Raw genomic sequence first — 288,358 nt, 5'->3', positions numbered from 1 at the left:
TTAAATCTTTGCCATTAGGCTGTGCTTGAAGAAAGGGAAAAGGGACAGGTTATCAAATATTCTCTTACATCTTTCTGTATTTGGCTTATGATAGTCTTCATACCTACACTCTTCTTTTCCGGGGTTATTTACCACCAATATTAACAAACCAGGCAAATCTGTCCAGTCGTATTGCTATTTATAAAGCCTTTGCCATTTGTTATTTGTTTCCTTTGAAACTTAGCAGATTCCTGGATACCTTTTGCTATTTTCTGTCTCTGGTTTCTCCTCCTGTCCCCAGGATCCCAGGACAGAGCCTTCCTGTCCTAAAGGAGGTCTCTACCCTTGCTGTGAAGGTGAAGAGAGGGACTGGGGAAAGCACCCAGAGGGACTGAAAGCAGCATAATGACAGAGGAAGAAATTGTATTGAATGGAAGGCCATGGAGGGCTTGATGCCCTTGTTGCACCTGCTGTACTGCTCCACTCTCTCCTCCACTTTTACTGGTGATGAATCTGCTATGAAAAGACCAAGGTAAGAGAAGGTGGAGAAGCCTCCATCCCTCTGGAATAAAGAATCCATAGCACTGGGCTTTACTCAGAAGAAAGGGAAAGCCCATTATACAAGAGAAGTAGGAGGTAAGAGCGTAGTAGAGGATGTCCAGATGCTGCCCTGCAGAACAGGAAATGCTTAAAGCTGCCAGTCCTACAATAAGGAAAAGCTCAGTGGTAGCAAAAAAGGGCCAAAAGTTTTTAAAAAAATGCATGTTCAGACTAAAATAGCCCTACAGTTTGCCTCTAGTCCTCTGCGAACTTTATGACAGCCAAGAGCACATGCAGGGCCAAGTCAGTGCCATATGCAATCCAGGCGAGAGATGCTGTCTTTTTCTCCTTGGTACTTGAGTAATCTGGCCAGGGGGGCCTGCGACTGTCACAAATAATGCTGATGGTACCAGTGCCTGATCAGGGATGCTGGTTTTGCCATTTCAGGAATGCACTCTCTGCTCAGGGGAGGGAGCAAGGACAGACATTTACCAGGCAATCTGGCAGAGACTTTCAGGCAGGGCATCCTGCACCCTGCCCGATGTTTGTCATGTTGATTATGTCCTGCATATAAGTGGAAAAGCTGTTATGTTTTTAAATGGCTACCTGTAACTTTGTCTGTGCTTTCAGAGAGAGACTTTAGTCTCTAGCTCTGAGCCTGGGCTCACAGCTCCTCTGCGGTGCTTGACAGAACGAAGAGCATCAGACCCAGCTTTTGTTACCGAAGCAAAAATGCTTCTTCATGCATGTGTACAAGCAGACCCTTATCAGACCAAAGCTGTCACTTTTCAGACTGCCAGGTGGGGTAATACTATTGGTCTGCTGTCCATGTGGAGGTGTAAAGCTGTTGCCGTGTCAGTGTGATGCTGGTTTGCACGCTGGTGTCAGACTGTTCCATTCTCACTGTCATTAATTTCATAAAAGCATGCGTGTGCTAAAAGACATATATCAGTATAAACAGGCTTATTTACATGCATGCCATCTACTGCTCATGTGCTACAGATCCATCCTTTAAAAGGCAAATCATGCTTTAGAATTAATATTGAAAGCCTTTATTAGTAGGAAGTGATTAAAATCATAGAATCATTTAGGTTGAAAAGGACCTTTGCGATCACCAATGCAATCACTAACCTCAGACTTCCAAGCCACCACTAAACTATGCTCCTAAACACCACAGTCACACATCTTTTAAATACCTCCACGGGTGGTGACTCAAGCACTTCCCTGGGCAGCCTGTTCCACAGCCTGGTAACCCTTTCAGTGAAGAAATTTTTCCTAATATCTAATTTAGACCACCCCTGGTGCAACTTGAGGCCATTTGCTCTCATCCTATTTCTTTTTGCTTGGGAGAAGAGACCAACACTCGCCTCAGCACAGCCTCCTTTCAGGTGGTTGCAGAGAGCAGTAAGGATCCTCTCAGTCTTCTTTTCTCCAGACTACGCAAACCCCAATTCTCTCAGCTCCTGCTCATAAGACTTGTGCTCCGGGCCCTTCATTATCCTCTTCGCAAATGCTCCAGCACCTCAATGTCTTTCTTGTAGTGAGGGACCCAAAACTGAACACGGTATTTGAGGTGTGGCCTCACCAGTCCTGAGTACAGGGGGAAAACCACTTTCCTAGAAGATTAGGCTGGTACAAATGAGGTTTTGTTCAGTAATTCATGCTTAAAAGTGCTTAATTCCTTCAAACTGCTCTTGTTCAATTTTGGATTTTATAATACTAAATAGAAATCCAAGCTTTCATTTTCTTGTGTGCCCATTTGCAGTCCTGTAATCTAATTATTCTAGACCAGCCTGGACAATTGTTTCAGTACACGGCAGATGGACACAAGTGGATAAAGAACTAGGGACGAGAAGGAATGTGAGCAAGGATATCAGCAATTCCTTGTCTAGGGCTCAGCCCTTGACGGAACTTGGGAGAGGCAAGCAAAACTCTAGTAAGGGCAGGTCATTCAATGAGAAAAACTCTGGTAAGAGTGAGACATTCAGTGTAGGAGTAGATGCTTTCATTTTCCAGTTCAAAACTGCACACTATGGTGTCATTTTTAAGACCATGGAAGAGGTAAATTGCGCTAAAATAGCGGAACATGCTTATCTTTGTTTTGTTGTCTCTTTTTGGAAGTAGCTCATGAGTCACTGAAGTTGAGACACAGTAATTTTAGAGTTTGTTTTTCTTCTTTTGATATTCTTGACTGCAGGAGTGAGAAATAGGATTTTATGATTACTTTCACACAGGAGTGCTCTGACTTCACTTACTAATGCTTGTAATAAGGTTTTGATCATCAAGTGAGAAGACCAGTAGAATTACAAATGACTGCACTTAGTAAAACAAGATAATCTTTAATTTTAATGTTCTGTCCTTGGGCTTGGCTTTTATGACCATGTGCATCATTCTCATTTGTCTCTGCTAATACTTGGATTCAGTGGAGAAGGTTGCAGTCTGATGAGCAAAGTAGTGACTGCTCACCATTTGGTTTCTTCACAGAGATTGCATGTGGCAGAATCTTGTCATGATTGTTGCCTGAACGAGATGGGAAGTTAAATATTTCACTATGATGATTTTCATACTTGCATTGATCTCTTGTGGATTCATAATGGAAGACATCACAAAACAAAACAAACCTCCCCTAAGCAATTGTGTGTGTCTAAATCGCCTACATATGTTTCTTGTTTCTAGTTAAGCATGGGTTTCTTTTTAATATAACTCTTGGCACGACAGAAACCATGCTGGTGTCATTATTCGTATTGTGGATCTAGAATGTTTTCAATAACACTGAGTTTGTTGGGACAGAGCGTGAATTAGTTGTCAGTTCTTGAGAAGTCAAAATTTAGTTGCTGATCAAATGCTTAAAATATGACTTGGATTAGCTTTGGGTCTCCATATAAATTTTTTCTTGTGTTCATTAGGCAAGGAGCCAAAAACTGGCAGAGCAGGAGCTCTACTCAGCAGCCACAGTTTGGAAGTCAGCTCCAGGCTTCTATTCCAGACTGCAATTCTCACGTTTTTCAGATATTTTTTATTTTCTTTCCATTTTGGCAGGAAAAAATGAAAATAAGTTTCAGTCAACCTGGAATAAATCTTTCGCCTATTCTATTTTTCCAGGAGAGTTGTCAAGCTGACAAATCAGTTATTACACAGGTCTGTCTATTATACTCTGGACAAATCTATAGTTCCTACTAGGCTGTTCTCGTTTACTCCATCTTCTTTCATAGCCATCTTAAAACGTGCACAGAATTAAATACTTTTTTGCAGATGCCTCTGCATAAAGTTGTCTCCGCAAAGGAAACGGACTTTTATATGTGAAACCATACAAGAAGCAAGAGTAAATCAAAGCAGACGTTTTTACTGATTTCAGCTCCAAGCACATTGTATTTTTACAGATGAATCTATCTTTTCTTCCTATTTGTGTTGATTACCATCCCATAAATACTGTTCTTCCTTTCTTCTGACTTGCACATGCCTCTCTTGGTTTGCAAAGTGATCAGTTATACTCTAGTGAAGTTAATTTAATATATAGGTCGCTATTAGGTTAGGGAAAGGGGAGGAGAAAGAGAGTTTTATCATGGGGAAAAACCACTGGTGTGATACAGGAGCTCACTGGTGATGGGGCTTGGAGAGCGGTAATGCTTTACACTGCATCAGTTACACCAAGATCAGAACTTTCCTTCTGCAGCTGTTGAGGGGCAAAAAAGTTAATCCAGGATTAATGATGTAAAATTCCCTTAAAACAGAGTTCAGGATAGATGTTCCTGGGATAGCAGACTAAATGAGTCATTTTTCTGTACTGGTATGGGAGTTCAAAGGTTCTTCAACCTCCTTGTCCAGGACCTTCTGCTTACTCTAAAAGCAAAATGTGAAACCTGCTTGTTTCACTGGCTGGCAAAGGAGCCTGACCTATGGCCCGGTAACCTCCCACTTTTGTGCTCAACCTTTTAGCAGATTCCCTGAAGCATGTGTCTGAAAATGCACACCAGAGTAAGTGGAGACTTCATGTCCAACAGAGTCCTTCTCCAGAGCAAATTCGTTTCTCATTTTGCTTGCTAAATGTCTCTCTGTGCTCATTTATTTACTTAGACCATTATAATCTGGAATTTGTCTTCAAGGTAATCTCATCAGTTAACATTCCTATCATATCTGAAAAACCTGAAGTACTAAAAGTTATTTCTTTTGTTTTCTTCCAGATATTCTCTCTAACTTCAGATCACACATGCACACATATCTCTGTAGCCTGTTTTCTCATGTCTGAACAACTGACCCCTGTTTTCCTCTCAGTTGCTGCCTGCTTAAATCCTGTTGCTGGAAATGTGTCATGGAACTAGGGAGAGTTAATCACTTTTGATTGCTTGGTATTGTGATCATGGTACTGGCTTTACATCTGCGCTTGTATTATAAAAGCTCGTGAGAATACACATGTAGTGCATTTCTGTAGTGTGTGTGTAGCACAATGTTTTCTTCTGAGAAGCAAAATCTCTTCCCTCTCTCTCTTTCCTTCTTTTCCACCTAGCTGTCTGCTGGCCACAGCTCTCCCAGGGTTCTCTGTGGTTTTCCACCAGAGCATGAGGAAAAGCAGGAATGTGCAAAACATGGGGAAGTTTTGGGACTTGAATTTGTGCTAGAAGATTCTATGGAGCATGTGTGGGCTGTTAAAGGAGAATTTTTGGTTTGTAGATTCCTTTTCTCCCCCCCAAAGAATCATAGTTAGGGATGTTTCTAATATGAGGTTTTTATTCTTTAGATGCAAAGGTCATGTCAGTGACAAATATCAGTCTTTGCTCCAGAACATGCGGTTCAGACTTGCTTCTGCAAGGATCTTAAAAGCATAAAATTGCAAACAACAGCTTCTGCTTTGGAACTAGTCCAACTATTTTGCTGAAAATATTAAAAAAAAAAAAAAAAAAACAAATCAGACTGACAGAGCCATCAGTGTTGATTCAAACCAAGTGGTTACAGCCTGGCAAAAGGAATAAAATGAGAGCAGCAATCACTGAGTACTGGTCTCCATGATATGAAAGAAATTGGTTACAGCCGTGTTTATTCTGGAGCACCTGAAAACATCCAAGAGTTAAAATCCAGCTAGAGCAGAGAGGCAACTCATTTCCTCCCCCTCCTCTTTTGTGGTAGTTTTGTTTCCTGAAGGATTGATCTATTTCCAACTCTGTTGAGTTCAAGTAAAATACTCTTGTGTTATCAGAGGCAATATTTTTAGTGGGCAGCCTGGTTGTAGTGGAAATATCAGCTGCCCAAATTTTCTTTCCTGTGATCATTGTAGCTGACATTGGTGGCATTCCATGTTAAGGGTGAAGACCCAGTGGAGCATAGCATGGCATTGCTTGTTTTCCTTGTCTCTTAATTTTTCAGGCTGATAAACATGGTAGAGGAAATGCACACAACAAGTGCTATTAAGGTTTGTGGCTGGAGCAGCTTAGGAACAGAATTTCCCTGCAACTCTGAGCCCTCAATTCAGTCAGAAAACCCAAGGCAGTCTTGGCATTTGTCTTTGAGTCTGCACAGGCCCACTCGGGGGAATGCTCCTCTCCAGCACTGGTGTATCTTGGGTTGATCCACCTCCAGACACATGTACACCAGCATGGCTCTCAGCTGTCACGCCCTCAACCAGCACCTGTGAATCTTGTAAGGGCATGTTTTGGGGTGATCTTGGTGTCCAAGAGTCCATCCTTCTTCTGCCTTCTTTTTTCTTCCACTTCAAACCTTTCTTTCCTCTGACCATCACATTTCCTGCTTCTCTCCAAGCTATCAAAAATCTGCTACTCACTTTCCCCTCTTTGTACTCCTTCATACCCAGATCCTGCTTACACTTACTCTGTCCCACACAGAAAAAGGCAACACAATACAAAAGGCCCATGGAGCTGCAAGAATCGTCATCAAAGTTGTTACCCAGGCTGTGAACCCACCAGGTTTCAGAAGATACACCTTAAATAGGATGCTTAGATAGATTTGGGATGAATAGTCACATAATGGAGGCCATTTACTTTATTTCAGGGAGTTGACTTGGCTTTCAGCTGTCACTTTTCCATTCCCTAGCAACTCCTGCCTCTGATTTCATTCTCAAACTTTCCTGTTTCACCCATGTTATTTGCTTGCTGGTTTGTTTTGGCTGAGGAGAGGACCTGTTTGTACTAACATCCATTGGTCATGTTTGTTTTTTCCTGGGAACTTGCCAGCTGTGGCTGAAATCTTTCAAACCCTGAGTTGAAAACCCATCAAAAGCCCTTCAAAGGCAATAAACACAATGGCCTTATCTCACCCCCCCAGACTCTTCTGCACACGTTGCACTTCAGCGAAACCTGTTCTTGTTTGAGAGATCCAGCCTGTCCATGTTTTTGTTCTGCAAACATGACTTGGGGTGTTTTTTCATGGTCAGGGTCGCAGCCTGTGAGTACTCCAGACCTTCTGCAGCAGGACCATCCTGCTCTTCTGAATCCACTTGCACCTATGGGACGGCAGCTACTCAGAAATTCAAATTTCTGCTTTAATGAAAGTTTTTATTCCCTGGAGTAAAAGCTCATGAAAGGTCCATTTTGCTTCAGTCACACTTTTTCCCCCTTAAGTGCAATCTTCAACCTGAAGCACCTCCAGCATTTAGTGCTAGAAGCAGCAAGAAAATACAGTGTGTGCCCTGAAAGCAAAAGAAAAATGGATCAAGGATTCTTAAAATTAAAAGACTGACCAAAACATCCCAATGAGGCATGAAGGCACTAATGAGTCACACCCCAGGATGGGCTAAATAGTAATAGAAAAAACTCTCTAGTTTCGGTTCCCTGCTGGGACCAGAGAGCTGATTTTTCATTACAAACTGGTGAGTTACTAGGTGCAATTTATGATTAAATAATTCCTTTGGGAAATTATTCCTTTTGGGGAAAGATTTATGAAAAGGAAAAGAGAACCCCACCACCACCCTATTCATCAAAACAATGAGAATAATGTTCAGAAAATTCTGATATTGTGAGACAGGCTATCCTTTGCTTCCAATTTAGTTTGGGTGATCATCAGGGGAGTGGATTGAGTGGTATCCTTGAGTCTTTTTCTTCCTTTCCTTCTGAATATTAGCAAAAAAGAAATTGTTTTGCTATGAAAAACAGCTTACATTTCACAGCTGACCTTTTGTCTCTGGCAAAAACTATTTTGCCACATCTTTTTGAGAAGGCAGCCTTGTGTTATTTATGATAAAGAGCTCACTAGGACAAATCTAGCTTAAATCAAATTCTAGCAAAAATGTCCAGCTTCTAAGACCTGAATCCAGTGCTGTCACGGATGGATATGTCTTAGCCAAGGTAAAAGATTGAAATTTTGGAGCAAAACGTGCCAAAAGGATGAGAGCAGTTCTGGCATCCACAGTCATGGTCTACTATGTCGAAAGAAGTGCTGGGAAAACCTTGCTGATTCCTGACACTATTTGGACCATGTTTGTGTGGTTGTCCACGTGTTGAGGACAGAGTTAAAGCTGTATGGGTGAGTACTTTTACCAATCAGCTTCTAGGAAAAGCATACAACAACAAGCATAACCCTGCTGAAATAAAGACTTCTCTTTGGGCAGAGATGTATTTGTGACTTCTATGTTCTGCAAAAAGTTCAGTGTACCTGCAAGATAAATTAGATTTCTTCTTCCATCATCCAGTGTTATGGGAAGCTGTTTTGCTGCTACAACGCCGAGAATAGAAACTTGGCTAACTTTGGGTCTGAGGTCCCAGACTAAAGGTTCTGATTAGAGGTCCTACAAGTGGCAAATTATTGCACGGTATTAGTGAAGATGAATGATGATTGTGTTTGGGCAGATTATTTCCATAATTTAAGAAAGAGAAAATCAGCTCATTGTTGATCCAGATTTTGTCATAAGTAATTTGAAAGTTCTGTGTGGGTTCAGCTGAAAAGCATTTGGACTTAATGAGAAAATTTGTGTTGATGTACATTGGATTTTGCTGAGGAAGCAGGGTTTTGTGATCATCCTTGTCCTGTGGGCTCACCCAATAAAGTGGTTCACAATTAATTTTCGAGTTTGGGGAAAATTCAATCACTCTTTTGTAGCTCATTTAAAAAAAAATATGATATAATTACATATACAGTTCAGTCCAAGAGAATCCTTGAATGTCATTACGAGATGTGTCGTATCCAAATGCTGCCAATGTAGCTGAAACTTCAGAAGCCTGAGCCAAACTTAAAAAAAACATTTTTCCTTCCTTCATCCTTCTATTTTTCACTGTTTTCCTCATCCCTGCAACTAAAAATAATGTGCCCTGCTTGCCTCATTTGCATATGTATACCTGTTTCTTAAGGTATAATTTTAGTTTCACTTTGATGAAGTGAAGTGATTTAGTTTCACTTCGATAGCTCATGTAAGAAAGGTTGAATATTGGTCTTTTACAGACACGTTCAGATTGCCTGGCAAGGCTGTTAGATGCAATGCTTTTGTAGTCATCATGCAGACTGGAGCTTTCCCAGTGACTGAAAGAAGTTTAATGAATTTTGGATTCCTTCTCTTTTTTCCTCTTCTTGTTGGTTTTTTTTTTTTTTTTCTTTTTCTTTTAGTTACTGCTTTAATAAAGCACTGGATGTTTTGAAATGGGGAATGCTTGCCTTCTGAGTGAAGGGCAGCCAGAGCTACAGCTGCAGCTCCCTTTCTATATGTGTTGCTCAATAAGATTGTGGGAACTGATGGAACAGGCTGCTGGGACTGCCAGGAAGGACAGCTCTGTTGTTACTGGCTTGCGCCCAGTTTAATACCTTGTATGTAACTGAATGTAGGAGGGATGGTGTAACAAGAAAAACACTGCTTCACGTTGGAACCCCTAAAAATAATTAATTATGTTAATGTTAGTTCTAATGTTTGTACACTCTGGAGCATCATTAATATCTAAGGAGGCCAAGACTTTTTATTTTTAATGGCTTCATGCCTACTTGCAGCCAGTGGGTCAAGCGCTTTACCTGTCTGCTAGTCCATAAAGGGTCTGAACGTGTTGCCAACCATGTGCATGACTGTCTGCTGTGGGCTAGTGTACCAGGCATGGGAAATACTTGAATAGCTTCTAATGAAGTACTCATAGGTCTATGACTGATGGTGTTTCTTCTCTGATAGAAGTGGCAGGGACTGGTTTGGGTTTTTTTTGAGCAGGGTTTCTTTGAGTAGACTTCAGCCTGGATGTGTGCGGGGGGCTGTTTGGATATATCTTCTTTTGTAAGAAGACTGGGAAAAAACAGAGAGAAAGACAAAAGCCAGGTGGTCTGGATTGAGTCTGAAGCCAGTGTACACTTACTGGTTCTTCTGAATAACTAATGCAGAGAAACTCTGGCAGGAAAAAATTCCCTTTCTGGGTCAGGGTAATGCCCCTTAGGTGACTGTGTCTAGTAGGGAATGCTTAAAGAGAGTGCATTAATGTACATCTTTTCAGCAATCAGAGGCTCTAACCTCAGCATCTGGACCATTGTGGTCCAGTAAACATAGGATCTATCCTCCATCAATGTATTTAATCTTTGGAACTTAATGTAAACTTCTTGCTGCCATAGCATTTTGTGGCAAGGAGCACTAGGACTAATACCTTAGTCAGATAGAGGAATAAGTTGCACATTTATAAGTTTAGTATATTAAAAAAAATTTTTTTTGTTTTCTTTTAAGAGCTGTAGCCAGAAAGTGTTCTCAGACACTCAGTCGCTGTTTTATTATCAGGATGATTTTTTAAAAAATCAGCTTCTCCATTGGAAGCAGACTTCCACCCAGCTCTGCTGATGAGAAATCTCGATTTACTTGAGATAAAATTAGTTGGGTCATTGTAACCTCCTGTTAACAATGTGGGCAGCAATATCCTCATATGGTAAAACCAGAATTGGAAGAGAACATCTGCAAAAGCCTCATACTGTGAAAACCAGCTTTTAAAATGAAATAAGCTTTGAATGACTTTCACTGGACTAGTCCAATTGAACCTGAAGGAACATTTCTGTCTTAACAAGATTACTTTGATACACCTTGTTTTGGATTTGGTTGGGGTTTGTCTTCTTTGGGCATGCTTCTTTTTTCTTTGGGTACACTTTGGTCCTCTCTGAGTACACGGCTGAGACGTTCCTTACGTCCTTACATGCATCTTTAAGTGGAACCGTCATGCATGTAAATATATCCTGGTAATAAGTGGGTGAAATCACAAGTCAGTTCACTTCCCTGCTCCCATTTCTTTGTAATCACAAGATGAAGTCACTCCAGAAAATGCAGAGGAGGCTCTGCTATCCATGGCACACCATGTCTGCAGTTAGCACACGTTCTAAATCACAGCTCTAGAGCTTATTTATACAGCTAAATGTCATAAGTTTAAAAATAATGAGTTTATTCAGAAAGAAAAATTCTCCCCGAAGTGATTAATTAATGGAAGGAGACTCATTCCCAGTGTAACAGCCAGCTAGAATTATTCCAGACTTTTTCTTGAAGTAAATTACCTGCTGGAAAATCTGTTCACTCCACCAGGTCTGACCAAGTTCAACAGCTAGGACTAATGAAGCAATGGTATATAGCAAGAAACAGTAAATTTTTCATAATTGCTTGTGCATCTCATTGTGACAAGTTAATCACATTTTAAGCCAACAAACTGGTTTGGGAGCATAAAGTTAAAAATAATAGGATTTAGGAAAACAGTGGCTTGGAAGTTTTCAAAGTGAAAGAGTTTCCTTTTTGCTGATATGTATAAGCCTTCCTGAAAAAAAGAAATTGACGGTGACTTTCTTAAAGCCACACGTAGGACTTAACGCTCAGTATCATGGTTGCCGACTCTTCAGTGCCTTACCTCAAACTGAATTTAATGTGAAAAAACAATGCCTGTGCCACAGAGCACTATCAAGAAATTGCAGTTGCTGCTTTTCAAAATTCTCGCTTCAGCTTGCAGGCAGCTGCAAAGCAAAGGCAGGCACACACGGATGCTCTGCTCTCCCAAGAAATCTTCCTTATTGCTGCTGGCGTAGTTTTTCAGCTAATGCATTTGTCTAGGCCCCAAACAAGGAGAATCAGATGAACTATAACCACAGTGAACTGCTTTGCTGCACTGTGACTAGAGATCAACATCCCTCTTAATTTACTTTTAATCTTTGATTCCAACTTCCAGAGTTTCATAACGGAGTTATGAAAACACATTTCACAGTGAAACTTGGCAAAGTGACAGTCAAGAAATGACTTTCCCTAGTAATTTTAGATGCATCTGTACAGTCACTGTTAAGATAGTCTAAGAAACACAGGATGGAGGAATAATATTTGAAAATTTTTATTATTGTATTTGAAAAGTTTGATGTCTCATGCTGATGCTGATAAAGAGACATCATTTGTCTTTTGTTCATAAAAAGATCTGAGATCAAATAATTTCAAAATATTAATGGCACGCTACGTAAGCATCAAGGGAATCCATTGACTAGGGGTGAGATCGCTCTTTTCCAGTGGATTCATAGCATGCCTTCTTCAGTAAAAATATAATTGCAGATATTTATGCAGTTGATAGACCAGAAGGGATGCGATGGAGTTGCTCTTTTCTCTGAAGTAAATGAAACACACCTGTAAAACTTTCTAATTACAAACTCACCCAAGGACTGTTCTGATTTTCAGGGCAAGTACTGCAAGATTTATAGGAAATGTGCTGGAAGGGGTTTTTTTAATTTTTTTTTTTTTCCTTTTTGTTTATGTAAGTACTGAATTTCTGACACGAACTTCTAACAGTTCACTCAGGAAATTCAAAGCTATGCTTGACTGTGCATTATCAGCCTATTGTCATGTTTTGTCTCTTGGCTTAAAGTAAAAGCCACGTCAGGTATACAGTAACTTAAAAGTGCGTAGAAGGGGTTTCTTTAGGCTATATACACTATGAGGTTATTTGAGAGATGTTTTCAATATTGACATGGAGGACAGAGGCAAATATATCAGTTATGTTTTCTAGCTTTCCTTCAGAGGAGAAAGATAATATAGTTATATAACATCAAATAAATATCCCTCTAATTGGAAGTCTGTGTGCAGCCAGGGAAAAATGGGGTGAAAAGATACTAGAGAAGAGGTGAGAGCTGAGTGGCAGCTGTTGGTTTGGGAAAAGCATGAAGTGAGAGCCAGTGGGGCCTGGGCTGGCAGTGGGGCAGTGCAGGAAAGAGATCAAAGTGGAGGGAGATTCATATGTACTTAATATCCTCAAAGGACCAAAATCCTCACTTCTACTAGGAGACAGAGAGTATAATTTCCTTCGCTTCTTTGAAACTACTCCCTCTTCATGGTTTTCCTAAGATCAGAATCCAGCCCTGCATGACGAAGAAGTGTGTTTTGTGATATTTTTAACTTGTTTTAAAAAACATTAGTGCCATGGTTTGTTTTCTGGTTGTGCCTGTAAGATTGAAAGAACCCTACTGATTCACACTGCAGTGATGCAGAGCAGCATTTGTTTGTATTCTGAGGAGGAGGAAGCAAAACAACCACACATTCAAAGGAAAACATGCTTAATGAATCCATGTACATTAATTTGCCACCAATAGAGATCCTTAGTAACAAAGGGAATCATTACTCATGCAAAGATCATGACTGAAAACCATAAAATGTATGTTCTCTGTAGTGAGCATCAAATGAGACAATGCCACGCAGATTTCTATGATTTATGTTGCTCCGTTTTATTGTCTTCTAGGCTTTCATCTGATGAGAAAGGAAAGACCCAAGAGATGGCAAAGACCTCCTTCTTTTTCATCTGCCCAATTTTTTGGTGGTGTTTGAAAGAAGAGTTCTTGGGCAAATGTTATTTGTTTTGTAGCTATGTCAGTCTTAAAGTACACAATGTAGATCAGCAGTGTAAGGAAAAAAAAAAAAAAAAAGACTGTGGAATACACTAGAATATTCAACTAATTATTTTAACTGCTTTTCCAAAAGGACCGTACTTTTAATAACAGCCTGCTTTTATAAAACATCTCTCAGAAATGGACTTAAAAATGTGGTAGAAAAATTGTCTCAACATGTCTGTGGGATAGGTAAGTTTTATTAATCCCTTTTTACAGAGGGAGAAAGCTGAACATCAGAGAGCTGAGAACACTCTTTCCCAACTTTGCCATTATGTAACAACCATGAGATCTAAAAGTATTGTGTTAAATCCCCAACCCCCCCAAACGAATTTTATATTTTGCCTTTCTAGCATAAGGTTTGGTATAACTTCATCTTTTCTAGTCACGGGTTATAAAATGGGCAAAGGCGAGGATGGGTGGGTCATTCCTAAGATGTACAACATGTATCTGAAGTTATTTGTAAGCTCCTACGTTAAACATTTTATAAATATATAGGAATGGATGTAGCCTTTCTCAAAGTTCCTCAGCCTGAAATTATTTTACCTACAACCATATTGCTTGTCTGAGTTTACAGAGTGTGGGCAAATTCCCCAAGAACTTATGGCCCTATTAATGTTAAATGAGTTTTTACATATCACAGGCATGCTAGGTATTGGTTGCTGGGCACATGTAGTCAGCAACATTATTTTGTCTGGCTTCTCCAAGAGATACTTCAGAAATACAAGGGACTAAAAAGAAAGTTAAGTTCATAATGAAAAGAGAAACCACAGCAGTCTATGAAGGCTAAGAGTCTAAAAGCCATTATCAGCTCTACTGAATCTTAGCACTTGTATATAATTACCTGTATTAGTAATTATTTTCTTTACCCACACTTCACTCTTCTGTAGAGATAAACAGAGGTGCTGGGCAACAGGACGCAGTACTTCTGAGTGTTCATTCTCCAGTTCTGGATGCCTTAAAAGAAACTCAACATGTTGTAAATTAGTGAAGGGATTTGCCTCATCTTCAGGTGTTGCCAAAGAAGCTCTTAAGGAGGCAAAGAAAGAGTAAGTGGATTTTGAGTTTGTAGTCTCTTTCATGAGTAGTTTAGGTCTCTCTAGCACTTTTAGGAGCTGTTGTAGTTCCTTCCAATGTATGCTAAAACAAAGACATCAGAAATATGAAGGTGAGCCTTTACCTCATTAATACTGCCAGGAGAAAATAGAAGAATTAGCAAACCCTGTGATGGGCAGCCACAGCCAAACCAAATACCAGCTCTGTGGAATAAGATGTGCTGCAGACACTAACAGCCTGTGATAATTTCGCCTGTAAAAGAACATATGTTTCATAAATGGAAAAATGAACAAAATGAACTAAAGAGGCTGCAGATGAAGCTTTCAAGAAGCCTGAACTGCTCAACATTAACATTGCACAAACTTTGCCAGCTGAGCCAGGAGGCAATGTTTGCCTTCATATAAACCTGCAGAAAAGCTGGTAGCCATGGGGAATGCCCACTGCAGGACATGATAAATAGGTCTTTCTGGTGCTTGCCAAAATTGCTTTTTATGGTATTATTATTGCATTTGGTGCAAGCCCCAACTGTTGGCAGCTGGTACAGTCACACTGCCAGTGTTTGCCACCAAGGATGTGGAAATGGGTGTTAAAGCCCAACCAGGGAAATGGCTATGCCTGTGGGAAATGGGTAGCAGGAGGGGAGAGCGGACCATTGGTCTTTGCTGCAAAGAGGCTTATCTTGCAGAGGCAATGGGTTTTGGGGAAGGAAGAAATGAGCCACATGGCAATACTCAATGTGTGGCTTTGCTGTGCTCACCTGCGAGGCTGGGGGTTTTGCACACGGGAGCAAAGGCCACAAGCACAGCTGCAATGTTGCTCCAACAAACCATGAAAAAAAGCCAGCTTTGTTAGCATATGTGGCAAGTTACCAGGAGCTCAGTGAACTCCTGTGCTTGGAGAGCCTTGCGCTGGGAAGGAAAAATGAGCTGTGAAGTAATAACGATAATAACAGGATTCAATGAGGCAGATGTAATCCACATTTCTTCAGCTGATCCTGGCTTGCAGCATTGACACTGCTTGACAGAATTGTAGTCCCAGGGATCTTTTCAAAAGTTTTGACACTCGAGCTATGGTGTGGCTCAGACTGATCTACAGCTAAAATACTGCATTTTTTTATTGCAAGTCATATTTACAGAGTACTTAAGTGAGGCAAGTTCCTCAAAACACTTGTCCAGTAGAATTAGTAGTGTGTGGGTGGGTTCCCACTCATTTATAAAATCTCTGAGTGCATTTTTCTTTTCTGGCTTACTTTCAAGAAACCTTGGTAATGCTGAGTTTCATGCAAATCCGTATTTGTGGCAAGCCCACTGGAGCCAGAGAATAGCAAATATCGACCCTCTTGTGTCAATAGAAGAGCAAGTGCAAAACTGGCTGTGGGCAGCTCAAATTTCATTTTCAAAATAAATGTTTGGTCTATTCTTTCTCTTTTCAGCTTAACCCACTGTGTTGATGCTAAAAGGCTGAAATCTCTCCAGCTGAAACTTGCCTCTAAGACATTATTGACATGTAAAATTCTTTAGAATGCTCAGGGTCCCGACAGTTATTGCACACATTCCTTCTGATGCCCATTGCTCTCTCTCAACCTATCTCATGCAACTTCTTTGGGGCACATTCCTGCACCCTTTGGATACTCTAGAAAACACCCTGCAGGGCTTGGGCAATTCTGAAGGTGATCTAGAGCTTGCAGATTCACTACACTTCACTACACCCTTTGGATAAGAAATACCTGCAAGGTATGGTGAAATCACTGTTATATCAATAAGACTAAGGTAAGACATGAGCAGAAGTATTTGTTTACAGCATGCACAGTAGGGAAAACAGTCACGGATATTCATGTGAGACTTAAATGGAAAAGAACTTGCATGTGCTTGGACCTTTGAGAATTCATCTCAGTGTGCTGCCAGGCTGGCTCTCTTCTGACTCACTGCTCACTGTGGGCTTTGCCCATCTTATCTGGCTGTGGCACAGCTCTCCATCAGTTTTCCCCTGGCATTAGATGTCATCACAAGGAGCAATCATTTTACCCTCCTGCCCTTACCCACAGAGTCCTGCGACCTCCTCCGTGGTGGCCTTGTACCTGCTGGTGGTGTTGTGTAGTGGTGCAAGTTAGACAAACCCGTCCGTGCTGAGACCTACCTTTATTTTTTCTTATTGTCAGGTTATCGTTCACTGGATGACTTCTTTTACCGTGTGGGCTCTGAGGCTCCAGGAATACTTGGCTTGACATCAGCAAAATGACAGGTGAGAGGCAGGAATGAGTGGCGGCCACTATGCTGGGGAAAGGGCTACTGATGAATCCTGGCTTAAAGTCTCTCTGAAATCATGCCCTTACTGTGCATTTTTCTGCCTGAAGCATCTCCTTGTTTGGAGCCAAATATTTGGTGTCCATCCATCAACAGAGATACATGATACAGTTACCTAAATGAGTTAGATGTGTGTAATCCCTGACTGGCTCTTGACTTAGAGCAGATGTGACAGTGATTAGCCACTCTGGGAGAGCTTCTCATCCAGGGGTAGAAGGATGTGATATGATAGATGGAAATCTCAGAGGTGTGGGAGCCAGCTGAGGGGGGTGACGCTCATACCAAATGTAGGAGTTGAGCTCTCTGCATTACTGCAGAGACCTTCCCCTCAAAAGAAATGTGAAGTACATTGGCAGCTGCCACACGCTGAAGCTTGCACAGTTATACTGCTGTCTACTGAGCAGTGTACGTACAAACACAAGCATCAAAACCTTGCAAGATCTAAATTGCACTTCGCCACACCACATATAATTTAATTGCCAGTCAGCTAACCAGCACATCTTTAAATGCTCACTTTGTTTTCCCACTGTACATAGGCTCTGCATTCATGTTTACTGTATAATTATAAAAAGGTAGGGCAGGTTATTTTGCTGGGTGATCTTTCTGTGGGTTGCCGAAGTCACATGAGTTCCTAAATCCTGTTCTAATGGATAATCTGGTAAATCTACTTTAGTTTTTGCTGTCTAGACAGTACCCACCAACATCATAGTCACAATTTGCAGTGAAGCCTAGGGAACTATGACATGGAACACAACTTTCTTTTTTTTTCTGGGAAAAGACATGTATTTTGTATGTAAAAGATGAAAAAAAGTCTTTAGTATATGTCATATGGTAGTATGAAGATGACAATTTCATCTAATTTGACAGAAAGCGATTGACCAAAATACAATTAGATCAGAAACAGAGGTGCCCCAGCATTTTGTTTCAAAAGTATGGGATTTATAGAGGCCGGCAGGAAAGATCGGGGGAGGAGTTTTGCAGGAATCACAGCCCTCAGAAGACTTGTTCATATTCACAGCAAATGAGCAGATGCACGCCTCTTCTGTGTTTGGCAGCTAGTGGACCGATGGTTTGTGTAAGATAATGCAAGTTAGAGGTCTAAATAACAACCACCTCTCAAACAACAGAACTTGTATGCACAGGGAGACAAATGCATCTTGGTGACATACGTATTGTTGGGACTTTGGAAAATAAATATGAAATGCTGAAGTTTGTCAAATGGAAGACGATATTCAGAAATTTCTGGGTACCTAGCTTTTTCTGTTTTAAATGAGTTAAAATGAAAAGGCAACTTCTGACCCAAAGGACACTGCTGGATAAATGAAATAATCAAAAAATAGGTAAGTCACAGGGAATGAAATCAGAATTCTGGTGAAGCCACGCTCTATGTTGCTATAATAGATAAAACTGACCTGAACATTTTTTGGAAAAAAAATGAAACCTTTATTTTCTCCTTTCTAAAAATTCTGCTGATGAGTTACTCGGCCTTACATAATAAAAGTCTAAAAGGTGCATGATAAACGTGAGTCTCTATAACAAACTTTCAGGTTTTCCTTGGGACATTTCTTTACACGATCTTTGTATTGGGATAAAGAAAATGGTAGGGAAAGACTTCCATCAAAATTTATGTAACTATAAATGCACATGAGATTATGCTAATGATAAGGAAATTTCATTTGCATCAATGTGTGGTAAGAGGATCATAAGAGCACATACAAGGCAGTTTTCACAGGAGAAACAAAGTGCACGACAGGTAATAAATAAATACTACAGACGTGAGATTTGTGAAGCTATGACAGCTAGACAGTGAATTTCATTGCTTCGGCCATTTGGAAAATGATCGATTTTGCAGTTGTTCGGTGTCTATCGTGCACAGATATCAAGCGTGTTTGGGATACTATTCCCCAGGCAGGCAGACGTTTGCTGTGCAGCCTTTGCACTCTGCTGGAAAAGCCACCTTTGTCTGAAAGCTGGGTAGTAAAAATAATGCTCCCAACCGAGGCGTATTTGATAAAGGCAGCACAGATAGTGAATTTATATTGCTCCTGAAGTTAGTTTATCTATCTGAAAGCTTTGGAGGGTGACCACCCTCTCATTTCTTTTGTTCTAGTGTTCTCCAAAAGCTTTTTGATTACTCAGCTTTGCTTTCCTTTTCACTCTCCAGTTTTGGGACTTGGAATATCTCTTTATGTTGGAAAATAATAAAATGTCTTGGGCTACAGCTGAGCCATTCTATAAAGATTGGCGTAAACTAAAAAGAGACAAACCTCAAAAAAGGAAGGGATGTTTAGGGTCTCTTGTGACTGTCCATCTAACACAAATCTGTTCTCTTTGAACTGAGTGATTCCCATTTAGTTTAATATGAATAGATGTTACTTTTATGTCTCAAAGCTGATGCCAATATTTACTTGTTTTGTACTGAAAATCAGTCTCTTAGGGCCAAATGGCTGGTGCTTTTGTCTTGTATATTAAAAATGATGCATTTTTTCTGCCAGGAGAGCCGACTGCACCCCTACTGAACCCTTCTTAGGATAAGATCTGCTGGGAATCTGCACATCACCTCAAATTAAAAGCATCCTGGAGCAGACTTCAGTCTTGGTTTTCACTTGCTTTGTAACTCCGAAGAGTGAATGAAAATGTAACTGGTAAGATGAAGTTCCTAGAAAGAAACTCAAATTTCAGATGGCTGATACTACCCAGGAACCAGCTGTGAGGAGGCAATAAACTCTGCTTTTATAAAGAAATAGGCAATGCCAAGCTGCTGCTGTTATATTTGAGGGTTTGTGTCTGCTGAATTCAGCTGGTTTTAAGGGCCACACACATCCAGGGTCTACACAGTCCCTGGTATTGAGTATCCTTCTAATTGCCATCAGACTATGTACCATGTAACAAAAGAAATGTTATTTCAGTTGAGTGAAACTTTTGTCAAGCGATACCAAGGAGGACTCAAAAGTTATTTGGGCACTGGATATCTTTTCCCTGGAGGCAAGAGCCGACAATGCTTCAAGGGAAACCACGTCAGTCTCTAGGGAGGGGGAGAGATTGTTTTGTCCAAATTTTGTTTCATTTTGAACAAACACAGTTGTTTTTATTATATCGACAACATACATTGATCGTGAAATAGAGGGACATCCTGTACTTTGGATGTTGATGTGAGCAAGAAGCAGGGAAAGGGGGACTGGGGAGCTAGTAGGAGTTGGTTTTGCAGAAACATTTGGCCGTGCCCTGAGGAGGTGCATGATGAGAGAGAGAAGATGAGTACGATGAACTACATCTGCTGTAGGACAGGGGAGAGGAGAGAGCAGAAGCTGAGAGCACAGCACAGCACAGGTAGGCTGAGCTGGGAATGGCTGTGATTTTGACAGCTGAGATTTTCAAAGGCTTCCTTGCTTAGAAGCAGCACCTTACCTCTGACTGTCAGGCATCAGAAACAGATGAAAGAGCAGGCATTCAGGTCCCTCCCAACTAGTGAAAGGGTTTGGATAGCCTCTAGCTCACAGTGAACATAACAGTCTATTTCTGATGCTGCTGAACAATAGGGAGTCTGTGTTTTGATGCTGGTTGGACCCATATCTCCAGGTAATTTAATCTGGAGACTGAGCTACACACTTAGTGCCAGCTGTGCACCACTGTTCCAAGGCTCCTGCATCCCGTGGTTGCATTTGGAGCACTGTGTACAAGTACCTATTGCCACAACTGGTGACAGAGGAGATGAATGCAACAGCTAAGCACGCACACTCCTATGCAACGTGAATGAGTGTATCTCTTGCATCTTTATCAACCACAGTTCAGCTGGGAAACCAGATTGTCTCTAAGTTCCTACATTTGCTAATTTTATATTGCTATAAGTCTATTTCATGCTACAATGGAATCAGAAATATGGGAAAGACTCTGAAAGCGGAGCAACTGAGATGAATGAGATTGTGATGGTCCCTTGCTGCTGTTCCTGTTGTCATGAAAAGTATAAACTAGATACTGCTTGAAAGGACACATTTCTGCTCCCCTAGATGGGTCATATTCAGTCTGAAAATGAACTTTTGAAATATTATGTATCGCATAGAGTAGAACTTGCCCTGTTGTTTTTTAAAAAGAAGTTTCCCCTGTTGGTCCCTAAATGAAATAATTAATGTCAGTGTTTTTGAAGCACAACTTTGTCTTTCCATTTTGACACAGTACTGTTAAGCACAGAGATTTATGCCTCTCCTCCAACCCCATGGCTGTCTCCTTGCTCGTTTGGTTTTTTTTGAAGAAAAGTTTAAATGTATTTGTAAGTCTAGCTCTTTTCATTTGAATTTGAACGGAATGTTTTGAAGTGAGCTGAAATAATGTCTCGTTTTCTTTCTTACATCGTTTAGAAAAAGTATTTTTTGTTCAGTTCCCCTTTGCCTTTGGTTGGAAACTTAAAGCTAATAGTATTTGCCAGCTTTAAATGAAAATAAGTAAATATTCCTCAGTCATTGGGTGAGATCTTTAACTGGCCTGGAGCATTATAATCCTACTGAAGTCAAAGGAATCAAACTGATTTATACCAGATGTTTATCTGGACCTCCAAGGGGAATGAAATCAGTATCATGGATTAAATTTACCATCAATACAAGAATATCTGTTTGCTTTAACAAGATTACATCTGTGCTTCCTCAAAGATAAATTTTGTCCAAATCTCCACTGCTAATGTTGTCATCTTCATGCTGCAGGCTGTGGTTCAAACTAGTAACAATTTTGCTGGAGCAATACTTCAGCCTTTGGGCCCAAGATTTGCACCAGTGTTCATGCAATCCACAAGTTTAAGTGATTAGTTATCATCTGTTAATTTTGTGGGTTTGTGCCAGAAATGTGTGTGAAGACCAGAATTAACAAAACGCATGGGAACATAGTTGTTTTGGTTGATTTTTTTTTTTTTTTTAAGTATGGACATGATAGTAAAGGAAAATTATTATTTTTAATCAAAGGAAGTTTATATAATGTAGGTACTGTGTATGACCACCAGAATGATCACTGCTACGAGCAGACTGGTGGGTAAAGACTTCCTGAGGTATTGTATGTGCATAAGCAAGGAAAATATTGCAGCCTGGAAAATGAAACCCAGGATTTATGACCACAAAGAACTTGAAGTCAATACTTTGTTCTGCTTAGTTATTCAGTAATTACTTTGATTGTTCCTCCGGGCTTGAGGTGATACAGATTTTTGTGCTGGCAGGATGCAATGAACTACCTGATTTCCAAAGCTGTGGCAAAGCTGTCAGTAATCCTTGTTTTTTATCTTCTGTGTTTTCCTTTTTCGGACCGGTAGGTACCATCAAGTTCTTGCCTGTCATTGCTCAGTATGCAGCAGCCTGTCTCCAGGGTAATTCCAGAAGGGCTGTCCTACATCACTTAGAAGAGGCAGCAGCCCTGCTTCTTAAAATCTAGAAGGACGTTAGAGTTGTGCCTGGACCTTGTGCTGGGGCACATGTTGAGCCCCATGCACTCTTCCTAAACTTCTGTTGAATCCGTGTTTGTAGCAGATGAGGCACTGAATTTGCATCACTTTGAGCTGATGATACGTGTGAGGATGGTTCTTGCCTGTTTGAGTAGCATAAGCCTTTCTTTCACTGCACCATTCTTGCCCCATTCTGAATCCATGTCAGTTATATACATGCTTGAAATTATTTAAAATTACAAGCACAGTGGAAACTGTCTGGGATATATAATTTGCTGTGAATTACTTCAAATTAGAGAAGAAAGTGAAGAATGATGACTCTGGGCTATGGTGTCAGCATGGTGTCCATATGACTTTCATGGACACACTCCTAAATAAAGACAAAGTCCTGTGCTGCAGCGAGGAACGCTTATCACTTCCCCTACAAGAAGCGTGGTAGAAATTCTTTTAGCAGAGTCACAGGGAAGCATCCTAGTACTTTCAGGTATCCATGAAACATGTGTAATCACACTTGCCTGTCTTCCAGGGAGATCCTTTTGAGAAAAGTACTAAATGTAGCAGAGTTATACTATATAGCTATATAGCTGATGTAGAAAAGTGGGTAGTTTTTTGAGCAGATTTTGTTTGAATATTTTGGAGCTGTGTTTGTTAAAGACAGTGACAACTTTTTGAAGCACTCAGCAAAAGCAAGAACGACTTGGGGTCTTGTTATCATTACTGTTCATGGGATACCGCTGCTTCATTATTTCTAGGGAATGACAGAGCCAGCTGGCATAAATATCTTTCTCATCCTAGTGCTTTTACTATCTGTTTACTATAGATAAATCTCCTCATTTATCTATACCATCCATCTATGTTGTGCAAACTGAGAGATGAGACTTCACCAAGGCAAAACAGAGAGTGAAAGGCAGCTCTATAGGCTTTGGGGTTATTTAGCACTAAGCTTTTATTAGAGTATGTTTTTTAAAAAAGAGTGTTTTCCTAAAAGACCTGATACATAAAGAATTTCTGGCTGAATACATAAATTCTTGCAGGGAGCTGTTGATCCTTTATCTAATGTTTGTCTTGTCTGCTACCCACCAGAGCATATTGCTGGTATGTAAGTAGTTTGCTGTCATATGGCCCCAGACAGTTGCTTCACAGAGGAGTTCTACAGCTCCTTAATAGTGAAACTGTATTTATTTGTTTATAATAACATCTATGCTTCTTGTAATTTGTTTGAGGGAGGTTTTTTTACCTGTAAAGCCACTTACACAGGTACTTTTTCACCTTTTTTCACCTGTCAAATTCTTCAACTATGTTAACGGTACAAGGGGAGCCAGATTTTTTCATACTCCCTCTCTTCTTTTAGGTGAAGCACTTACTGAGATGAAGGAAATACTGAAGTGAATCTGGAGTAACTGGGGATTTTTTTCATAGTAACACATTTTGAGAAATGGATGCTAGAAATGCGATATTACTCTGCCTCCTTCCTCATCTTATTGAGAAACCAGGAAGAAGACCATAAGATGAGGGAACACTGCTTCCAGTGGAATGGGAAGCAGAAGTTTTCCAGTGGATGTGGGTGACGCTAGATCTGTAGCACTAGCAGAGATATTGGATGAAACTGAACTTTAGTCAGCCTTGTAAATACTCTTATAATTGTTGCAGCCCACATGGGGTCAGACCTCTGAATTTGGGAAAAGCTGGACAGTGCACAGTGCTTAGGGAACGGAAGTGCTGCACACCATCCTGCACAGGCCCAGCCGGTGACTTGAGGATGACTTGGTAAAAGACACTGGGGCTTTTTGTTGTGATACAGACAGTGCTAAACTTCTGCTGCTCTACTCACAGAGTTACAAACCTTAGCTGGCCTGAGAAAGCAGGTGGCATGCATGAAGTTGCTATTCCCAATGCAGGCAAACCTTTGATTTTAGAAGATGCTGCTTAGTCCCGTCTTGTGGTCAAAAGCGTTCTCCAGAGCATGTGGAACACTCCTCTTAATTTCACCACTTCATCGACTGTGCTTGTGTTATGGTCTCCCCTCGGAAGGGTGGGGGGTCCCCAGGGGACTGGTATATCTGTACCTCCCAAAGGAGAATTTTAAGCAAGTGATAACAGCACGCTCTCTGATGTCATAGCCTCTCTTCCTCGAAAAGGTCTTCAGGTGCTAATTTTCGGGTAAAAGACTGCCTTGTGAGGTTTGTGCTGAACCAGTCTTCAAATGAAAGACATCGGGGTGATACTTTGACAGTGAGACCAACAAAAAGACAAAAGACACTCTATAAAATGCCTGTGAAATTGTCTAGTGGGGGCAAAGTGTTTCTGGCTTGATACAAATGTAATATTTTGCTAAGTTTGCTATGCTGCTTCTCTGCCTGCTGGCTCCCTGGGTCTCATAGGAAGCCACAGCTGTCACAGGAGGTCCCTGAACACCTGGACCCAGGGATAATCCTGCTCTGTGGCACAAGGGAGGCAGGAAGGCTTTGCAAGGTGTGTACCCTGTGGGCTCAGTCTTGCTAAGGTCAGACGAAATCTTCCAGGGCAGGAAGATTGGATCTTAATGTGTTTCAGAGGGGGTGTATTGTACAACTATTTCCTTACAGAAACTTTGGCCTCACTCGGCACTGTGGTGCTTGTACCAGTTAACCTAAAGCTTGCTTTTGACAGGCCTAGTACTTTTCTGCTTTAAATGGCTAATTTCAGAAAAGAGAACTTTTTAAGCATTAATAGCATTTTTTAAAGAAGATCAAGGAAAGACAAGTCCCTTAAATATCTGCCTTCCCACTCTCCTGCAGCAATGAGGACACAGCCTTGGGAGTTATTTAAAGTTATATTTTTTTAATTGCATCTTCTAGCAGAGAAGCACTGGGATCTTCAGTACAATTCCTTTCAAGGTAACCTTTGCACAGTTGTGTTGTCTGGATGAGCCACAGTGTCACTTTTAATAAGGGCACTCTTGGAAAAATATCACCCGTGTTAGGTCTGCTGGCACCCTGTAAAACCACAGTGGCTGGGATGATGTTACCATAGCTGTGCAATGAAACTTTCCTCCCGTGGAAGCCACTGGTGAAGTTCCTACTGTGCTTAAATTAGCCAAGGCTTCTTCATTTAATCTTTATTTGAGGAGCTTGAGATGAACATCACGAGTAGGGGCTACAGTTCTTCCCTTGCATCACAAAATTTAAATACAGTACTTGTTACTGTCTTGTTATCTTCAACCAGAAAATGACCTACAAAGTTCCTGTGCTCAAAATTAATGTTTGTTGCTCCAGAGTCTGTGATACAATCTTGAAGTCTGACATAATGGCAGAACTAGATTTGTCTATCAAATGATTTTACATAAGAAAACTACCTCAGACGCGGTGTGTACCAGACAGGGAGCTTGGTTTTCCTCAGCTGCTGTCCTTGGCCAGTCTTTTACTTCTCGGTAAGGCCATTGGCTATGGAGAGTACCAAATCAGAATTGTACATTCTCCTGCTTTGTATTCCCATCAACAGAAAAAGCCAGAGTCTGGAAAATATTTTGCCCTGCAGGTTCCTGGCTCTTCTCCGAAATGGTTGCCAGCTAGTGGCTTCTTCAGGAGCCACTGTGAAATGACTCGGTGATTATAGTTCAGTTCCTGTTGACAACCATCCACCTTACAACCTCAGCAGCTGGCAGACTTAGTGGCAGGCGCAGCACAGAGGTTCAGGGCTGAAGGAGCGAGAAAAATAAACACTACTGTCATAACAGGATATGACTGCCTTGCTTCCATGATTCATAACCTGAGCAGCATCCCATGGACCAATGCAGTCCAGTGACTAGGTCCTTGGTCCACTGGTTTCTTTGAGGTCCAGGAGACTTTCTGATATTACTACTATTTATGAGGAAACTGCTTTTGGCCTGGTTCCTCAGGAACTCCTGCTCCTGGCTGCCCCATGAGATGAAAATTTCTGCGTCAGTGAGGCTTTCAAAGGGGCTTTGTAGTGCTGCTGGCATTACCTGGGATTTTGACTTAAAAGTCATTTAAAGGTGGAGCCTGCCTCATCTTACAGTAGTTCCTGTAGAGATGATCTGAGCATTCATCAAGGAGAATTGTCTTGAGGTTTCTAGTGAAATATTCACTCAGTGTCCACTTGCCCACTGTTCTTATGTCTCTTTTCCCTCTATGTCACCTTCTCCCTCAGCTTTTCAGTTGACTTTAGTGAGAATCAACAACAGGGATGGTAAGCGCTGTGGCTGGGCTCCAGATCAAGGCTAAAAGGCGGTTGCCTGAATGGGGGAAGCCCAGAAAATCCAGGAGGGAGCAAGTAAGTGGTGGATGGCTCCTGACTTGTGGAAGCGACAACTGCCATATGGGGGCTGACAAGGGGGAAGGCAGAAGCAGCCGTGAGTAATTTAAATGGACCCTAAGGAGTGCCAGCGACCGGAGTGCTGCAAACAGGAGTGGACAAATAGGTGTGGGGCATGTCAGAAAAGTGGGGCACCACAGCTTGTACAGCAGTTTGTGCAGGCAGGACAAGCAGGGAGAGCGCTGGAGCTCAGCCAGAAGGACCAGAGAACCATGGCGGTCACTTGGCAGAAGGTTAAGACTGCTCCGAGCACTGCACCAGTCACAACTGATGCAGCCTCCCATAGAGAGCCCCACTGGTACATGCTGCCACCCAGACGCCAGGCTGCAGGGCATGTCCCTCTTGCACTGGTATCAGACACCAATGGGGAATTCACCTGTGCTTGAGTGGAGGAACTCCTATCCTTGGTGACAGAACTGAGGTAGGAGGCAAGCAGGCTGAAGACCACCATGGAGTGTGAGAGGGAGACTGACCACTGGAATAACACCCTGTGCTCCCTGTCTCAGACCCAGCAGGCAGGCACGCCTTGTATGACAGAGGACTCCCCATCCTCTCTCCAGTCAGCTGAGAAGATAAATTTAGGTGATGGAGGAGAATGGCAGCAGGTTCCTGCCTGGTGCAGCAGACAGGAAAAAAGCTTGACAGAAAAAAGCCTGGGAATGGCACTCCCCTGTCTGGGGAATGGGGTGCTGGTGAGGCCCTTTGTTCTGCCACCTCCGAGGAAGTGGGAGATGGCACTTCAAATGACAGCACAGATCTAAAGATTATTGATGGGTTAGAAAATTCAGTGAGTAGTCGCTTAGAAACTGAGACTATTCCCCTCAGGAGTGTAGTGGCATCTACAGCCCAGCTGAAGTGCATCTCCATCAAGTGCATCTCTTACCCCTCAGGCAGGTCTCACAAGTAGCTAAGCTGTTTGTGGGTTTTTCTTGCAACAAGAAGTTTGTAGAAAATATGTGGAAGCTTTTATATCAGATCGGTGGAAAGCATCAAAAGAAAACCAAATATAATTTCCTAAGGTATTGCACCCATTGAAATAGTCACAGCAGAAGGTGGCTTTGCTGAGGCTGACTTTTTTTCATCGTAGTACAAATCTCTGCAAGAACTTCAATTTCTTATCTCATGTGATCTCTGCTTCTGACCAGTTCCATGTAGCTGACTTGGCTGCTGACCTGTTTTCATGTCATTGTGGTGTCTGTGTGCACTGAAGATCTGCAAATAGCCAAGAAGAAGGCAGGCTTGCCCTTAACATTTCACAATCTCAACAGATGACAAGCTGTAGCAGTCAATGAAACTAGCAGCTGTGGGAAGGCTAAACTGATTGTAAGAGAGCAAAAAGAATTGGAAGCCTTTGACTGTCAGTCATGAGTTAACCTTGACATCTGTCCATTTCTTCCCCATAGGCAATGTTTTGCAGGAGAAGCAGCAGAGAGGAAGCTTTGAGCAACAGTGCTTCGAGGGGTGTGAGCAGGTACTCTGGTGTGTTGGCAATGGATGGAGTTACTGGCGCACAAGCAGGAAGTGACTGCTTCTGGAGCATTTGACAGGACACTAACCCAAACCAGTGAGGCTGCGAGGGTGGCTCTCTCAGTCTTTGTAAGGCTGAGAGGTCTGCCCAGGCCCCTGAGGAAGGCTCAGGTCATTTAAGGTGACTGCATCTGCAAAACCAAATAATGAGACATATTTTAGGGTCACCAAATGTTTAAGAACTCCCGAGTATGATTGCAGTGCATAAGTTGAAATAAAGCTTACCTGGAGCAGAACAACTAATAAAAAGAGATTTGAGGTGTCCCAGCAGTATCCTATCTCAGATAATCTCTTCCTATGACATTGATTTCCTTGGGCAGAAGATTAAGCACTTTTAAATGAATTATAGTGATTTTACTTTTAGCTGTCCTTGCATATTGCTGCAATTATCAGTGCAGTCTTTCAGTTACCCTACTGCCATCACAGATCTAAAAAGGTTAATAACAAACTGCTAGGTCTGTGTATGTTTGATATGTCAGTATCCTGTAGAATAAACACTTCTAATATTTAGTTGAAATTAATTTCATACCCCTGCCCAAACAAGGTTGGCTCACCACTTATCAAAGATGTTTCAAGGTGAATTTTAGATGGGACTTGTAGTGGCTTTTTCCATTGGGTAAATTCCACTTCACTTGAAAAGGTTTCTCTAGTGGGTCATTTAATAGACAAAGGTCAAAGTGTGGTCAAGGTGTTTAAAATCCAGGGCAGCATTCAGACAGAGATCTTAGCTACTGCCTAGGCTAAATGTATAAACATAAGAACTTTAATCCCAAAGATTGAGCAAAGGAGCATTTTTGTTAATATTTGTAGTATCAGGACATACTCCATTTTTAGACTGTATCCCTTGTAAGTGGAGGTGCCACCGTCTGCACTAATGCTAGAAACAGCCCTAAGAGCCATATTGCTGGAGATATTCCTTCAGATTAGTGTTCCTGCAAGACACTGCGTGGTGCCGTGTGTATCTCACTTTGCATCCAGCTCACAAAGGGTGGCCCAGCTAAGGTGCCTGGAAGACCTCAGCCACATGAGGTGTTCTGACACTTTCTTACCAAGAGTTTCAAAGCTCTATTAACTGACACTTCAAACTGATTGAATTTAATGAGAGCATTTCCACTGATATCAGGCTTTGATTTATACCCTTAATACATAATGCATGGTTTCAAATGCGAGTCTTAATATCCTTATCCAATCTATATCTCTTCCAAGTTAAATACAAATAAACAGAGAGAAGGATAAAAAAACCCACAGGACAAGTTTAAGAGATTTCTCTATGTTAGAGGCAATTCTTGGATAAAGCCAAGAAGCAGCAGGTAACAGGGTCTTTTCCTTAGGAATTCGGAGTCTTTGGGACTCTTTGCAGCCAGATCATTATACCGCTGAGTTATTTTCTATCTGAAAAGGCAACCAAACCTCTCATGCAATAGTTAGACTGGTAAGGTTAGTGGACTAAAAGCCTTGTATGTTTATGTTAATTAAATCTGTCAGCCACTGTATTTTTCTTCTATTTTTAGTCTGATTTTCTAAGAAAATGAGGCCTTTACAGTCACAGTGGCTGTCCATCTGTTGGTCCCCCCCTGCTCCTCTCCATAACTTTCAAACTGTCAGCAAATTTCAGCCAATCTGGAAAGAAAGGAAAGCATCTCAAAGATAATTACCATTTTTATGACTTTCATAAAGACTGGTGGAAATTTTCCAAAGGCTTGATTGATGTCCCCTCAAGGTAAAGCTGAGATTATTCATCCACTGCACTTTGTTTGCCCTGATGTACGAAACCCATCTGCCCTGTTGTTGTGTGAGTAGCTTTAAACCGGCTACAGCACGGGACATTTCTTGCTCACCTCAGAGCAATGGAAAAGTAAAGATTTTGTGTGAGTCAGAGATGTCACTGAATACTTGCAGGGAGTTGGAGGGGAACTGCAAAGTATCTGAAGGGAAACAGAAATAAGCAAGACCACTCTGCTGAATTGGTGATGGCAACAAGCAAGAGATACCTAAAAGGTATTGTGCACTGCATTTTTCAAGGATATGACTATTTTTAAAGGATGAGAAAGCATCAGAAAACCTGAGAATATTGTGACGGGGAGGAGGGCTTAAGGGGTGCAGAGTAAGCCCAGAAGTGTAACAGGGAGGGGACAGTAGGTTATAGTAGGCTAATTTCAGCAGTAGTTTGTGGATATAACTAAAATCCATAGAAAACTGAGTTTCCTTAGCTCAGCTGCTCACAGAAGAATTCATCAAGCTCTTTGTTGGCAAGGTTAAGCTAGGGAATGACTGAAGTTATTCAGAAAATATGCTCTCATGATTTCTTTGGGGCTGTGTAATTGTACTGATAGAGGTAGCAACTCTTTTTCGTGATAAATAACAGCCAGAAAGCATACCTACCCTTTGCTATCTGTGTTCTTCACTGCACCCACTGGCTTTCTTTGATCCCAGGACCTAGTTTTTCTTAGAAGGGTGATTATTTTGCTGTGCCCACGCCTCTAAGATGGAGCTGGGCTGATTAAATAGAGCCTTTGTGAACAGTTCCTTGGACTGTGTGAGGAAGATCCTTCTTTACAGCTATGTGAAAGCTTACACTTACTTGGATGGTGATCAACATGCCTCAGTAGATGAAGCATTGGCCGTCTGTGTATCATTAAGGAGCTCGAAGAGTCAATTCAGTCCAGACAGTAAACAATGAATTGCTGACACTTTCAGCTCTGCTGGGGCTCAAAAATACCAGCACGCACATATGAGCCGTATCACTGGAAACACACAAGGATTAGATTCTTTTGGTGACGGCTGCATTTTTATTGTGAATAATCTGATGGGAGCCTGATGGTGTCCAACACATCCATTCTTGCCTTGTGATTCCTTTGCCATCTGAAATGTTGTTAGTTTTAATGACATAATTATCCTTTATATATTCAGTTAGACATGTGGGATGGTTTTTTTCCTTTTTTGAGTTATAATTAGTTTCCCTGAGAGGCAGCAGCTTTAATGCTTGGGTAGTTTTCTGAGAAACTGGAGTTGAAAGAAGCTTTTGGGAAATGACAATTATATATCCGTGTTTTTTTATTTGGTATGCTTTATTTTAGTTTTTGTCTAGGCTGAGAGCTCTTGTTGACAAAGATAGATGAAATCACTGGAATTGGGCAATTTCAGTCTTGCCCCCCCAAAAGAAACATACAAAGAACTTGTACATTGACTGAAAGTAAAGAGCAATTATTTTGCTGAATTTATATGAAGAATTGGCAGGAAAAACTGAATACCCCTTCCCTCCTATCCTCCAGTCATTGACTCAATTCACATGATATTTTTTGATGAACTTTTTGAGAAGTTTGTCTCAACATGAAATTTTGTAATAGATGTTTGTATCAAGGTAATTCTAACAAGATGAATGTATTTAGTCATGTTTTCCTGGGAAACAGGAACAGGAACAGAAAGCTGATTATTGGCTTGTGGGTGACCTTGTAACCTTATCGTGTATCCCTCTTTGTGTGGTCAGCCCAAAGTGTAGCCCATGACTGTCTCGGAGACCTTGCGATATCTCACGAAATCCCTCTGGGGACTACTGCACCTACGTACCTGAGGAGACTGCGGTGAGTTTAAGCATCAGTAACAGAAAACATCTATGGAAACTTGTCAGAATACATAATACACATTACATTTCGAAGCTTAATATGTACGGTCAGTTACTGATTGCATTATGCCCTGACTTCACATCATTGTTAAGAAGAAACAAGAGAGAATGATTTTCATAAGGTTTGTTAAATTCTAGTGGTGATGCACTGAGGTAAAGGCTTCCCAGCACCAACAGAAAAAAAAAAAATGTGGGTTTACTTGTAGCTTCTGGTGCCATTCTGCCAATAAATCTGAGGAAGATGTTTGGGTTTGAGTGTATCTAAAAGGTCTCATGTTCTGCCTGAGTGGGAAGCTTCATTGTTATACTGAAATCATTAAGAAAAGCATTTGCTTTTGGAGAAAGGCTGGAGGCACAATTCCACATCCCCTATCCTCTCACAGTACAGGAAGTAAGAGATCTTCTCTCCCTCATATGGGGTAGGCTGCTCTGCTCTCCTGAAAGAGAAATGAGAAGGATAATGTTCAACTTTGCTTCTCCCCAGCAGCCCATGCAGGTGGTGTGGGAACCTTGGGTTGGGGGTAGGTCAAGCACCGTCCCTTTCTTCTGCACCCCTTGCTCCAATACCCGCCAGGCACTGGTTGCTGGGAAGTAGCAGAGGGGCCCCGCGAGGCGGCTGCGGGAGCATCTTACTTGAAATATGAAGGAGAGCAATCAGTGACTGTGCTACATTATTTCATTTTGCTCATCCAGTTCCTCCCAGCTTCGAGCCACACCAGGGCAAAGTCAGGGTTTCTGTCACTTCAGGAAGATGGCAACTGACCTCCTTCCATTCTGGTTTGAGCTAAAGTAGTATCAGTTTTCTAACTTCAGCTAAGTCTTGCCTCAGTAACTTGCATTTTCTGAAAGTTAACTGCTTGGTTTTCAGACAATGTTTGTCTCCAAAAGTGATAACATGGGGCATTGGTGTGTACAAAGGCCTTTGTTTATACTTATTCCTATAAAGCTGAGGCCATCCTGAGCTGATAGAATGCTGTAAGTCAAAAGGATGAAAACAGGTTGCACCTGCAGGGAGGAGCAGACAGGACAGGTAATCAACAGAGTATTCCATCCCATATATGTCATACTCTGTATAAAACTGAGGAATCACAGGGGCATCATTCTCTTCTTTGATGGCTGACGTCCAGCGAGGACCTCCTCAGCCTTTTTTTTAACCCTGATCTTGAATTTGTGCATTCCTGAATCCAGTGCCTGAGTCCAGTTTCCTCTTGGCCCTGGATACTTCTCTATACCTGCTCTGCAGCATCTGTGGTGATGTATAGTCACGAGGGGTGGGGGCATAATTTCTTATATTTGTTTATATTTTATTAATTTCCTACTAATAGTATTTTCTTCATTATTATCATTCTTGTTTCGTTAAAACTGCCTTAGTATTAGTGTCCAGCACGCAGGTCTTTTCCTCTCATTTTCCTTTCCCTGGGGTGTGGGGAGAAGGGAATTGTGAGCCCAGGTCCTCAGTTTTAGCTGCAGAAATTGTTTAGACAGGGAATAAACCATGATACTCTCACTGAAAGCCCATAGCCCATGTCAGTCCCTTAGTCTCTCTCTCTGTCTTTGAGTCTTTTTAAAAACAGTATATTTAAGAATGATGTGTTAATGCTAGTTCTGCCTGTCTCTTGCAAAGAGTTTCCAACCGCTTGGTTTAAATGGAATATTGTTCCCAGATGGAAAGGCTCATCTACTGGCAAAGTCAGTGATACAACTTGTTTATAAAGATACAGTGGAACTAAAAGGGGGAAAAAAAAACCCAGAGAAGACAGAAGAAAATTCCTTCACCATCTCGTACTTGTTACTTGTCAAATTGTGTACACTGTCGTGAAATCTGTGCTTTTGAATGGTCAGGGATGGTGTGGCCCCAAAAGGCTATTGTAGGGGATAGGAGACACGGTGTCTGTCACTCTAGCTTGGACGGAGTGTGCTATGTAGTTTTCAATTTCTGCATCATTATTAAAATCAAAGGGGAAAAAAAAGCAACCTCTCTTGGCTCTCGCGGTGGGAACCACACAGACATGAACTGAATGGAAAGCTGATTTTTTTTTTTTTTTTTGACTGTATGTCACCTCTCCGTGTGATATTCCTGTGACCTATTCCTGGAGGATAAATTGGTCTCACAGATTTCTACAGCACAGGCAAAGACACTAATTAGCCTTTTCAGAAATAATGGAAGACAAGTACCATGTTCAGTGTTCCATGGTGTGCTTTCTGTGCTTTACTTTAGATAGATCCTGCAGCTTTCCAGAATCTCAGATCTGTTGGAGATTTTTCTTCTTTCCTTCCTTTGAAGGAAAGGATCCCAAGTGCTTTCCCAAACTGACCTATGCAGCCTCTCACAAGGCCAGGTAAGGCACAAACAAGACCATGAGCCCTGTATGTCACGTGGAGGAAAGCACATATGAATCGTGTGTGAATTTTTATACTTCATCTGGTAATGAGATTCACATACACCACCTTCTTCCCCAGTCAGGTTACTCGACACACATATGTCTATAGCAAGATATATTTCTGTTGTGTGATCAAACACACACCAGCTATCTATGTATTTCCTGGGGAGGAAAATTGGCAGCTGAGCAGGAATCCTTCGGGCACCCAAAAGCCTTGCCAGCTGCGATAGGTGCTTCTGGGTGGGTTAACTGCTGCAGGGCACCGCAAGGAGGCAGTTACACTGTTCGTGCCTCATTAACCCACAGCCCCTCCTATGTGCGTGGGCTCATACACTATTCATGTTACCTGCACTTCCACCCTCACACAATGTACAAGTATCAGCAGGTATCAGCTTGCTGCTAATTGCCTCCACAAGAGACCACCCAGCTCCTCCGCACAGGGACCATCCATCTTGCTGCTTTCCATCAACTGGTATGGAAAGCCTTAGCCTGAAAAACCAGGCACTTCACATGGAGCCTTAACACGAGGTTACCAGGGTGCATAGGCTGGAGTTTCAATTCCAAAGACTTAAGTTGAAATTTTGGCTTTAGATGTAGAGGGAATTATGTTTAAAGATCTCTTAATCCCTTGGGAAGCTTTCCAGTCCCCAGAGATATCGCTGCTTGATCACACCCTCAACTCAGTGCCGGGTCATTCTCCCTCAAGACACAGCTTTTTCATGGACTTTTATGGGTTTTGTTTGCTTGCTTACTTTCTAAGTGGGACTATTATCCAATTTAATTGGGGGTTGTTTGTGAAAGATGTCTGTTTTCAGAAGGCTGCTGAGAGATTTTTTTGGTGTGGAAAAAGTTGAATATCCTTCTGGTTAAAAGGTACACGGTCCTGGAAAATGTGGCTCAGAGAGGGAGTAAGGTATGCAAAGGAAAATGAGGTGCACTAGAGCCACAATTGACATAAGACATACTAGGAAATTTCCAAATTGAAATATTTTTAGTTTTTCTTTTACTTGAAGTATCACAGTTTTCATAGTCACAAAGGAGGGAGGAAATTATCTGGTGTTGGCCAGAGCTGATGTAGCTAACTCTTCACTTGTTTTTGCATATCTCCCATGCTCAGAAATAGGGTTATACATTGAAAGAGGAGTTCACCCAGAAATGTAAGTGATGACAAACGCATCAGCCCCTGCCTGCACCTTTACATTTCAGTTCTGGACTCAGCAGTCTCCCATTTATGATACAACAAGAACATATTTTGTTCTGCTCCAGTAACAGCACTCGATTAAGTGTGTTACTGGCTGGACTGAGTAGATTGAGTGTTAAGGAAATTAGATGATCTGTCTAAAGCTTTAGGCGAGGGACACATTTTTTAAGTAAGTATGGAGTGTTCGAGTGATGTCAGCAATAACAATCTGTAAATTATAGATGAGGTGCATTGAGTAAGCAGTGTTATCTCTCTGAATGTTTAAATTTTTGCACATTTTGGCAACTTCTTTAAAGAAGGCAAGAGCTGGACTAACAGCACTGATTTTAGTTTTGCAGTTCTATGGCTTTCTGTTTATAATGGGCATGAAAGAGTTCCTGAGGCAGCGTATCTTGTCAATGAATTAAAAATTCCCTAACATCTGCAGTGTTTGCTGTAATTTAAATATTTGTCATGTTTAATGAAAGATAGCTGGAGAAAGAGGGAGCAAAGCAAGTTTCCCAGGTCCCATCAGCTTACTTGTGTTGTCTTCCTATTTGTGGTCAAAAATACAGCCCTGTATGAAAGGCTATGATGCTCTGCGGATGGCAGAGAGGGTAGCGACCATCACTAAGGAGATTTCACTTCATGGGGTTATCTATCAGCCTTGGATTTAAATGTGGGGAGCCTGACTCAGCTTTTTTTATAGTAACTGATAAAATGTAAAGTGCAGTGCCCACTTTGAAAGCTCCGATTCAGCGCTGAGGCATTTTCCTGATGTCATCCTTAGGTAGAGCAGGGGACATGCCCAGAGCACAGAAAGATTCAGGGCAGAGGTCTGGCTGTGTTTCCAGCTGCCGAAGTGCCCACAGTCCCCTCATGCAGGAGCTGTGTTGTTGCAAATAAAAAACAGACTCTAATGACATAATAAGAATTATAGCCTTCTCTTAGTTCACCTTTGGACAACGTTCAGACTCCCCAGTGCCTGCTAATTAATTTGTTTCCTTATACTTTACTGATATTTGGATTGGCACCAAAGCCCAAAATGAAGAATCTAGCTGTTAGAAAGTGAATGTCTACAATAATTGTAAGGTGTGGATGGAAACTACACAGTTGTCACACAGCAGCTATAATATGAAAAATGCTGTTGCTGCCGTACTGTTTCCCATAAGGGAGAGAGATATTTTGGGAGGGCAGAAGATGTGATTACAGGAGACAGCTACATGGAAACTGTCATTGTACGCTGCAAGCACTGAAACGGAGTAATGTGCAGGAACAAGGCTGTTAGAAATATTTTAATAAATATTAGGTTCGTGGATGACTAACAAAAGTATGTAAGCATTAATTAAACATGTCTGGCTAGCTTGTGCAGCATCGTCCAGTTGAGGAACACAGGATTCAGAGCAGGAAGTTGAGTTTATCCTCATGGCCCTGAAATGAATATTCTCTAAAACCTCAGCAACTTGTATTTTTCACTGATTTCATACACTTTGGACCAGCAACATGTACACAAGTTTCTTCATTTCTACAATGTTGTTGTTTGCTAACATAACTTCCAGACCACTGCCAGGTATTGTTTGTAAGTTATATTAGCCCCCTTGAATTAATAGCTACGGAAGTCTGAGATATTAATTAATCAAAATTGGTTTTAGGCTCCTCGCCCTTTGCTGTCTGATGGCAGACTTTACAGCCCTGTGAAGTGACTGCGTTTCACTTTCTGTGTCTGGGACTTCTCCCACCAGCCTTGAGCAAATCCCAGTGCTTGGGTTTTGCTTACCTGCTGCAGTGCCACCCTGGCTCCCACTGCTCCCAGGCAGGCGCTCCTGCCTGATGCCAGGCTCCTGTGGGCAGTATCAGCTGTTGAAATAGCTTGGTAGTGAACTCCAGGGCAGGCACTCTGTAATAAATTAGTCTTCATGAAGTCTGATGACCCTAAATAGTAATTCTAACATGTAGTATCTCTCACCATAACAGCACAGCACCCTTCATGCTCCTTAAGTTCAGTACGTAGGGTGAGGTCTTCCCAGTTGCTCCTGCAACATACTGTATTCCCTGTGATGCTTCAGGGAATCTGTGACATCATCAAAAGTGCCCTTGAAAAGGTTAAAGAAAAGTAAATAAATCTATGCTTTAATTAGGTTGCATTACTGAAAATGACTTGAACGATGAAGAAAAAGAAGGGAGCTAGTGACTGGCAGATGGCAAAGGACAAAAAATAGGAAGCAGATGTACAGCTCACTAAGCACCTGTGAGTCCTCTGGCTGTGTTGAGCAAAGGGCTGTACTGCTCATTAAGCCCTGTGAACACAAGTGAGGCAGGCACAATAACCAACACCTCAAATCTCCTTGCGGTGGTGGAGTTGCAGGGAGATGGTGATGGTCATTTGAGTGGCTGATTTTTCCGGTCCCCATTGTGTAACTGCAGAAATACCAACCTCTAGTCTCTAGGCCTGCACTTGAAATAGAGACAGTCCTTCCCTAGGATGCAGTGGGAGGTGTGGGGGCTGCCTCTTGCTCCTTTTTAGCAAGAGAACATCTCTACAGCTCCTCATACCGCGTTCTGCAGAATGACAACCAACATATGACTTGGGTTTGAAATCCTTGCAGCTGATGGAAAAACAATTAAGATCTCATTAAAATTCTATGTAGAGAGCCAAGAAAAGGAAGATAATGTCAGAGGAAAAGTGATACGTTGGACAGTAAGGAGACTTCTCTTAAGCTAATCCTGTCATTAGAAAGGACCACAGAAGGTGCTAATTGTACAGTGCATTTCATTCATCCCACAAAGAACAATTAACACCTTCCCTTCTGCCTTTCTCTTCCCCTAAATTAATGGATCCAATACACACATCCTCTTGTTAAGCTGGGAGCTGTATCCTGGATCTCTATTTGCAGGAGAACTTTACTGCTAGGTTTCTTCACCTGCAGACTGTTGAAGAGGAATCACTATTAATCATGTGAGGGAGCAATAATTTCATTAATCTCTTTGTGTCTTCATCCATTGCTGTTACAGAAATTATTGACATAAGATGGGGAAGCATTGGAACGAGTGTTGGAAATGGCTTTCAGGTAAGCACATGCTTAAATACTGCCCTAAGTAGGGAAGGACTTACCAGATATTGTTCTTACACTAAGAGTGTCTGGAGATGTGCTGGTGGGAAGGGAGCACAGTGCAAACAAGCACTTGTGTGGTTCAGTGTGGGCTGCCAGCAGACTGACAGGGTGCTGAGGATTTTTTTCTTCGGATTTATTTCCAAGCTGAACCAGCCATTGACAGAGAAACCAAAGCTCTTGCAATGCGTGGACTCTGATCTGCCTTGATGCCTTGATCACTATCACTCCTGAGCAATATTGTTGTGACAGAGTGACAGCTGCTTTGCAAAGCAAATCTTAGCCTCGCCAGGTCCAATTTGAGTGTTTGGACAAAGCTTCCCAGCCTCCCACACTCTGCATGAAATTTAACTAGAGGTGATAATCTTCACTTCCTTTTAAACTGGAGAAGATACATTGTGTGATACTAAGCAGCTGATGCTCTCTACTTCAGTGGTGACTGCACTTGAAGGCTGAAGTGATCTGTGTCCATGTGGCCTTTCTATTTCAAAGTAATAATTTGGATTAATTAGTTAAAGTTTACAAATCACTCTGACATTTCTGGCTGCAGTTCTTCGTCCCAATTCATGTCAGACACAGCCCAAAGAAAGTCTTCTCCTCACCCTTGGTCTTGGCATCTTCAAAGTTTTGGGAAGTTTGCCTTAGGACACTGTGCTCCTTGATATCTATATATGACAGCAATACATGGCTGGCTCAGAGGCTCACTATAATGGTGATGCAAACAAGGGAGCTGCATAAAGCCACTCCACTGTTTGCATTACATATGCATGGGTAAACAGGCTTTCATCCCCACAGTAGATTTGCTTCTTCTTGGTGCTTTGGGCATAGAAAAGTAGGCAGTTGCAAAATGCCAGCTTATTTTCAGCATTGTAGACACTTGCTACCATGTCCATAGCATGCAAGGTCTGAAAGTGCTGAGCTAAATTCTTTCCAAATGTTTGCATGGACTCTTGAGACAAAGGTTTAAGATGGCCTTGTGTCTTTTTATCCTTCGACGCAGCCTGAGAAAGCAGCATCCTGTGCTCAGTCCCACTGTTTCCACTGAGGTGTGAGCAGCCTTAACTGTCGAAGACTGAGGAACATCTGTACACCCACATCTCACCTGTCCTATTCTCCCAGGTGAGTGGCTCACCAGTTAGTCCCACAACTAGTGTTTGTGGGGCTTACATTGTTTCTGTATGCCCTCTTCTGACCCACTGTTGCATCTAGAGTAATCTCAGAATGAGATTGGGCTTGAGGGAGAAAGAAAAGTTCATGGGGCTAAAAAGGGATATGTTAGAAACAAGTTCTCTCATATTTCTTAAAGCACTGAGACTATTCACAACCTAAGCACAATGAGCTGTACATGAAGGATCATCTTTGTGCCAGTCTACCTGTGATTACATAGCCATTACTTGGACTTCGCCCAACCTGTTCTCATTCATAGACTCCTCATCACTCATCTAGGAAGCTTATGTTCCTCTGAATGAACTAGATAGGTAAAAGGTAACCAAATGTGATAATCAAGCAGGAGGAAGTAGGGAAGGAGATTCATTTGGTGCTTTGCTGAAAGCTAAAATAGGTATGGTTGTTAATGGTAAGAGCAATTGGTGTACCATTAGGCCCCAAGGGATGTGTGTGAGGTGTGAGTATGTGGAGTATTCAGGAGTAAAAACATGCAGGCTGCTACTGTAGGAGATGCTCTCTGTCCAGCAATGAAGAAATCCTCTTCTTTTGGGAGCTGTTGGTTTACAGGATCAGTAAAGCTTGCACGTATAGATCATTACCTTACAGGTCTCCAGACATTCATACAGTGTGACAGAAACAGCTAGAGAATTTCCAAGGAAGATGAGGAGCAATTAACCATCTCAGTCGCTCCAACTGGCTGATGTCCATGTCCTGGTTTCATTCCTTCATAAACTGAAACGACAGATAAAGATATTTGAAACTAAATACTGCAGGTTAGTGGCACAAAAGTGGCCGTTCTCCTTCTGCTAGGAAGGTAGGTCATATTGGTAGGTCCAATAGTCATTGGACATTATTCCTGTGTGGCAACCAAGAGGCACTTCTGCAAGAGTTGTGAATGCAATTCAGTTGGTAGTGCAGAGAACTGAGGATCTCTGTTGGTTTAGGAACAGGAGAGAATCAGCTTCCACAGTTGCAGAAGTACCACTGATTTTGCATGCCTAACAGAACAAATTTCTCATGCTGGGCACCCTAATCCAGAGGCCACTTTTAAGCCTTGTTTTGGTTTTACTGGTTGAAATGGAAGAAACATTTCTAACATGCAGTCCATTCTTACAGGCACGTTGACTTGAAAGTTAATCATAGTTCTGGCCCCAGATGGTTACAGTGCATCTGCTTCTCCATCTGTGGGAGTTGTAAAGTATATGTGATAGCTGTCCAAATAAGTGCTTAAAAAGTGTGTCCTATAAAGGCAAAATAACAAGATAGCACAATACAGAATGATCCCAAAAGAAATAGAGGTGCAATAAATGTTTCAAGCCCTCAGATGCGTCCTAGAGACTTCACCTGAAATACGGACTATTGTATGGTATGCATAAAGTGTTACAGTAGATGTACGCTGAAGGTATACCTACCTGGTTTCATCAGGAAAATGTTACAGAAATATACTTCCTGCTTTACCATGGACAGGAAACTTACAATTAAGTAACATGTAAACAAATGCAAGCAAAATGTTTTTCTCCCTCTCCCCTCCCCGTGTACTTACACTTGATATGGCTGTCCGTAAATAAGCTGGTTTTGCAAACTGGTTTCAAACTGCCAGCACTCTTGTCCATACCCGAAGCCCTTGATAAGTCAAGAAGAATGGTGCAAACTATCTACAGTCTCCTTCTGCCCTCTCTGTAATCTCAGGCAAGATAAATATAGACATCTTTAGGGCTGGGATGTAGTATTGATTAGCAAGTGTGGAACAGGCTTCACTCAAAACATCATTAAATCAACTAGTGAGTTAATGGAGATGAAGTTAATCTAAGGGGGGGCAAGGGAGGTAGGGGGGTGTTGATGGGTCTCTTGCAGGCTTGTAGAGAGTCTAATAACGATGAAGTCTGAGACTGTGGGAAGTTTAACGTGACAGGAATCTTGATCCAAAGCTCAGTGAAGCCGAAGAAAATCCCCCATGGTGCATGAATATTGCATATGTTATGGAACTTTTTGGGTTTTGAGAACAATTATCTCAAATGCAGGGACACAGGAATTCCACTAAACTGCAGTCTCATTCTGCGTGAAGTTTACAAAAGATAAGAGGGAGGAAAGAGGGTCTTTTCCTCACAAGGCGAATATAATGATAAAGTTAATTTCTGAATCATTCCCCAGAGTCATATCCAAGGGGACAGGGAAGTGAGTAAGGCTCCCTACATAGAACTGAGAGAGGGGAAGAAGCCAGTATATGCTGTATTGGAAGCAGAGGAGGAATGAAGGAAACGGGCATGAACCCCTGCCTCATCCTCACCACATCTGCTCAGGAGAAGAGAGCCATCACAGGTGGTCAGCAAACTGCACATCTGTCATGAACGTAACATGTTCCTTCTCTTCTGGAACAAGCTATAAGCACAAAGTATTGTGGTGTAAGTAAAACCTTTATGAAGACTGAGTTTTACGATTATGCATGCTAAGGTCCTATAATAATAGTTAACAAAGAGGAATTGTGGTTTGCTTTGTCATAATAACAGTCAGTTGTACTTGGGAGTGGTTCTTCCATCACAGAAACTCAATGCTGCAGCCTGGAAAACCTTCTCTTTCTGATAAGGCTTAAAGAAGGACTGCTAACCACATCTATGTTTGCTGGGCAAATGAGATGGCAGAAATCCATTGAGAAACAGGCCAAGTAGGTACGTGAAGATCAGCAAGTAGTAATATGCTACTCTGGAAATAACACCATAGTATGTGATACCACTGGGGACAAAATGTTAATGCAATGTATGTGCATAATACTGTGAGTGACCCCAAGGGATAAGCACCCGTATTTACAACACTCCTTAAATTACTAATGCCACACTGAGGAGTTCTGTATTAAAATTGATATTTGTTGATTAACACATTGCTGAGGACTGATTTATGATTTGATTCCAGCTCCTAAATGAATTGCAATTATTCTGGCAGCTATTAATTGTGTAAATTGATGTGCAGGAATTTATCTCACCGTATCCAATCTGGTTTTTATGGCTGCTATTTTATTGCACCATGATTGCTCTAGAGTTAGCTTTGCTTGCCAGTACTTACAAGTTAAAAACAAATTTTAATATATATTTGGCTTAAATGTAACATTGGGGGCAGAGTTTGTTTCATGTGTGATTTGGGGATTTTTTCTTCTCATCTTCATGAATTTTCTATTACCTTCTAATCCAGTTGCTCCAAGTCTGTGGCATATTGATCAGTTTTCTCTAAAAATAATAATAATAATTTTCCCTGAATGAGTGGCAACACTTGGTGCTGTGTCTTCTATTTAGGAGAAATCCAAGAAAGAACAGTGCTGTCCAGTGAGGTGGAGGTGTCACTGGTGCAAAATGATAGCACTACTATAAGTATCTCATCCTAATGGGGTTGAGGGGCTTTGGCTTTTGCTAACACTGTGTATCATAGTTTTTTGAATCTCATTTTTCCCGGGTGGATGCTTCCACTGGGAAGCAGCAGTCAGAGCCAGAATCAATATCAGGGATGAAAGAAACCGTGGGAAATGGAGAATTTCTAGTCTACCTTCAGCAGAGTGAGGATTTGGATTAGCTTCCCAACTCAAGGTCAGATGCTAAGAGGAGATTAGAAGCATAACTTCTGGGGAGGAAAATACTCTTTTTAAGCAGAAGGCAGAAACCCAAATGGAATATATTCACGATGGCAATTAGAAAGGTCTAATTGTCAAAGCAGTGACAATCTAGAGCCAATAAGAGAAATAGGAGGAATAAAGCTACCTAGTATTAAGGTGGAGCTGGAGCAGATAATCTCAAACCTTTCTGGACACTATGTCTGTGACAGAACCTGGACTCAATAGCTTGATCACACTGCTACATGAAGGCTCCCCTACCACATGGTGCGGTCCTGGCGCTTTGTGCAGTTTCCCACCATCTTGCTTGGTCTTGTGGTGATAATGTCAGGCAGAAAGTATGACCCAGATCCTACCTTGCATGGATCTTTGGCCTTTGCAAAGAGCCCTGACGTGTCTTGGTCAAGAGCAGACTGAATTTATAGTCAGCCCAAGGTGAGGCTGAGAAAATCTGGCCATCAGATGCCGGAGATCTTCAACTTCAAAGCACCCTTGGGAGCACTCTTGCAGGTAAAACATAGACAGAGCCTGTGACCCCTGATCCTTTGTGAGCTTTGCGATGGTTAGTTACAGTGTGCTGACATTTTGAGTCCTGCTGGCTTACATGTTCTTTCCAGTTTAAAGACCCTGAACTTAGTGTTCAGGAAAGCGCATAAATGGCCTTGGGCTTTGCTGAAGTGTGAAAAGCTTCAGACTAGATTTGTGCAATGCTGTATGAGTGTAGCTTTGCGCTTGTGCCTCCATCTAGCCATCACCCAAAAATTACTTGAGAAGTGGGATCTTGATATAAGGGTCGAGTGGCTGGTGGTTCACTGATGATTTGGGCTGAGCCGGGGTTTTGATCATGAAAACTCACAGATTTGAACAGTGAGGAGAAAGAAGGAAAACATGTGACATTCTTTCAAAAGATTGCAGTTTCCTTAAGATCTGCTCTCTGGAGCCATGTGGAAATCTCGCTAAGCCACCCAAATGCTTTCCAGAACTTGTGCTGCACTAAAGCATCCTCAAGGCTGTAATGCAAGCTTTGGCTTTTAGCCAGAAATTGTTCTTTTTTTCCAATAAAACTGAGCTGATTGATTACTGCCATCAACTCCTGGCTGCTAGAAATGACAAAGAAAAAAGTACTTCAGTTACTTTTCAAATGGCAGGAGAGTAAATAAATGATTTCACCATTCTGGGACCAAAACATAGGTTAGGCTAGTCCTGAAAATGAGAGAGTGGAAAATTATTTTAGAAATATGAAGTTGCTGTGTAAAATTTATAAGAGTGAGTGAACATAATCTTAGTGGCTCAGAGATATAGAACAAGCCTGTGATATAGTGACTGGGAGCAGCTCTTTGGGGGCTTGTTAGACTGAACTTGTTAGACAAGACACTTCAATCTCAGATTACTGCAGTCGCTTTTTACCTCAAGACATACAAACTCCATCTTGATAATGTCACAATAGGTAAATTTTCATGATACATATGAATTCCCTATTGTGTACATCAAAACCTGATCACAACTGGAGGGTCAATAAGTAGAATGTAAGAATATCGTGCAATTCTTTCATGCTACTGGGCATGCTTTCTTTTCTCCGCTTTATATATATACTTTTTATAAGGAGAGGAAATAGGTCAGAGTGTCATAATACTAAAAGACAAGAAGATATGAGAATATTTGAGAATATTTATACTTTTTGATCTAATGTAGTGCAGAATAGATTTTCTGTCCTGAATAGGGCCATACTTTTTTGCCTTGAGCAGAGACAGACAACAAAGGAACGCTGACATTACAGAATGATTCCCACTGGCATGAGCTGCATAGGAAGCACAGGCTGAGGAAAAGTTTACAGAGAAAGTAAGAGAGAAAGGAGTGAATTTTAAATGCCCAGAGGAAAAAATATTGAGAAAACAATATGCCTTCTTCTACTGAAGGCTTAATCAAGTTTGGCATGAGCCTTCTGCCTTTAGGAACTTTGGATCCTGCTACTCAAATGAGTGGTCATGTGCAGTTGTTTCAGAAAACCTTGCCTAGTTGTAGGGTGCTGTTGATTGTCTAACTTCTTTTAAAAAAGATGAAGGCTCTGTTTCAGCATTGAACTCATTCACTGGTCAAGGTAGTAAAGTGAGTGTGGCTCCAATGAGGCATAAAGGAAGACTACAAATCATGAATAAGGATGATAGTAAGGAGCATCCTGATCATCTTCACTGAGTGTTTTAGAGAAGGAGTAATTTTTCTGAGGATGGAGAATGTGAGAAGGCTTGGAGGCAGCAAGAGAAACTCACCTGTGTATAAAGTTGAATCCAGATTCTTCTGAGAGGAACGCAGTGACAAGACGAGCGGCACCAATGTGGGAAATTCTCATTCATTATTAGGATTTTTTTTCTCACTGGAAGGGTGGTGCAGCACTGGAATTGATGCCAAGAGAGGCTGTGAGATGGATCTCCAGCCTTGAAGTTACCCAAATCTTGACTGGATGAAGCCTCGAACAAACATGACCTCAGCAGACCCTACTCTGGGCAAGCTGCCACCCCAAATAACCTACTGATGTCCCTTCCAGCCTGAATTATTCTGTGATTCTGAGTCAAATCCTATTGCCGGCAATGAAAGGACCTTGACTATCATGCTTGAGGGTGGGGCAGCCTGAGTCTCTGACTCATGACTAGGCTAAAGTCACTGATAAATTCAGTGTATTTCATGACTTTATGTAAAATTTTATGGGGAGCCTGACAGCTGCAAATTTTTTGACTCTGCAAGGCAAGAAATTATCTGCTGACTCATATCACTAATAAATACTGGTATTTAACCTGTCCAGTACTAGATGCTGATCCTTTTGAACTTTTCATGATACTTCGTGCCAGGGCAAATTAATTCCCTTAAAATTGCCTTTTCCATGCATGGTCTGACCTAAACTTTCAAAGCCTTCAGTTCCCCAGCTGAAACTTGATCTGCAGGGAAAAAGATTCATGCAAATGGCAGCTGGATGGATCAAAGCAAATGCTCTGGTCTGGACCCTGCTCTTGAGGGATGCTCTGGGGACAAAGCTGTCTGTTCTTCATTGCAACAGTGATGCTCTCTGTTGTAGTGGATGAGTTGATGGATTGCTGTTTACACCGATATTCTCTGCTGGAAAGCAAAAATTCAAGGAACAGCTCTGGTATTTTATCTGCTTTATGTGGGAACATGGTCACTGACACTTAGAATTCATACTATGGTATGACTGGGCCTCTGGTATCATGCAGCGTTTCAAAATCAAGAGTGACATTTCCAGTATTCAGCTTAGCTGTAGCCATGTTTTATTAACCGTATGATGTACTTGTAACAGCTTGTAACTGAAGAATAAGAAATGGACTTCTTACTTTCTAGCTGGACAAGTGCCACTTACGAAGGGGCAGAAGTACTTTAATTTTGAAAAAATCCATGTTTCAGTTACATTAAAAATGCAGAATTTCATGGAGGTATGTTTTCCTTTGCGTTTCCATAGCATAGAAAGGAGGTTGGAGGTGCTGACAACAGCACCTCAGATTGCTGCAGCAGCTGCTTGTATGTTTGTGCCTCACAACCACTTTCTTGTCTTGAGATGAATGAGTGCGTGCGTGTGCCCTGTGTGCAGGCTGTTTGATCACTCCTGTCATACACAGCCTGGCAGAAACATGGTGTTTCCTACGTGAACTGCCATCCTTTCCCAGCTTGCGAGTGAAAGGCTAAGCATTATGCACAGGCTAACAAGATTCCAGTTCTGCAGCACATTTTAATTTTCAGCAGTTTGTTATCTGCCATACACCCAACACTCTCTCCTAAGGCAAAAAAAGCAACACAATTAACATGGGATAGATTTCATTCAATGTACTCTGTTTCCTTCCATTATTGTATTTGTCAGAGGAACCATTTAGAGAAAAGGCTTTTCACAGTATTGTGTATGGTCCAAATTTTTTTAGTCGGTTAGTTTTTTATGATTTTTTGTTTTGTTTCAAGAAAGCACTATTTCAAAGGTTATATTTCCAGAAGCCATTGGATTTCAGCCATTTAAAATACACAGTGAGAAGGGAGGAGACAATAAGAGCTAGAAAAGATGATTATTTTTCCCATTACCAGCAGGAACATCCTCATCTGAATCCCATTAGAGAGGTAACTGCCTACATTAATAAAATAAACCAATATATAATCACTACCAGTCTTAATGCTGGTGCTGAATGACCTAATTTAGTAACTCATTTAAGCCGCCTTTTAGTAGTGTGTCTTCTCTTGTGTCCTCTGAGTAAATAGAACAGACACAGATGTTTGCCAGAAGTTGAGTCTCATAACTTGTCTCTACAGACTAGCTTGAATACGCCTTATAAATTCACTGGTCTCCACTTACTGGACTCAAGCTTTAAAGCAAACCTGAAAGCTAGAAATACAGTACATTTATTCTTGCAGAACCAGTTGCTGTAACTCATATCAGTCGAAATCAAGAATGAGCTAGAGAGAGAAACAAGAGCAGCGCATAAAGCACCTCCTTTATTAATAATTTTCCACTGGCTTTACTGAACCTGTCTTCCTTCTCTGGCTGAGATATGGTGAAGAGAGTTCTCTCACTATCTTTGCAGAGACATTTTCAATCTCTTGCAAATCTAATTACCTAACTGAGGGACAACTAGTATAGAGATCAACAGGATTTTTGCTCTGTGGTTTGTGTTTCTGTGGTTCCCTCTCAGACTTCTAGGGTTTATTTCTGTATAAGGGAATCCATCTCCACTGAAAGGCACCCATGTAATTTGGAGTGCATTTGCTGAGGATGATGAGCAATAGCTGCTCTATGTCAATAGTGGTAAATAAAAGCATATCCATGAGAAAATCCAGTTCTCTAAAAACAACCAATAGTGGTAAATAAGGCAAAGCATGTCACCCTTAAGCTGCTGCACCAGGAGTGTGCTCAGGTGAAGGCAGGTCATGTTTGTGTCTTGAGCAAATCCCTGAGCATGTGAATGGCTGGTCCAGTCCCACTGGGAAGCAACTGGGTACAGGCCACCAGCAACTTGGGAGTCAGCACAGCACCTGCATGAAAGGTAGCTGGGAAACTAGGGGAGGCAAAGGCACCACAGCAACCATCTGTGCCTGACAGCAGTCACAAAACTTGCCAGGGAAGTGGAAGCTATCAACGATGACTGCTCTCATCACTGCTCAGCACCAGCTCTGTGCCAGTGGAAGGAATGATTACATCTGTCTCAAGACTTGTCTTTTTAACACCAGCAATATAATTTCTTCCTCTTCCTAACTGGATTAATCTGAATCCCTAACTTTCAGCTGGCTTTCCGTGAGCATATTATTTTTTTTGAGAATGAATTCCATTTTTCCAGTTGCCTTTTGATTAGTTTAATGAATTTTCCTCCTTCTCTTCCTGTTATCAAACACACTTTTCCAGATGATGGAGAGGATCTTCTCTGATACAGAAAAGGTTTTAAATTAAGGTTTTAAAAGTGCCTAGTGATTTAGGGGTTCTCAATAGTTTTCTTTCCTGCCTTGCTTCCTTAATAACTAGGTAGGCTAAGGGATTAAAAATAATTGCACAACTGAAGGAACTTTCCTTAAATGGGTTGTATCTACCTACAGCTCTGGCCTGAGTATGGAGTCTAGGTCCTGTACTTACCTTGACTCTCTACACCCAAGATAACACCCAGAAGTCACTGTATGTTGACATACCTTCTACTGTGCTAACCTAATGCAGATCTCCTTCCTGTCTTTCTGAACAGCACCTCCTGTGATCACACACGAGACCCCATGATTGCCCATCTGTTGCTACTCGCCCAGTTGTTCTGCGGAGCTCCATTGCCTGTCTCGGCATCCCATTGCAGAAAGGACTGGGGGAGGTACTTGCCATGCTTCTCATATGAGATACGAATTGTGGTTTTACCTGTCCTGCTTAGTATGATTCACATATTGCCACATAAAAATTTATTATTTACTCTTGCTGAAAACCAAGGATTTTGATGCAGACTTCCTTGATCCCTAGACCTGAACACCCAAAAGCACAGTGAGTTTTCACCAAGCATTCCTTAAAGAACAACCCAATATGAGAACTCTTCCCGCAAATTCCACATGAATGCCTGTAATCAGCCATGCCAATTGACTGCAGACTGCAAACAGCCATAGACAGGTTTCCAAACAGTTAATTTCAAATAGCTCATTTTCTGTCATCTCCACACAAGTTTCTGTCATGTTGCATTACATGTAAACAACTCAGAAATTTAATGACATGTCTTTCAGTCAAAACCTAGTATGGCTTTTCAGTCTGAACAGATTAATTGTGGTTTGTAACAATATAAAATGCAGTCTGATTAGAGTTTCTATTATTCTTTGAGACAGAATATTGTATGTGAATATAAAACCAAGTTTTCTGCTGGCATGACTTTATTGACTTCTGTGGAAAAATAAAATACTCATGTAAAATCCATAGTACATCATCGTTCATGTGCTGTTATAGTAAAGAAATTTTATAAGATCTGTAAATTAGATGTGCCAAATCATATTCCAGACCCTATGGAAATGACATTGTCAATGAAGTGAGTCAATAGGAATATTTTGCTTTGGAGGAGACACTTCTATATGAATCTTTTAACACATGATAGTTTTGAAAGTTTTTCCTACTTTCATATTTTTTTCACTGTGTCTGTGTTCTCCTTGCTCTTAAAAACCACATACTATTCTCTCTAGTTTCATTACTATGTAATCCAGACTTGTTTTTCTATTCTTGCTACGGGGCATTGCTCTGGTTTTGTAGCAGTCCTGTTGACACGAGCTCAGAAGCCCTGCACCACAAGTCCTAGTTGTCAACAGGATTGATGTAAAGAACTTCAGTGAAACCTCTATGAATACATTCCTCACCGAGCAATATGCCCCTCAACACCTTAGGAGGGGATTTTCCTCTTCCTTTTTATCATCTCCAACTTATCTCCTTTTATTTTTGTAAAGCAAAACATCGCAGAAAAGACATTCAAATTAATAACTAAAGCGTGGCTTGCTCGAGAGTTTTTTGAGGTGGGATGGAAAATCCCTCTGAGGCAGATATCCTAACGCATAGCTGTTTGGCTCAGTCTCTCCCTTTGAAACTTTTGTGGTTTGTTTGTCTATTGTTTTATGTAAAACCAGTTTTCTTTACTTTAGTTGTCTTCGTTTGTTTTTCCAGTTTGCAGAATGCCATGATTGGGGGTGTTCAGAGAAGTCAGAAGTTGTTTGCGGTGTTTTGAATCCCCTGTAGCTGCATGGGGGGGCTGAAATTTTTTTAACAAGTGTGTGGGCTTGCCAATGCAATTCTACCCTGTCCACGCTGCTGGACTAATAATGAAGGTCACAAATATTGAACAGAAACTGCCAATGTCTGGTTGTTTTAACTCTTGTTGAGTTATCAGGATTCCAACAGGGTTTCAATTCTACAGGACTAGCACATTTTATAGAACAGGAGACATTTTTAATGTACTATTTGCAATATTACATTTCACTGTTACCATACTGCCTGACACTGGGGACCAAAGCAAAAGTACTAGATGGAAAAGCACAAGCTTTGAACTAAAGCTCTGTGTATTGGCACAGGGGAACATGTAGTTCACACCACCAGTGGGGCATGTTCCATATGGATCACATTAAAACAGGCTGCAGAACTGTAGATGATTAAATCAGCATTATAAAATCCTGAAAAATTGTAAAAATGGGGGAAAAATACATTACCAAAATATTGAGTTATTACTTGGATATATGCAGAAATGCTTTCTATAGAAATAGATTCTTAATCCTTGTCCATTTCTGTAAGGCTTCCTCTTTATTTTCTTTATCCAATCTGAGGGGACAGAGGCTTTTAGCTTTTGGTGGGAGAGTTTTTGAAATAAGCTGCACATAATAGCATGATTGGAAGCACAATTACTGTAAATTCTTCCATTTCTGGCTGTGAAGATCCCTAAAGGCAGCAGGAACCACTATTGCTGCCCATGTAGTTTGTCCCTTGAGGGTTTTGGTTTTTTTAATTTTATATATCCAGCCTATCTACTGTAACCCATCACTCCTTAGGCAAGTACATAGTGTTTCAATCTCAGATTGCATGTTTGTACATAGTTTTTGCTTTCCATGGAAAACTTAAGGTGAAGTATTACTTAATTATTCAATAATTTTATGACAAATTAATTCCTCTTCTGGTGACTATCCTTATGTTGGTGAATATTAAGGCATGGTACAATATATACCTACCATGAGAATGTTTAGCTGCTCTTAAGTCAGAGGCTGTTAGGAATAAAAAAAACATCTGACAGAACCAGGTTTTAATTTTTAAAAAAGGAACCCTTCAGGAAGATGTTTTCGAGTCCTTATGTCAATGTCAGTTGAACATCACTGATCATTTGTGTCACTGTATAAACACCATTCTTTTATGACTGTGGTAGGCAGAACATAAGGGTACTAGAAAGAAAATACGGCTTTACATTGGATTTTCCTTAACTGAGCTTTCTCAAAGCAATGTGGGTTGACTGCGTGGGCAAAAAAGATATATAGCAGAGAATGACAGAAATCAAAACTAAGAGGGATGCATTTCCTTAGAGCTACTGCGGCTATCTATCTCCAAACTTCACTAGTCAAGAACTGTTCACTGTAGCATAGCCCAGATTTAATCAGAATATTTATTTGTTCACAATCACTAGTCGTAAGTATCAGAAACTCTGAAAACAAGAGATTATATTTTCTTCTTTCTTCAGAGTCTATTTTGTCTACTGAATGAAGAGTAAATCATTACAGAAGCGCAGACACCTCTGCCACAGGATACACCCATGAGTGCAGGTCTGCAATGTGAAAACTCTGATAGCAAGCAGCACTCAGAGCTGTTATCAGCAATTAGCCTTTTAGGAATTTTTGAGGCAAGTGCTGCAAGCATGGTGAGTACAAGCACCCTTTCCCTGTCTGTGCTGTAAAAGTAATGCAGTTACATGACTGTTGGACTTGATGATCTTAGAGGACTTTTCCAAGCTTAACGATTCTGTGATTCTATTATTATATGATTCTGTGACTCTGTGAGTGAGATCAGTTACCCCACATTTCAGGCCAACACCTTTCACAAGCTATTCAAGATCAGCTGCAAAGGCATGCAGCTTAGACTACTGAGAAGATGTATACAGGAGGTTACTGCCTAGTCTTGAAAATAAGGATATGATTTTGTTTTTCTTTTTTTCTCACCAGGCATATTTTTTAAAATATTTTTTTTTTATTTTCAGTAAGAAGCCTGGGAACTATTGCTTAAAATCAAGCAATAATATCTAATATTTCTAATTCTTAGTAAAAATTATCTGTTGGCCATGTTAATATATGTATCTCATTGTAGGACAGCAAACATGGAGTTGCAATTTCAATGAGTCTGAGAAGGGCCTATTTGGAGCAGTTAAATTTGTACCCTAAAGGGGAAAATTGAATGAAGGCAAGAGAAAGAACAGGAGTACGTGATTGTTTCTGTACTAATTCATAGATCTATTTGCCATCAAATCTAGCATTGTGGTGGTGATATGGACTTGTTACAGTTAAAAGCAAAGAACGGAGAAAGTAAGGGGGTTTGACCCTAAAGCTTGAAATACTCAAAGGTTTAGTGTTTTGAATAAGGCAATGATCCAAAGGCTATAAAGACAGAAGAAAAACAGCCTTTGACTTCAGTGACATTGCATCAGGCCTTCGGATGACTAGCGATCAGCAGACTTCATTCTGTGTAATTCTTTATGAAAGAAGCGATAGTTCTCCAATGTACAGTCAGCTGAGGAGGAATAAGATGCTCTGTGTCTTTGCAACTTATCCTTCTGGTCAGCAGACATCCCTGTCACTGCAGGCAATGGAGGTGTTCTTGCACAACTGGTGGCATGTAACTGCTTTGCAACTGCTTCTTCCCACTAAGCCATCACCAGAGACAGAATTAGCAGAGACTTCATTGTCGTATACCCCAGATCTGAACCCTGGGTTATATTTAAATGAGCACAGGAAAGAGTCTAAAGACGCTATGACCCCAGTGAATTGGGGGATTGGTTTATCTAAACTGGAAGTCAGAAAATGTCAGAAAAGCAGATTTTAAGTGTCTACCCGCCTGTTTTCACTGTGTGGTGGGTCAGCTGGAGTTTAGGCTCTGCAAATACGGAGGAGGTGGTTCCAGAGCAGTTAAGCACTTCAGCAATTCCTAGAACTGGTGGTCTTGGGAAAGATTTCATAACTTGTCTGAAAGCCAAACACTTCTTTGACTGCTAACTTAATAAAGAAGAGTGAAGTGCTGGGTAAATCCTGGGAAGATATACTAAATCAGGCTAATTTGTTATGTAATCTCTTTTTAATGTGGAAAATTAAGGTGATGGCAAGATGACTAGATGTTTAATTCTCCAAATAATTACTGGCGGGTATTGACATTAAAGAAGGGAGAGACCAAGTTAATTTCTGCTCGTTGTTTTCAACACATGCCAAACTCTTACTTCACACCAGTGAGGAAGGGCTGAAAGTTGTGGTTTTCATCTGCATGAAGTAACAGTTGGCACAAATTGCCAAGAGGAGAAAAATAAAAACCACTTAAGCCGAGCAACATAAACTTGGTGATAATTTTTCTACTCTCTCTTCTGAAAAAAAAAAGTTAATGAAGACCTCATGGTGACTATTCCACCTGAATAAACCCAGGAGTCTGGTCCTCCTCAAGGCAAATAAAGTGTCAAGAAGGCAGTGATGACCTCAGTTTTCCAACCTCTTCCTTTTCCACCTTGGAAAGCACTGTCACAGGCAGTCCCAGAGAGGGACAAGAGCAGAGCAGGAGAAGATGAGAGCGCTTTGACTCAAGCTGGTCCTTTCTTCTGCTGACCCTCTAGGCCATGAAAACCTGTTCTTCGCCATTTCTAGAAATGGAGGTGTCAGGGTGTTTCATGGCTGGCAGCATCGGCCTTGCTTGGGGATAATGGTGTTTACATTCTCCCTTTAGCAGAATAGCTGGATTTGCCCCAGAACATCTGGGCGCAGCTATAGCTGCATAACCTGCCTTTAAGCCAAGTGTCTTCTCATAGGCTTGGGATATCTTTGGTATTTGGTACATGTCTGCCAGGGCCTTGGAGGCACTCAGGGGCCCTAATGTCTCTGCCCAGCCTCCCACTCACCCTCCCCAAGACCCAGGAGCCCACATCAGCCCCCGGAGCTTATCAGTCTTTGCCCAGTGATACCAAAGCAGGGATGGGCTCTGGCTCTCCATGACCCTACCCAGCCTTAGGTCCCACTGAGCCAGGCCCGCTTTCAGGTCCACATCTCATCCCTCCCACAGTCCATGTGGTACCTTGGCAATGGCCATGTGTTACATGATTTTTCTCATGTGTTTTCTGCTCGAGATGACATCCTGTGCTCACAAGACTTAATGACCATCTAATTCTTCCCTGTCACTTTTGTAAGTAAATACATGAGTAACTCCAAACACATATATGACATATGGGATATAACATGCAGAGGTATTATACGTTGTTCCTCTATGATTTCCTCCAACCTCACTGTCCTGCGATCTCCCTTCCTCCATCTTGTTCTCTCTACCTTGATGTCTCACAGACTTGTAAGCTAAATCTCGCTTGTTCAAATCACTCTCTTATTTTATTTTAATAGAAACTGGTTTTGCAGTTTGACATGTTTCTTCTTTTCAGACTGTGATTTTCTGTGTGGTTCACTCTAGGCTTCCTACGACTGACAACGTGTTATCTCACCTTATGAAAATCATGCATGATTTCTGGGAGACATCTATCAAAAGGAGAGAACACACTGAGAAGCTGGTACTGTCTCTCTAATTATTTGGGTTGATGGTTGTTCAATTAACCTATTAGCCACTTGAAGCGACTTGCATATTTACAGATACGGTACTGCATGGTCTCTCTCTGTGATGTTTAAATGGCAAATGCTACCCCTGTGTAGTGTCCCAGTCTAACTTCACTTCTAGTCTGATGGTTCCCAAAGGCAGCTGGGTTCTCTCAGGTTGGAGAGTAGATGCTGCCATTGATGAGCACTTGACATGAGCTGGCAATTTGCACTCACAGCCCAGAAGGCCAAATGTATCCTGGGCTGCATCAAAAGAAGTGTGGCCAGAAAGGCAAGGGAGGTGATTCTGCCCTTCTATTCTGCTCTTGTTGAGACCTCAGCTGGAGTATCATATCCGGTTCTGGAATCCTCAGCATAAGAAGGATACGGAACTGTTGGAACAGGTCCAGAGGAGGGCTACAAAGATGATCAGAGGCTGGAGAATCTTCCTTATGAGGACAGGCCCAGAGAGTTGGGGTTGTTCAGCCTCAGGAAGAGAAGGCTCTGAGGAGACCTTATAGCAACCTTCCAGTACCTGAAGGGGCTACAAGAAAGCTGGGGAGGGAATTTTTACGAATGCATGTAGTGGTGAGACAAGGGGGAATAGCTATAAATCGGAGAGGGGCAGAGTTACACTAGATATTAGGAGGAAATTCTTTACAATGAGGGTGGTGAGGTACTGGAATAGGTTGCCAAGGGAAGTTGAGGAAGGGAGGTGGAATTAGATGATTTTTAAGGTCCCTTCCAATTCAAACCATTCTATGATTCATTCTATGATTCTACAACTCGCTGTGCCTTCAGAAGTAACAGCTGTAGGTGAATGTTCCCTCCTACCCTCATCTCCCATCCTCTGACAACCACCTCGAGGTTTATGCCTTTCAGTGAAGCACTTAAGGACACAAGTAGCTCTAAGCACTTCATTCCTGTACTTTCATTGAATAGAGATGGATTTAAGTGCCTACTGGTAGTTCACAGCTTGCCAGCACTTTGCAGTGGCCAGATAAGATAAAAGTTAGGAGCCATCCCTTATAGTCCTGTCCCTGGGGGAACGGTTTGCTTTCTGGTAGTGATGGAAAACACCATTAAAACCTTTCATGATACTCCAAAGTAGAGATTAATGGATTCCAAGTCCAGCTGCTCACTGAGGACCGAGGAAAGGTGTTCTCCAGAAAACTAGGTCTAACCTCCAGGAAAATGTGAGTGGGAAAGATTCCCTCACTTTTGCTGGTTGTGGCCCACTGGTAGCACTGGAGCAGGACACACCAGCAGCACAGCAGGGAGTCAAGCCTTTGTGCTGTTGTCATAATATCTCAATCCCCCAACAAAGATCTGGTGGAGGCAGCTGTGCCTCAACCCTTCCAAATCCTATACCACCATCCCCTGTTGGATCTCTTCTCTGTTGTGCGAGGATAAGCTTGCTTTCGAGAGTATGTATATTTAAGGGCAGCTCAGGAAACATAAAGAGAGTGGAAAAGCATAATTCACATTTTTTAGGGTCTGACTGAGCTAACAAAGTCTAAGCATCTTGTCCACACTGAGATTAAGTGCTAAGAAATAGCTGATCACAGAATAAGAGGAAAATAAACAGGCCATATTAATCTGAACAGTAGAAATCACCTTTGGCAGTGGCGCCAGAATAAAATGGGATGTGTTGAAGGATGGTCAGTGATAGACTTAATATTTTGCACCAGTTACAGCACAGATGAGTTCAGAAACTGTGCCTGAGCTGGAGGGGAGAGGCTATCAGGGTGGCATGTGGTAATCTATCTCAAACTGAGACTTTTCAGAGAGTCTTTGGCTGGCATTTCAAAATATTCTTGGAAGACTCAGTCATCTAATTGGCGTGCATTATCTTTTTTATCTATTGCAATGAAAAAGGAGTTTATCTTAGGACTAGTTGCCTCTGGCTTCCCAAGAATTACAAAAGTCAAGCTAATAAATGACCTTGACCAGAAGACAAGCCTTACTTTTGTCCACCTGTGACTCTGTTCTACAGGGGATTATATCCAGCCCATTTTCAGCCTAGGTAGATGACAAGGAAGAGTGGACCACTATGTCCACCAGAGCTTGGCAGAGCTGTAAATGGCTTTATTTAAAGGCTTTTTTTCTGAACATACGATAGAGCATACTCTGCTCTCATTTATACCAGGTAAAAACATGATATAAGTTTCTGGCCCTGTTCCAGTGCTTGTGTGCTGTAGGAACAACAGGAGTCAGAAAACTGCACTCACCAATAAAGTGTGAAATCACTCAACAAAGCAGTCGTTTGGCTTCGGCAGCCCTATGCCCCTGCCGTGCTCCCCTTGTTGCCAGCACAGCTGAGCACCCCTGGGAGTGGGATCACCCAAAACCTCTGGGCTGCTAGCATGGCCCTGACAGGTCTAAGTGCTGTGGGTCTGCAGAGGAGAACTGTGACGGTGCTAACCTTGTGCTGGCAGTCATGCACAAGCTGCATTTGTGCCCCTGTGCCATCCTGATGTGTGGCCATCAGGGGTGGTTAAAACCGAGGGAAAAACCGGGCAACTTTGTTGACATGGGAGATTTGTGTTGTGTAGGTAACGGTGGACAAGTTAAGATCAGGAGGAAGAACACTAGGCAGCCACCTTGGGAATCCCTCTTTCTGAACACGGATGGTATCTTTTGTGGTAGTCCTTTGGATAGCCATGTTGTGCAAATTCCCACCTCTTTAGAGACCTAGTGGATTATCAGAAAAATATCCAACCCACATGGTACGTCATGGTACATACTAGCTGTGAATGAATACAAAGACCTATTCATCACTCCTAGTGCTCACATAACTGACAGATTAAATCATTCTCTCGCTGTGAAGATGACAGTGGCCCAAGAGCTAATGCTGTCTAACAGTTTCCATTAGAAGGTCTCGCTTCTCATTGTTTATAATTTTGCCAGGCTTCAGCTGCTTGAGTTGGAATTTTCCATGCCATGTGTCGCCAGAAACTGGATGAATAGTCATGGCATTTTCAAGCTCATATATCACTGAAAAGTCACTTAAACACAAATTTTCAGAGGGTAACTGTACATCTCGCCTTTCTTCAGGAAGCAGGAAAAATATTTGGCGTTAGATGCTCCCCAGACGTCGGTGCTCAGGCTGAAGTTGTAGTCATAGATAAACAGCCTGGGTGCAAGAGGTTCCAAGTCCAAGGCTCTCAACTTTAGTAGACATTCTTGATGTTTTTTTTCCAAAATGACCAATGTCTTTTGAAGCTGTGCTTCGATCCACTGACATACTTAGTTCCATATTGTAGCCCATGTTGTTGACAGAACTGTTTTAAGCAGACTGAGATTACGCTACCAGAGAGCACAATTCAGGAAGATGGCATCTAATGGCTGAAGTTTGACCATAACTTGGGTTTGGATGTGTATGATGGCTTCACAGCTCTCCGCTGTTCACCCTTTATCTTCTCCACTGCTGTCCAGTTGTCCTGTTTCTGAGTGGCATTCCCAGTCATATAGGATCAGGACCAGTTTTTCAGATCTCCTTGCTAGTCTGAGCACCAGGCTGAAGTTACTAGTTCCTGGAGATGTTATTTTGACAGTTTTAGAATGACTTTAATTTGGTCCACTGAATCAACATTTTTCTCCACATTTCCAAACAATACTGGAGATGTCAACAGGAAGAGATTTCAGGCTGATATGTCTCCAGGTGTGGTGGTTGTGTCGGGAGGCCTTTGGTGACCAGAAACAAGTGGCACGGGTGTGGGCCAGGAGCGGGATGGGGTTTTGCAGACCTAAAGTTTTTGAGGATGATATACCATTTCTGAGAATAGTATCTGCAGAAGACAGCTCAATTGCATATTGAGTGGAAATGTGCACTCTGATCTGCAGTCTGTATAACCCTTTCCCCAGAAATATATTTATTACAGTGAGCTTTACAAGCCCCTAGAAAGGACCTCTAACTGCCACAGGAATCTGAGAAGGCTTGTCTAAGGTCCCTAGATGAGTTTTTCCTTAACCATTGCTCAACCTAGAAAACTTCCAGATCTCAGTAAAAGCTCTGTGTGTGCTATGTTTTCCCAAACTGTGCATCAATGTGAATTGTAGGAGCTATTGGCTAGAAACTGTCTACAGGAAGACTTTCTAACCACCTAGAATATTTCCATTTAACTACCCACACTACTGGACCTTCAGATGATAGTAAACTTTAATAAACTCCAATAAACTTGAATTCCAATTAAACTGGATAGCTTGGGCCCATTTAGTAACATTAGCCTAGGAAAACAGTATTCAGGATGACCTGCAAAAAATAGCTGATCGTTTCCTGTACTCTGCTTTGGGTTTTGTAGTTGTACCGTATCCTGTAATGGCATTGCCATGGTGTTAGCAGTATCTTAGCTGGCTGATTTAAAGCTAGTTGGGTATGTCATTGCCATACTGCAATTTTAATAAGGTCTGTGGTAGAGACACATCTGCAGTCAGAAATTGTCGTCATTCTGCACTGCCAGCATGGGGTAATATGCTGCACAAATCCTCAAGCCAGATCTTAGGAAATTAATCTGGATCCTATAAACGTTTTAGTGGGGGGAAGCAAAAATGCTTGCATGGCTTGCCAGGTCTTTTTGTCTCGTAGGTAGGACTTCATATGGAGGAAGTGGTCTTTTCCCTTGGTCATAATAAAATGACTTTATATTTTTGCTACAATGGAAAGATCATGCTTTATACAGATCACACTGTACAGTATTCAGTAAATTGCAGATGTCCTTAAGTTTCCATTAGAAACTTTGTTTTATTTCTGTTCCTCCCTTTGCCAAAATTAGCCCTGTACACCTACAACTTCACAGGCATAGTATTATTCTGGGAAAGATATTTTGGAAGAGTTGGAGGAAACTGGTCAAGGTGTTTAAGAGAGATGATGGCTAAAAAAAAAAATGAGATCATCTGCTTGGAGAGTTTCCTGAAGACTTTTTGGCTTGTCATATCCTGAAAATTCATTTGCCTAGAGATTCAGAAAATATTTCAGATCTGTTGATCTTGGCTAGAAACAGTGCCTTTGAATAGTTTTAGGCTGTCTGGTGACAGAATTATTTGGTTACTGAAAGTGGTTCCTGCCTCAGTGTGTGTACGTATACGTCTTATGTGTTCTTTGGAGAACTTAACTCAACTACTCAGTGCCAACGTGCTCATAAATTTAAGGTGGCATATGTAAGGTTTCTAAACAACTCTTCATGTATCCTAAACAGACCTGGTCCTTCTCCAAGACTAGTCCTACCTACATTGACTGCTGTCTAAAATCCACACCGGTGTGTTTCCTCACTCCCACTCCAATCCATGTTGAGGCTGACAGCGTGGCTTTACAGTCCCTTCTGCGCACTCTCTGGAGAACTCTCTCAAAAAAAACAGCATTCAGATCTCTTTCCACTCATCCCAGTCCTCTTTCCTGGTTCAAAAAAAATCATGCCTGCCATGATTTGTGCCAATGTATCAGTCCTTGATAGCTGCACACCACACATGATGAGAGTTACAGTGGTCAATATTACTTTTCAGCGTATGTATTTTGTGGCTTGTTTCTGGTTTCATGACAAAATAAGTTCTGAGGCATAACGTTACTGTTCTTAAACAGGATTTCTTTCAAAATATGTGCTTAGGCTTTCTCATTAGCAGGTCATTTTTAAAGATAGTTCTTGAAGTGTGACCAAAACTAGAGGCAAACTGATTCTTTAGACAATTTGCAGTGTTGCTTACTTTAAATAAGAATGTGACATCTGGAAAGGGTATAGCTGTGCTACTGCATTAATGTGGTCTCTTGGGATAACTATTTACCCACTGCACCACCCCCTTAGTTTGTACTAAAGGTTATGGTGTAGCAATGTCAACAGTAAAGTCTGCCCAGCATGTACCACCAACTATAGGACACCCGACATGTTTCATGAGACCTTGATTTTAGTTAATAGTATTGCCAGACTTTAACATCTAAGCTTTGAACTTTCTGAGCTCCTGACTTTAGTCAGTTTTGTTGTTGTTGAAGTTGGACTTGACTACCTACAAATTGCTGTAGCCTATGTGTGTTTTTGGGAGAAGTATGACACCACGCTTTCTCTGTTTATATTCCATCAGCACCTGTTCTTGGCCACTATTTGAAGCAACCTGTTGGGCTAGATAGGCCTTTGTTTGACTCAGTGTGGATGCTCTTACACTATTATATATTCTCAGTGTCAACAAAAATAGTGAACTATTGGATGAAAACAGGGGTAGAAAGTCAATTCATCATTTTAAGGCCTCTTAGTCTTTTTACTGTTCTTTTTGTGAAGACTTGAATCCTAAGCAAAGCGTTATCTTGGCATTAAGGATATGCTTTTTACCCCCATTCTGGTTCAAAGTGTTCACTTCTGGCTCTTGACAATCCCATTTTGAACACGCTCAGTAGAAACCTAGTAAAGTTTTTGCACTTAGATGTTGTTGACAGTGAACATACCCTGACAGGACTAAGCAGTAAATGCTGGTTGCAGACTGCTCTGCCCCACAGCACAGGAACAGAGTGCAGCAGGCTGTTGTTCTCTGGGACTGAAGAACTGCCAGGCTGGAAGGCAGAAGTGATGAACAAGTTTCCAGGGGTTTTCAAGTGGGAAAATGTGTTGTGAGGGTAAGAAGTTGAAATGTAAAACTGACATCTAGGTGGATTAGGGAGAAACTAGAATATGGCTGGCTCAATAAAAGTCTGCAGATATGGTAAGGAGAAGAGGAAAGGCTTAAAGCAGGGCAAGAGAAGGATGGTCTGTGATCTTGGAGAAGACTTCTCTGAGACCTGGAGCTGAGCACAGGCATCCTGTGTTTTCTTTCTGTGTTCACCTCTTGGCTGTGGAACCCACTGTAAAGAACTTCTTCTCCTGATACAAGTCCACATAGATGTTGACAGTCATAGACTCACTGAGAGACAGGCTTTCACCAGAGGTGATCTGGGGAAGTTGACTCCATCTTTCTATCCCAAGACCAAGTTAAATCACCCCAAGCTACAGTATCTTGTTGATAACGAAGCTTTGCCCAATGTCTAATCTAAATATCTCAAGCTGTTTTGTTTATATTTCTTTATGCTTTATTCTTCCTGGTGTTTCCACCAAGAACATATTTTTTCTTTAGTCTTTGCAACAACTTTTTAGTGAAAGACTATTAACCTTCCTTCTCCTAAGTGGTTAATTCTTCAGCAACCTCCTCCCACACACATTTCTTGCAATCTCCCCTCACATTTTCTGGACTTCTGTCGATTTCTGCTGATCTCTTCTGGCCTATTGCCAAATAGTTCACACCTTCTTGAAGTGCAGTGCATTAAATAGGACATGGTCATCCAGGTGAGTCTTTAACAATGGGGATCAGTCCACATGGACTCTTTCAGTAGTCTTTAAGACCCATTAGACAATCCAATGTGAGGGCTTTGCCATTCATGTTCACCTTGTTGCACCACAGTTCCTGGATATTTCTCTTGTGAGCTGGTACCTAGGCAGTTAAGCAAGTATAGATGAGTATTTCTGTGTAAGCATGGTATTCTGCACTATTGAATTCCATTAATTTTATATTACTTCTCTAAATATATCAAGATAATTTTAATTTCTGATCTTTTAGCATCTATAACATCTACAGTCCTTCCTTGCTCCATCTGCAAGTTTAATCTTCATATTTCATATTCCATCTTCTACACCTTCAATGAAGACATCAAATAAAATTTGAAATGGACCAAGGCCCACAGAACCCCTTGCAAAACACATCTATTTTTATACGTTATGAGGGAAATACCCCTTGGATACATTATCCAACCAGACTTGACCTCCTGCCCCTTCCTAAAGCAGTTTCATTTACATCACAGTTCACTAGCCTGTTCATGAGGATGTTACAGGAAGTACTGCTAAAGGCCTTGCAAATGAAATAAATAAAGAAACAAACAGGCAAATAAATAAATAAATACATATCTGTGGCCATTACTTTACCCTGCAGGTTTTGCATATTTTAGGCTGAATTCTACCACTTTTCCCCAGTAATAATTGCACAGTCTGCTTGCTGCTAACCTTTTCAGTAAAGATTGATGAAAAAGAAAGGAAAAAAAGGACATAAAAGTCTTTGGATTCTTTGACATTCTCTGCAGATAGCACCCCTTCCCATCTTTGAGTAGTGGTCCAAACTTCCCTTTTTTCTCTTACAACTTTACCTGTACCATTTGTTTTACTTTTGGTAAGTTCGCTAGTTGCGTCTTGCACATTTTGTCTTTTCTAACTGCATACACCCCCGCGTTTCCCCCATAAATGGAGTATTGTGCTAGGTTCTCAACCAGCTGACCTAGTCTCTCCTTCACAGGTATCTCTCTTTTATGCTTGCAGTCAATTAAAGGTTCTGAATTAGCTGACTTCTCCTGAATTTCCTTACTTTATTCTAAACTGGCACATGCTGCGCTTGGTTTCTTATTAGCATTTCTTGAACAAACTGACAGCTCTCCATAATTTGCTTTTCCCTTGGATTTGCCTCTTATGAGATCTTTCCTACCTGTTCTCTGAATTTATTGGCCTCTGCCTTTTTGAAATCTAGTGCTGTCAGTCACTCAGTTGGATCAAGTGGCAGAAGTTGACACTATGTTCACTGCAGTAATGATTTATCATAAAATGTCATACCTGGCAGTAGACTTTGAGTCATATATTACACTGCCCTCTACCTACATAGAATCATAGAATTCCTTTACTGGAAAAGACCTTTGATATCATCAAGTCAAACTGCACCTGTCCTCTACAAAATCATATCCCTAAGCATTTCATCTACCAATCTTTTAAATACCTCCAGGGATGGTGACTCAATCACCTCCCTGGGCAGCCCCTTCCAGTAATCGCTAACCATTTCAGAGAAGAAATTTTTCCTAATGTCTAATCTGAACCTCCTCTGGCACTGCTTAAGGCCATTCCCTCTCATTCTGTCACCTGCCACTTGGGAGAAGAGACCAACACCCACCTCTCTACAACCTCCTTTCAGGCAGTTGTAGACAGTGATAAGGTCTCCCCTCAGCCTCCTCTTCTCAAGGCTAAACAGCCCCAGTTCCCTCAGCTGCTCCTCATAAGACTTGTTCTCCAGCCCTTCACCAGCTTTGTTGCTCTTCTCTAGACACGCTCCAGCACCTCATCTTTCTTGTAGCGAGAGGCCTGGAACTGAACACAGTATTCGAGGTGCGGTCTCACCAGTGCCGAGTACAGAGGCAGAATCACCTCCCTGGACCTGCTGGCCACACCGTTTCTGATACAAGCCAAGATGCCATTGGCCATCTTGGCCATTTGGGCACACTGCTGGCTCATGTTCAGTCAGCTGTAAATCAACACCCCCAGGTCCTTCTCTAGGCAGCTTTCTAGCCGGACTTCTCCTAGTCTGTAGCACTGCATACAGTTGTTGTGCTCCAAGTGCAGGACCCGGCATTTGGCTTTGTTAGACCTCATCCCGTTGGCCTCAGCCCATTGATCCGGCCTGTTCAGATCCCTCTGTAGAGCCTCCCTATCCTCAAGCAGATCAACACTTCCTCCCAATTTAGTGTCATCTGCGAACTTACTAAAGGTACATTCAATCCTTTCATCCAGGTCATTGATAAAGATATTGAATAGAACTGGACCCAGCACCAAGCCTTGGGGACACCACTTGTGACTGGCCTCCAGCTGGAGTTAACCCCATTTATTACAACTCTTTGGGCCTGGATATTGAGCTGTTTTTTAACCCAGGAGAGGGTGCGCCTGTCCAGGCCAGTGGCAGACGTTTTTTCAAGCAGTACTGTGAGAAACTGTGTCAAAGGCTTTATTGAAGTCCAAGAAGACTACATCCACAGCCTTTCCCTCATCCATTAAGAGGGTCACCTTGTTGTAGAAGGTGATCAGGTTAGTTTGGCAGGACCTGCCTTTCATAAACCCATGCTGACTGGGCCTGATCACCCAGTTCTCTTAGATGTACTGTATGATAGCACCCAAGATGACCTGTTCTGTGATCTTCCCCAGCACCAAGGTCAGAATACAGACCTGTAGTTCCCTGGATCCTCCCGCCAACCCTTCATGTAAATGGGTATAACACCAGCCAGCTTCCTGTCAAGTGGAACTTCCCCTGTCAGCCAAGACTGCTGGTAGATGATGGAAAGGGGTTTGGCAAGTACTGCTGCCAGCTCCCTTAATACCCTCGGGTGGATCCCATTCAACCCCATAGTCTTGTGAATGTCTAATTGGCTGAGCAAGTCTTTAACCATTTCCTCACAGATCATGGGAGCTTTGTTCTGTCCTTCATCCCTGTCTTCTGGCTCAGGAGGCTGATCACCCAGAGGACATCTTACCTTATTACCTTACTATAAAAGACTGAGGCAAAGAAGGCATTAAATACCTCACTGTTTTCCTCGTCCCTTTTCACTAATGTCCCCCCTGTGCAGTAAAGGATGGAGATTCTCTTTCGCTCTCCTTTTGTTGTTCATATATTTGTAGAAAAATTTTTTATTCTCTTTCACAGAATTGGCCAATTTAAGTTTTAGTTGAGCTTTAACCCTTCTGATTTTGTCTCTAAATGATCTCACGTCATCCCTGTTGTCCTCCAGAGATGCTTGACACCTTCCAAAGCTCATATGCTTTTTTTCTGAGACCCACACAGATCTCTCTGGTCAGCCAAGCTGGTTTTCTCCCACGCTGCCTCATTTTCTGGCACACGGAGACAGTCTGATCTTGCGCTGCCATGATTTCCTTCTTAAAGAGCATCCAGCCCTCTGGGGCTGCCTTGCCCCTAAAGACTGTCTCCCATGGAACTTTTATCAACCAGATTCTGAACAGTCCAAAGTCTGCCCTCTGGAAGGCCAAAGCGGCCGTTCTGCTGACCCTCCTCGTTTCTCCTAGAACTGAGAATTCTGTCATCTCATGATTGCTATGCCCCAGTTGTCCTTCAACCACCACATCTCCCACAAGGCCTTCTCTGTTCACAGACAGCAGGTCCAGCGAGGTGCCTTCCCTAGATGGCTCACTCACCAGTTGTGTCAGGAAGTTAAAACTCTAAAACTGCTGCTCAGCTGAAGAAAGTAGAAATTATTAGTGTGTTAGCCATTAGGATTTAGGGTGTTGTTCAGAATTTAGAAAGAAGAATGGGAAGACAAATGTAACTTCAGATGAACCTTCTCTAAGGCAGCAATAACTGCCCTTACAATGGATCTTATTCAATATCGACAGACGATCTGTGCAGATGAAACATTTAGAACACAAATTCCTTATGATAATAGATAATCCAGGCTAAGATATGAAATGATCCTTGCTCTAACTTGTTTACTAAAAAATTAGAAAGTTCTGCAGCTGTTCCATGGTGCAATCAGCAGTGAGACTGTAATAGGGGAGAGGAAGAAAAAAGCAATAAGCTTCACCTTAAGCAAAAACAGCTGATCAGACCATACTGGACCTATGCCTTCTAAGAACAGAAGCTCTTACTGACATCTAATGCAAAAGCAGTAAGGATTCAGGTCCTCTTAAAACCCTCAAATGTTCTTTAATGTTGTTTGAGATCAGTGTAGATACCTTGTGGACCCCACTGTAAGTCAACTACACGTAGTCAAGACATCAGGCCAAGCCTAGTGCTTATATTAGAAAGCCTTACTGTTACACAATTCTTTTTACTAACAGTAGTACAATGAAAGTTTCTTTAGTATCAACTGATGTCCATTTGTCTTCCCTAAACAATGAAAATTAACTACTAGTAACCACTCCCAGCTATGGTAAATTTTTATGACAGGTTTGAAGTAATAAAAATGTGGCTATCATAGTGGTAATGTGGTGATGGAAGACAGAGGTGCAAGCCTCACCTATAACCAGAGCAGTGATGTTGGTTTAGAGAAATCCAGGTTGTTGAATCCAAGTTAGAATACAAACCACAGGGAATAAATGCACAGTGTCAATACGCTATCTAGTGGCTATATCAATTATGACATTTTCCTGAATTACTGTTCTTCCACTTATGAACTGTAGTATTAAAAAATACGTTAGATGAAAGCAGGGTTTGTAAGTCTGTCATCATTCCTTAATGTATCCAAGACATTTTGAGGTTATAGGCAACAAACAATAATAATAAAAAAAGATAGTAAAACCTTTGTGAATATGCAGACAAAACTGTCGCTAGGGAGTTCTAGGCAGTCATTCTTGTCATTGATGGCATTATGGCAGGCACTGGACAAGCAATATAGCTGTTTCTCTTATACAGATTATGCTCTAGATAGACTAACAAAAAAAGCAGCTTGGTTTAGGAATGCTTCAAGAAGAAGTTTAAATATTTTCTTTAGCTGCTAGATTATGTAATATTTTATGCGGCAAAAGCAGACAATCTACTTTAACCTTGGCACATCGTATACGGCAATGCAAGGCCACTTGTGTTCTCCTCTAATGGGGAAAACTAACACCCATCCCTTGAACATAGACTAAGAAGAGGTGAAGATAACACACAGCAGCATTCTCCCATTTTTCTTTTTCTGCCAGGAATGACTGACCTTCAGTAAATCACGTACCCCTTCTACTTCGTTATTTATCTTACCTGTGAAATGGAGATAATACTGTTCTATGGATGCTAAAATAGCTTTATAGTTGATAAAGGCCGTATTTTCTATATTAGATATAGAAAACAGAAAACAGAAAATACTATATAACATATGACCAGAACATTTAGGGTGCTACATGAGCTACAATGAGCACAAAAAAGGGTTGTATTTAAAAAAAAAAAAAAAAAAAAAAAAAGAGTCTGACTCACCATTGCTCTCAGCAATTTTTCACTTTTCTAATTAATAACTAAGAAAGCTCCCAAGACAGCTGTTAAACCATTTATCTTTGAGTGCACTTAATTAAATATGGATATTTGTTTTAGGAGGCTGAGTAAAGACATGATGATACACGTTTCATCTTAAGTAGCATTTTTTGAACTGTTCTTTCTAGGAAGGCAGAAATTTTGGTTTGATCTTTCTTTAAGATGCACCATAAGTCAAAGGTGCCAATTTTGTTTTCCATTTTCAGTAAATAATTTTTCTATTTATACATACTCCCGAACTCTTAAACAAGTTTAAAATACTTGGCAAACAACGTTCACATTACCTGTATTTATCATAATTATTCCTGACATCAAGTTTCTACTGTCCATGTCTTTTGCCACATAGAATAGCAGTTAATAAATATGTATATATATACAACATACGTATATAAATGTACCCTAGAGGTGCTTGCAGGACTAGGTTTCCAGGCTGCACTTGATAAGAAAACCATTATTATTAAGAGCAGTGCTTAAAAGTCAGTTCCTTGGTCTTGTTCTTTCATCCCAAATAAATCCAAAACTCTGAGCCTTATGCAATAACCATAACAGAGTTGGCAAGTCTACGTGAAACCTGATTTAAGTGCTCAAAGCTGATGAGCTTAACCTCTTTTCCCCTCCTAGCCGCAAGCTCCACAGTGCACAAACCCCAACTTATTTTTATTGCTTGTACAACCAGCACAACTCTTGACACAAAAATATTAAAATAAATAATCAGTACAAGAGAAAAAAGTCTGACACTCAGGATTTGTTGCATAAACATTTAAACAGAAGAAATAATTTCTTTTACAAACATGTTTGTCTTCTATAAGAACAATTTTGTACAGAAAATAGCTCTTTAACATTTTACAGAAATATGTTAACATTCAGATTTTTCTATTAATGGACAACAATTCAATGCAATTTAAGATTTCAGTTATGGTTCAGAGTCAGGAAATATCAATAAAACAGCAATACATCACTTCTCCAATATCCTTAAAACTGCTTGACTTACCAAGTGTTGAGTCAAGACACTGAAAATTTTCCTGGAACCATGCTAATTTGCACATGATCGAGTATCTCAAAACTGATAGTTATGAAATACTTCCTGAAAGTAACACCATAATTTAAGTGTCAGGGAATATGAACTTAAACCTTAAGAAGGCAGCAATACTTGCTCACTGAGATTATCCTGCTGCTTAATACTCTAAAAACCAAATTGAACAGAAGCTTTTATTATTAAATAATTAGTTTGCGGTTAATGTGACCTCCGAAAACGAGATAGCAGAAGCTACTCGAGTAAATGCTATACAGCATTAATACAACATATAAATGTAAGAAAAATACTTTCTATTCCTTAAGAAAGCATCATGGCAGGTAGTGGAAAAAAAAAATCAGTAAATTAAGATATAAAAAGGTATATCTGTAAAAGATGAGAAGAAACTGAAAAATATGTGTATATATTTCTATGTAAAATATAAGGGTATGCTAGGAAATATATATTTCTTAAAACATTAGTTTTCTTCAAAGATTGTCTTGAAGTCCATATGGCATCACGTGGACCTCACACAAAAACCACAAACACCTTCCTCTACAACACCTGTTTCTAGCACCTGTACTTACATGGAAGTTTCCTTTGAAATTAGTGGGAAGGCAAGGACATTTATCCTTGAAGTACAACTATATGCAGTAATCTTCTCTTGCTTTCAAGTTATTTTATAAGCTTAAGTAGAAGATGTAAGCAAACAAGTACTATATAACCCAATGACAGAAAAACTGAAATTTATATTGTACACGATCTATTTAGTATTCATAAACAGCCACTGGAGAGTTTGCCAGCTGAGCCCTATGTGAGTACTGTTGACACATCCATCCTTCAAGATTCAATTGTGTGGCTTTGTTTAGTCAAACACGGCTCTTGCTCTGAGTTAGCCAGTCTCTCAACACCTACAACTTTCAAATAAATTCAGCTAGAACTGGTACAACTCTCCTTCTCACAGCACAGAGGTTGATATGAGACAGTAATGAATCACATTATACTGGTTCACATTTCCATGTAGTTAGAAGGAGAACCAAGCCCCCTGCAAATCTTATTCCAGTGATTTTGCAAATTCTGCATAGTCAATGTATCCGTCATTGTTCTTATCATCATCTCTTAAGACATCATCTATTAGACTAATCAGCTCTTCTTCCTTCATTGCCTGGGTATGTTCACCACCTTCCTACAAGAACAAAACCACATTGAACAGTTTAGCAGTGCATCCCATCTAATGGCACACATGACAGATTACTGACAACCAAGATTTTGCTCAGCTGTTCATGTCCGGTGCCTAATTTGGCACTATCATTTATATCAGTTCAAGGAACTTTTACCAGGTGCAAGCTACGAAGTCTCTGAATGTCAGAACAAGTGACTGTATCCAGTTAATATTCTTAACCAGAAGTTCTAAAAGCTGAATAGTACAGTCTACAGAGATGGATAATAATCTAACAGATGTATTCTTAATTTGGATCTTGATGTATTATAGACACTATAGTTTCCATACAGTACAGAAATATCTTCCTATTTGTCAGGACTTGCAAAAATGCAGAGCCTGACAGCAACGGAGTAGTGAAAAAAACCAGCACTATAGCTTAAAGTCAGTAAAATTCTTGTTAACACCCTTTACATGCAAAGTGGAACACAAAGACATGCCTTTGCATAGGAAACAGCAAATCATTATTCTGTTCTCAGCTAGGTATTTTTTGCCACGGGTGCATGCAGGAAGCTATGCTATTCTGAATTGTAACTTCCAGAAGGTCAGCATGAGATAATGTGCTGGTATTATCTTCCAAAGGATTGCATCTTCTTACTTTGTCCTTAAATGTTCCTAGCTGAGAAGAGAATTCGTGTTTTGAAAAAGGCGGACCGGACTGGTTCCTTTAATGCCAATTATGTGCAAGAGTCTCTTATAGTTTCTGTATCCACAGCAGTAACGTTTGAAGTTGAAAAAGAGCAGTCTTACAACCTTGAACACCATTGTATCACGTGCTGTTTCTATAAACCCTCATGAACATTATCCCATTTTGGATAATTTCCCCTTCTCCCCATCTCTGCCTACCAAACTATCCCCTCTCTCAAATTGTTTTCACTCTGCAGTCCTTCCTCATTCTAAAGTTTAGACTACAATGGAGACTTCTTGAAAAGTGCAACATGACATGAAAAGCTATATTAAAACTAGCACATTTAGAAATCAAACCAACATTACCAGGGAGAAAAATAATCTCATTTTCAGGCAAAACTGTAACTGCACTGAAGATGTGTTGTATCTGTTCTGTTCCATTGTAAGCTGCTTTTAGAAAGTCACAACTGTTTTCAAACACACACACTATTACAAAATTCCAGTTACCTCTTTGTGGACATGTGATATAGCAGTAGCAAGTTCTAACCCATCTAGCAAATTATTGCCATCGTAATCATGCATTTTGAAGTAATGAAGCTGCAACTCTTGTGGAGACATCTCAGCTTCTGGTTTCTCAATAACACCTTCCAAATGTTCCATGATGTGGCTAAGAAAAAAACCCAACAAACCCACAACATATCTGTCAGTTAATATTTAATGCTCTGTTTACATCAAATTTACTCTTTGATCAGACAGTCAAGTACACAGGAAATACTGTATCTCTAAAAGCACCCTGGACAACAGAAAGTTTCAGCTTTATACCAAGATGAAGGGAGTACAAAGGTTGTTTGTTACAGGTGCTGCTGTGGCCTCTAATATGTTATATCTTCTGTTTATCTTCTGTCCTACTTAGCAGCTTATCAGAAGAACTGAAGCAGTGCCAAAAATCTGCTTTTGGCTGTCTTCCAAAGCACAGGAACCAGAGGAAGATCTTTCCCAGTCAAACATGAAGTATTCTAGGAAGTTTTATTTGCTGCTTCCACTGTTTTGTCTCCACGAAGAAGCAAAGGAGAAAAAACTCTCACTCAATCTATTCAGAATATTACTTTGTCTAGAGCACACTGATCTAGGTAAGCATAATTCCTTACAGTATGAGTAGGGCTAAAGGGTCCACAGAGACATTCTAGGTCTAGTGTACCTAGAAACTTACGGACAAGCACATCTTATAACAGACTCCAGCTAGTCATACAACATCCTGAGAAAGGAGGGGTACCCTAGGCTTAATTCCAACTCATGGAACAAAACTTAAGAGATAAGCAAATCATTAAGAAGTAAAGTTTACATTTTTAGAACACTGAATACATACTCTTTATCTTGTACCAAGTTCTTATCGAGGCGAATATTTGATTGTTGACTCTCTCCTACATGTTCCTCAGCTAGGACAGAGATGAAGAACACAGCCAGAAAGCAGAGCAGAAGTATCCTAAAAACCCTCATGGACATCATGATCACCTACAAAAAGGTTGGAAAAGACCTTTAAGATCATCAGGTACAACCACAACTCTTACTCTGCCAAGTCCATCACTGAACCCCAAGTCCCTAGAAGCATATTCAAACATCTTTTAAATACCTCCAGGGAGGGTGACTCCACCACTTTCGTGGGCAGCCTTTTCCAGTGCTTGACAACCCTTTTGGTGAAGTAATTTTTCCCAATATCCAATCTAAACATCCCCTGGCACAACTTGAGGCTGTTTCTTGTCCTATTGCTTGTTACTTGGGTGAAGACATCAACACCCACCTCACTACAACCTCCTTTCAGGTAGTTGTAGACAGCAGCAAGGTCTCCCCTCAACCTCCTTTTTTCCAGACTAAGCTATCCCAGTTCCCTCGGCCGTTCCTCGCATGACTTGTTCTCCAGCCCCTTCACCAGCTTTGTTGCCCTTCTCTGGACACGCTCCAGCACTCCAGCACTCACTTGTAGTGAGGGGCCCCTCACTACATGTCCAGATTATCTATGCCATTTGCAGCCAACGTGAGTTAATTTCATCTTAAGCCAGCAGGGAGAGAAGTGCAGGCCTTACCCTTATGGTTGGGTCACCCCGTTTCTGTTGATTTGCTCCCATTTTTTTGGAAGAAGAAAGTGCTGAGAAGTCACAGACCTGTCCCCACAGCCATGGGAGCAAAGGTCGCTTACAGTGCCAAAGGGGCTGCATCTAATTAGAATCATAGAATCACAGAACAGTTTGGGTTGGAAGGGACCTTAAAGATCATCCAGTTCCAACTCCCCTGCCATGGGCAGGGACACCTACCAATGGATCAGGTGTTCAAGGCCCCATCCAACCTGGCCTTGAACACCTCTGGGGATGGGGCAGCCACAGCTTCCCTGGGCAACCTGTGCCAGTGCCTCACCACTCTCATGGGGAAGAAATTTCTTCTTACATCCAGTCTAAATCTGCCCCTCTCCACTTTATACCCATTGCCCCCAGTCCTATCACTACAAGCCTTTATGAACATGCTGTCTCCAGCTTTCTTGTAGCCCTTTTCAGGTACTGGAAGGTCACTCTAAATTCTCCTCAGAGCCTTCTCTTCTCCAGGCTGAACAATCCCAACTCTCTCAGCCTGTCCTCGTACAGGAGGTGCTCCAACTCTCTCATCATCCTCGTAGCCCTCCAACAGCTCCATATCCTTCTTATGCTGAGGATTCCAGAACTGGACACAGTATTCCAAATGAGGTCTCACAAGAGAGGAACAGAGGGGCAGAATCACCTCCCTCGCCCTGCTCGCCACACTTCTTTTGATGCAGCCCAGGATACAGTTGGCCTTCTGGGCTGCGAGCACACACTGCCGGCTCACGTCGAGCTTCTCATCGACCAGCACCCCCAAGTCCTTCTCTGTAGGGCTGTTCTCAATCGCATCTCATCTCCCATCCTGCACTGAAACCACTATTAATAATTAGCTGACCTATTCAACCTGCGCACCCTAAACAACGCACAACCCCAAAAACGCACTAGCAAGGCTCACCGCGCAGGGAAGCGAAACACTTCCTCTCCCCCTCCTCCCCCCTTCCTTTTCCTCCCACCTCCAGCAGCTCCAAACCCCGCTATGCCGCCAGCCCGGTGACTCCGCGAGGCGCCGCGACCTGCAACGCGGCCCCATTCCGTACTCACCTCCGACCCCGCGCACGCCCCGCCCCGCGCCCGGCGTCACCGCTCCCGCCGTTCCACGTGGAGCCCACACCGCTCCGCCCGCCGCGGGGCGTTCCCCTTCCCGCCGGGATCTCAATGGGGTCCAGCCAGGGGGAGCGGGGATGGCACCGGGAGGATTCAGTGTCTTCTCCCGTTGTGGGAGGCATTGCCCTTCCTACCGGGATCTCTTTCCGGGGAGAGAAGAGGCCCCTTGCCAAGGGAGCACTGCCGGGATCCAGCCCGGGGGGAACAGGGTGGCAGGGCTGGCGCCGGGAGGATGCAGCGCCCTCTCGCGTTGTGGGAGGCATTGCCCTTCCTACCGGGATCCGCTTCCCGGGGAGAGAAGAATCCCCTTACCAAGGGAACACAGCCAGGATTCCGCCAGGATCCAGCTGGTGGGAGAAGAGGGGGGAACAGGGATGGCAGGGCTGGTGCCGGCAGGATGCAGCGCCCTCTTCCGTTGTTGGATGCTTTGCCCTTCCTGCCGGGATCTCCTTCCGGGGTGGAGGAGAGCTCCCTTCCCAAGGGAGCACCGCCGGCATCCAGCCGAGGGTGGGAAAGGGGTGGCGCTGGGAGGATGCAGCGTGCTCTCCCGTTGTGGGCGGCGTTGCCCTCCCGCCAATCCCTTTCCCGGGGAGAGAAGAGTCCCCCTTCCCAAGGGAGAACAGCCAGGATCCAGCCGAGGGGAACAGGGATGGCAGCGATGGCGGTGGGAGGATGCGGCATCCCTTCCTGTTGTGGGAGGCACTGCCCTCCCGCCGGGATCCGCTTCCCGGGGGGAGGAGGGCCCCTTCCCAAGGGAGCATCGCTAGGATCCCACCGGGATCCAGCCAGGGGGGAGAACGGGGATGGCAGGGCTGGCACTGGGATGATGCAGCGTCCATTGCCTTCCCGCCGGGATCCCTTTCCTGGGGAGAGCCCCCTTCCCAAGGCAGCACTGCCAGGATCCCACCGGGATGCAGCTGGGGAGGAAAAGGATGGCAGGGCGGCTCCGGGAGGATGCAGCATCCCGTCCCTTTATGGGAGACATTGCTCTCCCGCCGGGATCCCTTTCCCGGAGGGAGGCGAGCCCCCTTCCCAAGGAAGTACCGCCGGGATACAGCCAGGGGAGGGAAACAGGGTGGCAGGGCTGGCGCCTCTCCTGTTGTGGGACGCATTGCCCTTCCTGCCGGGATCCCTTCCCAGGGAGAGGAGAGCCTCCCTTCCAATGGATCACCGCCAGGATCCAGCCGGGGAATGAACAGGGATGGCAGGGATAGCCCCGGGAGAATGCAGTATCCCCTCCCGTTTTGGGACGCATTGCCTTCCGGTCGGGATTCACTTCCCGGGGTGCAGGAGAGCCCTCTTCCTAAGGGTGCACCGCCAGGATCCCGCCTGGATCCAGCCGAAGGGAAGGGGGCCGGCAGGGCTGGAAGGGGCAGCGCCTGCCCTGCGTGTGCCCGCCCCCGGGCTGCCCCTGCTGCCCCGCAGCCTCCGGCAGCTCCTTGCAGCGTTCCCTGCCCCAGCGACCCTTCGCCGTCTCTGGGTGTCGTGTATAAACTGTCCCCTCTCTTTGCTTCCTCCCCTGGCCTCGTTATGTTTGCACTCGAGGTATGAAGAACAGTCGCTTTTGCCTCTCATGGTCACGACCTCTGAGCAGAGATAAAATATTTCTGCTTCAGAAACTGTCAGCCTCTGGCCTGGACAGGTGCACACTCTCCTGGGTTGAAAACTGGTTGGATGGCCGGGCCCAGAGAGTGGTGGTCAATGGAGTTAACTCCAGCTGGAGGCCAGTCACAAGTGGGGTTCCTCAGGGCTCGGTACTGGGTCCAGCCCAGTTCAATGTCTTTATCAATGACCTGGATGAAGGCATTGAGTGCACCCTCAGCAAGTTTGCAGATGACACTAAGCTGGGAGGAAGTGTGGATCTGCTGGAGGGTAGGGAGGCTCTGCAAAGGCATCTGAACAGGCTGGACAGCTGGGCCGAGACCAATGGCATGAGGTTTAACAAGGCCAAATGCCAGGTCCTGCACTTGGGGCACAACAACCCTATGCAGTGCTACAGACTGGGGGAAGAGTGGCTGGAGAGCTGCACGGAAGAGAAGGACCTGGGGGTGCTGGTTGACAGCCGACTGAACATGAGCCAGCAGTGTGCCCAGGTGGCCAAGAAGGCCAATGGAATCTTGGCTTGTATCAGAAATGGGGTCACCAGCAGGTCCAGGGAGGTTATTCTCCCTCTGTACTTGGCACTGGTGAGACCGCACCTCGAATACTGTGTTCAGTTCTGGACCCCTCACCACAAGAAGGATGTTGAGGCTCTGGAGCGTGTCCAGAGAAGAGCAACGAAGCTGGTGAGGGGCTGGAGAACAAGTCTTATGAGGAGCGGCTGAGAGAGCTGGGGTTGTTTAGCCGGGAGAAGAGGAGGCTGAGGGGAGACCTTATTACTCTCTACAACTACCTAAAAGGAGGTTGTGGAGAGGAGGGAGCTGGCCTCTTCTCCCAAGTGACAGGGGACAGGACAAGAGGGAATGGCCTGAAGCTCCGCCAGGGGAGGTTCAGGTTGGATATCAGAAAAAATTCTTCACAGAAAGAGTCATTGGGCACTGGAATAGGCTGCCCAGGGAGGTGGTCGAGTCACCTTCCCTGGAGGTGTTTAAGGAAAGGGTGGATGAAGTGCTTAGGGACATGGTTTAGGGAGTGTTAGGAATGGTTGGACTTGATGATCCAGTGGGTCCTTTCCAACCTGGTGATTCTGTGATTCTGTGATTGAATCATAGAATGGTTTGGTTTGGAAGGGACCATGAAGGTCACCCAGTCCGACACTCCTGCTGTGGGCAGGGTCATGAGGGGAGAGACTTTTTACAAGGGCAAGTAGTGATAGGACGAGGGGGAATGGCTTTAAATTGGAGGATGGAAGATTCAGATTAGACATTAAGAAGAAATTCTTCACAATGAGGGTGCTGAGGCGCTGGCACAGGTTGCCCAGAGAAGCTGTGGCTGCCCTATCCCTGGAGGTATTCAAGGCCAGGCTGGATGGGGCCTTGGGCAGCCTGCTCTGGTGGGAGGTATCCCTGCTCATGGCAGGGGGGTTGGAACTGGATGATCTTTAAGGTCCCTCCAACCCAAACCGTTCTATGGTTCTATGATCTTCAACAAGGTTGGGTTGCTCAGAGCCCTGTGTAATCTGACCTTGGATGTTCCCAGCGATGGGAGATCTGCCACCTCTCCTGGCAACCTGTTCCAGTGTTTTTGCTACTGTCACCGTGAAAAATTTCTTCCTAATATCTAATCTAAACTTCTTATCTTTTATATAAAAAACATCACCACTTGTTCTCTTGCTGCAGGCGCCGCTAAAAAGTGTTTCCCATCTTTCCTATAAGTCCCCTTTAAGTGTTGAAAGGCTGCAGTAAGGTCTCCAATGTCCTGAGTTGGAGGGGATCCCCAAGGATTGTAGAGTCCAGTTCCTGTGTCTGCATAGGACAACATCAACATTTATAACCTGAAGGCATTGTCCAAACACTTCTTGAATATCCAGTACAGGATGGGGGCCTGCAAGAAAGCTGGGGAGGGACTGTTTACAAAGGCTTGTAGTGATAGGACTAAGGGCAATGGCTGTAAATTGGAGAGAAGATTTAGATTTAGACATAAGGAAGAATTTTTTCACAATGAGGGTTGTGAGGTATTGGCACAGGTTGCCCAGGGAAGCTGTGGCTGCCCCATCCCTAGGGGTGTTCAAGGCCAGGTTGGATGGGGCCTTGGGCAGCCTGATCTAGCGGGACGTGTCCCTGCCTGTGGTGGGGGGGTGGTGGGATTAAATAATCTTTAGGGTCTCTTCTAACTTAAACTATTCCATGATTCTGTTGTCAGGTTAGTGCTATGACTGCTTCCCTGGGGAACCGGTTCCAGTGTTCTGCCACCCTCTGGGTGAAAAACCTTTTCCTAATATCCAACCTCATCATAGAATCATTCGGTTGGAAAAGACCTCTGAGATCATTGAGTCCAACCATACCTGTCCAGTACTAAACCATAGAACCATAGAATAGTTTGGGTTCGAAGGGACCTTAAAGGGACTTGAAAGGAGGTTGTAGAGAGGAGCGTGCTGGCCTCTTCTTGGATGTGGCAGGTGATAGGGCAAGGGGGAATGTCCTCAAGCTGCACCAGGGGAGGTTCAGGGTGGATATCCGGAAAAAAAATTCACAGAAAGGGTCATCAGACACTGGAACAGGCCACCCAGGGAGGTGGTTGAGTCACCATCCCTGGAGGTATTTAAAAGACGGGTAGAAGAGGTGCTTAGGGACATGGTTTAGTGGCAGATTGGAATGTTTGGACTCAATGATCCAAGAGGTCTTCTCCAACATGGTGATTCTATGGTTCTATGGTACAGAACATCTAGTTCCAACCCCCTCCCGAGCACCTCATCTGCCTGTCTTTTCAGTATCTCCAGGGATGGTGACTCCACCACCTCCCTGGGCAGTGCCAGTGCCCGATAACCCTTTTGGTGAAGAAATTTTTCCTAATGTCCAGTCTGAACCTCCTCTGGTACAACATAATGTTTGTGGGACACATATGTTTGTGGGACATGTCCCTGCCCATGGCAATGGGGGTTGGAACTAGATAATCTTTAAGGTCCCTTCCAACCCAAACTATTCTGATTCTATGATTCTATGATAAGCCATTTCCTCTTATCTCTTGGGAGAGGAGACCAACACATAGAAGGCCACAACCGTATCCTGGGCTGCATCAAAAGAAGTGTGGCGAGCAGGGCGAGGGAGGTGAATCTGCCCCTCTATTCCTCTCTTGTGAGACCTCATCTGGAGTATTGTGTCCGGTTCTGGAATCCTCAACATAAGATGCCTATAGAGCTGTTGGAATGGGTCCAGAGGAGGGCTACAAGGATGACGAGAGAGTTGGAGCACCTCCTGTACGAGGACAGGCTGAGAGAGTTGGGGTTGTTCAGCCTGGAGAAGAGAAGGCTCTGAGAAGAATTTAGAGTGACCTTCCAGTACCTGAAAAGGGCTACAAGAAAGCTGGGGACGGCATGTTCATAAAGGCTTGTAGTGATAGGACTGGGGGCAATGGGTATAAAGTGGAGAGGGGCAGATTTAGACTGGATGTAAGAAGAAATTTCTTCCCCATGAGAGTGGTGAGGCACTGGCACAGGTTGCCCAGGGAAGCTGTGGCTGCCCCATCCCCAGAGGTGTTCAAGGCCAGGTTGGATGGGGACTTGGGCAGCCTGCTCTAGTGGGAGGTGACCCTGTCGATGGCAGGGGGGTTGGAACCGGATGATCTTTAAGGTCCCTCCAACCCAAACTGTTCTACGATTCTAATACATACAACACCCGCCTTTCCACAACCTCCTTTCAGGCAGGTATAGGGGGCGATAAAGTCACCCCACAGCCTCCTCGTCTCCAGGCTGCGCCCCTCCCCCCCAGCTCCTCACAACCCCCCTCCTCCAGCTCCTTCGCTGCCCCCACTTCCCCGTCCCCTCTCGCTCGCAGGGGGCGGTGCTGCCCGGGGAGCGGCTGCCCCGGCGCTTCCCCCGCGGGGCGGAGCCGCCGCCGAAGATGGCGTCCAAGGGCTCCCACTCGCACGTGAAGCTGGAAGGGGAGCTGGAGCGCTGTCGCGCCGAGGGGCAATGGGCGCAGCTCCGGCTCCTGGCGCAGCAGCTAGTGCTGCCGCCGCCGCGCAAGGCGAGAGGCGCGCAGGACGCGGGTGAGCGGCGGCGGTGCCGGGGAGGGGGCGGCTCCGTGTCGGGGCCGGGAGATGAGGCTGTCCGGGGGCGGGAGAGGGATGGGGAGCCGCAGGGACAGCCCGGGGTGCCCTGTAGGGGTCCCAGTCCCGCAGAGGGAGCCCGGGAGACGGCGTTTGGGAGGATAACCCGGTGCTTCCTCTTCGTGTCGGAGGCTCCGAGCCTGCTGGCGGGCGCTGCTCCCCGCGGAGGGAACGGGGGGGATGCTCTCCTCTTGGGGGTAAATGCAGCTCCCGGGAGGGAGCGGGGGGATGCACCTCTTGAGGAGGGGTGCTCCTCTTAGGGGGGGAAAGGGGAATGCTCCCCTCGTGGAGTTGCTCCCCTCGGAGAAACGTGTGCAGCCCTCGAGGGGGGAGCGGGGGGATGCTCCCCTCCGTGGGAGATGCAGCCCATAGGGTAGGAGGGGGATGCTTCCCTCGAGGGACAATGGGAGATGGGGGGAGGAATGCAGACCACGGGGTAAATTGCGGGGGGGATTCTGCCCTCGGTGGAGGAATGCTGCCCTCGCCTCGATCAGCGCCGGGACGCACGGGGGGAAGCTGCTGCACTCGGCACCTGCCCTTTAATTTAAGAAGTTCGGCTGGTCTGTGGCCAGGTTATGGACTTGAAACCGTCCGTGCTTGGAAATGCTTCTCCTTAACTTGTCGATATGTGCGATGCTGATTCCCTCCCGCCCCCTCCTCACAGTGCGTCGCATGCCCTCTTTTTATCCCTCTCCATTTCTGAAGGGGCTTGCTTTATTTAGAGGCTCATCCAAGTATCCTTCCACATGCAAGATGGGTTTCATAAACAGCAAATGTATTCTTATCTTTTTTCTCTGTTACAACATGCTACTTTGCTTCTTTTTACATGATATGGCTTTTAAGAAGAGAAGCAGCCTAACTTAGAAACATAAAAATCTGTGTCTGTAGTCAAAAGCAGTAAGTTGTGAAGAGCACCTGATCCTGGCCTCCACACCGATACAGGAGGTTCTGCTGTTGAAGTCAGAGGAGATGTTTATATGAATAAACCCACTTCTTCAGAAGAATTTTTAGAATGTGGCCCTAGAGTTAATTGAAGCTTGCTGGAGTGCAGTAAGCTTCACAGTGGGAAAGCATGGTGTGAGGAGATGTTGGTAGCTTAACAGGTATTTATTTATGAAGCTTTCCGAGTGTATACGTAATGCAGATTGATCCCTGTGTTGGAAACCACACAGCCAACCTTTGAACGTTAGTCATGTTTCAGCAGCGCCTCTCAGGTGCAGAGGTCATCATGCAGTTTGGGGGCATTAATAGTTGAAGACTTCATATTTGCTTGTTCCTTGTAATTAAGAGGCGTAACAACAGTGTGATTGCTGTAAAAACATTACTTGTTAATTTGCTGCTATGTCATCATAATTTGCTAGTTACGAAAGGGTAATGCTTTGTTATTGCTACAGAGCTTTTCTTCCAGCGAAGGACGAGCTACAGTTTTATATTTATAGAAATAATAGTGTGTCTGGATGGGATTGTCTTAATAGTAGTATTGATGAAGTGCTTAGGGACATGGTTTAGGGAGTGTTAGGAATGGTTGGACTCAATGATCCAATGGGTCCTTTCCAACCTTGTGATTCTGTGATTCTGTGATTCTTTGAGATATTTTGAGCATTTATTTCTCAATTATATATGATCTAATGTAATTCCTTAAATTTGGTGAAGAGATTGGTGACTTCCCGAAAGCTCTTCAGTGTTGTATAGGAGTAATTATATTTGAGATTGGGACAAGGTGGGTGCACTCAAGCATTTATGCTTCCCTTTGTTCATACAACTTAGTTGTAGACCTGCAATTGAGCAGGAAGAGGTAGTGTTATAATTTGATATGGAGCCACAACAACAAAAAAAAAATTGAAAAACAGCCCCCTCCCACTTCCTTATTAACGCTTTATGTAATATGTAGGTAGTAAGTGGGGATAAGTTGTCCCATGGACTGAAAATATAGAAGTAGATACACTATCGTGTTTCCTGCATTCTAAAATCATTCACATTCTTCGAAATGTGAAGTGTATATGAAATGTAGGGGTTGGCTTTTTGATTTGCAAAGATTTTTGTACCCTGCTTGACCCATTAGTCAGCTGATTGAGGTACTACGTTTGTGAGTAAATGAACGGCAGAGCTAGACCCGTCCTACAAGAACTCCAAATACACTGGCAGATGAAACTTTTTTTTATAACGCATGGTTGCAGCACTGCATGATGCTTCATGCTGTATCCAGTGCTACTACCTATGCTTGCATTCCTTTTCATGGAACTGTGAACAGGAATGGATTTTAATGGGGAAAGAATTTAGCGGTGTATTAGTTATGTCACTGCATGAAGGCCTGTGTGCCTTTAGTAATGAACATGTAGAATGTGTCTGATTCCTGTAGTTTTGGGTGATTTTTTTCCTATGAACTTTCAGGAAAATCTTAAAAGTTTCTGATGTGTTTAGTGTTCTGCAGTGAAATTCGTAACCTATCTGTAAGCTGAAGCCTGCATTTCATGCTTGTACACTTCTAAATCTAAAGCATGCACTTAAATATTTGCAAAGATTGGTGTTATGCTTTTTAAAGTGAGTTTAGAGGTGAAAAGTCTTATGTTAGAGACACACAAGAATGAACTGTGCTGTCAAAATTGGAGAATTCAGTAGAGAAAACCTTCAACTTAAAAGGAAATGTCATTTCATTTTTTCGTAGGAAACATATAGTTTCCAGTAGCTGAAAGTTAATGGAACCTTTTTCTTGGCTAGTTCTTCCTTACTCCCCGTTTGAGTTACTGTTTGTGTGTCTTAAAGGTGTGCTGTTTTATTTTTGTAATGCTGTTTGTCTGCAGCATGGCGTTAAGTGATCTTTCTTGTTGCTTGGTGTATGCTTTCAGAGGACTATGGGAGTATGCTCCTTGCAGAGGCTCTGCTGGAAGAATGTTTGAAGGAAAACTATGCCAAACTGAAGGACTCCATTCCGCTGACAGAGAAGAATGAGCCAAAACTCAGTGAAGCTAAACAGTATCTGACTGATATCTTAAACAAAGGAAAACTTCGAGTAAGTGGGTTTTGTTGTAATTCCTGCTAACTGAATGCTTCTTTCATGTCTTTATTGTTCTGATACAAGGTGCTGATGTTGCCTGTTCATGTCCCTGTTTGTACAGTGCTGTATTGTAGGCATTACTGATGGACTGGTGATTCAATACCCCTTTGCAGCATCTTTTGTTGTGTGACTTGCTTTTCATAGAATCGTAGAATCACTAGCTTGGAAGGGACCCACTGGGTCTTTTCAGATCTTTTCATATGCAAAGAAATTGTGTGCTCCAAGTATATATCCTGTGGGGTGGTGGCGCAAGGCCACGTAACGGTGGTGTCAGGCTAGCACAGCTGAGTGACCTGGTCCAAGGGAATTGTGTACACTTGGTCACCTCCAGAACAGAGGTATAAAATGTGCTCCTGGTCCAAGGGAATTGTGTACACTTGGTCACCTCCAGAACAGAGGTATAAAATGTGCCCCAAGCTGCTGTCAGATACTTAAGGTTGTGGTGCGAGTCCAAGATTACAGCCTTGCCTTGCTTTCAGTTTCTGCAAGAGAACTTATGCAAAGTTGTGCTTGTATTTGATTTTGTGGTCTGAGTGCATGGTTGGTAGCCTGTCAACTCCAGTGCAGAGCTTTAGGAGTGTTTTAAGACTCAGCCTCAAAGGCTGCTGCTGAGTTGGTGTTCTTGGACACGCAGTTGCGTAACTGACTTTAAAAGGGTGATGAATTACAATAGTCTGCTCTAGGCTTGTATTACTTTTGGTCCTGAAACTTAGAGGCTAGTCAGCTTGGAAGTGTATGTTACGCTTTTATCATATTGCTTTTCCAGGGACTGAGTGTGCAGCAGCCTCTCTGGGGGAGCTCCTTGTTCTTAACTTCTTGAAAGTCCGCATGTTTAAAAAGTAAAAAGGAAGGGGGAAGGAACAAGAGGGTTGTGCCTATCCAACCCTCTTTCTTTATACTCTAGCCCCAGTAACAGCCAGAAGCACTGAATTTTCCCAGGTCTTGGTGTTAATTTTGGCAGCATCAGTTGCCATTTCTATTTCTTCGTTAGTGACGACTTGGCTAATCATGTAGCATTGATCCCGCATTAACTGCATGTATTAAAAAAAAGGAGTATGAAGGCTTAGGAACCTGTTCATGCTTTTCAAAGCATAACAGAGCCTGAACAGTTGTATTTTACTGAGGTTTTTTTTTTGTTACACAGGTTTGTATGCATGTTTTCAATCTTTAAGAAAACAAACAAATCTTAAAAATAGCAGACATGCCTTCTGGTTTTGTACTGCTGCCTGAAAATTCTTTGGTAACCTAAGAAAATTTAGGGGTTTTATCAATCTTTAATTAAATGTACAGAGATGAGGGGAACACTTGACTAACAAATGATGCTTTCTGCCTTGTTTAAAAGCAGGGTGTTTTCTTCATGTTTTGAAAGGTAGTTCTGACAGTGCCAGGCTTTTATGTGCTATCTGTGGCTGGCGAATTAATAGAGTAGGTCAGCTGAAACCAAAGAGGTGTCTTTTAAGCTGTGTATTTCCAAACTGAGCTCCAAAGTAGTTGCCTGACCTTTGCTGCCCACTGCTTTCACGAATGTAGTCCTAACATCTTTTAGACACTTAATTGCTTCCTACGCTGGCCTGTGGAGCTAGGAATTTCGAGAGGAAAGCATTATACATCTGCTTGATTTGTTCATAGAATCATTAAGGTTGGAAAAGACCTCTAAGATCAAGTCCAACCATCAATACAATACCAACATGCTTACTAGACCATGTCCTGAAGTGCCACATCTGCACATTTTTTGAACGCCTCCAGGGATGGTGACTCCCCTGAAGTGTTGTTCTACAGTATGTCATGATTGCTATCTGATACTTTACCATGTAAACACTCTTTTCCTCTCCTCCCTTTATTTCAGCCTAAGTATATGACAGAAGCTATGCTGATCCTAGGGAAGCTTCATTATGCAGAGGGATCCTACAGAGATGCCATCAGCATGTATGCAAGAGCAGGAATCGATGACCTCTCAACAAAAGATGAACCTCTGTATATGCTGCGTTTGGTAACTGAAGCCTTTGTTATTAAAGGTAACAGACCATGTGTGCATATTTGAAGTACGCTGTGTTGCGGTTGAAGTTGAAGGTCTTTCTTCAAGTGATTTGATCGGAGCAGAGTTAGGGCAGTGTTGTGTGCTTTCGAAAATCCCACAGTGTATGGTCTGTGTAGTTTAAACTTAAAGGCATTATGGAGTCTTAGTCCATGTTTTTTAAACTTGGCTGGCTCGTAAAGAAAAGCTTGAAATTGGAAATCTTATAGTTGCTGTTGGCTGTAAGTCAGCAACACACTTGAGCTTGTAAGTACATTTTGGGAAAATCTAAATCAAGCACTCAGCTGAACTGGGTACTGTGCTTTCTCTTCAAAAGAGATCATTAACTTGTAAATTTTAGTGATTTCTGTGAATTATGCAAGGATAATGTTTCCAAGTTTTAAACTCTGGACTAACAGAATATGTGCTTTCAAAGCAGGTATATATTTTTGCAATGCATGTCACACAGTTTCAGAATTTGTGTACAAACAGGAATCTCTCTTCTGCTGTGTAAATCTACAGACATTGCACTGTTTGAGAGATCCTAATAAAAACTGCCTCTATGGGTAGTGAAATTGCATTTCTTTTTCAAGTGGGGGAAAGAAAGACCCTAATCAGTTTTTGACTTGGGGGGGAAAATAATTAGTAATCTCCTCCTTCATTTGCTTTCAGTTCCTTTATAAATGTTGCTCAAGTACTGCTACCTATCTACTGCTTTCTACTCTTTTCAGCATGTCCACCAGCTAATTAGGTGAATGAGAACTCTGATGATCAGATACCTTCAACTGGTATGTAAAAAGAGTGAAACCAAATCAACCCAAAACACTGTTTGACTGATAATAATTTGGGTGTTTCATGATCTCACACAGTCATTCTGCTTTTTTTGAAAACCTGTTTGTGCTGCTTTGCTTGCTTTCATTTTGTTTTCTGTGACACTGATTGAATCTGCTTCGTTATTGAGCTTTTGTGGAGCCGGGCTAATTTACTTCTAAATTCACACTAACACTTGCATGGCTCAGAGGAGTGAGTAACCACCAGTGCATTCATAGCAGTGTATTTGGCAGCAGCTATTGGCGTGCTTTGGAGTCTGAAGGAGATGCACTGTCCTCACTGGGAACTGGATAAGGTCTAATTGGTGAAGTGTGAATGGAATGAAAGTGTGCATGAACGCTGATGGACTAACACTCTTCCTATAAGACTTCTTCTATGGTATAGACTACCTCGCTTGCATATGAAGATATTGAGGGTGGAGTTGTTTGCCCCAGAGGATCTGACCATAATTTTTTTTTTCCTGTGGTTTAACATGGAGTGTAGATACTGTGTTCCCTCTGTCTGTGTGTAAACCATAAGGAGCCTGTGCCATTGCAGAGCAACCTCTGTGCTACTACCGTTCCACAGTTTTTATTCTCCATGATGATGATTTTCTTAGTATTGAAGTTATAAAGGGTATAATAAGTCATTCAGTATTCTACCAGAGTTTCTGACAGGGAGAAGTCCAGCAGAGTGAATTTTATCTGGCTGAGTTTGGAGAAGGCAATCACTGCTAGGGTCACTGTTCCGCCATGTCATGTACTCAACTTTCCATGCTTGAATAAATAAGCTCTTAAATGATAGAACTTTGTACAGGTATCTTTGGCAGTAGCAGCGTGGATTTAGATTTTAATTTCAAAACACGTCTGTCCAGCCTACCTCAGCAGGGCAAATAACAGCACAGAGTTGAATTACTTAAAATTAATTTCTACCTTATGCTGAAGATTTTTCTTATTCATCTTTTTCATTTGGTGTCTCTGCAGAAATTCTGTTGATCTGTACCATATTATTACCTTTGATTGCATTACTGTTAGCTTGTGCAAACTGAAACCTTCTTTAAAGATGATCTTCAACGTTGCTGGTAGTAAAATATTTGCAGGGATCGTTTAGGCAGCAATCCAGAAAAGCCATAGTCCTGTCCTTATTTCAGAGCACAACTTAGGCTTCCCACTTAATCTCTTATTCAGTTTTTCAGTAATGGGAGAAACTAGATGTTTTAATAGAATATTCCTGTTCATCCTTCTGGTTAAACAGCAGAACTTTGTATCACTTCTTAGTGTGAACCTGGTACCACCTTGGTTTTGTGTAGCTAGTACTGGTGGGTTGTCTGTATGCGCAATGGCAGTGTAGATACTCGAACACTTGGGATTGTGCTGGAAAAATCATGGGAGAAAGAAAAGTCAAACGAAAGGCACTCACGCTTACCGTTTTACTGTTGGAAACAAACAAAAATGTAATGAGAAAAATACAGGACACCAGTGAGAGGAACTGCATAGACTAAGCCCGTGGTGGAAATGAAGTGTGAACTAGCAGAACCAAGTTTACTTTTTTTTAGAGCGCCTTTTGAGCTGTATAAGACTGAAGGTTGGACATTGAGCTAAGCCTCTGGGGTGTTCCTCTGAAAGTCCATAGCATTTAGTACGTTCATGTTATCATTAGAAGCAATATGGGTTTGCATGCTCTGATAGAACTGCAGAAGCTGAACAGGCAAAAAGTTTCTTGCTTGCCTTGCTCAGTAGGCTTCTGCTTAAGGTGAGTATTGAGCAGAAAACGTTGGAAGTTTATAGATGCGGGAACCTGAGCAGTTGACAAGTAACAGGAGAAATAGCAGAGGGGGCAAGACTCTTCCTGTTTCTCAGTTGACTGGTTCGACTTGTCCTGTTTTTAAATCTTTGTGCTGTGAGAAGTTCTGAGCTCTGACAACAGTTTGATTTTTCTTGATGATTAATTTTAACCTTTTATAATTAGTTAATAGATGGTGGTTCTGTACTTGTTTCCATCCTCCCCATCCTCCATGGAGTTAATTTCTCCTTAAATGTTCTGCTAAGTTCACAGTATGCTACAGGTAATCTCTGATGCAAGCAGTTCTGTCTGTTGCCTAAAACATTATTGATTAAGCAAACTTGCTCTCATTTTGCTTCTAATACACTTGGAATGTGTTGTGGCTATTGCCTGGCATTGTCCATTCAAAACAAGAGGCAAAAAAGACTTCATAACCACATGTGTAACTGTTAGACCCCTTTGGTTTCCTTCCAGCTGTGCTTGCTCCTTAAAGCCTGCAGAGATCTCTGCTCACAGTGGATAAATCTTCCTGGTAGTAGGGTAGGTCACATCCTAACCCTTTACAAAGCAAAGCATAGCTCTAGCGAACCCTTCAGCACACCTAAATTGCAAGTTTGTTTGTAGAAAGACTCCTGTGTTGTTGCAATGTTTTTTTTTCCACAACCTTTCTTGCTGTGCTGCATGAGAGCACCACAAAGCCCTGTTAACTGAAGGAAACTGTTGCCAGCCCGAGCGATGAAGGCTCAGGCAGGGCCGATGTGGCGTCTGGATCCTGTCTTTGTAAGGACTGAATGTGTCTTTGGCTTGCTGCAGTTCTTGTGGTCAGATTGTGCGGCATCAGAGCTGCTGCAATGTAAGTCAGTCCCACACGGAGGACTGTCCATCAGACAGCTGTCACCCCAGGCATTGGACTTAGTCTACCTGGTGGTGTGTAGTCTGGAGATGGGTAGCTGCCTAAATCTATGCGGTGATGACAAAGATTTGCAAATAGTATCTAGCTGGTTTTGTAGTGAATTAAAGCTTTAACAGGCTGACTGCCTCTTTTTCTCCTCTTCTCCCAATCCATCTATAATTTTTATGTTGTTATTGGCCATTTTCAGCTCAGGATGGGTTTAACTTGTGCAGATCCAGTCTGAGCTGTCTGTCCAGTCAGAAATTGGTAGTTGTGGGGTGATTCATCACCTCTTCAAATGGCATCTGACATGGATGAAGTGCATGGTGCTGCACAATACAGCCTTTGCTTTGGCAACCGTGAGAGAAGTCTGTGGACTGACCTGTTCATGGCTGTCTAAAGATGGGAGAGATGAATCCTTTGTAAATATGTTTCTGAAAGTTTTTTAAAAAAACTTTAGAAAAAGATCCATTATGTCAAAGGGCTGCAGTGTGAGTTCAGCCTTTTTAGACTTTGGGAAAAATGTATGTGGAAGAGAACAAGGTGATGCATTGATTGTAGTCTGTGTTTTATATGACACAAGGCACACATCCAAGGAAATGAGACTGTTAGTTCAGTGGATTGCAGCATTCTTTATTTTGTTCTTGAACCTATTTTAGTTATTTAAAGATGTTTAAGATCTGTAGTGTGATGCTTCTGAAAAACCATAGAATCATGAGAAATGCTGCTGGATTGAGCCACAGGTCTTCAGAACCTTCGTAAGATCTGTGAATGCTATTGCTGAAAGCAAAACCGTGAGGGTTTTTCCTGAGCATGGTAATGCTGAACAGCCTAGAGCCTGCATCCAGGGTTCTGGGTTCAGTCCATCTCTTTGTGGGTTTTGAGGTTTCTTTGTTTGTTCGTTTTTAGACCAACAGCTGATGTTACATGTTTTCCTGTTTCTCTTATGGTTGTGTCTTTAAAAACTTCACTGATAATGAAGTAAGTATTGCTTGGAAGTATATTGTTCTGTTTTCTCCCTATTTGAAATCTTTGTCTTGGGTTTGTAACACTGGAAGTGGTGGGTTGGGGGTTATGATTGTGTCCTGAAATGAAAATGGTGCTATAACACAGAGATAATAAACAGGGAAAATTGACCTTTTACTCGGTTGGTTTGAAAGCTGCCTGCTTGGGTTTGGTCATGGTTTTAAATTGACCAACTGAAGACTTGAAATTTGAATAATCTATATTAAACTTCCTTAACTTGCCACTTAATTAATTTCTTATTTTGTTGATTTGCAGAATTATTAAAAACATGTTTTTAATATGTCAGTAATAGAATTTTATATAATGTTTACATTCAGTAAACGAGTCTGGTATGAAAATTGCTTACTAGCTAATCAGATGATATATCAACCACTTGTTTATACACTTTATGGGAGTCTTAATTTAGGCTTTTGCTTTTCATTTTCTAATATGATTTTCTCCAGAATTGTTAATTCCCTAGGTGAGATTTGTATTCAGCTGCATTTGTTTGGGAATTAGAATAAAATATACAGTTGGAGATAGCTTTATGGCAGACCTAAGTTCTGATAAATCTTTTTCCTTGTCTCTTTAAAGAATTTGATTAAGAAAATGTTTTCAGTTAAATGAATATCACTTGCTACAGACAATGTTTTAACTCAGGGTTTCTGATAAATGTTAAAACTGATAAATGTCATGTGTGCATTTTTTTTAACTTTATAGATTAAAATGGGAAAAATAATCTTTCCTGTTTGGTTTTAGTCATAGCTTTGTTGGTTCATCAACTTTGCAAAGCTAGTAGTTGAACTAAAGTAGCGGAGAGAGCTGAAAGGGAGAAAGAAACATGGATGTTTTTCTTGGTTTTTGTTCTCCCTTGAAGAGCGTGCCTCTATGGAGAGATACGGATTTAATGGGTGGACTGTTCGGTTGATAAGAAATGGTTGGATTGTTGCATTTGGGGAGCAGTGGGCAACGACTTCGTGTCTAGATGGAGACGCATGACAAATGGTGTCCCTCAGGGATCTGTGCTGGAGCCAGTGCTGTTTACTACCTTCATCAATAGCATAGACTGTGAGATTGAGTGCACCCTCAGCAAGTTTGCAGATGACACCAAGCTGAGTGGTGCACTTGTCACACAAGAAGGATAGGATGTCATCCAGAGGGACCTGGACAAGCTGGAGAAGTTGGCCTGTGCGAACCTCATGAGGTTCAACAAGGCCAGGTGCAAGGTCCTACACCTGGGTCAGGGCAAGCTTGGTTTCAGTACAGGATGGGTGACAGTCTGATTAAGAACAGCCCTGTGGAGATGGACTCGGAGGTGCTGGTTGATGAGAAGCACAACATGAGCCAGCAATGTGCACTCGCAGCCCAGAAAGCCAACCATATCCTGCATCAAAAGAAATGTGGCCAGCAGGTTGAGGGAGGTGATTTTGCCCCTCTGTTCCTCTCTTATGAGACCTCATCTGGAGGGTTGCGTACAGTTCTGGAATCTTCAACATAAGAAGGGTATGGAACTGTTGGAACAGGTGTAGAGGAGGGCTACAACGATCATCAGAGGGTTGTAGCACCTCCCATACAAGGACAGGCTGAGAGAGTTGGGGTTGTTCCGCCTGGAGAAGAGAAGGCTCTTATAGCGACCTTCCAGTACCTGAAAGCGGCTACAAGAAAGCTGGGAGAGGACTTTTTACAAAGGCTTGTGGTGATAGGACTGGGTGGCAATGGCTATAAACTGGAGAGGGGCAGATTTAGATTAGACAAAAAGAAGAAATTCTTCACTATGAGGGTGATGACACTGGCGTAGGTTGCCAAGGGAGGTTGTGGCTGCCCCATCCCTGGAGGTGTTCAAGGCCAGGTTGGATGGCCTTGAACATTGTCTGGTAGGGAGGTGTCCCTAACCATGGCAAGTCAGGTGGAACTAGGTGATCTTTAAGGTCCCTTCCAACCTAAACCATTCTACGATTCTATTTTGAAGAGTCATTTCAGTACTTCATCACACTTTTATTTCAGATCCAAAGCCAGTAATTTCTCTGGTTCATTTTTTTTTCAGTAATACTAAACGCTACCAGTCCCATAGTGCAAGGATATATTCCATTTAAACAATGTTAATGGCTTATTGTGTGTTATAGCCTTAACTTAACCAGCCTTACTTTTAAATAGAGTCCTTATGAAAACAGAATTTCTGGTTAGCTTCTCTGGGATGAGTTTTCTGTCTATTTAATGTTTGATGAATGAGGTGGCGATACCAAAACTATTGAGCATACTGGAATAGAGACTGCGTGGAATGATTTTGAGTGCCAGTAGTTCGAAGAATTTCAAGTACAGATAAACTGAGTTCGGAAACATTAGGTGGCTTTGCAGGGTCATAATTTATTTTATAACCTTCATTTAAAAGTGAATTTACACTTCTAACTTCTTTTTACCGGAAGCATTTTTAATTCAGGTGATATTTTACAAACATGCTAACAGGCTACTTGTGCACTTTCTGAATCTGCTCCTCATTGCAGAGATCATAACATTTTACAAAGTGCATTCTCCTTTTTCCATATGAGCATTTGGAATACTATTCTGCTTCTTGGATGCCAAAGAAACCGCCCTGTGGTTATGCATACGCTTGCACCTAGGGTCTTTTCCACAGGTTGATTTTTATGAGTTCTCTAAGAAAAACTGCTGTAATACCTAAAAAGAGATAGTGTGCGTGGATCTCATTCTGTAAGGACATACCCGGTCTTATCACCTGAGACAAATGTAGGAAATGGATTAGTGGAAAATTGATAGCATTTCTTCTGTGTTCAAATAAATAATTTTCTTTGTCCTCTATAGGCACTGATGGGGGAAAGTAAAAGCATGTTGTAGTTGCACACGTCAAGATAAAGATGATCCGTTTCGGTATTATTGTTCAGTAGCCATATGACTGCAAGGAGTATATCTGGATCTGCCAGTGGTAAAAAAAGAGGGATCCCAGCTCTTCCTCCCCTCTGTCAGGACCCACCCACATCTCCGTCCCTCCTCCACTCAGAAGCTCAGTTCTTATACTGCCTATATTGTTTGTACTGACTGACAGAGGTCAAATTAATAAATGGGCAGCAGGTTGAAAGGGGCAGCAAAAATCTGAAGAGCCTGAATTCTTTCTCTACCTCTCCCTATAAGTTTTAGTGTCAGTTATTGTGTTGTTTAGGCACTGTTGATATTATGGCATGCTAGACGTACATGCTTTTACTTGAGAGTCTAAATCTTATCTGCCCTAATCATACTATTTAATCCAGGAGAGTTGTTACTTTAAAGTGTGCTAACCTTGCTGGGGCTTCAATTCACTAACGTCTTGAACCCACCCACCTGGGAAGCAATAATGCTGACTTGAATTTCTTGTGGTGTTCAAGAGTGTAACTAAGACTTTCCTAAAGACAACACCAGCATTCATTGTAGTCTTTAGAAAAGTTTGTTGATTATCATGAGCAGGGATTATATTGGGCACAAAGTTTATAAGAGAAAAGCATAAGTTTGGGTGAAAGTTGTGGGAAAAGTTATATAAAGCTTTGCTTGCACTTTTTTCATACAAATCTGTTGGTCTTAGGTGTTAGTGGGCTTCATGAGGATGACTGACACTTGTCAGTGTGCAGCTTTGTTAACCTAGATGTTGCTTTTGAGATGGTGTACTGGCTTGCAGTAGTCTCCTCCTATTCCTTAACTGCTCTTTCTTCTGCTGGTAGCTACTCGGTGAGGTTATTTAAGCCAGTGCTTTCAGCTGCCGTGGTGACTAAGTAGAACTGCAGTGGAATTGAAAAATTGGTTGCTTTTTTCTTTTTTAATTTTTTTAAAGGGGTCCATCCAGGGACAGGATACAAAATCCTTTATGTTGGAATCCTTTTCCGATGATTAAAAATGAGTGAGACTCGTATCTCTGAGCGTTGAGATCTGTGGGGAGATGGGCTGTTTTAAACAGCCTAAATAATAAAACTGGTTTTCTTGCCTGACCATTAGGAAAATTGAGTCCCAGCCACAAGGATGTGCGACACAATATGACATTAAAAATCCAGTAACAGAGGCTAGGACATTTTATTAGCAGAACTTGTTTTCGCTTTTGCTTGACAAAACTGCATCTTTTAAATGTAAAACCACATCAGAGAGAGAGAGAGAGACTTTGTACTATACCAGGTATACACTTCAAAGTGTTAGCGTTCACTGTTCTGCCAGCTAGACAGGAAGCATGCTGTTTATTTGTGTTGGCATTAGAGTGGCTGTCTGATAGGCAAAACCCCCAACTGGTAGATGCTGATGCCTTGATAAAAGGGCTTACAATTAGTGTGTCTTATTTGGGTTTTCAGAATAGAAACTTAAGAGGTTGGAGTTGATCTTATGTTGTGACAGTGATGACTTCAGTGCTGTTGCGTTTTGGTGGATTGTTTGCCTCGATGCTGCTGCTTTCCAGCTTAGATGTGGAAGAGCTGCCAGGCCTGCGCTTGGCATTCTTGGTGCACTTCAGCTTCCTGTGGCAGACAGGGAAGCAGTTTTCACTGCTGGCTCTATGATCTCTTTTTTTTTTTTTTTCCTTGCTGTTGGATAGGGTAGTTTACTTTTTTTTTTTTTTTTCCCGTGTAGCATAGTCTGCTGTGCATGGGTGTGATTTTAGACTTCTGAGGAGAGTTATTTGCATTTAGTGGCCTGCAGCTAACTGAAGCTTGGGAAGTGGAAAAAGAAAATAACTTCTTGTTCCTTCTGTTAATATGATTTGGTTTCAGTGATAGTAAAGTTTCCATTCTGTTCTCCACACAGTTGCAGGTGCTGGTTGCACATGTACACCAAACCTTCTCCTCCTGCACTATGATTTAATTCTCTAAAGCTGTGGAATCATCATCAGCAGGAGATACAACAATAATTTTACGTGTTTTTCTGAGGAAACAGAACAAGGAACCCACAATGTTGTGTGGTAACCTGAGACAACATGCAACATTCTTACTTTCACTAGAAGAAAACAAATACAAATGTACTCTCAGGTGGCCTAAGCTAGAGGTGGCTTTTAGCTGGCTATGATGCTGTCCCCGTGCTGGGGCTCTGTTGTGTAATTTGTGTCCAGTGGCTCTGGGAAGATATCCATGTGCTGTTTTGCCTCAGAGTAAGCTCCGAATGTCTCTGACCATCTTTTAAGTGATGGAGGAGCAACCTCTCATAGGCTGTGACTGTTGTAAAAAATGTAAGTGGAATTGGCTTGAGTGTTTGATATAAATCAGCATAGTAAAGTTCGGATTGCCCTTATCTCTTCTCCTTCCTGTTCTCAGTGCATATGAAGGTGGGGTAGGCTGGTTCAGTGATGGTGACTGCAGCTAGAAGATAACTTTCTCACTGTTGGTGATGCCTAGCGGTGATGCAGATGAGCTCAGGCTGAATAAGTCCCAGTACCTGGTGATTAGCACCATGTCTCTGCCTTGTGTCCCATCCACTTCTCATTTTTTCTCTTTTACTTCTACCTGTTGTATTTAGACGAGGAGAAAAATGTAGTTCTTGTGGCATGCTGTGAAAGTGTATGGATGTGGATGGTGTTGGCAAAGCCCTTCAGATGTGAGGCTGTAAGAGACTGCTGTTCCTCCCTGTGTTTGCTGTACCCCGTAGCATCACTTCAGGAGCGGTATGTCCTTGTTATCAGATATATCAGGGGATGGAGGTGGCTGCAAGTGCCAGGACCATTAATTATGTTCTAGCCATGGTCACCAAAGTGGGATGCGTGTACCCCAAGGTTGCAGAAGAAAAATATTGGAGCTTCTATTTATATTTATTTTTTTCTTTTTAAAAAATTAATTAAAATTAAGCTTGGCGGTGTTGCCCTCATTCAGTCTGTGTGTCAGAGGGTCCCATGCCATGTACAGCCTGTGAAGTGTCTTGCAGAAGTGTGAGTGTTCCACAGTGTGGAGAGCCTTGCAGAGGCACCCTTACTTCTTCCTTCACTTCCAGTGTATTGCAGTTCACATGTGCCTGGTTAAGTGGAGTTATTTATTATATTGTGTAGTTTTAACTACACTAGCCTTAATGGAATGAACAAGTAGCTTAAAGATTCCATCAAAGAAACTGCGGATTGCAGGTCATCAGCCACATTATGAGGTAAAAGCAATGACAGTTTGATCAGATCTGAGCAGCAGTGTTTGAAGTCCAGTGATACTCATTATCATTAAGTTATCATTAAGTTTATGAAATTTTTTTAGAAGCCTTTCTTGAGGTTTCTTATGTGAGACCAAAAGATGAAAAACCACATATGATTGGGGAAACACTTTTTTTTTTTTCATTCTTCCTGCCATGGCAAAATGTCTGAATTTAATACACAGAAGACAGTATAGCAAATAACAAAAATGAATTCCTTTGGAAGACACATAATCTCTAAATCATCGCAGATTCATCCTATGTGATGCTCCTTTCCTTGAAGAGAGACAAGTTCTCAGCTGTGAGTTGATGGACTGCTGAGTTCATCAGTTTCTCAAGACTGCCTCCAGATATGATATCTGGAGATGTGAGGATGTTACAGGATGTTACAAAAATCAGATGTCAGGATGTTACAAAGAAACCCTATATTCAGGTTTCCATTAATGAGAACAATGCTCTATGAAAAAATTAGTTCAGTGACACCTCTTATAAAACTTAAAGGTTTGGATTTTTTCCTGACATAAATGCAGATTAGCTTTAGAAAGGGAGAAGAAGAGACAAAGATTATAGAGAGATCAAAAGTCAGAAATGAATCTTTGGTACAGCTAGAGGAGTTGAATGGAAGCCTTATCTATATGCAGGAAAGAAAAGCAATGTTTTTATGTGTAGAAAGTTACTGCCTCTGAAGCGGGTGGAAAGAGTTTGTTTTTAAAAAAGGATCATCTGGAAGCATGTTTCTCTCTAAATCTTGAGCTTGGGCCGTACTCTATTAGAAATCTGTGTCATCACTATATAAAACGTTCTTACGGTATGTATGTATATATTTAAATTTGGGCACCCAATTCATGTGAGAAAAATCTCAGCATTCACAAATTATAACTTGGTATTATCTCACTGTAACTGGCTGTGAAAAATGCCCAAGTCCCTTTACCTTAACCAGCTACCAAGAAAGCATATGGCCTTATGCTTTATTCGGAAGCTAATTCTGTTGTAGCAAGAGCTATGCTTTTCTTGCTAAATCCAACGTGGAAGTAGTGTGCACTTTTGTGGCTTTCTGACATTTTTTTGGGAACTGAGTTTTTTCTGTGCTGATAACTGGAGAATGGAGAAGAGTTAGTGGAATTTGTGCTCTTGGGACTGGAGAGCTTATGAACAGTCTTGTCTAGGTGCACCTTGAGCAAATTTGTCATTGTTGGGCTTTGCACTGAGAGAACTGAATTGATAGCTGCGAGAGTAAGGAACTTCTGTTGTTATTATTCTGTTTTTCACTTTGTCTACTGGATATGCAGTCTGCTTGTTCTAATTTTTCTTTTCATTGCATTTCTGTGGTAGGGAAGAATAGCCCTGTTGGGATTCTGTAGAAGATTTTGTACTCTGATGGCATCAGGTCAGTGCATATGGTATTAGCAGAAAGAACCATGACTAATGTCACATCATGTGGGTCATATTTCCTTTTTGTCCTTCATAAGTAGAAAAATATGTGCATTGTAGCATAGTATCTGTTTTAATACACTGTATGTTGTTCTGTGCTTACTGTGTCAAGAAACATTTTTGGAGATATTCATTCCGCTGTCTCTGACCAGGCCCAGCTCGATTTTTCTGACTGCATGGATGGACACATTTATTGTCAGTACTTGGTGCTGGCAAAGGCTGCTTGCTTTCCTCACCCATGCCATAGCTTAGCAATTGTAGCTCCTTGCAGTGGACTGTAGCACATATGTAAATGGCTTTTTATCAGCCTGTTCTCTCTGTGTGACATCTCCCACAATAACCACCCCGGTGCAGACTGTGGCGTGCTGGCTCTTGCAGTTTGATTAAATGCTGCATGTGTATGAATGTCAGTGGATTGTAGTGGATTTCTTTCGGTGCCCTCAGCCCAACTATGCAGTTAAGGGGATGGTGGCTCTGAAATGCAGTACTCCTTAAAATTTATTTTCAATTAAGAGGAATCACTAGAAATTCAGAGGTAGATAAAACTGAGACAGACCAAAGAAGAGTATTTGTAGGCTGATTGTTCTAGCTTCAGCACTGGATGATTTGTTTTTCTGTAGAGTTAACATCCTCTTTTCTCCTTCGTTACATAGCAACACTGTTAGGAAATAGAAGCTTTGAAATAATAGGAAAACAACCCATGATATAAAGCCAGAGACTTCATAGAGGGACTAGAAGACAAAATCTGTTATGTATTGGATGCTGTACAGGGTGTATGTCAGTAGAAAGACAACACAGAATGGACATCAGTTAAAAGCAGCAAAATGATAATCGTCCCTGTCCCCCACTCGCTGTCAATTTGTGGTAGATCCACTCCCCTTTCTCTGCTCTGGTCAGGATTTTCAAAAGTGAAAGTTATTAACACGTTCCTCCAAGATACAGGGCCTTGAGGGAACATGCTGTACAATTCTGAATTGGGAGAGGGTGGGAGGAGCCACCTTCCTAGCTTCTAGTGGGGCATCTTCTCAACCCACTGAACCAACTGCTCTTGTCTGGCTCAAATGTAAGACATGAAATAGGGAAACTCCTAACAGGGTAACCAAGGGGACAAAAGAGAAACATTGAACATGGGAAGTAAACAAAGCTAATATTGCCTAAGAACTCCAGGCTCTTCCATCATAAGTGCTTGTACTACATTGTTCATCGTAGGGAAACGTGGGTTCCCACTGCCACCTCACAGTGATTTGTTGTTAGACTCCTGAAATGAACTGTGCTGAGGTGCTGTGCTTTCTAGGATTGCAGGGGCCCAGGAGAGTGTGGCTCTTTATACACATGGTGGCTTCTCATGTGGGGCAGAATACTTTGTTGTATGCTGCAGGAGTTTAAATCACTTCCTTGGAGAGGCTTTGTCACCTTTGTGGAACTGTCTGGAACACTAGGATTTTGTGTTACATCTTCCATATTTTTCATTGGTATAGGGAGTTTTGTTACATATAAAATTTATTGGGAAGCATTTGCTAAACGTTTTACAACCTGTGTTGGGCTACTGGCCATCAGCGCAATTGTTTGATGTAGAAGACCTGAGTTAGCAAGCAGTGGTGTATTATAGAGATCCAGTGTGGCATAAGAACTTACACTGATGGGATTAAAATCGGTACGTGGATGTGTAACCTCTCCAAATAAATTTAGACATATAAAGGATGTCAAAGTGTGATGCCAGACAATGATCTGATGATAAAAGATTTCCATGTAGGTACAATAGCTGTAGGTCCTCATTTAATGTGCTTCTTGTAAATGGGGTTGAATGATGATACAAGGAAGGGTTTTAGTAGTACAAGACTGGTTTGGGGTTTTTTTTTTTTTTCATTTCTTTGGAAAAGAGAATGATCTTGTGGTTAAGACTCTCCCGCGCCTTGCCAAGACCTCTGTGTCCATATGCCTGTGCTCAGATTTTCCAAGACAGGTCTCAGATTTTCCGATTTTGTTTTGGTATAATTTTCCAGGGTTTGTTTTTTTTTTTTCCGTCAAAACTGCTGCTTATTGAAAGCTTCACTTGGGATGGTGGATGCTTAGAAATGCTCGAATCCTGTGCCATGGTGTTTCTGAAAGAGCACTTGCACTGAAGCACCCAAAATCTGTAGCCATCTGGAGAAATATAGGGCTTAATTTCTCTGCTTGCTAATCCCTACCAGAAGGATTGTATGTCCTTTCTTCATTAAGTGTTTGTTAGGCACTGTAGAAGCGTGCAGTGGCAGCGTGTGTTAGAGGAGCATGACAGAAATGCCTTGCATGTGTATGAATTACATTTTCCTTGAAGTCTTTCCCTGAAAGTCACTGAAACAAGGGGGAAAACTCACCTGTGGAAAAACTTTCCTGTCAGCTGGTAAATAAAGGAATAATGTGTCCATACTGGTGTTGGTGGGCTCCAGTTTAAGATGGTGTTGGCATTTTGCAGGTCTGTCACTGGAGCGCTCAACCAACTCAATTGCCTCACGTGCTCGACTGTGTGAAAGGGAGGAGGAAGTCATGGCTTGTTTTGAGACAGCGTGTGTCATTGCCCAGGTGTACTTGCAAGAGCTTGAAAAGGTAAGAAGGCATGTGCTCAGGGTGTTACCTGGTGGCCTGGGTGGAATTTCCAGGGTTTTGACTGCAAAAATGGTGGGAAATGCCAAGTAATCATAGGCAGTGAGGAATATAAGGACAATTTGGAAGAAGTGAGGTGTTGTTAGTATAAGCAGTTGCAAACCAGCAGTTTATCTGGTCTCTGTCCATTTCTTCCGAGAATGAGGTCTGGAAACCGGTTTTGCCAGTGGTAAAGCACTGAATACTTCAGATATGCTCAGGTCGTATCTCAAATTTATCTCTTACTAAAGAGGGACTGCAAACTTCATGTAGCAAGTGCCAGAATGAAGGAGCCCTAGACATTTTTCATCCCTGCCATGTAAATGATACACAGTATTGTATATTGTGATCCCTGCTGAGCTGAAAGCAACCCTTTAGGGTCAGCCATAGCAGTTTAACTGCTAGTGCTTCACCTTCTCCAAGTGAAACTGGAGGAATGTAGATCATTAGTAGCAAATAAATGCTTAGTCAGTTGGTGGCTAGTATGCTGAATAAGATGAGCCTCCACTAAGCTCTAAGGCCTCTGCTGAGCTCAATGTGTGCCACTGATTTGCAGGGCATGTGCTTAGTGGTCTCTGCCTCTGTAACTTTACCTAGCTGAGTTTAACAGGACACACTATGTGGTTCCATGCCCTTCCTTTGCCACATGGTATGCTTGTCACCAGCAGCACTGGTGGCAATGCATGTTACCTCTTCTTCTGTAACTTAACGGCCTTTGACCTTCTGATCAGGTATTTCTGCTCTTCTCAGCACCAGAAGTGTGTGTCTGCTCCAGGTTTTGTTTTCAGTTACTTTAAAACAAGGAAAAATGAGCTTAGTGCATATATAAAAATTCATGAGGAAAGACAGATGACAAATTATCTGTTTTGTTTCTTTGTAGGAAAAAGCTGAATGGCTTTTTTATTAACAATTAAGTTCTGTCCTTCCTTTGTGGAAGGATGAATTCCTGCCAGTACTGGGCACTGTAAATGTTTTCACTGACAGCTTGTGTCTTTAAAAGAGAGAAGGCATTTGAACAGTGTCATAGAATCATAGAATGGTTTAGGTGGGAATGGACCTTAAAGATTGCCTAGTTCCAATCCCCTAGCCAGGGGCAGGAACACCTCCCACTGGACCAGGCTGCCCAAGGCCCCATCCAACCTGGCCTTGAACACCTCCAGGGATGGGGCAGCCATGATTGCTCTGGGCAAACTGTGCCAGGGCCTCACCACCCTCATTGTGAAGAATCTTCCTAATGTCTAATCTAAATCTTCCCGCTTCCAATTTGAAGAAATTCCTTCTTGTCCTGTCACTACATGCCCTTGCAAAAAGTCCCTCCCCAGCTTTCTTCTAGCCCCCTTCAGGTACTGCAATACCACTAGAAGATTTCCTTGGAGATTTATCTCTTCTCCAGGCTGAACAATCCCAACTCTCTCAGGCTGTCCTCACAGCAGAAGTGCGCCAGCCCTCTGATCATCTTTGTAGCCCTTCTCTGGACCCTTTCCAACAGTTCCATATCCTTCTTATGTTGATTCCAGAACTGGCACAATACTCCGAGTGGGGTTTCACAAGTGCGGAGTAGAAGGGAAGAATCACCTCCCTCAACCTCCTGGCCACGCTTGTTTTGATGCAGCCCAGGATACGGTTCGCCTTCTGTGCTGTGAGCGCATATTGCCAGCTCATGTCGAGCTTCTTATCAATCAGCACCCCAAGTCCTTCTCTGCAGGGCTGCTCTCAATCACATCATCTCACATCCTGTATTGAAACTGTGGATTGCCCTAACCCAGGTGCACTTGGCCTTGTTGAACCTCATGAGGTTCACACAGGCCGACTTCTCCAGCTTGTCCGTGTCTCTCTGGATGGCATCCTGTCCTTCTGGTGTGGCATCTGCACTACTCAGCTTGGTGTCATCTGCAAACTTGCTGAGGGTGCACTTGATCTCACTGTCTTTATCATCAATGAAAATATTAAATAGCTGGTCCCAGGTCACAATATTATTGTCCAGGTCCTAATAATTCATCTATCTTCCAGACACTGGGGCAAGGATGCAGGATTCCTTATGGATTTACTAATTTACTAAAAGTCTGTAGGCCTTCTCCAGTCCTGGATGTAAAACTCTACTTTGGAGAGTGCACACAGGGCAGTTTTCTACAATGAAAGCTGTTTCTTACCAATAAGGAAGCAAAAGCAAGAAAGATTTGATAGGAGAAACAGAGGAAAGCCTAAGATTCTCTGATGTGGACTCCTGATAGCTTACTAACTCTTAACAAATATTTGTGTTATGTTAAGATAGGCATGCCTACTCAAACATGGGATTAGTATTTCTGTGCAAGATGCTGGATCTGCGTGGTTGAGGCTGCCCAGAAAGGTGGTGGAATCTCCTCTGGAGATACTCAAAACCTGCCTGGACCATGTTGCTGTGCAACCTGCTGTAGATGAACCTGCCTTAGTAGGAGATTGGACTAGGTGACCTCCAGAGGTCCCTTTCAATCACTACCATTCTATGATTCTGTGAGTAGTACTACTGAAGTCTTTGGTATTAATATGTGCCTTTCTACTTACTTTATTAAAGGTTGGAAAGTAATAAAGGATGGTATTTCAAAACTCATACTCCATGCAGAATATTTTGTGGAAGTCATTGTATAGTTTATTTTAAAGTTCACTTTGAAATGTTTTGTGAGTAGCTAGTGTAAGTAAATTTTCAAGTAGTCTGAGGACAAATCTCATGGCAGAAGCTAACATTTTATTGTTAGAGATTTCTCTGTCTCGTGAGAAACCAGCTAGTTCAAATAGTTGTCTGTAATCCTGGATATTTCTTTCCTCTTGTCACAGACCTTAAACACACATTCAAGAAGTATCAAGGGCAGTAACGTGACTTATCCAGAGTTTGAACTTTCCTACTTCCTGGAAGCAGCTCTGCAGAGTGCCTACGTGACTCATTTAAAGAAGGGGTAAGTGGATGCAGATATTAATAAAAACAGAGAATGTTGCATGTTTTGTCTTGGAACAGACGGAGTCTTATTTCTTTGTGTGCATTCTGTTTTGAGTTCTTTTGCTGCTGGCTCACCTCAAGTCCCCTCAATGTCCTTTCCTCCCTCCTGTTTGTCTCTTTCTGCCTCTCTTAAGAGTTTGAAGCTTCATTTTTTGAGATCCCTGAGTAGGGTGGAGTAGAACGATTTTGCTGTTTTGACTCAGCTCTGTTCTCTTTGGAGGTGAGGGGAGTTTGACTGTGAAGTGGGAGTGGTATTTACACTGCTGTGTTCTTTTAGAATGTTCAGCCACAGAGCCTGCTTTAGGGCTCAGTGGATTCTTAAGGGTAGTTTGTTTCATTTATTTACTTGTTTGTTTATTTAAGGTCTTAAATGTATTGATCAGTTCCCCAAGTCTGTGTGGTTTTGCTAGAGAGAATGCACGTGGGAACAGTCCTGCTCCCAGGGTATTTATGCCTCTGAAATACAGTTCCCAGTAAGCCTTGGAAGGGCAAGAGGAGTTGGCATCTACAAGCCTACAGTGAATTTCACCTGGGGAAAACCTTCTCAAGGACAATATAAAAGACATTGTAAATGCCCACTTCCAAAGGCCATTGGTGAGGGCACAGCGTTCTCTAAAACAGATTGTGTCTCCAAACCATAGTCAACTCTATTCAGCTGATGGAGAGATTGCCAAGTAGGTAGAGTTATCTTTTTGCCGTGTGTAAACAGTACTTGTAAGAATCCATCCATCCCTAGTTCCTGTTCTTGCGCCGTATTATCCCATTTCTTCCAAAGGAATCAGATACTGAATTTCTTACTGCACTGTGTGATATTTCTGGTCAGAGTTTTTTGACCTTTTTTAAGCAAACTGTCTTTGAAACTATTTATCTTGGCTGTTTTTTCACCTTTACCCCTAGTCATAGATATTTTCTCTCATTTTCTTCACTTCTCCTCCTTTTCCTGCTGAGTAAAATGGAGAAGAAAACAAAAAAATGAGAGGAGACTGAAAGGAAAAAAACTAGAAAAAATGTCCCAGCAGATATCAGTTTAAATTCTTCTATAGGAAATCAATACAGTTTTTTGACTCTGTTGAATGAGGTGTTGCTTCTGGTTTAGGGCTTTTTTTCTAGCTTATTATCCCCCAAGAATGACTTTATATGCGACTGTGAAGAGCCTCTGTGTTTCCTGGTTCCTTCACTTAAAAGCCTGCATGTACAGTGAAATTGTACTTGTAAGCATATCCATGTGAGGTGCCTTCAGGTGAGCTTTGTTTAACTCAAAGGCAGACAAATACACAAAGCCCGAGTGCTGTGAAATGACTCCTTAGTCTCTAAAATGGCTTTTAGAGACTACAAGTTTATTTGTAAAGAAAGTATCAACTTGCAAGTACAAGGTGTAGTCTAGGTGTCAGCTTGGCAGTAGGGCACAGGTATGTGGTTTTCCTGGGTGAGTTGATGGTTGACCAGCTGTGGCACAGTGTGTGCTTTCCTACCCTTTTTACCATTCTCATGGTGAACAAAACGCTCAGGTCTTGCCAGTAAGCTCATTAGCTCTCTAATAAAATAAAACCTCATTTAGAACATATGGCACTGATGTCCTCTGGGCACCTTTTGAATATCAAACTCACTCATGTTCATTTTATTCAGCAACATTTTAAATTCTGTTTTCATCAGCTGAATATATCCAGTGGGTTTTAGCTGTTACTGTGGGCCCTGCTTGCTCCCTTCCCACATTGTTTTGATAGCCTAAAAATCCCCCCAAAACCCAACAAACAAACAACAAAAAGCCCACAACAAAAATATCCACCCCAACAATGCACAAAAAATCTACAGGAAAACCATTTTGAATCAAAATACTTACATGAATGAAGCAGTGCTTTAATAATAAGCTGAATTGCTGCAATAGCAGCAGAATGTTCCCTGTAGAGGTCTCCTAATGAAAGAACATCCCAGTTGGTGCAGTGAAGCTCCCATGGCTGAGATGGATGTGAAGCCCCATGTGCTCCTTCACCTCCTCCACTGCAAGTGAGAAACACCAACGAGGAAGTGAAAGGTCCATGTCTGGGAAAGGGATCTGGTAAGACTCCACAGCTTCCCTCTGTCACCCCCAGTTGATATTAATGTGTGGTTTCTGCCACGAGAGGGCATAAGCAGCATTGAGATATGTTAAGGAAGGAAGAAGGTAGTGGGAAGACCTTTTTAGGATGTTTCATGTGTCTCCCCTCTCCCCTCTCGAGTGCTCAATTCCCTTTTAGAAGTTCTGCAGGCTTCTGTTGCAAGAGCACTTTGAAAGAGTAACTTCATGTTTGTGTTGTTTTACAACAGAATCTAAGGTACAAAGGCAGGCAGGACAGTCTGTGGCAGTCTGTTCATCTCTTCTGAGGAATTTATGTGGGTTTTCTTGTCATTTATCTCCTCTTCAGTCCTTGCAATGTGGCACCTTGTCCAGGCTATGTGGGCACTGCAGTGGGTAGTTTGGAAGTGAGCTTTACTGCCTACTGGATGGATCTAGTTAAGAGCTGAGCTTCTGTTTTGTGTTGTTTTTTTCTTTTTTTTTTTTGAGCACTCCACTTCTGTTATGTAGGCTGCCATTAGGAAACTCTAATGTGCTTTGTTACAGTTACTTGCTTTGTCTTGTATCTTCATTCATAGGAATCTGACGATCTGAGGCTTACTTCTGCAGGCACTTTTTGTGCCTGTGCATGAGCAGCAGTTTAAGGAGAGAGTGTGAAGTTTTAGAAACCTGGATAAGAAGCAAAGATGCAAAAGGAACTTGGCAGAGGCAATGGCATTGCTGCTGTTTGAGTGCTTCAGGTTCTGCTTTCCCCTGGAGACGTGGCTCTGCAAACTGTGTGTAGTCATCTCAAGGTCTCTTCCATCTGCTAGCGACTAACTTTTAACAGTTTAAGAGTGGGGTTAAGAACATGATCATCTGATGCCCATTTTGGTGAGGGACTGTCTTTGCAGACCTGTGTGCCCATGGTCCAGTCTGGTTTGTTATCAGTGTTTTTCCCAGCAATTTGCATAGAAAACAGTGGATTTCTTTATTTTCTTGTATTTTAAAATTTTGTTTAGTGTTAACCAAGCAATAAGGCATAAGTGTGATACAACTGCTTTGTTTCACGGACTGGTAATTAGTTACCCTGTATTAACAGGGCACTTATACAAACAACAAAGATTTTCATGCCAAACTGGACTGACTGGGCTCGAGGTGCCCTTTATCACAGCTTGTGCCTGTGATTTTCTGTGTTCCTTTTTATTAGCTTACCTATGATTGAATCCTAAACTGTATTTCATCTTGTTTTTTTCTTTTTTTTAAAATGCTTCTCATACCAATTTTGTGGCGGAAATCAGGGCAGCTTAATGACCACGTGCTTTTCTCTTCCAGTTCTCCCTCATTTCGTTTTTTGGCATCTTAGCAGTGCAGTGGGAGCCTCTGGTCTCTTTCCGACTCAATTAATTTTTTAATGTTCACTTCTGATGCCATGTCTTGCGGCAACAGTACCTGGAACTTCCAGATAGTCTTCATCCAAGTCCTGCAGGGGCTCAGGATTGTGTAGTTTCTGATCTAGACAAGATCAAATGGATTCACCGTGGGTTGCCAGAGGCTTTATGTTTGCATCCTCATCCACTCATCTATGTACATGTATTTCTGTTCATATACGTGCTTTTCTTTTTGTCAACTTTGTCAGGTCATACTTTAAAAAATATCTTCGTGTGTGTTTAGTATATGAACTACATCTCTTAATGGAACAGTAAGTTCGTTATTGTTATGAGTCGAACAATTTGTATGCTTAAAATGAAATGTGTGCTTAGATAGTCTCCTGGCTTGGAACATTAGAGTGGAAAGACAAACTCCTCTAGTGAGGTATTTTGCAGACTACTGGCAGGTGTGCTCTCTCTCCTGTTGCGGCTCAATAATGTTCAATGAAGTTCAGAATGGAAAAGCTGCCAAACCAAACCCTCAGTCCTGTAGAACTAGTATTGTTGTCAGATGCTTTGCATGTTTCAGAGTCGAGAGTTTGGAGTGTGGCGCAGGTGCTCTCTGAAGGACTGACCACACAAGCACCTGTCTGGGAGGTGATGAGTGCCGAGTGCTCTTCTCTGCTGCTTATTTTGCACTCTTACTTTCTGTTGAAGGTGTTACTGGGCATTTGTCATGTGGTTCATGGTTTCAACCCTGACTGCTTGCAGATGGGCAGCAGTTTGCCATTTATTCTTTCATTCACTTTAGTGTGTCAGTATTCCTTCCTTTTCCTTTCCCACTCCCTCCAGAGCAAGATGTTTCTGCCATGAGGCTTAATTTGGTTCATGGCCTTGTCTAAGAAGTGTAACTGAAGTGATGTTCCAGTTCTCTGGGAACAAAACTGCCTCTTTCTAGAACATTCTCTGGGTTTTTCATCTCTTAAGTATGTGCCAAACGTAGAATTAATTGCTTTGCAAGTGATCCTTAATTTTCTTTCTAATACTAGTTAATGGAATTCATTGACACTTTATTTAGACAAATACTATTATCCAAACAAGAAATCTAAACATACGCATATTTTAAAATGCTGAGGAACTGTTAAACACCATAACTCTTTTGTCCCGCCTCTTAGGGAGCCCAAAGAAGCACAGGAAATACCAGCAGTTTTCAGTAACTGAGGAGAGCAGTTTGGCGGGTGCATTTTGTTTAGTCAGGGGAATTTATTGATTTTGACTGTCTGATAATAAATAGCATGTGAAGAATTCTGTTGGGTTTGGTGTGAACACTCGTGCATAAATATCATCATGTGTTTCATTGCTTTCTGCAGTTAAAGATCTGGAACTACATCTTCCTGGGTATAGTCTTCTCTAGACTCACAGAAAGCACTAGATGTCTTTGGACCTGTAATTGCTTAAATACTGAAGTCCAATTTACAAAAACTTTCTTGAGCTTATTACCCTGATAAATTCAAAGCACATCTTTTATTTAGGAGAAAGTGGAAGGGGAAAAAAAAGACAGCACCTGACTTATTCCACAGGGGAAGTGCTCCAGTGTATTTTCTCTTGCCATTGTTGCTTGGCTGTAGATTGGCACAACTAGGTAATGTACAGATTACCTCACAGCTTAAATCTTAGATGAGAATTGATTGGAAGTGAGGCTACATGTATTTGCATTCTGAGATTTGGTGACCATAAGCTTTTGGGTGGCATCTTATGTAGCCAGTATTTATGGTAAATATGATCACATCTTATTTCACCTCCCACCCCCAGCCAAAAATAATAATTTTCTCTTTTTTTTTTAAATGTTTGCTATTGATTCTGGAGTGCAGTGCGTGCAAGTGGTCACAGGCACAGTCTGTACTGCTCACCTTCAAAATTTAATGAGATTGATAGAACAGGTTGTTATGATATATGGCTTATTTTTATGAATCCTAGGCTTTGTCTGCAGAGAAAGTTTTTCTGGAATAAGCTGAAGTGGCGGTTAATGTACCAGTACAACTGCTTATCTGGTTCTCTACTTCAGTACACCATTTCTTTTTTTCTGGTAACTTCTATTTCTGTGGGTAGCTTCCACACTGCAGTGAAAGAGAGCTGAACTATTTTGTAGTTATTGTGGTGACAGGGACACATTCTTAGCCTTGGAGAGATTATAGAGGCTGCAAGTGTGTTAACTAACATGTCCAGTATTTAATATTTCCTCTCTGCATCTCTCTTACTACTCAGACACGGGATTAAGATATCGTTTGGCAACTAATCTGCTTTAATTGCTTATGGTCTGTGCAGAGTAATGTGATTTATTTTTTAAAATTTATTTTTAAGGCTAACCCTCTTTTATTGCAGGTTAAACTGCTTGCATACAGTTACTGCAACTTAGCTGTCTGATAATAAACCCTTGAAAACACTTCAATTCCATCATGTGTCTGGACCATCAGACACAAGGCATATAAGCACCACCTAAAAGGGATCATCATTTAAAAGCGTCACGTAAGCTCCATATACGTGGAAGCTCAATATAATTCAAACAAGTGCAATCTGTGTGTGTGAAGAGGAGATGTGGATGCTTTTAAGAAGAAGCATCTGCTTTATAAATACGAGTTATGAAAGGCTTCCAAATGTCCCCTCTGTTCATCAAATGTGAATATGATCTTCTCCTAGGAAGCCATCTGGTGTAGGCATGCTACAGTTGCTGCCTCGATCGGTGCCATTGTCCTATCTGTGCCTCAGAGTGACTTGCCTCGCTACTGCACACTCACTGTTGGTGATTGTTTCATGGGTTTGTTTGAGTCAAATTTGTTGCCAAGCTTTGGTACATTGTAAAAATATTGTCTTCAGTGTGCTGGCTTTGAGGGGGGATTTTATGATTTTATTTTTTTTTTCCTGCCTTCCCCATAGAAATATTGTGAAAGGAATAAGGAGTCTGCGAGAAATACTGCGGACTGTGGAAACAAAAGCTACTCAGACCTTCAGAATGGTAAGGGGAATGGGAGATGGGAAGGTGGGGTAATCTGCTGTGCAGGAATTCTCTGTATATTAACCAGTGCAGCAGGACAAAAATGTATATGTCCTCATTTGATTAATTGCTGCCTTTTTCTTTAATATTTATTTCTTTGTTCTTGTTGTTGTTTTCTTTTTTTTACTTCTGGAAGTGACGTGTCAAGTAATGCACTAAATTCAAAAGCCTGTGCAGTTGAAACCGCTGAGCCTTCAGACCTGGGAATCTGAGTTGCTTTGAGGGGTTTTTTTTAGGTTTTTTTTTTTTTAAGCGTGTTTTCTAGCACTGGTAGAAATAGCACTATAAAATTAAATACATCTCTGTCCTCAGGTGATAATGTCTTATTTTCTTTAATGCTTTTCAGTGTTTGCATGCACCCTTTTTTACATTTGCATGTTAGGAGCATTAAGTACTTCTGTCTCTTGCAACAAAATGATGCTTTTTTTAGACTCAAGTGCTTCGGTGTTCTTCCTGTAAAACCTCCCTTCAATACAGTACTGTACAGAGTGATTTTTAATTTTTTTAATTTTTGTTGATATTGAAAATCTGCATCCTGTTATCCTGAGTGTCTCTGGTAAAGAAATCATGAAGAAAGCTATTTATGTGCCTGTTTAACTTCCTAGACCTTTAGCTGGTTCTTCCTTGTCTCCACTTTTAAGAGATCTTGTCCTGAAGTTACTCAGGAGGTGACAAGGTCAACAGGATGGAGAGTAGCAGTCTTGGGAATATGAATGAAAACTTTCCAGTCCTAAAAGCATTGACATTGATACAACTAAACTTGTCTTTCTGCTGGGTTCAACTTTGTGTTTTGTGTAATTCCAGAGAAGTTCAGTAAGGGAGGTGGTCATGGGGTTACATAGCATTTTGGAAATTGAAAGTGCCGGGTTCCAGTGCTTGGACTGACTGTGTGTCTAGTTCACGTGCAAATGCAGATCTGAAATGAAAATGTGAGCAGAAGGGGTATCCTGGGTGCTTTTTTTAGCCTGAGTTCCTTGCATCTGTGTATTTTGGAACTTCCAGTCTGGAAATTAATCTTCTTACTGCCTTGGGATCACCTTATATGCCTAATTGAGAATATAGATGCATGTGGAAGTTGTACAGGAAATTAGAATAGGTTACTTAAATAATTGTCACACTCAAATGGCTGCATCCTTTTCCAGATTGAGATCAGTGTTCTGGGGATTTTTCTTGCTCGCTGGTTTTAACATTTTGCTGAAATAAGTCTAACCATCTGCTATTCCTATACCATGACAGAACATGGCACTCGAATGCTCCTGTCCCAGTGCAACTGGGGAGAGCTGTACAACACCCCTAGGGGATTTATCCCTAAGGGGAAATCTGAAGGTCTTCATCCAGTAGTTTCTCCTGGGATTTCCATGTTAATGAAAGTTGCATTTTCATTTTCTTATTTTTTAAAGAGCTGACAAGAGAGTAGAGGGAGGAACGTGCTTAATTAAACAACTTTTTCAAGCATGAAAGTGAAACACATGAGGGTTTTTTTTTTCCTAATTTGTAGGATCACAGCATTCTTCAAGCATAATGATGCTTTTTTTAGCCAAAGGCAGTAATAACATAAATCAGAGTCTTGGCCTGTTTTGGTTTGTTTGGTCTTATTCAAAACATGAGTAGACCTCATTTACGCAGCTACTGTACTGTATGTTAAAATCAAAGACACTACACATATTTGGTGCTTGCATTTTGAAAGGCTTATTACAAACTGTACTCCTACTTCTGTGTGAACCAGTAGAGATGTACCTAGGAAGTGGCAGTGATCTCAATGTACAACCATGCCTCAAAGAAACATTGTCGCATACGACTCCGTGAAAACCCCAGGGTCTTCCATGCACTCCTACTGACAAGTTACAGAAAGTGTGCTGTTTCTATAATAACTAGGCTTTTCTATGCTTTTTATAGCAAGTAACCATGAGCAAAATGGCCTAGGGCCCTACTACATTAGTCAGTATCATTTTATCATCTCAATATGTAATTATTTAGGCAGTTTTGCCCTGAGGAGCCAACTCTCCTGTATTTTTTTCCTACAGTCTTAGAGGGGAGAGAAAACCGTTAACAATATGCCAGCTTTTTACTATTCTATCTTTCTGAAAAGTGATACTGTTGTGTTGTTGGTACATCTCCATCCCAAGGTGAACATGGGAAGGACTCAATCTTTTGTGTTGGAGAGGGCTTTACTGATGTGTCTTTTTCTGCACTGTTCACTGCTTTCTAGACTGCAGCCAAACAGCTAGCCCAAATACTTCTCCATTCCCTCAGTGAAGACTGTTACTGGAGCCCTTTATCTGATCCGCTTCCTGAGTTCATGAACAAGGAAGATCAGTCTTATGTTAGCAATTGTCTTTGCCGGAGGCCAGAACTGTACACTGAAGAGAAGTAAGCATTCTTTTTTAATTAAGTTAATTGGCAGAAGGAAGGAAAGTGTTTGAACAGTCTTTGATACTGCTAATTATGTCACCAATTCATGTAGTAGTTTTGTTGTGTTCTTGTTTTTAACTTCCTATCAGAAGGCTGACTGGAAGAATAACGTGTTACACCTTGAGTGTTTGATTTTCCCAGGAAGGAAGAAAATTCAACCAAATAGCTGTCTTTGCTATGAAATGGAAATAATCTATTTATGGTTCAGTATAGCTCATCTAGGATATATTGCAGAGCTTTTAATTGTGACAACCTGCAAAAGAAGGTATTGCCTAGCAAATGAATTATGCATGAGATGTTTCAAGTTACTGCTCCTCTCATGAAATGAGAAAGAGGCTGACAGGATAATTCTTGACCTTCCTCAGGAAAATGTGTTCTGTCTTTCAGTGCATACTGCCCTCAAGACAACGTAGAAGAGGCTCTTCTTCTCCTCTTAATCAGTGAATCCATGGTAAGCCAAAAATGAGTTTGTAATACTAATAGCACAAAGGAATATCTAGCGTTTCTGTATCAAGTCTTCTGGTTGGTTTGTTTACAGAATCTTCCCTAGATAAACAGAAGCGAGGATTCAGGTGTTGAATAGGAAATGATGTTTATTCCTTTGCTAGTGACACTACTTTTATTAAATGGAACATAAATGAAGGGTTTGGGGAATTGTCAAGAGGAGGAAGTGACTGCATTCGCCTTAGCTGCATGAAGGTTCTGAAATCCAGATATGTTGTCAGTAGACTGATGTCTCCATTAAAAACATCTTTGTGGATTTATGGATCAAGAATGAAAGGAAGGGAGCCTTGCCTGAAGCCAGGCATGACTGTGGTACCCGTTGTTTGGCATCTGCATGATATAATATCCTGCTTACATTCCTTAGTCCCCAGGGATAATATTTTAGCTGTTTCAGTCCTGAGTGATCTTTGGCAGTTTCTGATGCTGATGATACAAGGAGTTTGTGACATGCAGAAACATCTATAATTTCATCTACAGGGAAATAATTAGATTTCTTCTATTTATAACATAAGTTTCTTTTAAAAAGACTCCTTTCAAGAAAAAGGGGGAAAAAGTAGAGAAATTTGCATGGAAAACTGCATGGTAGCCTTAGATCATTTTCATGTTCTGAGAAAACGCAAACATACAGCGGTAGCGTAAGGAATGTTTTCTGAAAACAGGTAAGGAATGTTACTTTGCTTTAAATACTGGTGGTCACTTTAGCTCAAAGTGAGATTTGAAAGCCTGGGACCATCAATTACCCTCTTAAGAAATTTTAAACAGCTTTCAGACAAGTTGAAAAGAGATACTGGGGAAACTTTGGGGGTTTTTTTTGCTTCCTTAATTATTGTTTTTGTCTGGTTCTTCTGGTTCAAGTCCTCCCCCTTTTCTGCAAACTTATTTGGAATATGGCAGTTAATATTGTTTGATTTGAATCAGAAAGGCCTTATGAGATCTTGAACTCTACAGTCTTGTTCTTCTGAGGAGAATAAAAGTTATCCCTGTTTTATTGAATAGCCCATAAAATGGCAAGCTGGTCCTGTTACTAAGTTAAGGATGAAGCAGTGTGCAAATGCTATTGATAGGAACTGGGCTGCTTTGCTGACTTCAAGGATAAATAACTAAGCTTGTGTTTGCTTAAGTGCTGCGTTTTATATGTAGGAATTTTCTGCAGGTAGATACAAGGCATTTTGATATACTACATATAAAGCACTGAAATAATCAAAGATCCTGAAGCAGAGCACTGCAGGAACCATAACTGTTTTTCTGTTTTTTGGGAAATGGAACATCCGAGCTTTCCTGCTGAATTAAATTCATGGCAAGCCTATTGCTATTATTTTAACAAAAACACAAGACAAGTGTATAGAAATATGACTGTGTATAGAAATACAACTAGTGAACCACAGGAATGTGCTTTCTAAGTTAAGGAGTAGAGGAAGCAATCTGATTCTTACATATGTTTACAATCTATAAATATTTTCCTGTAGTTTTACTGTTATGGTACTAAGAAGGGGAAAACTTGTTTAATTTATGACATGAGGCATCTTTTCCATGAAGGCTTTGTTGTAGGCTAGTGAGTTTTCTCATGTACAGGTTTGTTGGTTGCTTGACAGTTTTCGTTTAGTTTTTTAAAACTTGAAGCTCATGGAAACTGTTAACAAGAAGCATATTTCCATTTGAGGTCTCCCCAGTGATATAATGTTAACAACTGAATAAAACAGCCTGGAGAGAGTGTCAGTGGCAAGCCATAATGATGTTTCTGCAGGCTGGTAAGCGACATAGATGGTGTTTCAGGGTTTTGGCTGGGTTAGGCGTTTTTTCAGTATTTGCAGTAGTGAGCCCCTTAAAATGAAACAGAAGGATTGGGTTGCTGGGAGCTCTTCAGCTTCTCTGACACTTTGATCGCTCTGTCAGAGCAATCTTTTCCTGTCTGATTTTTCAAGAGACAAAAGAGTAACCATGCCATTATAACTCATTTGCAGGCCCATGAAGCCAGCCAGCTGCTCCACATGCTTATTCCTGACTTCTGCTACTCCAAAATGAGCTCAAGGGGGACAAAACTGGGAGGGAGGAGGGACAGAAGAATTGTCAGCCTGTGGAGGTGACACAGAGCAAAGATGTACTGGGCAGGAGCATGAGAGAACCTCTAAGCAGATATGTGATAAATTTGATGAAAGACATGATAACTTTTTCAAGAGGTATATATCACCTTTTTTAGTTGTGGTTTGTTTTTTTTTTTTTACCTCATGAGTTATACAGGGAGGGGGTAGATCAGTTTGCTGCTGAAATTCACTGTTTTTCTGTTTGCATTCCTAAGGTGAAGCTAATGTCTACTTCACCAGATCTGTGCAACTCCTGGGATGATACGGGGTTATAAGAACTCTTCCTGTAAAGGGCAAAGTAAGAAAATAAATTAGCTTTAAGGTGTTGTGAGCCAGACGCTACATTTTAGCATACCTCTGTCTCTTAGTGGTGCTGCATTCTGCCTTGCGATGCTGCTGCAGATTTTCTTCTTATGCCTTTATCTTGTGTTGGAAGGGAGCCACTTTGTGTGTTCTGGTGGGATGAAATGAGTATGTCCTCTGAAGGAGTGATCAAGGGTTCCTTCAGTATTTCACTCACTCTGCTTTTGAGCCTAAGTATGTAAAACTTTTTCTGAGGGCCATATAACGTGATAGCCTCTTTCATAGCTTTGAAGATGCTTTTACTTATGGCAAAAGATTGGAGCTTCTTTCCTTATGGCACTCTTCTGAATTGCCTTCTGTATTCTTCCTGTTCTGTTGAAAATGGAAACCTATTTTCTTAAACTAAGGCATCTCGGTAAACAATGGAAAGTATCTCGGTTGTTGAGTTTGACAAGTGCTCATCGTCTGTGCCAGCTGTTATTTAGTTATGGTGGCTGGCTATAGAATTCTCATGAAGGAATTTAGTGAAACAAATCAGGCAGCTTGATGATTACCCCAGTCAGGGCTCTCTTTAGTGGCAGTTTGTGGCCTCCTGGCTAAATTCTCATGGATGGGCTGCATTTATGAGAGGAGGAAAATGCTCTCCTTCAGACCAAAGAGAAGACCAGCTGGTGACAGCTTTTACAAGCTTAGGCTGTGGTATAATGTTGTGTTCCTATCACATGATGGAAAAATAGACTGGCTTATTTTTAAACCACTAGTAGTTTTTGTTACTGCATTTAACCCATCAAAACCAATGATGCTATGTTTGTGGGGAGTACAGACCACATATTGTGGCTTGCTGTGGTGTGGTTTATCTGCATCTCCCTTACCAGTGGGAACAACACTATTTCTGCCATTAGGGACTCTGCCACTTTGTGCTGTGGGGCTTAAGCAACAGAGCTTTGGCAGGACTAACCCTTAGCTGCAGCTTTGTTTATTTTAATAACTGTTCTCGGGAGTATTTGGAGTTGACTCTATTGCCCCTTGAAGTCGGCTAGAAGTTTCTCAGAGCCAGGAATGGAACACTTTCTATTATTTCTTGTGTTTACTTTTGAGGTGAAAAAAAAAAAGAGTTCTTTGTTTGCACTTGGAGACCTTGCCTTCTTAAATCTGAGGTCCAACATGCAGTCTAAGATACCTGTATTCAGCCCTTGGCAATGCTGGCTCTTACAACTGGGGATTCCAGCTGATGCAGTTCACCAAACATACCTGGTATCATGGAGAATTTTTGTTTGCTCTGTGTTTCACTCATACCAAAAATGAAGCTCCTTGATTCCAAAACTAATAAATTCTGTCGCTGTGTAACAAAGATTAGAAATGTCATCCCCATCTTATCTCCAATTTGAATCCCTAAAGGCGATTTGACCTTGGAGAGCCTGAGAGCACAGAACAGATGGTGAGGAGGGAAGTAAGATACTGGAACTTGTCCTCTTCATTTTACTGGTGACAGCACACTCATGGCTGTGAGCATGCCTTTGACGGAATAAGATTAAGCCCATGTATTTTTAAGAACAGAAATATTTAAAACCTGTTAACTCTACAGTTCCTATCTTTATAAAATAACACTGTCCAACAAATGGATTGGCAAAAAAAGATTTTATTCTTGTTTTTGTAGGAGACTTCTTTTTATCTTTTGAATGACATGAAACCCAGTGATGGTGGAATGGCTAGATGACCTTAATGAGTATTTTCTTGAGGGCTATCAAAGTGTGTCAGCTGAAAGAGACAACTGGGGTACAGAATGTCCCATTCTGTTGTTTTCTACCAAATCACGGCTGTGCATTTACAATAGCAAGCCTGACTGTCTCTTTAGCTGGTCTGCCATGCACAGCTAATTGTTTGGGACCTGTGAAGGTATTAAGCAGGATGTTTCTAGTGAGAAATACACCACCTCTGCTAACTGCTGCTTGAAGAAGTTATTCTAGAGTGAATTGTTGGAGGTAGGATGGAGAACTTTTTTCATTTGCTTTGCACTAGAAAGCCTTGTTTCCAAACTTATAAGTAAGATGCAAATCCTTGGAAGACAGCTTTCTAAATGCAAATTAGGATAGCAAATGTATAACTTTGTTACCAAAACAGTATCCATAAGGAAACTTCATTACTTTCTCCCTCTCCCTTCCTTTTGTGTAGGGTCCTTGGGCTGTTTTGGCTTGGGGGTGAGTGAATATCTGTCATTCTTTCCAGTGACATTTCCAGAATTAGTTCTGTGACAGTACAAGATGTTAAAATATACCTGATGAGAGATAAGATATATCTATATAGTCATATTTGATAACCGATAATAAAGGACTATTTTGCTGAGATATCTGAATGGGGTTCCAGTAACTTGTGATCTGTTGCCTAGCAGAAATAAGTCAGATGCCACACAATTCACAAGGCAGTAAGTTTTCATTTGCCGTCATTCTGGTCTAAAATGGAGCAAGTTGTGGTGTCACTCTAAGAGCAGTTTTGGAAGTGGCTGGAGTATGGTATTTTCTCCCTGTTCCATTTGCTTTCCGTTCTCACAGCAACTTTGAAGTAAAGTCTGAATATTTTTTTTGTGTATGTTAGTGAGGGGAACCTTCAGCTGCTGTGCAGAGGTAATTAGTAGCTTAGGTGATAAGTCAGTAACCTCTTCATATGAATGGGTCCTTGCCATTGTGAAGAATTCATTGATTTTGTTGGCAGTATAGGCAAAACAGTCACAATGGAGATCCAAAGGATATGGGCTAAATATTTCCCAGCTCTTAGCAGCAGAGGCATCAATTGCATGATTTCAAAGGCTTGTTGTCAATCTTGCACACATAACATTTGTTTTTCTCGCTTAATGCTAGTATTGAATCACACCAATTACATTATTACAGTACACTGTGTAAAACATGCTGCTGTTCTGTATAGATGGGTTGCAGTGGATCTGGCAATTATGTCTATTATGAAAAGACACAAGTTGAACATTAGAATGCCCATGAATTAGGGGGCAGGCAGCAGGCACTCATTAAAGATTTTAATTGCTTTCTTTTTCTTCTTTGAAACATGACTTCCCCTGCTTTTTTCAAAGTGAGCAATTAAAGGATACTTCATAGCTAATTGCTGTGAGAAGGGGCTGCTACGTGGAATATACTCAATTGTAATTCATATGATTACTTGATGTTTTATTAAGAAGCACATCTTTGTACTGTGGTAAAATTTAATTTTCTGCAGGGGAACTGCATGCATAATAACTGCTGGAGTAATGGCTGTTTGGATTTGCTGTGGCTCTTTTCCTTTCTACGTGTAATAAACATGCCATAAGTAATCTGTAATTGTCAGGATCATTGATGTACAGCAAATCCTCGGTGTGTAGGTGGTTTATCTAGATTGCAAGTGTTGTGGTTAAACCCTAGCCACAGCTGCTCACTTGCTCCTGCTTCCCCAGTGGGATAGGGGAGAGAATCAGAAGGGTAAAAGTGAGAAAACTCATGAGTTGAGTTAAAGGCAGTTTAATAGGACAACAAAGGAAGAGATAATGATTATAATAATAATAAAGAATATACTGACTCAGGATATTCTGTGATTCTACAATTCAATGCAATTTCTCACCACCCAGTGATCCAGCAACCTAGCCCATCCTAAGCAGTGATTGCTGACCAGAGAGCTCTGATCCCTGGCCATCTTCTCATTTGTATGCTGAGCAAAATGTTATATGGTACCAAATATCTTTTTGGCTGGCTTGAGTCAGCTGCCTGGCTATGTTCCTCCCAGCTTTTTGTGCGCTTGTATACTTCCAAAACATGGAAAACTGAAAAAGTCCTTGATTTCTTAGCAACAACTAAAACTATCAGTGTATTATCAACATTATTCTCATGCTAAATCTAAAACACAGCAGCTACTGGGAAAAAATAACTCTATCCCAGCTGAAACCAGAACAGTGGGTAAGTATATTGTGTATGTAGATAGAAAGGCACAAGCTGTCTGTAGCTCAGCAGGGTTGTTTGTTAAATTGCATGTCCCCAGAAATATCAGAGCCAGCATGGGGTCTGAAAGCCCCATACTGTTGTATTGCTGTGGTTTGGAGCCAGACCTAAAAGCCCTGCTGTACCTCAGCTGTTTCTGTGCTCGGTCAGGTTGAACACCTGAGTTGGGCTTGAAGCACAATACAGAGACATCAGCATAGCTGAGCACTGGGTCAGCTCAGGCGTACCAACCTGTACTGGAGCCTTTTGGATGTGTGGCATGTAGATGTGCTGTGTCACTCGGCTGAGAAAAGAGAGGGCTGAAAGTTACTCGCTGTTCTGTGTGCTGCTCAGGCTGGGCTGACTACAGAATGTGCCTTATCTCTCCCCGAATAGGATTGGTGTCATGTCTGAGCCACCTACATGCACAGCTAATTGTATGTAATACATCCCAAAATGTGCAAATGCAATAAATCTCCAGATTGCTTTATTACCAAGGAGTACCTCAAATAAAGGGGCACTGATTATATATGCTTGCACTGTTAATGCAAGTTACGCTAACTTCCAGTGGTGAAACTGCTGTGGTAGCATTAGCGCCCTTCTGCATCCCACACAACAGCCTCGAACAGAGGTTCACTTCTTTTAATGGTGTGACTCACCATCTCTCTCTGTTTCTGCTTGTGTGCTGTGAGGCATGTCTGTGTGACAATAGGAACAGCTTAAAAGGAAGAGTCATGCTGGGGGGTGTTGAAAATGTATTTGTAGCTGTGTTTTACTGCTACTTACAATGGAGGAGGAGCAGGTAATGCAGTAGGACAAAATAGGAATTGCTGCTTATTTTATTGATACAGTGTTTCGAAATCAGTGTTCAGATGCTTTTTCCATTTCTGTTCAGGAAAATTAGCAGTCTGGACAGAAACATGGGTATGGAAAAAATGTTGGCATGAATGGCTTAGAATTTATGCATTCTTAAATGTGAAATGAAATATCTCTCTATATATGTTTTAGTGAGTAAAATTCCCCATCCAACAGAATCTGTATATGCTGTGTTGCAGTAACTACACTATGGTGTACCTGTACTTAACCAGTGGTTCTCAGGATTTCTCACTGACAAACTGGAGTTTACAAAAATACAATCAAAGGTAAAGACCAAAGAAATGGCTAATGGTGATCTGGGTCATCACACCCTATGTCTGTGAGAGGCAAGCCACAGAAACATGCCTATTTCCCTGAATGGGTTTCAAGAAACAGTGATTCTCATTCCCCTCTCCACCCTCCTGTATGTAACACTGCAATAGTAAGTGGTACCTTGAGCCTTTGTGACTGCATCAGTGGAAAAGGGAAGACCCGTGGGTGTGATCTATCTGGAATTCTCTAAGGCCTTTGACACAGTCCCCCACAACATCCTTCTGTCTAAATTGGTGAGATAAAGATTTGATAGATGGACTATTTGGTGGATAAGAAATGGGTTGGATGGTTGCAGCCACTAAGGGTAGTGGTCGATGGCTCGATGTCAAGATAGAGATTAGTGATCAGCAGTGTCCCTCGGGGATCTGTTCTGGGACCGGTGTTGTTTGATGTCTTCATCAGTGTCATAGATGATGAGATCAAGTACATTGTTAGCAAGTTTGTGGATGACACCAAGCTGAGTGACTAGGCTGACACCCCTGAAGGATGGGATACCTTGACAAGCTGACAAGTAGGCTTGTGAAAACCTCATGAAGTTCAACAGGGCAAGCTGCAAGGTTCTGCACCTGGGTCAGTGCAGCCCACGGTATTGATACAGGCTGAAGGATGAAGAAATTGAGAAGCAGCCCTGCAGAGAAGGACCTAGGGGTTCAGGTGGGTGGGAAGCTGGACATGAGCCCGGAACATGCTTGCAGCACAGAAGGCCAATCATATCCTGGGCTACATCAAAAGAAGCATTGCCAGCAGGCCAAGGGAAATGCTTCTGCCCCTCTACTCTGCTCTGGTGAAACCACACCTGTGATACTGCGTCCAGCTCTGGAGCCTTCAGCACAGGAAAGACATGGACCTGTTGGAATGGGTCCAGAGGAGGGACACTGGAAAACCTCTCCTGTAAAGAGAGGCTGAGAGAGTTGATGTTGTTCATCTTGGAGAAGAAAAGACTCTGAGATCTTTTTGTAGCCTTTCAGTACTTAAAGGGAGCTTATAAGAAAGATCAGGAAAAACTTCAGGAGAGCCTGTAGCAGTAGTACAAGGGGTAATGGTTTTTAACTAGAAGAGAGGAAATTTAGACTGGATATTAGGAAGAAATTTTTCACGCTGAGGGTGGTGAAATACTTGCACAGGTTGCCCAGAGAGGTTGTAGATACCTCATCCCTGGAAACATTCAAGGTCAGGATAGATGTGGCTCTGAGCAACCAGATCTAGTGGAAGACGTCCGTGCACACTGCAGAGGAGGTTGGACTAGATGATCTTTAAGGTCCCTTCCAATCCAAAATGTTCTGTGAGTCTGATTTACGTTATTGTGTTAGATGGGTTCCATGTTTCTGCTGCTGTTCAGTCAGTTTGTTATGAGGTTTGCATCTTTTGGGTTTTTTTTATAGCTGTGATAATGTGGGAACTCCTTGATTTTTATTTTTTTTTTATTTTGAGCAGATGGAGTTATAATTGCAATTGCAAATAAGTTCAGTATTAAAAAATTGTTGGGGAGAAGTGGTGATGAATTTGCTTACTGGCAACTTTTATGTATGCAAGTATAGAGTGTGATAGCTTGGAGAGACCTTTTATGGCTTTGAGATTTGAAAGCTTGAACAAAATAAACAGGTTTATGACCTTCTTAGAAAGAATATTAGTCATGCCTATGCATATGTCTTTAACTGCTGTCTGCTTAGGTAAAGTACGATATGCATAATATGTTCAGTATGCCTGCAATTTCAGAATGTTGCATCCTTTTAATATGTCTCTGGAGAACAAGTCTTATGAGGAGCGGCTGAGAGAGCTGGGGTTGTTTAGCCTGGAGAAGAGGAGGCTGAGGGGAGACCTTATTACTCTCTACAACTACCTGAAAGGAGGTTGTGGAGAGGAGGGAGCTGGCCTCTTCTCCCAAGTGACAGGGGACAGGACAAGAGGAAATGGCCTGAAGCTCCGTCAGGGGAGGTTCAGGTTGGATATCAGAAAAAAATTCTTCACAGTAAGAGTCATTGGGTACTGGAACAGGCTGCCCAGGGAGGTGGTCGAGTCGCCTTCCCTGGAGGTGTTTAAGGAACGGGTGGATGAAGTGCTTAGGGACATGGTTTAGGGAGTGTTAGGAATGGTTGGACTTGATGATCCAATGGGTCCTTTCCAACCTTGTGATTCTGTGATTCTGTCTCGTCTTCCTGCTTGTCTGTTAACAGATGTTAGTGGACACTCACCAATTTTGATTAATTTTCTATCAATGTTAATGCATCAACTTAAAAATAATAGTTTGGTACTAGGTAGATACCCAAAAAAGCATCAGGCTATAGCTGACTCTAATGATGAGGTTGCAGGGCGTGGGGGATGCTATATCAGTAGCTATTTTCTACAAACAGTTGTCATAACAATATAACCAGTGCAGAAAAAAATTGTTAATGCTGTTGTATAGGTGTGGGAGGATTCACTTGGCAATAAGGGTCGTTCTCTGTATGCATGTCTTTTAACTCTCTGCAGTAGCAATCTCAGAATTGTTCTGTGTATGCCTTTATTTTCCTTTTTTCCCTTTAAAGTAGCAGTTTTGGGTTAAATCCAAACAGAGCTTAAACATCTATATATTTTTGTTTGTTTAGTTCCACTAATAAATGTAGATGAGCTTTACTTCCGTACTCTGGTTGTAGGATTTTGTCTTTGAGGTTGGTTTCATTCTTTCATGCAACCTACTGTTCTAAACTGTTTTTTTACAATCACAAATTACATCTTTTGCAATAACAATTTATTTGTGCAAACAGTAGACTGAGTCTGACCTGTCAGTTTGCCTTTAACTGAAGTTGCCATTTAGCTTTTGGTTGTGATTGTGTTAGTTATCAGTAATTGCGTTTGCTGTCTCGGCTGGAGGCTGTGATGAAGGGTGCTTGGAACTGGGGCATTACACAGATAATATCATGATGAAACAGCTGCAGCTTAATCATAATGAAATATGCGTGGGCTTTAAGGGCTGCATATTCTGGAAATTTTTATTACACTTAATTCTCATTTTTAACCTTTTTAGGAAAAAAAAAATCTCACTGCAATTAGAAAGAAATATATGTAAGAGTGGAGTAGTAAGAATTACAAAATAAATCTTATAACCACCCTGCTTCAAGGAGAAAACATTTTGTTTCTTTTTGCCCCAGGTGAAACTGCTGGCAATCTTCTAATTTTTCTGATCTTTCAGATGTCTAGGCCTGAATGTCTGATATTGCCCCCTTTCAGCTGAGGTGCCCAGGGCAGCCTATCTGTGCTATCAGGCAGTTCTAGCACTCAAAGGCATCCAGCACTGCATCTCTCCAAGGTTAGGCAGTCTGGGTGAAGTCCTCTGTGTTCAGAAATCAGAGGGACTTTTCCATTTACTCTGGGATTGAAGTCTCCCTCTTTGTACTCAGAAAATGGAGAGGCCCGGATTTTTAGTCTGTGGCATATGGTATTTTGCGACATCCTTGCAAATTGCTGGACTGATCATTTTCTGTCAAAAGTGATGTTTCTTTTTCACCTCGGCTGAGCAATGCACTGATAGATTATGCAAAATTAACACTTAAGAAGGTGTGGGGTTTTTTTAATATCATTTGGTATTGTGTTGCGTAGGCCTCTAATTGCATTAAATTGGTGACAGGCAAATCTGATTACTAAGGCAACATGCTCAAATTAAAAAAATAAAAAGTGAATAGCAGAAAAGAAGAACAAACCCATGCGCTATTTGGAAGAAATCAAGTGCAGGCACAGAAGATATCAGAAATATCAACCATGGAAGCAGTTATCACAGTGGCAGGCAATTAAGTAATAAAGGAATGTGATTTGAGGATGGCTTTGAATTTCTGATTATTGAGGAAATGGGATCTGGTGGGTCTGTTTCCTAATGCTCTAATTCTGTGGAACAAATCCGGATGAGGTATTTCTAGCAGTTCCTTTCTGTATATACAGCTATCTTCTTGAGTTTGCTTCATGTGGATAAAATGTAACTATGGAAACACCTTCCTTATGTCGGGATCAATTAAAAAAAAATGAAAACATTTCGAGATGATTTTAAACAAAATGTCATGGATGATGGGTGGAACTTCCTGTGAAGGAGTTGGTTCTCTCTGGCCCTTGCGGTCTGATGCTCCATTTATGTCTATGTGCAGGCAAACCGGGACGCAGTGATCAGCCGAGCCCCAGACCAGCAGGATGACCGAGCTGTCAGCCTCCGAGATGCTTCTGCAGTCTATGACCTCCTCAGCATCACGCTGGGCAGAAGAGGGCAGTATGTCATGCTTTCAGAGGTATCTCCTAGCTGCTGATGAAACTGCCACTTGAACCGTGCAAGCAAAGCCTGCCTTGCAGTTACTTGTTGGGGAAGATGGAAATGAAGCACACTAGTTGGCAGTTAACGGAAACAGTTACAGACCTATGGCAGCACAGGCCAGAAACGTAAATAGAACTGTTCAAGACATTAAAATAATTTATATGGAACGAAGTTGTGATCATTTGAAGGGGTGGTGTATGCTAGCGAGCCCCATTAACTAAGAAGTAAAAAATGATGTCATAAGAAAAAGATAAAAATCACCTGGGCCACAACAGATTGTTTCCCTTGATATGATTACTGAGCCAAGCAGTGGTCTTCACAAAAGTTGTATATTAAAAGAGTCTGACGTTTCTCCCAACTTTTATTTCTCAGTGCTTGGAGAGAGCCATGAAGTTTGCATTTGATGAATTTCATCTCTGGTACCAGCTTGCCCTGTCCATGATGGCTTGTGGAAAGGTAAGGTTCAAACCAAAGTGCTTTAAAAAGGCATGTTTTCCTCTGGCAGAGTGTATCTAGCTTGCTTGTTTGAATGTGCAGAGTCATGTATTTTGTCGGGGTAGGTGCCATCACATAGCACGTAGAAGGACGGTGTTCTCCTTGTAGATTCTGATTGCACTTCGTGATCATGTATGTGCATTTGGTATTGAGTATTGTCCTTTCTATGTAGTGTTTGGTTCTCCTTATCAAGGAGAAAACGCATTTTGTGCATAACTGTGGATTGAAAAGCATTATACAGCTTTCCGTTCTCTGCAGGTTAAACATAAGCATGCTTAGCATAAGAAAGATACTGATGTCTAAATCTGTCATCAGCTCACTCTGTCTTTGGACAGCTGACAACCTGTCTTTAAGCTGTGGTTTCTCCATCTAATCAAGGAAGTGTTAATACTTTTTCATAGAGAGCTTGCGAGGGTTAATATTTTTGAAATGTTTGTTGTGAAAGATTTGGTAGAAAACAAAAAAGATGTTTGCATGTTTGCATGAGCATGTGTTTTAGCCTAAGATTTTTTAGAATTAGTATACTATTTGTGAAAATTACAAGTTAATGAGTGAGATGACTGAACTCTGGTTGCAAAAGGTAGGCGGGGGCAGCATGGGCTTTTCTTTATTAGCCTAAGAAGAGTAGACTTCCGGCAGGAAACAAGGGTGATACAAAATTTAGCCTATGCATTCTGGGGGTCTCCACCTATGCTTTTAGGAGCTGTGAGCAAATTAATGCTGTGCACTAGTAGACCACTTAACATGTTCTGTGCCCAGTGAGAGTAGGGGTATTCGCGTGGAACTGGACAGAGACTACCAGCTATCAGTCATCTGCCAAATGATAACTTTTACTGGTCATTTATGGCTGTAAGCTGAATTGGAAACAGTGGCTTTGGAGTGGAAATTAGGGACGAAGTGGCATGCTTTTGCAAAGACATCGTCTTATGATGTATAAGTGGCAGCAAAGCTTGGAAGATGTCTGGAGGGATTTCTTCAGTTCTGGGAGCATAGGCAAAGGCTTATCATAGAAGACTGTGGGTTGTTATGCATTATTCTTCAAGAAAACAGTAGGACAACAACACAGTCTAATAAAGAGCTTCAAGGGTGGCCAAGGGTGTAGTAAGCAGAACTGTGGAAAGACTGAAATAATTGAATTTTTTTTAATGTAAAGGGAGGAAAAAGTCCCAGAGGTAAAGAATTCCTCAAGAGCTCTTATAAGAAGGGGTTAATCTTGTCTGTGGTGGATAGGACAAGGTGCAATGGCTTCCACTTGCAGCAACACAATTTCATATTTCCTATTAAGAGGCAAAAAAAATATAGTGGTACACTGGAAAAATATTGTCTGTGGAGGTTGTGTGGAGTGTGTGTCACTGCGGATCTGTGAAACACCCTAGCAAATATTGGTCAGCAGTGACTCCACTGTGAGGCACCAGGGGTTGACTTGGTGGGACCTTGCAAACTCTGACTCTGTTCTGGGACTCCACAGTTATCTTAAAAACCAGCTAGATCTGTTACAATCAAAATGAGACATTAAAATTTAAAACAAAGCATATTACATCAGCAGGGAGCTGAAGGGAGATGTTTAATGAGGAGGAGGCTCACAGACTTAATATGAGTTCTGTACAAGCTTTTCAAAATCCAGTTCCAAGTGTGGAAGTGATGACTAGACTCGATCGTATCTAGGGAAACTCAAAGCTACCGGTAGAATACTTGAACAATGAGCTTGGTGTCATGGTGCTAATACCTTGTACTGGCCTATGTCAGATCAGGGGTTTGCAAGTCAGGTCCAGCTCCCCTTGGCATTCAGTTGGAGTTAGCATGTTGCTGCCCTCTTTGCCTTTGCAAATCCTCCAGATATCTGATCTCTTGATACTGAAGACAACAATGACTAGATAGGTTATGATGGAAAGGCACAGTATCTTCCCCTAAGCACTCACAGTGCTTTTCTGGAAGCTTGATTGGCTTTAGAGGTTGGGTAACCTATTTCTCCACAGTAGACAATGCTGTGAGTGAAGCTCTACTGATCTGCAGGTAAGCAAATCTACATTTTAACTGCTGATTGCTGAGAGAGTGAGTGTATCCAGAGAGTAATTGTGGTTCAAACTTAGGTTTCTATGGAGGAGACGAATGGGGCCTAATCTTTAGCTTCTAATAATTTGCATAAGAACTCTGTCCTCCCTATACATTTGCAAACCTCTTCAGCTTCCCTTCGAAGTTACTCAGTATTAAGAGGAAAAAAGAGCAACGCAAATATGTGTATCTTTGTAATTGTCCTATTTTTTCAGATTTTCAGGTGTATCATGTCTTTTTGCTTGTACTTCAAATATTTACAAGATAAAATGACCTGATCTTGCCTGTTGATGTAAAAGCCCTCAATGTTCTGAGCCCTGTATGAGGCAGAGGGAATTCCCTTACCCAACAATCCCATCTGTGCAGTATTTCACTTCTAATCCCAAAGTATTCCCTGAGGATTCCTGTCGTATACTCCGCAATGCGTCATCTTGCTAATGGGAGATGTGGCATACATTTTTTAATACTGCTTCGCAGCCTGATAGCAGGACAGTTTGTTTAAAAGTAAGTGCTCCAGTGTGGCAGAAAGAACTGATAAGAAAACAGTGTGGTCTGTCTAGACTGCAGAGTGCAGAGCAGACTTGAGCTTTTATAGGTAAAAGATCTGTTTTCACCTGTCTCAGTCACAGCCAATTCCTGATCTCATTTCTCGGTAATGAAATCTCACATCCTGCAGTGTTACTTGTTCTGCACTACAGCAAATCATGCTTGTAAAGCCTGTGTATGACAAGAATAGTGCTATCAACCTGTAAATGCTGGGAACTTTGATCTCTCTTTTTTAAACATTTTTTTAGGATTTGCAAAATCTGACCTTCTTAAGTGCTGTAAAATCGAGTCTTGCCCTCTGTTCTACGCTGCATTTGATTAGTGTTACTTCTATTTTTGTATTTATGTTCTTCAGGTTAAGTCAGTTGAGCTGAACTTAAAACTATTTTCTTCCTCTGCCAGTGAAAAAAAACTGCCAAATTGTGACTGTCATTTTTCACAAGTGATCAATCTGAATGTCAAGCCAGCCATCTAGGCTAGTTACTGTATGCATGCTTGAGTTTACACATTATTTTAAAAAGCATGTCTCTTAACAAAAATAGGCACATCACTTCAGTAAGTTCTTACAGAGCAAGTGAGGCCTTAGGGCTTCATGAAACAGTGAATGAAAAAGCTCAGAGAAGCATAACCTTTCTGTCTGCCTTCTATCCACTTAAGCAGTGGAAATAATGGAATGACAGCTATTTAATTTTCCTGTGTTTCTCAACAACTTGCATAATGAGAAAGACAGTGTGGTCTGGTTGGTTTTTAACTCATTCTTGGGAAAGCATGTATACTGAGCTGTATATTTTCTGAACAAAAGGAGTGTGTTTATTTAAATGATTAGAATCCACCATGAAATTCAAAAGACTTTTGCAGGCGATTTTAGATGAATCTAAATAGCCAGGATAGCCTGGACAGTGGCAAAGATGTGCCTGCTTTGGAAAGAGGATAGTGGGAGATACCCTGTGTCACCAAATGCAGTTCTGGATACGCAAGAGCAAGGTTTAGATCAGTCCGATGCAGCACCCCTATTCTTCTGGGGTGGTGGTGGAAAACAGAATGCTGAACTCTTCACAACTGCTTCAGCTGGTAATAACCTTTGCAATCTGGTAATATGACAGCCAGAGGCTGAGTGGGCTTAGCAGCTCCCTGGCTCTGCTGCCATGTATAGACAGGCTGGAGTCTGAGTGGCGAGTGGTATGATAGCCGGATGCCATCTGGCAGAGTCCTCGGGCAGTGAGATGAGCCACTGTCCTGCTGCCAGAGGAAAATGAGCGCAGTAGGTTGCATCTGCTTGTCTCAAGATTTTGAAAAAATAAAGTGACCTGTATTCAGCAGAATGGGGGAAAGAAGGACCAAACTCTTACTTACAGAGTAGAGAAGGTATTCGGGGTAGGCTTGTTCTCTGCTGCTGCATTTCAGCTAAACAGTTTCCATGGGATGTCATCCTTGCAGGCTAGGGTAGGTCTACTGATGTATCTGAAGCTGGAGGCAAAATTGTCATAATGTGTAGACGATGTATTATACAAGCACAAAGGATTTGCAAGCATTTCCCAGGCCTTGACCAGTTGAATCAGTTAGGTGTTCCTTTGTTCAGATTTATGTCCCGTTGTACAGCTACCAGCTGCACATAGGACCAAGCCTGTGTGTCCCAAAGTGTCACTAGCGTTCTCTGGGAGTAGAGACTCAGCAGTGCATAGTGGGATTGGACTCAAGCTTAAATTGACAGTACTTCAGAAATTCTTCTGGATCTGCATCGTGAGTGTCTTTTTCACCTGTCATACTGCTTAAGGGAAAAATAAACTGATAAAATATGTGCGTTGAACAATATGAGGCAACATTGATACCTCTCTTCCAGCTACCAACCAAGACGACACGATTTGTATTTAGTGACAATCATGTGCCATTTTCCTGCAGGTAGCGGGAGAGGATTCTTCAGGGATAGCTGTGAAATTACTCTATGAACACAGAGTCTACTTTGTGTAAAAGTGCTGGGTACCCTAAATGAGCCATTCAACACGTTAGCAGTCTTACACTGATCTCTTGTGTCCATTGGATGTAGTTTATTATTATTACTAGTGCATGCAGCGCATAAAACCATTTTCATGCTCATCTTTGGTGCTTCTGCCCTAAAAAACCCCACAACACAACTTGGTTAGTGAATTAAAAGCTTTAGGATATGTGAAAGTTCTTCAGAGGGGTAGAGTGTTATACAGTCACAGGTGAGCTGAGAGAAGTCTGGAGTATCTGCTAGGAAAGGGTAATCTGCTCTTTCCCCTCACCCCTTATTCTCATTTAGGGAATGAAGTGCAGCAAAATTTGTGAAAAGGAGGAGTTTAGGAGCAGTTCAGGGGACTGTGGAAAAGAGTCTCTGAGAGAGCCCAGCAGAGCTGGAACCAGTTATCTGGAGGTGAGACTACACTCAGCAGCGTTTTTGCTGGGTTTACTGATGGTGGTTATGTGTTCTGCGGGTGCCCAGCACACAACTATCCACCCTTCTCGCCCAGCATTGACACAACACCATCAGCACAGTGTTTGCCTTTAGACAGTAACTGCATGAATTTAGAAACAACTGCATCATTGCTTATCCTCCTCTGCCCCTGCTGGGCTGTACTGAGGGCACGATAGGGACAATGGTCGACATTACCGTGTAGGCCAGATAGACTCAGCAGTAGGAAGATTTAAGCACCGAGCATGGCACCTTGCAAGACTGGACAGATAAAGATGCTTTTAATTACACAAAATGCTCCTTTCTGCCCTTATTCTTCTTGTGTTTGTTCATCTTGAAGACAAAGAGGGAGAAATATGTGCTTGTCTACCTGAATGGTTTTCTTAATAACGTAACACTTCAGGAGGTGTCTGGCGTTATACAAAGGGAAATAATCACATCTTCCTTGGCACGTGCTATTCAGCTGTTTTTTGGGGGAGTAGGCTTCAGTTCTTTCTGGAGCCGATCTTGTAGTGTCAGTGTTCTCCCCTTGGCAGCTCAGCCACTGGAAATGCTGCAGCTCTGCTGAGAGCTTGTGCTGGCAGCATTTTCAGGGGCTTGAAACCAGTCTTACACAGACATGAACTCCAGTTTTGGAGCACTTCAAGTTGCTGATACATACTAGTCATGGCCAAATAACGACAAGCTAATGTCTTGAGCTGCTTGTGTATGTGTTGCACCCAAAGATAGGAATACTTCCCCTTATTTAAACAGTGCAGCAGAAGCAGATGTCTCTAACAGCTTCGAGGAGCTTTCAAGTTTGCCTCAGCCATGCCTGTACTGCCAACATACAGCTTTCCAGAAGGTTAGAAGGAAAGTTATAAATATATTTAATATATAATTCTGCGGCAACAGCAGACGAATTTTATGATTTAGACTGTTCCTTCTGTTGGTTTCCTTGCAAAAGCTTAGGCTGGTTGCTAAGCAACTGGCATTAAAAAAACCCGTACATTTCTCTTTGCATTGCAGGCAGGAACCTTGGGAGCAGCAGAGGCCTCAGATGGCTCCTTAAATAGCATTGCTGGGGAATGAAAGTTAAAATATTGAACATTCATTGGTTAAAGATCCTGTTACAAAGGTCAGCTATCTAGAGAATATTCAATAGTTTGGTTTCCTGTGGTGCAAAAGAAAGATTAGAAAGGGGAGTGCCTGTGTGCTGTAGATAATACAAAAAAATGGAAATTTCCAAAGATTCCAGACTGTGGAGCAGAATACCTAGGTGGGCTATATAATTGCCTTCAAACTTAGCCCTCTTTTCTTGACAGAAAGTGTGAGTTGAGGCATTTATTGTGTTAGCAAGGACAAGTTTATGCTGTTAAATCTTAGAATTTATGAGGTACTTTTTAAAGTGGATATATGAAGCTACTTAATTGCAGTGTTCTAATTTATGAAACACAGGGTAAAAGAAAAGTGGGAGAATTGATCCCTAACTTTTGAGAAGGAAATCATAGAACCATAGAACAGTTTGGGTTGGAAATGACCTTAAAGATCATCCAGTGTCAACCCCCCTGCCATGGGCAGGGACACGTGCTACTAGATCAGACTGCCCAAGGCCCCATCCAGCCTGGCCTTGAACACCTCCAGGGATGGGTCATCCATGACTTCCCTGGGCAACCTGTTCCGATGCTTCATTACTATCATTGTGAAGAAATTCCTCCTTCTGTCTAGTCTAAATCTGCCCCTCTCCAGTTTATAGTCATTACCCCAGTCCTATCCCTACGAGCCTTTGTAAAAAGTCCCTCCCGAGCTGTCTTGTAAGTCCCCTTCAGTTACTGGAATGTCGCTATAAGGTCTCCTTGGAGCCTTCTCCAGGCTGAACAAGCCCAACTCTCTTAGCCTGTCCTCACATGGGAGGTGCTGCAGCCCTCTGATCATCCTTGTAGCCCTCCTCTGGACCCGTTCCAACAGCTCCATATCCTCCTTATGTTGAGGGTTCCAGAACCAGACACAGTGTCCCCTTAAATGTCTTAGGGGAATAACGTTCATGCTGAAGGATTCACAGAAATCTAGAAATTCAGTGGAAAGCTAACATCAAAAGAATTTTTCTGTTGCTGGCTTACTCTGTCATCTTCCTGTGTTGGTTGAAGGGCATTTATATCTAGATGACTGAATCCCAGGATACAGGGAATACCAGTTCTTGCATACGGATGAAGGATTTTTCCCCCTTCCCCACAATCCCTTTGGGATAGTAAATTTTTTCAAATTGGGCAGGATGATGGTAGAAATAAAGTGGTACCAGTTGTGGAGATTAATCTGTATATTAAACTACCAGGTAAACTGTGAATGAGGCTGTCTACTAAGTCCACCACCTTGAGGAACATGAGGAACATTTTTCACTCTAGCTCAAGGGTATTACCATAGAAGCAAAAAATAAGAAAGGTTTTTGGAACCTTTACAAGAGAAGAGCAACTGTTTATGGCGTGTCAAGTCTGCCTGGCATGATCTGCTGTCTAGAAATTCTTCTTCCTTTTACTTACATTTATGGTTTCTTTACCTTCTAAATAGAAAATGAATCTCTGACGTATTTCTTTCATTGCTTCGGTATGGTGGGAGAGAAAAGGTGGGGAAATAATGAAGATTGTATTGGAGTGAGCTAGGAGCATTTGGGCAGCATTTATCTTAAATGATATACATTTATCTTAAATGATAGCAAGATCTCTTGAGCCTTTTGGAAAAGTGAGGAAGAGAATTAACTGTAGATTGTTCTCTATTCTGTACTGCTCATGTGCAAGCATCTTTGAGGAGTGTGCTTGTGTGCTTCATATAATCAGTAAATGGGGAATGGGAGTTGGATTTAGTATTTGGGTAGAAGTTTTTCTTTACATTCTATTCCCTTGTAGGATTCAAAACCATGGCTGCTGTAATTACTTAAGGAGAAGTGTTGTCTCAATCCTTCTTCCCCATAGTTCCGTTGTGATTTCTCATTACCGATCAAGAAGTGTCCCTCCCCCCATCATCGGATATGGTACATAGAGCTCTTTGAAGTCTGTATTGAGAGCAGCCATTTGTCAGTATGATATGTCCCAGCAGCTTCCTTTCCAGATTTTCTTTCCATAAATTATTGTGGAGTATGTTTGTGATCTGACAGAGAAAACCTGCTTCCTGTAGATACTGGATTTAAATATGGAAGAGTAGTTCCACGTCCTTCCTTATCTCCATTGTAAAAAGCATGAAGTTGTTGGTATGTGAAGGAGAGAGATGGTCAGCACGGGTAATTGAAGTACTTTAGTCCCTTACACAATTCGCTTTTTTTTTCTTTTCTTTTTTTTTTTTTTTATTTTGAATGGCTGAACATTTCCATTAAAGCAGTGTTTTCACTCCATAACATGATTTGAGCTCTGTGCTTTGCTGGCCTTAAAGGGAGGATGGTCGTGAATCTCCTTTAACCTGATGGAGATCCCAAGGGTGAGAATTTCTATATTAGACCTCCCATAAAAAAAAGTTGAAACCCCCATGAGGCAGCTGTTGGCAAGCTTGCCACTTCTTCAAACCATATGTGTTTATTGTTTCCAGTGCAGTTGTTATAATCCAGGAGTTAGCAAGCTAAACAGAAAGAACTTAGACCCTGGCTTTAATTTTGATGTGAATTGATTTCCTCTGAATCTCAGAATTGTGAGTAGGAAGCATGCACTCACTTGGAGTTTGAGCTCTGCTCTTCTCAAAACATGCCTCACCAATAAATCTAATTATTATTGCCTTGCAGTGAGTCTCACAAACAATGTACTTGGCGGCCTGGTCCACCCACACTAAGTGAAAGAATATGTACATTTTAATTATCAGACTATTTCAAGGTTACATAGACGCTGTTTCAATTAAATATTTTTGCGAACCAGTGACATCTGTGTTCAAGACTTTAGTGCATATTTGTTCACTGCCCATTAATATCTTCACTTAATATCTTTAAAACACCTTGATATTATATGTCACCCCAGTCTCATCTAAGTAAGGTCTCTGTGGGAGTGGGATAGTCTTTCCACTGACATTCCTTGGCTAACATTTTTATCATCTTTGTATAATTCCTGCTGAGTAAAGTTTTCAAGGTGAAATTTCTTTAATTTTTAAAATGCAGCTAGGGAGAAAGGCTTCATACCATCCTGTTTCCTAAACCAGTTCTGCATGAAATGTTTAATTGCAAATTTTATAAGCGTCTTTAAAGTGGCGTAACTTTGTAAATGTTTTAGAAGTGGTGTGGAAACTGTGGCTCTTGCTCTGTAAATGAATGTTCAGAAGCTCCTGAATGCATGTGATAAAGTGACTCCATACCTGAGGTGTTTGGGTGTAGGCACAGGGTAGGATTTTTTGCTTTTCAGTATTTGGTAGTCCCTGTTTTGCTGTTCCCTCCTAAACAGACTCAGGGCACATGTGAAAAGCATTTTGAGGCTTATTTGAGGCTGCAGGGTTGGCTTGTACTGAGGACCAGCCTTCCTCAATGGGCAGGTTGTAGATGGAGAGGGAGCAGAGTTCAAGAGGAACTGGCAAGGAGCTGAGTTGTATCACTTCTCTCGTGGTGTAGACTCTGGAAGGCCCTACAGTTGTGGCCCAGATTAGGACTGGCCTCTCAATTGCTCTGGTTTGTGCTAGTGCTGGTTGATGGGGTGGCTGTCAAATCCCAGATGCCTCCTGCTTTCCCTACAGTCATGCTGCTTGTATAGAGCTGAGAAACCACCACCTGGTTTGGTTTGTATCTGTTTCTGAAAGTGCTGGCACTGGACAGCGTGTGATCTTTCACCTACCTGGTCTTTTCAGTTCACTTTTGCATGGTGAGATGTCTTCAGGGAGGTTCAGCTGGAGATGCACTGACTTGCAAGGCGTGTGTTGTCCTGCTCTACTCTTTGAGTTTCTCTTGTCTGGAAACACGTGTAGCGCTGGAATATATGCAGGAGGGCAGGAAACTGGTGTGCCAGGCTAGTAACGTTATGGAGTTTTGCTAGTATTTCCAACATGTTCAGCAGTGCTAATGGGAGTACCAGCTGCATGCGGGGCAGGTAGCATTCTGTGAGAGAGAAGAATAAGATGCCATTAATACCCAAGACACTACTTGTTCTGAACATATAGATGTCAGAGAGGTTCATTCTGAGGGAGTTATACCAGCAGCGTGTTTCTTTGAGTACCTCAGGGTTGAATTACCCAAGTCTTTGTTTCTGAGAGGGATGGGGTAATGGTTTAAGCTCTAGGACAAAGTTTATTGATTCCAGTCTTTGCTCTGATACAAGCTTCCTTCTGGTTTTAAGCAAACTGTGCATTTGCAATTGTAAAATAGCAAGCATTTTCTTATTTTTATTGATGATACCTGCTGCTTTAGGTAGCAGCCTGGAGAACGTAGAGCATGCTGTTCTCTTCTTCAGACCACACAGCAGGTACCTAAGGGTTTCAAGCAGGAGGGTTTGCTCTCTGCTGCTGTGGAGCTCACATCTTTGGTTATGAAACCTATTTTTGCCTTAGCATGGGCGGGGCTGCTGTACATCTGTTTTTAAAATTCCCCGGTCTCCCTTCCAAGCAAATTCTTACCTAGGTTTTTGAATCCCCTAGCAAGAAGTGGACCTTCAATTCTGTGGAGAAAGGAGGCAGCAAGCAAATCCTGTGCTTTGGCATGATGTGAGAGAGGGGAAGTGCTGCTGGCTGCAGGGGACTGGAGCAGAGGCCAGACCCAGCAACTTGTGCAGGCAGGAGCTCTGCTGAGGAGAGCCCCTGAGGGTCAGGGTCAGGAGATGGCGGCCATGAGCTGATGGGAATAGTGGTTAGCTTGACTCTGTAGGTTTCTGTTGCTGCTGTCCTGTTCTATGGAAAGGCCATGAGTATTTAATGTGCTTCTGAGAGGGAACACTGAGTGAGAGGCCTATGTGTGTCTTGGGACCCTGCGGAAGAGTTTGGGAAGAGCGAGGTATATTTGGAGAAATTCTGGGAGAAGAAAACTTCCCCTTCAGCTCAAGGATGAGAGAATTTGAGGGATCAGGCGTCAAGGGTGAGGAGGGTTGGAAATGTGAAAGAAGCTGTGGTCCAGTTGGGGTGGGCTAGGAGACTATTGCAGGACAGCTTCATCACCTCTTCATAGGCTGACCAGACCTTCTTACCAACATCTCAGACCAGAGCTTTCTTCATTTCCCTTTGAAGCTTCTTGGATCAGAAGTGCTGCGTAACTGCTGATAATAAACATCATTCATCCATGGTAACCGAACACCAGAAAGAGCAAGAGTTGTATGGGCTTTCAATCTAACGCATGCTACTCAGACCACCCACAGTGGGTTGCTCTGCAGTTGCCTGCTCCACCCTTTGCATGGGGAGATCCCAGATGTACTCTTATGTGTTCTGGAGCTGGAGAAGACAGAGTCAATCTACAGAGCAGATTACTTTAGATGCACAAGCCTCTCTGAGTAGAGTTGGCCTAAAATGTTAATGGACTGGAGGATAAGCTCTTTGTAATCTTTTCTGACTTTCTGGAAAATGGTAGTGTGCAAGGAAAGCGATAGCAGAATTCTTATGAATTGGAAGGGCAGAGTTAAAATAACCAGTGCATTAATGACTGAGGAAAACTGTTTCTTGTAGAGCGCATAGCCAGGGCTGGTTCTTTTGCATGTTTCCTCTGAGCGTGGGAAGAGTGTGTGTTGATGTGTGCATGTGTGCACATAGGTGTCTGTGTGCATGGAGGTGGGAATAAAGTTGCTAATTTGTTGCTGACATGTGATTCTTAACTTCATAGCACTCCTTTGTACATTTCACTAAAATATCTAGCTTGGACTCTGTAAACGCATTGTCTAATCAGCCTTATTTTCTCTCTCCCTCTCCTCCTCCAGTCAGCATATGCTGTGTCAGTACTCAAAGAGTGTGCTAAACTGCGACCTACAGATCCCACCATTCCTCTTCTGGCTGCCAAGGTCTGCATTGGGTCATTGCACTGGGTAAGCAAGCTGATGCGATTCTTATTATGCAGTGGATCAGGTGCTGCAGTGGCAGTGCCACGGTATAGTTGCAGTGGAGAGAAAGGGAATCCCTGTTACAAATCATACACACACGCATGCCTTTTAAAAAAAAAAAAAAAAAAAAAATCCCAGGCAGAAATTTTGTAGTGAGTCGCTGAAATGCAATTTGCTGGCACGTTAGGAAAAAAGTGGAGGGGAGAAAGCCGTAACAGCCACTACAGGCACTGCTTCTTCAACTGAATGTTGAGTTGAATCAGCCACTCTTGTAGTCCTGCAAGGCGAAAGTTGATAATTATTGAAATGGACTTGTAAACAGTTCAGGTTTGCAGGATGACTTTGTCCTTCATTCGTGAAGATGCTGTGTAAGTGTTTTCTTTTCTGGATATGTTAATGTATGCCCCAGAAGCAGAGTGGGAGTGGAAATCTGTGCCACTGAAATTCTGATTATTCCATGGAGCAGAAACATCTGTCAGTGTTTAATCTCAGCCTGCAAACGAAGAACCACGTGGAGCCTACCCCTTGATAAAGATCCATGCGGCTATTCACTCACCTCTCTCACTCCCAGCCTGAGTGGGGAGGAGAATCTGAAAGAAAAGGTAAAACTCTTGGGTTGGGATAGAAAATGATTTAACAGAGCAGCAAAGGAAGAGAGAATACTACAACAATAAAAACAATAGAAGAATATTAAAAAAGAGTGACATGCAGTGCAAAACCCAATGACTGTGTGTGATCCTGATCCAGAATCCCATACCGTGCTCTGCAGCTGCACACCCGAAACTGCGCTGTGAAAACCAGCTGTGAAACTGGACCACAATTGCCACATTGCCAACTACGCTACAAAATGTGTTGCGAATTACCTCCTCCTCGGCTAGCCCACCCCTCTATGTATTGAATATCCATTTGGCCAGTTTGAGTCAGCTCTCTCTGCTGTCTCCCTTACTGGGTTTCTTGTGAAAACCAACTCTTTCCTGGCTGAAGCCAGGAAATGAACCCTTTCCCAGCTGGAACCAGGACAGTCAGTCTTTTACTGCTTGGTTTAATTAACTGAATGGCAACTTGCTGTTTTCACCTGTCCTCACCACAAGGTGTCCCTTCAGTCAGTGAAGGGTTATAATTCCTAATATGAGTAAAACAAAGATGCAAGAAAGCATGAAAGAAAATACCAGAAGAATCTGTCAAGATTTTGGTGAAAAGTTGATGGTGGTGTGTCCCCCAGCCCTCCACCTTCCCATCATCTACACCCCTGTCTGTTGAAAATTGGTATTCAGTTAAACTCATTGAATTCTATCGGTTTACACTACCGTCAGCAAGGAGATTTGGTTATGTCTGTTTTTAAATTGAACTACACTGTCCAAATTATAATGGTTAAACTTATGTGTGAATTAGCAAAAAATGGGCAGTATCTTGTTCTGGGGAAAATCTTTCAGATCTGAAGATCTTGAAGGAATCCTTCCTGACCCAAGATTTCTGTAGCATGAAAAAGGAAATGACATAGAACCCCTTTCCTTTCGTGGGCTGTCCTGGTGTTTAAGCAACTTTCACTATTGAGGACTAAATTCTAAGTTGTGCCATTAGAGTCTTCTGACTGTGATGGATGAGGGGTTGAATATGAAATTATGGGCCCAAATTGAGGATGCTGCTATGCTAGGAAATGTCCAAAATCAGGATTCGTTCTTCTCAGTGATGCTTTCTCCAACATCTCTTTGGATCTGCTAGTGCAGCTACCGTATAAAAATACCCTGTTATAGGGACATATAGAAAGGAAGATGAGACTGTAATTCCCAGGCAGTCCAGTACCTCCAGGCTTCTCATACGTGGCAGAACTGATAAAGCAATATCGAACCCTAAAAAATTGGAGAAAGAAGGGAGAAATGAGCTGGGTTTGATTATTGCAAAGTAAGAGGGTTTCTTCCTTTATGTACTGCTTTTTTTTTGTTGTGTGAAACATTCCTCAGTGTTTTTCAGGCAGACCCTGACTAGGATGCAGTATGAAATACAAACATGATTTCACAAGAGGGTAATTTTGGTGCAGTTGCCTGCAGTGCAACCTTATGAACTGAAAAACAAATTAAAAATATTACTTTCCCCTCTTCCTTTCACTCAGTAGTCTATACTCAACCATGATACCAGACTTGATGGTTGTATAGAGGAGTTTTAATTACAGGAAGTCAGAGGGTAATGGGAGCATCTTTAAAAAGAACACAAGTGATAGGTTCCCACATCTTTTAGTCAAAGGGATGGTTCTGATATTGCTGGCAAACTCCTGTGCCTAATAAAGACCTTCCTGCTTAACAGAGCTGTTTTTCTAAATGTTATCCTTACAGTAATTATTTGCATTTAAATTACATGGCAATCAAATCAGAATTGAATCATTTAAACTGGAAGTGAACAGGCTGATCAATGCCAGTATAAATAGAAAGGAGTGTAGACATGCCGTGGGAACAGCAATGGACAAATATTAACAGTTACAAATACTCGAATATATCTTGCTTTTCAGAACATATAAAATATTATTGATTTCTCATTTAGGAAATATATGTATGTACTTGATTGCTGGTTATGAGGAAAAGGGTGGAATCAGATCACTGTTAATCCAAATGAAACAGCTAATTTATGTCTTGCACTTGTCTACTATGTTCTTTTGGTGCAGTATTGTACTCTCTTTATGGTCCATGGATAAGCAGCACTTCAGTCTTATTCTTTTTACAACAAAAAAAACCAAAACCATCTATGCAGCTGGATAATTACAGAATGTCGTGAGAAGCACAGAACACTTCCCTTCCTGATTAATTTAGTGGTCACTTAACTCATTTTGCTGGCGTTGTACATGGTATCTCAGCGCACTTTAAGAACCAGGCAAAATAAAAAATTAATTGAAATGTACCATAGTGATTTACAGTGTTGAGGATTCCCGCATAACATCTATGAAATGATCTCTCAACACAGAACAAATCAAAGTAAAAACATGCATATATTCGTACTGTGCCATGCAAATCAGCATATAACAGAGCCTGATGTGGAAAAGAAATAAATGCCCCCAGCTTCTGTTGTGACAACGAGACCAGATTATTAGCTGATGTAAGTTGGCACTACTCTGCTGGCATATTGCTGGCGCCATGCTGGCTTGCATCAGGAGATGATCTGCCCCATCAACCACTAGCTTTCGAGATTGGGCCTGCAGTAAACAAGTGAGTGATACAAGGGATGTTTTGGTTACCTTTTTCAGAATTACAGGCTTTCACAAAGTAAAAAAACCAAAACAAAACAGAGTGAACAGTAAATCAGTGCTCCATTCATTGTAAAGCTTATGACAGTTTTGTCAGAGGACCATAAAAGCTCCAAATCTAGGTCTATAGACCACACTTGTCTGGACAGGATGTGGTTAGACCTGTACTTAATAAATAAAGCTCATGAGATAGAAGAGTTTTCAGCAAAGTTGGAACTTTTATACTTTGTCTAGCCCATTATGCAGGTGTTTTAAATGTCTTCGCAGTGGTCTCAGAATTACTTCTGAGGCATCGTGCTGCCCAGTCTTCCAGTTTGGTGGGGGTTCAGCACAAAAGTTTGCTGAACTTGCTTGGGAATTTTTGTAGCAAGTGCACATGAAGCCTATTTCTGTTTAGTCAGCTGTCTTTTAGCTTTCCAGAATGCACTATGAGGTTTTTAACTATTGAAGTTCAGAGTATTGTTTTAAATTTTCATTGGAAAGTTCTTGTAACTTTCAGTAGAATGTGTCCGTACTGAGGTTGTCCTGGCTTGATCAACTATAAATTCAGAGTGCAACTTATTAAAAGGCTTGCTGCGATTTTTTCTTTCACTCGGCCTTCCCTGGCACAGCCTCAGCTGAATGGTCATTTGCCTACTTTGGCAGTGACTTTGAAATAAAGTGAGAGTTGTAGATTTTAATTTTTTAGTAGTACAGTATTGTTATTTTCACTACTAATGTAGGTTCTCCAGGAGCATGTTGTGGCAAGTGTTGTGAGAATACCAGAATTTCTGCCTACAGGCAAGTTTTACATATGGAATTTCTCCATTTTAGGAGCCTTATTTAAAGGCATTTAGGGTTATATGATACTTTCTTGTACCTTTTACACCACTGATTTCAATGGAGGCACATTGAAAAAATTGTGAATACGCATAAAGACAAATACTGTACAGTCCTGGTATAGGTTTGAATCTTCTAGGACTCTGGAATGACAGAGTAGGAAGACATGAGGTATGTTCTTACTATTTTCAGTGCCCCACATGTGATACCACAGGAACAGTGTTGTGCTAAGCTTGTGTAGTACCAAATGATGCCAGTATTATCAGCTAATATGAACTTTTGGAGGGACTTAATGCCATGGCAAAAGCTGTAGTGCAAGATGCTAATATGCCTTGCAGATATTTCCCTCGTTTCTTTTAACTTACTAATCCTGGTGTGCACAGTGAAGTGCTCTGCACTGGCACTTTGCTGGGAAGACAGAGATTGTGCCATCACTCGGGGAAGGGGAGAAGAGAGTGGGGTTGGGCCAGGCCAGACCATGCAGAGAGTCATAAGAAGTGAGTAAGACATACCATAGGGTCTGTAGTGGGGAGGTGAGGGAAGGTTGGCAGGATGTAGATTTAGAGCTGCATACTTCTGAGGCAACAGCTTATCATTCATTACTTCCACAGACCACTTAATCCGAGACTGCTTCTCTCCCCTTCTGTCCGTTGTTGACCCTGTCACTACAGATAGTAAATCCTGTGCATGTGCTTGCACCCAGTCTCCTGGGAGCCTTAGAGTCACGTGGCAATGCTTAGGTCTTATTGCAATACGAATAGTACTGAAAAATCAAATTTAGTCCCATTATCGGAATTATTTTGCCTGCTGCGTGGATACTCTAGAGTACCAACATCCCTGGGGTGAGCAGCTACTAAGAAATCAGTGAATGAGAAGGAGCTACTAGAGATTTCTTCCATATTTTAAAAAACATTATTGCTTTACATCACAGATGATGTTATTGGGGCAATCCTGAGGGGTTTAGATATTGAAAATGACAAAGAGTTTTGCCTTCTATATATCTCCTTTATGAACAAACTACTCCTGCTATAGAGGAGGAAAGGCCCAAGTATTCCTAAGCAGGGGGCTGAGTCTACATGCAGAGTGAGTTAATGGGCCTAGCACTGGTGACACATGGGAAGAAACGTTGGCTAGACACAGGAATTCATTTTCTTGACATATGTAACATGATTCACTTTTTATGCTGTGAACAGCTGTGGGACAAAACCTTTCTGTTTTACTATGCCTTACTGGTTGCTTTCTCCCTATGCGTTTTTCCTCTTCTCGCTCTCTTTTCACAATATCTAATTTTTTTTTGCCTTTTTGAGTTAGTCTCTATATCTACAAGCCAGTATAACAAAAAAATCTTAAGACAAGGTTAGTCTAGCTGGTTGATATAATTTATAATTCTGCATAGATACCCTTTCCATAGGATGTGGATCTCTTATGTGCTTGGGTGTCAATGTCCAGATGGAGATCCGTGACAAGTGGTGTCCTTCAGTGGTCCTTATTGGGACCAGTGCTGTTTAATATGATCGTTGATGATACAGACAGCAAGATTGAGTGCACCCTTAGCAAGTTTGCAGATGACACCAAGCTGAGTAGTGCAGTTGCTACACCAGAAAGACAGGATGTCTTCCAGAGGGACCTGGACAAGCTGGAGAAGTGAGCCTGTGAGAACCTTATGAGGTTCAACAATGCCTAATGCAAGGTTCTACATGTGCGTCGGGGCGATCCACAGTTTCGATACAGGATGAGGGATGATATGATTGAGAGCAGCCTTGCAGAGAAGGACTTGGGGGTGCTGATTGATAAGAAGCTTGACATGAGCCAGCAATGCATGCTTGCAGCCTAGAAAGCCAGCTGTATCCTGGGCTGCATCAAAAGAAGTGTGGCCAGCAGGTCGAGGGAGGTGATTCTGCTGCTCTGTTCCATTCTTGTGAGACCCTACCTGGAGTATTGTGTCCAGTTCTGGAATCCTCAACATAAGAAGGGTATGGAACTGTTGGAGTGGGGCCAGAGCAGGGCTACAAGATGATCAGAGAGCATTTCCTCTGCTATGTGGACAGGCTGAGAGAGTTGGGCTTGTTCATCCTGGAGAAGAGAAGACTCTGAGGAGACCTTATGGCAACCTTCCAGCACCTGAAGGGGGTGTACAGGAAAGCTGGGGAGGGAGTTTTTACATGGGCACATAGTGCTAGGATGAAAGGAAATGGCTTTAAGTTGGAAGTGGAAGATTTAGAGTAGGCACTAGGAAGAAATTCTTCAAGATGAGGGTGATGAGACACTGGCACAGGTTGCCCAGGGAATTTGTGGATGCCCCCTGCTTGGAAGTGTTCAAGGCTGGGTTAGATGAGGCCTCGGGCAGCCTGCTCCCGTGGGAGGTGTCCCTGCCCATGGCAGGGGCTTAGAACTAGGTGATCTTTAAGGTCCCTTCCAGGCTAAACCATATTATGATTTTGTCTCACTGGTGTCCAGATTCCCCTGGTTTTACTAACCTTGTCTACTGTCCTAAATCCAGTATCACTTGATATGTTTTCTGACTCCTTCCTTGTGCATTCCTCTTTTTAAGCACAGAAAGGTGCCATTTCCATGCTGCTGTACGTCATCAATTTACTTGTCCTCAATTGTTCTAAATCCATGCTGGTGAGAATGCAGCTCCTGCTTACAGTCCTGGAGGGTGTTGATTCAGCAGGGTAGGGCTTGAGCTTTTCTAAAAACCATCTGGGTGGCAGCAGGCCAGGGGACAGCACCTGCTGTTCCCCACTCCCTTGTCAGTATGCCCCTGGGCTTGGCTTGAGCACACACCAAAACCTGTGCTCAAATAGCAAGGGTGGCTTGAACAGCCACTCTCTATTTCAGGGAAAACATCCCTCAGCATTACGCAGCTAACAACTGTTCCTTTTCCATCAAAAATCATGTAGGGGATGGAAGAGGGCAAAATCCAAACCCCACAGTATTGTAATCTTACTGGTGTCATCTTACAGTCCGGCAGCCTATCTCTTACCATGTGCCAGATATGTACTTGTTTCTGGTATGGTGGAGAGGTTGCTTAACTAGTGCTTCAAGGTGCTCCCAACAGTTTATAGAACTTGAGATCAAAATAAAAGATTCATTTTAAGTTGTTTATCCCACGCCTCTCTTTCTGAGCTTTCTTCTGTGCAAGTCTCAGAGACAGGGAGCCTCTTCCTCCAACCTGTGGTTCTGCCCCTCTCTGCACCAGCTATTCAGTGCAAAGTATGCAGAAAAATATAAGAACAGTGAGGGCCAAATTGGAGGTACATCTATGTGGCTGAGACTTTGTTTTTTGCTTACTACCTGTTAATTCTCTCAGAAGCAATTCCAAGGAAACTGAATTCAAGATGTTAACAGCGTTCTTGATGCCAAAGAAATATCTTTTTCCATGGTGTTGGAAGCTGCTATTTACGCTGTTAGCAACCAGGTAGCAATAGTATGCTGTGTCATTCACACTGTGGGGCAGGGCATGTGGATTAGAACTTACTAGCAAGAACCTATATGTTGCAACAAAAAGTTTTGATCCATGTTCCTTGCCCTTGTAATGCAATATTAATCACCTTAAGATTGGAGACCTCCTCTGAAGTGAATGAACCATTTACATTCCCTTCATATTGAGGATGGCCCCGGCTGTGCAGTAGGATTAGGAATGAATGTCTTGATTCTCCTGATAAGCTTTCTGCTGCTTAGCTCACTTCTACATACCTTGAGCTCACAAATTCTGGAAGTCCCACAGGGTGAGACTTCACATACCTGGCACTGTGTGGGGAGAGGAGAAAGGGGAAGCAGCTCCTGCTTCTTCAGGTAGTGTGGCAGTATGTAGGAGCTGCAGCTGGGAATGGTTGTGTCTGGTGGGACTCCAGAGGAGTTGATACTGCATTTGGAGGCCTTTCCCCCTCCCTTTCCCATTGCTACAGCACAGAGTGGAGACAGTTCATATCAAAGACCCCCGTAGACACAGCTTTACTGGCAGAGCACAGCTCAGGCTCACTACTGGTCCCTCAGCCAGATGTATGGAGAGGGAGTTTTCATCCAGACTACAATCCAGTAAGTACAGTTTGCACTGGAGAGTTGAAACCTCATAATGGGTGACAAGAGTGAAAGGTTTGGCTTTTCACGTTTGCCCGTAATGATTGAAGAGTAGGAGAATGGGAGAAGAGGAGGCAGATGGCAGTCACAGCAGGGCTGGCAGAGGAAGTCACTGAGTGCTCTAAGAAGGAAAAGTAAATGCTTTCATAAGCAGAACCAGCTGTGCTGGAATTTGAAAGGCCACTTATTTTCAAAGGAGCCTTCAGCTCACCCAGGTTTGCATTCATGAGAAACTTTGTGGCTGGTCGAACTGCCCATAGTGTAGCATGAATAAATGTTTACAAGAATGTTTGTGCTAGAAATGCTCTTTCAGCCATTCTGAGAAGTTGTGGTTTTAATTATTCATACAGTAGATTAATCTGACAACTCACAGGTGGTCCTGGATAACTGGCAAGCAAGAAAGCTGAATGTTGTGCTGATGCAATGCAGGCCATAAGTCAGAGACTGGAAACACCATCAGGTGACCATTCAGAGAAACAATTGAGCAAAATCTCTCCAATTTTAAATGTCTCCATTTCAACTCCAAACCTTTCATTTAATCTCTTTTTTTCATTCACTCTTCCCATCTCTACCCTTGTTCCACTAGTCATTAGAATTCCTTGTATAGCCGTTTTCTTCATCTAATGGAGTCTTCTTGGACGAAAGTATGTGTGAGGGGAAAAAGGAGAAACAACGAAGAAAGAGAGTGGGAATACAGCTGTTCATGATTGCAGAAGAGGCTCATAATTAGTTTTCTGGCTCCAGAGATTTCATATCTTACATAAAAGTTTGTGAGAGCTGAAGAATTCAGTTATTGTTTCATGGGAAGGGTTTTTTTGTTGTCAGTTGTGTTTTTTTTTTAATTTTGTGGCAAGTCGTAGGACATTTTCTTCTTCCATTGCCCTAGGCTCTGGTCCAGAACGTGCCTCATTGTGTGACAGGGAAGTCAGTAGGGTTACTGACAGGATTAAGAGATCTCCTGGGACAAATCTCAGTCTTTCTGATGTGATCAGAGTTTAAAGAGTCTTATCTGAGCATCATTGAAGTCAGTACGACTATTTCCAGTGTTTTCAGTAGACTTTGGATTATGCCGTTCAAGACAGTCCTTGCAATTTAGTTGGTAAGCCTCAAGTATGCCCCAAGGGGGTATTCCTTTTTCAATTAATAGTTTCTACATTCATAGCTGACTTGGCAATCAGTATGTGACTGCAGTGCTTTCACAGTGCTTTCAGGGAAGAGTTTGATGATAAAACATGTGTTTGTCATTGGGTTGACTGATCCAAGGTTTCAGAAATTTGAGAATTATTGGTCTACATCTATTTTGAATTGCGTGGCCTCAAGGAGCTGTACAACCGAGGAAAAGACCGAAGTAATTTTTTTCTTATGTTTGATATCGTTTAAGAAATACTAATAAAATCCTTTGTTTATGAAGCTGTCAGTTAATTTGTCACCTGAATGTCTTCAAGTGATACAACTAGGAGGCCCATTGACAGAGTAGTGTCTGAAGTCAAGTAGGTTCTGTCCATAGGTAGCATAGTAACAGATCACTGCAGAAGGGAAACTTTTGGTCTGCTGGTACATTTTGATTCCAGTTCATTACAGGTGCCTCCTTTTAGATTTTAAGAAACTATGAGATGCTGAAGCCTTGACGAAACTGAGCATTAAGAGAACACATTTCAGTTATGTCCATAGTACTTGTGTCTAAAACAGTTGGATTTCAAACAAAGATGTATTTCCTCAAAATTAAACAACTTTATCCCAGAAAGCCAATTGCCATGTAAGAAAAGTTCCCAAAAGGAGGATTTTTTGGATCGTGTAATGCTGTTTGTTTTTTGATTGGGGATGAATCTGATTATGGTTGACAGGATCTGCAGATTGTCTTGTACAGAAATGAGATCTTCCTGTAGGCTCTGTGTCTTTCAGGCATTACTTACATCTTTTGCCTGTACTTCTCCAACCTACATCTTTCTAGATACGTACATTGTACAGGTCTTAGTCTTTTTCTACTTATAATGGGACAGTGATATTAATGAGAGGTTAAAGGTTTATGGTTAAAATGAGCATCACTGTATTCTGTACTAAAATATTCAAATTATTTTTTTGTTTAAAATTCTCATTAAATCAGATTTTAAAGATACAAAAGCTTTATATTTTCATTAGACTTAATCTGCATGGTTAGCTGGAAAAGAAGGTTGGAGGAAGCAGTCTGTACTGTAGTAGAAGAGGCCAACTTACGTATTTCACTATTTTGGAAGCTGGTCCTGAGGGATTGTGACTGCTTTCTCTTCCCATTACAATCTGTAATATGAAATGCATTTTCAAGGAAATCGTGTCTTTGCAAAAGATGGAAAATGTGGCTAGTGCAGCATGAACTGCTAAGGTACCGTGACATTTCTGATCAAAATTTATGTGCTGAATTTGCTGCCTTTTTCTTGTGGCACCAGAACTGCAAGCAGCAGCTGAACTCAGCTTGCAGTGAAGTGCTTTCCCGTTACACTCATTTAACGTTTTAAAAGGAAATAAAATTTGCTACAGTTTAAAAACATCATACAGCAAAACTAGATGGTCTTCCTCTGAGGGAAGAAACTTGTTTAGACCTTTCAATGTACTACTAGGATAGTATATATGTAGTCAGTCAATCCAACACTTGTATTTAAGGCCGCATAATTGAAGCATGCCTGAAGGGAAATATAAAAATAAGATAGTGTCCTTTGTTAATCTTAAACATCTGGAAATAGTTTGGGGTGGATGCTTAAAACAAAACCAAAACTTTTCTCAAAACTGTGCAAGTGAACCAAGGTCTGACCTTCTGCGTCCTCCTTTCTGTGAGTGTTTACTGTGATCACTGAAAGGCCTTGTATGAATGGCTCTTGGATCACTTACAGGTAAGTTTAATAGGATAATCTTATTGAAGCAAGTATAAAGGAAATGCCTGTAAGTCTCACCCTAACCCTTTTGCAGCTCGAAGAAGGAGAACGCTTTGCTAAAATGGTGATAGACATGGGCGAGGATGCCGGAGAGTCCCTAGCGAAGGGTTACCTGGCACTGGGCCTGACATACAGTCTTCAAGCTACTGATGGTGAGTTTATCCTGTTTGTCAGGTATGTTGTAATGAAGGACATCTGTTCAAAGTCTTCAGTGCAAGCAATGGAAACTTACTAGAAACTCTGCTTTTAGTGCTGACTAGCCATGAAAAACAGATCACTTTGCAAGACAAATGGGAACTGTTCACTTGCCCAGAGAATTGTCTTCTGTGGTAATAAATGTGAAGATTTTAGGTAAAGGAAGAAATGCAAATCATTACTTAGGAGGTGATAATCTCACTGTAGCCAACAGTGCTTGATGTGCTTTAGTTGAATATTTGTAATACATTTCTTTGACTTATTTATACAACAAAAAGTATAAGTTTCCATCTATTTTCATATTTTCGTCACCCACTTGTAAATCACATAAAGAAATACAATCCAAGAACTGGAGTCAGAAATGCCTGACTTCAGTTCCTGGCATGATATCGATTCCCCACAGAGATTCAGCATCTCTGTGATGTCGTTTCTTTCTCTACTTAAAGGTAAACAATATAAAAATATGTACTTCAGTGGTACACATGGATGTTGACTACATACAGACTCCTGAATGCAACAAGTATTTTATTTTAATGCTGCTTACTTGGGGTTTGAATAAGTGAGTAATGGGCTCCTGCAGATTTGGTGCTTGTAGCCAAAAGGGTTTGAACTCCTGTTGTTTGGGAGAGTTTGAGCTCTGACCTTCATAAAGCTCATAGGTGGGAAAAATGTTTTTCTTCTACGCATAGGTAGAGGGCCTTCTAATGTAGTTTCTTCTCATGTGTGTTTCTTAATTAATTTGTCAGTCGTGCCCACATGCAAACAATGGCTTTTCTGTTAGATGGGTCCCATAGAAGTGAACCAACTCCTCCTGGCAAATGAGCCTGAAACAAAGCTAAAATGTCTGTATGGTATCATAGAAGAATGCTGGCCTTTCAGGTTGCACAAAATTCTCCAAGGCATGTGCAGCAAAATGTGAGTTGGAAACTTCTATTCTGGAAGAGAGGTCTTCTCTGAGTTTTCAAGAGATTAGCTCTGATGTTTTAGTAAGTGTCCTTTTTTAATGTAAAAGAAACAGTCTTCACAACTGCCTTGAATTTTTCAGGTTAGCATCTGATTTATGTTGTGAAACAGTGGAATACATGCCTTCTCTTTGTTTCTATAGCCTTTAAGTCAATAGGGTCAGTCAGTCAGTTATTTGAAGGAAATCTGAAGACTGTATTTCCATCTTTCAGGTTATATTTTAATAAAATGGATTAAGTCCTTCAAAAGCGTTCTTATGATGATCATGAATGTGCAACAGCATTTTACTAGAAAATGTCAGATTTGCACTAACAAAATATTTTTCATTAGCACCGTTAAAAATCTTATCAGAGTGAGGGTGCAAGAGTAGAGCACGCTTAAAGGAAGATAGCTACTCCCTTTTTAAATCCTGATTCATACTGTCAATGTTGCTTATCCTTGCGTTTATGCCAGCTCATAGTGATACTTGAAGACACACAGTCGAACATCTGTGTATGTCTCTTTTCCCTAACTTTCCACTTGAGCTGAATTCCAGTGAGTCAGCATTTTCAATGACAGCTAAGTGTTTCAGAGACGTGACCAATTCCCTTATAAACCTTACAGCATTATATCAAGATGCTTTCTTGATCCATCCAAGGTTAGGCTTTCTTATTTAATATATCCTTTTAGTAATATTTCTCCTCCTGTGTGACAAAGGCACTGAAGGCCTTTTCTTTGTGACCTGCAAAAATCACTTGCTACAAAGCAGAGTCAGAAGAGAGAATCCTAACGAATGACAGTACAATGAACTTGTGGGAGCATTTGGTCATAAGTCACCTTACAACTATTAGCTTTACTCCTGGATGAAATAAGACTTCCTGAAGCTTATGCTGGGTAGCAATATGTGTAGCTTCCTTGTTCTTAATGTCTAACTACATGTTTCTTGAATAGGTCTTATTGAAGTAGCTGAAAGATGTGTCCTCAGAAGTCATTGCCCCTTCTGCCTCACTCTTAAAAGCACAGATCTCTTGTTCGTACAGAATGTCCATCCAGTTTTCTGCAGATCTGTTCCCAATGGGTCAATGTCAACAGCAAACCTTTCTCTTTTTCTTGTAATTCCAGTTTTGACATAAGCTTTATTGTGAACTTTGCCCCCCTTAAGCTTGGTGAAGAATCTGTTGAAGACAGGGGTAGGTGAGATGAATTAAACAAAGGATAATGAGGAAAGGTCAGGTTGAGAATGTATTGTGAAATACAAGTGCTGTTCTTTCCTACCATCACTACCTCACATCTTCTGAAATCTTTGTAGACTTAATAGACCGTTAGTATTAGTAGACTAATAGTCTTTCAGAGATGAGAGAATGTGCTGTATCTCAGTTTTCATTTAGGATTTTGGTGTAAGGCCGTGAATCAGGGACTACATTGGAAGCTTTTTCTGTCTTTTTCTTGTGGATTTTATAAATAATCAGTATACTGACAGCACCAGTTAGTGGTAAAAAAAAAAAAATAGACGTTGCTTATTAGTGAACAAAGCTTCTGAAGGTAACAGTCAACACATGTGATCTTTAATTATAATTCCAGGTGCTTAATCTGTACACCTTGCGACATTAGGTGTCTTAACACAAGGGAATCTTTTTTGAAACTCATTCATAAGTGCGGAAAGATGCATGTACATTGATGCTTACATGAGTAATGTATTTTTGAAGTCAGTCTTTCTGTCCACATAATGGAAACTTTTTGCAGAACACAAATTAATGTGCTGCATAAATAGACCTGATTATAGTGCAGCTGCTAATGGGTGTTCAGTCCATGGGATAAGACTAGAACTAGACCCATGTCCCCGTGTTTGTAGTGTTGTCCCTGTTTTGTAGTGTCAGCATTAAGCGTTCACTCCATGCATTCACAGCTACCGTGCTGCACCTGCTTACTAACACAGAACTTTGCTCTCCTCCATCTTCAAAAGCTTCCTGTTTAAGTACTAAAATGTTGCTGAAGATCCTGTTGACTTTTGGTAAGGCTTAAGCTCCCTTAGAAACCCAGAGTGCTTTAGAAAATAAATCTTTGGCTCTTACAGTGGCCTTTGTACAAAAGTATTGTGCCTTACAGGAATAACTGCTGAAGTTTCAGAAACTTCAGCTCTCCTGTGCTCTCGGCCTTACTGTGGACAAACCGCTTTGCAGGTTATTTTAGTCTAAGTAATAAGTCATACGGCATTTTAGTTGGTAGAACTGCAGCAGCCGTGCTCACTGTGGCTAAAGTTGGGTAGAGGCTAAAGAATTCATTAGTGCTGAATCTCGCAGAATGGAGCAAAACTTTTAAAAGTTTAGTCAGACCCACTTGATTCAGTCTTCTTGGTGCAAGCTTTTCTTTGTCTTTTTTCTTTGTCATTAGGGGTAGTGCCACATCTGGAGTAGCCTAAAAGTGTGCTGTGGTCTCAAGGGAGATAGTGAGGTGTGTTGTCAAGGGTTTTGTCATAGAGCTGTAAATTTGTCTTCTAGTGTTCCCTGTTCAACCTGCAACACCCTCCTACATGAATATGGTGGTGGAGACAGTCCGTATCTGAGTCAGAATTGGTTGCTAGTTACTGCTTTTAGTGTATACACCAACCTGGCTGAAGGCCTATTGTACTCTTAATATCTAGTTAGCGTATGTCCCTCCCAGACCCCTTCAATGGCATATGTAAATAAAAAACGCTTTGGCGTTTCAGACAAGGCAGTTGGAAGAGTCTTCAGTAAGAATGAAGTGAGAATTCAAGTTAAAATCCTGGTTTTGTGCTGTTCTTTAAAAATAAAATGGCATGTTTTGCAGCCATGAACATACGCACCGCCAGATTGCCACAGGTTTTGTGCTTCTAGTTTGAAATACACTGTGCATGTGTTACTATTTATTTAATCTGAAACATTGAAATCAACACTTAAATGGCGTTGTATCTTGTCCTGCAGCTACTCTCAAAGGCACTCAGGATGAATTAAACAAGAAAGCACTTCAGACTTTGGAGAGGTGAGTAGGAATCTTGTGAATACTTGCATTGTGTAGTTCTTTGGATGAATTCAGGATAATTTTTTTAATGTTTTCTTTTCTTCTGTGTAAGGCTTCCTTGCCTGAAAGTTTAAAAAAGGTTCAATATATTTCAGCAAGTCAGTCAAAACCATTCCTGTGATGGCTAAATGCAGTGCTTATTTGATTGAATGTCCAAGATAAGAGTACCTGTTCTGCCACTAGAGAGAAATCGCCTTAGCCCCAAATCAGCTGCAATGAGATCTAAAGTGCTGGGAAATGCAGCTTCCTCACATATGCCAGCAGGCAAATGTGGAAAGCTAGTTTTCTCTCTGTTCCCGTGTGAAGCAGGCTTAAATGTGTTTCCCTCATGGTAGGAAAGTACCTTCACCACTAGGGTGTAGGCTGCTGCGGGGAGACTTGGCATCAGTGCATTTTGCAGGGAGGGGATGATTGTTGTCCTAAGGAGTGTTTACATGAGCTGTTGTATGAAAAAGGTCTGTGGAGCCAGTGGTACAAAGCACTGATGACTCGCCTGTTCTTCACCACTGTATTTTGTAGGAGAGTCTAATCCAATGGCCCTGCCCTCTAAGTGTGTGAATTGAACTCCTCTGGAACTACAGTCCACTACTTTTTTGTCATTTCTGTTATGGTAGAGAGGTGATGTGTGAGCTTCCTGATGCGTTACAGCTGAGTTACATCACCCAAAATATGCTAAGTGGGCAGTTGACGTTGTAGATATAGATGCTTACAGACTTTGGGTGGCAACTAAATGGAAGCTTATGTGGTCTGAGTCTCGATCTGAAGTATCTAATTCTCAGTTTGGAGTGGTCACAAGTACATTACAAAAGTGAAGAAAATTTGACGTTTCTGTTATCTAAGAGTATAGATGTAGCAAGTTGAACGTGTTACTGGATCTTAGCTCTTTTTCTGATGGTGGGCAAGGAGTAATCCAGAATGTTTGTCTCGCCCTGGGTTTGCAGTGGTTGCAGTAGTAAGCAGAAGCCACAGATATAATTTTGGATATTTACCCTATGGAGATCTGAAAGATAAAAATTTAAAAAGCCATTTATTCAGTCGCTTTTTAGGTCAGGAGTATACTAAGTGCTTTCGTTCCTGGATTCCAATGTAGTAATTTCACTACTGCCCAATTTTGATGTAATTGCAGTGCTTTTAAACTGCATTTATTTTTGTTCTTTGACCTTTCCCACTGGCTGTAGCTTGTTTTCATGGTATCTTAACTGTAGCTAGGAAGCAGACAGACTTCTAGCCAAATATTAGGTACTCAAAATTCAGCCAACAGGGGTGTTGTGATAGTAATCTGATTACTATTTTCTTCCTAAATGCCTAAACTTGGTTTCTTTTTTTCTCTCTTGTTCTTTCGCCTGTTTTTAAAGTAAATGTATGATCTCTCAGGCCATGGTTTGGCCTGTAGCCATCTTTATAAGTGGCCCTTTTCACTGGAATATTGGTTCAAATATTTTTCTAGTAACTTTTGAGGAAACTGAACAGTAAAGAACAAACCTTTGTTTCTGTGCAAAAGCACTGTTAATCTCTTCTCCCATACAGCCATGTGAACTTTTCCTTGTTATTTGTTGTTGGAGAGGCTACTGAAGCTTTCACAAGAGCTGCTTGCTAAAGAGGTGGCTCACCCTGCTCCAGCAGCTTAGGGCAAACATGGATTGTATCTTATGGAGTCGTCTTCTTGTTTGGTTTTGCGAGGTTTTTTGTTTTGTTTTTGTTGTTGGGGGTTTTATTTGCTTTTTGTTGTTTTTTTTTTTTAAGGTAGGGTAAGAAAATAGTGACTTGCCTGTACTAATTGTATCTTGATGTCTTTGGCACTGCTTCAGAACCCTTGAGTGCTGCTTTGACTTGCAGAGTTACAGGATGGATTCAGTCAATTTAGTTCTAGAGATATTAGTTACAAAAGTCAGCTCCAACAGCTTCTTGCTGGCAGCCCAAGATGGCATTTGAAAGGTGGCTGCCATTAAAATGGTGTGTGGGTTGTGTTCTGAAGTAATTATTTTATTTTTGTTTATTTATTTGTTTATTATTAGCAAATGAATAGTTTTGGAAGGGTTTTTAACTACTAGCCTTATCGGCCTGTAGTTTCTCCCTCAAAAGGACATTAATGATGCTCGATTTGGGCAGGGCAATGCAGGTGCAGACTTCCCTGGTGTCCTGGAATGCAGCCTGGAAAGAGGTCAGAAATGTCAGTTGGTCTTCCTCATCTCTCCCATGTGAAATGACTTCCCTGAGCTGTAGAGCTAGGAGGGAGCTCTGGGGGTCAGTGAGGGGATAATCCTGTGGTCTCTGGGGTGGCTACCAGAGTGGCATGAGCTAGTGCTCCACATTGTTTCTAGGTTAGGTCCCCAAAATACTGTCTTCACATTGCCTTGGTTAATGACTTCTCCATAGCCTGGCAAGCTCAGGCTGTACTTTCATGCTTAGCATAGTCTGAGAGGGATTGTTCTGCCCTGGTTGTCCATTGCTGTTCCGTGCCTTCCACAAGCCTGTGTGAAGGGCCTCTGCAACTTGCTCTGGAGTTACTGCAACCTTCGCTAGCCAAGGGATCAAAACAGTGCACAGTGTTGCCTGTGGTGGACTATAAAGTGATATCCAAGAGGGCCAAGCTTGAGAAATGAAGGCCTTGATTTTGGTCCAGGCTCAGCTCCTGACATCAGATCCTCATTCCACTCTCATTGTCTTCCCGTTCCAAATTAGGAGCCTACTGTCAATGATTAGACTAGAAGCTGCAGGGTTAAAGATTGTTTTTGTGTGTTTGAGAACTAGCTCACGTCATAGGCTCCTGATCTTTACTCTTCTACATGCTCATAGTCACAATAATAACAGAAAAAATTATTACTTTTTCCGTGCTAACCTAACCCTCTCCTATTGTTTGAAAAGTGGCAATATAGGAACAAGTTGAACAACTATCTCCCTCATGTAGGTTACATAAAATAATGCTTTTAAGGAGTTCATCGTGAGTTCAGAGCTACTTTCTCCATATAAGTTATCCAAGTTCCAAAACTTTAAGTGGTATTTAATGAAGGAGCATGTAAATTGTATAACATCCTGGCAGTTGTCTCTCTCATACTTGTTCCTGTGAGCCCGGCTTAGCCAGACCAGCATTGATCTGCATTTTGTCTTGTTTTGGTGTGCTCCCCTGTTACAGGACTAATTTTCTGAAAGAGGGGACTGGGTTTTGTTCTGTGCTTGTGTGTAACTCATGGTGAAGGACATCTACAAAGTGTAATCTAACAGTCATTTTTCTTTTTGCATTGTGTGGTCATCCTTAAAGAGCACGTGACTTGGCCCCAGAAGACCACCAAATCATCCTCTACCTCTCCCTGCAGCTGGCCCTTGTCAGACAGGTATGTGCAATCATCGGCAACCACTGAGTCATGAGAAGGTGTGAGAAGGACAGTCCACCCGAACAAGACACAGACTTGCTAAACAAGGTCCCTCCCTTCCTGTGTTGTAATTGATAACAATCAGAATATGTTCTTGTAAGAAAGTTTTATATTATTATTTTTTAAATAGTAATTCTGTAGCACATGGGATGAACTTCCCTAGGTCATGTATTCAGTTCTAACTCCTGAGCACTCTTGTTCCTACTCGGACCAACTTTGTCCATGTGGGGTGAGTGAGGTGTGTTTATTCCTGTTCCCTGGGTATCATACTGTGTCCTGCTGCAGGCCGCTCCAAAGGCTCTCTGATTACTGCACGGTTCTGTATCACGCCAGATCACTTGCTCTCTGCCCTGGGGACTGGTTTATTCCATACTTGGGCACATTTGGTGTTAGAGTTTGACGGGTGCTGGAGCTCTGCAGCGAGTGGGATTAGTTGGCATTTGAATGCTGCTGCAGGTGTTAACTCGTAAAAATTAAGCTGATCGAAAATACACTGCACACTGCCTTTCAGAATAAAAAAAACTAATACAGAACACATTTGGTCTGTGCTTTACTTTCCTGTCCCTTCTTTTTACAATCAGGATGTGTTTTGTTTCTCTGTCCCTTCTGTTTAAAAGCCAAAAGCTTTATTGGAGTAGCCCCTCTGTTTTAAAAGCTTCTGTAGTAAGATTTGAAATTTCATCATCATAGTTCCCTTCTTTGGCAGGCTTTCTGCTTGCTGCACTTTTATCTTAGTCCATACTAGAGTCAAACAGTTGGATCCTTCTTACTTTTCTGGGATCATTAGGGGAGCTGTGTGTTCATTAGGTTAAACTAATTGTTCCAAGAGATCACACTCTTGATAATGTCACTTCTGTAACTCTTTCATAATGACAGCAGTGTGTTGTGAGGAAGCCTGCAATAAGAAAGGCTAATTAAAATAGCTTATTTAACTTTCTTATCTGCCTACTAATTGCTTTATGATGCAGTTTGCTCAGTCTTTCATTAAAAAATATCCAGCTACCCTTCTTTCTTTCCCAGCTTTTGCCTCTTAGGGGTGTTGTCTGATCTGCTGCCTCTACTGTTTCTTGCCATGAGTAAAAGCATTACAGCTTTTCAGCTGTTATCCTTAAAAATACAATTAAGACTTCTGTGGTCATTGGTTCTTTGTTGTTTTCACTGTTACTAGTGCACTGCATTTTAACTCATTACCCTTTCTTTTTCTCCAGTTGTAGCCTGTCTTTACAGTGTTGTTTCATAGATCTCATTTCATCATTTCCTTTCCCTCCTGTTCTTCCCTGTCTCTTGTCCTCATGTTCACTTTTTCTTTTGTCTACCTCACCTGTGTATTTTCATCCTTGATGAAAGTCACCCCTGCTGCCATAGATGTGTGATCTAAGTGTGTTTTGTAGTGTCAGCCTGACCCCTGCAATGCTGCTCCTGCTCTTCTCCATCTAGTGAGATATAAATCTTTAACGCGGGCTTGGAGAGAGAGGAGATACCTGAGACATCTTTATTTTTAGACTGCTGTAAAATATCCTAGTCTTCTTTTGCCAGTTTACTTGATGAGAAACATTCGGTAATGCATTTTTAATATCCTTAATTATTTAAAGTATCTAATATATTCTCTTTCTGATTAACTGAAAGATAAATTATACCTTTTTTTTTTTTTTTTTGATAGATTGTGTTAACTCTTGAATGTCACGGTTAGGGCTTTTATCACGCCACACTACAGTACCAAAAAATCAGGCCATTCCTACACAGTAGGTTATAATATAATACCTCGGTGTTATTCTCAACAAATTGGTCTTTTTGTTTCCCTAGTTGAGGTCAATAAATGAGGTAACCTTACCCAACACTGAAAAACCTAGGTATCAGCTTGTATAGCTAAGAGGAGAGCGTTCTCATGGAACAAAGGAAGAGCAAGGCAGCTGCCAGGTGAAGTTGAAGTGATTCATCTTCCTTGGAAAACTCTGTAAAATATTTCCAAGAATGCCTGTCTGTGTCAGCACTGGGCAAAGGCAAGGGGAAATGGAAAAGCATAAGCTTCACTCTGACGTAGAATAGGGACCTGACAAGAAGAGCAATGGTTAGAAAAGGTTTTCATAGAGTTGGCAATTGAAAACCACCAGCAGCTGAAATGTAAGATGATGATGATGAGCTTTCTGCTTGTGTTTCTGTGTGTGCGGCTTTGTGTCTTAAAGACCACTGGCATCACTGGGAAAGCTCCAGTGACTCCCAGAGCATAACATAACTCTACGTTAGCCCCACAGCATTTGGGAGTGGATTTTTCAGAAAAATACAGAGTAAAATACCTTCTTCTTTAAGGAATGTCTCAATCTAGTTTTCCTCCAAAGTTGAAGTGCCACGAGGCCAAGGTCAGTATTTGCTGTGGTGGTTATCTCCACCTGTAGCGCCTGGCTGGCAGCTGGCCGAGCCAATTGACAAATGAGACTTGTAACTCTCAACTCCCGGCAGCTGGTTCAGCTGCTTCTCCTGTTTCTGTGGTAACAGCATTTGGATTAGCAAAAACGAGGTAGAACGAACGTTTTAAAGCTCACTGATTTTAATGCCTTGCCTTGTTTTTTAGCAAGCCAGTTTCTATGGAAATGACTCGAGACAGTCAGTGCTGTTCTTAATTTTAAGTGCTGGTTCCCTTCTCGGTTTGGGTGGTGGTGGTGTTTTTGACCTTGAATGCCATCAATGCAATCAGTATTGGATACATAAAAACAACATATGGAGGTTTTTAATAGTTGATTTGGTTTGACCTTTTTTTGCATGAAAATAGGAAGGGAAAGACGGCCAGGGGCCAGCAGCTGAGAATTAGAGGTCTCGTTTATCAATTTCATCTGTAGGCTGCTAACAGACCTGAAGTTTCAAGTGGCAATATCAAAAAAAACACCTACTACCTCCCAGAGTGTCTGGATGTAAAAATAAGATAAACATCAGTTAAGACGTCAGAAAAAATATTTCAGCTCTTTTCTCCACAGTGTTTATTGTGGTTCCAAGAAGGCAAGACAGCTGTCTTTTCTTTGCCCCAGGAAGGGAACTCTGTTTTAGTAGGTATCGAGGCGCTTCTTTCAGCAGCTGCTGAATGTGAGTAATTATGGTCTGTGTTTCTCCCAGACCAGCTATGGCCTCCTCTGCTGAAAAGCAACATGCTGCTTTAGTGTTTAGGTCCTGGCCTAAATTTTTGTGGTTATTAAAACCAGCTTGTAGTAAGAATTAAATAATAACTTAACTCACAGGCACGTTCACGCCTGCTTTCCTGAAGTTGGTGGACTGTGACAAGTCTGTTTTCAATGAAAGCTCTTGCTAGTCAATAAAGCTTCCTCCTTTCTATAATCCTCGTGCTATAAAAAGAGATGGAGAGGATAGTTTTAATGGTTAATTAACTGTAACTCACAACTGATGTGAAATGAGATCCTGTTTCATTTACCATTCTAAATATGCAAGTACATTCTACTGTTTGGAATTAGTTTTAGCACTCATACTGTTTTCATTTTTATACCGACAGTTGTAACATCACAGCATTGTCTTTAAGGAAGCAGATAGCATTATTGAAATAAATCTTATTATATAAGAGGCAGCCTCAACAATCCATATTGTGGCACTGTTTTGATGGTGCTGGAAGATGCTGTCTCTGGCTTATTGCAGTATCTTTGCTTCCTAAGCATTGTGATCTGAATATACCTGTGTGCCGTGCAGAACATGTGTGTTACATTTACTAAAAGAAAGATGAATCGGAGAAAGGTAGCATCTTCTAATTGCAGGCCCTGCTCAGACTTGCAGTCCAGCTGACATAAGATGACTTTAAAGTACAGCACTCATAGGAAATTTAAACTGGCAGCCTACCTCTGATACAACACCGAAGTTTCAGGGTGCCATCTGGGCTTCCATCTTTCTCATATTACATAGTTACTTAAATAAATAAGCTGTGGCATCTTGTCAATAGATTGATGATCTCTGCTTTTCAAAAGGCTTTTGTGTTGACTGCTGCTAAATATCTTACTTGTATTGTTTTACGAATTTATTTTGTATTTCGTTGCACCTGGTGTGTTGCAAGTTGCCTTGTATAGTGATTACATATAAAAAAAATAGTCTCTTCCTATTATTGAAGAGTATTTTTTCTTATCCATGTTTTGTCCACTGTTTCTAATTATGCAGCAGTACTGTGTACTAGACTCAGTTGGTATGTTCACGTGCGCATAAGGTCAAGTATTCTTACAGTTATGAAGTCCCTCAGTAAAGACACTAGTTGCAGGTATTATTCTTTGTCTGATTCATACAAGCAAATTAGGATCACCTTGCCGAGTCTTTGAATACAGCCATAGAATAGCTGAGTTTGGAGGGGAACTCTAGAGATTACCCACTACAATCCCTGCTAAAAGCAGGGTCACCTGGAACAGGTCGCTCAAAGCCACCTCCAGTTGTTTGATTTATAGATTTTACTTCTTCCTGGAGGTGTTCAAGGCCAGGTTGGATGGGACCTTGGGCAGCCTGCTTTAGTCGGATGTCTCTGCCCATGGCAGGGAAGTTGGAACTAGATGATCTTTAAGGTCTCTTCCAACCCTAACTATTCTATGATTCTAATTTTCCCCAAACATAGAATTTCGTTATGACTACTTGTGCAGGTCTGAGACAGAAAAATAGAAAAAGTAAGAGTTGGTTTTAGTCCTGAGTATGAAGAGAGTCTTGATAGCAGCTTTGTTTTAGCAAGTCAAATTTATGTCTTTGATATATCCACTGAAGAACTTCATGGACAAGCAGATCTGGGCCCACCACAGTTGCATGCCTGTTGTCCTGGTTCCAGTTTGTCTTGTTGTTGGTGGTGATTTCTGCATTCTAAGAAAACATGTTCTAGTAAGCTGCTGAGGGAGCATAGGTGATTTAAGCCAATGTGTTTACCTTTGCAGTAGTCTGTAGTAACACAGGTGGTTAAAGTAGTTCTACTGACAGTCAGTGATTAGTTAAAGCTGAGCACTCAGTCATATATCTCAGCCTGAATATAGGCCAGGACATTCAGTAGTTTTGAAGCTGTGGGCCAGATGTCAGTGTAGAGTTAAATCTGTTGAGCAGTCACGCTGATCTCTAGATTTTGCATGGAGTGACCCGTTATAGAGTAGTTAAATACATCGGCTTACAAGTGGGCAGTAAGAGCAACATGTCATTTGGACATTAAGATGATATTGTCCCGTGAACAGAATATGTACTAAGCTTCCTTAAGTATACCTGGGATCTAAATAATCAGCAACCTCTGACGTAACTTCATGCAATGTAATTGTTGCTTTCCTTGGTTATGTTCTACCTGTTTTCCCAAGTGATCTGTGGAGGCAGTGAGAATTTGACACTGGTGGTATGCCAAGGCAGGAGAACGTCTGCAGAGCTCTGCTAGGTGGGAATTTCTTGTAGCAAAAAAGAAGGAACTGTGTTCTCTGTCCCTTAAGAGAAGGAGAGGGAAGGCATAAATGAGGAAAAGAAATTTATACATTTCTCTGTTTTGTTTACTGCAGGCTTCCAGTTCCAAATGCAGATGTGGAATAATTGAAGTTGTTTAACACTTAAATAATAAACTTAATAATTTTAAGTTTTAAGTTGTAACAGTGATTTCAGACACTAGAAAGAAATTCCTCCATATAAATGTTCCAGGTAGCCAAAGGAAAGAAAGTCTACTAAGAAGTTCTCTTTTGAACAGATAGCCTAAAATAGGGTATTGGATCACAAAGAACATGTAATATACTTGCATTTATTATAGATGTATTTTGCCAAGTGAGATTTGATTCTGATGACACGCTGCTGCTGTGAGTGTCGGGAAGGCTCTTTACATCTCTGCTTGCAAAGATATTTCTTTTTCTGACAGCATTTTGAATCTTGACTCTTTTGCCCTTGAACATTCAAGATTAGTTTTTATGGTTTTGATCCAAATCATGAAAAGCCTTGTACAGCAGTCACAAGAGACAAAATGCAGCAGAGCTGTGTGATGTTCTGACCTAGGTGAAGAGCTAGCCACCCATCCTAGAAAATGGAGTTGAGAACTGGCCCACAGTGGATCTGTTTACAACATAGAAGTACCTTGCTGCAGTAGGAGGGGTTGATTGGATCAGGTCTGCTGCTCCTGTTTGTAAGCAGGTGATTTAGCAATGCTGCAGACCCCTTTCTCTAGAATGTAGTTTTTTTGTGAGCAGTGTTTTTTTTTGTCAGTTTTGGCAAGCTGTTCGGTTATTAGAAGTGTTTCTCACAGGTGCCTAAGTAGGTTTACTTCAGAATTTCTAATGACAGTGTTTGTTCTTCCTTTGGGGATATAATGTAGGACTGAAGGAAAAATGTGTTCTCTTTTTATTTCTACCTCTTCTCCCAGATTTCCAGTGCTATAGAACATCTTCAAGAGGCACTGCAACTATGCAAAGATGACATGAATTCACTTCATCTACTGGCCCTCCTCTTTTCGGCTCAGAAGCACTATCAGCATGCACTGGATGTTATCAACATGGCCGTTGTTGAATACCCAGAAAGCTTTAGGTAAGAGTGACTGCATACTGATACAGACAGTCAGGAATGTTCTGCTCACTAGCTCTGTTGTTTCCAGTTATACACAAGGAGCCTGTTAAATCAGGTGTGCTACTGGCATATCACTCTTCTCCTGGGTGTACTGTGAAGCTTAGATATGTGAGGCTCCACTTATTCTTTTGATTTTCTGTATTCATAGTCTTTTTGTTTTTAAAGCTAATCCTTGTGCTTGTTTGCTATTCCAGTATTTGTCTTTCTGTGTTGTGCTGATGATGTTTTCTCCTGTGTATCTCCCTGTACTTTTTTTATGCCACTTTAGAGGTGGAGAAATGAGTGTGAGACAATTATGATGATGTCTGTATCAAATAATTTTATAGTTGGTAAACTTCTCAGTTAAAGACAAACAAATTCTTCATGTGTTGGTCATTCTTTTTAATGCTCATATATGATACAATTTGCTGCAGTAGTACTGCTGGGGAAAAAGATCAGTTGAAAATCACAAGCTGTGATAATGTATAGCTGAGGGAATGGTTTGGCTGCCCAGGAGCAGGTTTGAACCAGCACAGACTTCTTGGAGCCAGAGGTTTCCACTGTTGTGTGTTTGACTCAGTCCTTCATCCATCCAAGGAAGATAAATTGAATTCCTTGCGATTTACTGTCATGACCTTTCAAAACAATGACTTTGTCTGTTCTGTGCAAAAATTAAAGCTACTGTAATACGTTCTGGTGACACATACGAGCTGAATTTCTAAGCAAATGCAGAAAATCTTGGTTTTTTGCTGGGAGACCAAGTTTCATTTCAAATTGCCTATATTTAACTGATGGTTTACACCCATGCAATATTGTTTTTACACAGTCTGCTTTCTCAGCAGAGGGAAAGAGTGGCTTCCATGTGTGTAGTCCAGCAGCTGAGTGGGATATTGTCTAAACCAGAGCAAAAAAAGTCACAACTGAGATTGAGGCTATATAAATGGGATCTTGAATGCTTTAGGATCTTTTAGAACTATGGTGCTATATCAGCGAATAATGCCTTTCATTGTAAAGATTATGTTCCCATTTAAAATAGGTCTGCTGTCTGTGTTTTTGAGGTTACTTACTCTGTGCATCTGAGGAGCTAAGTCTGTCAGTGCATGTCTTTGAGAACAAAGTGAAAATTAGTAATGGAAAAGCTCTTAAAATGATGCCAGCATCTCTTCAGAGTGTGAACATGGGTATGGTTGAAACAGGAAGTATTCTAGTGGCTGCTAAATTGTGTTTGTGGTTTGAAAATAATAAGCATAATAAAAAAATCTCGTGTTCTACAAGGGTCACATCATACAATCAAAGGTCAGGAGTTCATTGAGGACTTCAAACACTCACAGATAGATAAGACAGAGGTGGAAGAGGAAGAAGAATTCTGTGGTTTATGTGAGGAACCAAGAAGTCCATCAAGTCCTGGATCTTTCCTCCATCACTTGCTGATAATTTTTATTTCAGAGGAGGACAAACTAAAGAAAACATGGTGTACAAAGTAGCTTGTAAGGCTGCTAGGTAGGGTCCGTTGTGCTCTCTAATAAACTGATTCCTCTAAAACAGGGAAGAATATTGTGTCCTGTGCTTCTATGAGTGCCAGTCTTCGTGTGTGGAAGGACCTTGCAAGGAATAGCAGAACTGGTTGTTTCTGGAGGAAATGATTAATTTTGTAGTGAAAGCCGGAGGTTTGTGCTTATTCCTAGACACAGACTTGCTAGTGTGCTCTTGGAAGAACCCCTGTTTGCTCCCTGCATGAACTGTTGGCATTGAGACTCATTTACAGGTACACAGGAATGCAGGAACAGGGGCTGGCTTCTTGCCTCTGTTGCTATGACTAGCCTGTCTCGACGTGGGTCTTTCTCTAAACAATCCAGCAAGTAACTCATGAGTGAGGGAATGCAGAATTCCATTCTTGGAGTTACAAGACAGGAAAAATATCTTGGTTTTTTTAATTTCTGAAGAAAATTAAGAACAGGTATCCAATGAGGTGGGGGATCCAAGAAGAGTAACAGAGTAGACCTATAGTTTGTATGAAATCTGAAACTGTTCCGGAAGTCTAAAGTACAGTTTGCGCTAGGAGGGTTTTACTGCTCTGTAAAACCCCTTTGAAGAGAGAAAGACTTGATACTACTGTGTATCTCCAGTTGTTATTGCCTTATAGAAAAAATGTAGTACATTTTAGTACTGCACGTAATGACTACAGGTTACTTCATGTAAATAGTATATGCAAGTTCAACTGCATGATTGTAAATCTGTGTTTAAAAGTGGTTGATTATTTTTCTCGATTCACATGATCCAGGCAACTGTGTAATGTGGTGCCTGGGGGCTTCCTTCCTAATGGCAGCTCTCTTTGGAAGCACAGCTTGATGGCATAGATCAAGAAAAGAAGGTGAAAGCTGCAGTGGGACTCTGTAGATGGCAAAACTCATAAGCATTTTCTGGATGTATATCCTAAACAAAAGAAAGAATGATACATAAGAAATTAAGGTCTTAGCTGGCGCAAACTACAGACATCTCATACTCTTTTCTTGGTCTCTGACTGTATGTAACTAAGATCAGTTTGTTCCTGCTTTTTTATTTTCAAATTAAATTATTTCATTGCATATTTTATAGGAGTAATCATCCAGGATATTATGTAATTCATTAGTGGTAGAAGCAGTTGGGGAAAAAATATACTGCATTGCACAGCTAACATGCAACGCTCTTTGGCATGAGCCCCAAATGTGCCTGGAAGTGCCCCTGGTTGGTGTGTTTAAACTTAAACATTCAATTCACATTTCAGAGGTCAATATGGTACATGGGGAGGAGGGATACAAGAGATAGACACTGAATGCAGTGAGAAATGAACAGGAATGTTTTGGATCAAGCTGTTGGAGAGGACTGTTGAAGAACAGCTGGATATCCAAAAGCAGAAATGTTTCAGAAATATGAAACTTGGGAAGATCACTTCTTGAAAGGCAGCATATAGTAACAAATGCATTATATTAGTCGGTGAATCACTGAATTTGAGCATTTAGATGTTCTGTCTAGTAATGGCAGAGGAAAACTGGATAGAGGAAGAATGAGAGCTAGCTATGTTGGACATATTGCAAGATGGAATGAATCAGAAGAAATACGCTCCCTTGCTGTGATTATAAAAGATAGAAATGATAGCAGCCTTTACATGGGAGGTATCACCTGAAAAATCACTGACTCCTGTGGAGAAAGACCGCCTAGGGTAAAAGTTGATGGGTTAACATCCTGTCCATGTTGGTATGCTTTTAAAAGAAGTTTATGAATGCAGTACTAACGGTTAGGTTTGGTATATATTTCAAAGCACTATCTCCAGCACATTTGGGAGAGAAGACTCCTGATAGCATCAGTTATCTCCCCTTCCCGGTCAATGATATTGATTACAAGGCTTTCTTAAGATGGATTCCTTCAATTTTTTTCTAACTTGGAGGCAGTGCTCTCGTCAGTGTTCTACCTGGGACTGACTGTGATTACCTGCCCATGCTTGTCTCAGTGATTGATCTTTTATCTGGGTGAAATAATGTTAGTGAGCACCCCTCTTGCCCTCCAGGTGATCTTAAAATGATGCATTGTTTATTTAGAAAGAAAGTCTTTCCTTTTCTAAAGCCTGTATTCACACCTTAGTGTCCCAGAAATCCCATAGGTCTGTCAGCCTGTGGAACCAACCACAGAGCCTGGGTGACATGGTCCTTTATCTTCAGCTGGTAATATTTCCTCCTTCCTGTTTTGCTCGTTTAAAATTGACTTTGTCCTCCTGACTCATCCAGTATTCCAGAGACTGTTTTGCGCTCTGGTCATCTTTTAGTTCTAATTGATTAGTTTCCAGCAGTAGAAAAAAAAAATTAAAGTCTGTACCTAGCCTGAGGTTGGGAATAGGGTATCAATTTTATGGATACTCTATTGCTTTACAGCTGCTTCCAGACTGCCTATCAAAACCCGTTCTGTTGTTTGCCAGCTCATTTTTTGTCTCCTGGATGGCTCCCCCTTAAGGTAGAACAATACATTCTTCTGGCATAATGTACAACAACTTCTAATTGCTGCCCAATATGATGGTGCATGTTTTGTTACATGATCATGTCTTTATACGTGTAGCAGTTCTGTGTGTGACATGGTAATCTTAACTCTCTTAAATGAATAGCTGCTAATGTTCCTTTTCTTCCTAAACTATAAGTCACTGTTCTGTGTCTTTCAGAGTCTCAAAACTAGCTTTAAAGAGAAATAACAGAAATTTTGGGGGAAGTGCACCTATTCCACACATAAAGATGCAAAAAGAAGCAAGTGGTTTGCTGTTTCAGAACAATGTAGGTGTCAAATTCAGATACATTTTTTCTGCCTGCATACTGGCTATCACAAATGTCATTACTGTAAATGCAGTGCAAAAAAAGCTCATAAAGCCAAGAAAATGTGTACCTTAGAGATAGTCCGTAAAAAGGAAGTAAATTTCACATGGGGAATTGCATATGTTGTCTTGGTGTAGTTTTAGCAGGAAGGGTTTTTTGCTACAGCCAGCCCTCAAAATACAAAGTCCTCTTCTAGATTAGAAGTGGCTTACTGACAGCAAATGTCCTTGACTTCATCACTACTACATTAATTTCATTAAGGAAGTGTGAAGTAATTGTCTGGCAAGATTTAGTTTGTCATAGTCTGGTGCAGACTTACTGTGGGGAGAGCTATTCTGTGGTATATAAGCAATGACATTTACCAGGTGCTTCCACTCACTACAAAAAAAAAAAAAATTGTAAAATCAGCCTCTCAAAATGCATGATTAAACTGGTTGAATTCTTATTCCATACTTGTCAGGCTATTATTTGTATGTTGGAAATAAACAACTTGTGCCTTCTTTGAACAATATCTTTATGGGCTCTAGTGGAGTACTGCAGTATTCCTGACAGCCATGAAGTAGAACTATTTTCTTGGGGAGTAAGAAGTCAGTTGTCTCGCAGTGAATGGCTTGCAAACCTTTGTGTTATGCCTACATGCATATGCATACATCTGTGCTACAATTTTTGTGTCAAGGTAGTTGTACCTCCCACCGCTCCCACCTCACCCCCAGGTAATACAGTTCTGTGTGCTGTAAAATGGTTTTACCATTTTTCTCATGAAAAGGTGGTGATCTCACTTAGCTTTAGACATATAGCTTTAGAGAATCAGATCAGCCTGGTTATATGATTCCAGTTCATCATTAGACAAGAGAGAAGGAAGCCTGGCATGTGTTGTGAGCAGACATGGTGATAAAACAGCTCATTAAAATTCTCAGGATGTTGTTTTGTTTGAAGTCCTCAAAGGCACAAGATCTCAGGATCTAAAGCAGGCATAATTTAATATTTTGGCTTTAGCATGCTACACAACTTTTACAGATAAGGTATTAAAAAATCTTGAGTGGAGCCTTTGTAAGTTGACTTCTCACAGTGTTACGTTCACACCCTGGCTGGCAAGAATGACCCAGTGTATTGATGCCCCAGACAATAATACAAAGTAATAAAAAATGGAAGTATATACTGGGATGGTAGGACAGTACTGTGCTTCTGTGGTTCACTTCCACAGAAGAAATGTATTATGTGCAGTTAGAAGGTTGAGCTGGGTTTTTTGCTGTAGTAACCATGAATGTTTGCTTTTGTTGGCATGTTATGATCCCTTGTTTTTATAAAATTAACTTCACAAAAACCCTTGGTGATATATTGCAATAATCACGACAGTGGTCTCTGGAACTGGTAAGGATATTGAATATTTGTATGCCAAACACATGAAGAGAAATGTTTAAGCTAGTCTCGTGACTCTTACTGATGATAACACAGATACTTCAAGCTAAAAAAAAAAAAGAATAGAAATCTAAAGGATTTTTTTCTGCTTTGGATTTGTTTCCACACTTCTAGCTTTTTTTTTTTTCCTTTTCTTTTTTTTTCCCTGTATGATGAGGAAGCTGAATGAATTCTTGAGTTGCAGTATCCAAGATCTGATTCCCATTGTGACAGGTTCAAACAGGTATAATGCACCCCTTTCTAAGGATCACAGTCTGATCCAAGACAAAAATTCACCAGCTGGGCATGATAGCCTTCTATCCACCATCTTCATGCAGCAGGAAGAAATATTGCCCTAGCTCGTTCATGTCTGTTCGTGCTAGGAATGGATTTGTGTTAGTGTACATATCAATTAATCTTAAATCTACATGGATGGATTCAGTGGCACCTGTGGAGAATTTTATTCCCTCATAGCACAAGTTTCAGGATATGAATAGAAAGAGTTAAACAGATCTTAAAGAGGAACCTAGAGCAGCCTTACTTTCTTAGAAAAGAAGGAATAGCTATGCAGTTTTCCAGCCTTAGTGGCAATGGTTTGAGTCTTTCCTCTGGATGAAAAATCAATTTTATTTCACAATAATTTCCTTTTTTTTTCCTACCACCTGAGTAAATGGCTACTGCCTCCATTCTTTTAAGACCGTTACAGTGAGCAACAGTGCTTCTAGATGCTGGTTTTGGCATTGGAGAGGTAGCACAAGTTCTGCTAATGCATGGGCTTCACTACAGAAATTTAAGAGTAAATTTGAAAGTGCAGGAATAGCATGGCTGATTTGAGAAGAGAGAGTTACCACCCACAGGTTCTGTACTTCAGAGCAATTTATTTGTGTAAAAGTTGGAAGTTCCATAAAGTCATGTCACTAACTTTGTGTTTGAAACTTCGAGCTCAGATTTTGTAGGGTTTTGTGTAGATTCCTGCTATGTGTTTGTTGGGGCTGCTAGTTTGTTTTTGACATTACATTTAAAGCTTAGTGACTACTGATAAGCCGGAAGAGGCTTTTTACTGTGAGGGTGGTGAGGCACTGGCACAGGCTGCTGAGGGAAGTCATGGATGCCCCTTCCCTGGAAGTGTTCAAAGCCAGCTTGGATGAGGCTTTGAGCAACATGATCCAATGGGAGGTGTCCCTGCCCATGGCAGGGGCTTGGGAATGGGTGATCTTTAAGGTCCATTCCAACCTAAACCATTCCATTCCTAAACCATATGATCCTGTGAAAATGAAACTTACAAACTGCTTTGTGGTAGTAATAATGGGCTAAGTTAATTATTGATCTTTAAAATTTGTGCCTCCTTGATTAGCCAGGCCTTAATACAAGAAACGCTGACCAATCAGTACAGCTGTTCCTTGAAAAAGCAAAACGTAAATTTTAAGTTCTCTACTCGCATTTGTCTTCCACAATGGACTTTGTGCCAGTATTTCCTCACCTGGATGGCAAAACGGGTCCTTATTGGTTCCTGCTGGTCACATCAGTGCATTGTATATATCTGCCATATCAGTGAGTTAGTCCCCCTCAACACACCCTTTTCTTCCTCCTAAGTGCCATTTTCTTTTGAACAGTTGCAGGGTGTTCTGCTTTATGTTCAAAGGAAGCGTTTAGGAGTCCTAACTGTCCATGTTGAATGCCAGAATATATTGAAAAACAGTATGACGGTATTATCTGAGCAGCAAAGTCAAGTTGCCAGTAGGAACCCCGTGGTCTGGAACTTAGCCATAGTACATGCATGTAGGGGTTATTCAAGCTGAGGAGGATCTTGGTGCTTGGGTTCCCTGTGTTTCCACCAGGCAGTTGTGTGGACTCCAAAGGTGGACCTGGATCATGTTGATCAAGAGGACCTGAGGCATGCTTGTTGCTTGAGGATGAAAAAGAACCCAGGGGGAGGTGAGTGTCGGTGTGGGAAGCTCTACTTTGAACCTTCTCTTCCTGCTGTGGGGGCTGCGTGTGTAATACAGAGGGACTGCATAGGGTGCCACCATTTATTAGCAGCTTCAAACATCAGTTTCAGATTCTAACATGGTTAGAACCTTCTTGAACTGAATTCCTTCAAGGTTCTTTCATTACATGCATAAAGGAGAAGACAAAATGCCCTGCTTGCCTTATTTTCATCTTTGTACATATAGTGAAGGTGAAGGTTGTGGAAAGTCTGCTGTCAGACTTATAGATCTGGTAATCTAAAACGTTTCCTGAGGCTCTCAGAAGCTGATCACTGGAGGAGCAGAGGAAGATATTTGAGGAATTTTTTTCTTAAGAGGCGTTTCTGGATTTTCTGAAACCTTTAATAAGCTTCACATGCAAGCATTGATCAAGAGTCTCATTGTTTTATTAGAAATTTAATTTTGAGAATGAAGAATATCAGCTTTATTAACATTCAACATATTGACAATTACTGTTGATAATAATTGCTGGGAAATGCAGGTCTTGAAATACAGAGAGGCATGGATGTCATGCTTAGCAAATTGTTTTTAAGTGAGTTAAATGACTTTCCAAGAAGTTTGCAGTGCAGTCAAGCAGTGTTGTCTCCCGAATGAGTCTAATGCTCTGATCACTTAATGAAAGGGTTGGCTTTTTCAGTCTCCAGCTGGAAATTTCAGACTTGGGTGACGTCTGCTCTAAGGTCCTAGGAGTGTTTGTCTAGTGAGAATATTTGTCTAATGTTTTGATTTTTATTATTTTCTTCTTCAAAAAGAAGAGGAAATGCAATGTATTGAGACTTTCTGAAGAACTCAGCAGGGAGTAGATACTGAGTATGGTAATTTTTCAGACAAGAATGTGTTTTTTAATGTTTGAAAACGGGGAAAGCCTTTGCTCTTTACTCTCTCAGAAACACTGATAATATATTGCATTTAAGTAGTAAGTCTACTTCTGTTGCCATTGTCATTAACGTCTGCAGAATCAACTATGTAAGCGGGTACGTTCATGCTATTTGATGTTAGCATTCATGTTACCCAGTATTTTAGTCTCTGTTAGTAAAGGAAAGAGAATGATAAGTGGAGATGTTATAATCAAGAGACATTAATGTAGAAGTTCTGCATTACCAACCTGTCTTCAAAAATGTTCAGTTATATTTCTTAATATGCTGAAATTTTACAACACAAAACAGGTAATATTAATCATTATACTCTTTCCTTTTTTCATTTTTACCTTGTCTTGAAGCTTTCTGTTATATTTATAGTTCAGCAATAAGTTTTGTTGTGACTGGATTTAGGAGAAAGGGTGAATATGAGGATGAAGAGCTAAGTGGTGTCAAGTGTCACGTCATTACCAAAGTTCTTCCTACGTATGCAAACAGAAAATGTGACCTGCAACTATCCAAGTATCATGTAGAATTATGATTCTCAGCACTATGTCTGGAAATGCAAACTGCTGGAGATCTTACAGGTTAGGAGTTGAATGCAGTACTCTCTACTCTGTATGTCTCTATCAGCTGGAAAAGTGTCAGGAGGCTGATAACTAGCACGTCAAATGAAGATCGTACAAGTAAGCAGTTGCACTGAAATTCATAGTGAAAAGACTCCCTGGAATCTGGCCATTTGCATCTACCATCTGAGTACTTGCAGTGACTTGAGATTATTCTGTAGTTTTCCCTGTATTTTCTCAGGAGAAGGTCAATGTCTTTCCAATACTTGTAGAGCTTGTAGCTCTGCACAGTTCTGATCCCCACTGAGAATATGGCATGCCACTACAAGGTGTGTAATGGATAGGAGAGATAGCGAGTCAGTCCTTCCGCAGGTGGGAAAGGGTGCTGCAAGGAGCTGTGCTACTGAGTGAAGGAGAGAGCCATAACTCGCACGCTGCAAGTTTCAGCAAGTATTCATTTCTTCAAAAATTGGGCGTTTGCTGTGTTGGGAAGACAAGGAAGAATATCTTTTGCTTGGCTTAATAAATTTCAGTAATGTTTAAGCGGGAAAAGTAGTAAAGTAGGAATTACGTGGTTCAATGTGAGGATCATCTTTAGAGTCTTCTCCAGCCCTCCCAGACCATTGCAGCTGAAGTGCTTGGAGAGGCTGCCGTGGCACAGTGTTGCAAAAATGGCACTTGAGGACAGGAACGTGCAGCATCTGCCTTCCCCCAGGTGCGTGTGCCAGCTGCCGTGGCCCCACCAGGAGGGATGGCACTCCTTGCCAAATAAGTGTGCAGAACCAATAGATGCCGGCTGCTAGACCCGTCCTCGCAAAGAGCGAGAAACAGCTGGTGCGTACAGGGGAGCATCAGTTGGAAAGGGTACGTCCACTCTGTCGGGGCTGCACTTTGCAGGGATGTGGTTGAGCCAGCTTCAGCGCAGCTCCTTGGGCTGCTGCTGCTTACAGAGTCTCCATAGATATGTGGATCTCTGTGGATGAACTGCCCAGCCATTTGTGCTCCTGCTCTTGAGCTTTGTGGACCCTTGGGGCTGCGTTGAGCTGCACAGCAGCTCTTCAGCTAAGCATTGGCTAGTCTGAATGTATTGAGATTCAGTGCCTGCCACTAGGTAGTCAGCAGAGTCTTTAAGAGCAAAAGGGTAAAAAAATTAAACTGGCCTGCAGAAACCAAGCACATGCTAATGTACAGAGCAGTCCGCAAGGCTTAGGTGTCCCACATACAGGGTTAAAACAAAACAAAGCTGCCAGTAATGTGCACCATTGGAAGCCACTAGTAAGTGACATGGGGCCAGTGTTCATTTGGGGTAATTCATGCCACTGCCAGCCAGCTGTGCTGATCTCACTCGTGGGGGATTTTTAATGTATCTGGGATTGCTTTTATCTATGCTCTTCCTAGAGCTCCAGAAGGAATAGCTCCTGAGAGGAGGAGCGCAGAGACATTTGCAGCCTCTCTGAGCCACTGCTATAGTACTGTTCCGTAGAAAGACTTGTTCTGAGCTGTGCACAGTAAATACTGGGAGTTTGTTTGGAGGGGTATTTTTGCATCCAAAGTGCTTGTGTGGATTAAGGCTTTTTCTTACACAATTGCGTGCAGAAGTCAGGATACTTATACTAAATTATCTTTAAATCAAAAACATTCTTCTGGAACCAAACTGGATGGTACATTTTCTTGTTTACTGATCTAGTGTTAAAGCAGATGGAAATGCTTGAAGTCTCCTTTGTTGCCAGGGTTATAAACTATGTCACGTCTTAATCAAGAGGCTGCACATTGTCACTTTGGAAATGCCAACTGGAAAAAGATTTTATTTTTCAAGTTCGCTTTAAAAAGGATAAATAAAAAGGTTCGATATATATGCACTCTTTGGAGCCTTCACAACAGATGATTTTCAAATATAATAGGGGCTGAAGCCTGCTTTACCAGCAACTCTGGGATTATGTTGCTTCTTTCTCAGTGACAAACAGCAATTCCCTGCTGCTTCCCTGGCCACCTGCCAAGGGTTTGCATAGTGTGGACATAGTTCTGTGCTAAATGTCTGTGAGGAAGGGCAAGGGAGATCCTGTAGGGTAATGATGTCCAAGTGCGCGCGTGTGTGTGTGGTGTGTGCTGTGGTTTTGCAGGGCAGGAAAACTTGCATCTGAAAGCCTTTGGCACCATTTCTGTCCTCTCTGCTGCCCAAGACACTCTGTTTTTCTTAGGTTTGGTAGGTTTATTTTGTCCCACATATGTAAGACTGTTTTTGAGCAGAGCCCCATTACATTTCATGCAATTTTAAGAAATAATTTTGCAGAGGCAAAATGCATCTGAATCAAACCTTTTTTTTTTTTTTTAAAGGAAAGAATTGACTGATATGTATAGAAAGGAAGAGAGCAAAGCAAGCTTAAGACTTATCCTTTCAGCTATGCTTTTGGGGGATGTAGAAACAAACCCATGTTAAACTTCTGAAACCCTGTGTTCATATTGTAGAGGACAATATCTAAATAAGCTGCTGCATGGGTATTTTATTCAGCTCATTGTCTGTGATAGTAACATTAGAAAGCAAGTAGAGAATTCTAGGACAGATTTTTGATGTTCTCAAAAAGAGTTTGATAGCTCAGACTGGTCTTAAAAGAATTAAGTAACTTCTTTAGATGCCTTACTAGCTCAGAACATACCTAATCCTTGAAATGTTTTTTTTCACTGGATGTGCATCAGGTATTAATTTAGACTTTGCTCATTTCTCTGTCTAGATCTCCTGCAAACTTCTGATGTAAAACCTGTGGTTTAGATTTGGCAATATCCTCTTCTGATGTCATCTAATTGGCTCCTGCCCATGGCAATGCCAATGTCTCATTTTACAAGGTATAGCAATATGTGCCTTGAATCTGGGGATTCTGGATATAAGCAATATCACAGCTGAACAATAATTTATTTTTTCTCTTAACACAGTTTAATCAGTGGTGCAGCGTAAAGTTGCAATGCCATGAAAAGCTAGAAGCAGTACTTACAAATTATGCATTCTAGTAGGTACTCATTACTTGCCTTCATAGCCTAGGCCATTAGTTGGGGATTAGTTGCAAGACATGGGAGAGACAGAAATCATGGTTTTAGGTATCACTGTGAGTGCTGTTATTACAGTAAAGAACGAATGAAACAATTCTGTATCCAAATAGCACCTTAAGGAAATCATGTTTCTTATGGGATAGGGCATATTTGCTCTTCAGCACTTAGGAGGCTGTAATAAGCTGTAAGGCTGGCTGCAAATAATGTCATAGCTGAAAAAAATGTGCTGCTCTGTCATTAAGGACAAAGCTTTATACAGGTTCTCACAAATGAATGAATAAATTCTAAATGCTTCCTCTGATGTGTGAACTCCAAAATTAACACTACTGATTTCTGCGCACTAAGAATAGTACAGGGTGTCAGCAACGAGGGAGGAAGAGAAAGGAAGGGAAAGATACCCTTCCAGTCTTCTGTAGCATGCAAATTGCTTAAAGCCTAAGCTGTGTAGCATAAATGGCTACAGCTGCCATTTCAGAAGTTAACTAAATAGCCTTGTATCAGCACGGTAGTATAAAAATCCCTATTCGTTGGCTTGGCCCCAACCTGAGCAACACTTACTGCAGGAAAACAAGTGTACAAACAGGTGTATTTTCTGACCTCAGCAACTGAAAGTGTTTATCTTTGCTTGTGAGCAGGTTCTATTTGGGCTGTTGGCCTTTTAAGAAAACGCTTAGTGTCTAGATTTCAAGCTGAAGAGAAGGAAAGCCACACTATTTTACCCTAACCAAGTAGGGGAAAAAAGTACAGCTGAGAACACTGCAGATGTCCTGAGTCGGACTGGTACGTAATACTGGAGTATCGGCATCAGATGACTACCTTGAAAAATGAGGTCCTGTCATCTCCCTGTTTTCACTGGGGATCTCATAAGCCACTTTTCCAAGATTATGCATAATAGCAGTTTGTCTGGCTGAAAATATCCTCCACAAGAACAAGAAAAAAAATCTGTGAAACCAGAATACATTAAAGGCCAAGGAAGGGAGGGTATTTATTTTTTCCTACTGATATTAAACTTTATCAAACTAAGCGGATAAAAATGTAATTAGAGACAAAAAATTACAGTGCTGCAGGATATGTGTTTTCTACTTGGTGCTCTTCTAGCTGGCTACAAGCATTTTTTCCATCAGATTCAATGGCCTCTCAGCAAATTTTATTTAAACTCGATTGCATGTTTCCGTTGTACATGACAGCCACTGCCAACAGCATAATTGTCTGGGGAGGAAGTCCCTGCTCATCTTGCACGATGCACGGTCCATCTAAATTCCTTCGTGGTTTTAGTGTATATTGTGAGAAATGTTGATTATGTTTCAGCGCATAAATAGTGCCATTAAACCCATGCTCAAGAGTATGCCATAATCAGCGTGAAAGTGTTTTGAGTTTGCAAGCAGGACTGAGTGCAGAGCTGGTGCCTTCTGAAGTTTGAGGCTGCAGTTGCGTTGAGGTTTTATATAACAAATACCTCATGCCTTAGTCAGGGCCACTTGTAGTGAGAGTAACTATAGTAACAAAACAAAGTTTCTAGCTAGTGAAGGAATGTTTCAAATGAGCAGGACATCAGTCTCTGATCCAGCCCCTGAAATATGCTTATTTATCAGTTTCGTGTGCAATGCTATTTTAATAGCTCCTACTGTATTTTCAGAGCTATTTAGAAGTCTTCATTTGTTTGCTTTTGGTATGGTTTTGTTTGTTTGTTTTGTTTTCCTAAAACCTGTGGAGGAACTTGCTCCCTTTGCCTTCAAATGGAAATGTTCTAATTATATTCCTGCTTTTTAAACTTGTTTTCCTAAAGAAATGAGGATTATGCAGTTGGGCCTTTTATACCATGTGCACTTTTGAAAATATTGGCTGATTTCAAGCAGGTTTTGACAGCGTATTGGAAGTTCCAGAGGTAATTAAGTTTCTGCAAGTTTCCTAAAAGCAGCTGGCTGAGTTGAAGCCGGATGGAGCAGGCAAAGCTGAACCACGCTGTGCTGGGCTTGGCGGCTGTCAGTAGGACAGCCAGCAGCCATGCAGCCAGTACAGCACGCTGGGATACACGTTGTACTAGGGGCAATGGCTATAAACTGGAAAGGGGCAGATTTAGACTAGACATGAGGAAGAATTGCTTCACGATGAGAGTGGGGAGGCACTGGCACAGGTTGCCCAGGGAAGCTGTGGCTGCCCCATCCCTGGAGGCGTTCAAGGCCAGGTTGGATGGGTTCTTGGACAGCCTGGTCTGATGGGAGGTATCCCTGTCCATGGCAGGGGGGTTGGAACTAGATGACCTTTAAGGTCCAACCCAAACTGTTCTGTGTTTCTGTGGCAGCAGCAGCACTGCCATGAGGTGTCTCAGAAGACTGTAGGAGAAGGGCTGACAGGGGGCAACCAAGGCAGATTGCAGGGGGGGACAGAGGCAGAGGATACAAATCCATAGCAAGTTGCATGCCACCTGGGAAGGGACAATTTGAGACATTTAAGTGAAGAGTAGATAAATGCATACAGTTTGTTTCTGGGACTTATATGCTTGTTGGCATCTGTAAAAAGCAATAGCAGAATGATTAAGGAGAGTAATGAGGCATGCTGCAAGTGGTTATCAGCACAGCTTAACTAACCTGCACATGTTGGAGCTGCAGTAAAAGGCTGGGGTCTCAGCATGGCCCACGGGAATCAGCCTCCCTTGGAAACTAGGGGTTTGTACCTCTTTTAGGTTTTCACAGAAATCTTGACCTAAAAGTGACAGATTGGTTAAATAACAGCAGAAAAAGTTATTATTCCATTAATAAAAAGATGTCATAAAACTTAAGCAGAGAACTTTTCTATTGCCAAACTAATACTTCATGAGGAGCAGGAAGACATTTTTCAGGGTAGCATGGCATTTACTGAAGCAAGCTGAAAGCACAGTACCAGGCCCTGGCTCTGTCTCCCCAAAGCTGTGACTGGGTTTGAACACTCTATGTGTAAGTTTCCTTATGCCAGCTTCATAAACCAAAAAAGCGCTAGTTTTTAAAGAGATCCCTGACCCTGTCTTCTGTTGTCGGTGAATAATTGTCTTTTCTAAAGTTCAGTAACTTTCTTTCAAAGGGATGAGACATAAATTCACATTATGAGCCTTCAATAAAACTAAAGGCATTACTCCGCTGGGGTGGATTCTCCCATTTCCTTTTTCAAGCAACAGCTTCTTTCTCCTATGATTTTCTAGCCATTTGGTGGTGAAGTGTTTGGAACAGCAGACAAGGAAATGGAGATGTGGAAAACAGAAGGGAAAGCAGAGTGAAGGAAAGCCAAAATTTGTTCTTTGGACTTGAGGGAAGGTAGAAAATCCATCTGAGCTTTCACATAGTTTTATGGGGCTGTTCCTGCAAATCAGAAAATCTAGTAATTCACCTCCTCTGCATAGTAAGTTGCTGTTTGTCCTGTAGACAGAAAGCAAAAAGTTGTTCTTTTGCAGAAGCATGTATCTTAGATGTTTTATAACCATAGTAAAACATTTGAGCTCCAGACTCCTTGCAATTATATTCTGTTTGAACTTCCCAGCAGCTGTGTGATGCATCAAATGTCTTGTAGCCACGTTGTACACCAGTGAAATGCAGTTGTGACTGGGGAACGGTAGAACAGCTCTCTAACAGGGAATAACAATAGCACGTATCAGATTAGGCTAGCAAGTTAGAAAGAATAATCTGCCTAGTTGAAGTTGGCGAGATAGTTGTAGAGAGGCAGAATGTACAAACCAGGGCTGAGGTTTTACCATGTTATATGAGCTAACACCTGTGGTCATATAAAAAATGTGACTTAGACTCCTTAATATTTTCAGTTAGTCAACATTTAGGGTTTTACGTTTTGTAGAATCATGGAATCACTGAAGTTGGAAAAGACCTCTAAGATTATCGAGTCCAAATGTCAGCCTAACACCACCATGCCTGCTAACCATGTCCTGAATCACCACATCTGCATGCTTTTTTAATACCTCCAGGGATGGTGACTCCACCACTTCCCTGGGCAGCCTGTTCTAGCGCTTGACCACACTTCCATTAAAGAATTTTTTTCTAATATCCAATTTAAACATCCCATGGTTCAACTTGAGACCGTTTCCTCTCATTCTCTCACTTTTTACTTGGGAAAGAGACCAGGACCTGCCTTACTGCAACCTCCATTCAGGTGGTTGTAGAGAGCTATAAGGTTTCCCCTCAGCCTCCTCTTCTTCAGGCTAAATTTTCTTTTAAAATTGATTGATGATCCTAACAAGGAATGGGAAAGGTATTACAAAAGGGGAATCTTAAAGGGACAAATCTAATCTTAAAGACCTAAGTAAAAGCTTAGTTCAATGTGTTAAAGAAAATTGGCCAGATATAACTTGTTTCATCTCTTTCGTTTAATGGTTGGCAAGATATTTTTTTACTCCCCCTAAATCAGCTACAGCACTGAATCCCGTAATAGAAATGTTCTAAAATTAGTAGAACTGGCTGGGTTTTCCATCTTTGCTGCACAGTTCTAGTTGGGATTATTAATTAAAAACTTAACTTTCGCCTTTCTCTCCAGTTTAATAAATTAGTAATAGGATGAGTTAATGTAGGCAGTAAGTTTCAGGTTTCATTCTATATCATGTCAGCTTGTATTGTTTTCCCCAGAACATTTAACTTAGAGTTGTTTTGTTGCAGCAGTAAGAGTACAGCAGTTTCTGCATGGTGTCTCCTGCATAACTGTGTTCCTAATTTGTGGTCCACGAACTAATGCTTGTGGATTGGGTGGGCTCATCCCTTGGATTGTCTGGAACAACTAAGACTGTAGATAGCTGTTCCCTGCAGGATGGTTAGTAGTGTTCAAAACAGCTAGCAGTACAGCAGCCAACACAGCCCAATTCCATGGACACAGGAGCTCGAGACGCAGCTATAATCATTGCTGTCAAAGTTGTCCCTTCCTTCTTCTGCCAGTCCACCCTGCTCATAAAAAGGTGATCATAGGTGCTTTAGGACTGGGCCACACACTAAAAGTTATAAAAAATTAGCCGAGGACCCAAGCGGAGACACAACTTAGAGTGGTCAAAGTACTCTTGCAATTTAGGCCTGCTTCCTGAGTAGCAATACAAACCAGGGAATGGCTCATTTGACAAAGTAAGTTGCAGTTTAACTTGTATTGCAGCAAAAGGAAAAATTGTCACACAGATGTGTCCTGCAGCACAACCCATGGAAAAGGAAAGGGAAGGATGAGAAAACACAGTGCAGTGGATGTGTTTTCTCAGTAGGATAAATCAGTGCAGAAAACACAGTTTGCAGTTACTTAGTTTAGGCAGGGAGGGCTGGTGTATCTGAACACTGTCTCTCCTGTCTGCTGCTGCAGATGCTGCCCATGGCAAAGCATGGTATTTTAAGTCAGGCTGCAGTGGTTCACGGTGGTGCAGAGCAGTCACAAATCACATGCATTAAGGAATCTGTCAGCTTCCAGTAGAACTGATGTTTTTCCAAATTAATTCATTCTGTGTCTATTTCATCCTAAAAGTGCACTGCAGCTCACGTCTCTGCTTTTACTAACTTCTCTAGGACCTCCAGGAAGATGATGCCTAAGCAGTATATTTACTTTGTACAGGAATTAACCTCAAGGACTTAATTTGCGGTATTATTTAGTCAGCAAGTTGGATTTTAGGTTGCTGTTTCTTTTGGGAAGACTCATTCATGCAAGCTGATGCAGGATTTCCTTGAGCACTGGGTAACAAACACTGTAGTTATCCTGAGTAAGGATACATTTGCACTATGGTGGAATTGCACAAGTGAAATAGTCACACCTGTCTCCTAAGGTGGAGCAGCAGTAAGCTGTGCCAGCTCTTTGCTGGCCAGTAATTTTCACTTTCCTACAAGCTCATTTCCCTGGATAACCATACAGAACCAGCTCATGACTGAGTCAAGAACCCAGGTTATGTGCGTGAAAGCATTAATTCACTGCTGTAGCTTTGAGGAGCTGCCTCATCCAGTCAGCATCCCTACCTGCCCTCCCTATTTTTTTTTTTTTCTTCCAAAGACCTTTTTGTGTGGTAGATCGACTTGATACTTTCATGTGCTCTTGCCCTTCCCTTGCATTTCCATTTTAGTTTAATTTGGGCCTGTGACTTGACAAATGCCTACAAAGTGCTCTTAGCGGTTTTCAGCTTGGTATCTGTATCTACTGAGGCTTTTGTAGCCTGTCTCTCCATTTCTCTTCTGCTTGGAGTCATCTTGTGCTGAAGCCTGATGAACAGGGTAATTATTTGAAAAAGGATTACAGCTCTGAATCTTTTCCACTAGGGCTGAAGGAAGCTATTACTTCAGCTTATATTAAGTGGTACGTGGTATTTTTAAACACCTTGTGGATTTCTAATGAATTAAATGAGACCTATTCAAGAACAAAGAATGCTGATTTTTATGTGTATCTCGTAGCAATTTTTAATCCAGTCTCTTTACAACAGGTTTTATTTTATGTATCTACAGCCAAGGAAAATAAAAATGTCAGATCTTCATGGATGCATCTTGGTGTTGGGAATCTGATTCAAAATCTCAAATTTCAGGTGCATGCTGTGTATTTGAACTGTGCTTCCTCTGGATGTCATTCCCTGAGGAAATTAATTATGGTAGGATATATCACATACATAATGACAGCCTCTGTTAAACCTTCCGGAGGCAAAACTACCAATCAGGTCAGCAGAGAGCCTGAGCGCTTTCAAGTGCTTTGGAGTAAGACTGCTACACAGTGACTCTGGATATCCTTTCAGCAAGGTACTTTAGGAAAGATGTAGACATAATAATGCAAGTATGCTGCCTTTAGTGTGGTGGAAACAAAGAGGAACGCTATACCTGTCTTTCAGATATACTGGTTTACTTCAGGAAAGATGTGGACATAATAATGCAAGAACAGTCCCTTCAGTGTGGTGGGAACAAAGAGGAACACTATACCTGTCTTTCAGATATGCTAGTTTGAAAAAGAAATTAAATTGTATGCTCTGAATTGCAGATGGTTTGCATGATGGTCTTTTAAGAGGGAAAGTAGAGGCATACATAAATGCAAAGCATTTTTGTATGCTTAATGGTAGAACACAGGACTTTTACAATACTCTTATGCTTTCAGGTTGACGTCTGTTCCTCCCTTTCAGACTTATTTCAAGGAAAAACTGGTACATGCTGCTACCTTATCAGAAGACAGAGATTATAAATACACACTTCTGATTTATCCTACTGTGCTCTGATCTCTTATTCTGCAGAGGGCTCTGTACTGAATTAACAGGATACGTGACACAGAGTAAACACAGGGATTTCATTGTGTCCTGTCAGCAGGAGCGGGTGTGAAGGAGTTCACTCAGCCTCTTTCTGTCTCCCTTCTTGGCTGAGATGTAGAGATGCAGAGTTTGACCCCATCACCAACAGCCCCGCAAAAGCCAGGCATTTCCGCATGGGGTTTTTCTCCACAAAAGAGAAGGGAAAGTATAAAGCTTTTCCCTGGGAAAGGCTGGGGCTTAGTATTCGTCATTACTTCTGTTCTTTTATTTTTTTCAGTCACAGGATCCTTATGGGTGAACTGAATGGGTTTTCATTTGGGTTTTTTTTTGTGAGTCACTGCAAACGCTTCAAGCAGTTCTTTTTTTTTTTTTTTAAACTTGCAGGCTAGAATTCCGCAAATGAATGGTTTATTTAAAGGGATAAAGTAGGAAGTCAGCTGGTACAAGCTGATCAAACTGCACTGACCCTGCACTTCATTTCTGTGTTTATCTGAGGCATGCTTATCTTTAGGGAGTTGAATACAGCCTGCCTGAGCTTTTCTGACTTGAAGCTTGAGCGCCAGATCCCCAGCTAGTTTAAAGAGGTAAAAATCTGTTCATTTTAGTTGAACAGAGCTAATTCCCTTCAGCTGACTTTTTGGCCCTGAATATTTAGTTCCTTTTACCAGTTTCACTGCAGCTCTGTTGGTACAGAGCTCAGTTTTATGAAGTACTGCAGTGTTAAAAAACATATAAAGGTCAGCGGTTGCTAAGTGCTGGACTGTTCCTCAAAAAAAACCCACTAATCCTGTCACTTGCACTGTATGAATGAAACTGTTTTTTAACAGTTAAGCCTGCTGTATTCTATCAGGCATTTAAACTGTATTTACAGTTTTAGATTGAGATGTTTTCAGAGTATTATCGAAAGAAGACCAAATATTGCTATTTTTCAACATTTAAAATGTAGTAGCTATGCATGTTTTGCTAATGGATTTTCTTTAGTAACACATGCAGTGCTTAGGATCTATAATATTGTGTCATCTTTTCTCAGTATGTCTGGAAGATCTGTCACATTGGGGTGTAATAGATACTGCAGAAAAATCCATTAATCTGATTTTGGGCTCAATCTGCAATGGATTCTCTTTTTATTTGGGTTTTTTTTTTAGCTGTGTATATATTTCTCACCTTTCTCTTGAGGCTTTTAGTTTTTGTTGGCAATTCTAATGGAAATTTGTTGGGTATTTGTGACAGGTTGAGAGACTGCTGATTTTTCTTTGTTGCTTGTGAGCGTGACTCAGCTTATTTGTACAGTGTAAGGAGCACCTGCTGGAGTCATATGTGCAACACTGAAGTTACCATTTCCAGCAAGATGAAGAAATTAAGCTTCACTTCTAAAATACAGCGTGCAAAATCCTGAATAATGTTAGTGTTTAGCCGAACTGGGCACAGCTCTCTGCTGGGAAAACATTGTGCTGAAGTAGTAGTCAAGGATGCCAACTGTGGAACTGGGTTCTGTAAGTAGGCAGTGTCCTTGGGTTGATGTCTATAGCTGGGAAATTTTTAGGAAGAGAATCTAAGTCATTGTTTTATCTTTAATTATATTTGTGCCAAGAAAACAAAGAATATTTAGGCTAAATGGAAATTCTTAAGTGGCTGCACACATATTTTAAGTTAGAGAAAAGTGTCTCTACATGCATTGAAGAAGCTGGATTTATTGAAAATACAGCCAGTTGTATTGTGCTTCTTGTGTGTATTTAAATTATAGTGGCACCTTTTGGTATGACGGGAAAAATATAGAGCTGTTCACTGTTATATCCTGAGTCTGATTTTGTCTTAAGCTGATGGTTAAGGAGAGCTATCACAATCAGCCGGCTGGCCTGAGTTCTGCGGGAAACCTGTACTGTGTGGGAATAACAACATGACAAAAAGTGCTGTCACTGCCAGAGCCAGTCTCATGGTCTGAAACTTGACGGGGATTAAGGACTACAAGTCTGGATCCTGCAATTAGCTTTGTATGGGTTGAAGGAACTTGATAAGGAAATGTAGTGCATCTCCAAAAGCACTGTCTGGGGTGAAAAAACAACCCAGCATTACCATGAATGCAGGTTCGTTTGTGTGATTTTTGCAAGTTAGTGTGCTGTGCTGAGCCAAGTGGTAGGTGCAGGTTTTATTAGGTTCACTTGATTGTGCCAGTAAAGGACTGAGCGAAGCTGCAGTAGCACGATCTTTAGCACATCTAGCTGTTGAAGTCCGGACCTGGGTCTCTATGCTGGTTGCTAGCTCTGCGCTAAAGGTCATGCTCATGTGTCTGCTGCTGCTGTTGCTGCACTAAATGTGTTCAGCTGGTGCTAACGTAGACTGCAATTACATCATGGTTTTGCTTTGCAGACTTAGACAAATACGATTCCTGCTGGTAGCAAAATACCTATTTCTTTCTCTAGGATTTTCTCTGGTGAAGCTAGCAGGTTTCTGTCCTCTCATTGCAACACAGTTGTTTTGTAGATTGTGTGAGTTTTTTGTGAAATGAAGGAGCTTTTGTCTTTCTTGACTCCTGTCACTTCTTTCACCTTTTATGTGTCTTTTCCCATCTTTTTTCATCAAGCTGGCATAGAAACTCACTCCTCCATATATCACTGAACAAGCTAATCTTATAAAAAGCACTGCCTCTGAACTGTCATAACTATATGGTGGGTTGTCTTCGTCAGAACTTAGGTTGAAACATGCCCACATGCACTCCAGAATCCGTATCCTATGGTGAAATTCAGTGGTGTCTGGCAGATGGATTTCTGTCTTCACCTCTACAGAGACATACAGATAACACTAAATATCGGCAGGCTCTGGCCGTTCTTATGTTACTCCCATTTACACTTTGTCCTCTGCAAAGTTAAGCAGTTAGAAGAGACTCTTATAATCCTTTTCCTCATAAAGAGCTGGATCTACCCAGGTTTTTAAGCACATGCTTAATTTTAAGTAGAAGAATAATTGACTTCTTGTTGACTTCAGCAGGGCTACTCATGCTTAAAGATTAAGACTTTTATAAGTGTTTTGCTGGAGTAGTGCCAAAGTGGCATAAATTATATTGCCCCAAAATGAAATGATAGAAAGAGTGAAGTCTGTTTAACAACACTGTGCAATGCATTTCAAAAAAAGAAGAGCTTATTTTACAGCAAGCCTATTTTTTTTATAACAAAAGCAAATTTTGTGTGGTTCTAATTTACTAATATAGTGGAGGAGATGGGTGATGCAGTTTCAGACTGTTTGCTTCAAGAATCAGTAATACACAAGATTTCATAAATGTGTTGAGTTTGGTAGAAATGTTTCATTAATCCTATGGGTAGAGTCTGCTTTATTTGTTGCATAATTTGTGCAAACATAATGTGGGTATGCTATCACTTCTTATTGCCTTGACACTGGGTTAATTAGAAGGTATTTCACTCTTTTTTTAAGTATAGGAATCAGGATTCTGACATATCTTTCCAGGCAGAAGGTGTGCTCTTTGTTCCACATTGAGGTGACTTGGAGGTTGATGTCAAATGTTACTTTGTTAGGTAGAGTCCTGGTATCCTTTCCTCTTAAAGCTGCCCAAACTGCACGACCTAGAAACTTTTCTGAAAAATGCAACAGTTCAGAGTGGAGCATCCAGTTCTGCAGTCTTTGGGGAGAGGAAGTATTGGCAGCATATTATGTACTTCAGCTTTGTCCTGTTAATGGTCTTTTCTTATCTGGAAGGATCTCAGCTCAGCAATTAGAGACGTAAGCCTGGTTTCCTTTTCCATTTATGTAAATCGAGAGTTATTCCAGTAGTTGTGACAGCATGATAGTTCTCAACTCTGCCTTTCTGAATGAATTCACGTGGCAGACTGGATTTACCCAGGAGCACATCTGAAGAAATTCTGAAGAATCAGGTCCACAAGTGAGAAAATGTTTCAAAAGTGATGTCAGTTAGAGAGGAGCTCAACTTGCTTTCCTTCCTTCCCACAAATAACTCTGAAGTTGAGAGCACCAGTATTAAGAGATTAAATGTAAAGTATATGGGGAAGGCGATGATGAAGAATCTAATTCTCTGAATGCTTTGCAAAGGTCATTTGTGTTATCTGCTCTGCACTTAGAAGGATTGAAACACAGGGAGCTAAAGTGACTTGCCTAGGACTAGCCAAAAGGCCATGTCAGAACAAGAAGTGGATCATGGCTTTCCCATGTCCCCAGCACAAGCTATAGGATATTGGCCGTAATGCCACCACGAGTGAAAGACAGTGGACCACAGTTTCCAGTATGCTCCTGAGATTCCGCATTCCCGTGTAGGTGTCTGCTTCCACCCACAAATGACATACCTCACCACTTAGTCACTTGAAGTACTGGGGCTCTGATCTGCTGGAGAATTTATGCATTGAATTCCTACTGAATTCATTATTGAAATTAAATAAGAGGTAGACCTCTAAGCAACTTGTTTGGAGACTAAGACCTGTCTCTGGTTTTCAGATGTGTTCATGCAGTGTCCAGTGCAATGGGGATGTTTTCTGTAGTTGGAGACTCTGAGATAGAAAACAATTCACAAAACAATGTGGGGTCACGCACACTTGCAAATTAAACCTGAGTTTAGCGTCTTCTGAGGTGTTGCAAGGAAAAGTCTAATGCACTGTCCTTATAAAGGTAAATTATGTAAAAAAAGTTGATATAAACACTCCGCACAGCAAAACTGGAAATGTTTCTTTCCAGATTTTGCTGTAAAAACTGGTAATAGTAAAAATTATTTTTGTCTTTATTCAGATGAGATACATATTGAAATGCATATGATTTGTGATGGCACAAAATCATTTTGTTGCCAGTTCCTCATCAGCCTGCCTGGGTTTAACGGATAAAATGGGTTTGTTACAAGACTGTCTTCCAGTGTAAGCGGTAGTTTTGGAATGGAACACATCAATATTGACTCATAATTGCCCTCTGTATCACAACTTAATTTGATGGAACTAAACACTGAAAGAGGTTGCTGGACTAGCTGCAGATATGTTTGTCTTATTTGGGTCCATGCAGAAATGCACAATGTAGTCCATTGGCAGGATCTTCACCTGACTGACAGGAGACCCTTCTGCTATCAGGTGCATGCTGCAGCTTACAGGACAAGTCAATCCAAGAAAAAACACCCAGGGCAAGCCCTGCCAGTGGCCACTCGTTTGTTTTTGCTGTATAATCTCTGACAGGTTAAGCTGCAATATTAGATTTTTTGATCACCTCTTCTTCTGTTTCCCTCCTGTTCCATGTGCAGAAGCCACCTAAGTGCCTTGTGTCATGGGGCTAAGCCTAGCAAATTGTCTTCATCACACAGTCTTTTAAATAGACTAGAATCTACTTCTCTGAAAGCTGTTCTCACACTGTGTTGTGCTGTTGCAGTTGTAGTTAGTGGAGCGACATTTAGCTGAATTTCTGTTGTCATGCAAGACTAAGTCTCAGAGCAGGACATTCTTCTAAAGGAGATGTCAGCTCTGAGTCTGCTAGTTTTCCTGGGCTAGGAAGATGGAGTCAACATTTCTTTGGACATGCTACCAGGCTGCTTGTTTTTATTTTTTAATACCATGGGGGCAAATGTGCAGGGAGCTGTAAAGAAAAAAAGGACTATACATCTGTAAAAGTATATGATCAATTTATCTTTGTAGGTAAAGTGATAGATAACATAGCACAGCATAAAGTTATAAAAGGAGGTTGCAGTCAGCGCTGCTGGCATTAATTTAACTAGAGAATGTGCCCTTAAATGTCAGGAGACTGCAAGAAGCACCGAGTTATTTGAGGAGACAGCAACTTTGATGTTGATTTTGTCAACAAAAACGCAGAAGATTAAAAGCAGCTTTCCAATTTTGCCAACTTTTTTTCTTATTGGTAACGAGATGAGAGCTTTAGCAGGTGCTCTAGAAAGGTTAATGAAACTGTAATAGTTATGCTGAAAGAGTATACATGAACTAATTGGCTTGTATAGGTGACTCACCACTGAAGCTAAGCTCAGCAACTGATAAACCGAGCAGCTAACTTGCTGTGAAGATACTGCAGTTCCAGATACACTGTCCTCTCATACTGGCAGATGAAGCAAGACCAGACAACCTGGGTTGTAAAAAGAATGTGGTCTGCAATCATATTTCTGCTGTATCAAAATGTGAGAATGGCCATTCTTGATCAAGCTAGGGGATTGGCTGTGTTCAGCGGGTTGTCTGATGAGTGTACAGGGAAAAACATGAAGAAACGTGGCAGTAGGATGATCCTACCCCTCATATGTCATCCCCACTTCTGCCAGCTGAGTGATTCAGAGGCTTTCAGAGACAGAGGTTGCATTAGGTTGTGTTTAATGCCCCTGATGGGCTTATCATCCATGAATTTATCTAATCCCTTTTTGAACCTATTTATGTGTATGCACCATAGGATCCTGAAAGGAGGTTGTAGAGAGGTGAGTGTTGGTCTCTTTGCCCAAGTAATAGGTGATAGGATGAGGGGGAATGGCCGCAAACTGTGTCAGGGAAGGTTCAGATTGGACGTAGGGAAAAACTTATTCACCGAAGGGGTTATCAAGCACTGGCATAGGCTGCCCAGGGAGATGGTTGAGTCACCATCCCTGGAGGTATTTTAAAGATGGATAGATGAAGTGTTTAGGGATATGATTTAGTAGTGGACAGGTATAGTTGGACTCAGTGATCTCAAAGGTCTTTTCTAGCCTCGGAATTTTATGATCCTATGATTCTATCCTTACAACACAGTTCTGTGTTGTATGAAAAAGCACTTTATTTGCTCATTTTAATTCTACTGCTTGATTGCTTTATTGGATATTCCTTACTACTTTCATTTGAAACAACACGGACTGCTTTGACTTCCTCATCTTCTTCATGCTATTAATGATTTTGTAAATCTGTCATCTCTTCTTCTCAGCCTCTTTTCCAGGCTGAGAAGTCTATTTGTTATCTCCATATATCAAAAGTGTTCAAAAACTTTGATAATTCTTTTTATCTCCTCCACCGTCTTTCCAGATCTGTTAAATCAGTCAGTATCTTGTATCTACCTGTATCCTCCTTTTGCATCTCTTACCTTAAAGTGGAATAAACTAATCCCAGGACTTAATAGTTTGGGTTGGGGTTTGAATCCATGACTCCCACCTTCTCAGAAAGCATCCTCAGGTCACCTACCCATCCAGATTGTGGCATTCCTCTGCCTTTCATTGGAGCTGATGTGGAATGTTTATCTGAGCTTCAAAAGGCAGGAGGATGAGCTGGGCTCTGTTGCCTAGTGGCACTTGTGTGCTGCTCCAACACCTCATCAGTCAGTCATTGGAGAACATGCGTTTGCTGTCCTCAGAGCTGTGACTAGGATTCTGGTTTCTTTCTGCGGGCAAATGTCTGTAAACACACAAACAGGTACATGCATCCTGTTCTTCAGTGAAAGAGAGAAACAAAATACAAATACCAGTTGCATAAGCTCAGTATCTTCATGCTCTTGTACACAACTGTCTCTGTGAATTGCAACATATTGCTGCTGGTTTTGGTGTTTTGTCTCCTTTTGTGTTCAAAATCCAAAATAACCCAGCAGCTGTGTGTGTAGGTAGGCAAATCTGGGTAAAGCGAAAGACTATAGGGCGTGATGGCCCTGATCTAGTAAAGCTTGAAGACAAGTAGATCTTTGAGCAGCTGCTGACAAGCTCTGCAAAAATAGGGGTGTTAGAAGCAGCCAGTGAATGATAAAACATATAGATAAATGGCTACATAATACTCATTATTCCTAATTTAGTCTCTCAACCTTGAAACAAGTGGAATGTGTTATTTTTTCTTATAGTACTAGCATTATTGATTGCTTGTCAGATGACAGGGCACGGAGATCCCATTGTGACGATGTAAGAATTTGTAATTGAAAGCTTCATTCTAAAGCAGTTTTTAAAAGTCCTAATAATTAACTGATTAATAAATCTTTGCATAGTCCTATAGCATCCATAAAGTAGTCAATAGGTTATTCCTAAATAGAGGAACTTATAACTTCTTCCACAGATGTGCTCCTAAGCATTTATAGTATACCGTATGCACATGTGAAACCTTCTGATAATAAGTATTAACTACTAAAACTCAATAATGAGATTGTCAGTGATAGGAAGGAACTGCCTCTTTTCTTCATGGGTAATATTAAAGAACTTAGGGGCTGATTATTTAGTCATGTAGGATTACAAGACTCTCAGGAGGGTGAGGTAGGTGCATTTGTCGAGGCCATGAGGCATGGTATCAGCAGCTGAAATGAGTCCTTATGAAGACAAATGTTGAATACGTCTTGAAATCAACCAAAGTAGTATGCTTGCACCTGAAAATTCTTATAGGTAGGTCTTCCAGGGTTCCAGTCTGTACTTTTTTGTCAATGTGTGGTGTATTATAGTGATATTTATGTCATTTATACTACTGAAATTTTGATACTAGAGAAACCTAATTTTGAATTTTCAGAGCTTTGTATCTCAGCAAAGTCAACTGTTTACAGATTTTGATTTGGCAGAGTTAAAGCTGCTGTGATAGATACGTATGTGTGCTTGTGGCAGTAACCTGACATTATATCAGGGAATAGAAGCCTTTGCATACTGTCTGCATACACGATAAAAGAAAGCTTTTGAGAGGGAGTTTAGAGTCTGGTATCAAGAGTAAGCACTGGTTATTTTCCATTGTTGCTGTCCCTGATTTTATACATATTACAAGAATGATTTGTGGATTTTTTCTCTTGTCTTCCTATGCTTATGTAGTAGCAATTTATGTTTGCTTTAGCCCAAATCTGTTTTCATTTTCTGAGGCTAACAGAATTACCAATGACTGTATTGATAATCTTGGGTCTATTTTTATATGTTGAATCTCTTTAAGAGTCTGTGCTGCTTAATACTTGGAAGCATCACATAAAAGGACAATAAAATGATATTAGGAAAATATAATAAGGTGAGATCTGTGCATATAATTTTTATTTATGCCCGTGAGAGTTGTGCACAGACACTGATGTGACACAATGCCCATTAGATTTATTTGTAGCAGGAGTGCTATCTCAGTAACAAAATTATAAGCTCAAGATAAGTGATACTACTTCACTTTGATGTTTTCCCTATATTTTTATCTATGTGCTTTTGCAGTTATAAAGCTTACTAGAAGCTGAGAAATACAAACAACATATAGCACATACAGCCTAGTGTCTTTATTGTATTTCCACCTTTTTTATTATAATGTTTAATTTTGTTGTTTGATTACTATAGTTTTCAGTATGGTTTGATTCCTTTTAGCAGTTATGTTCTTCACGTTTGCCTTTTGGTTTTGTTCATTATTATTATTACATGGTTACATGAATAGCACTATTCCAAAGGTGAATTACCGCAACAGCTAAAAGCGTATGGTATCTCCAAGATCCAGCAGTATTGCACTGCAGAAACAGTTGCTAAAGTTGCGTGATTATTTTTTAACCTTTGTGTGCCCATGCCTTATGACTGCTGATAATTTTGTGCTCAGACTTCGTAACATTTTTGTGAGAGATTTGCCTTTTCCCTATGTTTCACTAGTTGTTCTCTCTCCTGAGACAGAGCATTGCATCTTCATCCAAAGTAGTTTATATATACTCACCATAAGCAGTGAACCGAAGAGTGATGGAGAGAAGAACTTGATTTGTTTGTCTTTTAAATGTTTAACTGCAGTGTTTAAATATACTATGTAGTGATTTTAATTGCCTGCTGATAACTATACCCCTACTTATGTGAAAGGGAGAAGGAACCCTAAATATAACCCTCCTGGATAGCAGTTTGACTGTTTGAAAGATTCTTCTTTCCTGTATTATTCTATTTCATTAAGAGTGGTATCTTAGGGCATTCAGAGGCGTGGAGTTGTGCAGAGCTCTCATATGGCCTCTCTCTAAGCCTCTGGCTCATTGACCACTACTCTTCTGCTGCAAGGAGGGTCATACAGTGTTTTAGAAGGTCTTTCATTTTGAAAGTTTGTGGTGGTTTAAAAACTAGTCTGTATGTTTAAAATAGCATAGATTGTTCAATGCATTTTTTCTTGGACTAGTACGATATTTTTAATAGAGAAATTGACAGAAAGAAGATGACAATGCAGTCTTGTCCCTCTGCACAGTGCAGTCCAAAGACTGTCACTCACGAGCTTGTGCATCAAACTCATAGCTTCTATCTGTGCGTTGCCATTGCTTTCTGGATGTTAATTCTGTCTTGCTGAAAAGGCTTTAAAGACTATAGTATTTCCTGTGTATGTAACATATTTCCTGTGTACGTAATGTAGTTGCTGCAAAGATTAATTTGATAGTTACATGTCTGCGTTTACTTAAAAATCTTCATTTGACTAGTTTCAGCTTCTGACAAATGCTTGGATTTTCTGATACTTTTTTTTTTAGATCAAAGACTCACCATTAGATACTTCTCCATGTAGGTGCTAGCGGGCTGGGGCAAAATAATTTATTTACTGCTTCTTGGTTAAACCAAATAAACGGATTCTTAAGCCTCTGATGATAAACATTTTTCTAGCCCTCGGATCATTTGCATAACCTTTTCCTGAACCTCATTCCATTTTTAGTCTTCTTTTGGAGTTAGAGAGCAAGAACTAGAAACAGGCTTGTGGTCTCTTGCTGCTGCTGTGAACAGGAATAACTACAGCTTCCAGCTTTTGCTTCATTGTGCTTCCATATATGGATGCTAAGGGTTGCCTGACCTCTTAACTGCATTGTTGTTCAGGAACTTGAAGTTTATGAAGCTATCTTTTATAATACCATTGCACTCCAGGATATAACCTCCCATTGCTTTCTAGTGATATGTATACCCTGCTCCTATGTGTTTGATTCTATATTAGGTTGTATTTAAAAAAGCTTTGTTCTTGTTAGCCCAGAGCAGCACGATCACTGGCTAGTTTCTATTGCTAACCACTCCTTTGAATTCAGTCTCATTTTTGTTAAGAGTGCTTCTACTGCTATATTCTTTGTCCCAGCAAAAATGTTTGATCCATCTGTGGATGACCAAAAATAACTACCTGAGTCATAATAAGGGCACTTCCTTTCAGTTAGGAGGTCAGCTAAGAACAGGGGACGTTTTATTTGTTTTTCTTAGATCAGTAACAAGAAAATCAAAGGTAAATGTAGAACATGGATAAAAAATAGTTAAGGACAAAGACAAATTCCTTTGTTCTCGATCTTCTTCCTTTCATAGCCTAAATTCGTACCTGGGGGATTTAGTTGAATGCTTGTCCTGTGAGGTCAAACCATAGCAGCAGCCACGAGAAGACTTCCCTATAGCAGATGACAGTTGGGTCTCATTTTGGAAACTTCATCCTGCCCCTCTAAAAACCCTAACGTCTCTAAGTGCAGAATTTTAGCACATTAGTATAGGTGTTTACCATGGAGTCTTGGGTGCAGATTTCCGATTACTGCAAGTTAATTATTCAGCTCCAAAACCTTCTCTAACATCATCTGTGCAATTGCTGTTGTCTCCTTCTGAAGTTGTTTGGATTCTTCAGGAGCCTGCAGGTCATTTCACAGGACTGGTTTTAGGACTTCTAACATTCAGCAGGTTATGTTGTTTGTATGTATGTACATATGTGTGTATCTAGTAGATTAATTGCTAGCTATATCAAGCTAATTCAAAATGTGTAGATCTTGGAATTTTTGAAAACATTTAAAGCAGAGAAGTAAATTTACATTAGTGAATAAGAAATAAATTCAGTTATCTCAGCTATTAAAAAAAAAAAATAGGTGTCTTGAGCATGGCATTAAAACTCATGCTAGCAGCAAGTGGTAGATTGTGTCATTGCCAAATCTGTCTCCTAACCTCTGCTTGACCTAGTTCTGCTAAATTCCAGTGGTCTGTGTAAGTACGTGTTCTCTAGGTATAAGAACAGTAGCAGCAGTTTCACTACCTAGAACAAGAATGTACAAGGGCTATCAGCTGTCTTGCCTAGGGGCATGAGATGATTGCCAGCTGGGGTTAAGAAAAAGCTTTTGCTTCCTGTGAGGCATTACATAATTGTCTGCATACATTAAGTGTGTTGGGGTTTTTGTCTGAAATTTATTATATAAGCTAGTGCTATAAGATGCCAGACTAAGAAAACAGTCTGGCATATGTATTATGGCAATTCTTTTTTGTTCTGTTTTTAATGCTGTCCAAAATAAAATTAGGTTCACTGTATGCTTTACCTTGTTAGCTTTGCAAGCCATTGCTTTTAACACTGTCCTGCCAGCTTTGTGACGCAAATTTGACTGCAGCTGAGGAATATTGTTAATCCCCTCATCTCCTTGTGGGGAATCAAAGTTGAGCCAAATGAAATGTTTTCTGCTATGGTGTTTTATTTTATTGCTGCATACACAAAACAAATGAAAATGCATATTTACAAAATGCCAATAAAACATAAGTTATTATTTTTTACCTTGCAGCTTACTCTTCACCAAAGTAAAACTGGAATGGATACATAAAGGACCTGGTGAGGCTCTGGTGACGTGTAGACATATGTTGCAGATGTGGCAGATGGTATATAATGTTTTACAGCACAGGTAGGCTTTCTCCACTAACAAGTTCTGATTCCATAATGGAAATGCAGTTATCTTCTTTAATTGTCTAGATACTTAAGCATCCTTTTTGCAAAAAGGGTTATAAACTGTGCTGTTTAAAAAGAAACATAAGTAATCTTTCTAGCTGTGATTTTAAAAAGCAGGATTTTAATAGCCGTGAATAAAACAACAACAACAAAATAAATCCTTAAGAATTTGTTTGAAGAAGCAGCTTGAACCAAGAGTTTCTGATCTGAATGTCTAGACATCGCTATCTGTATTCAGATGTCCAGAGTGGAGAATACATTTCTTTTTTTTTTTTCCCCAGTAGTGCTGAGCATCTGTCAGCAATTGTTCACAGCCTGCAGTAGTTGGCACCAACCAGGAATGTGGGGGTGTGACAAAGTCCTGAGCTGAGTAAGCCAAGGAAGGGTACACAGCCAAGTCTCTATCATATACTGTGGTTGCATGCTGGTTGCATAGCCTCATGCTAACTGGGCAAGGAAAGGAGTGAAGGATGTAGCAGCTTTCTCCCTTCCTTCATCTGAGTAAATCTGCAGTTAGATAGACAGTGCTAGGTTCCCTTTTTGTTCCCTCCCTCTCATCTGCTTCCCCTATGAAAAGTTTAGAAAGTGTGAAAGTCACCAGGTTGGGTTTTCTTCCTTCTCGCACTCTTTGGATATTGTCCTAGTTATGGTACAACTGTCTTGAGAAAGTTATCCCAAGACTGTACTTATCTCTCGCTTATATAGAGGTTGTATTTGATGGGAAGAACAGCATGGTTGGACTCGATGATCCAGTGGGTCCTTTCCAACCTGGTGATTCTATGCTTGATGGCAACAGCCATCACAGAAAACTCACGATGCCTGTATTGTTCTCTGATTTCTGTATGCATTTACATAAGCTTTATAAACACCGGAAGTATACATGCGGAATGATGTGTGCCTATATAGAAGTTGTCCTTGAGAGATTATTCATAATTCCTTGTTGATTTAGCTAATGAGCAGCAGACCAAACACAAAAATCAAGATATTTACGTAGCAGCAGACGAATGCTCTCTTAAAGGCTGGAATAATTGATTTCCTTAGGCCGTAGTCTCTTTAACTAAGGATTCAATCATGTACCTCTCACATGAATAATCTTTATACCCATGAGTAGTCCTTATGAAGCTGATCAAATCCACACTGAACAATTATGACTGAAAGATTTACTCTTGCGGGGGTAGAGGGGTGGGCTGCAAGCCTAAGACTGAAGAGAGTACATTGGAAAACAGACAAATAAATAGCTCAGCCATTTGGACTGCATTCAGATCCCAAGCTGTGCTTTGGCTGTTATACTTATAAACCCAAGATGTGATAGCTTTAGAAGCTTTTGATAAGCTTTAGCCATAAAAGCTTAAACAAAACAAATTGCTTTGCTTTTGGCTTTAGGAATTCTAATGTGTACTTCTCTGCTATTCCCAGTGGGCCTTTTTGACTTTCTCAAAAAATACTTCATAAGGCATTTTCTATTTGGAAGTACTGCTTGAAAGGTAACAAGAATGAACTTGGTACCTGCAGTTTTAGACTGCGTTCAGTGACCCAGGAACCCCCTTGTATTAAGCAAATTGCAGCAGTCTCAGCTAACAAATATGTAAAGTATTCCAGGATGGGCTTGCAAAGGAACTTGAGAGGAATTCTTATCAGTGAGACTTGGACACAGACACATTTTAGGGCCTCTTGGGAAAGAGAAGCCTTTATTTACATGAAGTTGAGAGCTGTTGCACCCGACACTCTACTAGTTCAATCAGCAGCTAATCGCCTCACAATTAAGTTGCACTTTAGTTACATTTGGTTGCATTTGTCTGGCCTAAGTTTCCCAGCTTTGCAATCTCGCTATGACTCTGCTAGACTAAAGAGTCTTTCAGGGCCCGGTATTTTCTCCCTGGGCAGCTATCTGTATGCCAGGTTCAAGTCCTCTCTTGTCTTTTCTCTGATAAAGTGATGCCTCTGCAGAGTCTCAAAATCAAAGTGTTCCCTTCAGCAATTTTTCTCACCGTTTTATCCACTGTCTCATATACCTTTTAAGAGCATGGGCAGTGGAGTGGCAGTGTGTCCCAGTGTCAGCCTTTCCCGTGCTGTTTGTGGAAGGCAAATCATCTGGCTACTGTCCATTCTGTGTTGCATGGAAAAGCTTTCTTGGCTGAAGGCCTTGTAGTGCAGCTTTGAAGCAATAGTTCATTTTCAGCCCTTCTCCAGGGTAACAAATAAAGCATTGGCAGTGTCTGTTTCACATGATGAAGTCCACTTGGTTTTCAGGCTGGAATTTCAGTCTTTTCCCAGTTAAAAGGCCATGCTGCTGACTGTGCTGAGGTGCATTTTGTTAACTTGAGTCCATCTCATCAAGCCACCTCTGAATGCTGCTCTCCTGTGGCCAGTTTTTACTGTGGCCAAACTTATGCCATCCACCAATCTCGTCACCTGCCCTTTCAGCAGGAGTATAGTGTATAAACCAATGTTCAGCCATGTGCCTGAACAGTGACTTTGTGGTGATGGCTGCTGCATTAAAGTGGCACTTGCTTCCTGAGAGTGATATTTTGACGTACAGCTGCCATGTTCCTGCATACATAATGCATCAGTAAGACAGAAATGCCTCTGCAGTTCCACCAGCAGCTCCTAGCCAGGGCACTTATACTTGGATTAATACTGGGTAGGCAAGGCTTAGGCACGGGACAGAGAATTTAATTTTCCCTTATATCTGTCACCGCATGATAGTCTCAAATGGAATATCAATGTGAAAACCAGTATGGAAGACAGAGAGGCCCAGTCAAGGCTGGAGATTAGTACAGTCAAATGCCCAAGAATTCAGGGTCCTTTAACAGAAACCATAGTGTTTGATCCCAAAGACCAAGTAAAAGCTTAATTTGGTATTGTAAATATGATTACCACTATGATGAACAACAGGGAAATGGCTTTCAGTCCTAGATTGTTAACTGGGAAGGACAAGACTTGGTTTATCTTTTGCTATTGTTTTCTGTGATAACAGAATAATCATGCTTAAAACCAAATAGCAGTCCCAAGCTAATTATTCTGCTGGATTAATGCAAATTCAAGAGAATCCTGTGGAATCCCTACCAAAGGACTCGTCAGACTGGAAGATGGGGCATACACACCAATCATGACTTTGTGACAGCTTGTTTCCTGGGAGATGTAATGTCCAAAGGCTAAGCTGAAGGCTTGGAAGTGCGCCAGAAAAAGTAGCCAGGGCAGTCACTTTTCCTTTTGATGTTTTGTCCCTTAATGGATGATGAGAGGAGATATCATCACCATCTGATCCCAGGGGAACAGCAGGCGATGTGGTGACAGGAGGGCTCAGGAGATCTGTGTTAAGCAATTTTTTGTTAAGCACATGGGTTTTGGGGTTTTTTTTTTTTTAAGTTTCTCTGTGAAAGATCTCTTCTATCAGGACAGAAGTCTAGTAGACATCAGACCAGATGGTCTTGTTTTCATAAAGCAGTGCTGAGGGGTAGTTTTTATCTTCCTTCTGTGTTTGAACAGAACAAAGGTGGAAGAGGAGTAAATAATCCCTTTGAAATGAAGGAATGAACACCTGGGTGGAAGGTGGCAATTGGTCTGTTTCAAAATGATCAGCAGGGCAGACCTGTAAACAACTCCCTCTGCAGACAAACCCAAGGGATTGTGGTTCTTTCTGGCCATGAGGAGGCTGCTGGCTGGGTCGCTTCTAGCTTCCAACATGTTCCTTGTCCAGTACTTTGTAAAGACTTCCAGCAGCTAAATAAACTGATAGCATGTTGCCCTGGAGCTCTTGCTGGGCACTGTTGTCCCTGAGCTTCCTGTGTATTGCCAGGGTGCAGATGTTAAAACAACCATTCAAGAAGATTACTCGCTGCTGAGTAGCTTGAGTTTTCAGTTCCAGTGGCAACTCAAGGAGACTATTGCCTGCTTCAAGGGGAATATTGTCTCTCTGCTGAAAGGTGGCAAGGTAACTGTGGTTTTGATTTTTTTTTCTTTACAGTGGCTCTGAGAAAGGAAGTAGTGTGACTGAAACACCAATGATCAAAAAGCATAATGGACTGCATCTCACTCTCCCAGATGCTCATGATACTGATTCTGGTGAGAAACCAAGATTTGTGCTTTCCCATTTGTGCATGCTTTTGCAAGAGAGGAATGTTTTGTTTTCTTGGACAGAGGTGGGACACGGGCTCTCTACACAGGTTTGTTGCTGGGATGATGGTCAGGAGTTCCATGCCTGTCTCTAGAGACATCTCTGCTGCAGAGGGTATCACTATGGTTTGTTTGTACCTTAGCTGCCCCATGCATAAAACAAAGATATGAGTTCCTGCTTTCTTTTCCAAAGCTCTCCGAGACAAGCATGAAAGGTATTAGATGAGAGTTCATTATTCTCCTGCAAGAACTTGTATGATTTAGTCTTTTTTTTTTATTGTCTTCTTTTTTTCGCTCTCAAATTTAATCCTTTTTAGATATATGTTTTGATCAAGCCAGCTATTATTGTGGTTTTGGAAAGCTGAGTGAGAGTGTCAATTTCTATTAGAAGGTGATTTGGTTTGGGATTTGTACATAAACTTTGTGATTCTTTATTATATGGTAAATACACATTCTTAGTAACAGATACAGTCAGATGGAAATAACTGAGATATCAAAGCTAATCTTGGCAGGAAGGGGAAAGGAGGCTTTCAGAGAATGCTGCTGAATTGTGATTTTATCGTAAGTCTCATAATAGTTGGTGCTTCCTTTAAAACCCTAACTCTCAAAATCAGGTGATTATGTGAGAAACTTTCCTTTTAATTTGGGTGGGTTTTAGGGAAGCAACTTTCTATCCTTATGTATATAGAGAAACACTTGCCAGAAAATGAACCTTACAGACTCACAAACTGGCAAAGAAGAATGTGAAAACTAACACTTAAACAAGCCTCGTGCTTTGGAGCTAGGAATTAGGGTTTGTCTGAGTTTTAATCTTGAACATTTTGTATTGGTATAACTGGAATCGCAGGCTCAGCACATATGGCTGAGATGGAAGACAAGTTCTTACATGTTATATGCATGACTTGTATTAAATTGTGTCTTTAAGCCCCATTTACACCCACCAATGGTTAAAAATTATTGCAAGGTTAAGTCTTGTGAATGCAAACAATCAGAAAATTTTTCAGTGTGTCTGTTCCTTTCTTTGTAGAGTTAAACCCTTAGGTTTTATATTTATGACATTGTAATGTCACTGGTTCTATACACATATTTTTGTAATTTACACACGTACTTAGGTAATTTTTATGTTGTTTGTTCCATTTCCCTTTTATTACCCTTCGCAGAGGTGACTCGCTGCACCTGGATTGGAGCAACCCCCGGTATCATTACAGGGCAGGGGATGAAGGTATTGAGAGCAGCCTTGACAAGAGGGACTTAAGGCTTATGGTAGATGAGACAATGGATGTGAACCAGCAATGTGTGCTCACAGTCCAGAGGGCCAACATCCTGAGCTGCTTCAAAAGATGTGTCGCCAGCAGGTCGAGGGAAGTGATTCTGCCCCTCTGCTCTGCTCTGGTGAGGCATCACCTGCAGTATTGTGTCCAGCTCTGGAGCCCTCAGCACACAAAAGACACAGACCAGTTTGAAGGGGTCCAGAGGAGGGCCACAAAAGTGATCAGAGAGATGGAGCACCTCACCTCTAAAGAGAGGCTGGGAGAGTTGGGATTGCTCAACCTATGGAAGAGAAGACTTCAGAGGGACATTGCAGCCTTTCAGTACTTAGAGGGCTTATGAGAAAGATGGGGACAGACTTTTTAGTAGGGGCTGTTGTGATAGGACAAGGGCTAATGATTTTATACTAAAAGAGGTAGATTCTGACTAGATACAAGGAAGAATTTTTTTACATTATGGGTGGTGAAGCACTGGAACAGGTTGCCGAGAGAGGCGGTAGAAGCCCAGTCCCTGAAAACATTGAGGGTCAGGTTAGACGCTTGCTCCCATGCTGCAGACCTGCAGCACCACCTCCAAAATCACAGCAAAACTCAGGCATGTTTGGTCTCTGTGTAGTGCTTTCCTCAAGAAGCACCTGGGTTGGTTACCTGTTCCAGCCTGCTCCTAGCCCAATTTTAGCAGCTAGCTTGTAATGGAGCAGCTGTAGTTCAGCAGAAAGAAATACCGTGGTACTGCCTGCCAGGAAGAGCAAATAAATATAAAGTACAGGCTTTAAAACAGATTTTCACACACATAAAGTGATTTGCAATGAATGCAGTTTAGTTTTGGCCAACAAATACATCCTTCCTCCACTTTGAGAATCTAGGTTTCCATGCTAATGTTTGCACCCGTGATGGATGTAAGGATGGGGTTCATACTGAAATTACACCAACCTCCTTAGCATAGGACTAGCACTGTCTGTTTTCACCAGGGATCTGTGGCTCACTGCTCTGCAGGCTGTAGGTGCTGCTGTTCTCAGTCTGTTGTCCTGGTTGGGAGCCCCTTTGAAGACAGTAGGAGGTGAGATTGAAGAGTACAGCTCTAGCCCTTGTGCCTTCCCAGAGCTGCAGCTGTGGCTGGCTGCTTTGAAGGAGGGAGGAGGTCTGATTTTTTTTTTATTTTTTTTTTTTTTGCATCATTGTCTGGTTACCGTCCTGAAATCCCCTGGGACATGCAGCAATATTGCTGTAATGCACAGGCACTCAGCGATCTCTAGACTCGTCAATGAAGGGGGGATTACTGCAGCCGGGTTTGAAACTGGCCTCTCCCTTGGTTAGACCACAATGAGATTATTTGCTGTGCCGGAATTTTAGATTTGCTGCCAGGAAGATTAATTCCCCTTTATTTTCTTCATCTTCTCCTCACTGAAGCAGTGTTCCTAACTAAATTCAGTGATACCAGTCAGCTGCCTTGCTGTTTCATTCTTTTTCTGATATAGTCTTATCGTATAATGCTTTTGCCTGAAGTGATTTTAGGCTAGGGAATTCTGTGTTTCTTATAAGCCTAGTAAATCTACTGAGGTACACTTCTATTTTGATAGCATTTTTTTCATAGATGCAAAATATTAACTTCTTCCTTCTTTGTCTTATGACATGCTAGAACAGTGCTTTAAAATTCTTTAGATATATTTTGTATCGCTTATACCCAGAGCTCATCACAACAAAATCGATTTTGTTATCTTTATGATTTCTTTTGAAAATGTGTGGAGGGCTTAATTGTAAAATGTGAAGTTTATATTCTGTCTGGTGGAGCTGTTAAAAAGAGAGACTGCACTAAAATAACAAATTGATGTGATACCTTCTTATGCCAACATTTGCATCTATTTCAAGGCATGACATTAAAGTCCTGTGAGACAGGTTTTGTAGGGTTTTTTTAGCACATAAAGATCTATAGTTCTTTAGGAAGAGATATTTTATAATGAGACATTCAGAAACCTTTTTGTAATGTTGCTTGAAGTTTTTCCAGCTCCCTCCATCACCCTAAAGTCAGAGCCATACCAGTGCAATACATGCCTACCTCCTCTCTCGGGAGACAGCGTGTATTAGAGCTATACTCTTTTCTGGCTGCCGCAGCCGTCAGCCCACCCCCAGAGTCACCATATTGCTTGCCTGAAGTTCAGAGCTGTGGCTCTTTCAGTCCAGAAGGGCCAGGCTGGCAAAGACCTTCTCTTACAGGGCTTATTTGGGCAGACAGGTTTGAAGGAACGTTCATGTGAGCAGGGATGGGTAAGAACGGCAGTAGCAAATATGTGGGTATAGGCTGGGGTGAAAAGAGCCTTTTAATCTGGTGTATGTCTAGAACAAGGAGTGTATCTGGGTCTGAGGCTGGGCAGGGATGGGAAGGGATCATATGGTCTCTGCCTAGTGTGGTTTGCTTCCATGTGTAGGCTGAAATGGAAATGAAAATAAACTTCAAAGGACTGGAAAGCCAAAGGCTGTTAAATGTAAAGATTCTCCACTGTAAATGCTAAGTAACTTGGGTTCCATTTTTATGGCTGTGCAGATTGAAGCTCACAGCACTGGGCAGGATCTGTCTCAAATCACAGGCTTTCCCCTCTTGGCAACTACCTGGTTAATGAAGAAAAGGAGGAGAAGAGTGACTAACTTGTATTCCTTGGAGTACAACTAGCTCATAGTGATATTCCTGTAAAGCTTGCTTTGTGAGGAAAGGAGGCATTAGTAGATCCTAAGTGGCTGTTCAGCCTCATAGCAGCGAGTGAACCTCTCCAAAATGCACAAAGGTGCCTTACAGTGACATGGTGTCCTTGGATTGAGTTGCAAGGGAAAAAGGATTTCCCTGAGCTCTGTGAGAATGTGAATAAAACACCAGGCCGTCTGCCCACCTAATGCAATCAGACCAGCATTACATCTGGGTGCTTGCATGAAATTCTGCTCTAAAAAGTCTCCTTGAAAGAGGAGTAGTCTTGGCAGAGAAATGTAATACTGAAAGTTGCTTTCAAAGCATGCTAACGTGATCAGGAGTACTAATATAAGAATCTGGTTAGGCTGACTGCAAAATCCCCAGAGCCCACGTAGTTCTTTCCAGTTTTGCCAATCTAGAAGGCAGGAGGTCTTCCTAACTGCAAAGCCCTCCTGGTGACATCACTAGTAATTAACATAGCTGTGTTCTTGTTGCCTCTGCACTGCAGAGAAGCTGTCGGTGTTTTGGATGGCTGGGGGTCAGAGCTAGGAGTTCTGGAGAAATTTCTCCCAGATGCAGGTAGGGATGGGGGAGAGGAGTGTGAAGGGACAGATGGGAGGAATTCCATGCAGTGAAACTGGCGGAAGACTGATCTGTTAAATAAACTGTTAAATTTAATGCGTTCTCCTTGCAAAGCAGAATGGCTTTTATTGTACCATTAAAGCCGTAATTGCTACATTACTGCACTGTCATCTCTTGGAACATTAGATCAGGAATGTCTTTGAAAGTATGTAGGAATTTAAGAAATGCATCTAGGAAGAGCACATTTGCATTTTCCAAGGGAGCTGTGGGAGGTGCCTGCACTGCAGGGGTGTTTTGAAGTTCCTCTGCTTAAAATGAATGGCATTAGTTAGCGGTGAGATAATGGGACAAATATTTCCCATAGCAATTTTAGGCTTCGAGTTGCACTTGCAGCCTCTCCCTAGCCATGACACTCTTGGCACTCTTGGAGGCAGGCAGCACTGCCTCTGGTTAGGTAAAAGCTGCAAGGCATATCCTGCCCAGTGCTGCACAGGTATGTTTGTGGAGGAGTAGGGGGCAGAAATATGCCTCCCCTCACACCTGGCAGAAGGTTGGATCCCAGCAAAGCGTTCAGAGGACACCAGCCAGGGTACCATGCTGCTCTGCCTGCCAGCAACCTAACCACCAGTGATGGTCTGCTGGTGAGAAGGTGTGGTTTGGAAACGTTCCAGCACCCTCCAGCTGGAAAAGCATGCTGGCCCTCTCAGGTAGACCACTTAATGCATATGCCCCATGATAGGTTTTTTGCCTCTCTGTCCCTTCCATTGGCCAGAATCCTCCCAACTTCTCCAAGTACCAGTTCCTACGCTCTGTGGCTTCCTCAGGGTGGTTGTGGTAAGAGAAAGTGGGATTTTAACTCCGTGATCCTGTGGTCTACAAGGTCAGCCTGTAAGGTTAGATTGAAGAGTAATGCTGATCAGCACAAGTGTGACAGCAGCTCCCCAGAGAAAGACTTTATCAACTTTAAAGTCACATTAAACCTATGTATATTAAAATTTTTATTTCCCATACCTTTGCAAAGCCAACTCTGAAATCTCATTTTATAGCATCTTATTTTGTTGCTATCCTCTTAGTACGCCTCTGAGAGCTCAGCTCTCCAATATAATCCCACTTGCTGCCTTGGAGAATGTGGTCTCTGCCCATACATTCTTTTTGGGAGTAGCTTTTGATACGATGTTTTATCCCACAGATGTAAGCACCAAATACTTTGTTCTTGCTTAAATGTTACAACACATACTAAAGGTTAATGTAGTGAAAGCACTGAGATCTCTGCTCCCCAAGGTTAAATGAAAAACCAGTAATTCTAAACCAGTAGAACAATACTGATCTCACTTTAAATGCATGTGCTGTGCAAATGATGCCAAGCTACTCTGTAATGCTGTACTGGGATTTTACATTAGTGGGCCATATTTTGTAATTGTATGGTGATGGTGTACTTATAAATGGGTTACAAATAAGTATTCGTGGAAAATATTTGATGTTAGAGTTCATCTTTCCAAATGAACAAAATACAGTTGCTTCCTTGATGAATGCTGAGCAGACCTTTATAAAATTACTGTCGGTCTCTTAATTCACTTGTTTGAACTGCGGTCCTTGGATAATTTAGTGTTTTTTTTTCAGTAAATTAACCTTTTATAAAACATGGTTCTCCAGTTAGTCGTGCCAGAACTCAGTGGAGTTCTTATTACGTAAAACTGATGCAGAGAGCAGAGAATTGGACCTACTGTCTTAATGAGTCAAAGAAATATTGCAAAGAAGCATAAAATGTGTTATTGTTCGTTTGTTTGTTCCATAGGATCACAGCGAGCCTCTTCTATTGCTGCATCAAGACTGGAAGAAGCCATGTCTGAAATAACTATGCAGAGCGGTGCAATGAAGCAAGGACCTATGCAACTGTGGACAGCTCTTGAACAAATTTGGCTACAAGCTGGTAAGGCTTGCACCACCTGGAATTCCTTTTTCCCTTAAGTGGTGAATGAGATTACATAAGTATTAACAGAGTAGTTGAAATTAGTAGTTGAAAAACTTATTCCATCAGAAAATCTGCCGATTTTTCCTAGCTGATTTTTTAAATGCCACTTTTTTTGATTCCATATAACAAATAAAATACTGGAGTAGTGTGAATTTTTTTTTTCAACTAGCCTCTATTTTTCCATAATACACAGAAAACTTCAGCCATCACAAAAACATGCTTTTAAAAGAAGAGGATAGTTAGTTCTTCTTTAACAAATGGTAGTTGGTAGGGACAATTATTTTCATTCTCCTTTTCCTACATTTTTCCGTGTAGTAAAACTTGGAAAACTGTGTATTCAGTGTTATTTAGATTGGGAACTTTCCAGTCTTTGCTAGGGTTTAAGTGAAAATTATTAAAAAGAGTTAGTCCTCTACTCATTTTATCCTTGACTATTTGAATCTCCTTGGGAGGACTCATAGGTTGCATGTCAGTTTGAGACACTCATGCAAATATGCTACAGCAGGGCACATAAGAGGAAAAGAGAACACTGAGAATGAACTCTACCCAGAAGCGATCTCCAAACTCATGAAAGGGTTTCGTGTAGGACATTTGGTGAGGAACAGAATTGCATGGCATACTCTGCCATTTACATTTCAGGACTGATAGAAAGAGTTCTGACCCTGCAGTTTTGCTCTTAAGAGACACAGCTTTTCCTCCCCAACTGGGCCCACAGTTGTGCACCTGAAATTACATTTGAATTCTGTGATTGCTTCTTAGATGTGTTTGCTACCGTTTGCAATGGAAAAAAAAGGCAGAACCCACTGGAACCTTGCTGATAATTTGCTATTCTGTATGCAGGAGAACCTTTCAAATTCCCATTTAGCTAATCTGTATAATTGACAATTCTCACATAAAACCCAGCAGTCTCACCCTACTTCTCAGCAAATATTTTTAAAGCTGGTTTCGTGGGCCATTTCCTGCCAATTAGACTTCAGTTCTAGTACAAAATATGTGACATTTTTTGTTACAGTTTGACTTAACTATTAAAGAACAAAAGAAGTTACCCTGTAGAATGCATCATCCTTTAAATTAATCACATGTTCACTTAATGGCTTGCGTGTATGTAAATTTCAGTGGTGTGCTGTGGGCTTCAAAATCGCTAGCAAGATTTGCTTTATTCAGTTTATGATCATGATTTAAGGCTGCAGAGGAGACTGGTGTGGAGCGAAAAAAAAATGGAGTTTATTGTGGTGAGAAGTCAGGTGTCTGCTGGCCATCCTCACTCAGATAGCTCTAGGCAGTTACATTTTTGCTGCTGTGTGAAAAGACAAAAGCAATAGAGACCTAGTGCTTGCTGTAATCTAGCTGTGAATTGCTATGATTACTTTTCCATGTAAATCAAGTGCCTGTCTCAAAGGTGTTAATTAATTCTTTTAGGCAGAATTTATTTTTATAAGCTGTAACTTTTCTGTCCTATTCTGTCATATTTTTTTTTCATGGTTTTAACTGGACTTGAATCAGGATTGATGTTCTCAAAATACATACTGTGACTGCTATCTGATTTCATTAATTAAGTCAGTTATTTTTATGGATGTAGCTTAATGAGCGCTTAGCAAGGTACTGCCCATTCTCTTCTCAAAGTTCCTGTGTTCTGGTATACTGAAGGATCTGGAGAGGTGCAGGTGTTTCAGGGTACACTTTACTATCTGTAAAGAAGGGCATGGTGCCCGAATAATTAGGCAACTTCTTTGAAGTGGGTGAGCTCTTATGCTGGACTTAGTGAGTGGAATAGTTCAAAAGGGTATCACTGAGCCTCTGGACTGGAATTTTTCCCGTCTGGAAGGAGGGGAAAGGAGGAACAGATATATTTGTAAGGAGTTAGTAGCTTCCAATGTAAAGATATTTCATAAACAATAAATTAAATAGATGTACATGGTTAAAAATGGTAGAGGTAGTCACGTGCTTTTGCGTAACAGCTCACTCCAAAATTAACAGCTGTGGAAAACAACAGGCGCTGAGCGTAACATTCTGATGCCTGCATCCAGAATCCTCTCATATTTATGGAAGAGCCACACCAGTATGCTGTAGATTTCTCTCAGACTTACCTTAGACTTGTCCTTTTTCAGTCAATGACTCATCTTATGACTCTAAGCAAGTTGCCTAACTTTTTCATACCTTGGCGTGCTATCTCTAAAGGGAAAAAAATGTTAATCTGCCCTGGGGAAATGACTCATGTATTGTTGTTTTTGTTGTCATTAACACTTTTAACGTTTTTAGTGTGAATCATAAATCTTTAGATAAAATTATTAGAATTTCCTAACCTTATACTACAGTAAATTTATAACAAAGCATCCCTCCTTTTCTGACAGTAATGGGACGCATTTGGCCATGTCTCTGTGTGTGGGTATGGATTTAGATGGCCAGGCTGCAGTTGTGTCTGGGTTCTGTGAGAGCCATTACAGTTCCCATGCCTCTTCATATCCCAAGGCATGAAATCAAATTGTACCAACCAACAGATCCAGTTAGAACATTCTCCGCTTAGATTGGAAAGAGGCGTACAAAACCAGCTATCTCACAGGTATGCGAGGCTGTTGTTACAGCCTTCCAGCAGCCAGGTCAGGCCACAGAGCCAGCAGATAGGCTTCCAAGGGGACTTCCTTAGTAGGGGAATTGTTATTGTATCACCCTCCACCTGCAGCTGCAATAGGGGTTGTGCCTTGTGCAGGAGCATCCTCAGTCCCTCAGAGCTGGAGAGACCTTGTTGGACTGCTAATGAGTCTCCCAATCAGCACGTGAGAATGTGTGCATTAACAGTGGCTGAAGGTGACCGAAGCTGTGAACCCTGCACACATAGTTAGGCTCTTGTCCTGTGATACATATACTTATCTCACACATCAGAGGGCATAGACTAATGTTTTTATCTGGGTTTATGACCAGCAGAGTTATGCAAAAAAGATAATAAAGCAGCAGCTTTGGAAGTGCAGCTGCTAAGTCCAAGTGTGCTGCAGTATAATGGATTCTGCACCTTGGCTTTCCTTGCACCAGTGCCTGGTGAACTTTAGCAAGCTAATTTTTGTGGCTTACTCTAAGCAACCAGGGGGCTTCTTAATGGATTTCTGGTCTCTAGAAAGAGTCGTCTTTTCTTTGACATCCAAGTAAAACTGAATTCTTACTGTTAATCTTATGTCCAGCCGTCTCTTGTAGGACCAGCTGGGAGTACAGTCATCTGCAACAGGGAACTTAGCACATTTCTTCAGCGGGCTTCTGTATCTTCCTGTTTTCCTTGCAGGTAGTTGAAATTAGCTTTGGAAGAATACAAGATCCGCTGTCTCCAAAGACTAGAGAGGTTGTCCACTCCCTGCGGCAGGTGGAATACTAATAGCCATAGTCTGTTTTCAAGTGTTCTGCAGCAGACTGTGATTAACACAGCTTGTCTGGTCCCTTTTAACAATAACCTCCCAGTCCTCTTGAAATGTAATGGCTTCTTTAAAGGAGAGAATGTTCTCATTAGCCTTTAACATTAACAAACCTAAACATTATTCTTGGCCCCAAGTCTGAGAAGCAGGTCATTTCAAGTAGTACTCAGAAAAGGTGCTGCAGTGCACATGCTGCTGTGGTACAGCTCCAGGAGAGGTGGTCTTTATGCAGTCCAGATGCCTCTTTTTCCTCTTTATTCTACTTTTCATGACTCAGAGCTTGAATTCAGTTTTGAGAGGAGAGAGGGAATTTCTGTGCCATTGGTAAAGCTTGTTAACTCTTTCCACCTCTTGTTGCAGGAAGGGCTACAATGGGAATCCTAGAGGTTGCTGGTGATGATACTGCTTGTATTACCAAGAGAAATGTCTGATCTAGGCACTGTTTCTACCCATCGTTTCCCTTTTAAAATCATGCCAGTACTCCTCCTTTCTGTTTAGAAAATACAGTCATGCTGCTTGGCTAAGGAAAATGTACTTGAAATATTTCAGATTTATGACCAAACTTTACCTTCATTTGGCATTTTTGTAAGATCACTTTTGACCCAGAGAGCAAAGCATGTTGGTACTGAAGAAAAATAGTTTTAATAGTTTTAAGCTTTTTGGATAACTGGAGTGATTTCTTATCTGAAGCATGTGTGATTATATTTCCAGGCAGTAATAATCACATGCTTTGTTTATACAGAGCATTTTAGAATGCTACAAGCCAGTTTTAATAAGAGTTCTAGTCTTCCAGCTCCTGTTGCTATATTATTTTAAGCTTTACTTTTAACTACAATGTCCACTTTGTTTGTCTTCGCTTGTACTTTATATCTGACAATTTAGCCTCTTGACTGACCCAATACTTTACCAAATATGGCCACTCACAGCAAAGTAGGGCTGGTAATATGATCTAAGATTGGCTAAATGCCTGGTAAGCACAGTCAGTGAATCTCACCAGGTAGACCTAATTTAAAGGCACTTTTAAAGAAAAATTATTGGGATAACTATTCCATGTACTCGCAGCAGGGCTGGAGTGGGCTGCTTGCTGTCTCAGTAACATGCTGAAGTTTACCCTAGGAAGAAAATATTACAATGAACATGCCACAAACAAGAAATGTAAAAAGAGCCAGTGTAGCAGAGAACAGTGAGCTAATGGAAAAACGTCTGCTCCCCCTAGTTATGTACAGCAGGGACTTCTTTTTTTTCCCCTTCACAGAATGCTTGCAATTTATTTATTTTATTCTGCATAGGCCAGTTCCTGGGAAAAAACTGTATTGGAGGAAATGGGCTTTGTTCCACGAGAACGTGTCATCAGGGCCAGTGGGCTGAAATCTTCAACCCCAGCTGACCTGCGGTACAGCCACACAGCAGGCATGCCGGCAGCAGCCAAGGGCACAGCCAGTCCTGCTGCCCCTCAGCTCAGCCAGCACAGCTTATAGTTGCATAGCTTGCACATGAGTATTTAAATGCTTTTCCTTCCCAAAGCCTTTAGCGATCCTAAGCCCTCTCAAGTTATTAGCTCTGATATTAAAGGTGTTTATCAGGTTTGGGACACATCTTTACTGACATTGCTGGAATAGCTGGGATCAGATACTATCCTGTGATGCAGTACTGGTTATTTGAAGCAATTCTAGTGTTTTTCTTTCTTTGCTTTTTTTTTTTTTTTTAAAAAGTGCTTTCAAATTTTAGAATTTTAAATTTAGAACTTCCCCAACCGCTACTTAGGTTCTTGAGCTCTGAAGGCGCTGCTGATTTTTGTGGCTTTTTACAGTGACACAAAGCAGTACGAAAAGTTGGAGCCTGGCAAGGGTGGGAGCAGGAGGGAATCGCTGCTTCTCTGTTGAAAAGCACAATCACTCTTGACGCTGCTTTGAAACACTTAGGAAAAGGGGAATGGAGTCAGTGTTCAAGGTGATGGCAAGCAACTCAGACTAGCACTGTGATGCAGACATGACTGGATTACAGTGTTGTTACTTCTCTGATGGACTCCCTAACAGAGCTCAGTGAAATAATTTATCTTGAAGTCAAAAAAATGAGCCTGACTGTAGGACACCCAGCTTTGTCAATGTTCTGGGAAGTGTTCTCGGTCTGTGTCTTTGCTACTGGTCTTTGGAGAGTGAGTAGATTATATACTTCTGGCAGTTGTCACTTGATTAAGGATCTTTGCTGTAGATGATCTTAAATGTTAGCAGGAACAGCTGGAAGAACTAAGAGCTTATAGTGATAATCTGAGTGGAGATGCATGCTGCTCTCAGAGACTGAGCCCAGCATTAAGACTGCTCTATCGGTGGAAGTCCAGGTGCAGGTCAAGGAGGCCAACAAAGGCCTCAAAGGAGGCCCTAGTCACAAGAGGAGATGACGGTTGTTTGGAAGAAAAGAGTAGGCTGGACAGTACTGCAAGAAAGCACGGATGGGAAGCATAAGGTGGATGTGAAAAAGAGATGAATCATGCTAGGCTGGACCATGGAGTCAGCTGGATAGCTGCTTTTGGTCTCAGTGGTTGTGGGCTCAAGATTCAGTCAGCAAATGAAAGAAAACAGTGCACAATTCGTCCCCTCTTTGCCCATCCATGCAGTGCACCGTCTTGTACCTACAGGTAAAAATGCTGAATTTTTTCCTAATAATTACTCTCAGAGTTTGTAGCATTACTCCAGAGACGCTCATAGGAGGTGGTACATCCAGGATGATGGATCAGTAGCATTCAGAGAGTCTTTGGTGGTACAGAACGTGAATTTGTTTTTAAGTTTTTATGAAGGTGATGTTAGAGAGAGAGCAAGGGAGCTTGCAGACATGACTTTTAGTTTCAAAGCTACAAAGAAACAGTCAGTACCCAGGAAGATGTAGTCCAACAACTGGGCGTTCATAAATGGTTTCCCTGAAGCATTGAACTTTCACAGCATAAGAATTCCAGATGTTCTGTACCTGTGTAAGCCTGGGGAGATACCCCATGCTTCAGAGTGGAATTGGATGCCACATCTCTCTGTAACAAAAGTTCCTTGCTAATTTAGTCAGCATGGCTAGGTGTTGTAAGGAGATATGCTGAATAATCCAGTGCTGCTAACCCAGGTAACACAAAGGGAGGTGTTTCGGTACTTTCAGTACTGTTGAGGAGGCAGCAGTATTACCATGATAAATTTAATGAATCCTTGTTTTGGGGGTTTGATTTCTGCCTCTAGCTGTGTTTTTATTGCATGTTGTGTAAGCTATCTTGTTAATCTGTAAATAATATGAGTATGTAATAGAAGAGAAAAATGAGTTTACAGTAAACACATTTTAATGCAGGCCTAAATGATTTCCCTTAATGTCTATTTTTAGCTGGGAGGGTACACTCCTTTCTTTTTGTAACCCAAAGGCACCTATCTCATTCTTTTTTAATGCAAATTAGACCTCCCACACCATTAAATCATTTTTTATTGACTATTGAGCCTGAAAAGAAATGGACTGAAGTTTAATATGCTACATTACCATACCATAAAATACAATTTGTAGATCTTATTTAGATTCTGTGTTGCTGCACTTCCTCTAAATAATTGTTATTACTGAAGAAGATTTACAGGCACCGTCGAAAGAATAAGTGGTTTCCATTTTGTATGCATTGAAACACTGGCTTTGCATGATTTCACATCTAAACCCCCTTGCGATTCTTTTCCAAAACGCCACAAGTCACATTACGCCGTTAGTTGCTAATAGAGCTTTTAATATGGCAGTATCCAGAACTTCTGCTGACTTCTAACAAGGCCAGGATTTCATCCCTTCTTTTGTGCTCCTGAATTTATTTTAACTTTGCAAACAAAGTGTTTATCTTCAGGTTGTGAATCGTCACTTTGCACATCCCCATCCTCATTATTGCCGCATGCTCAATGTCAGCTGCTGTGCAGCACTTGGCAGGAAAATGCTCTGTTCCTTGGGAAGTGCAAGTAAAATACTGTCCTCCCACGAATTTTTTAATCAGGCTGTGCACATACTCAGCTTGACAAGGTACATGACCTTGCTTTCTGTTATTATAGATAGCTGCAGCCTCATGGAGCCAAGGGAAGGGACGCATGATGAGATTTTATAATGATTAACTAGAAAGAAATGTATATGATTCATTCTTAAAGAGTATAGCTCTTACCAAGGAGCTAATGTTTTGCTTATGTTGACAGCCTTGGAAGAGAATGACATTTATCTGTAGTACAGCCTAGGGATGGTCAAGAAATATTCAAGCATTTTCTCGATGATGTCTCGCCTTTCTACTAGAAGGACTATTTCAGAAGTTGAGGAGTGTTCAGCCATGCTGTCATTTCAGTCCACAATCGTTTTCAGTGTGCCAACAGATGTGCTATTTGTGGTCGCAGTCTTATGTCAGATAGGCCAAGAGTCAAAGCCATGGTCCAGCAGGACTGCCTTTGAAGTGTTCTCCTGCTCACCTCTACACAGTAAGCTCTATGTCAGCGTGCCAGATCCCTGCAGTCATCTGGGTTTCCCAGCATTTTGAAATTGACAGATATTCTAAGCTATTTAAGATGAATTTTCAGACTAATTTCCTCCCTTACAGTGATGTCCCGAGAATATTCACTACCTTTAAAAGTTGGGGCATTTAAGGTTGTGTCTAATTTCAGAATTATTTATCTAAATCTGAAGCCTGAATTAGTTGTTTCGGATTGGATTCTTGAACAGTCAGTACTTACTGTAGTACCACATGAGTTAAAAAAAAAGAAGAGAGACTTCGAGGTTTTGCAGTGATAACAAACAAGTTATGAACCAAAGAGCAATGGCTGCTTTATGAAGAGAGAGAATTATTTTATATACATACATACATGCATACATATCTATCTATATATATCTCTCTCTAAAAACAGTTTCCCTTTTCGGTTACTTAGGGCAGTGAAAATTGAATATCACTTCTGCAGCCTTTTGCAAGGATTTAATGCATTAAAGAATTAAAGAGACTGTTTCAGTTGGAAGGGACCTACAACAATCATCCAGTCCAACGTAATAGTCATCTAGTCCAACGATCTAGTCCAAATCCTGAGAAATGTTGAAATTGAACTATCAGATATGTTATGAAATCAGTGTTTAACATGAGAAATTATTTGATTAACAAATAGGTCAAGCACATTAGTATGCCTGTTACATTTTTTTTTCTAGGAAAACCACCAGAATGAATGGCTGAACAGTCTTTTCCAAGAGCTCTTTTTGTCTTTTTCTGTAGATTACGTGTAAGGAAGTAAATGTGTGAATACACTGTATAAATAAGTTTCTGTGATTAAAGCCTTTTGATTTTAATAGTCTCTGAAAAGTTAAGAGATAGCTATCTCATAAACTAGACAGATAATCAGAGATAAATACATTTAATTGTTTTTAAAATGTGGAAATACTCTTTTAAATAAGTTATCCAATGTCCAGTTCAGTCAGATGTATCTTATTACTCTGACATGTTTAAAGTTCTCAGTAGACAGTGATGACTTATTCTGTCCTTTTTTTTCCCCAGATTATTTGGAAATACATATGATGGCTCCAAGTGGCTACCATCCCTACTTCCTTAGCACTCAGTTTAGCACTGTTTACATTCTCACATTCCTGTTTGAGGAATCTTAAGGCCGCCCTCTGTTGGGACAATACCTGAAGATGTCCATGAACATCTGTATAGAGCCCTTAGCATTAAAAAAATACCCATTCAGTGAATCCACTTGTGATAGTAAGCACTAACCATAGTAGTAAGCACTGTGCAGAATCATGGCCTCATATTTTAATAAGCTTAAGGGATAATAATATGTAATTAACATGAAGAAAAGTGTTTGACTTATTTCAACTAATGGCAGGGTGTTTTGTGGTTTTTGGGTTTTTTTTAGCTGAACTCTTCATGGAACAACAGCATCTCAAAGAAGCAGGCTTTTGTATCCAGGAGGCAGCTAGTCTTTTCCCCACATCTCATGCTGTACTGTACATGCGTGGGAGGCTTGCAGAGATGAAAGGCAATTTGGAGGAGGCTAAGCAATTGTATGATGAAGCACTCACAGTGAATCCAGCTGGAGTGGAAATTATGCACAGCCTGGTGAGTTTGCAGGGGCTCAGCTCCATTATAGTATTTATGCTCCTGATTAACTGTAATAAGAGGGGAGAGGGCTCATGCTTGCTCTGGATGCCATTGTCTTCCTAATCCTGAGAGCAAGTGACTGTTCCAAGAATAAATTGGGTAGCTTGAACCTCTATTTTAAGACTGGATTGAATGTTTTAAACTAATTAGGACTTGTGTCAAAAGTAAATATTTTAATTGACAAAGGCTGGTAGTTTTGGAAGTCAGTTCAGTGCTTTGTCTTTGCTGCTTTTCCTACTAACTGTTGTGCATTTTAAATAAGCAGTACATTGATGTTTGAAAGGTTTGAACTAAATAACTATAGAATATGCATATGTGTGGGATTTGTAAACCTTGGGCTGGAATCTTGTGTCTACTCAAATCAAGGTAAACTATGAGTTTACGATAAAATCAATCTGTTATTATTTAAGCTGCTCCAGCTTTGGTTAGGGGCAGTGATTGCGCATTTGTGGGTTTTTTTGGTAAGAATCCTATCCAGCAAGTATTTTTTCTGTTGTACTATCCCCGAAATAAATTTATTTACAGACACAAGGCCTAGATGATGATGATAGTAATAATAATAATTGGAGCTTTGTGGAAGACCAAAACTCACTTCTCTTATGAAATCACAACAGATAATCATATTTCATGAATGATGTGGCATATTAACTGTAGCCCTAGTAGGCCTCTCTGGGATTTTAGAAATCTTTCTTGACTAATTAAATTTTTACAGGAATTCTATATCCACGTGACCATTTTGTGTCTTTGCTAGCAGATATATATTTCCTGGCATAAATTGGGTCCTGATGAGGTTTGCAGGCAACTCCAAAACTGAGAGGGTGTCAGTGCGCAAGAGGACAAACGTAAAATGGAGTTATAATTGAGAGAAAATAGTAGAACATACAGACAAGAGATGATGTATTTGGTAATAATGATTGCTCAGTGCAAAACCAGGAAATTAATAGCTGGTGCATATGTCAGGAGAAGGTTAAAAAACAGCTATGTGCATATTAGGCTGATATGGAGCAGTAATATTACTTTGTTGCCATTATCCAGTCTTTACAAAGCCAGTTGGCAGAATCTGGCAAGATAGATGACGTACTTTGCTCAGTTAGAGTCATGATTTCAGACAAGTCACTGATAAAAGAGTAGCCATCAAATTAGATGCCAACGTGATACTAATAGTTGACAGTTTTGTAGTATTTTATGGGCAGGACCACATACTGTGTCTTCCCATTTCAGTTGTCTGCAGTTTTCTGAAACTATAGTCATTTGGAATAAAAATTTCTGAGATGCACATCTGCTCTGGCCCAGTTTACTTTAGAAAATGTCACCAAACATGGCTTGAAGTGTTTCTGAAAATGAGGCTAATGAAGAGACCTTAATGGGCTTCCACGACATCTTCACTGTGCTTTACTTGTCTCTACGTTTTGTTAGGGATGGATGGTCTTTGTAACATATTAACATGGTGCTTTTTACCATCCCTAAGAAAAATCCTTCCTAGGTTATCCACCTCGTAGCCTTTAAAAAACACTGTGTATTTGTGAAGCCCCTAAGAAGTCTGTGAATGCTCATTCCACTCAAGCCCCCATAATATCTGTCATCTCTTAGTCAAGAGATGGGAGTAAAATTTAGGAAAGGTGGAAAAGACAGTGAGATGCAGAATTTGGGGGTAGAGACTTAGTCCATAATCCAGAAGGGAAGATAAACTGAATATCAAAGTGAGAGAAATAAGGATAGATGGCAAATAAGATACAATAAGGGAGGTACCACTGGAGAGGTAAGAAAAATTAGTCTGGGTTAAGGAACCAGGCCAAGACACATGGGTTGATGAGGGGTGAGCATGTTGGAAAGGATGAATTAAAGGAGTTGGTGTTATGAGAGACAAAGGAGCATGAACCTGTTAGGATACTTATACTCCACAGCCTTCAGTCTCCTTAAAATTTTTAATCTTCTCATCCTGCTGCCAGCAACTATCAGTGAAAATCGCTTGCTTAAGTGTGTGCTTCATCTTCTCAAGCTTGGCCATTCTGGCAGCCTGTGGTTTACACCTGTTAGATAAGATAGCAGTGATCTGGTTCTATCCATGCTGATATGAATCATGGCAGTAGTTATAGGATGCCACACAATGGCATTCCTTTTTATGCTTTTCCAAAAGCTAGGAAATTGCACACAACAAGTTAGAAGCATCTGATGAGCGCTATAGAAAAGCTTGTAAAGAAATTAATCATTCTGCCTTCAGAACAGAGCTGGAATAATGTGCAGTAAACAAGGCTTTTAGGGCTATGCATCAAATAAAAAGGGCAAAAATAAAATATTGAATCGCTGCTAGCTAAGTGTTTTTGTCCTGTGTACTGAATGAGACAGTGTCCCCATGAAGAATTTAAGACTCTGTTTATGCAGTTGAGGGTATAATGTAGCAAATGGTAAATTCTGCATCTCCTCAAGGCCATCAGAGGAAGAGTGGATGCCTTTCTGAAATGTATATGTTAGCCAAGTACTAGCTGTACTGTTATTAAAAATACAAGTTCTTGAGCACAGTATGTTCAGTCCCCTACTGGAGGGAAATCCATGTCTTTGATTATGCAAGAGCCCAAACTAGATTATCGGCTAGTTCCAAGTGGCTTGAGTCTATGCAAGATACATATACAGGCAGCTGAAATTAAATTCACACACTGACTAGTGTTTCAGTGCTAGTCTCCCCAGACATTTGACTACATAGTTTTCCCACTGTAGTAATAGTGTTGTAGATGTATAATAATTTAAGGAAAGAGGATCTGGTTATGAGAATTACTGTTTGACTTAGTGCAATTGCCATCCAGCTGACCTAGTCCACTTTAAGGGAAAACTACTGCAGACAGTGCGGATCTTCCCTGGTGTATCAGCATCAATTAGCAAAGTAGTCATGTCTCTTCCCCTGGGCTCTCAGAACTGGGTTGTCAAAGCTATATTTGGAAAATTCCAACCTGAAGAGCGGTGCTGGCTTTAAATGAAGGGCACAGTTCTAGCAATGAATGAGTCCATTGGCTGTCAATAACTTCACTTTTACACAGGGTAGAGTCACCACTACAATAAACACAAGTTCTTTCTCTGCCTAGCTGGAATGGCTGTGTTTTACAATAACTGAAGGGTGTTTACAGTAGCTGTCAAATCAGTGTGCTTTCCGTACAAAGCATGCTGCTGCATAGAAGTGCAGCACCGTACAGCAGGACTGCAGTGCTGAGTTCATCTGATAAGGTGGGTAGCACGCTTTGTTTCATCATGGGGGCTGCTGGCACATGGTATCCAACACTGCAGTTAGGAAATCGCAGGCACACTGAAAATACCACGTAGTTATGCTACTTCTTGCTAGCATTTGCAGTTTGTAAGTGGTGCCACAGGATCCTTAAGCCTGTATTAGGAATCCACCAGTGGTGTTTACAAAGTAAATATTACTGGCTAATACCTAATCTGAGGAAGCACATTTGTTGAGGAGTTCTGTTTTGTTTGGAAAAATCACATAGAAGCAGTTTTGGAAGCTATTGTGATCTATTTATGTATGAAAATACTCCGGGTGAAGTGTGGTATTACTAGTTTGGTTGAACAACTTACAGCTGTCAGAAGCAATTGGTTTGGCCCTTAGAAACTGTACATACTGTAAGACCATAGCTTTCTTCAGGAAATACAACTTGCTAGAGTTTTTTTTCCCACATTTCTCCTCATTCTGCCTCACTCATTTCTCTCTTCCCTCCCTTTACTAGAACAGCCCTGTTCTTTTTTTTCCTCCTTCTCTTTTGTAGGCTTCTTCTGGGGCCTACTTGCAAAAATCACAGAGCACTTCTGCGTCCTGAGGGGGGCTGATAGAGTTTCCACAGAGATGTCTTCACTGATCCAGAAACAAGAGCTTAGCTCATATCCCTTGTCTTACATTGTGACTAGCCAGCCATGCCAGATTCCATCTCTGACAGGACATTTCTAAACAAAATAACTGCAGCTTACTTCTTTCAGTGTGTGCCAAATTTGGTTATATAACATCATGATATGCACAGCTTTAGGATGGTGATAACAAATTGGCATGTGCCCAACCAAGTCAGAAAATATAGCATAAGCTGGAGCAGGTGACACCTCCTTGTAAAGCGATACACAAATCCACCTACCTGTATGTCAGTAGAGAAAGACATTGGAATTTGCTAGTTCGCAGCCACAGTGCATTCAGTACCCTTCTCCCTTTTGATTCAGAGGAGGAGAAGATCAATGCCAGCATGTTGGATTTGAGTCCTAAAGCTCCATAGGCAATATTGTAAGATAAACTAAAACCGTACCAAGATATTCAGAAGACTGCTGCCCAGCACGCATCTCACATTGCTCTAACTTTGACAAAGTGCTATTCTCAACATGGTTTAGTTCAGAAAGAGAGTCATGTATTTAAAAGGGAAGGAAATAGGCACCCTCATCTCCGTAACTGTTCCAGATTTAATGAAAACAACAAATGTATACTGTCAAAACAAAGAAAAATTCACTTGACTCATACTTGAGTCTTATTGATTGCAGTCAAAGATTGCAATGATTCCTCACTTCTCTTGTCGGCTGGGGCAAGAATGATAAGGTTGTTATCAGGATGCCACATAGCTGTCTGCACTGCCTCATCCCTATGCTTGACAGTGAAACAAAGTGAAAATATATATTGGGTTTTATTTGGTGAGTTGTGAAGGTTAAAATTGAAAGCAGCCTTCATTTTGTATTTCAGTGTTCTGTTGTGACCACGTAAGTGTATGGAAAACATAATCTAGTGAAAATGTGATTTGTTCCATAATCAAGACAAGTATACAGCTAACAGTGGCTGTACTAATTGTGAAAGTTCTGCTTTTTCTGAGAGAGACTGTCCTCTGCGTCACAAAACGTAAGATTGGCGGCTATGCAGAAGGACTTTACAGTCATACAGTACCCTCCAGCTGAAGTTTGGAAAACAAGCTTCCCACTTATGTGAGTTTAAGTCATCTAAGCTGGGCCAGCAGATTGACTGTAGGCTGTTTTGTGACCCTTGTTTTTTGAGATTAGTGTAGATTTTGGCCTTTTCCCAGGAAGGCCTGCTTACTTTTTGGAGAAATTTGTAAAAGCAGTTTGGGAGAATCACTGAATGGCTGAGGTTAGAAGGGACAAGGTTTGAGCCGACAAGGGAGGGTGCCCTCCTGGACCTGCTGTTTGTGAACAGAGAAGGCCTTGTGGGGGATGTGATGGTTGGAGGACGACTGGGACAAAGCGATCATGAGATGATAGGGTTTTCAGTTCTAGGTGAGATGAAGAGGGGGATTAGCAGAACAGTCACATTAAACTTCCAGAAGGCAGACTTTGGACTGTTCAGAAGGCTGGTTAGCAAAGTCCCATCGGAGACAGTCCTTAAGGGCAAGGGAGCCCAAGAGGGCAAGGACGCTCTTCAAAAATGAAATCCTAGCAGCTCAGGAGCAAGCCATCCCCATGTTCCAGAAAAGGAGGGGGGAAAAAACCAGCTTGATTGAGTAGGGAGATCTTAAGAGGCATCAAAAAGAAGAGGAATGTTTATGAGCTTTGGAAGAAGGGACAGACGTCTTGGGTGGACTACAGGGAGTAAGTGAGATTGTGCAGGGAAAAAATCAGGAGGGGTAAGGCCCAACTAGAAATCAAATTGGCTAAGTCCCTGAAAGATAATAAAAAATCTTTCTATAAATACATTAACAATAAAAGGAGGACTAGGGAGAATATTCAGTCCCTATTGGATGCAGAAGGAACAACAGTGACAGGGAATGAGAACAAGGCTGAGGTACTTAATGCCTTCTTTGCCTCAGTCTTTAACAGTAAGGAAAGTTGTTCCCTCTGTGTACAAACCCAGGAGTTAGAGGAGCAGAATGAGGCTCCCACGATCCAAGAGGAGGTGGTTAGAGACTTGCTTGCCAGCTAGATACCCACAAGTCTATGGGGCTGAATGGGATCCACCCAAGAGTATTGAAGGAGCTGGCGGATGTCCTTTCCAAACCCTTTTCCGTCATCTTCCAGCGGTCCTGGCTGACTGGGAAAGTTCCACTGGACTGGAGGCTGGCTGATGTTGTGCTCATCTACAAGAAGGGTTGCAGGGAGGATCCAGGGAACTACAGGCCTGTCAGTCTCACCTCAGTGCTGGGGAAAGTCATGGAACAGGTGATCTTGAGTGCTATCATGAAGCACATGCAAGAGAACCAGGTGATCAGGCCCAGTCAACACAGGTTCACGAAAGTCAGATCTTGCCAAACTACCCTGATCGCCTTCTATGGCAAATTGACTCGACAACTGAATGAGGGAAAGGCTGTGGATGTAGTTTTCTTGGACTTCGGTAAAGCCTTTGACACAGTTTCTCACAGTATTCTGCTTCAGAAACTGTGTGTCTCTGGTCTGGACAGGCGCACACTCTCCTGGGTGGAAAACTTCTTGGATGTCCAGGCCCAGAGAGTGGTGGTAAATGGAGTTAACTCCAGCTGGAGGCCAGTTACAAGTGGGGTTCCTCAGGGCTCGGTACTAGGTCCAGCCCTGTTCAGTGTCTTTAGCAATGACCTGGATGAAGGCATTGAGTGCACCCTTAGTAAGTTTGCGGATGACACTAAGCTGGGTGGAAGCGTGGATTTGATGGAGGGTAGGGAGGCTCTGCAAAGGGATCTGAACAGACTGGACCGCTGGGCTGAGGCCAATGGCATTAGGTTCAACAAGGCCAAATGCCAGGTCCTGCACTTGGAGCACGACAACCCTATGCAGTGCTACAGACTGGGGGAAGAGTGGCTGGAGAGCTGCCTAGAGGAGAAGGACCTGGGGGTGTTGGTTGACAGCCGACTGAACATGAGCCAGCAGTGTGCCCAGGTGGCCAAGAAGGCCAATGGCATCTTGGCTTGTATCAGAAACAGTGTGACCAGCAGGTCCAGGGAGGTTATTCTCCCTCTGTACTCGGCACTGTTGAGACTGCACCTCGAATACTGTGTTCAGTTCTGGGCCCCTCACCACAAGAAGGATGTTGAGGCTCTGGAGCGTGTCCAGAGAAGAGCAACAAAGCTGGTGAGGGGACTGGAGAACAAGCCTTACAAGAAGCGGCTGAGGGAACGGGGGTTGTTTAGCCTTGAGAAGAGGAGGCTGAGGGGAGACCTTGTTGCTCTCTACAACTACCTGAAAGGAGGTTGTGGAGAGGAGGGAGCTGGCCTTTTCTACCGAGTGACAGAGGACAGGACAAGGGGGAATGGCCTCAAGTTCCGCCAGGAAAGATTCAGGCTGGACATCAGGAAAAAAATTTTCACGGAAAACGTCATTGGGCACTGGAACAGGCTGCCCAGGGAGGTGGTTGAGTCACCTTCCCTGGAGGTGTTTAAAGGACGGGTGGATGAGGTGCTGAGAGGCATGGGTTTAAGGATTGTTAGGAGTGGTTGGACTCAATGATCCAGAAAGTCCTTTCCAACCTAGTGATTCTATGATTCTATGATCTTGGGAGGTCATGTAGTCCAACCCCATGCTCAAGCAGGTTCAGCTGGAGTAGTGTACCCATGACCATGTCCAGTTGGGGTTTAAATACATCTAAGGATGGAGACTCTACAACCTCTTTGGGCAGCCTGGTCCAGTCTTTGATCATCCTGATAATAAACAAGGGGTTTTTTTCATGTTTAAATAGAGTTTCTTGTGTTTGAGTTTGTGCCCATCCAGTCACTGGATACTATTGAGAAGAGTCTGGCTCCATCTTTACAACTTACCATAAGATATTTAACCATATTGATAAGGTCTTGCCTGAGACTTCTCTTCTACATGCCTAACAGTCCCAGCTCTCTCAGCTTATCCTTGTGTGGCAGTCCTTCAGTGATCTCAGTGGCCCTTTCCTGGTCTCTATCCAGTATGTCTGTGTCCTTCTTGAACTGGACACGGTACCTCAGGTGTGACCTCAACAGTGCTGAGTAGAGGGGAAGGATCACCACCTTTGACCTGCAGGCAACACTCCTCCTAATTCAACCCAGGATACCATTATCCTTCTCTGTGGTGAGGGCATGTTGCTGGCTCACGTTCAGCTTGGTGTCCTCTAGATACTTTTGTGCAGAGCTGCTTTCTATCCAGTCATCCCCCGCAAAGTGAATGTGAAGTTAATACTAGGATTTTTTTCTACAAGTAGATACTGAATATAATGTTGGCATAACTGTACTGGGTGAGACCAGAGGTTCAACTCGTCCTTCTCTCGAACAGTGGCATAAGGAAGTGCCTAGGAAAGAATGAGAGCATGGCAGGCATATATGGTACTTCCAAGGTTACTCTTTAGCTCCAGGACATCCTGAAGCAAGTGTAGATTTTCCTTGTTTAGTAATTCACAGTGGATTTCTCCTTCATGAAGTTGTCTTGAGCCTGTGTTAGATCTCAGCATTCACAGTACTACTCAGCAAGGAGACACAGAGGTCTGCTTTCTGCTGCCAAAGAAATGCTGAGTTTTTGTATGTTCTTTATGCAGCTCTTCCTAGTCAAATTGATGCACCTTGTTATTTTGGAAGACACACAACTGATGCTTATTTGTTCTCTCTCCCATTACTGATTTTGGATACCTGTGACTAAAGTTAGTTGTAGTGTAAGTCCTATTTCTTTCTATTATCGCTGTTGTCTCTCTCTGAACTTCTTACAGTTCTTTTTAAGATGAGAAGGCTAGAGCAAATTTTGCACTTACTAAAAATTAGCGTGGCTTCAAAGGCAGTATTTTAGATTCACTATTAAAACCTCACAGTCCTGTGATCTTCTACTCATGTAATTATTACCTGTATACATTTTCATACAAATAGAACTTTCTGTTTCAAATGTTTTGTATTAACCTGATCTTGTTATCGCTTCTCTGCTTCCATCTCTTCATGCCTGTAGGGGCTAGATTTTTTTTCTGAATGGTCAGCATCTCTAATGAGTGCATGGTGATTTATAATAGCAGTGAGCGGTGAAACAATGTTGTCTTGGGTCCTTGGAGAGGTTTCAGTGTCCCAGTCTGTGAATACAACAAAGCCAGGAAGCGTGCAGTTCTAGTCTTTGATATATATTCTTCATTCTGCTTGCAAGAGACATCCTTTTAGCTGGTGGGACACAGTTTTTTCTCTGCTGATAATGCTAGAAACTGAAAATTTAGATTGAAAACAGGTTTTTGTATAGATTATGTTTCTTTTGCCTAAGATAAGTACATTGCTTTTGTTTAGATTTCAGCATTTAAATACTGTATGATGCTTTGTTTAAATCTGCTCTTAATTGTTCAGTTGGATGCAAGGACTGAATAAAACGCAAGAGCCTTTATAGCGAGTCTTGAACTGTTCAATTTGGTCTTCATTGTGTACTTATGATGCAATTTCATGTTCATTTCAGTAGAGGAGTCAACCTATTGTCTCCAGACTCGCATTTGGTAGTATCAGGATAATTTGAAGACTACAGTTTCCACTGATTAGAACATGAAAATGAATTATTTCTGTTCATGTCTTTCATTTTACCTCACAGTATGGTGCATACATCCTTGTTTTCAAAGGTATCCAGTCACATAATAAAAACATGGCTTGATTGCTTAATATTTTCAAGGATGACATGCACTGCTTCCTTGGGGATTTGTTTCATGCTGCCATGAAGTAATCATATAAATCATGGGGTAGATTCTCAGCATGGGTAAATTATCATAACTCTATCATACCACGGTCTGTATGTCTTGTAAGGTAGCTAGAACCCTAATTAAAAGCTTTTTTTACCTTGAGAGCTGAAGTTAGAATGTTTTCTGTGCTTAAATGTGGGAACAAGAGAGCATAATTTTCACATTAATAGAGTTATTTATAATCTGAGGAGCTGCTTTATGTCTGAAATTTATCCAGTTTGTTTGCTGTTTTGTAGATAAGTATGCTGTGGTCTCTATCTATCTTCTAATGACATTTCTTGCTCATATTTTTATATTTGTGTACAGAGATTTGAACATCACAATTAAAATGTATCCCCCTGTAGTTAGGGCAACTGTGCATTTGTCTTAAGTGTAATTAGGTGGATAATTGTACCTAGAGAGGCAATGAACGATCTGTTTTCATCTGTTCTGGAGATATTTCTTCCTAGCTGCGTCTGTTGCTCTCCTTGCTCTTGTTTTGGCAAAAGTGATAAGCAAAGTTAAGGACTGGGTAATTTTGATTAAGGGGACAGTTGTACTACTTTTGTGATACTGAGAATATTTTTCATTATTACAGCTGTTTTTTAAAGAGATACTTACAGGGAATCTGTGAGAAATTGCTGTCATAAGAACTTGAATTTCAGTAGATAATGACAGCAGAATTAATTTCTAACTGTTCTTTGACATAGAAAGCAACTGAAGCTTTAATAGTAACGCTATTTTTAAAGTTGGGTTTTTTTCTTAAATACATATATACATTGAATTCCTTATTTTAAATAGTTTTGGATGGCATCGGATGTGTTAATTACTTGTATTTACTACCCCAAACTTCTGTATGCAAAGCCTGCTTCAAGAGAGAGTTATGTTAAAGTTTTGATGTATATATTGACTGTAGTTTTTAATTACATTGGGTCTGTGTGATCCTGGGTTGGTGTGGCTTCTGAGTTATGGTATATTAAAATCCAGAGAAACAGAAAAATAAAAGGCAACATTACGGATTAAAGTACTTAAGATATTACGTATGGCACATCCTCCAAATCTGAGAAGCCATGACCCACTTGTTTAGGACTATTTGTGGGAGATGCTGATGCAGAAGTAATCTCTTGGTGTTTCAGAAGGAGACAAAACAGGGCACCAGCGGTAGATGTATGTGAGCGAGCGAACTCCTGGTTCTCTTCCTAAACTAAGCACTGTTTCATGGTATTTATCAGAACACTTCAGGCTAGGGCTTTGCTACTGTAGTGCAACAGGGCAGGTCCTTCCTCTTTCAGAAAACAAAGAGCTGCAACTCAGTCATTTTCCATTGAAGGCAATTCACTGAGGAGGCTGGAGGGGAGGTGGAGCCCTGGCTCTCACCGTCCCCAGCAGGGCCAGCTCCACTGCACTTGCAGCTGTGATTATGTGTCACACTTCACTCTAAACCTCTGTAAAACAGGGATGAAGCTACTAATCTACTTCATCTGGGGTTTGTGGAGCTTAATTAATATCTGTGCATACTTTCAGATGGCAGGCGCTCTGTAGGTGCAAAATCTTATTTATTCTAATTACATGTCTTGATTCCTATGGTGCTTTATTCATTTAGGCTTTTGGACCACAAATTATTTTGGGGAAAGTACTGTGAATGTTCAGCACAAATGATGTGCTTTACAGCTCTGAGTGCTCTGATGTCCCTAAATGTAAGTAGTGATGAAAACATGATTGTGGTGGGAGTGAGATTTCGCAGGCAGATCTATGAACTATTTCATCCTTTCCCAAGGATTTGTTTTCATTAGAGGACTCCGCCTTCCCTGGGTATTGTTCCTTGCTCTCAATTGTATTGATAAATTGTTATAGGTGCTGTGAAGTACAGACCAAACAGAAGCAAATGTGAATCTGAGGACTTTCTAGCACAGCCCTCTTCTCATCCTGCGGATAAGAGATGACAAGAACTGCAAAAAATAGCTATTTGCAGGAGGGGAGGGGGGTGCTTCCTTTCTCTGACAGTCAATGTATCCTTCTGCTCTGCAAATTCAGTGCGAGCAGAACGTCTTTGTACCAGTACAGTTCTGCTGTTTCCCCTGGTGAGAAGGGGGTTGGATTTTTGAGAGAGAGATGACAGACTTAAAGGTAGAAAAAGCATTTGAGCAGACAGTCATTACAAGCCTTTCCAAAAATGGAGCAACCTTGAACAAAGTGCTTTCTTTTTTTTTCCTCTTTCTTTCTTAATTAAGTAAGTAATAGTGGCAGTCAACAGGAGATTCTAGCAACCCAAAGAAAGACGAGTGACGTCTTCTGTGATGCAGCTTGGAGAGCTACAGACTCTGGGACTCTCCTAAGTCTGCCTAATATGGAGTGCACAAGAAAACACTGGAAGGGTGAATTTGCTAAGTCCTAGTCCCCAACAGGATATTTTTGGACTAATTTGACAGTACAAAACATTCAAACAGTTTAATCCATCCCATAAGTTTCCCCTTCATGTGAAGAAATCCATAAATGCTGTTAACAATTTTTCTTCTATTCAATGCGCTGCATTTCTTCAGTACATTTGGAGATAGGCAAGTGGTGATATATTGGTGTATAAGAGAGAAGGAGGGGGGAAGAATTGCAAGGAACATTGAAGAGATGGCAAAAAGCACAGTCTACGCTTACTTATTTTCTCTTCTATTAGCCATTCGACACGTTTTTTTCTTTTCAGTCCCTTTCTGCCATGCAGATTTCAGCCAGAGATGAGCTCTTGATTTGCCCCAGAAGGCTCTTCCAATGCTATTTATTTGCTATTTTATCCAAGAAAGGTAAAATAGGTCAGAAGCTTGTTCTGGTGGTTTTGAAGGAGTGTCTTAAAACAACACAACAAACAATCCAGGACCAAGAAATTGGGAGGAACTCCTCAAGACTTCAGAAAATTCTACTCCTGAGGCAGGAACCTAATACAGGTTTCTTGTTTGTTCTTTGTGACATCTAAATCTGTGTGGTTTTTTACATGTTGAAACATTCCTCTCGTTCCTTTCCTCTCATCTTTCTCCATGCTTCTGTAAAGCTCCAGTCTATCAGTGAGGTACTGTCTAATATTGCTAATGTGACTTGTGCTTATGGTTTTGTGAAAGTGTTTGAGAGAGAAGCTTTGTCTGGAAAAAGAGCAGGGGAAAAAAAACCCAAATCACCTATGATGGTCAGGGATGGACAAGAGAGAGCTTGACTTCTTGGGGCAGCAAAACTAAGACTGGGAAGGGAAATATTTGCTCTCTGCAGGTACATGCAGAAACAAATAGTGAACACTGTGGGGAGAGAAAAGCCGAATCAACTAAAGGATGCAGCTTTATCTGCTATAAATTGGCACTGGGGATTGAAGAGGATTCACAGCCATTGATGCAGAGATGTTCTGGAGCAGGCTTGCAGGGCAAGATGTGGGAAAAACAATCTGACCCCATTTATGCTAGAGCTGTATCCATTTGGGAAGAAGGGAGGGGGCAGTTCTAAAGGTCCCTGTAAGCAGGACTTAGCCAGACCCAAAGTAGTGCTTGCCCATTCTGGCATTCAGACTGTGCTGCCTAGACCAGCAGTGACTGAATTTATGCTGTCTTCACATGTGACCTGAAATCTACAGTGTCCAGCTAAAAAAGTGTTGCAGGCCCACCTGCAGTCCTGCCTTCCTATTTCATTTTCTGTTGAAGAACTTCTATTCCCAGAAGTGTTTTGTTATTATTTGAGTTTTATTATTTTTTAAATTAGATACGGAGCTTGAACGTTAGTGAGGCTTCCCTGGAACGCAGCCCTGACCTCCATTTTTTATATATATTTTGAATGAGTTGTCAAGTGGCTTGTGTATATCAGGGAGTGGAATGATGGATGTGGCTGGACCCTGGAGAGTTGCATTGAAAACCTCTTAAAAATGAGCAGCATTGTGGCAGCTCAGCTCTATTGACAATAATGTAAGACAGGTTTAAAAGCAGAGTTCCTTATTGAATTAATCCACACTGTAGGAAACAGTATGACCTTCCTGTGTGTGTGCAAGACAAAAAAATCAATGGTAATCCCTTGAGAGTAAAAATATAAGAGTAACGGAACAGTTGAGTGAGTCTAATGAGAATTAGATGGCAGGAATGTTAATTTGGAAAGAGTTACTGTTGTAAACTGTCTGAAGGTATAATGCAGTAGTTTCCATATATCACCAAATGTCATGTATTCTCCTTAGATACGTATCTGCAAGATGTAATTTAATGGTTTGCAACTCTTCTGTATGGCTTCCTAACAAAAGAACAGGTTTTTTTTTCTAGCTAATCACCTTTCAGTGGGGAGATTTATGACCAGTGTAGTTAGCTGAGCCTTTCCTCCATCAGGAAGGACACAGACTGGAGATAGATAGTCATTGAGTGCAGCGTATGAACTGGGAGCTGCTTGATCAGAAACTGGCTTGAGCGTCTCTGTCTTGCAGTTCCTGGCAAGACATAAACTGGCATCATGCAATTCATTAGCATTGTTTAATATAATGTCTGACTAAATCGTTCCTCATTTCTAGGATTTTTGGAAGTCAGGTGGGTAGTAATTTTTATGTCTTGCTTTACTTATTAGCCATTGGCTGTTTAAGAAATAAATAGAACAATAGGCTCTTATACTTCCTCTTCACTGCTGAGAGTCTGAGGTGGCAATCCCATTTTAAGTGCTTATAAGTCTTAGGTGAAAATTCATGTCTCTTAGTTTTTAGCCATTAGCTTAGGTAGATGCGTTGGTCACTCTCTGCACCTGTTGCCCAGAGAGGACTTCTCCATGGTTGGTGCAGAGTCCCTTTTCTTAGGCTTCTGCTCTCCACTGCCTTGTGGAAGAATCTACCTCTGTTCTTGCCCTGAAAATAAAGGGAGACCATGCAGTTATAATGGGTGTCTATGTTTATGTGGATCACATATGTCTTTAAATTAGGCCCATAAGCAATTGAGTATCTGGTGCATGGCATAAGGCAAGAAATGACCTGAAATTATATTGTCTTGTTCCAGAGAAATTGCTGCGTTGATGTCTTCATATTTGGCCCAGTTCTTTCATTGCTTGTGTTCACCTGTTCAGGATTCATTTTAATACAACCGGTAGGCTCATAAAACCATCGGGTTTACGGTTGCATCACTTACCGGGCTGTTTCTGCTTTCCAAGATTGTCACCAGCATAAGAGATTGCAAATAAAAATCAGTGGGAACACACACGGCAGCATTTTAGTAGTGCCAAGCTGTATAGTGGAGATTGTTTGTTTATCCGTTTTTTTGCCAGCACTGACTAAACAAAGGTAAGAAAGTAAGTGCTGTAACAGAGCTTCCCAGAGGGGAATACAGGGGTTATAGGAACTGGCATGTAGCATTACAATAATGGATACCAATGCAGGAAAGATGTGACTGCCCACTGCACCTCTTACTTCCTAACAGTGGAGCTATAAAAGAAGAGGCAGGTCTGTGGAGTTTTATGTGAGGTTTGCTGCTTTATTCAGGAAAATTAATCTTTTAGGGTTTGAGTCATTAGGTTTGCACTGTGTGAGCTTTGTTTTGATTCTCCCAAAATCCAAATTGTGATTAAGGTGACTCTGAAGGAGTGCCTTACTTTATGAGCCTTACCAGGGAAGCTCAATATAACCTCTAAATTGAGTGAGGAACAGGCCTCAAAGTCAGCTTGTCAACATGCATGATACAAGACTAATTGAGATACGCAGAAACTGACATGTGCCTTTTTAAGTGCATTTAGACAAGATGTACAGTATTTGAATCGGCTCAGCAGTGTTCCTGCTGATGAAAGCATTGATGATACCTGACACCAGTGATAATACATTAAGTGCACTTAATATCTTAGCGCATGTGTCATGAGGCACATTAGAGTCATAGAAGAATTTAGGTGAGAAAGAACCTTTCCTCTGGAGGCCACCTGGTCCCAATTCCAGCTCATAGTGGGGCCAACATCAGATATAGAGCAGCTTGTCCAGTGCCGTGTCCAGCTGAGCCTTGAGTATTTCCAAGGATGGCTATTACATGAATTCTTTGGGTCCATGTTCTGATGCTGCACCACTCCTTGTGAAGAATTTTTTCTTAATAATGAATCAACTAGAATTTCCCTTGCTGCGCCTTAATTTGTTGCAGCTCAGTACCTCTGAGAAAAGTTTAGTCCCATCTTCTTTCCAGTCACCCGTTAGGTTAGGTAGCTGTAGATGGCAATCAGATAGCCTCCTTAGACTCTTCATAATACCTTGTTCCCCCCAGCCATCTTGGTGGCCCTCCACCTGCCCTTCTGCAGTTTGTTGTGGTCTTTCTGGTTCTAGGGAACCAAAATCGGTGACAGCACTCAAGATCCTGTCTTACAAATGTCAGAAAGAAGGGAATAATTACTTCAGTCTGTTGTGATGCATTGCTTCTTGCAGCACAGTATGCTACTGGCCTTCAGGACTGCAGGGGCACCCTGCTGATTCCTGCTTAGTTATTGTCCACCAGTATCCCCAAGTCCTTTTCTGCAGACTGCTTCTCCCGAGTTGGCATCCAGCCTATAGAGTTGCATGGGGTTATTCCATCCCAGGTGCAAGATGTCACTCTCCAGCAAATGTGATTCCTCTTTAAGCTCCAGTGAAACTGGGGCACTGAAGTGACAAGCAGGACCTGCATCATTAAGGGCCAGAGGCAAGTTATGCATAATGATCATTTACAACAAGTAAGACTTTTACACTCAAGTATAAGGAAAAGAGTAAGTTTGGTCAGTGCTTAGAATATAGAGCTGCTGTTTCTGACTAATGCTGAGATTTTGCTGTCAGCTCTGAATTTTTCAGTAACCCACAGTGCCTTTGTACAGAAAGCCACACGGTGTATTTTTTTTGTGCATTGGAGACTGTAAGGAATGGTATTGCCCAAGGCAACATGAACAAAAGCAGAGATATGTGATAAAGTTAAGCCTTTTGGAAAATCACTAGTCATTGGAAAGCTGTTGGAGTAAGACACCTTTGGTATGAGGGATCCTGGTGTTAACTTGTGATTTTCTGCTATCAGTGTTTGATTTTGAATACTGGAATGGTTCTGGCATCCTCCTTGGCCTACAGCAGGGACATAAATGTGTATGTATGTGTGTACAGACATCCGTGTACCTCAGAGCTACAAGAATCATCATAGAATTGTAGAATTGTTTGGTTGGAAAAGACCTTTGAGATCACTGAGTCCAACCATACCTGTCTACTACTAAATCATATCCCTGAGCACTTCGTCTACCCGACTTTTCAGTACCTCCAGGGGTGGTGACTCAACCACTTCCTTGAGTAGCCTGTTCCAGTGCCGGATAACCTTTCCAGTGAAGAAATTTTTCTTAATGTCTAATCTGAACGTCCTCTGATGCAAACTTTAGCCCATTCCCTCTCATTCTATTGCTTATCACTTGGGAGGAGAGACCACCTTGCTACAACCTCTTTTCAGGTAGTTGTAGACAGTGGTAAGGTATTCCTCTTGTCCAGGCTAAACAACCCCAGTTCCCTTAGCCGTTCCTCATAAGCCTTGTTCTCTGGACTCTTCACCAGCTTTGTTGTCCTTCTCTGGACATGCTCCAGGACCTCAATGCCTTTCTAATAGTGAGGGGCCCAAAACTGAACACGGTACTCAAAATGTAGTGTCAGCTGTTTTAACAAGCTCAAATTTGGTTATAAATCTCTAGATGGAAGGAGTATCTCCTGTGTCTCTTGAGCAATCTCTTCTGGTTGGAGTCTGGTGCTTTGGAAAGGGGACAGGTCCCCAGTGGCATTTAGTAAGTGGGCTGTGCCCAGCAGCAGAGCAGAATAAGGAAATGAAGAGCCAGATTCTCAAGAGTTTCAGTCTCCTTGCAAAACTAGCCAGGCCAGGGCAGGAGGAGTCCGATTTGTTCAAAGAGTGAAACTTTGCTTGTAAGCTCGTAGTGATCCTGAAGAAAAATAGAGCAGGAGGCTAAGTGAGAGGAATGCAGGATACCTGAAATGGAGAGCCACTGGGAAACCACTACCTGTGCTTTGGATCTTGTGTATCTGCGGCTGTTAACCCTGAGGTCATGAAAAGCTGCTGTTGTATTTATTAGCATGTCAAACACTATTGCTGTCAGTGGTAAACTTATCCTTGTGGTCTCTGTCTCTCCTTGTGTTACAATCAACAACTCCCCCTTCTTCTCCACAATCTGTCAAGCCGATCTGTGTATTGCAAACCTTACCACGTGCATTGAACATGACATGAACCAGCACTAAAGAGGCAGCGTACGGCTGAAATATAGCACTTGTTCAGCACATTTACTCGTAACATACCAACCTGTCCCAACCTAATTGGTAGTGAAGGATGAACTATGAATTGAATTTAAAATAAATTCTCAAGCAGCTCTGAGGTTGTGATTTTTTTCCCAAAGCAGGTGGCAGTGAACAAGTTTGAACGTTCTATGGGATTGTATGTTTTTTAATAAGAGAGCGGTATTATTCCCTTGCATCTAAACAAAATCTCTAGAATTTCTGAACTTCTAGTTACAGGGATTTTTGTGCCAGATTGGCAGGCAGTGATATTTTCTCTTTGAGGCTGTCACTTGCAGCTTAGCAGAACACAGGAGTGACTAATACTGACAAACGAAGCTAGGTCAAATTAAACAAATGCCATAGTAAAGCATTGCTAAAGTCATATATGATCCTGTACTGCATTGTGAGGCTCAAACCTTGCTGTTGCAGGAGAGCGCATGAACTTGTTTACTTACAACCAGGCCTCACAACTTTTAAATCTTTTCTGAAAGGAGATTACGTACATGAGGATAGTTCAGGACAGGCTTCTGCAGGTATAAGCAGATACAAGTTCTCCTTGTGGTTTCAGTGAGAGTAAGAGATGCTGTACATATTTCATGCACATTAAAAGCAAAATTGCCTGCAATATCTTTAGCAGTGGGTTCACGGACCATTTGGGATCGTATTTGCCTGAAAAGTGTCTTGCCTTGAGAGCAAGAGAAGTAAATAAATGGAGAGAGAAACTGATAAAACCCACAAGCCCTAGAGATTTCCCGGCTTCAAGAGGAGAAACCCTCACTTCAGGATTCCTTGCTGTTGTTCCTCGAGTACCACAAATAGGTCGAACAAGCAACCGTGAAAGCTCAGAGCTGCTTTTTACTAGTGATAAATGATTGTGCAAGTATTTGAGATAATGTTAATTTCACATTTATGCAGCTTTTAATTATTTTTCTTCAAATATCACCGTAGTCACCAGTGGTTAAAAAACTTTCTCAGCTCATAGATTTGTGTTCTCTGAGAAATTCTCTGTTGCATATTATTTGTTGGCTGACACAGCAAATCAGACAGACTGTAAGCATATACCATTTTTAACTAATCTCTTACGTTTGAATAGTGAATGAAGAACAATCAAAGGAAATAGTATAGAAGTAACCCATTGTTTGAAATCAGCTTTCCCAAACCAGCAGATATAAAATAGCAACATCGAAAATAGCAGCATCACAGAATGAAAATGGTGTATGTGTGAGATCCTTGAGCCCAAAGGCAGCCTGGTTTTTATAAATTTATTTTTAGCTTGGTTAGCTGTACTAAGTGATTTTATCAATATAGCTAGTCACTGGAATAAGAATGCTCACATAATGTAGTGTCAATGCAGGCAGATTTGACAAGTCATGATATATACATGTAGTGCAAATACTTTCAAATCAAATTCATGCCACTGAAATTCTGTAAATGGATTGCATCTTGGTAGTCTTGCACTACTCAGTTTCACTCTCAGAAGCTGGCATCAGACAGGGACAGAAGAGCAGCCTTGTTGGAAGTACAGCTCTGCTATTTTTGCATACTTTGAACTAAATGACTTGCAAACTTTTTCCATCTCGGTGGTCATACAGCCTGTCACGGTTTGAGAAGAACCAGAGAGACTGCTTCTCTGCATCTCCTATTAGAAGTGAGCTCTCTTTAAAAGAGACTTCCCTTGCTCAGATACCACAGAGCTGATGGTAAAAGGTGAAACCCTTCAAATTAAAAGAAATTGTGATGGCTTTTAGCTGTCTATGGCAGCATATCGCAGTGCTTGGGGCAAGGAAGAAAAACTGGTACTGTGCCTCTAACACTACCTAGGACTTGTTGTTCTCAGGCAAGGGGCTTAGGAAAGCAGCTGGGTAGGTGTGGATGCCACTGCCTTCTTTGGGTGGCTAGCACTGTTACGTATAGCGTTGACAAGTCTAAGTAACCCTGCTTGAGCATTACTCTCCCTCACGTACTGCTCCAGCACAAGAACCTGATGCCGACACAACTCCTCCAGGATGTTGGGAAATCAGCCCTTCAGGAGGTAAAACAGAAAAGAGGGAAAAGTACTTTATCCCAAACAAAGCTGCTGTGCTTCTAGTAATCCCGATCCTTGGTAGCATCCTATGCTAGTTCCATCTGGAGTTACGTTGTCTTGCAAGTGATCAAGTTTGCCCAGCCTTTAAAAACCAAGCTCTCAAGAACACCTTTGCAGAATGTTTTTCAGCCTGAGCAAAGCTAGTAGTGCCTAAGTAGGAATGAAGAAAACAAAAAAAGCTTATTTTCAGACTCTCCAAGTGCAGCAGTGTCACATACGATTTCTCCTAAAGAAACTCCTGCAGCTGTCCATCAGACCTAGCCAGCAGCAAAGGCTGGAAGCAGAATGGAGGCTAGGGGAGGGATTTTGTTCTCATACTGGGCCAGATCCTCTGAACACTAAAGCCAAGTGAGTAAAAGCAAAAGACATGTTAACTGAAGCGAGTTGAACTGTCAGTGCCTGAGGCTCCTTTGGTTTATACTGCATTTAACTCTGTCATTTTGGGCCCTAATCCTGCACTGATGATAGGAGAGTGACTTTATCCACCCGTGCCTTAGTCCAGCAAAACCCCCAGACCTTATGAAAACCAGCCTACTCAGCTGCTATGAGTTTTTTGTTTAAACCAAAGCTGAACAAAGGTGTTGTCATTTAACTCAAAGCTCCAGTTTAGAAAATAATGGAAATCCAGTACTGCATGTGATAAGTTCTATATCCTAGTTAAGCTACACCCTGAAAACCACAAAATGGAGATGTTCGAAAATCCTCAACCAGCCTTACTCAATTAAAGCTACTGCAGCTTTGCCAACATGTCCTTGCCAGAGCTGTAGCCAAGAATTTGAGAGGCCCGTGTTTGTTTAAAATTGTCTCCAGACTACCTAAAACTAGAGGCCCAGGCTCACTGCAGAGCCATTGGGCATTGTTTTTATTTGTTTTCATCTGTGCATGAATTTCTTTGAAAATACCCAGCAGAGCAATAAGAAGGGATTGTTTTTAATCTTTAGAGATGATAGCATGCTGTTATGCATCAAGGACACTGAAAAACAAAGCATCAGATAAGCTGTACCAGGAGATTTATTTTTTTTTTTACCTCCAGGCTTTTCCAAAAATAAAACGCATTCTGCGTGGTGCTTGCTGTTGATGAGACATCTCTAGGTTCAATTTGTCATCCCAGAAGCATTAAAACCACCGTGTTCAGAAAATTTACATGTGTGCGTGTTTGAAAATGCAGCTGGATTCTGCCTGTGCTCCGCACCCTGAGGGAGGATGGGTGGTCATTATCACAACAGGGACAGCTGGGACCTGGCCTTAAGCCAAAACCTTCCTTAATGCTATCAGAAGATTTTGGTGATACAGAGTGGATTTTACATCCCCTTCTCTGGGAGAGGATAGCTGGAGTCATAGTTTTTATGCCCTGCTGCTGTGTTTAAAACTAATCTATGTGGGTTTTGGGTTACGTTGGACAGCCCAGTGGACAAAAGAGCACTTTCTGCCATCAAGGTTTCAAATCATATTAACAACTATTTATGTGGCTGCAAATATATAATTTTTCTTTTTTGAGATCTCTTCAGCAGTATCCTTCCCTGCCTGAATGAACAAGGTTATAAAACACGGTAATTATAAATCTCATTGACTGCCTTGCATTCAAGGGCGTGTTCCCCCCGAGCATTGCTGTGAAGCGTGTTACCCAGGAGACTGTGCTGTACAATCCAAAACAGAATTATTCTGACCCAGTGAGCTTGTTGGAGGGGAGAACATTTGGGATGCTGACCTGCTGCCATAGCACAGTAAATGCATTTTTCTCATTTCACAGCAGGGCAACGCCACAGTACAAGGCCGATACATTCAAATATTCTTTTGAGGCATGACTTACATCTCGCTGACAAATGCTGCCTCCCTAAAGATGCAGAAAGGGAGCCTAGGACAGCAGCCACAAACCAGAAGTCCTGCTGGCTCTCCACACAATTTCAGCAGCTTTCTCTGATTATTTGCTTGTCTTAGACCTATTGGGGCAAAACCATAAAGTCTTCAGACGATATAACACAGTGTCAATAAAATCCTTTCTTGTAATGTTCAAGTCAAGCTGTGTTCATAAGAGAGCCTAAAAAACTGTTTAGAAGTGACAGCCAGCTGTTCTGCCTTGCACCACTGACCATAGCATGCTTCAATACCATCCTTTCCCCATCGATCTAATCGTAGTCAGGAACTGTATGGGTACTTTCCTCAGTCCTGAGGGCTTTATTACCAGCATCAATCTTGATGCCCTACGGTCAGGAAACTACACAAAGCCCTGACAATCCCCGACTCTGGCAAAAGGGCTGCAAAACCTGAGCAGTCTTATGAAAAGAAAGCACTTCCTAGAACAGTAGCAAACACAAAACATGGCTGTTGCCATCCTTTTTCTCAATTACTGTCACTGCACAAAAGGAATACAGTACTATATAGTAGTCTAGGCAGTTGAATCCTCTTTTGTGCTCAAGCAGGAGAGGGAGATGAGGTGCAGAGCAGTCACTCCCAGCAGGTGTGCAAACCAATTGAGTTTAATTAGAAACATCCTGCTGAAAATGTACATGTTTTACAAGTACATCATCCTCATCAGGGGCTGCTGCTGGAGCCTGTGTTTTGTTGAGGCTTTGACATAATAACAGCAACTGAGGATGCCCCTCTTCCTCAATTGCTGTCTCCAGTACTCCCTAGACACAGGAATGCTGGATTCATGTTGTGCTGCTTCGTGGCGGGTCTTTTCCACATTGCTGCCTCCCTGGGCATCTCAGAGGCACAGGCTGGTTCATTTAATGTTCCTCCTAGCACAAAGGCAGACCGACCTCATTAAAGTGAAAGAGCTTTGCTAGACCCAGGAATGGATGTAGTGCTAGGGGTTTGTGCTGCTCTGTAAATGTCATCTTCGCCCCATATGGACTAAAGAGACTTCACAATGATTGTGATTTTTTTGCTTACGTCTGTGGGCAGCACTAAAACGTATGTTATGTGTATGTTTCGGTGTGATTGCAGGAGTTACCCAGTTCATTAGATATAGGCAGTAGAGTGGTTTCACTGGTTTGCTGAAAATCATGAGAGATTGATTTTACCCTTTTTCCCTATGATCCAATATTTTTTCTCTGGCAGTTCACAAGAAAATTCATTTTTCAATCCTCCAAACTGCCAGACTATGAAACCAGCAGAATAACTGATCTGTAGTGCAGGCAGCTCTGGTGCCTTCTAAACAAGACATACTTTACAGAAGTTTTGATCAATTCAAACCTGGGTCAGGTTATTAGTCATTAGAAGTCATCCCCTTGCCTATTGTCTCAGGAGAGGCTGCAACTATTTTTCCCCATTTTCTTCAATTAAGTGACAGACTCATGAGCCCGTGCCTGCAAAGAAGATACGCAGATGCTTTAGGAAATCGCATATATGGTGTCTATGGGTGGCAGACTGGCAAGAGTCAATCCTTTTATTAAAGAAGAATTATATTTTCCTTCCTGCACATGGTTTTAGACAGCACTCTACTGCTTTAACATGGTTCAGAGCTCACGTAGGGCCATGTACCTGACAAACTGACAGCTCCTGTGGTGTTTCTGTAGGAGTAAAGACTTCTCTGAATGGTGAAGTGCAACTAGATAGTTCTGCTGCTGAACCAGTTCTCTACAAATCCTGTGTGCTTGCATTTATGCGAGAATATCAGCACCTTTTCTCAGTATACCTACAGTGTTTCTAAAACTAAATTGTAAATATTAGAGTATAAAGCTAAATACCTTAATTACAGGCCAACAAAAACAATTACTGACTGCTATGTTTTGGCTAACTATTTTGATCTCAAATATCTATCTATAAAGAGCATCACATCACTTTGGAGTTTTAAATGGTTACAGAAATGCAGCCAGATCCAGACAAAATATGCTCAGTGCTTGGATGAGTAACAGTTTTTTTCATGCTTGACTTCCAGAAAGATGACTGCTATGGAAGTGTCTGGCATAGTCATTACATGACAATTAACAGTTGTTTCTCTTCTGACGGATGTCCACATCAAAAAGCACTGATTGCCTCTTGTTTGCAACTTTAGAGATACCATAATCAAGTAGCTTAGACCATCTACAAGAGATGTTGTCCTTTGCACCGAAAGCAGATCCTCATTGCCTAGGTTTATACTGGGGCAAAGTCAGATTGTAGGATGTTATAGCAGATGGTTTATGTGGATGTTTAAGTCATTTCTTCCTGTATGGAATTAAAAATTGCAGTTATTTCTGTGGATAGATCTGTTATCCAGGATAGATGACCAAGCTGTATTTCAGCATTTTGAACTGTTTCAACAATGAAGCAACATACAATATGCACACATCAATCACATTGGTGGTATTGCTCATCTGGGACTGCTAAGAAGCAAGAAAAGGAAGGGAAGAATTCGTATAGAAGGGAAGAATGACTTTACACGAACACATTCTGTGAACAAAGTTCACGAATTCTCTTACTTCACAGCTATAACATGGAACATGTTTCAAAAGAAAGCTTCTTAAAATGTCACAGACAAAATAGTGTTATTCACATAATTCAGGGGGAAAATAGCTGGTTTACATTAGTGCTGAAAATAATGCAGTGCAAACCATGACCTAATATTTCTGCCTGTAATCCAGAGGCCTGTCCTCTAGTCTTTCCCCCCTGCAGCTCACTGAAGTTAAAAGGAGCCCTTGCGTGAGGGCTTTTGCCTGCAGTAGGACTGCAGAATGATGTGCTGTGCCTGGCGGTTTGATTTGGAAACATTGCTAACAGGCAGAGGTCTGTGGGAGCAGACATGAGACTGGCAGGTGGGATTTAATAGCAAGATTTTGTGCAGCTGCCAAAAAATCACAACCCAGTAGCTGGAGCTGAACGCATGTTGCCTGATAGGAATGATGTTCTGGGGAAAAGAGGAAGCTAGCAAGTGTGTGTCAGAGAGAAGAATTTGATTCTGAGTCCAGCGTTGCCTTACCTTGTCCTTCTCCTAGGGTCAGACAAGGCAAAGCACTATCTATGCATCAGTAACTGGCTGGGCATGGAGTTGTACTGCATTTTTTCATTATGCTGCACCCAAAAAGTATCTCACCAAGTCAGACTCCTCTTTCCCTCTCCAAAAGCTTATTTAAATCCCCTACTTACCATCTGCTTTTCCTTCTCTCTCTTTCTTCTCTGCATGAGCTATCTTCTCTGAACTCCCTATTCCCCTCGCACATTCATTCTGCAAGGTACAATTCTATTGCTGGTCCTCAGAGACCATATCCTTCCCAAGACATTGATCTTCCTTACTTTTTTCTTCATCCCTGCTGTGTTGGAGGTCAGTTCCCTCTCTGAAAAGCCCCAGCAGAGACAGTGAGCATGCATGCATGCGTTAAACCAAAGAAAAGCACAGCAGCAGACCAGCCATCTTTTACCCTTCCACAACCACCCTGATCAATAGGTAACTAGGAGTAGCACTGGATCCAGGCACTAAGGACATCCACAGACCGACTAGTGGCTAATGTGCTCCCATGCTGTAGTATGAAAGATCTGGGCAAAGCCAGCAGCCTGCAAACCAAGCCAAGGACTTCACCCTTTCTGCCCAAAGGAGGAATTTCCTAAAAATACATGACCTGACATACCACTGAGCCACATGGCACAGTGAATGCAATCCTATTTTCAGCCTGCTCTGCAGGGTGACATAGCTAGTTGCACCTCCTCCCAAAAATGGCATGTCAGCAGCGCAGCACTTGCTGGTGGACCATGAGCACAGCCTCCTGTGAAATGGTGCTCTCCACTGGAATTCCCCATCAGGTGATTGTGTGCTCATTTTGCATAGCGCTGTGGTTGCAAGAAGCATCCCCAGTTGTGCTGAGTGTAATCATGGCAGCTGCTTTCTCCCTGTCAGTAAAGCAGTGGTACTGTGCAGATCCCATATAGGTGGGTTATGGGCTAGGGAGGAGAGAGCGATCGAAACTCATTCTAATGTGACCCTAAGAGAAGTTCTCCGAATGGATATTACACTTGTCTGGAATGTACCTTCTGGCACATACCTGTCCACCAAGTAGGACAGTGGTAAAGCAAAATATGGGTTTTGCAGATGACTCATCGCCTCCTTCTAAACCATGGCTGGCTAGCAGATTCTGTTTTCCCAGTTCTGAGGCCTGTTGCAGAATTCCAGGAATGTTCCTGCACTTCAGATATCCCAAAATAACTGTTCTAAGCTCTCCTTGGGGAAAAGCAATCCTTAGAGCAGCTTCTTAACTGAAATTTTTGTGTTCAAGCAGCTGAGCTTGAGGGAGAGAACTTGTCTTTGCCTCTAGTCACTAGCTCCCACAGGAGAAATGAGCATTTTGGATGCTCACATTAATAAGTTTGTGTATCAGCTCACTCACTGTCCGAGGAATTGCAAACACTTTGTTCTCCTCATTTCTATTTGGTGCAGAACCCCTCTTCCACTGCCATGCTCCCTGCAAATCTACTGCTGGCAGCTTCAGTAGCCCAGCCACCAGAGCAAATCTCTGGCTGTGCATTGGAATCATGGCTCCTGAGCACCAGTTAGGAGCTGACAGAGTTATTTTGCAGGTTTGTTGCCTCTTCTCTTCCTCTGTTGCCAGGCTTCCTTCTTCCATCCAAAGGAGACAGTAGAGCCATCACGAACAGTATGATAAGTGATTCTCTGACACCAAAGCTATCACTTAGACAATATGAGTGGCCATTTCCTCTTCTAGGGGAACTGCGCATTTCCCTCATCAGTGAGAGCCTGGACTTGTTCGAGTGTTTAGGGTCATTGGAAGGAGCAAATCTGATCCACTGTGCAGTGCAGAGATTTCAGTCTATTAGCAGGAGGGCTGGTACTCTGCTTGTCAGAGGTGGATTATCCTGGTTTCCAGGGAATCTGTAACTCCTGTTTATCTCTGCCAGTCACTTGCATTCCTCTGTTGTGGTAAGTTATTCTCCATGTCCCTGAGGTGCTCATTAGCACATTACTCAGGCTCTGTTTACGTAACTTTGGAAACTAAAATAAATTCCTGAAAGACAAAACTCCCCGGCTCTTCTCTGATCCCTTCTCTAAAGTGTGTGTTAACACCTTACAAAAGAAGAACCTGATACATTTCTTAAACCCATCAAGATCCTGGCATGTTTCAGTAGCCTCTGGAGAATAAAACTTGCATCCAAGCGCCTAAGGACTTTGTCCTTGCCCTGATCTCTCCATGCAGCAGATTCTCTCCACTGTGCTCCAAGCTGATCTTCCAGAAGATTACTAGCTTTAGTTGTGGTGTCCCATCCACAGCCCTGAAGATACCACTGCAGCTCTAATGATCAGCATTGTCTTCATGCTGTGCTTTGATCTGAGATCCGATTAAAACCTAGAAATTGTAGTAGTCAAGTTGCTGCTCTACAGCTGGACTCGTAAATGGTATTTCAGAAGCTGCTCGGGGAATCATCAGAAGGGAGAAGGAGCGGAATGACTATCCCCTTTATACTTCAACATTCAGTGCTGTTTTTCACAAACAAGGAAGCCAGTTATAATCAGTTTCAATTCTGTATTATTTAGGTTGCCTGTTATCACACTCAAGACAGGACAGAGTGATAGACCATAGTAATATAGTACATAAAATAGCGTGTAGAACAATAGTGGAATAAGTACATAAGACACAGCTGCACAAACAGTGGGGTGGGAACAAGCAAGACTTCCAGGTTTTCAGCAAGCCGTCCTGATACACTGCGCTGGCCACAGTCAAGAGAAGGAAGCAGAACTCGCTTCTGGCCAAAACAAACAGGAAACAGGAAAACATCAGAGCTCTGTGGTGTCACTGGATCTTCCATTTACACTAATGTTGTGTGCAGTATTTATCAAAAGCCTTTAATCATTTATCTTCTCAATGAGTTTCTTCACTCATTCATGTTGAGCATGTAACAGAATATGCTATCTGTAATGCTGCAAAATCTCTATGCATGGAGGATCATGATTTATGAGAGACTATATGTTAAGAGATGATAAGGAAACATGCTCCTTGTGGGATAAGAAGCATCAAAGCAGAAAAAGGAGTCACTGGCTGAACCACAGCGGCGTGTTCCTGCCCAGCTTGCTCTGTGTTTCCCAGCAGCTCAGCTAGCTTAGCACTCAGCTGTGATATTGCACTGAGGCTCCAGCTGTAGTTTTGTGGGGGATGTCATCAATAACATGCTCTCCCAGAGACTGCCAGTAGTGGAAAACTAAGCAAATTAAGATATTTTAAATACCTCAGCTCTCCTTTCAGAAGACATCTGCTATAATCCACGTCGGCATGCTATGTGCCTCTGTCAGCCGTGTCTTTGCTGCACTACACCATTCCTCAGAGACATACTAAATGCAGTGCCTGCTCTGGTGATGAGTTCTGTGGGACTAAGGTTCACAGAGACCCTTGGCAGAGCTGAAGCTGTTATCTGGGAGAAGCTGTTCATGAGTCATACATTCAGACAAGATTTACTCTGTACCGAGAGGGGAAGATAACACGCATGCGAAATGTGCACATCAGCCCCTCCTTTCTTGCCGAGCAGTGCGTTAAAACTTGGGGAAAGATCCAGGCTTGGCACTGGAGGAAACCTAAGCAGACAAATTCCCTGTTGATCAGCCACAGCACACTGTGGGCAGTCAGGTTAATTGGATGTCCAGATCTTAAGCCTAGACATTTCCCAGCTATATGCAGCAATAGCTTGCTAATTGCAACTGAACATAGGCACCTGCTTACTATTGAAATAGAGGCAGAGAGCTGTTTTCCCCCTGGGGACAACAGGGAAGCTTAACCACTGCCCTGACTTCTCAGTAAATATTTGCTAGAAGTTAGCATGCGTGCCCTGAGCACAAGAGAGGCAAGTTCTCAACCCTCCTCAGTCTGACAACACTTAAACTCAGGACTTCTGCCTCCCCAAGCTTGTTGCTTGACCCTATCCCTGCTCTCTGAATTGTCCCTGAGTAATGGCAGATTATTTGATGTGAAATGCATTAGCAGCTGATGAAGCACAGCAATTCCTAGTCAAGTGCTTTAGCCAGCATGTTACCTGCGACACTTCAGTATCCTGCATGGATGTTGCCTGACTTTTCTCTCATTGCTGATCAGTGTCAATTCTGCACATATTTTGAACTACTTCGATATATCTAGGCTGAATATCACTGATTTCAACTAGACTTTATGCCAGGGAAGCGAGTACAGTGCATAAAGAATTGGGACATAAAATTATAAATTATGTGTTCTAAATTACTATTTATTATTAGTTTGGGACCTTCTCTTGGTGCATGTTTTTGCAGGTGACACTATGAGCTTAAGTCCTCGTTGAAGCTGGTGTGCACTCTGCTGCAACATTACTATGACAACTGCTAAGATCAGGACTGGGAGAAATCTTGCCTTGCTTAGGAAAAGAGATTACAAAACAACTACTGCATTTAGTTAGTCTCAAACACATAGTCAGGGCATCCTCTTGGTTTTCTTTGCTTGCTGCTTCATCTCCATGTAGGTTTCAGCAAAGAAAGAACTATCTAGAGAATATTCAGCATGCAGCAAACAATTCTGCTTTGAATGAAGCTTAAGTGATGACAATCCAACAAGGCAGAAAAACTCTTCATTCCACTAGGCTTGTATAAGCCTCCCTATGAAGAGATCAGAGCCTCCTGGTTTGAAGTGCTGCCTTAGGGTTTGCTTTTTATGTCAATAAATGTTTTATCACATTTAAGCTTCAAAGACGATACAAACATCCCTGCTAACATGTGATGAACTCCAGTAGGGACAGCAAGCCTGGGCAAAGGGCAGTGTGCAGCACTGCACAGTGCTTCCCTTCTGCAGGGGGGCTTGCCTTGGCCTCACGGGGCGACTTGGATGAGATGCTGCCTTTGCAATTACACACTGCCTTGAAAAACACATTGGCAAGCTAAGGAAAGGGGGAGTTCCTCTCTATAGGTCTTCACCACTTTTGATCTTTTCTTTCTTTGTCTTTTTCTTCTCTGCCTGCTGAAGCTGGCTCGGTATGGTTGATAAAGTGTTTCTGTGTGCCTAGATTTGTGATGGGCTCTGCCTTCGTGCTCAGCTAGTCTTGTCTCTTGTAATACCTCCTTGCAGTCTCTTTTCTTCTGTTACCTCATACTCATGTGTAGCACACAAAGATGCTGCAGTGAGGTTTAAGCAGCAGTCTGCTGCTAGGCTGCCCTTGGCGACTGCAGTACCAGAGCTGAAATCTCTGGGTTTGAACCTACTAAGTTGACACCCACAGGCAGTGCACAAGTGCTGCAAATCATGATGCAAACTCATGTTTTTGCCTTCCCCAGCATTTGCCTGTTCCCCTTGTCCTTCCGAGCACCCTCTGGTGCTGTTCTTTCATTTTTCTTCTCCACATACTGTGTTTTGCAGTGCCCCCCCCCCCCCCCCACCGCCTTCCTTCTCCTTCCTTTTTCTTCCCCTCCTCTGCTTTATCAAATGCAGCACTTCAGCATCACTAACTGACACAGGATGAAGCTTTAGTGGAGGAGCTGGGGGGGAGAGGGAGAAGGAAGAGAAGGAAAAGCTGCTTTCGACAAAAGAGGCAGCAGAAACACTTTCATGGAAAACAACCTTTCCTCCAGGAGTGCATTCTAGTCACCCCTCACTAGGGCAGAGATTAGGATACAGTCTCTAATTCAGTCTTTGGCATGCGCAGCCTGACTGCTCCATGTATTCCTACGGTGTATTTTCAGAGAACAAAGCTCAGATGTATAGCTCAGTTTTGCCACAACCTGAACTGAATCAGCAAAATGGATGATTAGCTACCCCGCACACTGCCAGCTGCTGCGTGACAGCACAACAACAACAAAAAAAAAATGACAGCACAACAAAACCTCACTTCACTGCTCACAGCTTAAAAAAAAAATCCTGGCTCCTCAGAAATGCAGATATGAACGTGGGGGGAAAGAATCACAGAGCAATCGGGGAGTCACGTAACTGTCTTTATTCTAGGTCATCTAGGATTTCTAGGGTTAATCTTTGCCATTTTCCAAAAGGACTCTGTAATATTTCATGGTTTATGCAACAGATTTTGCTTACAACTTATTCTGATTGCTAAATAATTACAGAAGCGTCTGTTGCCCTGTAGCAGTGCGGATTTTTCTGTTACATGAGACCATTATCACCAAGTGCCAAATGCATCTTGAAAGGCTTTCTGTAGGGTTATGCTGAATAAGCACAGTGTTGAATGAGCGCTTTTCTGCAGCATGACCTGATCTTGCCAGTTGCTGATTACCCTCCTGCTAACCACTAGTGACATGTCCGTATTACAGATTGGAGTATTTAATTAGCAGAAGCCCAACAGCAAAGTCTTCAAAGTCTAATTTATTCTGGAAATTTCTTAAGATATTTTTATATATTAGGCATTAATGGGTGAAAGTGCTCTGCTGAATTGAGAACAGCATCGGAGACAGCCTTGTTTTGGAATGTGTCTCATGCAAAGAAAGAGAGAGACCTTGCATTTAAAGTAATTATTAAAATAAATTTGCAAAGGATAGAGTCTAGTCAACCTATACAGATTCTCTAAGAATGAAATGGCCATGCAAGCAAAACAAAAAGCAATCTTCCAAGAGTGAAATAAAATGTTTTTCTGGAGACACCTTCCCAATGCAAGGCCCAGAGGAAAGAACAAGTAAAACTGTGCCATCTTAGTGGAAGGAGACAAGGATGCCAAGACTCAGGATAACTCGCTGCTGCTGATCAGGTGTTTGAACTAAACATTTGCAAAGGAAGTTTTGACTTTCATTACTAAAAATAAACTCCAGCTTGTACATGAAGCGTATTTGTAGTCTTCCATAATGTCTTTTCCGCACTATTTTCTGGGAGTTTTATGAGCTAACAGCATTTAAGGAGGTTTTGTGAAGCTCTAAGGCAGTAAGGGCGCGGATCAGAAATTTCATTACCTCACGTTCTTTATTAATGGAAATTGAAAACAGGACGCTTTTTTGCTCACCTAACTGAAATAGAAATGTGGCTCTCCTAAACCAAAAATAACCTCACTCACGTATCAATTACTAAGTATCACATCACTGAAGGCCAGGGAGTCCAACCTACTGTCACTATAGAAGTCTTTTAGGTTTTGTTTGTTTTGTATGTGGACAAGGTTAAAAATGCCTTTGAAAAAGCTTCTCGTACATACCCCGTGTTCCCTGAAATTAAAAACAATAAATTCAGGACTCCTGCTGCCAGCGTTAGGTGGCCTAAATCAACAAACCAAATTTGCTATCTCCCCTCTGCCTTCGTGCACTGCCAGACTGTACCAGCTTTGCTGTGCCGCAACCTTTCACCTCAAATGAATTTCTTCCAGTGCTTTGAGGGCTGTCTTTTACAGTCTGGCTTGAAAACACAACCCTTGCTACTCTGCCTCTGTTTGCAAGGTATGAATTATGTCTTCAGACCTAAAGAAGAAAATTAAATTAATCTGCATAAGTTACCCTCAGACCTCCTTGAGTGACCAAGTTAGCATCCAAGTGCTAGACAGCTATATTAATGCATGGAGCATGTGGAATGCCTACGTGTGGCTAACACAGGCCTGGTGCGAGCCCTAGCGATATGCTGTCCACAGGATCTCGAAAGCGAAGTGATGATTCCCACACACTTCTTGGTTCGGTTTAGGGGCTTTTCCTATTTATAATGTGCTTGAGTTTAAAAAGAAGCCTGTCCTCGTTGCTCCTTGAGGCCTGACTTGGTAGCAGCAACGCTGACAGAGAAGACCATACTTAAGAGGTACTCCCCATTTCTTGGGGCAAAACCAGAACTGCCAGTGCTAGCCAGGAGGTGGCAGGGGAGGAAGGCCATCTTGTACACCAGTTTCTGCTTTAATTTGGCAGAAATAGTAATACAAACCAAGGAAAGACAACGAAAACCAGCCCCACCCTCCATCTTCAGCAATAAGAGGATGAAACCCTTAATAATATTCCTACTTATACTAATTGCTCATCTTCCTGAGATCTGACTTTATGAAATTATGCATGCACACCAAGCAGATGAGTTTCCATAGAAACTCAGGAACTGAACTTTCATTAGAAAAATCTTTTTTTAAAAAAAACCTTCCAGATAAAAATGCAAATTGCCTGTCAGTGGGTGGCTTTCTGAATTTATACATGTTTTTTTTCTTTTGCACTGTAGGCAGATTCCAGCTGGACCTACATAGCAACAACATGCAGGCATTGTTTGTTGCAAGCCAGACTCCATGGGGAAATAAGAAATTCAGCAGAAAGGAGACGCTCTCAATTGCAAATACCTCAGGGAAACAAAAAGCTGAAATGCTCAGTGCTGCATCTTTGTGAGGCTTAGGGATTGTGCAGGCTCCAGCTCTCACACAATGCTTGTTGTTTGCAAGGAGCAGGGTGGGAAAAGAGGAAACCCAAAGCAAGAAACTCTCCCATACACAGAATTAATGATGTTCAACCTGTCCTTTAAACATCCAGCAGCATATTTCTGCCAGTTTAGTTAAGCCTCATTGGAACGACTGGCACTATCTGTTGCAACTCACTCTGGGTGAAGGAGTAGGTCTCAGTGCCAGGGTTTGGAAGCACTGGCAGGACCTGAGTTGGAGAGCGCATCCTAACTTGAATTGAGGCCTGAAGCCCAGCATCTTTTGCCCACACTACATGGAAATGCAGGCATGTGGGCGAGAAGGGGCCATGGGGCAGTTCTTGGTCAGAAGTGGGGGGAAGCAGGACAGTGAGAATGACTGGGAAGGGCCACAGACATGGGCAGTGTTTGACATGAACAATTGCACATGCAGACAAAGAGGAAGTAGGATATCTTTACCTGCTTCAGCAAATGTTTCCTCCCGTGTGCCATCCCAAAAGCAGTTCTCACTCACGCAGTATATTACAGCGTCAACAGGCTTTTCCCTGGCTTTGAGGACCCTCAGATCACCCTTTCTGAGGGTTCACGGATGGTTTTTTGGCTAAACTGGCATGCTTGAAAGCACTGAATACTGACAAGCAAATGTTCACATGTGCTGCACTCACAGGTGGACATCAGCTTCAGCATCTTCCTCAGGTGAACATCTAGCCTGGGGTTTGCGCACAGCCTCCTCCCAGCGGGGCAAAACAGCTGCAGGGACCTCAAGCACAGGCAAAATAAATCAGCAGCTCCACGCTGGGGAGCTGTAGGGAGGGAAGCCATGGCAGTATCTGGTCCTTGACCAACACGGGTGCTGGGGCAGACAAGAGCTGTGCTGCACGAGCAGTTTACGATGAGGTGGATTTCGCTGCAGCATTGTTGAGAGGCATGAGATGTCAGTCGGAGAGGGAATTCCCCTCCTTGTTGGAGAGGGATGACAGGCAGCAGCTGCACGGGCTTGCTGGCTCCTGTGCCTCCCAGGCCAGCAGCCCTCTGCAAGCACTGAGAGGCTTGATGCTGCTTAGTGTCAGAGTGAGGACAGTGGTGGGTCCCCGGCCACCAGAGAGCACAATTGGCTCTGCTGGGTCAGCACAACAGGAAGAGCTTTTAGGAAGAGTGGGTTTGTGGTTGAGGACAAACTTGAGCTGAGATAGTTGCTGTCTATTCTTGGCGCAGCAGCAGATTTCCTATGGCCACACTGCTTGCCCTTTCTGTGCCTCATTATCCCTGTCAAGCAGGTGACTCAAATTATAATTGCACAAATTCCTTCCAGTCTGCCATTACGTGCCTGCGGTCGTCTCCAGGCAGCTACCTCCAGAGGAACCAGCCTTTCCCATCGGGATACCTCTGTGCCACCTCTGCCTGCTTGCAAGAGGACAGTAAGATTAGACCCTGTTGCCTCGCATTTTCCAACAGGGAAACCTAAAGAAAAAAGATCCCCACATCTTTGGATGATCAGACTTGATACTGAGTTGATGATTCAGCTCAAGGTTATGGGCAAGAGAGAGGCGGTGAAACTGTTCACAGTACTGCCGATATTTGGTTACATTTGTGTTTCTTAGTTTAAATCTGAGGCAAAGTGATGTGTTTCTGTAGGTATTGGCACTGTCACTGGCTGTAGGGTGTTAGTCACACTGATGCACCCTGTGTCTGATGGCACTTTTGGAAAAGCAAACAAAACAAGACAAAGGAAAAATCTTTACTACTTCCAAAAGCATCGCTGCTGTTTCATACGAAATTTAGTTTGGTTCTAGTTGTGAGAGATTTGAGATTTCTTATGTCTTTTGATATCAACTAAAGTCAATTAGGTACATTAAAGATGAAGCTAATGCTTTCTTTTATATATATATATGCATCCACACACTAATGTAGTCCCACGAGAAGTGTGAAGTCAGGCTGTCATCTCACTTCCCAACATTTCTGTGGGTGAGTGCAGGCAGAGGCCATGCAGAGCCTGGCAGGTGACATGAAGTGTTGGCAGCTTCTTCTACAGGCCACACCTGGATGAAACTGGTGGGAGGTTTGTCCTGGTGTCTGCACCTTCAGGAAGAAGCAGGAAAAGCCCATTAATGCATTGTGGCCTGCAAAGCCCCCGTGATCATCTTGGCGTGGTTGGCCACTGTATCATTTAAAGGGAGCCTGGCTCATTAGATGTTTTGTGGGTTCAGATGAATCCATGTGAGCCCTATAGGAAAACATGTTCTTCCTACCACTTCTTTCATCCTCCCCCTCCTGTTCCTTCCAGATGGTTACACCCACTTGTGTCTTTTCTTACCCTAAGGACAGCGTTTTAAACAAGGTTCCTCATCCTTCTCCTCTCCCACACTGCTTTAGGATCTACATTGGAGTGCAGATAGCAGGAGGACATAGGGTCTTATGCTATTCCATACAGCCTGCTTCTAGAAGGCTGGAAGGTGGCTGTGTCCCTATAGCCCCATTTGTTAAGAGGAAAGGTCTTTCTTTATAGTCAAGGTAGAGGACTTGAGAGGCTTTACCTCAGCCTCAGCTGGATGTTCCAGATGGGCAAGAGTTAATTTAGATACTCCATGTAATTGAAACTGTGTATATTTTCCTGAGGATTAGAGGCCAGTGTAACCTACTCAAGGAGAGAGGGATGCTTAAAGGGCCTGTTGCCTTTCTGTGTATTGCACCAATGTATGGACTCCCAGTAACGCACAGGAGGAGCACTCGGGTCAGTCTCTGCTCAAAAAAAATTATTTTCACCATTGTTTCTTTGAACTAGACATCACAATCGAAAAAAAGCAGAGATTAACAGCTGATTAATACTCTTCTCCAGAAACAGGTGGAGATCTCCCTCAGAGGACCCTTGCGTGCACTATTATACATATGCCCAGCTTTCTGGGAGCTCAGGTCACTCTGTTTCTTGCTCTGCTTTGTGGTGTTGTTAACTGCTCATCACTTTTTTTTTGACAGGGCTTGTTGCTGAACAGACTTGAGCGGAGGGATCTGGCCCAGAAGGTCCTCAGAGATGCCATCCGGATCCAGAGTACCAGTCACAGGGCCTGGAACAGCCTTGGAGAGGTCTTGCAAGCTCAGGGGAGAAATGAAGCAGCTATTGAATGCTTTCTCACCGCTTTGGACCTCGAATCCAGCAGTCCTGTCATCCCATTCACTGTCATACCCAGGGAGCTTTGAAGCTTTACACTGCAGCTAAGCACCTTCATTCCTTGGACAGACACCAAAACCAAACAAATAAAGGAAAAGCTGAACAGAAAAGTGCCATTGTGACCTGGAACTGGGCAAAATCATTCCAGGATGGGGCTCAGGCCTACATGCTTAGCTGAAACAAGCCTAACTATAGAAGAATTTGCAACAGGCAGAAAAAGAGAATGCCTTTTTCTTCACAGGTGCCTGTCTCACCTCCTGTTCAAGTCAATAGCAAGGCTTATTTCAAAGTGTTGGTTCAAGGTGACTGTCCATAGACTAGATCATGCAAGGGTACAGCTGTTCTAGGCACTTGCACCTTTCAGTTTTCGTTAAAGATAAAAAGTCCAAGCCCTGAATGAAAGTCCAGACCTGCTCTAAACAAGAGTATATGCACCAACTAACTTGACCAAGTTGTGCTTAAACATGTGGCTGCCTCCATACAGATCTGACAGGATAGGAATGACAATTAAACCATATATTCATGCAGTGTATGCCACTTAGAAAATTATTTCGGCTATTTTGATAATCCTTTTTCCTGCCTTGCTCTTATATACTGCATATGCTCACTATATTTAGTGTGGCATTTGCCTAGACCAATTTAAATTAAAATTCTTTTTTTTTAAAAAAAAAAAGCTGCTATTACAGTATGATTCACAAAAGCAGAAAGACCAAAGACAAAACCATTTCACATTTGAGCTAGTATTAAAAACATATATGTGTCTCAAATTACATGTTTATCTGAAGGCCTTATATGAAGTAGCTAATCATAAACTCTGAGCTTCATTCTTATTAATCACTTTTGCATCACTTTTATTGAGGAATATAGTGATTACCACTATGTAGTGATTGAACTGTGTGCTTTACTGCATTACCATTCCTGGCACAAAACTTTTTCATGTCTATCTTTTCATGATATAAAGGATGGCAGCAGTCTTTTAAGGGAAAGTATGCTGAAGGCAGTATGTGTATATGTGAATTACTTCTTTCTTAGAACCAAATGGTTGGATTGTCTGTAGAAATTTCACATTAGAGGTACAGAGCTGAGCCTTCAGCGAAGTGAGATCACTCTGTGTATCATATCAGATGTAAGAGTGATCTCCAGAGCCATCTGAATAGCTCCTAATCCATGCAGCCTCCCCACAGCTGGCGCAGCCAGGACAGAGGACACAGTTGGCACACCCCCTGCTAGGCTGCTCTTCAGTTGTTCTTGACCTTCCCACGGCCTCCACTGCCAGGCAGAGCTGTATCATGCTGTCACAAAACACACAAGTGCCAGCCCTGTCCAGACCAATCCAAAGATAAAGATGGTGCAGAAATGAGCTGCAGGCATTTTTGTACACAAAAGGTTGGGGCTCTGCGCCTGTTTCTATCCAAAGAAGATTGATGACTATTTCATACATAGTTTTGCACTAAAACACACTTTGTACTATAGTTCAGCCCAGTATTGTGGTCCACAATTAGTTCATTCCAAAAATAATAATATCCTCAGGCAATAAATGAGTAGGGGTTGTTTCTTATACAGCTGGAGGCTCTGGCAGCAGACTTGAAGTCAGCGTTGTTTACAACTGTTTGGAAATCTGCGGATTAATTAAGTGGTCCCCTCGCACTTCTCCCAGACCACACCATTGAAGAGCTTCTGCCCCAGGCAGCTTCAGCTCCAGACTCCCCTCAGAAGTGCACTGACTCAGGTTTCTCTCAGCAGCCTGTTGCACTCCCAGGCCAATATATATATATTTTTTTTTTCCATTACATCTTGCTGGTGCAATATTCCAGCTTATTCCTCTGTTCACTGAGAGGTCTGGAGTGAAAGCAGCCCAGCCTGGAAGGTACTCAGCCCATGAGGTCTCTGCTTTTCCAGTGCCACATGGGCAACAAACGGAGCTTTTTAGGCCAGAGGCAGGTTTCCAAGGAGACAGTGTTACCCAGCCACATTTCTCATTTGCAATAGCAGCAGCAGCAGAGGAAGGAGTAGGTGTACAGTACCAGAATTAAATTAGTTTCATGAAGACAGAAGGACTCAGCAGAGACTCATTTTGCTGTGAAGGATGCTATGAAATTGGCCAGCTCGGTACTGCAGGTGGGAAAGAGGTGTGAGGAGGAGGAGAGATGTTGTTGTTGACTTAATATGTAAATTGTTACCCAGGTGTTTTAAACCCAGTTCCACAGTCAGATGCAATCTGACAATAGACTGAAGTAGATATATAGAAATAGATATTATATTCCAATGTTTGTTTTGCTCCCCATTTCGCAGAGTGGGAGCAAGCCTTCTGTGTAAGACACAAAAAAAGTCATTGTGGTCTGACATCACCACGTTCACATGCAACGTGTATTTGTAAGGCACTGCCATAGCAACTTCTGTGTACCAGACAGCTGTTTCAGTACAAGCCATGCATCCACCTCTGCGACAGAGGAGCTGCTTTAAGAGGTCTGTAGCGTAGCTGGTCTGTGACCTGGCAGGACTGTGCCTGTTTCCCAGCAGCAGCTGAGGGGCAAATGCTCACAGACCCATTTACTCCTGTATGTGTAGCTTGTAAACAGCCACTAGCATATAGGTTACCGTCGGGTGAAGTTCATTTCGGCGATAATCAGACTTGGAATAGCAGTCGTCTTCCTAGGAGAGGTGCAAACGTGCATGAGTACTTTGAGAGCATCAGCCACTGAGATGTTGCCAGGGTGATCCCGTATTTGTCATGTGCATTAGCGAGTGCTACTGTCATTGGAATCGCAGTCCCAAGAGCCTCTGTTCCAAGTGTAGCAAGGAAGATGTACACGAGTGCCATCAGCATCAATAGGAATTGGAATGGGTAAGGTACCCTCTACCAGCACAGCACAACACAGCCCCTAAAGCAGTTGCAAAGTACTTTGCATGCATAATGGCCTCAATCCTGAGATTTGCTGTGTGCTTCCCAGAGGATATGAAGCACCTGTTGGCTGAAGGGGTGTTATATTGGCCTGAAGTGCTCTGTACAGTGCTGGAAAGAGCGGGGGTTATTGCAGAGATGCAAGGTAAACCTTTACCTACATTTGTTATTAGACACTCACCAAAACAGGAGCCTTCCCAAGCTTATTTGCTACCTCTCTTCTTCAGTGTGGATTTTGTTCATACTTCAAGGTACAGAAAAGCAAAGACAGCTGCTTCACACAAGCCTATGCATTGTAGTACTTATTTAGTAGTAGTAGTTACTTAGATAGGTTGATAAACCTAATAGACCTACTTCCCTGAGCTCTGTAATGCTTTTTTGTATTGCAGGGAGCCTGGCATGCTTAATGCTCAGGGTTTGAGACCAAGAACAAGATTTACGTCCTATCCCTCATGATTATTACGGATGATGATAAGTAATGGAAGTTTAGGGAATAACAAATGAAATACCAATTCAGTGAGTTTTAGCACTGACTTGAGTCCAACAGAGTTTTGTCATTCGTTTAGGAAGAGAAAGAGAAAAAAGGCAGGATCCTGTCTAAAGGATCTAGTATACCAAGGTTCCTCTCATTTCACCACAAGGTTATTTTCCTTTGTGTTGACAGGGTACATACAAAAGAAAAGTAATTAGCTCCTATTTTTCTGTTGCACAGTTAAAGGGTAGTATTTGCCTTTGCCTTTGACCAACAAGAAGGTTTGTATATTGTAACAAAAATGACTTTACCTCCTAGATAACAGAAGGAGAAACCCAACAGGCCAGGGAACAACCCCCCCTCCCTGCCTTACCCTGTGTAAACTGTCATTAGATCCACTGGAGTTGTTGGTATTTGTGAGCATTTCCTCCAGCTGAGGATCTGCCCACTGGTGTACTCGTTCTGTACAGGGAATACAATGGAGTTGCCATATCCCTGCGCTGCGCAAGTACCCTCGTCCGTTTCTATTGGTAACAGTTCATGCTACTGATTATCACAATGCTTCAGAAGTGTTAATTATCTTTTCTTGGTAATGACTAATAAATCCAAAAGGAGAACAGTCCTGGAGGGTGTTTACTTTAAAATTCACTGGCTGGGTACCAAATTAAGCACAGCACTGACTGCTGTAGTTTGAATTATAGTTATTTTATCCAAAACATGCTCCATTTTTGGAGAGTCTTGGTGAAGGCAGAGTTTGGCTAGTTCATATTCCATTTTATTGACAGCAGAGTGGGAAACAATCCTTTTCAGTGAAAAGACATCACTGCCATGATCTTTTTTCAATCAAACCAACAGATTTGATAGTTCCAATTCAACCCAGGAGAGGAAGCCTTCCCAGAGCAATTGCACCGCAACGATAATTGCCTCTGATGGAATTGTATTACAGGCATATTTGATAATTATGCAACATCTCTCTTCTACCCATCATGTCACATACTTGGCTAAGAAGAGTTGCTTTTTGCCCAAAGGGACAAGAGTAGTGCCCTTCTGGGTCTCATTAGCACCACCCTGGTGCCTGCTTTCACATGCGAGGTGGCCACTGCCACCAGCTGCACAGTCTTCTTCACCAGCACCCCCTCACTCCTGCTGGATCCCTAAGCCCAGCTGCAGGTGATGGTCTACCTGCTGTTAAGTTGTTCTTTGGTGCTGCAGGATGTCAGTGCTTGAGTTATTTTCTTAGAAATGAGAAGCAGAAACATCTATCAATTTGGTGATGTTGGCAGAAGGGGAGGAGCCACTGACCCAGCAGCTGCCAAGATAGTTCCTCCGACTTTGCCTTTAATGAACTGACTCACACCTTTGGTTCCAGCAAACCAAGGCAGTTTCCTGAGTAACTGGATACTAAAGGATTTAGCTCTTTACCCCACAGAAACATGTGCCAGTCTGTAGCTAAAACCACTGACAGTGGTGCGACATGACACAGTTGTGGAGCAGCCTGTAATGATGCAATTACGAACCTCCCTGACCTGGTGCACGGAGAGGAGCTCCGCTTTGGCTTGTACGAGTGTTTCCTACCCAACACTTGAATACTGTTAGTGCAGTCATTGAAATTGTGTTTCCATGTAACTTTACTTATTTTTGTTGTTACAAGACATTTTCACCAGATGAATAAAATCTATCCTGTGGAAAACAGAAAAATGTTCCTCTTATTTCCTGACAGTTTTAGGACTTTTGATATATTCATGCCACGGATATTTCAAGCATTATGAAATGACCATTTGTTATATTAACTGGAACCCAGTGTGCCTAGCAAGTTACCAGTTGCAAAGGGTATTTTGGCCTACACCCTGTAGTTCGTGGGAAAAACAAGAGTGAGCATGCAAGTGGCCTGCTTTCAGAAAGGAACAGAGCCAGGAAAAAGGAATAATGTAGCTTCAGATGTTTGGATTTGTGGGGACTTAAGAGAGCATCGTGCTTTTCTTGTGCTTCCTCCAGTAAAAATAAACAAAGGTAGTGTGAGAAACTCTAACATCCAGATAATATGCCATCAAATTTAGGGACTCACCTTATTTTGGCCACAATGTCATTAACCATCTTTTTGCTACAGTTACTTCTGTGTTTATTTGAAAATAAAATGTCTCCATTCAAGAGCTTCCAGACCCTTCTTCACATTTATACATTAATCTTTTGGGCAAGCTTCAAGAGGGCCTTCGTACAAAGCCAGCCCCTTAGTTTCATACTCAAATGAGATTAAGGATGGGGTTTTTGAAGAGCATTTCTTCATAACTATGGCTGCTTTGGCTTACAAGTGTATTCAGCATCACTCAAGCAGAACAAGGTTCCTCTGCAGCAACGGCAGAATTAAGTCCTTCAGCTGTTAGTGCAAAGTCTTCAAAACTGAAGTGAACAAAATACTAACTCTGATTTTCCCCCCCTTTCCCACAATACAGAAAGGAAGTGAAATCATGTGGGGTTTCTGCAGGGTAGAGGGAAGGAGAAGGCTGCCACAGTTCCTCTGAGCAGGAGCCCAGCTGCGGGCATGAAACTGAACCCCAACGAAAACTGAAAAATGTCATTGTCTGGTCCTGTCTAAGGGAGATAACTCAATTTTGCTTCCTTCCTAATGCCAGTACATTGCCTTTTCTCCTCTCTGCATCACACAGGTGTTTAATAATCCCTTTCTGCTTAAATGGGAAGAAATGCGCCTTTTTGACCCTCATTTTGCTGGGAAGTGCTCCAAATGGTTGGGGTACTCTTTGCCCTTAATTCAGAATTGCTTGTCTCACAGAGAATCAAGTTATATTTCAGTCGATATTTTGACATGATACTCTTGAAAGGTCATTAAGAAAAATTTACTAATTTTTATTAATGTAATGCATATTTTATATAAGTTTAAATAATTTATTCATGCCTGTCCTTCTGTATTTCTGCTGCAGAATGGGAAAAAACAGTTCAGATACATACAGTACATTCATTCCTGGATTGTGTGAAGCCCAGATATTTGGCAGCCCCATAAACAGCAAGGGAAAAGATAAGAAGTGTCACTGCTGCCCAGATACTTCCACAGCAGTTTCTGGCTGTCAGGTTTCTGTGGAGTCCCCAAAACAGCAATGTTGACTTTGTCTTTAGCCACATCCCCTGAGGTCTTTAGTCACATCCCACTCAGATGGGCCTGAACCAGTCTTTAGAACAAGGAAAAAAAACCCACACGTAGCCTACTGATATTTAAAGACTGGTGTCAGAGATAGACCTCGGTATCACTGGCTTATTCCGTTGCCATTAGCAGTCACTATACTGTTTGACTGAGCTGTGGACTGTCGAGCCAGTTTCCTTTGCTGTGTTGTCTCCAAAAACAAAGAGCAACATCTCACAGCCAAAAATGTCCCAACTGGTTCACCAACAGAAAAGCAAGATCCAACAGATTTCGCAGTGCTCCAAGGTAAACAAGTGTTCAATTATGTAGGAAAAAAAACCCTTACAGGTCATTCCCCTGAGTGTGCAGAGCTGCCATTTTCAGATCTGATCCCATTTAGTACCGATGTAGCCACTGGGATTATCTAAGTGATGAATAGAAGCAGGTAGACAGAACATCTGAATTTTATACAGCAGAACTGGCAAGCGTTGTAATGTCCTAAGAGAGTGAAAGAGCAAAGAACAATGTAAAATAGGAGACATTTTCCTTAATGAAAATCTTTCATTGAGGCAAACCCCAGCTTCATCAGCTTTTCTGACAGAAACACACACAAAAAAACAGGCTGTGAGAATAAGAGCAAATGGAAAGCAGCCCCTGGCCTGCCTCCTGACTGCAAAGGCCGTCTGAACCTTAACTCTGCCACTACACTGCTCCTCAGCCAGAGACCCCAGTTCAGCCTGAGAGCCTGGGGCCTGGACCCTTCCACTGGGTGCTTATGGCAGGCGCCAGCCCTGCCTGGGCCCAGCTCAGTGCCTTTCAAAGGACAGCGTGGTTCTCGAAGCAAAAGATTCATCATTCTGCCCCTCTGTTCTTCTCTTGTCAGACTCCACCTGGAGTATTGTGTCCAGTTCTGGAATCCTCAACATAAGAAGGACACAGAGCTGTTGGAACGGGTCCACAGGAGGGCTATAAGGATGATCAGAGGGCTGGAGCACCTTCCCTGCAAGGACAGGCTGGGAGAGTTGGGATTGTTCAGCCTGGAGATGAGAAGGCTCAGAGGAGACCTTCTAGTGACCTTCCAGTGACCTTCCAGTACCTGAAGGGGCTACAGGAAAGCTGGAGAGGGACTGTTTACAAAGGCTTGTAGTGATAGGATGAGGGGCAATGGGTATAAACTGGAGAGGGGCAGATTTAAACTAGACACAAGGAGGAATTTCTAGACATAAGGGGAGTGGTGAGGCACTGGCACAGGTTGCCCAGGGAAGCTGTGGCTGCCCCACCCCTGAAAGTGTTCAAGGCCAGGTTGGGTGTGTCCTTGGGCAGCCTGACCTAGGGGGAGGTGTCCCTGCCCATGGCATGGAGGGTTGGAACGGGACGATCTTTAAGATCCCTTCCAACCCAAACTATTCTATGATATTATGATTTTGTCACACGTCTTTTTTCTAATCAGTTACTTACAATATTGTAATTAGGTCTGGGAACAGGGATGTTTGTAAACTAATCAGAAATAAGTATTCCTGTATTTTGCTGTCCTGTGAGAGGAGCCAATATATGCAGCCAGAGTTTGCAAAGCCAGGTACTGTTTCCAAGGGCTGGGAGTTCAAGGATATAATGATTTTCTGGTCAGTGGAGGTTAGAGGTGATTTTGTGCTCAGTGTAAACGGCATTGTCTGGCAGAGACAATTAGCAAATGAAGCATTGCCTCACCAGCAGCTTTGCAGCCTTGGAGTCTCTTCTTCTAGGCTGACAACAAACAGAAATTTGAGATGATATCTCAGGTTTCCAAAACAGGAAGCTGCTAAATCCAGCAAGCAAGCAATTCATTTCCCTGTTATAATGATGCTGCTCTTATATCTCCTTGGAGGATACTGAAGTGTTTTTTGAAGGTAGCAAGGGAGGCATTTCATCCCCATTTTTCACCAGATGGAAAACCAAGTCTGCTAGGAGTTGAGGCGAGAGAAGGATGGTTTTTTCTGTGCAGAACTGATTAAATTGCTATGATTTGAGTTTTGTTCCTTTCTGCAGTCTGTCTTCTGCCCATGACTACTGTGCCCTGGTCACAGCATGGTGCAATCCTCCTTCAACCCCCTTTTTTTTTGCAGATTTCTTCTGTGGAGGCGGAGCTAACAGCAATTTCCACTCAGTCATTATATTAATGCAGTATAGATGACTTCTATAAATCATCAGAGCAGCCCACATTAGGCACATGTTGCAACTACAAGGTACAGAAAGGTGCTGGTACCTCTGTACAAGTGGTCCAGGTCTGGCCTTGGAATGCTGCCATATCAAGGGGATGATTTACAATAACCAAAGTTTTGATGTATAGATTGCTTGTGTTTTTCCACCGTTCGCTTTTGAGTAGTTGCGAAGCGCTTTCTGTTCAGCCAGCTAGCTGGGAAGTAATAAACTGAAGAAAATAATTTGTTTCAAGCTACGTTCCAAAGGAAAACTTCAACGAAATGAAGAGCTTAAAAAAACTTCCAATTAAACAAAAATATTGTTCTGACAGGAGTGCTCAAGTACTATCTTCAATAACTCAGATTTATATAACCAGAAGTTTTGAAAGATTTGCCAGAAGGGAGAGCATTTTGAAACAAAAAAATTCAAGATGTTTAGTCCTGAAAAAAATCTACACAGAACATTTAAATTTTCCTTTCTGTCTTCCAGCCAAGAACTATTCACCAAAGTTATCTCAAGTTTATATGTGGCTCCAGTTTCCTGGAACTTTGCTTTTCAGCAAATACCGTGCTTGAAAGAGTTCAGAAGTGTTTTCCAGTCCCACTTCTTGCTAATGCTGGAGCTCCCGGTGTGAAAGCATTCTCAAGTGCTTCTGCACAACATTACCGAACATCGCACCCGCAGTCCAGCAAGGACAAGTTGTTTCCTGGAGATTAGTACAAGCTGCTGAGTAAACATCAGCACATACACACACAAGGTGGGATTGTTCCCATTGAAATAAATACGGCTCGACTCCACACAGTTTTGGATATCAATTCAGGTGATGGGCATTAAAGTCCATGTCTGGCTCAAACATACTCTGGGTCAAAATTAGTCCTTAAATATTTTGGGTCTTGCTGCCAAAACAAGTGTGCTCAACTCATCACTTTCTCCATCACTTGGTGTGAATGCTGGCATTGTCCTATGCGGGGACAGGAGTTGGACTCGATGATCCTTGTTGGTCCCTTCCAACTCAAGATATTCTATGATTATATAATTCACTATCCACTGCCCAACAGCAGCCTGTTGCAGAGCTTTTCAACATGGGCATTTTCCATGGGATGTCTACAACTGTAAGGTTTACTTAGGCAGATTTCTGCATAGGATATGAACTTTCTGGAAAGGACATATTCAGGATCTCATACTAGATGGCCATAGACACCCCCGGGATCTGTAGTTCACAGACTGAAGACTGAAGACTTAAAAGTTTTCTCCTAGATTCTATTAGAGCTTCTTAATTAACAGTCCTCTTTGGGGACCTGAATTGAATTGGAAACCATGGTGATCACTTAGGTCAGTCAGCACAGAGATGATTGCATTTGGGAGACTGAAGTGGAAGATGAGAATATGTGCATGCTGAACAGCTTTAAGTAAAACCAAAAAGCCCCAAACATCTGTAAAAACAAGGCACATGTTTTACAAAAGAGCAGTGAGAAGACTCACATTATAGAGTTCACCATTTACTGGTGAATTAGAGACTAACAGCTGTCTTACAGAGTTGAAAAAGGTCCTTGACTTTTATCTCTCTGAACATTCGATCAATTCGACAGTCTGTCCACTTTCTTAAATCAGCGTATGCACATTTTCACTCATGCTGGTAACTACACCAGGAAAACTAAAATGCTAACTAAGTAGCCGTGCTTCCAGTCATCCGACATAAAAGAAAGATGTTGTTATCAACATACTATGAAAATAGAAATGTTCATTCACATATAGTGGGTCCCTTAACTTCATTATGCAAAACCTAAAATGTAAAGAGATGCTCAGTATCTGGGAAGTGTTTTTGTTCAAGACTTGAATTTTGCTGCTATAGTTAGGAAATACTCATTTGTGATCAGATAATGCTGATAAGATATACAAAGGTACATTTTAGTTTCAGCTTACAAATCATTTTACTCTAGCTCCAGGACAATGCAGTTTGCATCAAAACCAGAGCTGGTTTTGTTTCATTAGAAAGACCAGTTCTAGAATCCATGGCTTTTTCTTACAGAAAAGGATGACTTACTGCTAACCTACTCTAGTATCATCTTTTTCTCCCTTTCCTCTTAGACAAGAAAAATCTAAATAGGTACAATTTATGTTCTTATAAATTCCCAACAGAAGGCAGTAACCTTGCTTCATTTGTCTTTGCAAAGCACAGCGTTCGGATCCAGAGCTTTTATAGACTAGACACTTCAGTTATTTCATGTGTGAAACACATTGTATTGCTCTTGAGAAATTTTATAATCCAGACATGCAGGTTTAACCTACTGTAACCTCCAGTGATATGTAAGAGCCTTCACATAATTATTAGGAGACTGAGTCTGTTGATCCATAAGCTATCTAAATCAGCGGTTTCTTACAAGCTGCTTCCTTTTCTAAAGTGGAAGTAAAACAGCAGAGCACGGAAGTTGCAGGAACTCAGATCTTGCTCTATACCCCACCTTGATTCCCCTCCCTGCCCCCTTCCAGGTCTTCTACTTGCTTTATGAACAATATCTGCAACACCCACCATACCCAGCCCTCCTTCCCATTGGCAACTATTCCACACCAAATTCAAGCATATAAAGGATAAAGCAACAACAACAACAAAAAGGATAATGCTGTGCAGAAGCAGTAAAAGTTGGATTTCTTTTGTTTTTACTCTACAGCTAAGTAATTACAAGACTCGGACATGCTGACAGCTAGAGCATATTCACCTTCAGGACCAACTCCCACCCTGATGCCAGTGTTTTCAGTCAGCACTAGGCCTTCAGACCTTTGAGAAGGCTGGAGGTTAATATTGCTTGTCAATTCATTTTGGGATGGCATGGCTTGTATGATAGGTTTAATTATCCTAAGCAGCCTTTTGCTGAATCTCCCCTCAAGGCCAAAGTCTTACACTACTTGTATTAATAGCTCCTGGACCTATCAGTGGAAGTCAATAGCGTTTGCTCACTGCTGACTTGCACTGCAGGGTTATAATCACAGCAATATGAGGTACAAGCATAGTGTAACATGCATAAAATGATGTCTATTTTCCCAGCAAAGGTAGGAGCAACTCTGTGCGACAGAAGCTGTATCAAACCCCACAAATCCCAAATACAGTGGATTCGAGAACATCAGTCTGCTCCAATACCTATCAGAGTCACTGCCTGCTTTCATTTCCGTTAGTAAGTCCCTGAAATAAGGCTACAGACTTAAAACATATTGAACCAATTTTTTTCTTTGCCTTCATTGCACAGTCCCGTGTGTCCGTAGAGTCAGCAGCATGATGGCAAGTGAGTCATCCTGATATGCACCTGCAACAGCTTCTCCTTAGTTACCCGGGTCACAGCTCTCTCAACAAACAGTACGGGCCACCCTGTTGCCACCAAACAAGTCGGAAGTCAGGTTACAGAGGTCACTTGAAATTTTCAGTGACTAATCTCTCGCTTTTGTTATCGCAAGAGTACTATGTAAAGCTTCAGAGGTGCTTTGCCACTGAAAATATCTACTGGTGCAGATCTCTGCACACACAGAACTTCCTGCGGCAGTGCATTTCTGTGTGGGTGACTCTGTACCGAGCGTGCTATTCCTGATGCATCCTGTTTTTACTACTTGCAAAATTACTAGAGTTGCTGTATTCCTGCTAGCAGTCTTCCTGACAGAAACATGTGCATGTTGAGCATTGTTTTTCTAACTGAAGTGGACCTTTTGCCAGAAAGTCAGTCTGCTATTTGCCCTCCTTTCCATTTGCTCTTGGAGAGATATTTTCCACAGCAAAACGTTAGCCACTGAGCCCTGTGGGCAAATCCTGATAAAGGCTATTCAGTGAAGCTTTCCGCTTGTAATCAACATTTGCGCATGGAAACCAAAGCCATTTATTTTTTCTCTTTTCCTCCTCCAAAGGAGTTTAGCCCCGCATCATTTGGCTCTGGTTTTGAAAGGCTTTGCACGGGAGGATACATTCTTGCTCTTCTATACATGGGATGCAGGAGAGCGGAACGTGACCTCACTTTCTGCTTTCTCTATAATTAGCATGTTCAGAGGAAACCTTAATGCCGTACATTAGTTTTCAAATCTGGAGCATGTTTTCAGATAACACAGAGATAGTACTTCAAAACAAAGCAGCAGCATTAATAAACACAGTACCAGGAAATCCACAAAGGTTAAGTGATTTTCTCAGAGTAATTCATTCTCCTAATGAGTTTGCTGCAGACAATGCTCTCTGCGAGCAGTTATTGCGCATGTATCTTTAATTTGTGTGTTTATGTAATTCATGATGGTGCAAAATAAATTTCTATGTAAAGTGTCCTAATAGATGAAGTGAGGCTGTAATATTCTTCTAGAGCTTGTTCATTACAATATGCACTGGCACAGGGTCCAGAGGGAGAGGAAGCCATTAAACATTAAGCAAAACAATTGCTGTCCTCCTCCAGAGGGACCAGCTTTGTAAATGCTTATGTTAACACTGTACAAAAGAGCTGAGTGTTCGGGTAAAATTAGAAAGATAAAGGGAGGCAAGCGCCTCGTCCTCAATTTCATAAGATTTTGTTGGATAACTAAGGATATTTGGATCTTTGTCCTAGACAAAGAGAGATCATCTTCTCTCAGCTGCAGATTGGGCATTCTTGAGAGTTAATTGTCACCAGCAAATGAAAAGACGAAACAAAAAAAACCCCCATTTCCAGTGTTTTCTATCCACAAAGCTGAAACACTCCCGTGTGTGTTTTCAATTTAACTAAAATAGATCACTGTGTGTAAACAGCCACTCTATCTGCATCATTCATATTTGATGGACTAGTCAGTACAACAGATACTTTTATCCATCCCGTAAGTGATGAGAAACAAGACACCTCAGTGTCTTGTGCTCCTCTCAGTTAACATGAGTGGCAGCAGCTGTTATTCTAGGCCTCTTAACGTAAAACATTTGGTGTAGAGGCAAGAAATTTGGGTGTATATTTAGTGGAACTGAGTATAACAGAAGTAACTTCCATGATCAAACTCTCCCTGGAGCTACATAGGATAGCTCTCACCATGCCTGTTAGCAGCAGTCCAGGCATTTATGTTCTTGGGCTTTAGAGGCCATATGATAATAGTATTGTTATCAGGTTAAAAAGCAAGTTGCAGAAAAGGTAGGGCATGATCTGAAGATGCCTTCATTCACATTGGCAGCAAGGCACAAAGGTGGGCCAGAATGCCATGACCAGAGCCTCTAAACTACATATTAAATAAATGAATGTCAAATTGGGTTTTGCACATACAACTTCACGCACCTATAAGAAACATGTAAGCAGATTTTTAAATTTATTGGAAAACCAAGAGGAGATATTGCTACTTCCTTCTGCTTGGAAGAGATGAGAGTAACTACTCGACATGGTAACAAATACAGCTTCCCAGAAACAGCACACAAAGGAAGGCAATCCGGCAATCCTTCCTTCTCTGAGCAGATACCTGAAGGCAGGAACTCCTGGCCTAGCTTAGATGAGGGCTTGCTATTGGTGATAGTAAAATACCAGAATTCCACTTCAACGGGAAATTGATTATCTTTCAGTGAGAGTGGTTAAGTACAGGAATGAGTTGCCTGGGAAGGTCAAAGGAAATAGTCAAAAGCCCATCAGATCAGCAATCTAATCTAGTCGAATCTGCTTGGAGAAGTGTGTGGGATTAGATGGTTTCCAGAGATGCATTGAAACTTCAACCATGCTGTGATTCTATGAAAAGGAAGTTGCCCAAGCAAGGCCACAGGCAGAAAATGATGTTGCTACTGTTTGGCAGCAGGATTTGTAGGAACCATGTAGATACACCAAAAGAAAAGAGCTTCTTTTTCTTCTTTCCACTTCCTCCCACCCCAACACACATGTTCTGTGCTAGCACATAGGGAGGGATAAGAAGGTCCTATGGGCAGAGCTTCAGAGCTCTCAGACCTGGAAAGAGCAGATGAGAAGGAAAACCCTCTTGCCTAATTTAGGACATACTCCAAGGAAGCTCACCGCACCTTTTGCCAGCCGGCATTTTAGCGACCCAACCTGCAGATGAAGGGGTTAACATCTCCTGAGCTAAAATGCAGTTGCTGCATTTGCAGCCTCACTAGAAAGGGCAGTTGCAGCCCAGTTTTTAAGCCTTTGCTCTGAAGCAAGAGCTGACGGAACTTCCGTCTTCTCCTCTGGGAAGAAGCTGCAGAAGGTTTGTGTGAAGGTCATTTTAATATTAAGCCAAAGGTCCAAGAAACACCAGACAAGCAGTTCTGGTTTTCCAAATAAAGAGTTATTAAATACACATATACAAACCTTTCTTCTCTCACTTTAGCCAGGCTGGTCCTTCCTTATTCCCAAGAGAAAGTAGTCATTTCTTGGGCATGTTTTCAGATATGCCACTGAGAGCCAGGAACAGGAGACAGCATGTGCTCACTCATGGGCTTATATCTCATGGGCTTATATCACAGGGCCTCCTCATGGAGTACAGTCGCAGGGCACAGGCTTTGCCCTTGCAAACCCAGACTTTGAGGTCATCTGGAGCCAGGACTCCATTAACCTTCTAACAGTCTCTTCGGTGGGTGTTCTAACATGCCTACCGCTAAGGTGGGAAGATCACTTCTCTCCATTACTAAGAATATAGTCAGGGACACATTACCCTCCGAATCACTTTAATATGCATCACACTGCCACATATACTTTATGACTCTATTTGGACTCTATGTGTCAGTTCAGCTCAAGCCCACTGCTGCTGCCAAGCTCCTGCAGCTACCAGCTTTTCCCTCACACACACTTAAGAAATGTGGAGAGCAGAAGACAAGAAGGCTTTCTGTGAGGCTTCTGCTGAGATGCAGCCATGAGGCTCACCTCCTGCCTCTGCAGCACTGCTTGGATCCACTGAAGGCAGGCTGGAACACAGATAAAAGCTGCTCGGGGAGCACAAGTGGAAACTGGGTGACTTGCAGCTGTGGGGCAGGTGGAGAACGCAGAGCAGGTTCGTTTTTAGATTAAATCAGCCCAAGTCTGCAACACAATCCATGAGATTGTGGTTCTCATTTTCCTTATGAAGTGAATGACTGGCTGTTGGGCACAAGGCAACATGAATGACAAGTGTGCCATCAAGGTGACCTCTAGCTACAAGGGCCACAGAGATGGCATTCACAGAAGCAGAAAGAGGGATAAGAAGTGAAAGGCTCTGTCTCCCTCCCCATCATCTCCCCATGAAAAAGTCTTCCATAAGTAAAGGCACCGGTTGAAGGAGTTGCCCCTTCTCTGTACCTTGTCACCTCAGAGGAGGAGTACATGTGGTTACCCGTCTGACCTGCTTATTCCACTGTGTGCTGCAGTTGTCTGCAGGAGGGTAACATATGCAAATCCTTACAATTTAATGCTGTTTTCAGGCTAACAAAGATTAACATTTCTTTCGGTTTCTCCAGACAAAAGCAGGATGTTTCTGTTCCTCTCTCCTATGAGTGCCTAGAGCCCTAAAAATTGAGCATTCGGGGATTTGTATATATTCCTCATCTTAAACTATTGCTTAGCAACAGACTTTAGCCAAGGACATGTTTGTGAAACTGCCAGGCATTTCCATATCTGCTAAGTGCAAAACAATAAACACACCTTTCCAAAATATCTCTGCTAGGATCACATATGTAGCAGATGCTCAAACTGAGCAGAAGGTTATCAGCTGTATAGGCTCTTAGCATTTTTGCAATGCTAATAAAGTGATCTCGACCTGGGTGAATCAAAGACTTTTCACTGCAGAAAACGTATCTTTGCATACCAAGTAGGCTGCAGATGGACGAGCACCCAGCAGGACTCGGCATGATGCAGTTCTGTGGCTGCTCCTCCCACGAGGAGAGGAACGATGTACATGTTTATCTAGCAAGCGTTAGGTGTTCCCCTGACACACTGCAATGTGTGCGCATACTAATGAAGAGACTTGTTTTGGAAAAAAAAACCCACACTGTCTTAAACATGACTTTAGATACCATCTTGGGATCTATCAACTCAGTAATTCTATCAAGTTAAGAGGGCAAAGTTTAACACCAGTATTGTGCCTTAAACTGGATTGCAGCTGACAGTTGAAGGTTATACTTCTTCACCACGTTATAAAGGAGCTTGTTCCCTTCCAGCTACCAGGCTCTTCTTCACCACTATAAGCCACAATGTAAAAGTAACACACGTCTATCCGATAATTGGACTTGGAAAGATGGGCAAGCACACAGGCCCTTCTCATCTCTTTATGTCCTTGAGCCTCAAAAGCTCGGCAAGGGGAGCTGTCCTGGGAGAGCTGACAATGGCTTTTTGCCACTAAAGAATCCCTTACTTTGCAGAGTTTCTTTTATGAAATAGGAAGAAGAGACGAATTTAACTTCACTTTCCTGCCTAGAGCAGGGGTGAGATACATTGAACAAAAGGAGAGGATGGCAGCTGGGAAACAGCCCCTCTTCTCACATGCTCTAAGAAAACATAGGTGCACATGCGGCATATCACAACAAGGCAACACACACATTTCTGTACTTCTCTCCACCACGCACGTCCTGTCCCCTGTGCATCAGCATCATGACAAAGCATGCAGCTTGCAAAGGGAGCAGAGAGGCAGGTTGTTCGATTAGGATTCTCCTTCTATTTTCATAATAATTGCCAAACTATATTTTACAGTGTTATAAGAGCTTACATCATCACGTTGAGAGCAACCCCACATGATCCTAATCTTTATTACCACGTGCCCCTAACACCATCATTAACGCAAAGGCCAGGCACACTGATGCTTAGGCTGCTGTGGTGATAGGGACTTTCAAAGACACAATAAAACTCTCAGTGCCCAGTTGGAACTACAGCAAAGAAAGAAAAGCCCTTCAGGCTGGAGGAAATATGAAGCACTAAACAGTAACGAGCAGACAGCAAGTTAAGGCAGTCCCTGTGGACAGTCCCATTGTAAACCTTATCATCTCAGTGCATACTTAAAACTGAGAAGTATACGAGACTTGCAGCAGCTTTTAAGGTTCTAAATGATTAATTTGAGACCAGTCGTAAGTACTTAGAACAGAAGCTGCAGTCGGGTCTATAAAATCTTAAGACACACTTACATTAATGTCCATGCTGGCAAGAGTGAAATTGGTTCTCGGATGTGCTGGACACCTACATCTCACACTGGAGTCAGAATTGTACATCTAGCTTCACTGACTTTCTTATCAGTTAAAAGAGGGAATGGAGGATTACAGAACAGAAAAAGAGGAGAAAGACAAGGAGCCCCTGCTAGATTTCACTGACAGTACCCTGTGGCCCACATAAGCAGATTCAGCTGGGTTTCCAAAACCGGATAGATTCCCAGTATGTTGCTCAGTCTGGAAAGGCTGAATACATCCCTGCTGAGCCCAAAAGGGAAGAAGGAGAGATGGTCAGGCCACTTTTGTCAGGGCTCCATGGGCAGGAGTACAGGAGATTAAAATCCTTTCTGAAATTCTGATGACAAGAGGAAACATAGCTCTCCCATTATCCTCCTGCAGATAAATATTTGAAAGCAACTATAAAGAAAACTCAGCCATGCGTCCCTGCTACCTGCCAGGCAGCCTCATCAGTACAATGGGAGTCGCATTCAGACAAACGACAACACAAGGAGGTGGCATGTACCAAGTTCACAGGCACCGATCTCTAGCGAGCACTACTATTTTATAAAGATACCCATTTATTTCAAACCCATTAGAGGATGTATTTTCACTACGTGGTGGGAAAACCAGTGTCACAGACCATGAGGTTTGTTTTCAAAGGGGAGATGATGGAACAGCAGAACTACCTCACCTCCTTAAAGGGGAACCCCAGGGTTATACCAGCAGAAACATAATTGGTGGCAAAAAAACCTTACAGCTCAGGTTGCAGGTTTGAGTTATTCATCAGTCTTTTCCTTCCATTCAGGGAAGGAGAGGACAGTGTAACTGCTTCTCACAGAGCCTCATTAAATTGGGCACCACAGATCCATTCGCAGTAAAGGTAACCTGAGAGCAAAGGCTAGAGCTTAACCTGACACAAGTCAAGAGCTCTCTTTGACTGACCATAGCTGAAGTGCTGGTGGTAAGGCACAAGCATGTAGGCTACTGACTTCTCCACACTGGGGTGAGGGGGCAATAGGAAGGGTTCAGATTTGGGGTCTTACTTAGGACCTTTCCTAGAAATCTAAGTCAAACCCAAACACATTAAGCAGGAAGGACAGCAGGTTACTAAGATGTTGGATGTCCAACCAAGCAGCAGCAGTGTGCCCTTGGGGCTCCTCTCCCCTCTTACTGGCTCTCTAGTGGTAAGACTGTTGACCACAGTGAAGCCACAGCTTAGTAACACCACTGCAAGCAAGGAATGGATCAGGTTGGCTATGGCATTCAGATTTAATGTCCTTTCCTGGACCAGCCGCTCCCAAGTCCCTTATGTGCTAGAGGAGCTAAAGTTCTCCTGGACAGACCTGCCAGCAACTTGGTTAGCAGATCTGACACGGTGGAGTAAGGCAAGTCAGCAAATGTTTGTGCTTCCCAGCACTAAGGAGTGGCATATAATTCATTCGCCCAGAAGGCCACGTATGTATAATCAGACTCTTCTACATGCAGTTTGTCCCAGCCATTTAGATAGAGCCCGAAGCAATCTACTGCTTACAGAGACTGACAAAGAATGCGTCATTGGACAACCTGCATGTTACAAGTGCTCACGATACAGAAGCAGATGGCTGCCTAAGTTCTCCCTTTCCTTTGGGTGCAAGTTTCCCCCAGCCTCCCCAGGACTAGTGACCTTTAGAATTATTCAAATTTTAAGACAGTCCGAAGTCTGATCTGAGATTGGATTCCTGCTGAGCTAGGCACTGCAAAGCCACAGGAGCCTTTCTCCCGGTGTTTACAGCCTCAGCAGATAATGCCTGGGCATGCTAACAGAGAATGGGAATGAAATTTTTCCATAAATAAGCACCAAGGCAAAGAGTGAGATACTGAAATACGAGTGTGTTGCCTTAATACAGGCACAGAACTTACTGACAAGCTAGGAAGCACGCAAACTTCAGCAGCAAGTCCCTTCCCTTGTCCCTCTAGGAACACTATGCTGCAAAAATGGCAAACAGGGCACAGAGAGAACTGGTTGATACATGCTGGACCACGCTATTTCCAGTATCTAAAATGGCTCCCATGTACTTAAGTGCAGTAAACCACTCTACTTTATCTCATGTTCTTAACTAGTTACTGATTACCAGTACCGATAACACCAATACAAATAATTCACAGGCTGCAAAAACATCATTCATCCCAGGGACAGGAACATTTACTGTCCCACCTGATACATACCACAGTCTGCCCTGCGTTGCCACAACTATTCTGAAGTCTTCCCATAGCAAGAAATACCAGACGATATTACTGCTTTCTGCTTTGATGTGTCTCAATGAAAGAGATTTATGATGCCTGATAAGGGTGGCTCTCCCACCCCTACGTTTCTCCATTTATCCTTACTCTCCTTTGAGGTAGGTACACTCATCTCCTCCACCCTCATTCTGCCGTATCTTTTCATAAGGAAAAGAAATGATATGCAACAACATTCATTTTCCCTTGGGTGTATCGGAGGACCCACCTCCATTTCAGGCTAGGTGGAAAGCCACTATACCAATTTGAGCTCCAAATTAGGAGCAGAATATTTTAGTGCCTTTCAATAGCAGTTCAGTGTTCTCTGAGAGAGTCTCAGCCACAGCACTTTGTGGAAAGTTTTTCTGCCTGGGGAACACCAGGAATCATATATATAAAACACCTTCAGGAGGTCTTGCTTGCTTTTGCTTATCACCTGCAGAGACACGCCCTGTCCTGCCAATCCCTCTCTGTTAACATAAGATTTTTCAAGAGAAGCATTTCATAGATGTAATATTTTTAAATTTCAGCAAGAGCATCAGTGATTAATATAATACACTGAATTTATATTCCATTTTAGGAAGCTTACTCTACAGTTTCCCTTGGCTGCGTCCCACTTTTAAGGCCCAAATATTTATTTCACTCATCGAAGCAGAAACCTAAAACTTTACCCACACTGGGAGCACAGCACACTACCATTTGATGCATAATTCACTATATATTTTTAGGACTACTTCAAGGTAATTATTAAAAAAACCCACAAAAAAAGTAAAACAAAAAAGGCAAACTTTACATCCCTATGAAGTGTTCTGTCTTACAAATCTCACGAGAGAAGGTCCTTGCACCTTGCAAGGCTGACCTCTAATTGAAAACAACTGTATGGGTTAGAAAGCATTTCTGAAATATTTAAAAACGGGACATGGAAATAAAGGCCATTCATGATTTAAAATGGCTGAATTGGTTTCTCTCAAGCCCACATGCATGAAACCATTTTCAAAGGGAAACCATCCGGAAGAGTTCAGCTCAGTACATGAAGTTTCAGAAAGTTGTAAGCAATTGTAAGTGCCAGAGAAAGAGCAAAAATAGAATTAAAAACACTTTAGCAACCTTAACCAGAACAGAGAGCACCACTCCCATCAGAGCCCCTTGCTCTGGCAGATACGTAACACACACAGAGCTCTCAAAGCTCAAATCTTCCAACTGAAGTCAATAGTTTAAATTATACATTGGCCTTAAAACAATCCTAAAATCATACAGAAAATAAAACTTCCAGAGTTTGCACATTCTTTTATTACTATCAATAAGGACATTCTCTTATGCTTAGAGCCTTTCCTGATTAACATTTACATATCATGGTTTCTTGTCATCAGGTTTATTTCTACTTTTCCTGTCAGAGGACTGTTCAAGTTTTTTAGAAAAATTCTTCAATCGTCTTCCCCTGCCCTCAATATTTTTCCTTCCCCTGAGCCTCATCGCCTGTGACTCTCTTCATTTACAGTTACTCTGAATCACTTCCCAGGTTCTCCCAGATGATAAATCATGTCTGGAAAGAGGGACATTGCCTTCCCCCTTGTATTCCTGACACCAGTCTGCAAAGTGAAGAAGATGCTGTGCTCCTGAGTGGAGCCAGCAACAGTTCATGGCTGCTTGGGAAACCACCTTGTGGGTGTATAGCTTCAGGCCCTGGTGTTGCCTGCACAAATGAAAAACAAGAAATATCAGATAAAAGAGTGAGGAATGAGCAGCAAACCCGCAGGGCTGTTAGAAAAGGATTTCTTTTAGGAATATTGTGTTGCAAAACAGTCTGAAAGCTCCAAACAAGAGCCAAGCCTCATATTGCTCAGTAACAATTCATGGCTTTGAATAGATATTTTCACCCAGAGATCTCAAAAGTAGTCTTTAAAGGGTAAAGGTGTCATTATATCTATAGATGGGTAGGGAAGTCAAAATAAGGAAAGATGAAATGATCTGCATATGGCCACCACACCTCTTCGGTGCCCCCTGAGTGCGCCGTCAAGCCAGGGTTCCCTCCAGTAACAGAAAGTCCAGAAGAAGTGTCCAGGGAGATCCTGGATTTTATTCATTTACAAGCATATATGATTCAGTTTTCAGGTTGGTTTGGGTTTTTTTTTCTTATGTGCTTAGAAAGAAGTTTCAGTTACTTACATTTTGAAACTTATTTTATTTAGACATTCCTCACTCCTGGCACTCAGTAGGGACAGGATTTGATTCCTTGGCATTGCAAGGATTTCCAAGCCAGACCTGGGGTTTGCTAAGTCATCTATTACAGTACCAGGGCCTCCATATTAATGAGTCTGTGATAAAGCCCAGGATTAATCAGCAGGCAGCAGCAACTTAAACAAATTTCCAAAGAATTTCTGTCTTCCAACAAAATAGAAACTTTCTCCCCACAGGATTTGTAACCACTGAACTACCCAAGAGCTGAGCTGGTGCAAAGGGAGCCTGGAGTGAAATTCAATGTGAAATAATCATAAACCACCTAACTGTTATTATCCAAGCTGAAAAGTAATGCAAGTAAGCCAGCACAAATAAGTAACACTGGATTTCGTTTTAAACTGTTTGGATTTAAATGTGCAAATTCTTACCTATAACACTTCTATATCTATATAGTTATGTAAGGATTTTTCATGTTATTTCAAATTTTATAGGATTGTAAACCAGAATGTAATTGGAATAGGACATTGAAATAAGATAATGTTCCCCTGCAGCTCCAGAAATCAAGAAGAAAACAGATTTTATGTTCATATTTCCTTCTCCAAGGAAGAAATAAATGTACTGTGATGGTTCTTGTGTCTGGAGAAAGAATCATTGTGCTGTGTTTTGTGGTTTCCTAAATAACATTCTTCAAATGAAGGCCTATTCAGAGGTTCAGCGTTGTTAATTGGCCCCAGGGCTAGCTTGAGTATCCAGATACAGAGAATTTAAGTCATGGCTGATAAAGAAGTATTCATTATGCTTATACGTGGGTAAACTTGTCCTTATTCATATTTCCTTTTCACAACTGGCTAAGTAGACCCAAGCCCATTGTCACCAGGGCTTATCATCTCTGAATGTTATATCCCTATGCTTATCGTGTTAATCATGTTGCTCGCTGTTCAGATACTTTATGCAGAAGTTACATCAGACAAGTAATGATGAGTAGAAAGTAGAGGAAAGAGAGAACTTTTTTCTCCAAAACTAGGCAGATGGGAGTGACAGATTACAGGACTCGCAACTACCAACCAGGTCACATAGCACCCTGGAACTGAAATTCCACCATCTTAATGAGGGATCTTTCATCCACAAAACACGCTGTACGCTTTCCTGGAAGACAGATTTCAAGGTACCATTTCAAGATGTTATGGTATTTATAAACCTAAGCCAGCAAGGATCTTCCCACAAGGAACAAAGGTTGATGCTCTCTTGGCCTTTGCAGCTTATAATAGGTGTCATTTGCCATTTTGTCTCTCATATCAGCATGCTGTATGTTTGCATTTTATCACTTCTCCAGCACCCTCGCTGTGTGTCTTTCCCAATTTAGTGATAGACCTGGAAGATGAGTGGCTGTTTCTTATGACTAATGCAGTATTGGGGGAAAAACCAAATCAGTTGCCTTTAGAGTGTTTTCAGATCCATTTTAGAGAGTGATTATCCCTACTTAGGAGGCAACAAAACACGGACGTTAAGCAGTATGCTCACCTCTATGCATTTTACCAAGAGGAGGAACACATCCCATTAGTCAAAGTGATGAGTGCATTTCCTGCTCTGTGCATTTGGGTGTCACCATCCTTGCAATATAGAACAACATTTCTCACTTGTGATTTTGCTCTTAAGTATTTTTTCTTTTTTCTTTTTTTTCTTACTACCATAATCATTTGCTTGAAGTGTTTGGTCTTAATTACAGTAAACATTTTTCCATTTCTGTACAGATGGGAAATGCACTGGAATGGAACTGGATGGTTTAAGTTCATCATCTGTTCATCTCTTGATAGAGATCAATATAGATTAGAGGTAAATCTGTTTATTCATATTCATTTTCAAAGATCTAAATGATATGCAACAGATTTATAATTAAACAGAAGTGATGATGTTTTTGTACAGCTTAGTTAAACTGATTTGACACCTTGCATTAGAGTAGAAGCTATAAAAACAGACCAGATGTTGCATTTTTTTGCCCCCCTGTGTGCTGCAATTTGTGTGAGAGTCCTGCATTCTAAATAAAACTTAAAGTCAGTTTTCTAACCGTGGGATCTAATATTGCCTTCTAAAACCATACTATCTACCCAAATAAGGTGGCGCCATTTACAGAGGGCATGAACAAGCCCAGCTAGGAGGAAAATCTGAATTAAATTTACTCAGGGCCTGATGCGTTCAAATGCAGTGGCAGCCTCAGGTTACTAAGCCTGCTTAACTTAAAGCTTCTTGCATAGCTCCTGCCTTGTAGCCTAGACATTTACATTTTGGCCATGAATAAAACAAGATAAGTCACAACAATTTGAGGACTATTTTACAAGTGAGCTGCAGCAGGAATTCTGCACCAAGTGTTGCTCTGCCAACTTAATGTAAGCCCTCCCAAGAGTCCTTAGCGTACACAGACCCCTTACCATGCAGGGGACAGACGGCTAGGCAAAACTTGTCATTTCTTCTGCATGGCTCAGTGCAGTGGTTGCAAGATTTGCTATCACAACCCCATCCTGCTGGATTTGAAGTAGGGGTTGGAGCTCCCAGTGGGAATACTTTGTTGAAAACAGGACTCAACTTGAGATATAAAAAAGACAGACTGTGTAAATGTGGAAACCAAGACAAAATACCTAAGCCTCAAAGACATAAAAGAGCATCTCTGGGTTTGAGACTGGTATCAACTTGGCTGGGAAGCATTTCGCCCCATTCATGTAGTCGGGATGTAAGAGAACACTGGCCCCATGATTCTCATCCCTCTGTTGTCAAAGCCGGGCAGAGCAAGACCTTACAGGTGAGATCTTGTCCTCACTGCACACAATGCATGTTTCACCACTGACTTGGATGGAATTACACTTTCGTAATATTCCATGTTTCATTCACAACGAAGTCACTGGGGTTATTCATGAGGCAGAGATATTAGGAGACAGATAGCCCTTACATCATGGAAAAGGCTTGGGCAAAGACCTATTAAAATCAGCATTACACAACTGCTTCCATGAGAAGCTCTGTGCTGAGTGACATAGACATAGGTTGCCATTTGGATGCTGATAATTGCCCTTAAAATGTGTTCTTTAGCATATATATCTCACAATATTCTGAGAACCAGTAGCTGTGATGTCAATAATCTGAATGCACTGAAAGTTTGTTTGTTGCTGCCTCATTTGTTCAAACAGCATGCCTAGTAGCTCTCAGAAAATACAAGATCACCCCAATCAAGCAGTAAACAATAAGCACTGATGTTGATTATTAGTTTTTGCTTCACGCATTCAGTTTCTAGCATTCTGGCTTTAGAGTGTGCTACACATCCAGCACATCCTCAGTGCAGCTCATAGAATGAGCATGTAATCGAGGAAAAATATTCTATAGTGTGTATGTCAAACTATCATTTCCAGAAGTAGAAGGAGAGAGTTACTTCTCAGTTCAGGGGTTTCTCTCTCTAATTTCCACCCAGCTCTTTGAAAGAACATCTTAACTTTTGAGCCCTACTAGTTGTAGTACTTGTATTGATGCAAGTGCTTTTTAAAGAAGCCGATGAGCAAGGAAGAAACTTCTTATGAGTACTGGTTTCAGAATAAGTGGGTATTCTGAAGAAACGTAGCTGTTCACTGTATGCCAGGGTTTAAAAAATTGCCTAAGAACATCATTAGCATCGCTAGGCAGGTATTTTTTTTAAAACCCTGTCCTTCATTCTCTCAGATTTATTGATGCAACGTTTCTTGTTGTGAATAGTTCTGTCCCTTAGAACAGTATTCCAATCACAGTTCATTATAAATTAACGCTCATTTTAACCGATGCAGATAATCATGCCAATGCCACAGCAAATACATTATCAAGCATTACATATAGATGCTGTAATGCAAACAAGAAGATGAGAACTCCATTACCTGTCAATGCATCACTATCAAGTAATTTCTAAGTATTTCATCATTGTTTAGACCGCATTCAGATCACACAGTGTAACTTGCTGCTTATAAAGAGTAGCTGTAACTGTTTTCTGAGGTATGATCAGCAACATAAAGGGAGGAAGATTTCCTTTGTTAGCAGTTTAAACACTTGCTCAGGATATTGGAATAAAAATATCTTCCCTTTCTGGACTCCCATGATAGACCATACTTCCCTCCTGAAAAGTAAAGAAGTTTACTTGAGGGGAAAGGACTAACAAAAGACTAGTAAATAAGCTCATGTTTTTATATAGAATCAAAGGAAAACATGACAGCTCACAGCACTGTGGGCAATAATGCTTTGCCGTAGTTTTCCCTCATTGGTGATGTGTATGACTAGTGTGGACATAGACCCTTTCTGGATTACTTTCTTTCTTTTCCCTCTCCAGGGAATTATAGTCTCATTTTGTGTTAACACAATCCCAGAGTAAAGGAAGAGCATTCTTTTCCAGTGCTTAAAGCAAAACGCTGCCTGTCATCTTTTTTTATCGTGGTCCTCCTGCCTTTGTTCATTGAGCAGCTAGAGCTGCTGCAGGGCTCAGGGAGGTTTTGCTGCTTTTTTCTTTAGAGCTTTTTAACTGGTAGGCTTTTAATGCGCAAATGAGATCTGTGCTTCCCTGGCAAACAGATATGTCATTCTCTGATCCCTGCTCTTCATTCACAGAAATAAATGCAAGGTGTAAAATAAAACACTCATCCTGTTGAGCTAAAGTACTTTTGTATATTTAACAGATTCTGGCCTCACAATTTTTTTGGTCAGTGTCACATTAAAGGCTTATTTCTGATTAGACTTGATAAACACTGGTATAAAACTCCCATATTATTTCAGCGTCTCGTGTTATTTCAGGGTGAGAGGAGAACTAAACAGGAGCAGTATTTAGGAAAGTTGTTCCTGATAGGAAACTGAAGTCCTGTCTGTATCACTTCTTTGCAGACATAAACAGTAAATTTCTCTGTAACTCAAGCTTTCCTCTACATATTCCCACCTCATTTTAAGCCGAAACTTAAGATTTCTGCTAGCAGAACAATCAAAAGCAATCCAGAAAAGGCATTCTAGTTATATTTGGAAGTTGATCTCAGCAATTACGAAAATATATAGCAACTCTGTGGAGAGTAAAAACACTGATGTTAAAATAGCCCTAGCACATTATGTAATGTCTTTTCTTTGTATTTATACATTTCTTTCTAATAGCCACGATATTTTTTCATTGGGAAATGAGCTGGAGCCTACTTTTTTTAGCAGATTATTCAATCCTCAGTCCTGTTCCAAACTATAACCAGATAATAATTTTATAGCCATAGCAGAGTAACGATCAAATATAACAGCTATGCCTGCTTCTCCATAAATTTCAGATTATGAGTCCCATCTTGAATGAAAACATACATTTTGCTCTACAAACCAAGAGGATTTTGGAATACTCAAATAATAAAAAAACCGAAAACCAAAACCCAACCACAACCACAAACCAAACTTCCAGTAGCCATTTTTGAGTTAGAATCTTCCATAAAAGGCTTTCATATTTGTCTCCAGGGAGAAAAAAATATCAATTTGGTCCTTAACAGCTGCAGTCCAGCCTAGGACTGTTCACTGCTATTAGGTAGGGTAATGTGCATTTATTAATTCCCCCCGCTCTTCTCCCTTATTTTTGATTGTCAGGTTTAGTCAAGCATAAAAATGAAGCTTTGGTGCAGTCAGAACATCTCATGATTTTTCATGTAGCACTTCATTTTGTTTGTCTACAGAAAGCGATTGTGAAATTAGGGTTTGTTCAGATAACAGGACATTTCACTCAGCCATCATATTCTGACATTTGATAAGTAATTAACTAAAGGAAAGAACAGCTGCTAAGAAAATGCTTAGTGACAGCATGTAGATGATTTAAGGCCAATTCATGAACCACGTAAGCCCCATTTAAATCTAAAATGTCATGAGATACACAGTAAAAAAATGGCATGGTGTCTTTTCTTTGCAGACTAATGAAGAGTTAGCCTTCATCAGCTTGAATATCTGAATGTCCTGTCAAATACGCCTATCAGGTACGATGCGAAGCTTAGACTCCCATATCCTAAAGACCAGCCTTATGACAAATAGTAAATGCAAAATACAATAAATTATTACTAAAAAGGGAAGCTTATTGGATTTCTTTCTTGAACCCCAGCTGTGTCTTTGTGTCATAATTTTTCTAATGCTGATCATTTAGAATAAAAGATCGGATAGACCAAAGTTGCTATGTTTGAAATGAAAATGAGTCGTAATCTAAGTACAAAAATATGAACAAGACAGAGAAGGAAAGAATAAGCAATCTGGGAGAAGCCTGGCAAAGGTGGCAGATGACAAAGGAAAGTGGATTTATAAATCAAAAGCATTCCGTAAAGTCAGTTCTCCAAAACAGATCAGAGTTTTGGCAGATCTCACATACGTGGTTACTGTTACTTGCACAGCAGATAAACCACACTGATACCGACTCAGTGACCATTTAAGGACTACTCATAGAAGCGGATTATTAGTTTCCATAACATAGATGGGAAATAAACAATTTTGCTTCTTTAAAGATAACTTCTTGAGGTGCTCCTTACCTGGATCTTAGCCACAGTAATTAGGATGGCATTAGTGTATTTCTCTTGGTTCTTGAAGCATTTTGACCTCAAATGGCTGTGACAATGGGTAGAGTATGTGCCAACCTACAAGCTAGCCACCATTTGCCACATCATATTTTTCCAAATGCTGCCATTCCTATTCTATAACTTCTTCATTGATGGGTTACTATTCTAGGAATCATGGTTCCCCTGTGCTTGCAGACACAGTCCTATATACAATTGGTTGATTTGAACATCCTGGGCACAGGGAGATGTGAACAAATCCATTTTACTGGATGTTGTTATGCCAAGTGGGAATGGTTCTTAAATTATTTATGTTTCTGCTTCATCAAAGAAAATATCAGTTGGTCAGGCAAGGCCAGGGGGAAGGAAGAGAAGGACATTCTACCTTTGGAATGAGGAAAAGTAAGGTTTTCCTGCTAAACTCAAATTTCTTGTGCTTTGGAGCACAAGCAGCAAGGTTACTGAAGGAAGACGGCCATACACTCCAGCGGTGCAACAAATGCCTCAGTGACTGAGTGCTACAAAAACAACCTTCAAAGCTTTGCAGAAGTGGATTAGAGTGCTTGAGGCAGAAGCCTTGCAAGTATGACAGTCATAAGAGGACTGCAGAGAAGAAGAGGGTGCTGAACACAGGAGATCAAGCCTGTAGCCCGCTGGGTGGTGGCAGCCTATGTCTCTAGAGCAGTGCCAGTTCTGACAGAGCAGAAACTGCAGGGCCATCCTGAAAAAAACAAGACAGCTTCAGAGACCTGGTTAGGTTCTCAATGATCAGCAGTAGGGAAGGGGAAAAGCTATACCAAATTGTTTTGGAGGCCTGTGATCCCTCTCACCAAGTTAAACCAAAAAGTGCTGAGAGTTACTTGAGTAAAAGCTAACTAAAGATTGGACCCTTAATTTATAAGCTTAGTAAATTTGACTTGGGGAAGATTAATTAAGCAAAGGTGTTTAATGGAAAAGCTTTTCCTGGCAAGCTACCAAAAAAAATAGGAGTCCTTAATCCTGAGAGTAACAGACCCTCTGGATCATGACTGTTAAAAGACTGTTTTTTTTAATTAAATGAATGTTGGACAAGGCGTGATGTTTTGAAACTAAGGGAGGGTAGATTTAGACAGGATACAAAGAAAAAATTCTTTACAATGAGTGTTGTGAAACAGTAGAACAGTTTACCCAGGGAGATAATGGAGGCCCTATCACTGGAAACATCCAAGGTCACGTTGGATGGGGATCTAGTTAAAGAGGTCCCTGCTCCTGCAGCGGTGTGGACTAGGTGACCTTTAAAAGATCCCTTCCAACCCAAAGCATTCTATGATTCTATGAAATATAAAATGTGGAAGTGACAAAAAATTATTCTCCTATGTGGAGAAGCTGACATTTCGCAATAGACATGAGACTGTTCATAGCATAGAGCTGACAGTTAATACCAGGATAAAAAAAAAAATGTGGAAAGTGGGACTTGCTATGTTTATAATTCAGAATTAATATAGAACACTGAGACGTTGCTTTTGCAAAATCCTTTCCTGACTGTAACTATATTTTAAGCCATTCGCAGGATGTTGACATGCATTTATGAAATTGAAAAGCCAGCGCTGCATATAGTGGTGCTGCACTAGTGCATCAGTTTGTGTCATTATTATTATTATGGTGAGATTTAGAAGAGAAGCAGTTGCTTATGGGTTTATTTCGGGTATACAATCAAAAACCTCAGCATGGATGCCATTTGTAACTCATTGTTAGCTGGAGGTCAAACAAGAAGTTTTTTTGGCACAGAACGTTTACACAGCAAAATAAATAGAAAGTGTAAAGTTGGTCCCCAAATCAGCATCCAAGCAGATCCTGTCTGTCCATAAAGCACACCAGATCTGGACTGAAATTCCAAGGCTGGAAATAAAATTTTAAAGGGTGTTTGTTGCAAATTACTGTATAATAGGAGTATTTATAACTCATCTAAGAAGTTGCTGTTTACTCAGAATGGCTCTGCTACCACAATGGGCCACCTGGCACGGAGTGGTTAATGAGATCCTAAAGGATTTTTCAAAAAAAAGTTAGCATTTACTTAACTGAGAGAGTCTATGCCATGATAATTTGTATTAATACAATCCTTTGCTATACTTTCAAATAAACATTGAGGAGCTATACTGATGTTTATTCTATTTCTTAAAAATATCCTTCCTTCTAGAACTATAAATGAGCATAAATAATTTGTTTTGCAGGATAAAACAAACCCTCTTCTCATTTCCATTGGATATCTAGATATTACTAGTACCTTGAAAATGTTCCTCAGCAAATGGATCAAGCCTCAAAAGGGAAAAGGACCTACCTATCTACTCTAAGAAATACAGCTAAGACGATGGCTGAATTAGGCAGGAATTCCTTACAAGCAAAGGACAAAGCATACACAGGCATTATTGCTGTGATTCTGGTTTTAAAACAGTGAATTAACAGCTGCAATAAATTGCATTTTCCAGTAAGAGTTTCTATACTTGTATTTGCATATATTTTCCAAGAGTTGTTCCCAAGTGTACGTCAAAGGCATCCATTAATGAATACTCTGCTTATAAATTATGAGAGGGCATCAACTATAGCTAGAGTTCACCCTGTCTCCAGCTACTGCAAACTTCTCCTAGTCTAAGATGACAGATCCCCTGACCTCATAAAAAGCCTTGGAATGAACATATGAACATGTTGTCCTTGAGACACATCTGGTTGTGCCAAGCTGGAGGGGGTCCCAAATGAAGACAAGTTGAGGGAAGCAACACCCACATTTTCATATTTCAGCTGATGCCTTGCTGAGTGTTCTCAGCAGTGTTGTTTTCACTTCTCGGTTGTGCTGAGGGAAGAACAATCTGCCAGGGCTCAGCCTACTCGCTGCCTTCTTTCTGCCAAGTCTGTTCCACAGGGAATCCGTAGGCAGCAGCCCCTCAGCTCCCCAGAGCAGTGAGGCTGCAGTTCAACCATCCCTTATGGGCCCCTGTCCTCAAAAAGTGTTTGTACACAGGACACAGATGCCACAGTTAACCCATTAATAAATACCACTGATCGGTTCCCATCATACCATGTTGATTCTTGAAGCACAGTAAGTCTTTTCAGGTTAAGAGCAAAGACTGCCAGCTTGGGCTGCCCGATTATGGAGTAAATCAAGAGATGATGTCCAGCAAGTTTTGACATTTCATCCTCTCTGCAAATTATCACTTTCCTTTATATCAAGCAGCCAGCCAGAATCACTTGCTGTTAGACTGATGGTTTCCTTTTATGGTTTACAGATTTTGTGAAGAAAGCCATTTTTGGAATGCCGGGACAGCACATGCATGAATCACAGCAGCAAGCCATTGCTTCTGTCTCTCAACATGTATCATGGAACTATTTTCTTCCACCCCTTTTGTAGTACAGTACATTCTACATTGTGAATCATTTTCATGCAAAAATAGAAATCACTGACAACTCTGTGTTCACTTCACAACAGAGAAGCAAAAACTGGCATCCCATAAATAAAGTGCCAGGTTTAGTAGCTTTGTAACAAATTGCTGCACAAACAGGCTTGAGCATCAGTTGTAGAGAGATTAATAGACCCCTAAACACATTTCTGAATAATTTTTTTTTTTATCAAATTCTGATCCTCTGGGACAATCCTAAATTACACACATACATTTAGTTCCATTCCCCCAAAGGGGCTTGGATGTTGCAATGCTTAATAATGCCGTATCTAAAAGCAAAATTAAATGCTGCCATTCACAATGCTGAATTAGGTGTCTGTCACTCCTATGAAATGAATGAGGGGAATTAAGCACCTGGGAATCAGATTTACCATCAACAGTTTGCTGATGGGAGGTGAAATGCTTAGGTCAGGCAATGTTTTGGCCATCTCTTCTGCAGATCCTACTTATATTGCACACTGCTTCTGCTGAGCAGCTTCTCCCGGACACAAGCCGCTCTGAGCCAGGAGCATAGTTGTCATCAGTGGAGTGCCAAACCTGATCTAGTAATCCTGCTGGGTGGCTGGGAACATTAACTCATGCTTATGGCCACCCCATAACAGCTGCTCAACTTCTTTCAAGCCTGGAGCCTTCACCTGCTGGAGATGTGGGCAGAGAAAGCCTAAGCCTTCCTGCAGAAGATCATGTTAGAGATTCCCTTAGGTGCCTGACTTGGGCCAGGACATATGTCCATTTTGTGAAGTGTGGTACTGATCAGAGACTTTACCGTTTTCCAGCTGCTCAGCATGGCTCATTGCATCATTCTGCTAAAAGAAGAGATTGCAGTAATACTTCCATTTCCAATTCATCAAATTCAGTCAGGTAAACTTGACACACCAGCTTGTTAATCTCAGTGCCTGAAGCAATTGCCCCTTCTGTAGTACTCCAACTTGGGCTGTTCAGCGGGGTACAGTATGGGAAGTACAGCTAGCTCAGAGGGACACAGGTTGGTATCGCCTGTGCAGAGACAGCTGGGAATTTAATAAGCAACATACAAGTATTTGAGTGAAGTAGTAAAATGGAGCTGCTGTGGCCTTGAGTTTGATCTCTTACAGTATATCAGAAATTGTATTACAGAGGCCAGAGAAGTCATGCTGCCAGTGAAGCGATTAGGATCAGCTTCAGTGCTGAAAGAGCTGAAGACGCTTTAAATTTTTTGGAATTGCAATTTAAGGAATAAAGGAATTTTACAAATAATTTTTCTACCACATAGACATGATACACATCCAATCCACTCACTCCTGTTTTCAGCTGCAGAAATATTCATACTTTGGCTCATCTACAATCTGAACTCGCCTTAGCCACACTGTCAACATACACCTCCTTCTAAATTTGGCACATACTCTTACTTCTTTTAAATCCTTACAAGGGAATAAAATACTGTTTATCTTGTCTGTTTTTTAGAGGATGGTTAACAATAGCAACAACATATATTGCTTTTCACTATGCACAGCACAAACGGCCTTCAAGGCTGAACAGCCACAAAGAGAAAGCTGAGGTATTCTATTAGCAGTCTGAAGACATTTTGGCCAAAATCCTGTAAGCATGAGCCAATGCATCACCTTTCTTGCAGCAGCCATTAAAAAGACAATTCCTGCAATACAGTTATTTCGCAAACTGTACTTAAACAACCAATGGCAAAGCATGCTACATAGGCCACAGGCATAGAAATAAAGGGTCATGATGGTAGCAGGATCTCATGCACTAGCTGAGATGAAGTTACTGTTGATCGTTAGGCTATTAATAAGTGAGCTTATCGGGCTTTTCTGCAATAATTCAAGGAGTTTCTGTTCTTGTAGTTGTGGTTCTCATGCTCACAGTTAGGCCAGAAGAAGAGAATATAGTCAGTGCCTCAACAGCTTCAGTGTGAACTCTATCCATTTAGCTTAAATTTTGCTTTACCTGCAATTTAAAATAAGGAGCAGATTGTGCCCCTTTCCACAGCAAAACTAACAGAACAGAATGTGGGTAGCCTCCAAGCACTAAAGTCAATAACTGGGAGAGGTAACTTAGGCCACCACAGAGCAATTCCCTGGATCTCACATATCAGCATACCCAGTCTCTGGCAAGTGGGAGTGTATTCAAATCAGGCAGCCCCGCACATCACCAGCTGAGCTGGCGATCCAGAGGGCTAAGCTGATTTGAATTATTTCACATGTGCTCAGGTCATACATAGAGCTTCTATGCTTCAGCCAACACATGACAATTTATGTACATGGTTTGCATTTCAAACACCATACATATTTAATTAGTGGAAATATTCATTTGCATAGTACTTACCAGAGTGAAGCAAGATTTTGAGGACCTCTTGACAGCAGAACAAGAACTGCTTGGACTTCAAAAAAGAAGCAGTTCTGGTGAGTTGGGGCACTGTTGTCACCTATTCTGTTTTGGCATTTTTTTTTTTCTCAATGGTTTCTATAATTTACTTCAAGACATTGTTCTCAGTTATGAATGCCCCCAGGCAGTATAACTGAGTTTACTGTAAAAGGAAAGACCTGTGTACACGACTGGGCACAAGCAAGACTGAGTAGGGTATTTTTTTCCTTCAAAATAGTCAAGATTTTAGACAGCTCCAGTCTGACAGATCTTTAACCAGTGTTATCCACCAGTGCTTTGTGTCTGCAGAAGCCCTGTATTTCAGATACTGAATAGGGATAGACTGTATTGTAAATTACTATTTAAGTCTCAGTTTAACAAAGTTCATGCTTGACTTTCAGCACAGGCTTCAATCTCTCACTCAAGTTAATCACACAATCACTTTATTAAATGGGGATGGAACAAAGCATATCCTTAGAAATATGTTGTGTCAGGACCTACTGCACAGATGGTCAAGATAGCAACTAAAGGCTTGATCCAGATACCACTGAAATTTAGTGGCCTTGTGATGAAGCATATAAATGGGAGTCACAGGTGTGCTCCAGTGTTGGAATACATAAATTAGTTTTCCTACGATGTAATTTTCATCTGATTTACTTACTTACATGCAAACCTGGGAGCTGGAGGATAGCTGAAGGCTTAATGCTCTATAGTGTAGTGTTCACGTCTTAAACCAAAGTCAGTACAGATAGGAGGATAATAGGACCTTTAAGATACTGCATCTCCCCAGAATTTCAGAGACAAACAATGTGGTGGAGTTGAAGTTAGAATCTCACTCACTAGTACAGCCCATCAATTTGCATAGGTATCTTTCAGGTTCTGATCTCATTTAAGCACAACTCCCCATAAAGCTGAGGCTCTAATGTTTTTTAAAATCATAGCCATAATTGAATAATGTTACAAAACTGCTCTGAATAGTGAAAAAAATATTTATCTTATGATAAACATCCTTTATCAAAGGGAGGAGGAAACTTGGACAAAACCAAAAAACTTAAGTCTTCAAGGAAAAAATGAAAGAACGACATATGGCAAAATCCAGAAACCTCTTCAGCAAGCTCAAGTGTGTTGAGCTGAGACTGTGACTCCATAATGTAGGGTAGCTTGATTGAATGGCTCAAAATTCATATGCGACTTTTGTTTTCATCCCCATATGACTGAGATTGCTGTGCTGTCTGGAAAGGGACTTCCTGGCTAGGATCAGCTTTCAGACTGTAAGTTAGCAGAGGAGACAGGCCAATCCCATGGTGAGTGAATTATAATGTATGTGTATCATGCTTAATATCAAGACCTTGAACTAGGGCTGTTTTCTGCCTGGCAACAGGCTTACATTGGCTATATTCAATGGTCCTCTGTAGGAGCCCCAAAGAGCCTTCTAAATTTCACAAAGAAAGTAAACACTGTCTCCTCTTCCCCATGCTCTCTCAAGCACAGATTCAAGACAAAAGCACCGCCCAAGAGGATACAGAGAAGACAGCTTTTGAACAGTGGAGTTAAGAGCATTTCTGTCTGTTGGCAAGATGAAGTTATCTCACAAGAATGACTGCGGACCAGCAAAGTTCAGAATTGCTCAAGGTCATAAAAAAAATAAATCAAACTGCACTATACTTTTAACAGAAAAATAAGAATACAAGGAAGGAACAGCAGCAGCTGTGCTTTTCACTGAGAGAAACTCACAAGTTGCATATGCAGGCTTGCTTTGGGATTGCCAGCATCCACAAAGGGGAGGCTGGTGCTAGGAACTGAGGAAACAGAACAAGTATGCACTCAAATCTCTACCCAAGGGGAACAGAAAGTAATTCTTCTACTTTAGAACAGTGAACACAAAAGCACAATATTGTGAAGAACACTTTAAAGCTCAGGTGAAGCAGATAATACAGGTCATATTATTACAGAAGAGCAATCCCTAGAGTCTTCACCCACTTACATTCTGAAAGTGAGCCACAGCTATTGTTTCTTTCTCATATGCACATACCTACATAAAAGCTTATCTTGTCTTTAAATCATAAGGTGCTGGGATTTCTTTGTGGTCTTTTTCAGGCGAGTATGTTGCTAGCATTTTCCCTGTGAAGTCTACGAAGGCAGGAAGAAAGTAAGAAGCACTTGGCAACGGGATTCTAGTTTTTGGTTTACAGATGGATATTTTCCCTCTGCCTTCTTTAAAACTGTGTGGGCTTCTCTCAGTTAGGCTGGGCTTTTTGAAGAAAATTTCATACAGCATACTGAAAAAATTCATATGACAATCAGGGATTTCTACTTTTGCATCGGCTGATGAAGCAGAGAGATTGAGTTTCTTCTGTGGTTTATTCTCTGAAGTCATTAGAAATGCAAATGTTCATTTCAAGTTGTCTTTATTTTCATTAGCAGTTAGTCAGGACTGATGAAAACACAAATATATTGGATCCTAATTGTTTCATCCGTGAAATTATAAAAAATGGAAGAGATGGGACTCTTATGAAAATTATTGAAATAGCAAATCAATTCAGAGCTACAGACATGTTTACAGGCTAAGAGAGGCCTCTTGTCCAGAAAGGCTCCTAGAGATATACTAGTTCAGCAGTGAAATCTTGCCCTTTGGCAAAGTAGGGTCTGCTACTCCCATTTGAGGAAACAAAACACAACAAAAGCGGAGGATTCCACTTCTATGACTCCTTTCATCCTACTGTGCTAACAGTGAATGGATATAGCTATCAGCAATTTCAGTGAAAAGATCCTACTTTGGCTGGGTGCAGGAGGCTGGATGGGAGCTGAAGAAAAGAACACACATTTGAATGCTGGATGCCATTTTCCCCATGCTTTTGATATAAAATGTAATTGCATCAGATGTTCTCTGAAAACCACCGGTTTGCTTAAGACTGTTCGGCAAATCACCTCAACAGCTGCTTGCTTACACTTCACAGACAGATGAGAGATTTTTCTCTCAAATGCAGATGAGGAATAAGGTCTCGGGACCGATGTAAATGCCTCCAATCTGCTTCACTAGCAAAAGACTGATATTTTTTTAAACAGCTAACATGGCAGGCAGACTTACCTTTAGACAGCCAGCCAAGAAAGGATAGACCATGGAGATGAAACCTTCCCCCTACACTATTTTCACCAATTTCATTGCCTTTTTAAGTGAAAATTACTCTTTAATGTCAACAAGCAAAACAGCAAAAGCATTTCATACCTCTCTCCAGGAACCAAAAAGAATTATCAGAACCTTGGCAATAAAACCCCAACCTCAAGTCTAATCTACACCGGAAAAACGATGAATTTGCAGCATGGCAAATCAGGCTGCGGCACAGATCCTGTGGAGATTTCTTCAGGATATATGGAGATGCATCTCCTTAACTAATGCTTCTTTAAGAAAGGGTAGAACACAGCCATATTCAAGGCAAAAAAGGCTGCCAGATTTTTTTGGTAGCATTTCTTCCAAAGCCCAGCAAAGAACCACAAAAGGATTTTCAAAGGTTTTGTTGTCCATTGCCTGCAGAAGCCCCCATAGTATCAACCTAGTTAATAGTGCTATAGCATGAGGGTAGAAGAGGATGGAAAAAGCTAACAGAGGCATTACTTCCTTCCGTGATTAGCCCAAGCATCATAGCCATATAAAAATTGAAGAAAACTTGTCCTACTGGTGGAATAATGAATTATTAAAACAACAGGAATAATTGCTGTTAAGTGTTCATTTGCTCTTTCTTTCAGATGATCTCACAAACTGTCCTGTTAATCTCGCTGGTGGGGATGGCTTCCTCAAAGTGAAATTCAACAGGAGACAATCCTGTAATACTTTTTTAATCTTGGCAGCCTTCTACAATGTAACATATGTATGAATAAATGCCAGTATTAATTCCATGGAAAAATGCCTAGCATTCTCAGTTGAAAAGGCAAATCAATTACGCAGCCTGTCTTAATTATACCATCTTAAAAAGAAAAAATTCCAGTGACATATTACACTGTTTTGTGAATCGCTTCCAAGTTATTGGAAATCTTCACACATCCTAATCCATTAAGCAGCTTTATTTTTAAGCATATTCAAGGCCTTTCAAATCAATGTAAAGACTACACTGACCACAGAGCTTTGGAGGAGACACTCAGTGAATGCCTGAATTATGATTTTCCTATTCTATCTGCATGGTTTGGCAGCAACAAAAGACTCTGCCTTTACTTCAGACACAGGGAGCTTCAAATGGCTCTTTCAAAGGCTTCAAGTTCAGTCAATATTAGAAAAATAGTGGCTATTTAAGAGAAAATGTTTATAGTTTATAGGTGCTTAAGCACCTTAGAAACAGAGGTAACTGAGAAACTCTATAGCGCTGAGGTTGCCAATAATCTAATGCTTCACAATTAATAAGACTGGGAGGAGAGGGGAAGACCTGAACCTTTTTTTTGCAATTTATTTCATTAGCAATATATTGTATGTAAAAAAAAAAGAGCTATTTAGTTTAAAACACATAGCTGTCACTCCAAAACCAGACAACTCTTCTACAATTCAACCAACACAAAAAAAAAAAACAGCAGAAATTCCCCTCCTCAAGTGCCACTAGTTGCATTTTTCTGACTGCCAAAAAGCATGTACCTTTTAAGAAGGTACCACACGACCAGGGACATATTGCAGTAATAATACATTATATGACT

At 41.7% G+C, this 288,358-nt stretch overlaps 2 protein-coding genes and 1 long non-coding RNA gene across 11 annotated transcripts; 2 read left to right on the top strand and 1 right to left on the bottom strand.

Annotated features, from left to right (window-relative positions):
* Nucleotides 1–16,519: 16,519 nt before the first annotated feature.
* On the top strand, nt 16,520–51,727 carry LOC128851888 (uncharacterized). The gene is made up of 9 exons (XR_008449420.1): nt 16,520–16,602; nt 19,160–19,309; nt 27,801–29,922; nt 31,412–31,505; nt 33,769–33,885; nt 38,120–38,175; nt 39,218–39,336; nt 41,536–41,786; nt 48,694–51,727. It is a non-coding gene; the product is annotated as an uncharacterized LOC128851888 (long non-coding RNA).
* A 16,537-nt stretch (nt 51,728–68,264) lies between these two features.
* MCFD2 (multiple coagulation factor deficiency 2, ER cargo receptor complex subunit) lies at nt 68,265–74,067 on the bottom strand. Of its 4 annotated transcripts, XM_054064069.1 has the most exons (5): nt 73,159–73,301; nt 72,474–72,605; nt 71,759–71,904; nt 70,900–71,059; nt 68,265–69,732 (listed from the first exon to the last, which is right to left on the bottom strand). In XM_054064069.1, the coding sequence occupies exons 2-5, from the start codon at nt 72,603–72,605 to the stop codon at nt 69,601–69,603; spliced, it is 570 nt and encodes a 189-aa protein (XP_053920044.1). In that variant the 5' UTR covers nt 73,159–73,301; the 3' UTR covers nt 68,265–69,600. The 4 variants fall into 4 exon arrangements, with proteins under 4 accessions (XP_053920044.1, XP_053920041.1, XP_053920042.1 ...); XM_054064066.1 differs by lacking the exons at nt 72,474–72,605; nt 73,159–73,301 and adding an exon at nt 73,935–74,067; XM_054064067.1 differs by lacking the exons at nt 72,474–72,605; nt 73,159–73,301 and adding an exon at nt 73,560–73,709.
* Nucleotides 74,068–79,087: 5,020 nt separating this feature from the next.
* Nucleotides 79,088–254,623, top strand: TTC7A (tetratricopeptide repeat domain 7A). Of its 6 annotated transcripts, none has more exons than XM_054064060.1 (20): nt 79,090–79,268; nt 82,175–82,338; nt 84,230–84,398; nt 98,896–99,026; nt 101,874–101,992; nt 108,370–108,448; nt 110,697–110,857; nt 111,287–111,350; nt 123,041–123,178; nt 123,574–123,657; nt 135,556–135,660; nt 146,750–146,867; nt 150,795–150,852; nt 154,151–154,223; nt 160,600–160,760; nt 192,561–192,677; nt 196,689–196,786; nt 203,163–203,297; nt 212,611–212,813; nt 248,969–254,622. In XM_054064060.1, exons 1-20 carry the CDS (start codon nt 79,121–79,123, stop codon nt 249,188–249,190), a joined length of 2,547 nt encoding a protein of 848 aa, XP_053920035.1. In that variant the 5' UTR covers nt 79,090–79,120; the 3' UTR covers nt 249,191–254,622. The 6 variants fall into 6 exon arrangements, with proteins under 6 accessions (XP_053920039.1, XP_053920036.1, XP_053920035.1 ...); XM_054064062.1 differs by lacking the exon at nt 79,090–79,268 and adding an exon at nt 79,506–79,525; XM_054064063.1 differs by lacking the exons at nt 79,090–79,268; nt 82,175–82,338 and adding exons at nt 85,129–85,185; nt 96,342–96,396 and having other exon boundaries at nt 84,258–84,398.
* The last annotated feature ends 33,735 nt before the right edge of the window (nt 254,624–288,358 follow it).

The sequence above is a fragment of the Cuculus canorus genome, chromosome 3 (assembly GCF_017976375.1).
Source record: "Cuculus canorus isolate bCucCan1 chromosome 3, bCucCan1.pri, whole genome shotgun sequence".
Classification (NCBI taxonomy): Eukaryota; Metazoa; Chordata; class Aves; order Cuculiformes; family Cuculidae; genus Cuculus; species Cuculus canorus.
The sequence above is the reverse complement of the archived record's forward strand: the minus strand, read 5'-3'. Positions and strand labels throughout refer to the sequence as shown.

Coding starts and splice junctions, on each gene's coding strand:
- MCFD2 (XM_054064069.1), bottom strand. CDS start 72,605: ATGCAGCCCCTTTGGCACTGTAAGCGACCTTTGCTCCCATGGCTGTGG. Junction 71,905..72,473: donor GGGGTGACCCAACCATAAGG/GTAAGGCCTGCA, acceptor ACCTTTTTGTAG/GTGATCATGATGTCCATGAG. Junction 71,060..71,758: donor AACTTGGTACAAGATAAAGA/GTATGTATTCAG, acceptor TTTTTTTCTTAG/CCACATCATGGAACATTTGG.
- TTC7A (XM_054064060.1), top strand. CDS start 79,121: ATGGCGTCCAAGGGCTCCCACTCGCACGTGAAGCTGGAAGGGGAGCTG. Junction 146,868..150,794: donor CAGTCTTCAAGCTACTGATG/GTGAGTTTATCC, acceptor CTTGTCCTGCAG/CTACTCTCAAAGGCACTCAG. Junction 203,298..212,610: donor ACAAATTTGGCTACAAGCTG/GTAAGGCTTGCA, acceptor GGTTTTTTTTAG/CTGAACTCTTCATGGAACAA.